Source organism: Neodiprion virginianus, chromosome 1 (genome assembly GCF_021901495.1).
Source record: "Neodiprion virginianus isolate iyNeoVirg1 chromosome 1, iyNeoVirg1.1, whole genome shotgun sequence".
NCBI lineage: Eukaryota > Metazoa > Arthropoda > Insecta > Hymenoptera > Diprionidae > Neodiprion > Neodiprion virginianus.
The window spans coordinates 37,274,909-37,508,482 of NC_060877.1; the positions used below are offsets into that span (position 1 = coordinate 37,274,909).

The 233,574-nt window shown below is 39.7% G+C and overlaps 23 protein-coding genes and 1 long non-coding RNA gene across 41 annotated transcripts; 11 read left to right on the forward strand and 13 right to left on the reverse strand.

Annotated features, from left to right (window-relative positions):
- The first annotated feature begins 2,564 nt into the window (after positions 1–2,564).
- On the forward strand, positions 2,565–44,009 carry LOC124310459 (follistatin-A). Of its 5 annotated transcripts, none has more exons than XM_046774445.1 (7): positions 2,565–2,575; positions 11,409–13,782; positions 28,574–28,762; positions 28,985–29,206; positions 29,743–30,015; positions 39,477–39,767; positions 43,344–44,009. In XM_046774445.1, the coding sequence occupies exons 2-7, from the start codon at positions 13,458–13,460 to the stop codon at positions 43,442–43,444; spliced, it is 1,401 nt and encodes a 466-aa protein (XP_046630401.1). In that variant the 5' UTR covers positions 2,565–2,575; positions 11,409–13,457; the 3' UTR covers positions 43,445–44,009. The 5 variants fall into 5 exon arrangements, with proteins under 5 accessions (XP_046630401.1, XP_046630402.1, XP_046630403.1 ...); XM_046774443.1 differs by lacking the exon at positions 2,565–2,575 and adding an exon at positions 10,421–10,610 and having other exon boundaries at positions 10,921–13,782; XM_046774446.1 differs by lacking the exon at positions 2,565–2,575 and having other exon boundaries at positions 10,419–13,782; positions 39,477–39,763.
- Positions 44,010–47,579: 3,570 nt separating this feature from the next.
- LOC124310465 (putative GPI-anchor transamidase) lies at positions 47,580–51,452 on the forward strand. Its single transcript, XM_046774455.1, has 4 exons — positions 47,580–47,771; positions 48,146–48,739; positions 50,837–50,947; positions 51,157–51,452. Exons 1-4 carry the CDS (start codon positions 47,709–47,711, stop codon positions 51,391–51,393), a joined length of 1,005 nt encoding a protein of 334 aa, XP_046630411.1. The 5' UTR covers positions 47,580–47,708; the 3' UTR covers positions 51,394–51,452.
- A 4,345-nt stretch (positions 51,453–55,797) lies between these two features.
- On the reverse strand, positions 55,798–59,703 carry LOC124310458 (glucose dehydrogenase [FAD, quinone]-like). Its single transcript, XM_046774441.1, has 7 exons — positions 59,518–59,703; positions 58,065–58,274; positions 57,809–57,937; positions 57,178–57,734; positions 56,609–57,056; positions 56,134–56,504; positions 55,798–55,994 (listed from the first exon to the last, which is right to left on the reverse strand). Exons 1-7 carry the CDS (start codon positions 59,582–59,584, stop codon positions 55,899–55,901), a joined length of 1,878 nt encoding a protein of 625 aa, XP_046630397.1. The 5' UTR covers positions 59,585–59,703; the 3' UTR covers positions 55,798–55,898.
- A 958-nt stretch (positions 59,704–60,661) lies between these two features.
- On the reverse strand, positions 60,662–69,221 carry LOC124310462 (probable chitinase 2). Of its 2 annotated transcripts, XM_046774451.1 has the most exons (6): positions 68,884–69,221; positions 67,362–67,429; positions 66,446–67,116; positions 66,163–66,363; positions 60,845–60,936; positions 60,662–60,765 (listed from the first exon to the last, which is right to left on the reverse strand). In XM_046774451.1, the coding sequence occupies exons 2-6, from the start codon at positions 67,426–67,428 to the stop codon at positions 60,681–60,683; spliced, it is 1,116 nt and encodes a 371-aa protein (XP_046630407.1). In that variant the 5' UTR covers position 67,429; positions 68,884–69,221; the 3' UTR covers positions 60,662–60,680. The 2 variants fall into 2 exon arrangements, with proteins under 2 accessions (XP_046630407.1, XP_046630406.1); XM_046774450.1 differs by lacking the exons at positions 60,662–60,765; positions 60,845–60,936 and adding an exon at positions 65,759–65,991 and having other exon boundaries at positions 66,071–66,363; positions 68,884–69,218.
- On the reverse strand, positions 62,124–65,067 carry LOC124310460 (acidic mammalian chitinase-like). The gene is made up of 4 exons (XM_046774448.1): positions 64,775–65,067; positions 63,763–64,433; positions 63,373–63,665; positions 62,124–62,443 (listed from the first exon to the last, which is right to left on the reverse strand). The coding sequence occupies exons 1-4, from the start codon at positions 64,839–64,841 to the stop codon at positions 62,242–62,244; spliced, it is 1,233 nt and encodes a 410-aa protein (XP_046630404.1). The 5' UTR covers positions 64,842–65,067; the 3' UTR covers positions 62,124–62,241.
- A 1,223-nt stretch (positions 69,222–70,444) lies between the features above and the next one.
- Positions 70,445–73,452, reverse strand: LOC124310463 (probable chitinase 2). Of its 3 annotated transcripts, none has more exons than XM_046774452.1 (5): positions 73,323–73,452; positions 72,132–72,238; positions 71,235–71,905; positions 70,860–71,152; positions 70,445–70,780 (listed from the first exon to the last, which is right to left on the reverse strand). In XM_046774452.1, the coding sequence occupies exons 2-5, from the start codon at positions 72,196–72,198 to the stop codon at positions 70,639–70,641; spliced, it is 1,173 nt and encodes a 390-aa protein (XP_046630408.1). In that variant the 5' UTR covers positions 72,199–72,238; positions 73,323–73,452; the 3' UTR covers positions 70,445–70,638. The 3 variants fall into 3 exon arrangements, with proteins under 3 accessions (XP_046630408.1, XP_046630410.1, XP_046630409.1); XM_046774454.1 differs by having other exon boundaries at positions 72,132–72,199; positions 73,323–73,448; XM_046774453.1 differs by lacking the exon at positions 73,323–73,452 and adding an exon at positions 72,394–72,491.
- A 1,547-nt stretch (positions 73,453–74,999) lies between these two features.
- LOC124310466 (uncharacterized) lies at positions 75,000–76,343 on the forward strand. Its single transcript, XR_006909673.1, has 3 exons — positions 75,000–75,245; positions 75,485–75,634; positions 76,174–76,343. It is a non-coding gene; the product is annotated as an uncharacterized LOC124310466 (long non-coding RNA).
- A 1,120-nt stretch (positions 76,344–77,463) lies between these two features.
- Positions 77,464–80,257, reverse strand: LOC124310461 (acidic mammalian chitinase-like). The gene is made up of 5 exons (XM_046774449.1): positions 80,161–80,257; positions 79,707–79,773; positions 78,851–79,524; positions 78,447–78,739; positions 77,464–77,981 (listed from the first exon to the last, which is right to left on the reverse strand). Exons 2-5 carry the CDS (start codon positions 79,771–79,773, stop codon positions 77,822–77,824), a joined length of 1,194 nt encoding a protein of 397 aa, XP_046630405.1. The 5' UTR covers positions 80,161–80,257; the 3' UTR covers positions 77,464–77,821.
- A 5,840-nt stretch (positions 80,258–86,097) lies between these two features.
- LOC124298263 (39S ribosomal protein L54, mitochondrial) lies at positions 86,098–87,002 on the reverse strand. Its single transcript, XM_046750052.1, has 2 exons — positions 86,842–87,002; positions 86,098–86,518 (listed from the first exon to the last, which is right to left on the reverse strand). Exons 1-2 carry the CDS (start codon positions 86,942–86,944, stop codon positions 86,214–86,216), a joined length of 408 nt encoding a protein of 135 aa, XP_046606008.1. The 5' UTR covers positions 86,945–87,002; the 3' UTR covers positions 86,098–86,213.
- Positions 87,003–87,132: 130 nt separating this feature from the next.
- On the forward strand, positions 87,133–92,706 carry LOC124298250 (protein brunelleschi). The gene is made up of 13 exons (XM_046750026.1): positions 87,133–87,438; positions 87,750–88,726; positions 88,805–89,078; positions 89,154–89,352; positions 89,444–89,655; positions 89,777–89,975; positions 90,089–90,503; positions 90,592–90,812; positions 90,886–91,246; positions 91,379–91,535; positions 91,620–91,794; positions 91,906–92,129; positions 92,206–92,706. Exons 2-13 carry the CDS (start codon positions 87,789–87,791, stop codon positions 92,395–92,397), a joined length of 3,567 nt encoding a protein of 1,188 aa, XP_046605982.1. The 5' UTR covers positions 87,133–87,438; positions 87,750–87,788; the 3' UTR covers positions 92,398–92,706.
- Positions 92,707–93,400: 694 nt separating this feature from the next.
- Positions 93,401–95,738, reverse strand: LOC124298255 (ATP-dependent DNA helicase PIF1). The gene has a single exon (XM_046750039.1). It carries the CDS (start codon positions 95,479–95,481, stop codon positions 93,625–93,627), a length of 1,857 nt encoding a protein of 618 aa, XP_046605995.1. The 5' UTR covers positions 95,482–95,738; the 3' UTR covers positions 93,401–93,624.
- Positions 95,739–105,469: 9,731 nt separating this feature from the next.
- LOC124310306 (eukaryotic translation elongation factor 1 epsilon-1) lies at positions 105,470–106,389 on the reverse strand. Its single transcript, XM_046774118.1, has 5 exons — positions 106,376–106,389; positions 106,200–106,272; positions 105,870–106,076; positions 105,693–105,788; positions 105,470–105,601 (listed from the first exon to the last, which is right to left on the reverse strand). Exons 1-5 carry the CDS (start codon positions 106,387–106,389, stop codon positions 105,470–105,472), a joined length of 522 nt encoding a protein of 173 aa, XP_046630074.1.
- On the reverse strand, positions 105,941–109,617 carry LOC124301051 (inosine-5'-monophosphate dehydrogenase-like). The gene is made up of 2 exons (XM_046755724.1): positions 106,376–109,617; positions 105,941–106,076 (listed from the first exon to the last, which is right to left on the reverse strand). The coding sequence occupies exon 1, from the start codon at positions 109,394–109,396 to the stop codon at positions 107,822–107,824; it is 1,575 nt and encodes a 524-aa protein (XP_046611680.1). The 5' UTR covers positions 109,397–109,617; the 3' UTR covers positions 105,941–106,076; positions 106,376–107,821.
- A 973-nt stretch (positions 109,618–110,590) lies between these two features.
- Positions 110,591–115,481, reverse strand: LOC124310309 (uncharacterized). The gene is made up of 11 exons (XM_046774119.1): positions 115,436–115,481; positions 115,314–115,368; positions 115,097–115,240; positions 114,860–114,961; positions 114,633–114,767; positions 114,130–114,460; positions 113,455–113,872; positions 111,854–113,348; positions 111,520–111,764; positions 111,217–111,407; positions 110,591–111,024 (listed from the first exon to the last, which is right to left on the reverse strand). Exons 1-11 carry the CDS (start codon positions 115,479–115,481, stop codon positions 110,956–110,958), a joined length of 3,231 nt encoding a protein of 1,076 aa, XP_046630075.1. The 3' UTR covers positions 110,591–110,955.
- A 304-nt stretch (positions 115,482–115,785) lies between these two features.
- Positions 115,786–123,099, reverse strand: LOC124302567 (solute carrier family 35 member F5). 3 transcript variants are annotated; one of them, XM_046758869.1, is made up of 10 exons: positions 123,010–123,099; positions 121,818–122,033; positions 120,842–120,979; positions 120,528–120,584; positions 119,691–119,954; positions 119,422–119,604; positions 119,011–119,327; positions 118,669–118,917; positions 118,498–118,550; positions 115,786–118,365 (listed from the first exon to the last, which is right to left on the reverse strand). In XM_046758869.1, the coding sequence occupies exons 2-10, from the start codon at positions 121,977–121,979 to the stop codon at positions 118,340–118,342; spliced, it is 1,449 nt and encodes a 482-aa protein (XP_046614825.1). In that variant the 5' UTR covers positions 121,980–122,033; positions 123,010–123,099; the 3' UTR covers positions 115,786–118,339. The 3 variants fall into 3 exon arrangements, with proteins under 3 accessions (XP_046614825.1, XP_046614817.1, XP_046614834.1); XM_046758861.1 differs by lacking the exon at positions 123,010–123,099 and adding an exon at positions 122,454–122,721; XM_046758878.1 differs by lacking the exon at positions 123,010–123,099 and adding an exon at positions 122,454–122,721 and having other exon boundaries at positions 115,786–118,550.
- Positions 123,100–123,796: 697 nt separating this feature from the next.
- On the forward strand, positions 123,797–133,424 carry LOC124304301 (Bardet-Biedl syndrome 4 protein homolog). Of its 2 annotated transcripts, none has more exons than XM_046762313.1 (10): positions 123,797–124,058; positions 124,288–124,430; positions 124,537–124,649; positions 124,967–125,061; positions 125,135–125,297; positions 125,588–125,741; positions 126,403–126,525; positions 129,262–129,448; positions 131,255–131,463; positions 133,118–133,424. In XM_046762313.1, the coding sequence occupies exons 1-10, from the start codon at positions 123,977–123,979 to the stop codon at positions 133,217–133,219; spliced, it is 1,371 nt and encodes a 456-aa protein (XP_046618269.1). In that variant the 5' UTR covers positions 123,797–123,976; the 3' UTR covers positions 133,220–133,424. The 2 variants fall into 2 exon arrangements, with proteins under 2 accessions (XP_046618269.1, XP_046618278.1); XM_046762322.1 differs by having other exon boundaries at positions 123,798–123,948.
- LOC124304309 (uncharacterized) lies at positions 127,657–128,557 on the reverse strand. Its single transcript, XM_046762336.1, has 2 exons — positions 128,247–128,557; positions 127,657–128,149 (listed from the first exon to the last, which is right to left on the reverse strand). The coding sequence occupies exons 1-2, from the start codon at positions 128,410–128,412 to the stop codon at positions 127,938–127,940; spliced, it is 378 nt and encodes a 125-aa protein (XP_046618292.1). The 5' UTR covers positions 128,413–128,557; the 3' UTR covers positions 127,657–127,937.
- A 3,894-nt stretch (positions 133,425–137,318) lies between the features above and the next one.
- On the reverse strand, positions 137,319–167,502 carry LOC124300248 (G-protein coupled receptor dmsr-1). The gene is made up of 6 exons (XM_046754124.1): positions 167,323–167,502; positions 166,913–167,223; positions 144,911–145,626; positions 142,050–142,161; positions 141,529–141,719; positions 137,319–140,358 (listed from the first exon to the last, which is right to left on the reverse strand). The coding sequence occupies exons 3-6, from the start codon at positions 145,417–145,419 to the stop codon at positions 139,956–139,958; spliced, it is 1,215 nt and encodes a 404-aa protein (XP_046610080.1). The 5' UTR covers positions 145,420–145,626; positions 166,913–167,223; positions 167,323–167,502; the 3' UTR covers positions 137,319–139,955.
- A 3,548-nt stretch (positions 167,503–171,050) lies between these two features.
- LOC124300255 (uncharacterized) lies at positions 171,051–172,204 on the forward strand. The gene is made up of 2 exons (XM_046754136.1): positions 171,051–171,784; positions 171,975–172,204. Exons 1-2 carry the CDS (start codon positions 171,127–171,129, stop codon positions 172,052–172,054), a joined length of 738 nt encoding a protein of 245 aa, XP_046610092.1. The 5' UTR covers positions 171,051–171,126; the 3' UTR covers positions 172,055–172,204.
- Positions 172,205–182,121: 9,917 nt separating this feature from the next.
- LOC124310310 (uncharacterized) lies at positions 182,122–186,888 on the forward strand. Its single transcript, XM_046774120.1, has 3 exons — positions 182,122–183,343; positions 184,328–184,585; positions 184,964–186,888. Exons 1-3 carry the CDS (start codon positions 182,122–182,124, stop codon positions 185,218–185,220), a joined length of 1,737 nt encoding a protein of 578 aa, XP_046630076.1. The 3' UTR covers positions 185,221–186,888.
- A 10,499-nt stretch (positions 186,889–197,387) lies between these two features.
- Positions 197,388–199,448, forward strand: LOC124310311 (uncharacterized). The gene has a single exon (XM_046774121.1). The coding sequence runs from the start codon at positions 197,388–197,390 to the stop codon at positions 199,446–199,448; it is 2,061 nt and encodes a 686-aa protein (XP_046630077.1).
- Positions 199,449–200,556: 1,108 nt separating this feature from the next.
- Positions 200,557–204,771, forward strand: LOC124304568 (leucine-rich repeat-containing protein 49-like). 2 transcript variants are annotated; one of them, XM_046762977.1, is made up of 8 exons: positions 200,557–200,761; positions 201,091–201,251; positions 201,388–202,026; positions 202,148–202,962; positions 203,041–203,394; positions 203,476–203,849; positions 203,960–204,199; positions 204,273–204,771. In XM_046762977.1, exons 1-8 carry the CDS (start codon positions 200,657–200,659, stop codon positions 204,486–204,488), a joined length of 2,904 nt encoding a protein of 967 aa, XP_046618933.1. In that variant the 5' UTR covers positions 200,557–200,656; the 3' UTR covers positions 204,489–204,771. The 2 variants fall into 2 exon arrangements, with proteins under 2 accessions (XP_046618933.1, XP_046618924.1); XM_046762968.1 differs by having other exon boundaries at positions 202,148–203,394.
- Positions 204,772–205,596: 825 nt separating this feature from the next.
- Positions 205,597–207,410, forward strand: LOC124303895 (protein AATF). Its single transcript, XM_046761721.1, has one exon. The coding sequence runs from the start codon at positions 205,796–205,798 to the stop codon at positions 207,296–207,298; it is 1,503 nt and encodes a 500-aa protein (XP_046617677.1). The 5' UTR covers positions 205,597–205,795; the 3' UTR covers positions 207,299–207,410.
- A 4,145-nt stretch (positions 207,411–211,555) lies between these two features.
- On the forward strand, positions 211,556–232,078 carry LOC124299646 (adipokinetic hormone/corazonin-related peptide receptor variant I). 7 transcript variants are annotated; one of them, XM_046752940.1, is made up of 9 exons: positions 211,556–212,181; positions 216,400–216,554; positions 224,728–225,020; positions 225,211–225,359; positions 226,322–226,427; positions 227,678–227,885; positions 228,640–228,763; positions 228,840–228,972; positions 231,343–232,078. In XM_046752940.1, exons 3-9 carry the CDS (start codon positions 224,787–224,789, stop codon positions 231,643–231,645), a joined length of 1,257 nt encoding a protein of 418 aa, XP_046608896.1. In that variant the 5' UTR covers positions 211,556–212,181; positions 216,400–216,554; positions 224,728–224,786; the 3' UTR covers positions 231,646–232,078. The 7 variants fall into 7 exon arrangements, with proteins under 7 accessions (XP_046608896.1, XP_046608881.1, XP_046608873.1 ...); XM_046752925.1 differs by lacking the exon at positions 216,400–216,554 and adding an exon at positions 224,626–224,657; XM_046752917.1 differs by lacking the exon at positions 216,400–216,554.
- Positions 232,079–233,574: the final 1,496 nt, after the last annotated feature.

The following is a 233,574-nucleotide window of genomic DNA, read 5'->3' on the forward strand; positions in this document are numbered from 1 at the left end:
CCTCGAAGCAGGCACCAGCGGTGTGGAAACTGACACACCTGTCAGAGTATCGAAGACGGTTCAGTGACGCCCCGGGGCTGTTCTTCGAGCCAAGTTTTTCACCTCCGAAGTCTGCAAAGAGACGAGGGGCGAGAGGTGGGCAATTATTCCGGCACATGCAGGATGACCAACCGCGCCGAAATCCAGACGTACGTAAGCCTGATCACCGACGGTGATGATGCACCACAGACGGATGGCTCTTCCCTGCAGCTGGTACCGCGATCACCGCCTAAATCGGCGCTTCGGCGAGGCCGATACACGTCGGCAGTATTTCGCAAGTGTGTGTAGACCACGCGCGTCTGTGTAGGTATAATGTGGCAGCCTCCGTCTGTTCGTCGGCTAGTTTTTTGCACAAAGCTACAGTGATTGGCAGCAGGCTACCATATTGAGCGGTCAGGGTAACTCGTCAGTCGCTGGGAATGAATGAAGAGCTCGTGACGAATTCGGCACCGGGTGCAAACCGCGTCTATAACCCATGCGCAGGTGTGTCAACCTATGCTTTTTATTTTCTCCTTCGTCATCTCTCCTCACCGTCTTCCCGGGACAGTGCGGAAAATAGCAATTTTTCAACACCGCGTTGCTGTGTAAAAAATTATGCAGAATACCGATTACCATTGTCAGGAACACTCGATACGTGAAAGTAAAGTCTACCGTCATACTTCATCGCCAATGACAAAGTCCAAGAATACCTTCAGCGTTACGTGCTTATAGCGAGGATACGTCGCGACGGTTCCTTCGTTCTATGAATGAAGATGAAGCGAAACGGTTGAGATATTCTCTGTACCTTAAACCAACAGTCTGGCGCGACGAGTCTCGGCGCTCACTCAGCTGTCTAGTTTTTGTCGCAATCAGCCCAATTTCGTTATTTCTTGTCAGGCTACGAGTCACGAACATTCTCACACACCCCGCACCCACACACCTGTGCTTCCTCTATTTCGTACGTGTCTTGTACACATCAGGTATACTCGCCACGCTCGCGGGTGCAGTCCCGCATACAAATCGGACTTTGCCAAAGTCGGAATCTGGTGCAGCTTCTTTTGCGTCAATCTAACACCGTCTCGTCATACGCATGATACTAAATTTGGCAAGTCTGTCTTCCAGTCCGCAAGACGTTGATCTTGACGTGAAAAGCCTGGATCTCATTTGACCGTACAAACAGCGCGTCTCCACAATTTTTCCAGGTCAATAACAAGCGATAACTGCATCAGCGTAACATCTGGAATCGGTTCATCTTCTACGACGCATCGCGTACCTACTAGCGTAACTTTTGCAGACTCGATCGAGGCGGCATGCGGTGCGTGTGGTGATCCACGGCGAAACGAAACGTCGTCACGTACGTGAAGTCAGATGTATGTGCGTGTGCGTTTTTGTGCTCGTGTACGTATACCTGCATCCGCCCACAGAACCGAGAGAACAGCCTCCCTATATGGGTCAAGTTCAAGGTCACCATCGCCACTACCACTTATAGCCATCCTATATGCGCCTGTCCCGGGGCAACGTCGAGAACATCCTGCGCACACACACACACGTACGCCTCAGACTTCGACCGGCTATGTATGCGATTATAAGATTATATGGATACGGTTTTGTTTAAGGAGAGGTATAATTTGCCTCGTCTAGCCGTAAGACGTTACGTAATAATGAGACAGAGGCGGAGAATGAGAATGAGAAGAAGAGGAATATCCCGAATCGCAAGCCGATCGTTGGACCGGTAACGGTATAATCGAATATGCGGCAATGCCTAACAAATTTACGAACCTTGTCTAAACGGCGCTGAGAGGTGAACAGTGGAGACGAAATACCGAGCGGTTCTAATTCATTCAAATCCTTAACGGGAGAGGAATTGCGCAGTCAAGTTACGCGATTGCCGAACGTGCGAATTCAGCGAAATACACGTTGATTCGGAGATGTGTAAATACGCAAGCTTTGAACCGCGATGGCGTAACCCAGATTCCAAAATTTACCGTCTGCGGAAAGAGAAAGAAACGTACAGAGTCAGACCGAGAAACGGGACAGTTTGCCCATTTACACACAATGGGTAGTTTAACCAAGGACCGACTTAATACCGCATCGCTAATCCGACCGGCGTTCGTATCAATCTGTCATATCATTTATCGTGCTAAAAATTTTATTCCGTCGTGAAATATTGCGGAGGACTGCAGTTAGCAACTCGATCATCCTCGCGTTCCTGACCCGAATTATCTTTCACATTCATATTTTCACACTCAACTCCTATTTCTTGTATCATCTGCGTCGAGACGCACGTAACGACGCTTAATTAGTACGCGGCCATTACACTCGTGGAAGTGGCACGAGCTTCGAGCATCGTAGGTACGTACATACAAATGCAGACGACGTGTAGCGATAGTCGCCGAATGACGTCACATTGCGCAATAATAATTGCAAACACGGAGAGGAATTCTTCCGAGAAATTTACATATACAACAACCTTTTATCTTGTTACATCTTACGTCGGTTATTATTCAATCGGCATTGCTGCGGATCATCACTCATACGACCTCGAACTCTTCCGTCTGTTAAGCCGGTTGTGCAATGTATTATGTACTAAATTATTCGATCATACGTATATAGCTGTAAATATGCAGTCCCGTGTTACGAAATTGGCGCGTGCTATAAGTGGAGTATAAAAAAAAAATATATATATACTCGTATATATATCACTTCAGGTACAATTGACGAATCACACGGAAATCGGTGTTAACGGAATTCGAAACTTATTCGTGAAAATGTTACGAGTTCCGTTTCTCCGTTCATTCCTTTTTTGAATCTTCTCATAAAACCAAACTAAACAGAAAACGTACGAAAAATCAATGTCCGTATCATTTTCGGAACATATTAACTAGGGATGATTATGTCTGAACTTTCAATTTTGGTGAGTGTTCTCCGTGCGAAAATTTAAGTGTCGAGTAAATAATGCAGGAATTCCTTTGCGAAGCAGGAGAATGATTCAGCGTCTACAGAAGTCCTGAAAAATAACCGGTAGTGTGTACAAATACACAGGAGAAATCGCGTCGCGTCCGAGTCGAGCCTTTTATACCAACTCGTACCGTCATTTTTGCTCTGACGTGGAAGACGACTCAAGGATCGTCGATCGAAGGCGACAGTAGGTGGGTTTCAGCGTTTACGTCGAGCTCGGAATGAGTTTTTACGACTAGTCTAGCAAGGACTGACTCAAGTTACGCCGACTTCAGCACAGTGAATCATGTCCATTGACTGGCGGCAGCTCGAGGCAACCCGTTCGATCAGCCTGACCATCTACAGACTAAACTCACTAGTTGCTCGTCGAGGCTTGGCCACTCACCCGGCTCCGTGAGGCTCTGGTTCTCCGTTAGTAAACGGGATAGGTATCTCTGATTCCAAGAAACGTTACCTCGCAAAAATGCCGAAATAACGAGTCGTTTTATTCGCCGAACACCAGGAAGCACGGCGATTGCTGCACGTCGCTCGACTTACACGCGCGAGCTTCCTAGGAACGATTTGAATCTCCGACAGCGAGCGTCGTGACGTCAATTAGACGGAATGCAGATTTCCTTGTTTTTGTCATTCTAAGTATTGTGACATCAGGGTCTAAAGTCATTTTGCTGAATTCCAAGAAATGATTGTTTTTTTTTTTTTCTTTTGAATAATCGGAAGGCTGGTATAAATCTACAGTGTTTATATTTATTTTTAAGATTCAGCTAACCTAACGATCGACTTGACATGCGCGAGATTCGTTGCATTTTTATCCAGGCTGGCCACCTCAAACTCCAGTCGTCAAACTAACAAGCTTGTCGAGGTTATGTAAGCGATACGATTATTATTAGGCTAAGCAGGTCGGACATAGTCGATGATGCAGTGATTCGGGAAGGCTAAGCAAATTTTTATCGTTTACCGAACGCCTGCTACATTCCGTCGTAACTCATGATATCAATCGGCCACTTGACGCGGGAAAGTTTGACGTCTAATTCCGCGTTTCGATCAAGTTGGCTGCCCTGTTGAATTATTTTTCGCACGCGCAGTCGGTAACTCAGTCTGCCAAGTCTCACCGTTTCCTTTTAGCACGAATTCGGACGACTCGATTCTGCAGCGGTTCAAATCTCGCGATGCCGAGAAACTCGGCGAGGGGGAAATTTATCACGAGATGAGAAGTATGCGCCGGTATAAGCAAAAGAATAAGAATAATAAAAACAAGATGGTGGGCGTTGAGTATTCTTGTTATACCCGCCGAAATTTATCGTCGATTTTTGGTTCTCTTTTCATTTTTAATACGCGCGGCTCCACCCTGCAACGGATAATTCGTTTTTAAGTGCCGTCACAACACGCGCGTTACATGCCGAAGAACTTCACGAACGCTGGTGCAACCTGAGGGTAAAATTACGGTATACGATCGCGGCTGTATCACCGATCGGTGAAAGTTTCCTGCACGCCGTATAGCCGGGCTGCTGCCGTTGATCGATTAATTACCTGCATCGACGCGAATGGTCATTATATTCCAGCCCCCGTCGTAGAGGCGAATCGTGATAAATCAACAGCCCATTGATCCGGTAATTGTGCTATCGAATTTCCTCGAAGTCTAAGAGCCCGTCTCGTATTTATCCGAGGCTTGAGAATTACGGAGAAGGGCTCGCTTGCCGAAAGTCCGACGTTCCCTCGGCGCAAAAATTTCCCTCTTAACCGCAATCTGTTTCGAAATCAGACCGCAACTCGGCGAGTCTACGTCGCCGATGGGCGTTCAGCCGCAAGGGTGAACCAGGTAGAGCTTATCGGTGTCACCGGGACGGTTAATCGATAGAATAATTCGGTCCCCGAAACCAGAACGGGCGGCTATTGACGCTGCGGATCGGTGACGTGGAGCGATGACCGACTTTCCGATGACGTTAAGGGGGCGCATCCATCTTCGACGGATCAAGACTCGATCCGCGTACCGAGGTTTGGGAATTTTGGGACATCCGATGGTGTTCGAGATACGTTTCTCGGTTGGTTGACGTGAGTTATTTTCGATCACGCGGACGTTCGCTGTTTGTAAAATGTGCATGGAAAAGCGTTTCCGCTAATCGTGCTGAATTTTGAAAAGGCTTTCGAGCTTAAGCTGCTTGTGAACTACTCGGTATGGGTATATTAAAATAAATAGCTTACTGCATTTTGATACTCGTCAAATTATCAATTATATGATCGTGGTCAAGAGGATATTTAAGTCCATTGTTACAAATCGCTTTTGTCATTAGCGTAGCGATGACTTTTATCTGCTTTAGGTTGGTGAGTTGAAAATTAATTTGAAATTAAGAAACTATTATAATAAAACTCATTGAGAATTTATCGAATTAATGTATTCCGAAGTTACGGTGATTTTTCTATAAATAGCAGGAAAATAATGCGGAAATTATGAAGAAGAGCGAATTTATCAATTTTTCACTTAAATTCGTTTCATTAAATGGTTGGTAAATGACACACAAAAATTTATCGGATTCGTTCGATTTCACTCCATGGTGACCTATTTTGTTACAAAAATAGTTTTAGTAATTCAGTTTAGCACATATTTTCTTTCAACAGTCAATTCAATATCGCTGTTTGTTGATCAATATTAAATATCAAATGGAATCTTGAAATCTTGATAAAGATAAAGTCTCTCAGTGTTGGATTACAGACAATATAGTCTTTCGAATTAAATAAATAACTGCACTTTTTTACTCCCATGAACAATTCAATACAATATCAATTTATGTGATTAGAGTATCAATTATCATCATTGCTTCACTCACTAAGTACCTATTTGTACAATAAGTGAAAGACGAATGAATATTTTCACTGAAACTATAAATTGTCAGAAAAATTTTCCGCTATTAAGACTGCATACTGAAATTTACCAAATTTTCGATTTTATCCGCACCGTTTAAAAAAAAAAAAAAATACGATATAATCGATTAATTTTCACCGATTCCATCGAGTCGTGTTCGATTATATTTTTGGACTCGATTAATTGATGCATCGATGATTTTCAGCCTATCGTCAGTGGCCATCGCTATGATTTATTACCCCATTCTCGTAAAATTTCACCCGAAAATACACAAACAAAAAAAATCAAATAAACGAGTATTCGCGACGTTACAGCCTTCTGGAAAAAAGGAAGGGTTGGCATCTTTCTCGTCCCGCGTGGCAAACCAACCACGCTTACTACTACTTACGAGTATACTTAGCGGTGCAGGGAGACGATGCAAGGAGAAGCTACGAGAGGCGGCTGCAGTAACGTAGGCTTGAGTGAAAAGAGGCAGAAGCGAGGGCAAAAGAAAGGAACGACCGCGATGCCTGTTCTCTCTCTCTCTATCTCTCTCTCCGCTCCTCTCGGCTCTATCTTCCTCTTTTTTTATCCCGCTTTTAGTCATTTTTTTCCCAGCTCTTTTCGGCATTAGTAGGGCAAGGTCCCCTCGCAGGAACCGTTTAGGCTCGCGTGTCAACAACAGATACAATGCAGCGCGCCTCTCCTTTCCCTCTGCAGTCCTCCTTGCCCCAGGAGACAAGTAACAAGTGTTCGTGTTGCTTAGGGGAAATTTTAGTTTCTCTGGGGAATTTTTTTTTTTCTTATGCTTCTTCTTCATTTTTCCGCTGGCAGACGAAGGGCGGGGAAAAGACAGACGAAAATCCGTTCATTGAGGTGGTTGGTTCGCCAAAATTTCGTGCTTTTCATCAATTTTATTACGAGATAATACTACGTTGAGTATTCGATAAATCATTATAATCGTAAGCTAAGAAGACCTTTTTGAAAAGACGAGATGGAAAATTTGGAAATTATAAACTAAAATCCTAGATATCGATCTGAGGTACAAATCGACTTGAAATATTTAAAAATCTTGTAGATTCGTTCAATTTCACTCTACTATTCAGGCTAATTTTATTGAGAAGAATATTCCTTGCAGTTACTTAAAAACAGATTTTTCTTTACAACGGTCGATTTAATATTGCTATTTGTTGATGATAATCATTGTCGGTGCGGCGTTGTAAACTTAAATTATAACCAATGCCGACCTGATGAAAGAAAAGTGTGAATTTGCAAAAAGAAATCTTGTATTCTTAAAGAGACGTTCGCATATCTAAAGTATATCATAATTTAATAACCGTCTCATTTGTCTTTTGAAACTCGAGCTGTTTCTGCACTATTTGAACTTTGACTGTATATGTAAAAACTTTTTATATCAGACCACTTTTTCCTGCAACGGCATGTACGACCTCAAGTCACTTGTTATCATATGATAAACAGCTGCTGGAATAACGCGAAATCGTATACAGGAAATTAAGAGTAGTCGAAGTGTTTTGCTTTACACTTTCCTACATAGCGGTCCGATGCTTACCCTCGTATACTTTTCCCTGAACAAGGTCGTCGACAGAAATAATTTTCACCAGGTTATCACCGAAATTGTTAGATAATATGTAACTTTCAATGCTATTTTATATCTTTTCATCATAAGCTGTGTAACAAAAAACGTAATTATTCGTAAGTATAACGATAAGACGCGAAAACTGGGAACAATTCTTGCTATACTAAAAATATTAAAAATTGATAAACAGTCTACAGTTAAACTTGGAAACGATCTTTCAAAATATGCGCAGTGAAAAAAAGGCTGAAACGACCCCATCGTTAAATCCAAACCTCCGGTTTACGATAAGCTAAAAATAATCGGTGCATCGATTAATCGTGTCGAAAAAGATAATCGCACACGACTCGATTGAATCGGTAAAAATTAATCGATTGACCGATTATTCCGTATCATTTTTAAACGGTGCATTTGAAACCAAAATTTCGTAAATTTCAGCATTTAGTCTTAATAGCGGAAAAGTTTTTTGATTATTTATAGTTTCATTCGAAATATTTTCCAATTTCAGTACTGAGAAAAATTTTTAGTTCCGGTTGCCGCTCAGTCCTTAACTACTTTCATTTTTTATCAAAATCGAAAAATATAGTTCTAGGTAGAAAATGAAAATTAGTTTCGTAGCTGCTACAAGAAAGTCTAGTATCCGTTACTATTCTTTCTCATTAAGATCATTCTTAATATATTTCCTTGCAACTGTTGCGAAAATTTAACGCCTGTGCAAGAATAAATCGACGTTAAAGCCTTTTTTAACTAAAAAAGTAGAAAAAACCTCAGAAACTGAGTTTGCGTTGCAATACCAAAAAAAGGATCGCCAATAATTTTTCGTTTTTCGTAATCCCAACAATATTCAAACGGTTTCTTTTTAACGACATCTGTTTTACCGAATCTTTCTAGATACGATAACAAATGAAATTTTTATCCGGTGTACATGAAATAGGCACTCGGTAAGTAAGACGAATATAACAATTGATACTTTAATCGCATAAATTAATAAACATCGTATCGCTTCGTTCACGCGAGTAAGAAACGAAAACCGATCGTTAGAAAAAAATAATCGAGTTTGATAAACAATCGATTACTTTCGTCAAATCTCACAGCGAGTCCGACTCTCCTCGACTTGCGACCGAGTCGAAGGACGTCGCAACTTCTGGAGAACCGCGTGTCGAGCGCAGGGGAGGAAAAGGTCTCGGCGGCGATCGGCGTCGACGTCGACGTCGACGAGGCCGACGTCGTCTCGCCCCGTGTGGAGGGGACGGAAGGACGGGGCAAAACGGGGCACCGGGGGTGGACCACGGGGGTAGCGTCCCTGAACGTATGGGTGGCCTGCAGCGCGATTGTCACGCGCCGACGGGAGGCGTGTTCTAACCAGAGTTGGGCAAAGCTTTGACGCCGTCGCCGTAGGTATAAAAGAGGTGAGTCCCCGGTGCATCCGCGGTATTGCCGATCCTACTATCCAGACAATTCGGCATCGCGAATTTCGCCACTTCCAGCCCTCTTCGCGCGCTCCTTATCCGCGTCGGAATTGAACCTCGTTGTTTTTCCGAAGACTCTTCTCTCTCCGCTAACGATAACGGAAGGATATTTTACCACAGAAGCGCGTTTGTCGCGACGTAAGAATTTCCGGACGAAATATCGTACGGACTGATAATATACGTCGCCGTTGTCGCATTTTCTAATTAAAGAACAAGGTAAAATTATACTGCTGCGGAGAATTTTTAAAAAAAATTCTTTTCAACCTCCTTATCCTTTATATTTTTTGAACGATTTTAAGACATTTATGATATAATCATTTCGAGGTTTTTTTTGTCAGCGTCGATTTTCGTTACATGTTTCTTGACCGAACAAAACTAAACACGATTCATTGTGGAGAATTTTCTTTCGATTTTTGTCTCTGGCAACTCGAGGCCAATCAACCAGAATCGAATGAAACTAATTTCTAAGGGTTTTAAAATTCAGGGATTTTAAGTGCATACAACGACGCGTGTGCAATTGTCTTTTAATGAAACTGTATAAGAAAATATTCTCGAAAAGCGATCGTAACAACATCGAATAATGACCGAATCGAATCTTTCCTGCTCTTCTCGTTTTCTTTCATCATTTGCAATCCTCAGTATCTGTTCACAGTTCAAAATTATCGTATCTCAAAATGCTCAGTAACCGAACGAAATCTAAAATTACATCAACTCGCAGGGTGAAAAACAAACGTCATCAGACCTCCGAAATCTGTATCCCGGTAACCATTCAACCTCTCGATTACATTCCGACCTTAAAACCCGAGTCAACGAACTCTGACGAATCTCACACGTTACAGAAACGAAAGGCAATCGTCGATAAAAGTAGAGATTAAAAAAGAAAAAAAAATAAAAGAAAAATAATTTACAAACAAAACGATAATCAATCGTCAACAAAGCGAAATCAGTCGCCAGACACGAAGGAAATATGCATACAATACGACTCGAAAAATTTCCAACGTTTTCCGAAATGGAACGATGACGTCATTTTTATCCAGTCAACACCCCCACCCCACCCCGCCCCGTTGCGCAGTGACGGTGTTAAAGTTGGTGAAATCAAAGGTGAACTTGTTCTTCGGCCAATCGTCAACGAACAATTGCTTGAGGGTATTCGAGACTGGAGGATTCATATCGCAGCTTACGACGCACGAATGAAAGACTCGCCAGAGGATTGAACGGATCAAGAGGGGGCTTCGGAAGTGTGATAAGAGGATCCGTTTTCGTCCGCGTTTCCCGAGGGTGATTTTCAATTTTCGATTGCGGCGGGGGTCGGGGGTGGTGGGGGGTGGGGGGGGGGGGGCGAAAAGGGACGGCGGGGAACCGGGAACGTGGAACCGGGAACCCGGGAGGGAACCGGCGCGCCGCTTTGCTCGAAGCAAGTGTTGTGCCCACCGCGGCTCCGCCTGCCGCCTGCCGCCTGCCTGCCTTCCTTCCTCTACTACAATTCTGCCTCTGGCTCTCGGCTCTCCGGCTTGGCCAGTGAGCCAGACGGCCTGTTCGCCAGCTCAGTCTATCGGGCGGCCTCGCGCGCGCTGGCATACTAATAAATTGCTTATACACAAAAGCCGATTTTCACGCCTCTAATCGCGCGAGAGCTCGATCCGCGGCCTGCGCCTCGCGATTTCCGCTCCCCCGAATCTCCACCCCTCACCCTGCCCTACCGCCAACACCCCCAGGGAAGAAAGCGAAAAATCGGGTGCTGGGAGAGAGAATGAGAGAGAGAGAGAGAGAGAGACTGAAAAATTGTAGAAAAAGAAGGAAGAATGTTTAATCGTCGATCCGCGGTTTAATCGAGAAAAAAATAATAAATAAATAAATATTGTACCAATTTTTTTTTTTTTTTTGCACCGCATTTCGCACGAAAATTCAGTTACCTCGAATATTTAATTATCGTTTTTTAACTTCTGTTTCGAGTCACTGTTTATCGGAACAGACGAAAAATATCCACTAACAAGGATCGTTCGACGTTCCCGCCCTCACTGAGCTAACTCTCTTTGCACCCGTAGGGATTTGGATTAAACGGTGACTGGGAGAGAGAAGAGAGGGAGAGAGAGAGAGAGAAAGAAAAAGAGAGAGAGGCGCGGACACCCCCCACCACGAATATCATCTTCCCTCTCCGTGCCCCCTTCCAAACTGAAGGCGGGGGTTCACTCCCGCGCATCGAAACGACACGCGGGGTTCGCCTAAGACTCGGAGAACACGGTGGACTCCGACGTATCACGGTGCAGACTGAAAAGAGCGGCTCTACTTGCGGACTTCTGACTGCGGATATCGTAATCGACGCTCGTACCTGCAGCGAGATAACGCCGAGATATCAAAGAGGGAAGAGGAGGAGGAGGAGGAGGAGGACAGGAAAGGAAGGACAAGCGATTCGAATTTGTTTGAAACTTTTTTTTCATCTCTGACGCTGTTTTTTTTTTTTTTTTTTTTTATTTTTTTGGATCCTTTCTCTCTCGTTCGTTCATCTGTTTTTCAATCGCAAAAGAGAGAGAAGAAAAACAAAAAGAAACAAAAACAAGCCCGAGACGAAACGAGACGAAGAATAATTATTGTAAAGTACGAGTCTGCGGAGCGGAAGGAAGGGATAACGGAAGAAGGAAGAGGATGTAAAATCGTTTGTCAATTTGTTCGAACGTCTTGCGCCGCAGTTTTGTTCTTGTTCGTTTATTTATTTATTTTCAACCGAACTACGATACTGTATTGTCCGTATGGGAAGGATGCCGAAAGGCAACGTCGCATGCGGCGAGATTTGCGGAGAGGGGGGAAGGGGGGTGTTTGTTTTTCTCTCGGATTTCTTCAATCTACTTTGCGTATAACTGGTCCCGTGCGTGCGATTGCCAAAAATTTCACACGAGAGTACAACTGTGTGTTTCGAGAACGCCGAGGAAAAAATACATTCGCAATTTAAAAACAGAATAAAACGTAATAAATAATTGAAAAGGAGAAAACAAAAAAAAAAAAAAACAAATACGTGAAACGAACGAAAAGAGAAGGTGCTGGAACGAGAAATCTTAATCATGGTATTAGTGCGACTATTTTATACACATATGTTACGTACATACCGCAGTGACATTAACTCTCATTAACGCCCGTAAATATATTGCGTATACGCTCATAAAAGGTTATCTTCGTTCGTTCGCGGTAAAAGGAAAAGAAAAAAAAACAACAAAAAACAAAAAAAAAAAAAAACGGAAAGATAAATAAAATAAAAGAAATAAGAAAACGACTCGCAAAGATTAAAGTTTTATCATTACCAACGTCAACTAATGCAGCGAAACGAATCTCGCAACGAGGATCGTTATACTCTGTGAGATTAATCGACTTTCATGCACCGTGCAAAGTGAATTGAAAAACGTGGTGCGTAAAAATCTTTGACACTGAGAGAAAATGAGTTAAACTGGTTCGAGTAAAAATTTGACGTACCGATCGTGAGTCGAGTTTGAACATTAAACAGCGCGCCATCGGGATCATAGATTTGGCGGGAAAATTTAAACCACGTAAAATAATTGGTACATCGATACGTTACGCTGCTCGTGAGATTACGCTGGGTTCGATCGAATTTCGACGGAGAGAATAAACCGCTTGATCGGTATGACGGGAATGCAGAATGCGCGTTTTGTTGATAAGTTTGTACGTCGCGACGGAATTGTAATAAACCGGAGAGTGTGAATTATCGCGAGTGTGTAACATCCGCGGAGATTCCGTTCGGTGTCTAAAAATACCCGTTATATGTAGTATAACGCACATGCATATATGTATGCGTATGTGTGCGTGAATAAGAGTATGCGCGTTTCATGAGAGAGGAGAGAAACGAGTGGCGTAAGAAAAGGAAAAGGTGAAAGAGAAAGAAGGAGAATATAAGAAATAAAAAAAAAACAAAAAAAAAAAAAACGGAGGTACAGTGGAAATAAGGCGTATAAAAATACGTGAATCGTAAAAGAAGCAAGAAACCGGGTATACGTGGTGGAGATAAAAATAACAGAAGAGAAAATAACGTAAAGAAGAACGCGAGGAGGCATCGGAGAAAGGTGGAGGAGGAGAGGGAAAAAGAGGAAGAGGCATTGAAGGAAAAGGAAAGGAAAAACCGCCTCAAGAAATGTTCGGCGTGCCGCGAATACCGCCTTATTACATACCGCACCGATGGTTAACCGAGTATTTGTATCAAACTTTGTACCGCAGCTGCAGCAACGCCGGAGCCCACTAATTTTTACACGGTAAATCAGCCGAGGAACGCGGGAATAAAAGTGTAAAACTCTTGAGCGATATTGTGACAAGACGTTTCGAATGAAGATCAGCGGAAACGGAGTCGATGAATGAAAAAAAAAAAGAAAAACGACTTTCTACACCGCGGCGAAAAATAGACGAATCCGTTCTCCGGAAGTGTAAAAATAGCAAGTGTTGAGTAACACGTAATAAAACGGAGAGAGATAAAGAGAGAGAGAGAGAGAGAGGAAGTAAATTTTCCCGACTACGATCGTCTCGAATTTTCACCCTCGTGAAAAAACCAGTCTCTTGTATTATTTTTTATTTACTTTCCGTTTGGATGATAATATTCGTTCACAAGCAGGGGAGATTCGTGAATAATAGTTACGGTAACGATATCGCTAAAAGGAATAAATCATTCGAAGGGCAGATGAGATGTGATAATAAAGAGGGACGCGCATTGGCAAGGAGCATCCCGGGAAGATCCTGCGATTTCCGGAGGCTGCGTAATATCACCTCCGATTCGGGGGCGGCTGTTCCGTCGGGTTTCTGGCGCTGGGCGCCTGCGATGACGGCTTTGCGACGGGGTCGCGCAAAACCCCGCTTAAACTTCACCCTCCTGCTGTCCCTCCTCGCCGCCCTATTGCACGCACAATCTGCAACAGGTAAGATATAATCAACAATCGGAGAAGTCCTTGCTAATTTAAGGGTGATCAAGAGTAATCGATTATTTTTCAAACTCGATTAATCGGCCGACTCGATTGTTACTCCGGCGATACAATATCAATTTATGTGATTAGAGTACCAATTATTATCGTTGTCTTACTTACCGAGTACCTGCTTCGTGTAATAAGTGAAAGGTGGATGAATATTTTCACCTCAATGAGAAAAATTTCATCTTTTATAGTAACTAGAAGAATCGAGTAAAACATGTATGTTAAAAAAACTGTTTGAACATCGTTGGAATTACGAAAAACGAGGTACGCCTAAACATTTTGCGCTATCGTCGATCCTTTTTTTGTTATTGCAACGTAAAATAAGTTTTTAAACAAGGCTTTAAGCGTCAATTTATTGCAGCACAAGTATTAAATTTTCGCAATAGTTGCAAGAAAATATGGCAACGGTGATCGTAATGAGAGAGAACGGTAACGGATAGTAGACTTTCCGGCAACAGCTAGAAAACTAATCTTCATTTTGTTCCTAGAATTATATTTTTCGATTGTCATAAAAAATGAAAATAGTTAAGGACTGAACGGTAACCGGAACTAAAAATTTCTCAGTGCTGATGTTGAAAAATATTTTTAACGAAACTATAAATTATCAAAAAACTTTTTCGCTATCAAGTCTACATACTGAAATTTACGAAATTTTGGTCTCTCATGCACCGTTTAAAAAAAAAAAAAAAACGACTCTCAGTGTTGGATTACAGAGAATATAGTCTTTCGAATTAAATTAATAACTGCACTTTTTTACTCCCTTGAACAATTCAATACAATATCAATTTATGTGATTAGAGTATCAATTATCATCATTGCTTCACTCACTAAGTACCTATTTGTACAATAAGTGAAAGACGAATGAATATTTTCACTGAAACGATAAATTGTCAGAAAAATTTTCCACTATTAAGACTGCATACTGAAATTTACCAAATTTTCGATTTTATACGCACCGTTTAAAAAAAAAATACGATATAATCAATTAATTTTAACCGATTCAATCGAGTCGTGTTCGATTATTTTTTTGGACTCGATTGATCGAGTATATTTAGCTTATTGTTGGTGGTCATCGCTAACTTCCTGTACAAATTCCCTCTTTTCGCCATTTTCGTACTGATGGAACCCGATAAGCGGTGAATTCAACGCCAAACTCGGTGAATTTATAACAAGATATACCCGAAATTTCAATGTATCAAAATTTTTCGCAGACTGTAATATCGAAGGACTTTTCAAGTGAACGATACTTGGTGAACTATCCGAAATCACGAGATATTGACGAATAAGCAAAACTTAGTTCAGATCATCAAGCTTGATCCGTCGGTATTTCCGGAATCAACGTTTTAGTTAATCCAATTCAACGTCGAATTAACCATTTTTTCAATTCTAAGTTAAAAAATATTTAACACTGTTATAATTATTCCGATCAATTATTCTAGATCATAACGAAATAAGCAGGTTACAACTTTTTCCATTCGTAGAATTGAGAACCGAAAAAAAGGTTCAAAGATCCTCCTTCGATACAGAAATCAATTTCCTAAGAACCTTCTGACGATGATACAGATATTGTCACGAGACAAAAAACTAAATAAAAATTCGATGCGTAAATTCTTCTAAAAACTTAAAACGATAAGCTTGTCATCGAACAAGACGTTCCTCATTATCATTTACGAATAAAATAAGCTTCGGTTAATCGGAATCGGACAGTCATCGGCAAGTTAAATTTTTCTACCGTGAAAAGTTTTTAAAACAACGGTGATTCTTCTAACGCTCCGATGAAATTGGGTGTTTAAACATTCTACCAGTACAACGAATACTCCGAGCTTCGGCGATACTTTGCCTGATCAACTTTCCGACCAAACGGTGCATTCCCCATTAAAAAACCCGGGGTAATTTATTCGAGTAAAACTTTCTCTCCGAGTAAATTGTAAGAATTATCTACACCGATTTTGGGGGAGGTGGGTGAAATTAATTGCGTGTTCCGTAAAAACAGCGTATAATAAAAATCTTAAAATCGAGACGAATGCCTCGTCGGTAGTCCTCCGGTGTATAAAATTCGGCACGCGTATTCATATGCACCCGAGAATCGCATCGTGGTGCAGCCTAAAAGTGTGCGTTTAACAAACGTACGATGGGAAGGAGCGAAAGAGCAAAGGAAGTAAGTAAGGAAATAAGGAAGGAAGGAAGGAAGAAACGCACGCAGGTACGTTTACCCGTTCGCATTGAACGCGCTGCAGTTTGCATTAGCATTGAATAAATTGCGGCTGCTGCAACGAGCAATGAGCCAGGTGCGCGTTACTTCGTGCATACGTGCATACGTGCATACGTGCATAGGTGTAATGCCGAAGTTGGGCTCGCGTTCGATTCCGATGCAGTTCGAGCCGCAAGTCAGAATTTTCAACTCCTTCGTTCCTCCTTTCTTCATTCCAATCAGCGATAACGAACCTGACGCGCCTCCGCTTATCGCCGATGTGATCGATCGTTATTACTTTATTTCATACGCCACGGATTTATAATCAACGTTTTTTATACCCAGTAGAGCGGGAAACAATATCATTCGCAAATGAAAATCGCAAGGAAATTCAAAGGTTATCGGCTTTGCAAACAAACGTATTTTTATTGACAGCACTTTTGTTTGTTAGAAATTAACCGTCGCAATTATCAGCAGCGACGAACTAATGTCTCAAAATTCGATGAAATTGTTTGTTATTTATACATTTCAAAACAACGACTCGAGCAACGAATTCGAATTATATTATAATCATTAATTTATCACTTTCGTAAAGTTGCGGAACGATATGAATTTCGATGAAACGCTCTGTGGTCATGAAACGAAATCTCCGATCTCTGTCACTTTGTTTAACAATATTTCAATTATTTTCATCTCAATTTGCGATATGTTCTCTCTGCAGGATTGAGAATTCTAAAAATTTCACACTGTAGTTTCGTTGGGGAATTTTTCTTACATGTCTGCTTTGAAAAAACAAAAGGTAAAAAAATTTATTTCAACGAAAAAACAATTTTTTTTCCCGGTCAGAAACTTTTTGGACAACGCTTTCGTATATTCATAGCGTGTGTAAATATATGGTCGTTGGAACTTATTATTTTTATGACGACGTAATATTATCGCAGGCATTAAACGAGACTGTAACGTATTTTATAACGTCCATATACATACATGTATTATATACACACATGTTGTATATTCATATATATATATATATTATATATATTCCGCCGGGTATATAATTATCGAATAACTTCATATTCAATTCCGGACGTCTCCCAGACTATAACCTCGTTAAATATTCATGTAGGCATGTATAACGCGCGTTATTATACGGGTACAAGTCACACATCGGTAAGTGGGTATTATATCGACACGTCGTTAAGAACCGCGGCCCACCTATACACGTATAGCGCGTGTAATATATTATCAAGAGATCGATGCAGGCACAAAAAACTATACTCTAATTTACGCTTGTTGCTAAATTTGTTTTCAAACTCTGTCAAGATATTCTTTTCTTTACAGTGCTGCACTGAGAAAAATTTCATTTGTTAAAGTAACTGGAAAAATTCAGTAAAACAATTATCGTTAAAAAAAACTGTTTTAATATTGTTGTAATGAAAAAATGTATTCAATTCTGCTACCGTTAGATAGCGGCTAGTTCGCATTGCTTCGTCGTGCACCTGCTGACGTTTACACCTATTAAAAAACAGGAGTAAAAAAACTTGATGATTTTGTCCGGAGACGGAAAGGACCACCGTGGGTTAATTGCATACAGCTGTAATTATGACTGAGGCGTAATTAATTTTTATTTTTTTTGAACATTTTCAAAGTTTTTTTTTCTTTCATTTTTATACACATAATTTCATTTCGTCCGCAGCCTCTGCTTCTCCGTATTATGTAAACCAGGATTTTTAAAACGGAGTGAAATTAAATAACAAGGATAAAAAAATCTCACAACCGATTAAGTTTTATGGTTATCGGTTTTGTTGATTCCGCTTCGTTCTTCTGATTAGTTCTTTTTATTATTCATTGAAATAAGAAAATAAGTTTGAGGAATAAAAGTACAATATTATACGAGGAAAAAACACACATCTACTCGCAATTACGATCCGTCTGCAAATTGTTGCTGCTGATGCCATTAACCATGTAAAAACAACATGTCGTTAGAGTCCCAGTTCTAATAATCCTATCGTAATATCTTGTCGCGGTGATAATCTCGTCCGCGTGATCGCGATTACCACCGATCCCGATATATCAGCACCTCGGTTATTTCCGGAGTTACGCATTAACATTCTTCACACATCAAACCGTCGACTCGACCATGTGCATTATATAATACATAAGTGTTCACCGCACAAGAACCGGCGATGTACGTCATCGTGATTCCCGAAGACGGGTGGAAATAGTCCGAGAACAGTCAACCGGAAGTACACGTAACTTGACACTGCGGTGCAAGTATAAAGAAATTAAAGGACAATAAAATCCCAGGGATTTTCTCATAAAATTTACACGACTTTTGGAATGTCGAGTAAAACTGTTTCGACGTTTGGTATTCCAAATTTTTCAAAAAGTAACTTCGTGCTGAAAATTTTTACAAAATCATAATACGATCCGATTCCTCGTTTCGAATTTTTCCCCGTCTCATTGATGTCAAACTTTTTTTCAAAGACATTTTCAACCAGCGTACAAACCGAATTAGAATAAATTGCGCATGCGCCAGATCACGTGACTGAGTTTTTCACCGTCTCGTTATCAGGCCGACCAACTCATTTGCGACCAAACACGAGCAATGAACGTTGTTTGAAGTCTCGAGGTTGCGTCGCCTCGATAATTTCAGTCAACCGAAACCTGAGGGGTCTACGTTTGAATGAACATAACCTCGAAACGCTCGCTCGTATCGACGGTTCCCTGCGTGGCGAAATCAGACAAAGTTGGCCAGCCTGTCTAAGCAGACGAAAAAGCAGACTCGGGCGCATGCGCACTCGAGTCTCCGGTTTCCTGAGACTGTCACGGTGTATGTATGTACTTATTGCTAAGGGCCCGAAGGAGAAGGGACTCGATGGAGCTGCTCCTCCCTCTCCTCCGATCCTCCGGGCCCAAGGGCTACGTCTGCACGTTTGGCTGCTCTCGGTTTTTTCTCTCCTTTTTCTGCATCTCTCTCTCTCTCCGCACTCGTAACTCTCTGTAGACTCGGTGCTTCTGGCCTCCCTCTCGTCCTGTTCCTTTTCTAATTTTCTTCTCCTCCTCATCCTCTTCTCGTGATCCGCACTCCGTGCCCAGTGACGCGGTGCAGTGACCGGCAAACCGCTTCTCCCTGCATCTCAGACCCGCTCTGGACCGCCATCTCTTGCACCCCTGTAGAAAAGAGGGTCTCTCTTCTTCCGTTTGCGATCGGCTTACTTGTACTCGGCAAAACCTGCTGTAGACGAATAATCGAGAACTTGGTAAATCGTTCCGGTTTACACGTTTAAAATCGTTCAACCTTCCAGAGTCGACAACGCTACCGTATGCACTGCGAAAAACTCGAATCCTGATTTCAGGAGCGCCACAGGTGGCCAATTTCGCATATCACCCGGTTTTGAACGCCGCTCGTATCCTCGTGCCTGCGGCTTGCCCTGTCGTAATACGTGTTACCACCATGCCAACTCTCGCCGTTGGAGGTGATTTCGATCTTCTTCACTTTACGACCCGATGCTGCAGTTAGGCGATATAACCGCGGATCTCCGGAGTCGATAGACTCTTCACCAGACGTATTGTTGCGGTTGAATAAGTTGACCGGTACCTTCGGTACATCTGGATTGCTCACTTTAATTGACAATTCAACCCCTTTCGATTCATTCCCAGCCCAATAATAATTGTATGTCCTTGTAGCTTTATCTACTCAGGAAATCGGTACGAAACAAAGTGGAAAGAAACGTGACGTAAAAAAATTACGAAATAGAAAAGGGCTTAGCCAGTTGCTGAGCTGAAGAACAGTCCCAGTTATCTGGGTTAACCCTTGAACGTAGTTTGTGACCTTCCATTAGTATAACTCGTTATTCAGTCAGTCACTCAGTCAGTGAGCATAAAAGGGTCCGTTGACCGGTTGACCAAAAACCGCAAGGCTCTTGGTTATAGGTGGCAATTAAGTAACCCTAGAAACTCCGCAGACAGCTCTCTTGCGAACGCGAACGCTCGATTACACCTCTTCACATGTGTTACACGCGCATGCATTTCGCGGGAGAGACGAAGGGATATTCAGAAGAGAGAAGGAGAGAGAGAGAGAGAGAGAGATTATATCACCAGACGCACGGTGCGCATTACCACCACCACTACCACTTCCGATCAGCGTGGATCACCTTTCGCATTGCTTCAGCGATCGGCGTGCATTGCCACTCGTCGAGCTTTAAAAGTATCAAGTACACGATAAACGTCGACGTTTTTATCCTATATTATTGAGAAAAAATCGGCGTAATCGATGAAATCAGGTTTTCATGAAACGCTTGTGGTTGCGAATTGGCAACAATCTAAAATACTTCAAATACTTACACCTTCCAAGATTTAACAGACAAAGTTTTTTCAAAATTTTGTTTCTTTTTTTTTTTTTGTTGCTTTAATTATACCGAATAATATTGTGCTGGGTAAAAATTGAAAATCCCTTTCACAGCTGTAATAAAAAAGTCTGACATGCGTTATTCAGATTCTTTCTTGATATGGTCACTCTTGCATAATCTATCTTCGTATGACTGTTGCGATAATTTGATGTTGGTGCAACGATAGAATTATGTCAGAGTCTGTAATCGATAGATCAATGATGCAATAACAAGAAAATTGCGTACTTATAACTATACATAATTACATTCAACGGTCACTTTTAACACATGTTCTCGTAATTGAAACCGATATTCAAAAGTTAGTTTAGATAAAATTCCTAGCGGCAAACTTGTTTTATTATGAATCTTCAGATAATTTGTGACGCAAACCTGTTACGTCAGTATTTATAAGCATTCTAAAATATTCCCGGAACCTTTTATCGCCTCGATTAGTTTAAACATTTGAAACGTTGGTGCCGCGATTGCCTCTCTGGGTCAGAAAAATAAATAGCAATTTCAACAGAGCTTAATCTCGGAATTGAACGATCGAGCGAACAAGCGCACCGCGTTTAAAATATCGCGTCTATCGCGTACGGTCTTAATGTAAACCCATGCACAGGTATATGAATATGTACCAACCTCCAGCCGGCAGGTATAATACCTTATCGTAACTCGACACCGGATTTTATGAAATCATAATATATACGCGTGGTAGACGTACGTAGACGCATATCGCGGTAAATGTGTTTTAAATTATACGAGGATACGACGCAGCCATGCACCGATCCCCGCTGGGCACGCATTGCATCGCAGCTCGTTGCAGAATGCCATATTTCCTGGAAAGCATAGTAATCGTTGGACAATTGAAATCAAGATAGGTTACTTCCGGTTGTTGTTCACTCCCCTCCTCGGCGAACAACGCCATCACACTCCCGCAGGACGTGATCCCTGCGTGTGTAGAACCGAAACGCGTGTATTACCCTCGAATAATACAATGAGACCCGGCAAGCGTACTCCACGCACAAAATACCCAGTAACCGTTTCTGTACCGGGTCTCCGGTCTCTTCAGACTTTCGGAAATAGCGAAGTACGAAGAATCCGCGGTAGAATAAACATCCGAAACTGAATCTCTTTCCTCGGAGTCTACAATCATCCTCTAACGTGTCGAACCGACATTCGGGTTAAGCAACGTAAGGTCCAAGTACTCAAGTAAGACCAGGAACACAAGACCATACGGTACCCGAGTCTTAATTGTTCGAATCCCTAGACAATAATCCGATAGAATTCACGCAACTATCGCTTCAGGATCAAATTGGGTGTGAGAACAGTCATTTCGCTTGGCGATGAGGGAGCCAATGGTATGTGGATGTGACGGGATGGCGATCGGAGTTGCGACGATGAAACGATCGGACACCCTGTATCGGTTACGTGTGTACGTAACTGCAGTGGAAGAGTTCATACAATTCATGTTCTCCTTGGGAGTTGTTATTGGTATAGGTGCATACCTAAGCAGTGACGGACCTCCTGCAACCTCGTACCGACTGCATTATGGACGCTGGGTTATAAGTACGCTGGGCTTTATTATTTCGTGCCGTTCTTGTACGCGATCGATCCCATCGATGAAAAAGAAAAGTGAGACAAACGGATACGTGCAAGACATTTTAAGGGATGATAGAGTGGAAATATGTCGTGTTGTTGGAAATGCGTCAACGCTTCCACGAAAAACAATCTGAGCGGCCTACTTCAGAAGGCATTCGTTGTACCTTAAATACACGAATTTATTTGAACTGCGTGACAATTATCTGCAGTTAAAAGCTTGATGTTATGTTTTAACTCGTATGCCAGGGACCATTCGTGTTTGGCGATACGCCAATGTCGGGGAGAGAAGCTCGGTGGTTATAGTGATTTGTGCTAACGTCGAGACGCGATTGTGTGAGGAATATTCAAAGTCTGTGCTGCGTTTCGTTTTTCCTTCACTTTTGGCGATTGAAGTTCAACTTCATCGATGACGAAACGCGAGGTGAATAAAAATATTGAAAATCTATAAAATCGTGCATTTTATACGACAGTGCAAATGGACGGAAAAATGTGAAGAAACTAGATACGAAATCAAGATTAACGTCGGTGCTGGGAAGAGGAAGAAGCTGGTTATTCCTAGCCGTGAATCTGGTGAACAAATCCGTGCGGTAACGAACGTGATACGAGGCTCGAGGTGTCCTGAAAATCCAAAGTAACAGCCTATAAGTTAACACACTCGATTCACCGATCATCCCCGTATTTATGACGTAGACAAGACCTCCAGCACAGTTTTGTACCCCGCAGGTTCTCACACTCGATATGAAAGCAGCTATCAGGGGACACCGTAAACATCTGAATATATGCTCGAAGACTGTACGAAATGCAGGGAAACGTGCAGTCGCGAGGGATTGCGAAACGGGCATTCCGTGTCAACTCGGCCGGGTTTTAACCTCGCCATTTTTAATTTGCTTGAATATTTCTTGGGTTGTAGTAGAAAGTAGAGCCTCTGAACCAATTTTTTATTTTTCTCGGACATTCAGAAATCTCACTACTTTCGTTCGAATTATTTTACCGTCTTTGAGCTCTTTAAAAGTGTTCGATTCACAAAAATCAGTGTTGAAATTATGAGGAACGTGAGATTGATTTTTAGTAGGAATTATTGTCGCCTAATTGTACATAATTCCAGAACCGCGTTTTTCACACTGTCGATAATATTTAAGAAGTTTTTCAACGTCTCAAAAGCGTTACAGATCGATTCGTGTACGAGCATCAAAAAAAAAAAAAAAATTTGAACCAAAAATAACCGAATCATTGTGGTATCGGCCTTAAAATTACCGGAACAGAAATACAACAATTTGAATAAAAATTGAACCCATGAAAATGCTTGAATATTCACACCTAATGAATCGTTGCCTCAAAAAATACAGATCAAAATAATCGAATTCCTTACAGGCTCTATCATGACCTTAAAAAAATTCAAGCAAATCGAAAGTTGGCAGAGTTGGCACGGAATGCCCGATAGTTGGATACGTTACGCCGGGGGCTGAGACGGGCGCAGGTTCGGGGGTGGAGGAACCAGACGACGACGTTGTACTAGGTCGAGAGACGGGATGTGGGCCGCGGTCCGCGTCTCCGCCCCCCATCGCCGTCCCCGCGTCGCCCCTTCAACCCCTCTAAATAACCGGGACGACTCTCCAGACGGCGTGATGCTTGCGCTTCGCCGGAACGAGGGAGCCGAACTGGGCCAAACCCCACTTGACCCAACCTACCCTAAACCTTAACGAGGGTAGGAAACCGCCCGCCAAGTGGAGGGCGAGAGGTCCAAAATCTGCGATTCAATTTTCTAACCACGCTCCGTTTTTTCGACACGGGCACTTTTTTCAAACCAATTTGCGGCCGGCTTCTGAATCCTGATCAGGCAACGTGGAATACGGTCTGAATTTAGGCAAGACGCTTTTTTCCTCGTTCAACGGAACAAACAACCCTTGAATGGCTTATGAGGTTTATATACCTACAATTTCTTTTCTTTCTTACTTGGTGCTTTTGAAACTCGAATACTGAACTCCACTGTTGCAGTGCTAGATATGTTTTATTTATTTTTTTATTTTTTTTTTTCTCTTTATCCTCTTAATTGGTCTGAATTAAAAGTCAAGAAAAGAGAAAGAAAATTGTAACCTGTCCCACTGACAGTGGTATAAATTGCACACGAGTAAAAAAAAATCTCTACTTTTGCTCATCGTCAGATTAGTTTCTCCCACTAATTAGCCGTCAGGGATGTTTTTTCATTCGCATTGCCGAAGATTTTTCCCCGACTTAATCGTCTCGTCTTCCAACTTTCTGATTCATCCTTGACCTAATCGTCGGTCAGACGTTTGAATTTTGGTAAAAAGGTGGCCAAAACACAAATTGTCAATTGTGGGATAAAAATAATAGCAGTAAATGTTAAAGTTCTGTTTCATTGAGAGACACTGCGAGACTCGGTAGAGCACATCGAGTCCACGGCACGTATCAGGCTGTATCTCGGTCTATCCGGGTATATCTCTCGTTGTGTATCTCTGTAGTCGAGACTGCATTATCGGTGCATATCACCGTATACTTTATTCGTCGGTTGGTCGGAGGAAAAGGTGGATAAGGAGGAGAAGGGTGGGTACGGACCTCGTTGCACGTTGAATAGCAGAATGCACCGAGCGTCTACTAGACTGTAACATTCCGTCCGGCTTTTTGCCAAGGAACGATTGTGTTAATTATATACTCGTTAGGACGTGTTATACCCGGAGCTAATTGTAAAATACTGGCGGGCTTGCCGGCCGGTCCTTCGTTGCGGTAAGGTTACGCTTTAAATCGACCCCCCTCGCATCCTTCGAATCTTTCCTCTTCCTCGTCGTTCCATTCCGTCCCCTCTCTTTTCAACCTTCGACTCTACGAAAGGCACAGGTTTTAATTTTGTAAAAACCGTCTTCATTCAAGCTGAATCATTTCCTAGAAATAGTCAATTTCGAAACGGTTGATTGTTTCTTTTTTTCAAAACCCTACGAAATTCGATTGCGGAAAATTTTTCTTCATTATAAAAGCCCACATCGTTACACAAACGACGGCTCATGTTCCGACCAAAGTTTTTACCGTCTCTGTACATTGATTATCATCGAATGACATCAAAGAAAATTCTACAGAGAGTGAGACTGGCTGGGATCTCTTGGCACGTGATATAAGCCGTAGCGATTTTAATTTTACTTTAAAAACTTTTCAGCGTCCCCTATATTTCTGTATGAAAATTCAATATGGCGGCTCAGTTACTCACTTCCGTATTAAATGTCATCGTCACGAAGGAACAAAATCGACTATTCTTTTTCCAACGGATGATTCGCCTGTTTGATAACAGTAATTAAACAGGTATTGACCAGGGTGGAAGAAGGTATCGACTGAAGTAGTGAAAAATTGAAAAAGATAGGTTATGTAATACGATTCATCGCGTGAAAGAAAGAAGATCTGTGACTGGCGAGAAAGTCTACCTACTTTTACTCTGTGCCTACCGCTTTATTTCAGAACCGTATGTTCTATTAACCGCGAGCCAGGAGACAAATTATATATATATACATATACACACACACACATATGCATATGTGGGTGTGCATAATACAATCGGTGCCGACAGAAGCTAAAAACGAAACGACCCGGGGGCTCCAGAGTGTGTTTGGTATGAACAAAACGACGCGACCATCGGTCTGCGATGCGATGCGATGCGATGCGATGCGATGCGATGCGGCAGTCGCGGTGCCCGAAGCCAGCGAGGAGTGACGTTGACACGTTGACGTTGACGTTGACGTTGACGCCGAAGTTCGTGTCCTTCTTCGAGACGGTCGTCACTCCTCTATGTGCCACATTGCACTCCACCTTGCACACGGACACATTCGCACACGACTCGTCCGCCGACGCGTACTCCACGGTTTCCGTGAAACCGTACATGCAGAGAAATTCTCCTCAGTCGCACATATCCCGGAATCCCAAGTATCTTGTTCGATGCCAGTCCGTTGCTGCGGGGCCCCGTCAGCATAACCAGACAAATGAAGTGTGGCAAAAAATGGTGGCCCCGATTTTCAACAATCCAGTCGTAGAAAGGATCGTGTGAAAACGTATCGAAATCAAGGAATCGGACGCTTTGTATCCGCGCTTGGGCAACGGCCAGGCTTAATTACACAAACATCTCTCACAAGTGATTTACCGATTTCGAATTAACGCGAGGCGTATCGAACTACTTCGGATACGGTCTCATCGGATCCACGGTTTTTTAGCTACTTTTAGTGATTACATGTCGGGATTTCAGGGTGGGGGTAAAAATGTAGAAAGATAGAAAAATCGAAGAGCTGCAATATTGAATTTTGGTAAAAGCGAATACTTAATACACACCATTTAAATATTTTGAAACTCGAAGTGTGGAAAAGTAAAAGATTAGAAAGGTCGGAACACGGAATGCCAAACTGTAGAATCGTCAGAATTCCACTCAATAATATGTAATCGAATACAGATTCTCCATTTTGCTGTTCCATATCTTGACCTTTCTATACTTTCTCTTTCTGTATTTCGAGTTACCTACCATGTTTTCAAATTTCTGCAGTTGAACTTTCGACATTTTTGAATTCTGCGAATAAGATTTTCGTGTCAATGAAAATTCGATATTCCAGTTCTTGTATCAATCGGCAATTCAAATTTCTTACACCAATCCAAATTTCAAGAATTCCGGGATTGATTTTAGTCCGATGATGAATGCGAGTGCGCCTGGAATTCAAGATGAAAATTCTCCACGTTTTTGCCAACATTAAAGGTCAATTTTCTGCCGACGCATAGCGACCAGATATTTCACCGTGTACCCCAGCTCGCATTTCTGCATAACGAGCTGGGAAGCGAGCGAAGGCTGATGGCGTGTTCCACGTCCTGCGCCGTTCTCCTGCATCCTGCATCTGCAATCTGCATCCATCAGACTCAGGGTACACGGTGTCTAGGCTCGGCTAGAATATCGTGTAGAAACGAGACGTTGAAGTGCATAATGGTGCCTGCTGTGTGAGGATTGGTAGCCTCGTGCTACTTTTCCGCAGAGCGCAGCGCTAATCGTTCACTTCTCTCTCTCTCTCTCTCTCTCTCTCTCTCGCTGTCGTTACTCGACGGTTAATTATATAGCGCGATTTTCTAGCCGGTCTACGCGAGTCAGCTAAGCTCCACATTCCGATCAGCGCAACAGCGGCAGAACGCCGCATACCCTTCGGCGATCTTGGGCGATTTTAATGCGCCTAGATCATGCTTCAGTTGCCTCTGATCGTCGGTGCGCTGCAACAATTCCCACCACATTGCCGGAATACGCGTACGAATATTGACGGCTCGACTTTAACAATGAAAAATTGACGAATACCGAACAGCTCGCGAATTGCGCTAACAACAAGTAACTGGATGTCGACTCCGTTCGCCTGCGGAGACTCTGCTGTATGAGAAAGCAAAATCCCACTAGAGCTATGGCGATCGCGTAAGAATCACGACAAGAATGACGAAGGAATAAAAATCACGGGTACACTGGCTACAGTAGAACTTTGCATATTTCACGGACTTTGACAGCTGCTGCACAACGATTGCGCATGCGCCAAATCGTGTGATTTCATTCGTAGTTTCGACTGACTCGCACCGGGTTCTGATTTGTTTGCGTGTCTGTTTGACCGACACATTTTCGTCCAAATGGTAAGGTAAGTGTACCAGATATCCACCCAGTTCCAACTATTGATCTTTTTTCGTCGTGTCCGTTTGATCCTTAGTTCTAAAATTACCAAAAAATAACTTTCTAGTATCTAATCCTCTTTCAATTGGTTTTAGTCACCGAGAAATTCACAATTTGCACAGTCAATTTGTAATCTTGGAAAATAAAAGGGTCAATAACTGGTACACTTAGCTGAGCTATCGAAATTCGGAGGCGTCGCGAAGCTGTATTTTCTTAGTAACTTTGGATAGCCAAAATCTGACGGTTCTATGTTCAAGCTGACATAACCTCGAAACGCTTACTCGTATTGACAGTTCGCGCTGGATCCCAATCAGAGTTGGCCAGCCTGTCTAAACAAAGGAAAAACTTTGCGCAGGCGCACTTGAAAGTGCGAGTCGAGTAACCGGTGAGGTTCTACTGTAGTAAACGTAGATGTGAAATTAAGGTCTGGGCCCGTACTCAAAAGCATTTTGTTGGTCATTAGCATGACTGGTATTACTGAATAGTTCGTATACAGGTATACATATAAATAAAATTACTGCTCGCTATTATAACGTAACGGTTAACGGAATATATACATTTTTTTTTCTTTTTTCTTCAATGGTTGACTCTTTTTTCTATTTTCCGTTTTTTCTTCTTCTTTTTCATACGGTACTCTCAACATTGGACTGCCGTTATTCCCGTGCACGGGATAATTTTATAACTGTTCACATATCTCGACATCAGCGTCTACCAAATTTCTCCCCCGAACTACGGTCTCTAATCGTTGCATCAACGAATGGGGTTAAAAACACTAATCGTCCTCGGCACGGACCAGACGGATAAATCTTAAAATCGTATCACCGTGGACTCACGAATGCTTGCTAAAAAAAAAAAAAAACAAAACACCGTTTCTTATTTCAGGCGGTATCTGTTGGTCTTCTATCCGGAACGGCAGATGCACGGAATTACTGGCACAAGGAATATCCCGGAAGGATTGCTGCGCCTCGAACACCGCAGCAGCGACTGCCTACTCCGATGAAGACTTGGACAGCGGTACCCTCTTCTTCTGGAGGGTTTTAGGGGGCGGCGTGCCCTGCCGGCCTTGCCGAGGTGAGTTTAGACCCTGACAACGAGTAGCCGACAAGGAAAGTATCGGATATGGATGAAACTTGGGGTAAAAAACATCCTTAGATGTTTAAGTGGAATATTCCGTGATCTCGAGGTCTGATACTCTCCTTGTGAATCGCTAATCCCGATAAATGGTCACCATTCACCGTCATCTGATATTCTTCGTTCGCCTCGTTCCCGCCTCAACTATTTATCCTGACGCAGAAACTTGCACGGAGGTTCGCTGCGAGGAGGGAAAGAAGTGCATCGTTCGTCGGGGGCGGCCGAGGTGCGTTTGCAATTCTGATTGCAAGGCGCCAAGAGGTGGTGGAGGTCCGGTTTGCGGAACGGACGGACGGAGCTACCGGAGTCTTTGCAGGCTTAAGAAACGGGCCTGCAGGAAGGACAGCCACGACCTGGCCGTCGCTTACAATGGCCACTGTCAAAGTGAGTATTTGACACAGATAAGACACAACTGATTATTATATACTCCGCTTCGTTTCCCACGACGTAAAATGGATACATTTTTTTATAAATAAACTCTGATCTAGATGTGATTTTAAATCTTTAACCGAGGAGACATTATCTAAATTATATACTCAATGGAGTCACTGGAATAAAGGGTTATGGAAAAGCTGTGCCGCAAATTGAGTATCATCAACAGACGATGATGATCAGATTTCAATTTTCAAGACAACGGTTTCATTTACGTTCACTAAAAAAGAAAAAAACACGACTCGGCAGGTCATTTTTCACCAAAACGAACACCTCATGTTCAGTTATATAACCGTTGCGGTGAATGTATAGTTAGTTGGTAATTCAATAATGATAACTTTTAGCACAAAAGTCGTCGCTGCCACGAAGCAGGCAGCTTTTTCTAGGGGGATAACAGTCTTGATGGTTGATTTGAGAGGGGGGAGCGCGTTTTGCGAAAGTTATTAACGACCTCCACCAAGGGAAGTAACGCGTCAAGTGTCGGGCAGGTTCGTGCACGGGGGTGCGTTGCGGTCCGGGTCGAAGCTGCCTCCTCGACCAAAACCTGAGTCCGCACTGCGTGAAGTGCGCCCGGAGGTGTCCAGCCCCCTCGGTTCAGGGCCGTCACGGACTTCCCGGGATTCACGAGGCCCTTCAGGCCGCAGGGAATCGGCCGGTATGCGGAGCCGACGGAAACACCTACAAGAGCGCCTGCCATCTCCGACTCGCGGCCTGCAGAGCTGGACGAGCCATTCCCATCGCTTATAAAGGACGATGCAAACGTGAGTCGATCATTCGTTCATTCATTCTAGAGTCAAGACCTGAACATCCAACGTTCGAAATTGCCGCCATTTTCATCTTTCATGCCCGACAGAATTTTCTTTTGTTTCTTTTTTCGTCAAAGAAACTTGTCTAGGCAATTTTCCCGCCAAATTTGATGAAACTTTTTTTTCACATATTCAACGAGATGTTTAAAGACCTGTGGAATCCACAGTACCAGTGACGCGTAAATGAATTCAAATTGTTCAAAGTACGAGCGTCATGTTCAAAAAATTTTAAACTTGTACCTGTAAAATTCCACTAGCATGATACTTGTAAGTATAGACTCCGTTCGATACAAGATGACGAAGTTGTAGAAGATCGAAAAAGAACGTGGTGCGGTAGTACGGAGAAGATGAATCGAGGTCGAACAAAGTGATAAATAATATTGTGCATAATTTCGCGCATACGCAATGCACAGGATGTTCAGAGATCGGGTCTTGCGGGGCCATCTTTACGGTAGCGGCTGGAATTAATATCCATGCATTCAGTTGCGACCGCAGTCCGGATTATATGCAATTTATATAGCTGGGTGGGCCCTGTTTGGGCCTCTTTTTTCCCGCCGCTCCCGGCAGCTATAAGGATCCAGAAGATCCGCAGAGAGACGTGGAACGGTGTCATTACGCATAACATACCAGACACTTCTGGCGTGCCGTTTCGCTGAACGGAAAATAAAGAAGTTATAAAAATTACGGTGAGGACAACGACGACGGTTATGGTAACAATGGTGATATAATGGTAATAAGGAAAGAGGAATGAGTTAAAATCGTTGAGGTCGAATGTGACCCACAGTCCCATTGAAAAGTTAGTCAAGGAGAAAGAACCGTTCGGAAAATCTTCAGCAATGTTAATTGCTTCGATGATAGTGAATGCGAACAAAAAATTATCCCTAGGTACGGTAGTGTGACAGAAGTGATTATATACAAGTACAAAGCTCGAAGAACGCGTTTCGTCTCTCAGAGAAAAAATGGACGTGGAAAAACTTCGACTCGTGTCATGACGCGTTACGAACGTTTTTAGGTACCATGGTCTTGTCTATACAGAATTTCCAGTGTACCGATTGGATACAAAACTGCCAAAAAAAAAAAAAATTTATAAACAAGAATCGTACGCCTGGGAATGTTTTGTTCCACCAACGAAACAAAATTTTGGATTCGAGGTAAATTCGGGTTTCTAACATTTTTCCAATTGCAAATCAACCGGTGCTAAACCTGGCCTAAAATTAGAAGGCTTGACGTTCGTCAAAATGGAATACTCGTCGAATTGTTCCGGAAAAATGTAAAGTGCACTGCGACGGTATCGATGGTATGCAAGAACGCCGTTGCCTGCGTCGCGGTCTAAATATAGGTTATTTAGGGCCAGGAATAGCGAGGTCGTAAAAATAGAATTTAACATTGCCATAAAACAGCTGACGATGCTTGAATTCCAAGTGAGAGGAGGCCTTTGAGAGAGAGAGAGAGAGAGAGAGAGGAGGTGCCGTAACTGCAGGTTACCGATGTCGTTTTTGCCTGACCAATATCTGGCAACGTCTCGACATCGCGGCGTTGGGCATCGTAAGGATCGACCGTATAAGGGGAATGAAGAAAGAAACGATGCAAAGAAGGCAGAGGATGAGAAAAAAAATCGGCGATAGGAGGGAAAGAGAGAGAGAGAGAGAGAGAGAGAGATGTAAAAAAATACGTACGCATCTCGCTAACGCACCACGGCAATATACATATACCAGCGCCGTTTTGCATCGGAATTAGCCTTATTGTTGCCTGTTTGCAATCCCCCGAATCTTGGCAGGTGCTGTAAAGTCCGAAAGGTATGGCATTCATAAAGAGAGAATCTTTCCTCGAATAATAATTCCGCCTATTCGATTACCGTATATACACATACCCTGCATACGTGTCCTCTGTACATATGTGTAGGTACGTATAACGCATGTATCGCGAACACGCGCTCCGCAATCCGAAGGGTAAGAAGCCACGAGTAAAAAAGCTCCCTCACCTCCCTCTTTCTTGCTCTTTCTTCACTTTCTGTTGCACGAGCTCGATCATTTCCTACACAACTATAACGAACGAACCTCATTTGCTACCAATCGTCTTACAATCGATTCCAATGATTTTTTCCCCGCTTCGACTTCTCTTTTTTCTTTCTTGTATACCTTTCTCGTACGCTGCTTTTCTAGACATTCCTAGATTTCGATCTCGAGAGGTTATCCAACCCAATTGGAAACAATGCGAGTTCTGTATATTTATACTATACGTATAAGTTATTGTACATTCAACTGAAACAAGTGGAAGCTTCGGTTAATTCCAACCGACGCGACATTCGTAACTACGTCGTTGTTTTATAAGGAAAAAAAAAACTCGACTGTTTAACTAATCGCAGCTTTCGACTTGAGCCAATTTCTCATATCCTATGAACGGTTAAAATTAATTCGATTCTACTCTGTAAAAGTGTCGAAAACTTTAGAAATTAAAAACCCGATTCCCGCCCTGAACGTAATTCTAGAAATCGTTGAAACGGAAATTATTTCCAAAAACCACGTAAAATATTCCTTCTTCCTCCGTTAACTATCACCCTACTCGTGATTTTCGACTCTTCAAATTTCCCCCCTCACCCCTAATTCGCCATGACGCAAGACGTCGCTTGGTGCCAGCGCCGATCAGACGGGGGTGGTCGCGTGTTCGGGGTTGGGACAGGACGTCGCGTCGCGCTCGGGGCGTCCGGTTCTGGTGACCTTGCGACGTCCTTGCTCCCGGGTTCGTTGACCGAGCGTCGCGTCGCCCACGCGACCGAAGCAGGCAGGGCCCCAACTTGCCCAAAAACTCTCTCTCTCTCTCTCCTTCTCTCTTTATCCCTCTCTATCTCCCCCGGTGCCAGCGACCGGTAACTGCAGCGCCGTCAGTCCTTACGACGGGACGCCACCGCAACCAATCACTCCGAAAATAAACCGGCGACGCCGCCGCGTCGATTTCTTATGCAGGGCACAGCTCCCTCCATCCTCTCCTCTTCCTCCACGCGGTAAACCGACCAGCACGCGATGTGCTCGTAGCCTTGACGGTCGATGGATTGAAAAAAAAAATAATAATTAATAAATAAATAAATAAACAAACCAATGTGTCGATAAATAAACAAACGGCCAAGCCATTTTGCGAATACGTGGAGCGGAGCAGCGAGGCTGATATGTGATAAATATTCAAAACTACCGCAAGATATTCGATAAACTTTCGATTTTCGAGTATTCAATGAGTACAGCTTCCCTGATAAATTGTTTCATACGAGAGTCTTGGAATACTGAGCATCGGACCGCGCATGCGCCAAGTTTTTCCGATGTATTATACAGACAGGCTCGCCAACTCTGTCTGGTTCGACCACTGCGAAAACTGTCAGTTATACGTGCGAGCTTTCAAGATTATGTTGATTCAAATGCGGACCCGTCACGATCGGATGTTTCAAACTGTCAACGCAAAATAACCTCGGGATTTCTGCCAATTTTCTAGCTCGCGTCTCGCCGTAACTAGGTTGATCATCCTGACAAGCGGACAAAAAACAACTCGGCGGGAATTTCTTGAATCTTCGAATAAAATCACGTGACTTGATGCCCGTGCATTTGGCGGGTCAATGCGATAATACAGAGTTTTTACACACGTTTTCCCCGAACAAGGACCAAAAATTCCCTGATTCAACGACGAAGGTAATCAACAAGTGTTGATTTAGATTAGAAAACGGAGAAGAAAACACTTAAGCAAAACAAATAAAATGTAGACCAGGATTTTTTCGAGTGAGAAGAATCTTCTGGCACAATAATCGGTCCGAGTCCGCAGCACTGAAGGGCTTTAAAATAATGCTCTTCGTTCGCTATGAAGGGGGAGGGGGATTAATAATAATCGGGAAGTGCAGGATTAGACAACGCAGAAGCAGCAAAATGAAAACAATCTCGACAGCGCGATGATGATACGCATACCTACTATGTAAACAAAGAACGTGACCCGGCGATCTAGGAATGCAAACTTGAGGACCGATATACGGAACGCTTACTACGTCTGAACGGGTATCGTTGTTGGTATCTGGAGTAAGTATATATGTATACATGTATGTATATACCCATGTATATATATATACAAGAAGAAGCTGCTGCCTTGCCGTAGAGCGAAAGGGGATCGGTGCCCGGTGTCTCGGTGGGTAGATAGGCGCCCGTGCCTACCGACGGGGTCATCAACTCCCATCTCCCGGATGGCTGGATGTAAACAAGGTTGAGCGTTACGCGCCCTGGGCCCTGGGCCCCACTCGTGACTCCTCGCAAGCACACAGGCGCACATTCAGCCGGTGCAGGACGAAGAGACCGTCGGAGTGAGCTGCGAAGGGCCTCGCCGAGTCTCCAGGCAGCCGAGTCCGCGATGCCTGGGCCCCAGAACTTGGCGCTGTGCTGCTGTGCAGCGGCTCCGTTGCGTCATTCTTTTTGCAGTACTCACCGTGCATGGGCCTCACCGCCGCCCCCCTCCCCCTGCCCCCTCGCCCCTGCCTCCTCCCATTCCCAGTCGCAAACTCTGCCCCAGAGTTTAATGCCTTCGACGGAGATCCCCGCGCTTGCTTCCCCCTCGCCCAGAATCACCTTTGCGGATGACGTACCTACCGACGTGCATTATACACCGAATGTAAACACTCCCTGAGAGGCCCAAACCTCCATCCGAGACTTGGCGGAACGTCACGGTTTGTCTTCACGGAAATTTCGTCTTCGATCGGAGGAAAGTCCGAGAGCTTTTCTTTGGCTGTCGGTAAAAGTTCTTATACCTTGGACCTGTTGAATTATGGCAAAGCTGGACACGGGAAGAGAACATGGTCGAGGAGTACGAAACGTTCATCTTCCAGACGCCGCGCAACCCCCATGAAACCAGTTCACTTCTACGCCACACCCGAGCTCAAGACAATCGACGAAACGCTATGACCGAAACGAAAACTTAATAATCCGGTTATGACCGGACAGCACGGCGCGAGTTGCGATCATCATTTCGAGGCATTTTCTCGACCGGCAATGAGTGGCTCGAATTACAGGTATGCCTCGAGAAGAACGCGATTGTGGAATGAGGAATCATGAGGTATCATGAGGTATCATGAGGCTCGGGTCTTCGGTGCAATGCAATTTCGAATCAGCAAGTCGAGTCACCGTCGTCTGGTCTTTGGACCCAACATCATGGCGGACTGTAAAATGGATTATGACGTGTGAAAATCTGAACGTTTGTGGTCGACACAGACAGTCACGGGCAGTTTTAAATGATGCGAGCAAATACTGCAGAGCAGTCACCGAGGCGATGAGCAAACTACGGAGATAGTGAATAAATCGCTGGTACTCGATGTGCGAGTGTTTAAAACGCGGGAAGATCCCGAAATACATCAAAGGGAGCAAAGAATGGCTATTAAAGTAGTTCATTTTTTCACTTTTGTTTCTTTAGGAGTGCCACTAGAAAAATTTGTCAAGTACAGAAAAAAAAAAAAAAAACAGTGAAAAATATATAAAAAATATTTTCCTACCTCCTCCAGGTGTTTTTCCAGTAATTGTCACAAATTTTTCGAGCACTACCTTCAGAAAATCGAAACAAGGTTCAAAAATAACCACCCTAACGGATGGATCGCGATGCTACGGTGACATTTTGACGGCGTGCGGTAACCTCTGACAGTACTTGCACGTAAGCGTGGAAAAGAAGATAAGCGAGTGCAGTGAGAGCGGATGAGGAGGAGACGTGGAGCACTTAGCACCTCGAAGTGACCGCGAAGAGGAGGGTATGCACACAATGCCTCGGAACAGCGGTCGCTGAGCAAATAAGCAAACATGGTGGTCACCGGTCAGGGTGATTCGCGTGCTAGGTGTCGCAGGGTCAACACTCGAGAAAGAGGTGCGAAAAGTTTCTACCCGCGCTGAATCTCAAGCAAACATCAATAAGGGTGGAGGCCTGCAGCACCGGGTCTCCGGGTCGTCTCAACTTCTCGAGGATCGAGCGCCGCCGTAAGGAGTTGAGGAGGACTGTACCGGCCATAAAACTGTAGAGGGCCCAAAGTGCGGTTAAAAATACCGAGACAATTGCTGAAAGCTTCGCAAAGACAAGTGCGCAAATATCCATCTTCACGCGCCAGCTTCTTATCTTTCATCCTCCTGCGGCTCGAGCTTTTTTTCCTCGGCTGCAGCATGACTCCTCAAATACACACACGCTCGTTTCGAAAGACACGTATTCGCGAAACCATCTGGGCTAAAAGCGCTAAGTAATTTGCTTATTATACGATTCGCGAACTCGTGGAAAGCAAAGTCAAACCAAGGAATTAGCACTTGCAGGTGCTGCCATGCCGAGTGTATTAATTGAAGGGGAAAATTCTCGCGGAGCTTGTACTTTGTTGCAGTTAATGGGGGGAAATTGCAGTCCTTTATTTCGTGTATGGACAATTTCCCGAATTGTATCATATGATTCCACCTTGTCTGCAATTTTGATATTTTCAACGACAGCTGAATAAACAGGTTTGCATTTACCGAATATGGTGGATCGAATATAGCGAAAGAAATGTTCTGTTAATTCAAATAAATTATGTGGCCTGAATCAGATAACAATTTTTCAATCCATAAGAACATCAAGCAATTTTTCTATGAGTATAAGCTTAATTTTCGACATAATCATATCTTAGTGAATTGCATTTATAAAACTCGTAAAATAGAAATTTCGTCGTTTGGTTATTCGCGTACAATCGGCGAAATTTCTAGTTTAAACTAGTTTAAAAAGAGTTGATTTACTGTTAACAAATTTATATTTTGACATGGCGAAATAAATGTTTCATCATTATTTGGCTCAACTTAAATTGGATAATATTAACAAAACATTCATATCCTCATATCTGAACATACGCTTATTAACAGTAAATGAACTCTTTCCTCAGTGATTCTGGTGGTAAAATTCGCAACTGAATTACGATATAATAATAATATGTTACGACGAAATTCAACGAGTAACTTATTACATGGTTTATTTTATAAATTCGAGATAAATATACAAAAAATCAGGCAATAAATTCCAAAAGCACGATTCGCGTTTCTGCGATTTCGTGAGTAATTCTTTATACATTATTCTCGAATTTACAAGATAAATCACGCAACAAGTGACACGTCGATTTCGGTCATAACGTCGTACGATTTAAGACAGGGCAATCTTGAGCAGGGTGTACTTTTCTTCGCCGACACCCACTGCCGTCGAGCACGATACCGAATGCAGGAAAGAAACACGGAGGGCAAGAAGAAGCCGCTGCACGTGGCGCGGTGAGAATCTCGGGTAGCCTAATCGGGTTAATCTCGCGGCCTCTTTGCCCCGGTAAGCCGAGATGTGAGTTCGGTGTCTAGGTGGTACGCGACTCTGACAATGAGCGGCGGCGGCCAGGGAAGATGTACGTGCGATATTTACTTATGTTGGCCGAAGCGGGGCGCGGAAGGCGAAGAGCGGCTACATATATAACCGATTCCCTCGGAGGCTCGCAATCAGCGAACAAGGAAGCTGCGCGGCGATTCCTCTTGCCGATTTCTATGCCGCTTGCGTAGGCAGTCCGCTTCTGATCGTGTGCATGCCTCTCGGAGTCTTCCCAGCATCCCGTCCGCTGCTCCTCCTTCGTCTCAGATTCCACTTTGTGTATACGTGCCAGATAATTATCAGCAGAGTGGAATCCGCCTTGGTTATGGTACGAAAGAGATGATGTAGAGACTCGTAACGTATCGACGAGCTACTAATTTCATCGCTGTTTTTACCTTCGTCGTGGTTTTTGATCAATTTTTATGAAACGTTATTCAGAGACACTGATTAGCGGTACATTTTTTACACTCTGGTGTGTCGAAATTGCGAGAAAGCTATAAATGAAATGAAAATAACTGAAAATAACTAGTTTCAACGGCGCTGGGTTGAAATTTCGAACTTTTTGACGGCGAAAATTAAAGTAAAGAAATTAAGCTTTGACGGAACATCGAGGTTTTGAATGATCCGAAACTCACGATCAAAGTTCTGAAAGTGCAAAATTCCCAAAGGACAAAATGTCGAAAAAGTGTCATTTCGACAAGTCAAAGTTCAGAAACTGCGAAAATGAGAAAATTTAAAAATCTGAAACATCGAAATTTCGAATGATTGAAAAATTTTGGTTCTGTGAATTTCTGACTAGGTGAAATTTGATGACCACTACGATTTTTCTTTGTTTTGGAATTTCGATATTTTTATTTTCTGAATCCTCGTCACTCTGATTTTCGGTTTTTCTTATTTTCGGAATTTTTCTCTATCGTGACGTAAATTTTGAGCCCTCGGGTTTCCGAAAATTCGAAGCTTTGTTGTTTGGTAAAAGTTTAATTTCTTTACCTCAAGTTTTGGCATAAAAAATAATCCGAAATCAGGCGCTTACGAAACTTTTCAATTTCGTAACTTCAACCCCGCCCCAATTGAGCATTCAGTCGTCCCGATTTAGATTGAAAAATTTCCTTCACTCCAATTCCGCGCGACGAGATCGCGCAATGAGAATGAGTATGAACTTTTCGGAGCACGATATAAATGCGCGAGTGAATTTACAAGGGGCCTTGACCCGAGACTCGACACGTGGCACAGCGTCCTATAGCTGTGAAAAAAAGTAAAAAATTATGCAACAACACACGTATACCCAACGCTAATAATCGGTCGTCGGCCGGCTAGCCGGATAGTCGTTTTCTAAATTGTTGACCTTCAAAATAGAGTAGGGGAGCGTACGTTGACCCGCACGTGTTCGGCTGCGACCTCATTAAATCCAAACGATTGCTTCCGATTTTTCGCCGCAGTTGACCGACGTCTAGGAGACTATATATCAACCGTATACAATAAAAATAGTCATCGACGAAGCCCCGCAGACTTTAACAATAATATCCCCCCCATTTCGTAATCATCTAGGTTAAATACCAGCGTCCAAGTAAAACCAACTCTGCCGTTCGTACGGTTGTTCCCCTATTGTCATATAATGTGAATTTCAATCGTGCCGGCTATATTTCTCGGTAAAACGTATCCTGAATTGCATAAAACCAGGCGGAATTACCGTGTGTTAAATTGCCGATGACGTCACATATTTCCGGGCAGTAACCCGACGAGATCTCTTTAAACACTGTAAAATAAATGAAATCACTCTAAAATTCTGATACGATGGTATTATAATAAAAAGACAATTTATAAATTGTCTTTTCCGAGCGAGTTGTTCTACAAAATATTGTAGACGCGAAGTAAATGTTTGGAGTAGACTTGTCTGCAGGATAGTTAAAAAAATCTAGGACATTGATCATTTCTCCAATTTCATTGCTATTTATTTTCATAAAATACATAATTATACCGTTATTAGAATAAAGTAATCCGCAAGAATTTGGAGAATGTACAGATGGGTAAGGAGAGGTTCCTTTCCTTGATTTCAGAGGCTGCAAACTGTTCGAGCATCCGATGCCGAGAGGGTCAGACGTGCTTGACGGAGATGGGATCTGGCAGGCCAAGATGCGTGACCTGCAGCTACCGATGTCCTCGGAGACGCAACCGGAACCCGTCTTCGTCCCCGTCCTCGGCCGCCGCAACCCCCCAGTACTGCGCCTCCAATAATATAACCTACCCCAGCTGGTGTCACATCGTTAAGGATGCCTGCCTGACGGGTTTCGTACTGGAGACCCTTCATCCAGGACCCTGTAACCTTTACGACGCTGCGATTCACGCAGGTTCGTAAAACAAATTCATCCGTTCTGTACAACATTGTTCCGACAAAGTTTCGTAGGTTTGTCGATTCGATAACCAATTTAATTTTTACCGTGCAATCATCCGTCGATTTTCGATATTTATACAGAGTTCGTCGGACGACGAATACTACGAGTTTACATTGCAAAATATTTCATTAGTGGTTTTTGAAACACACCGTTCTGGTAACAAAAAACTGGACCAAAGTTCGTCGTTCGATGTATGTATAAACGTGGCGTACCCAGAGCTTCTTGGCATAATAAATAATCGAAAAAAAAGGAAATATCGGATTGAGGATGTTGACTCGAGGTTATACGGTTATAGGTGGTTATAATATATTTCCGTTTCCTCTTAATTACGAAAATCAGGGAGGAAAATTTCTACCGTTTGCAGTAATTATAGCGCGCAGCTCACTACATTTATGAATATATTACATATATACACAGAGAATACGCGTGTATGCGACCGTGTGCGCATAGCTAGTTGGCGGTGAAAATTTATGTTACGCGCTTTTCACCGTGCATAACACACATCCGTTTGACAAATTTACGAGGCGCCGAAGCACGCTCGTGAGATAACTTAAACACGGCACGACGTAAGTCCGCGGACACAACATGGCAGCAGCAGCGGCAGCAGCAGCGGCAGTATCATCACGCAGCCGACAGCAAAACGAGACTCCAAAAAAGATCGGAGCTGTTGGTTCGTACAGTATAAAGAAGGGAGGGGGGGGATCGGAGTTGAAGGCACTCCTAAAATCGAAAATACATCGTGCGTTTCAAACCGGGGAGAATTTCTCTTCGCAGGGCTACGACGCATGGATTTGCCCCGCAGCAGGTTATATCTTGAATGAAAACAACGTTCATTTTTGTCCAAACTCACACGCGCAGACACAAACATACCATATTCTCAAATACCACATTCCCGCAGCCGGGAATGCGGACAGCTGTTCATTTTGTTATATCCACCCATAATCTATATTTGTACACCGCGTGCACCGACATAACAATACCTACATATAACCCAAGCCAAAAACGAGGCCCGCAGATATTGTACTCCGATTTTCCATTGTCGGGGTCGGTTTCGGACACCCTGAGCTTTGCTAGTTCGCGGATAGAACACAGCGTCCGAGTAAAGATCAAAGCACGCTCATACTCGGCGGAATGCCTCGAGTTACGGCGTGGTTTCGTAGCCTAGGTTAGTGTTGGTTGATTCTGGCTCCGTAGAATCTGGATCATCGAGGGGCGGTCAAACTGACCGAAGCTGCAAGCTCACGCTGGTCAACGCATTTAGACAGCTTGAGTAAATTTAGCTTTCTCCCAAGGCGCACTTTTACTCCGTTCTCAATTAGGCGTCGCAGATGGGCCTCTACCTGGGTTTCCTCAACGTTTTTCGAACCGTAGAATAGTGGGAGAAAGTTCAAACCTCGAATAGGTCACGCTTTCCGTTACATCGAACCCAACTTATCCCGGCTCGTCGTGTTGCACGAAACTCGTGATGTGGCTTTAAAGAGGCGTCGCGGTACACCGGCTTTAAGGGAACATTCACAGGGATCTCAGGAAATTCCTTGGCGTTTTAGTTAATTTCTTTTCTCACGCAGGAAGAGCTCTAAGAATTTTATTGGTTTTGCACATCTTACATAGGAAATTTGGGAGTCGTACCCATACATTATACTAGGAGTTCATTTTAATTTTTAGGATCCGTACACTTAGTATCAACACCTGTAAATGTCTTTGCATTTCAAGTTCTTTGACCGTTCCGTTTTTGAAAAATTAGGAGTTAAAGGTCGGGTTTCATGCACAGATTCTTATGGGTATCGTAAAAAAAATTTAGAACTCTAAGACGTTCAAAATACCAAAACGCGACAATAAAATATTGAAAAAAAATGTGGGACGGTAGAATGAAACATTCTGAATAAGAGAAATGAATGAAATAACCGAATGGAACATTCTGAAAGAAGAGAAAACTAACTGAAATTTAGTTCCAGAAAGTTGGTACTGGGCAGGCTTACTTGTTTACTCGTTTACTTGCCTACACCTCGTGGAGGTTCTCAAACCTTCTTGATCTATCTTCAGTATTCGTTAAACATTAACACGAAACAATCACGTATTTTGATGAGCTTAGCAAACTTAGATATAAAGGTACACCGTCATTGCCGAACCATTAAAAAATTGAACCTTACAGAAATCGTTTGAAATTTTCGCTCGTATTATCATTAACCCCGACTATCTTCTTTCAAAAGTTGTTTCACATTATAAATTCGAAACTCGATTAAACTAGAGTATTTAAATTCGTCGTTGTTATAAGTGGAAAATTCAGGGTTATCTTGAAATCATTAATTTAGAATCCGGCCAAATAGCAGAGAGTCCTGCAGAATTCATGCCTCTTCCAACCACCTTACCGGACTCTTGTATGCGGCTATCTCGGTATAACGCTGTTTACTGCACAATTGAGATTTGGCAAGCCCTGCTGTCAGGATCAATTCTTGTTATGTACGACGTTGAACTGCACTCAGCCTTACTACGGCACTTCGATCGACGGAAGCTGCATGTGCATAAAATACCTGCTGCACATATGCACGCCGCTCATACGGCTGCCTTTCAAGCTCGATGATATTCCGCACGTGTCGAATCGCACCCGTGATGCAGGGATTCGGACGTCTGGTATTATACCGGATGCTGTCCTCCCTTGGCCAGCCTTCGGACGAAAGCACATTCCATCGTTTCCCCTCCAACCCCTCCGTGGTACTCTTCGCCCTCCTCCCCCCCCCCCTACAGACGCAGATACGAAACGCACGTGTAACTAACACGACACGCAGTGCGGTCATTTTCACGTAACGCGAACACGTAACACTGCATCGCCTGTACACGGCACATAACACGAAACTCGATTGAAAACTTGGAAAAATTGTACAATGTACAAGTACGAAGTTTCCTGCTGCGGAAAACAGGAAAGGGGTTAAATCGGTAAAATTGATTTACTTCCAGCTAACCGTTTTTTTTTTTTACAGGAATAGCGGATGTAATATAAGGGAAGGTGTAAAATTCGAGACAAAATTGTTTGTTCTCCATTTTTTTGACCTCGCTCATTTCGCCCAAAATGAAACGTATCTTATTATTCTCGTAGTTTGGAAATTGGAATATTTCCGTTTATTTTGAGTGAACGGCTTAATCGAAAAGTTTTATTCGAATAACTGTGATATCGTTCTTTCTTCGTGTTCCCCACTTCGCTCAGGTCTTTTCGATAAAGAGCGGATTCCCCGAGGCTTATCGATGCGAACAACGCGTCGCCTGTAAATAGGCAACTAAGGCTACACCTGGGGTACTTACCGCGTGTAATGTGTAACTCCAGTCGCCTATATGCCGGCGAAGCGTCGTCGTTCGCATCTCTAATCATCAACGAATCCTTCCGATATGTAACCTTTACCGCACCGCGGAACAAAAATCGAAAACTTTGCATAAAAATGAGAAAAAATCTCGTGGAAATTCGTATGAAATAATAAATTAGTTGGGCAATTTTAGCAAAAAAAAAAAAAAATTATTTCGTTGGCTTCATGCGAGCAGATGGGAACAACACGTCACTCGCTTACGACGTAGAGCTGGCCGAAAACTCGTCGAGGGTGAAGGAAAGCGGAGCTCCAAGACGCGAGTCGCGAGTTCTGTGACGATGCTAAACGGCGGCCGTCGAAACTAGAGGGTTTTGACCGGTTCTGGACACCAAAGAGAGCGACGACCGCGTATCTAATACGCCAACATACGGATAATCTCTTATCAAGCTGCAGTCACGTGACCCCCGACGGCGAGTGTAACGCCCGCAATAATATCTCGCCTGCTGCAGTGACGTTAAATCAATTTTTAAGTATTCGAAATGTAGCGACTTAGATAGACCAGTAATTCAAAGTTCTTAAGTTTAGTATTTATTTAATTAATCGATTAACTCGTCGACGACGATACCGTATCTCTATTGTAAGTATATACATCGTATACACCGTTATCCGATCCACCCCATCTTATACTCTTTTGTATTTTTTTTTTTTTTTTTTTCATCTCATATATTATACACGAAAAATGTAACGCGAGGTCCGATTCTACCGGAAATCAGAAGCGGATTGACAAGCATTGTTCCGAATAACCAAGACCGGAAAAACGCGCTACAAGAATCGAGAAAAAAAAAACAAACACATCGCCGACAGTTGAATTACGAGACAAGATAGCGGACATTAAAAGTGAGCTTTCCGTTGAAGTGGGTAAAATTGATGATCTATCAATCGTGAGAACAGAGCAATTAGACGCGGAGAATGTCAATCGGGAGTTCAATAAATTTCAGTTCACTTGAGGCGCTAATTAAGGGTGACGATGGACGGTCATTCAAAGTGGCATGTACTTAATTGATCCGGCAAAATTAGGCGGATAAATAATGAAGCGCAATTGGTAAAGTCGAGAAGGACGCGAGGCCGAAACCGTCGACGACGAATTACTCGAGCGACGGGGAATCAGTTGGCACGTCGAGAATCTCGACGGGAGTGCAGCGAGCTCGGTGAGAGGTGAGAGATATATTATCTAAATTAGAGCTCTCGAGCTCTCGAGGTGCGCCTGTCTGCGCCGCCACTCGAAGAGCTTGTAAACACACGTTGCAATATTTACGATATGTTTATCCGCAAAGTGCCGGCAACACAGACGGCACAACATGTACCTCAAAGTCTTCTGCCGCTCCGGAAATAGACCGCTTGACGAATGCCTCGTAGCGACGCGAACGCGTGTATATAATTGTAACGCAGTGGTGCAAATTGCGGTCATTAATTATTCACACGGTACTGTTCGAGATCAGTAGATGATATCAAAATTACGATTATTTGGGATATTTTAACCCAATCGTTGATTAAATGCTCTATATATGTATACTTGTTTCCTCAATCGGTACTTTGATAGTAAAAAAATCTCACAGCCGCATCAAAATTACTCTGACTGATCGATCGATTTTTTTAACGTCGGTGGTAAATTTTTTACGCTCTCAATTTTATCAATGACCACGCATAACTTGAACTAATTTTTTTTTCTTTCGTCATTTTGTGAACGGAAAATGGAGAAAATATTTTCTAAAATTTCAAAAATTGTACCTCGTCGCAAAATTTTCGTCAAATAAAACAGAGATCTGAATGTTCAGTCAAACAATTTTTTCAATTCCAAATTTTCTACAAATATAACCTTTTAAAAATATAATATAATTATAGAAATAAAGGAATTAATAAATCTCTCTATATATATACATATATGTATTCGTTATTATCTATGTACTTGCATGTGTAATCTACACGTACTATCGTATATTACGCGCGTGTATTTACAGGCAAAACAGGTAACAACTAAATTATGAATCTTATATTAATTATGCGAGAGGAAAATACGATATATTATACAGGTATATATATATATCATATGAGGAAAATTAAAATAATAATAATAATAATAAGTAGAAACGTCCATATAGTTCCTGTAAGATACGAATCATACATAAACATTAATATAAATTATCAATCACCATATATATATAATTCTCACTTTATACATTATATTCATTTTAAGCATTAGGCATATTAATTATCATTATTATTATTTCGCTTATTGCAATTATATTGAATGCCAGCGTTTTCACATTATTTTAGAATAGGTGTATAATATAATTATATCGACTTCGTAATTATTCTTTATTATTATAACAATTCAGATAGCTACTTTATAATTATAATCCCTTAAATCAGTGTAACTAGCATTTCTATTTTAACAATATTTGTCAATTTTCGATTTAGATTACACCTGCCGAGTCGCAGCAAATATACATACATGTAAATGTATAATATACACGGTATAGGTGATGAATTTGTCGTGAATTGAAAAGTATAATAACGATTAGAAGAAGACAATAAGAGTAAATAGGTATGTATTTGTATAATAGCAAAGGTCAACAACGATTGTCCAACTGCAAATTTCATCAGCTTAAATTGTTATATATAGCGCTTGATTCTTAAATTATATGTATTTTTAATTCTACCCAAGTTTAAACGATATAGGTATACTATATGGTATAACGAATCCATAAATGCAATTGCAATTATACCGAGCCATTAATAAGTCGAAATTGTACACAACGTGCACAATGGTGTAATTTATTTTTTCTCGACAAGCTCTGAATGAGAAGTAACTGCGTGGCGAAAAATCTGAAAAAAACCTGTATAAACGAAATAATGAAGAATTGATATTGCAGAAAAGCTTGCACACTATTTCAATTACAATTAATAATAACTTAGGACAATACCACCGCGCATTATATATTATACCTACGTATAAAATAAAATTACGATACCTACAGGTATTTATAGCTTACGAAGCAATAGTTATCATATGATATCTGTCATAGATACGATATTCAACTAGTAACCATTCAACTATCGCTCTACATACTGTAATAATTCAAAAACGTAAACTATATTGCAGATACGTGATATCCGACAAATGTGCGCCGCACTTATCTTATCGCAATAAATAAATTGCTTACTCCGCGGTTTCTCCCTAAGGCAATTGACGCGACCCCGCAATGGGACTTCCGCTTGTAATAAATACCGTTGGTATATCAAGTATCGATATTCTTCGTTTGTTGAACAATCCTCTGCTTAACATCTGCATCATATTGATACATTTTATCGCCATATTTCTGTATAAATATGTCGTTATCTATCAAGTTGAAGTTGCGTTCATCAACGCACGTTGCAATCATTGTACATTGAGTTCCGAGTGTCTAGAATCTCTGTGCATGGTGCAGATGTACACTTACAATCATTTTTTTTATTCAATGTTATCTAGAACCATTTAACTATAAATGTATCATACCATTATTTATCAAAGTGTACGCTTAATTTGTAAAAGATTTGCGAATGAATGTTGAATATGTTAATATTAATTATTATAATTACTCTCTAATAAACTAAATTATTTTATGTTTTGGAATATATGCACTAAAAAATGAAGAGCATATTTATTCGTATATCTAACTGTATCAAAAGCGCGATGACGTATTTGCTTCATTTCAATTATTCAACAAGAATAGTTAAAAAATATTTAAGAAAAAATTTTGATGTGATCACATCTCAGTTGACTTTTCGACAATCGCCTTTTTTCGACAATCGACGTATTGCAATGATAAAATTCAAATTCTCATTTCCGTTGGATGATATTATATTGAGACGAGAATTAATAAATATTACAAATCGTCGTGGATGTTTTTTCAGTCGATGAAACGTATAACATTAAAAACAATACAGATTCAAACAGTGAATATATATATAGACATAAATACATTATATATTATAAATATATACATACTTTAAAGACTGTGGAACATTATATAGGTGTATAAATGTTTAAATAAATTATTATAACGTCGACATAATTATTTGGAACCGTGATTACGATAAATTTGTCGAGCAAATTCCTTCAATCTCTAATAGTACGGCCTGTTTCAGCTTACATCATTCCAAAATCTTATCGAAATCTCGAATCTATAAACTAATGACTCTGGCATAAATTGTGAAATCACGTGATTTTCGACAAGATCAACTGTTCATAATTAATGCGGCGTACAAATTGATAGCTTTCGAGCCAACCAATATCCGCGTAAGTGCAACATGGTTGTCACTCTGCAGGCGTGAATTGGCCGCGCCTAAGATACCGCAACCGTACATACACCGGGCAATCGAAACACGCAGATTCGAGACAACAACTCTTCGATACCGGGAATCGAAATCTCGCACGCTGTCAGTTACAACATTTCGTGCGGCAAACAACGCGCACCTGACCAAGTGAAATACGCGACGAAACACGAGAATTGAAATGTGTGATATTTGTCTATAATACAATACACAGAAAATAGTAAACATGCGATCTTGGGTGATACTTTTCACCCTCTCCACGTGTGTCTTATCCGCGTTTTCACTCGAGGTAAGATGAACAACACACAACTCGTATGGTTACAAGTCAAGCTTTAGGTTAGGGTCAACAAGCTTCAATGCCAAATCTCTTTTACTCTCAGGGCTTGAATTTATTCATGTAAATGTCCTGAGGTACGCCTCATGCTTGTCATTTCTATCGCGTCAAAATCCGATTTCATAATCAACGAATAACCGAATGATTCAAACGCAGACAAAGTTATAGGTTATAATTTTTTCCCTGCGACGCGAACATCGCCCAAAATCAACAACGATGCCGCTGTTATAAACTAAAATAATTTCTGTGTCATTTTGTTGCACGGGATCGTAAGATCTTTGAACCTACCATGTCAGAAAATGTGGTGAATGTAAATGGAATTGTTTCAGGCAACAGAAACTGGGCACTCGAACAATTGGGCGGTGTTAGTAGACACGTCGAGATTCTGGTTTAACTATCGACACGTAGCCAATGTCCTGTCGATATACCGAAGCGTGAAGCGTCTCGGCATACCGGATTCTCAGATAATATTAATGATAGCCGATGATATGGCGTGTAACCCGAGAAATCCTCGGCCTGCTACTGTTTTTAACAACGCGAAGCAGCACATAAACGTTTACGGCGACGACGTAGAGGTCGATTACAGGGGCTATGAAGTCACCGTGGAAAATTTTGTCAGGTTACTGACAGGCAGGCTTCCGCCTGAGACCCCTAGATCTAAAAAACTCCTCACCGACGAAGGGTCAAACATTTTAATCTATCTTACTGGCCACGGTGGAGACGGATTTCTCAAATTTCAAGACTCTGAAGAGATAACCAGTCAGGAATTGGGAGATGCCTTAGAACAAATGTGGCAGAAGAGGAGATACCACGAAATTTTATTTGTCGTCGATACCTGCCAAGCGAGTTCTATGTACGAAAAATTTTACTCGCCTAACATATTAGCCGTGGCGTCCAGTTTGGTCGGAGAAGACTCCTTGTCGGTAAGTATTCAGTTCTAAATTTAAACCATACTTTGATTACAGTTTTTCAATGTTTTGTAATGTTTTCTATTGTCATTTGAGCGCAGCTATTAATGATGTGTGTGAAGATAGCATATCATTTCTCAGCATATCAAAAATTAGATGGAGTTCTATTTGCATCCAACCGAGTTTTATAGTTCCTGATAGTTTTCAACAATAGTTCTGATCGTTTATTACAAAAAAACGAAAGTTGAAAAAATGATGTGCTAACTTCGCATAGCATATCACTATTTCGACACTTACTTCTGTTGGACTTTTTAGTATTCGGTGAGTTCTATAGTTCTATAAACAAAACTCGAGGAGTTCTGTCAGAAAAACCATGGAAATTTGTTTTTTTCTATTTAAAAAATTTACAAACCATATTTTGAATGTACGATCATGATATGCAGAAGCTTTTACGGGAGTTCCAGGCTTTGATAATTTTTGACATTGTAGTATTTGTGTTTGTGAACAATCTTCCGAAGAGTTCCGGCCCTTGAGCATCGCTGAATAATTATAAAAAATTATTAACTTTACCCGACTCGTACAATTGTGATATGCTGTCGCTTCTACGTGAGTTCTATGCTTTCATCACGATTTTAATGCCAGAAAGTCGTATAATTTTTTTTTTTCGGTTCGTTCAGTAATCCATGAATACGTATAAATCAATTGAAACTGTAAAATTCGAAATCTTTCAAGTTTCAATGGATCTATGTATATTTATGACTTTTCAGGCGAATCCAGAAAAAAAAAAAATGATACGATCTTCCGACGTTAGTAACGCGATGTATTGTTAGACAATTCTGACTGAACTCCTCGAGTTTTGTTTATAGAATTATAGAGCTCACCGAATACTAAAAAATCCAACAGAAGTAAGTGTTTTTTTTTTTTGTAATAAATGAGCAAAGCTATTGTTGAAAACTATCATGAACTACAGAACTCAGTTGGATGCAAATAGAACTCCATCTAATTTTTGATATGCTGAGAAATGATATGCTAACTTCATACACATCTATTAATGCTATTCTTGCCTTTTACCCCCTCATCTTTGGCTCTGGACTGTTTAATTCTTTAACGTCGATTCGACTTTGAACGGAAATTTGTAAACCATTGAATTTGATTCCCCATGGCTATGCCGTAATAATGCTGGATTATTTTTCGAAATTTCTGACTTGCAGCATGCGTACAAATTAAAAATACTGCCTCTCAGTTTTTGCACAACATTAAATACGACATGTATTCTGTCTTCTTCGTTTTTCATCGCTAAATTTAAATTTCAACAGATTTGAAGATCTGAAGTAAATATGTATTTCAATTTCAATTTGCTGAAATTTAAAAACCCGCCTTGTGTAACTTCTAATTTAAAACATAAGATTTATGAGTCTCGGTTGATTTAAACAACACGGAATTATTGTATCTTGGCTCGTGCGAGATCAAAGGTGGCTGTCTGACGGGAAGATTTTATCTTATACTTCCAAGTTGACTTAAATATAACACGAAATTGGTTCGCGAAATAAACTATCATACGTACAAAGTATACCACTAAAACAAATATGAAAAAATTATCTTCAAACTCCTCCTACCACTTTACTTTTTCTCTCTTTTAACCAGCAATTTTATGGTCTAAAATCATTCAGAATTTACATTTCCAATAAAATACAAGTTCAAGAAATTGCTAAGCATAAATAGGCAATGTCATTCGTAAATCTTCTATTTCATCGTGATTAACTCAATTACAAAAGTAAAAAAAAATAAAATAAAAACAGATATTTGATGATTATTTAGTATGCGACGACACCAGCCGCACTAAACTCTCAGTTCGCGGAGAGATCAATTCAGCTTTAACGATTACTTTAAATAAACCAAAATACATCGCGCCACTCACAATCAGTCATGCTTATCGCTGACTGTTGAAAAGAAGCATTTTTTATTTCATTTTCTGATCAAATTCGGAGGCTTCAGCGTAATGATTCATGTAATGGTATCGTTAATGAAATCCGGTCTTTTCCGTCTTACCGCAGAGATATCATTTACGCGGTTAAACGACTGTCCCTATTCATGAATATATCTTCTTTCCAGCATCACGTCGATCCGGCAATCGGAGTTTACATAATCGATCGTTACACCTATTACGCATTGGACTTTCTGGAAACGGTAGAACCTTCGAGTTCTAAAACGCTGAGCGAATTCGTAAGTATAAATAATTCTTAGCTCGATACGTCCGCGAAAAATGAACAAACATTTTATTATCGAAACGAGAACGTTCGTCAGTTACACTGGAAAAACTCCATAGGAAGAAAAACATTTTATTATTAAACTGAGTTCCGGTTAATCGCGGTTCGATTGAATTTTCAAAACGTCTGTCTATCTCCTAACCATTTATAATTTTTTCCCCGCAGCTAAAGGTGTGTCCGAAAAGATTTTGCATATCAACTGTCGGTGTGAGAAAAGACCTCTTCAGAAGGGATCCGAAGAACGTGCCGGTCACCGACTTTTTCGGATCTCTCAGACCCGTCGAGTTGACTACGAGCACCGTAAACGTCAGTCCGGTTCAACTGAACAATACTAATTCGCCAAAGAAACCTGTGATCAAGTACAAATACGTCGATCAATTTCCCGACTTGTCGTACGTATAGTGTAGATAAATAATTGATCGCCGACTATAAGCGATAAATAATATAAAAACTGTACCGTACATTTGTTTGTGTGGTTTTTTTTTGTTTTATTTTTTTTTTCTAACCTCTGTTTCGTTCGTTCTACTTCCGACCTTGATCCTGAGCTGCACTATATATCTTTATCATTGTCACATGTCCAAATACGTATGTATTTTTAATCGATCAATCACCAAAATCAGCCTTCACCTAGTCTTCGCTGTTCATGAATGGTCGTTATACATAAGTAATCATGAATGCATCTGTGTACATCGTACAACGTTATTCAATCGGCGATGACGTTTGGTTTACGTTCCTTATCGGCTATTAGCGCTGATTATTCGTCGTCTGTTCATCAGCGTGTACCAACACTTACGCGGTACAACGACAAAAATAACGATAAGTAACGAACGTGGTCCAAACTAATCGTAGATTTTTCCTTGACGAAGAAAGATAACTATAAGTCACGTCAAACGTGGTTGAAAAACAGTCGCTTCAGTCCGCGATAGGATTCGTGACATTTAAATTTTTCCGCTTTGCTACTTTTCCGGTTGCGATCGGAGCCAATTATGGATAGATGAGTGACTTGTGATAAGTTATGATCGAAGAGCGGATTGTGATCTAAAAATGCCATAATATCGCAAATACACGTCAAGATCTCACTTGAGCAAGGATCGGTGTAGATATTATATTTCGTTTCCGCTTTATGAAGTATTTTTTTCTTTTAAGTATCCGAAAATTTCGTCTCTAATTGCTTTGCAACGAATTTCGAACAATAATTTATGTTACGTTTAGTCCGAAATAATCTGTACCAATTTCGTGTGACGAAATATGATTGAATTTCTTACGTCATGCGACATGTTAGAGCTGTATATGAATATCACGAAAAGCCTTATGTCTTTATATCGAGAAGCGTTTACTATCAGTAGAAAAAATAATTTCTCGAAAGGAAGGCTGACATGATTGATTTCTCTTATTTTTCCATTCCCGATCACGAAAAAGATACGTGTGAAAATAGTCCCGCTCAACATTGGTACACATCCATACACCTACACGTGTAAACGATAAAAATCACACAAGCTTTGACGCAACTATTATTTCTAGTAATTTCAATTGCGTTGTATCCTAAGGTCAGTTAGCTATCGTACGAGGAAAAAACAAACCAGATCGTATAAGTAATTATATAAAGTCATGAACAAATCTTAAAGGCCGCCTCGTAAACATTTTCTGATGTCATCGCTGGATACTCGGTATATATTCGGTAATTCTATCTAGACGATTCGATAGCAAACTTTCTGCGGTAAAACACTTTTTACGTTTACTTTCTTGCTGTATGCACGATACTGAAATAGGAAGTTCGAAGGTGGAAACGAAGATTACGAATCTCGTATAAATTGAACTGAAAATGTGATGCGATGTGAGTGGATTAGGAGTTTATTAATTTTTGAATTGTATTTTTTGTAGCTAATCTATTTAAACTGACGAAAACTTGAAAAAATGAGTTTCGAATTTCAAGGAAATCGTCAAGTCGAAATATACGTGAATCAATTTGGTTGAAGATAAATAAATATTCTACTTGTTTTTCCTCCCGTTGAATTAAAGTTTTCCTATTATCAGATCGGTCACGGTCAGTTAGCCCTGACCGTTCGACCCTGCTGTATTAGGTCAAGAAGCGCGGGTATACCGAGTACTGAGCGAATGATGATTCTTCGTAATTAAGGTGATAACGAAAAAACTGGAATATATATAAGCGTGACATCTCGTCGAGAAGAGCCAGTAACGACTCTACAAAAATTCCGTACACATCTTGATCGCGTATATAATATACGTTGTTGTACGAATTCCCGTGATTCAAATAATTTTCGTCCAGTTCGAGAAGGACAATTCTTGATCTAATAATTTGCGTATACAAGTTTTCCGAACAAATCGTAGGGCAACTTATCGTCAGGATATTAACGCTTCTCTGAAATCAAATTCGTGCAGAATATTTCAGCTAAGAGTTCAAAAAAATTCAACGGTGAGTAAAAATCATCATTCAATAAATCTGATAATTTCTAAACACTCTCAAGAATTCTTGGATAAGATTTAAAAGAAAATCTTTAACTTTTCACATCGGTGGGTGAATTTTGATACGTCTGAAATTTGTGAAAACATATTTTTTTTTTTTAAATTCATATTTCTGAGCAGAGTTTCCGCTCTCCGCTTGTTCACCTTTTGAAGGGAATACGAATTGAAAATTCCCGCGTCGTTTGCAGGTTGAAAATGAAGGCGGGAATTTCAACGGTATGTTTGACTCTGTTCGCCCTGGTTAACGTGGCATGGTCTTTGCCTCTGTCGGGGAACCAGGACTTTGTACCTGCGAACATCGTCGCCAAAGAATCGATGCCCATATATCATCCGATGGAACCGGCGAACTACATTTACGCACGAGAACCGTACCTCTCACGTCCGGTGTGCGTGAAGGAGGGATACTTCCGGGATCCTTACAATTGCGGCAAGTTTTACCAATGCGAAGCAGCCAAAGCCGTGCCAAACGCGCTCTACTGCCAACAGGGATTCAGTTTTAATACGGAAACGAATTGGTGCGACTATCCGGAATACGTAAAATGCTAGCGGAACATTTATTCTTATACGTATGTAGGTATAACGTGTGCGCATGTGCGATATGCTGCAAAGATTGTAGAACAAATCACTTTTTGTACGTCGATGCAGCTTGACATATCTCTTCGAGCCTCTCTGTCGACGATGGCTGATGAGAATTCCTGTATTCTTTTAACGTAAGACTTACATGTGTAATCTTTTTTAAATTATTTCAATAAACAGTATAAATTATTTTTGTTAAACGTATGATATTCCTTCACATTCCTTCGACAATCTTGTTAGTCACGTTTTTCATATCACAGAGTCACGATTATTCTTAAATTAATACGATTTTTCTTCGTAATATCATTCATATTTTATTTCGTTTCATCGGTAAATACTTTGTTCTATAATATCTATCACCAGAGGCCAAATTGAGACGCCTCCCGGTCCCAACAACTTCGCGTAACTTGCGTTTTCGGTAAGGCTTCTGCGGCTGAAAAACCCATTATTGATTAACAATTCGACGCTAAGTCATTGCCCATTCAATCAACGCTAGATTCATTCGAATTTTTTATTCTATATGTCCTGATCATGACAACCTTCATAGCAGTTTCGTCTTATGTTTGGATTAAGCACTAGGCTATCTATGTCCAGTGTACCACTAATCTTTATCACGCTGTAGATAACATTTTCAACACATTATTTTTTTTTTTGCTATCGTCTCTGTTTCGAGTAGTTGGGTAATTGCTTGACGAATTGCACAGTAGACTCTATTTCGATGAGTAAAATTTGTTAAACTACAAAGTTTCGGATAATCAATTTTTTCCGCTACCCTTAAAGATTTCAACGTAAGACCAAAGGTCAGTATTATATCCCGTTGTTGATCTCACTTGCGAATCTATTTACAATTAATCGTTCGTAAGACGAAAGACAAGTAGCGCATTTTCAATATAGTTTTGTGTTAAGGCGTGACTACTTACACTTTTCAAAATGAGCTAGCGTAAGCTTACTCATTGTCAGCCATAGCGTGTAAATCTCAGTGAACATCCGCATGCTTGCGACTGATAATAAATCAAAAATCGCAAGTGAACCTCGTAAAACGAAAATGAGATTCAGGCGTGAATAAACTTGTTTGTCCGGTGATTATCGCCTCATGAGAAACCCGTTTCCCTGGACGACGCACGATGTATTTCATGCCTAATAGTAAGTGGTCCTTAATTTCAATTCTCAACTTCTCTTGTGGTCACACGATTTCCTTGCACCAAATTCTCACTAGTGCAGATTACAAATACACGTTAAGTCACACGCGAGCTTTTTTGCAAGGATATTATTATAAACGTGTAAATAGAGATTGAGATAAGTACATAAACGTGACTTGTTTCAATTCTTTCCTCTTTTTCAAATAATCGATTCATTTTTTATAAATTAAGCTTCAATCTTATACCCAACCTGAAAAGATCACGCAATTGAGCGCATTCGCAAAACAAAATGAGTAAACAACCAATGAATGAAAAAGCGTAAATGTGACTAATAAAAAACATTGAACTGCAGCGCAGGTTAAGTATAGCTTGCGGAAGATGGCTTTATATTCAACGGTGCACGTCTCGATTTTTGATGACTAATCCTCGCCGTCAGAGTTAAAACATGTAAGCAAAATCAAACAAAGGTGATGCAGTTTTACTGTAAAATATCGGAACTCATTTTTTTGTTCAGTTATGACTTGAAACTGAGTGAATTTTTGTAGTAGTTGTCTCCTGTACACGTGAATATTCCCACATGACGTGTGGGTTATTAAAAACGTAGTTAATTGATGAAAATATTATTTTTTTTTTTTTTCAATTTCAGTAACTATTTTTACATCCTTCGGTACTGCGGACAAGTTACATTATACCGTATTATGAAAAATATTACATTGCATCTGTATAATTCCAATCTTGCTTGATCATGTGCGCAGCTCGTTCTCCAATCATGACGCAAGTTGATCCAATATTAGCACTAGTCACCTGAAAGTAAAGTTATGCCACTGTCATTCATAGGTCTGTCAACGAACTTCATGAATGATTAGCAGGGCTCGTAGACGAGGTATACCTATTTCGTCTTGGAATCAACGAATGAATCGAAGTACGTCATCTCGATACTTACCTGCGGCATAATAGAAGCATCCGCCACGCGTAGTCCCTGTATTCCGTAGACTCGAAGCCGAGGGTCGACGACAGCAAGTAGGTCCGACGATGGGCCCATTTTGCAAGAGCCTGCGATGTGAAATTCCCCAGAAGCACTGTAATGAACTGCGCACTCCCAGTATTCCGTGCTAGCAAAAGTGTAATTTGAGCAGACCTCGAGAGGTGTTGCGGTCAAAGTCGTGTTGTAGGCTTTCAAGGCCGTTGTATTGACCAATTCCAGTGAATACTCGATGGCTTTGACAACCCCGGAAACATCGTCAGGATCGCAGAGATAGTTTACCCAGATTGAAGGATGCTCAAAAGGATCCGATGAAGCCAGACTGATTCTTCCTGGAACACAAAATATCTGCAGTTGATTTACGGGCTTGTAGCTCTCTTTTCCTAAATTATGCGTCGGAGAGTATAGTTGCGAGAATTCAGGGGGTCATAGGTACCTCTGCATTTCGGATGCTCGTAACCGGCCCAAAAATTGATTTCGCGTTGACCGTCGCCTGTCCAATCGGCTACGCAAGCGGCAGTATAACCGTAGCCGTATATATGAATATCCGGAAGGTCGGGTGTAGTAATTCCGGATGGTAGGGCGCCGATTACTTGACCCAGTTCGGTGCTGGACATCGGTCCAGTCTGGAAGCCGATGTACTCAGCAAGAGCAGCCCAATTGTTGTAGACGTCAAGCTCATTGATGGTCAACGTAATCGGGAATAATATATGATCATGGAAATTCATGCCGACGCCAGGTAAATCGTCGACCACGTCGATTCCCATGGATTTTAAATCTTCTTCCGGCCCAACTCCAGAGAGGAGTAGAAGATGAGGAGACTCAACGGCACCTGCGGAGAGGATGACTTCCTTGGATGCGTTTACCGTGTACAATTTCTCGTCCTGGGGAAAGTTTATGGAGATCAGTTGACTTGCATTGCTGACGTTTGAAATAAAGAAACCATACGTGGATAAATTAATTAATTTCAATTCCCTGGCCTAGCACTCGCATTAGCATTATCACTTTGTAATATTCAACGCCGACTGCTTGTCCATTCTCGATTACGACCCTCGTGCAGGTGGAGTTGAGAGTGATGTGGAGATTTGTGCGGTTTCTGATTGGTCGCAGATAAGCCGCGGCGCTACTGCGTCTCGCACCGTGGTGGGTCATTGTTTGGAATACAGCGAAGCCAATACTATCATTTCCATTGAGGTCATTGCTGACGCCGAAGCCCGCCTCTTCGGCCGCCTCGAGTATTGCATTTGCAAAAGGTGGTTTGGATGGAAGTCTTTCGACAAAAAGCGGTCCATCCGTGCCGTGATACTCTCGACCAACACTATCGATATTAGCATTATTTTCGGACATCTTAAAAAATGGCAAGACTTCATCCCACGACCATCCCTCGTTACCCATTGCAGCCCATTCATCGAATATGTACGGGCTGCCGCGCATGTATACCATATCATTGTGCATCATGCTTCCACCGAGAGCTTTGGCTGCAGAGATCGGACAACTACCATTCGAACTGAGACAGGCGTAGCTCTCGTTTGTCGACTGGTATCCCCACTCGACAGATGATTCTATCAAAATGAGATTCACAGATTTTTTGAACTTCTTAGCGAAACAGGATTTTTGGATGTGCTGGTACACCTACCGGATATTAAGAAAGAAAAACCAGGAACCGATGCACCTACTGGTTCCTCCGGGCCCGCCTCAACAAGCAGAACCTTCCAGGACGAATTTTCACTGAGTCTTGCAGCAACGACAGAACCGGCTGCTCCACCTGTGAACGAAATAAGTACAGGAGATTGCACTCGTATTCTCCTTACCTTGTACAACTCGCGAAGGATCGATGCGTATCGAAATCTTTCCTGTTATATGAACAGTCCTTAGTTTATAAAGTATCTCACCCCCCACTACGATGAAGTCATACTCGGCATCCGGAGTATGGATAGGTGTGATGCGTTCGCAGGTTTGAGCAATTTCTTGTTTCCTACCCACAAATGTCTCTAGAATCGACAGAAAGAAATCGTAGGAGGTGTCATTACACATACTGGCCAGGCTCGGACCTGGGAAGCTCGCATTGCAGGTTTCCGGCGAAGTGTAGTTGTACTCCGTCCCTATAACAGACGAGTCGATACGAGCAAATGGCTTATCAGGGATTGCGAGGTAATTTAGTACACACAAGAATCGCCTTGGTTACAAATCATTGCCCGTGGACTTTATCGGGAACCTTAAGATCAAAATCATCGTACATTATCGTATGTCATATCATACATCATACATACATAGTATCAAAGTTCGAAACCAAATTTTGGATGCTCGGATGTTCAGAAAGTGACGTCACCCAAAATCTGTTCTCACTTGACGTCATCGATCTATCATAATCGTCGACGACGAAAACCAGCTAGCCGAATTCCTCAGTCTGGAAACAACCGCGCGGTAGAGAGGACGTACGAGAATCGCGCTCCGCAGATTTCGAGTACCGGATTCTCTACCTCCGTGGTTCCTGCACTCCGGGTTCGCTTCTTGGTGCAACTCGAGTTCCAGGACAAGCGCTCTGTAGTTTTTATGCTCCAGGTCCGCTACCTGGTGAAACTCGACTTTTAGGTCAAGCGCTCGGTAGTTTCTGCACTCCAGGTCCGCTACCTGGTGAAATTCGACTTCCGGGACAAGCGCTCCGTGGTTCCTCATAGTTCCTACGCTCCAGGTGATTTACCTGATGAATTGCGAGTTTCAGCTCTTCTACCAGGTGAATTTCGTCGCAGACGCACTGCTAATTACGCCCTCATTTTCTGGATTCGTGTGCCGGTTTCCATGAAACAAACATTTTCTACGTTTGCACGACCGTCCTGCGCTCGATCTTCGATCCTTTTTGTCGAAAACACATCGCTCGCTACTCTGGCTCATTTTCTTGTATTTCAAAATTTCTTGACTGGCAAAATTGTCTTAGCTTAGAAAGGTTTAACGTAGACTGAGCATAATCTAATAATCGAATAACCAGTTCGTATGACCTGCCGCGACAGGCCCGGTGCACTGTCTCACTAAAATTCGCGCAACTTCCATAATTCTTTAAATTTTTTATTGATTATGGGCTTAGAATATTCTTAGAAGATGGGGCTATTGAAATATGCAAAAAAAAAAATCAACGGTTTTCTGAGAATTAATAAGTGTATATACCCCCTTAAACGACAGAGTTTTTAGTGATTTGAGTTTCTCGCAACCCCTATAGCTTCTAAAGTAATGTGAAAGTTCAGCATTAAATCCAATAGTTTATTTTTGGTGAGAATTTATGTACAACTTGTTACTTGTTAGAGGAACAAAACGTGATTAGGTACACGTGTAATTTACCCACATACTTACAGTCATGGGAATATGCGAAATCGAATCCGCTCAGCCATAGCAAGAAATATGTAGTGAAAATCCACATATTTGCAAGTAATAATGAATCAAATCTCACTGTAATGAACTCAGTACATTGGGAACGGTATTCGATCGTAAGTAGTCTAACACAGGTTTTAATATGTTCATATTTATACTGCCCCCTTAAAGTTACATCCATCCGCTGTTTATATCTGAATATTCACAAACCTGCGTATCTGTCGCATAAATGTTTATCGCCCCGTAAATTGTACGGAAAGTGTTTTCCTGCACGATGCACGACATACTTCGTGCCTGAGTAATCCTTGTATCCAACTGTCAACACTTGCGGTTACACGATTTTCGTGATTAAAATTCCGGCTAACGCAAATATCAAATTATGAATGCTCGCAGTTTCAATCACGCGCAAGCTCTTCCGCAGATATTATTACAGCATAAACTTGTAAATATTTTATATTAGTAAATGCAATAAGTATGTATACTTTGCATTTCAAAATGACTCTTGATTCTTCTCTCTTCCCAAATATTAGATTTATTTTGTATACTCTGTCAAAAAACGTACGGTTTACTACATCGATACTACAATTGGAAGAACATTGAACTCACTTTCACTGTGTACATCTATCGTATTATCAAGTACAAAACAAATAAATGAAGGTCGTGATCATGGCTTATAAAATACGTTGAAGTATGACGGGCAGATGATTTCTTCAAAGCAGCTCTGCTATTGTTGTATACAATGTCCGATAGCGCAAGTCTTGGGTTTGAAATGCCGAAACTTTGCGTTTCAATTGAGATATGTATGAACAAAATTAATAACGATAATACAGTCACAGCCTATAGTCATAATTCGTTCTGGTTAACCTGAAACTGGCAGACGTTCGACTTGAAAATCACCCATCGCCTAGTTGCGACAAAAATAAAAAGAACGTAGCATTCGCTCTATTAGAAGACTTTTAATCTGCCGTAAACTATAAATATAATAAATATCACTGGCGCTGTTGAGACTCGGGCTTAATCTACACAGATCCGGTACGTAAAGTTAGTTCTTTAAATTAGAATCACTGTTACTTTTGGCACTAGAGAACAAACTCGAAGCACGTGGATCAGGGCGTTCACAAACGAATATTATCCCTGCAGATGCCCTAAAAGTCGTCAGTTTCGATGCTCCGAACCATGGCGCCTCCGAGTGTCATCTTTTTGGCGTATTTTGCCTTTTCTGTGATACTCCTGCAGTTTCGAAAGTCAAAATGGGACATAAATGTGAAGGTACGTGATTTGGAGCTACAATTAACGATCAAATACTCACTTGACGTTGTCGTAGCTGACCCACTGATTGCCGTTGTGGGCATAAGGCACCCGCTGCTGCTCGTCCCAAGCTGTAGTCCACGTGGGCTTTACCTCTGGTTCGTAGATCTCGTTGTATCCCAGCATTCCGCGATGCCTGGTTCTCTAGAATCGACAGAAAGAAATCGTACGAGGTGTCATTACACATACTGGCCAGGCTCGGACCCAGGAAGCTCGCATTGCAGGTTTCCGGCGAAGTGTAGTTGTACTCCGTTCCTATAACAGACGAGTCTAGTTGAAAATGCACGAGAATTTTCGAGAATACCAATACTCAATACACATCAAATTGATCAGATTACACCACAATACAAATTTCATTCGGTGCACCGATTATTTTCAGACAAATTATTTGCGATGAAACAACAAACTGTCACGGATCAGGTTTTGTATACAAATTCCAACTTTTAACATGCAGTAGTAATGCGACTAGTATTGTAATTATGTGAAACAGTTCTCGAACGTTTCTGAAATATTTCATGTAAATATGCCTGATATGTTATCGAAATGTTTTGAATGTGAAGATATTTCTACCATATTTTTATAATGTTGCAGTGAAATATAACGTCAACCTGTTCCGATCTAAGATTTTTGAAATGTTTCAAAAATATTTTAAAATTAATAAAGTTGGATCCAAATTTTTCTGAATCTGAAATTCAACACAGTGGCCCGAATTCAAAGTTCAGCGTCGTTTTCACCAACACATTTGATGATAGATTTTTACACGCGATATTCATGAAAATCACAGAAAAAAATTGTATCAGCGGAATTATAAAATATTGCCACATGTTGAAAGTAACGAATGAGTATGCGAAATCATGTTTTTATAGTTGACCAAGCTCAGGTTGCAGCTCCGACGAAATTGACGAACATGTAAGTGTACTTTATAGTATAGAAAAAAGGATTTGATATCACCACACGCATAGGTATTTCATTAGGATTTTTCAAAATTACGACGAATAACTTTACTTTGATGTAGTTTGTTCTAGTGAGGGTTGAATGAATTATAAAACTGACAATTATCGAATTCCTATCTTTATTATCGATTTATTCAAGAAACTAGCAAATGGCTTATCGGCAGTTGCGACATAATTTAGTGAACAGAACAATCGCCTTGATTACAAATCATTGCCTGTGGACTTTATCGGAAAGCTTAAGATCAGAATTATATTTAATAGCAGATACAATTTGTAGAAGAGCCTGCAATCGGATACGAAAGCTATAAATGAGTTACAAGTTGTAAGTAAATTCTTAAACCATCGCAATTCAACGACATTTTTATTTATTAATCTGTTAAACCTATATATCATTGCATACGCGTGTTCAAATGTCACTTTTATGATTCTAATAACGAGAACTGTTCTAGTCTGATTCATCGCTTGAATCTTCGTCAGACTTACTGCTGGAGCTGCTGGAGCTATCCTCGTTGATTATTTTATTGAGAGTTTTAACAAGAGGGTATTTCTCCCCGTAGAGACCTCGAAAGTCATCCAAGTCCATGGCCCAAACCGAGACGCCACCCAGTCCCAAAGACTTGACATAATTTGCTTTTTCTGTGAGGCTTCTGTACACGGAAAAAAAAATTCTATTCGGCGAGCTGTATTCTACAGCTCCAGTAACTATACGCACTCTACGGTCTATCTTGTAGTTACAGCAACTATATATTAGTCAGCTCTGATAGCTGCAAGTTGTTCAGCTCTCACAGCTGAATGGTTTTGCTCTAAGAGCTGTAAGTTGCGCTGTGCTCTGGTGCGTTGACATATTTCATAACCTTCAAATTTCATGAGTATGATTTAAATACAGTTGATAGATAATTGTTTAAATAGTCCATTCAAATATGTAAATGACACTGAATAAATAATGATAATAATGATGAAAAATAATACTAATAGCAATATAATTGTACTATTTAATAATAAGCGCTGTGAGCGGAGCCGAAAAATTCTGGTCTAGCTCTTCGAACGAAGCTGTTTAGCTGAGAGAGCTGAACAACGTACAGCTATGACAGCTGACTAACAGTCAGTTATACGAACCATGCAGTGCTCTTCCAATAACAGAACGTTTAGTTCGACGAACTGTTTACAAGTAACTATCTAATATTTAGTTCCACGAGCTGAATTTTTTTTTCCGTGTAGGTGGAAAACTCAGAGATCAGTGATCAGTGATCAATTGATCATCCGTCGATTATTAATTTATCGCCCAGTCATCGCCTGTCCAACCAACCATATAACCATTAAAATTCTGGTGTCTTGACTACCGTCTTGACAGCTTCGACAACAGTCTCGTTTTGGTTTTGGATTAAGTACAATATGTGTGTTGCTCAACAGAATCACACTGTTACGAATAATCTGAGAACATCAACCGCGGTCTTTAAAATTCCACCATTTATCGCTCCGTAATAACGAATTTCATATTATTCGATCAAAGACTGTTGTTTTAGATGCCCGAGATACACAAACGACCAGTCTCTAGATACCCGTGAGCACTACTTACTTGACATTGTCATATGTGACCCACTGGTCACCACTGTAAGCATAAGGCACCCGCTGCTCCTCGTCGAAAACGACAGTCCAGTTTCCCTCAGCCTCATTTTTGAGGATTTCGTAGTAGGCCAGTGTTCCATTTTCCTGGGTGTACGGACCTGCATTACCAACTCCAGATACAGGTGCTCCAGGTGCGTGTACAGAAGAATCTACAAGTGTCCAGGTTTTTCCATACATGGCTGTACCAACCAATACCTTTTCAGATGGTGCCCCCTGATCCAGCCAATAATGTATCGATGCATTCTAAGATCATAATAATTGTGTTAGTTAGCAATTACTCTAACGCCGGAAGGTTTTGTCTGTATTAATGACGGGCATTGCTGTTACCACGCAGACTTACAATATTGAGGGTTTGCTCGAATGTCGTATTTTCTCTTCTCGCTGCATAGAGAGGCGTATTGTGCCCAGTGAAGTTATCCCAGGAACCATGGAAGTCGTATTCCATGATATTGACAATGTCGAGGTACTTCGAGATCCCTGGAATATCGTACGAGATACTTGCTGTGCCTTCGGAGGCACCCAAGGCCGCGCTCAAGATCAGATCATACTCGTCAAAAAGTGCGCGAAGTTCCTGAAGAAGAAGAACGAAATTCTCGACATCCGTTTTGGCACCGCCACGTTGAGCCGGATACTCCCAGTCGCAGTCGAGACCGCTAAAATTGTAACTGAGCACGAATTCGAGTGCGTTTTTTGCGAACGTTGACCGCAGTGTGGAGTTGCTAACCACGGTGGAAAAATTCGTGGATCCCTGGTTCCATGCACCAATTGACACTAGGGTTTTCAATTCAGCGTTCTGATCCCGGAGGGCGTTGAATTCCTCGAACCCACCTAATCCACCATCTGTGGAGAGGTCTCTGTACTCGTCCAACACCTGGACTTCGCCATTCGGGGTGATGCCAACGAACGCGTAGACCATGTGAGTGCAGAGAGTTGGATCTATATCCGATATATTGAATCCTCCCTTGCCGGGTCGGTAGAATGACCAGCTTCCAAAGTAGCAGAATACTTTATCTGTGATCATCAAAAATGGTATTTCAATGCATTTCTTTTGTTATACATCCAGAGGATGATCACTTATGATGTCTATCATAAAATTTCCAACGATACACTTTTTATTTTTATTTTTTTGCTAACTTCACAGCCACGTAGCGTATTACGGACAATCAAAATTCGTTAAATGACAGAGTTTTTAGTGATTTGTGTTTCTCGCAACCCCTATAGCTTCTAAAGTAATGTGAAAGTTCAGCATTATATCCAATAGTTTATTTTCGGTGCGAATCTACGTACAACTAATTACTTGTTAGAGGAACAAAACATGCTTAGGTATACGTATAATTTACCCATATACTTACAGTCATGGGAATGTGCAGAAGTGAATCCGCTCAGCCATAGCAAGAAATATGTAGTGAACACCCACATATTTGCAAGTAATAATGAATCAAATCTCACTGTAATGAACTTAGTACATTGGGAACGGTATTCGATCGTGAGTTGTCTAACACATGTTTCAAAATATTCATATTTATACTGCCCCCTTGAAGTTACATTCGTCCGCTGATTATATCTGAATACTCACAAACCTGCGTATCTGTCGCATAAATGTTTATCGCCACGTAAATTGTACGGAAAGTGTTTTCCGGCACGATGCACGACATACTTCGTGCCTGAGTAGTCCTTGAATCCAACTGTCAACACTTGCGGTTGCACGATTTCCGTGATTAAAATTCTCGTTAACGCAAATATTAAATTATGAATGCTCGCGGTTTTAATCGCGCAAGCTCTTCCGCAGATATTATTACAGCATAAACTTGTAAATATTTTATATTAGTACATGCAATAAGATAACTTCGCATTCCAACGTTACTGATTTGGATACTTATCTGTTTTCAAATACTCGATTTATTTTATATACTCTCGCAAAAACGTAAAGCTTACTGCATCGATTAAACCTACAATTGTAAGAGCATTGAACTCACGTTCACTGTTTACATCTGTTGCATTCACAAGTACAAAACAAATAAATGAAGGACGTGATCATGGTTTATAAAATACGTTGAAGTATGACGGACAGATGATTTCTTCAAAGCAGCTCTGCTATTCCTGCATTCAATCCCCGATAGCGCACGTCTTGAGTTTGAAATTACCAAACTTTGCGTTTCAATTAAAACATATATGAACCAAATGAATGACGATAATGCAGTCACAGCCTAAAGTTATAATTCGTTCCAGTTAACCTAAAACCTGCGAACATTCGAAGTGAGAATCACTCACGCTTTCACTCTATTAAAAGACTTTTAATATGCTGTAACCTATGATCATATTAAATGTCACTGGGATAATCGAGACTCGGATTTAATTTATTCAGAGCCTGTACATAAAGTTAGTACTTTAAATTAGAATCGCTGTTATTCTTGACACGGGAGATCAAACTCGAAGCACGTGGTTCAGAGCGTTGAGAAGAGGATACTTATCTCCGCAGATGCCCCGAAAATCGTCAGTTTCAATGCTCCAAACCATGGCGCCTCCGAGCCTCATCTTTTTGGCGTATTTTGCCTTTTCCGTGATACTCCTGCGGTTTCGAAAGTCACAATGGGACATAAATGTGATGGTAAGTAATTTGGAGCTATAATCGACGATCAAATACTCACTTGACGTTGTCGTAGCTGACCCACTGATTGCCGTTGTGGGCATAAGGCACCCGCTGCTGCTCGTCCCAAGCTGTAGTCCACGTGAGCTTTACCTCTTGTTCGCAGATCTCGTTGTATCCCAGCATTCCCCGTTGCCTGGTATACGGACCTGCTGTGCCAGGCCCAGAAGCCTCAGATCCAGGCACGTTTTTGGCGAAATTCGAAAGAGTGAAGGTCCTCCCGTAAAGAGCTGTTCCCAGGACAAGTTTTTCGGCTGGTGCGCCCTGGCTGAGCCAGTAATGCACCGATGCATTCTGGGCTCACGGCATTTGGAGTGGTTAGTCAAGAGTCGAGCATCAATGGAGGTCGGTAGAAGAAGTGTCGGTGGATACTCACGACGTTAAGACCTCGAGCAGTTGCTGTCGTCTCTCGCGTTGCTGGATAGAGAGGAGCATTGTGACCAGTGACGGGATCCCAGGAACCATGGAAGTCGTAGGTCATGATGTTGATGAAGTGAAGGTACTTCGAGATTGTCGGAATGTCGTATGATAAGCTGGCAGAGATTTTGGCTGCGGCAACAGCCGCGGTCAAGATAAGATGGTGCTCGTCAAACCGAGCCCTAAGTTCCTTCAAGAGGAGAACAAAGTTTCTGACATCCGCCGGGGTGCCACCTCGCTGATTTGGATATTCCCAGTCGATGTCGAGGCCGTCGAATCCGTATTTGAGTACAAAATTTACCGCGTTGTCAGCAAAATATGACCGTAGAGCCGGCTTCCCAGCGACTCTGGAATACTTCTCAGAGCCTTCGTTCCAACCCCCGATTGCCACGAGAGTTTTCATTCCATGATGCCGCTCCCGCAGGGCGTTGAATTTCTGGAAACCAGCTTTGCCCCCGTTGTCGGGTAAGTCGGCCCACGGATCCAACACCTTGACTTCGCCCGCTTCTGTGATTCCAACGAACGTGTAAATCATGTGGGTGCAGAGGCTCGGGTCCAGGTTCGATATCTCGATTTTTCCATTTCCAGGACGGTAAACCGCCCAACTTCCAAAGTAGCAGACTATTTTATCTACGTAGGTAAAAAATTCTCTGTTAACACTCATGGTTCCGAGAATAGCAAAAAATCGTCTTGTTCTACAGACTTTTCAATGTTACATTCAAAGTATGACAAAATGTCAATACTACCATTTCTATGAATTTATATCCTCCGTTTCAATGTAAAAATATGTGTATTCTATTGATTTTTCATTACAGACAACTCAAAAAAACTAATCAACCAACTCAAATCACTCGTACGTTCAGATACGAACTTACCAGGTTCAGTTTTAACTACAGTGAGCCAGCTGAGTCCCAGGATGCAAAATGCGATGAGCAGCCGCATTCTGTGAATGACAATGTTGATTTGTTGAAACGAAAAATAAGAATACGATACTGAAATTGCAAAAAAACCGATTTGTCACAATAAATCTAGCAAACTGCAATTTGCAATGACAATAAACAATTGTTCGCACCACGAAACGTGCCTGAGTGAACCGTCGTGATGGCTTTCATTTTTCTGACACTACCACATGTGCACACGTACAAGTGAATTTCGCATGATGAATTCTCAAAGACGAGAGCATACTTTTCAAATGTTTTGTGACGAAATGATTCCTTATTCAAAATTGTTGTGGGTGAAATAGCAGTGGGATATTACAGTTAAATCGAAAGTAACGAAATAAATTATTATAAAATATTCCGTCAACAGCTGATACACGTATTCTCTATACACACACTCTCAACGTCTACGTGGCTACAATGGCTACGGCTGAAACGCCTGCGATAGCATTTTGGTTGTTTAACGATTCACAGCACTTAGATACTACTAGAATTCATTTCACCCACAATAAAACAGCAGCTCGAATAGATTAATTGCAACACCGTTGTTGGTTAATCTCTATTTACTGATATTTGACGACGCGAAAATTCAGTGATAAAAGATGGTGCCACCGTTAACCTTTCGGCTCGGCTTGGAGCTGTGCTGAAATATCCAGGTATTTGAACAAAACATGTGAAACTATTTATATTTATTATAATTTGCCAGATCGTCGTATTGGCCATATGAAATGCATATGAATTTTGAATAACTCGTGAGGAAAACGATACGTAATTTGCGCGTGTAACCTAAAACTTATCATTGTTTACCTCTGACGAAAATCTCCACCGACATATAATTGAAAAGCGACAATGAGATTCATTGACAAATTATTCTGAAGTACATTATTTGTTATTCTGCTTTCGACTTCAGATAGAATGTTATTGTTAGACTCGCCGTCAAATGTTTGGGGATACATATTTTAGCTCCAATATTACGAAAATAAAGTTTGAATCGTGGAATATGTTACCTAGTGGAAGAAAAACTAGTTAAGCCTAGGTTACTGCAGTTATAGTTTGTAAATCTAATCATAAAATTTAATTTTATGAATATTAATAAACAAATCAACATTTCTGAACTAGTATTCCGAAATGCGACAGAAAAAATTATGTCGGTTGTGATTGAGCTAGGATTGTACGACAGGATCTTTAAAGCGACTTCACAACTTAGTTGGTATGCTGAAAGTTTTCTGTACAATGTAGAAATAGTCTTTACCTGATAAGTTTATATAAGAAGGATCTTGGATATGTAGGTCATCAAAACAACAATATAGTTTGCATGAACGTTTCGACCCTAATTTCGGGTCATCCTCAGGACGGTTTAATTGAATTTTTTCTATTGACAAACAGAAACCTTATTTTTACAACTTGCTGATAGGCGAAGGTGCAAATGAAACAACTTGAAAAATTGATGATAACTAACCTTATAAGCGAAACACCGTCACACACGATTCACTTCACTTGAATTGTAAATATATTATATACAAACTTTCCACACGTATGATGTGTATTTTGGAATACATCCAAAGCACATCTCTTGTTCAGATAGGACGCCAAAGTTGACGTTCTAGAAAACGTTACGGTTATATATAAACGTGGTATGATGTCCACCTCTTTCTCCCTTCCCATTAACAAAGAGATTCGTAATACGAGTATACGAATCAAAGTTAAATTGTTATGGAGTTACTGCGTAGCTGGATTTAACCGACATCGCCCTGCGTGTATCCTGGCAGCCGGAAAAAGCCAGATGAAACGACCGACCGCACAATGCACAGTTAGTCATGCATTCTCTAAATTTAAGCTCATACATGGAAACAAAGATAGAAACATATTTTACTTGAACATTCAAGCAGCCGTCGATGATCACAAGGACGGTGAGTGTCTGCGGTTTTTGACACTGCTTTGTTTTGCTTACAGCAGTCCAGTAAAATTTACATATTAAATTTAGTGACCATGAGACCCAGCAGGTTTCACATCTTGTATCTATACGATGTGATCATTATAATTCAGCTCGGGTGCAATTAGGTAGGAGACGTCATTACGAAACTCATTTTCGGCATACAATGCGCGAAAATATTCGACATCTTTTGTTGAGTATTGAACTATGGTTGGGAATTCATGTCGATGAGCTATTCGAACTTTTTTTTATTTATCGGGTGTTCTCACGTACGTGAATTTAATCTCGAATGGTGGTGAAGAAAAACAGCTTTGTTATCCTTCCGTCTACGAATATTGATTTTGGTATTTGAATTTATTACTTTTTAACTCAAATTGAACACGCCGTGCTCAAAGTATGAAAAATATAATGTGAGAATTCTAATTAAGCATATCGTATTAATTATACAAAAAAAAATTTCATAATACACGTGCACGTATTTGACAAAAACGTGAGTTAACTTTTTTGAATACAACTTATCGCTGGCATTAACTTAAATTGATGGAAAATCTAACAATGGCATCGATCATGAGCTCTGAACGCAATATTAAAGTGCTATGGGTATATGATTAAGGCGAGCTATTCTAATCAAACAGACAGTTTTGTAGCATTAAAGACTTATTGAAATAATAATTTTCTTTAGATTTTGCGATCGGTTCGTATGATGATCACTTTGATATTGAACTACAACATTTTCAACGACCCATTTTTCGTTTTTTCTCTTTCGAACAGCTAGACAGCCACTTGGTCAATTGCACACAAGAGAACATATTCTGATAGTCAAATATTGAACTGCAAAGTTCCAAATAATTCATTCTTTTCTCTTAGTTTTAAAGCTTCTAAGGTGAAAGAAAAGTAAAGCCTAATATCCAACGATTGAATTTGGGTGCAAATCTTTTAATAATTAATTAATTCATATTGTGATTTAAAATCAAATGACGGTGATACGGTCTCAGAGATATATTTTTTTTGAGTTATTCTGAAACTAAGTAACTTTCGAGATTAGAATTTACCGCTAAATTGGGGGAAGATAAAAACAGTACAGCACTCTGTTTTGTAAAGGGATTTTTATTTATCGTAACCTATATTATACATTGATGAACAGCACTTAAATTGTTGAGACTCGGACCTATTCTACTCGGGTTCAATACATAGAAGTTGTACTCTTGGTTAGAATCATTGGTACTCCTGGCGTAAAAAGTTTAACACGAAGACCTTAAAAAATTGAACTACGGAACTATCCTAACGAAGCACGTGATTGAGGGCGTTGAGAAGAGGATATTTGTTTCCACAGATGCCCCGAAAATCGTCAGTTTCAATGCTCCAAACCATGGCGCCTCCGAGCCCCATCGCCTTGGCGTAATTTGCCTTTTCCGTGATGCTTCTGCGGTTGCGAAAGTCACAGTAGAACGTGAATGTGAAGGTAAGTGATTTGAAACTACAATTAACGATCAAATACTCACTTGACGTTGTCGTAGCTGACCCACTGATTGCCGTTGTGGGCATAAGGCACCTGCTGCTGCTCGTCCCAATCCGTAGTCCACGTGGTCTTCACCTGTTGTTCACAGATCTCATTGTACCCCAGCATCCCGCGTTCTCCGGTATACGGACCTGCTGCGCCCGGCCCAGAAGCCGCGGATCCGGGCGTGTTTTGGGCGGAATTCGAAAGAGTGAAGGTCCTTCCGTAAAGAGCTGTTCCCAGGACAAGTTTTTTGGCTGGTGCGCCCTGGCTGAGCCAGTAATGCACCGATGCATTCTGGGCTCACGGCATTTGGAGTGGTTAGTCAAGAGTCGAGCATCAATGGAGGACAGTAAAAGAAGTGTCGGTGGATACTCACGACGTTAAGTCCTCGAGCAGTTGGTGTCGTCTCTCGCGTTGCTGGATAGAGAGGAGCATTGTGACCAGTGACAGGATCCCAGGAACCATGGAAGTCGTAGGTCATGATGTTGATGAAGTCGAGATACTTGGAGATTGATGGAATGTTGTACGACAAGCTGGCGGAGTTTTCCGTCGCGGCAACAGCCGCGGTCAAGATAAGATGGTGCTCGTCAAACCGAGCCCGAAGTTCCTTTAAGAGGAGAACGAAGTTCTCGACATCCGCCGGGATGCCGCCTCGCTGATTTGGGTATTCCCAGTCAAAGTCGAGGCCATCGAATCCGTATTTGAGTACAAATTCCAACGCGTTGTCCGCAAAGTGTGACCGCAGAGCCGGCTTCGCAGCGACCCTTGAATACTTGTCAGAGCCTTGGTTCCAACCTCCAATTGCTACGAGAGTTTTCATCCCTGGATTACGCTCCCGCAGGGCGTTGAATTTCTGGAAGCCTGCTCTACCCCAGTTGTCGGACAAGTCGGCCCATGGATCCAACACCGCGACTTCACCCGCTTCCGTGATTCCAACGAACGTGTAAATCATGTGGGTGCAGAGGCTCGGGTCTAGATCCGAAATCTCGATCTTTCCATTTCCCGATCGGTAAATCGCCCAACTTCCAAAGTAGCAGACTATTTTATCTATGTAGGTGAAAAATTCTCTCTTAATATACACTCTTCTCAAAATAGAAACAATTACTCTTGTTCTACAGAATTTTCCACGTTGAATATATCAACACAATCTCGTCACCGATTACAATTTTTCATCTAAGTGGAAAATACCGTGTCGTGAGCGATCTTCGCTTTAAATGACTAAAGTGATGAACTCAATTCAAACCTCTCGTGTACTTATAACGTAAGAACTTACTCTGTTCACTTTCAGCCACGCTAAGCCAGCCGAGTCCCAGTATGCAAAATGCGATGAGTAGCCGCATTCTGTGATTGACAAAACTGAATGAAAGATCTGGAGTCAGCCTGTTGAAAGAACCGTTACAAAAAAATTATCCGTCAAAGAGTGTATTTCGCGCGCGATACAAGTTCAAAATGTATATCGGTAAAATCTCTTCAGTTAAAAGTCAGTTATAGATTGGAGCCCCAATGGCGTAACACTTCACTGTAGCGATACGTACAGAATCGCACTGAGTTCGCAATCAAGTGTGTAAACTCTGGCTGATTATCCAAGTCAACGTATGGTAAATCTCTGATACATGATTGATCAGTCGCGTTCTTCGACTCACTTGCAATCAGTTGATTTCGAACGGTGACCAATCACATAGTATTACTACACCCACCCATTCACCATACATGTTATCAATGTACGTGTATACCTACCCTTACTTCTTTTAAGTTCAATACAGCCGATAAAAACATGCGAAGTTAACCCGATAACAAACAGTATGTACATAACGACATCCTATGGTGACTAATATGTATGTGTATTACATACAAACGACACGTCGCAATACTGATTACGCGAATGATAGTGTAGGAAAATATGTTTGCGAGTCATCACTCCTGCCTTCATGAGAAGTAACAATGTAACCACATCCACCGGTTTGTTTAAAAAACCTGACCTAATTATCTGGTCAATTTGTAAGCCGATCCGGTTATTCTCAAAATGCAGACACGATCTTGAGGCAAACCCGAAATCTGCTGACCCGTTTTTTCACTCTTTCTGTACTTGTCGACGAGTTTAGTGACTTTCGATATCGTCGGATGAACGTTGACGGAATAATTTAAAATGTCCGGATCCTGGTACGGATAAGTAACAAATACCGTATTCTAGCCATCCTTTACTAACTTCTATTAACGAACTGTATCACTTATCGTGTGAAAATATTTGCAGAGATGTAGAAAAAGTTTACCTCTGCATAGGATAAAAAAGATAATAATACCAGTTATCTGCAAGACGAATCACTTCGATATCTGACAAAAGTATTTCACGCGTTGCGGAAATACGTCATTGACACTGCAGAAACTACTTTGTCACAATTAGTTAACCGAATCTGTTCAACTCAAACTTGCGATTGGCAACGCTAGCGTGCCTTAGTTTACTTACCCTTCAATTTATGAATGATTTCCTTAATGTATACTTCACCGAAATTAACGGTTAGTATAAATAATCTGTGTCTTCTTCCAAATGGCGTATATCGCGTGCACAGATTGGACACTGAAATTGACGCTCTGGAAAACGATGCGGTTATATATGTACACGATTTATGATGTTCACCTCCTTCTTCGTTCGCATTAGCAAGGAAATGTGTAGCAATACGATTTCACAATAATTTATTGTGTTTTTATCGGGTTTACCCCCGATGTCATCCTGCATGTTCTTAATAAACGGTAAATGTTGTGAAAAGAATACTTATAAACACCGCAGATCGCTTTTTTCAACTTTTTGTTTACCGTACGTGTGAATTTAATGGAAAGATGTTGCTGTTCGAAATTCAAAATTGAAACCCAGACGTGAGGTTGAGCAACGTTTTTACGATTGCATATAACAATAGATTTTGATATCAACTTGAAACGCGTGAAAAATTCTGTTTATAGACTTGCGAAATATTGTCACATGATTTACATTGCATATCAATTTGCGAAACCGACTGCATGTTTATTATCGTGGAAGCTCAGGATGCGGCTTTGATGAAATAAAGTGGAAATTAGGATCAATGTAATCGTTCTTTATAGCGTTGAAATACCGATTTCGCATTAACACAGAATAATAACGATAATGATAATAAACATTATTTATTATAATTTTGTTTGTAAACAAGGGAGTAAGGAGATAAGTAAAGTAGGTTCGCAATCGCAATAGAAATACCCTGTACAGATATGGATATTCAATTGGTATTTTTTAACGACGCAACTATTAATAATGTAATACTATTTTCAGGGTGATTGAATATGCGATGTTGATAATAAAATTCCTGTCTTCGTTATCGATTAATCTGAGAAACTAGCAAACGGCTTATCGACTTTTTCGAATAGATTCAGTGATGATAGCATCGTTTTCACTGGAAATCTATGTCTCTAGTCTTTCCTAGGAAGTTTAAGAATTAGATTCACTAAAAGACGTAATTTCTCGAAGAGGCAATCGTACCCGATGGTCATGAAGGATATGAGTTGTCAATTGCTTTTTGAATGCTTTGGGATACAAGGATATTTTTATTTATCCGAACCCAAATACAAAAATTATGTTCCAATCATTGAAAAAAAATATTTGGAAGTGTTTTTTTTTTTTTTTTTTTCTAATAATATGAACCAGACCGTGACATAAATTCATCTTTTAACATCAATTTAGAACCAAGTTGAACAAAACTCAACAAGCGGTTTGATGTTCATCTGGCAATCACTCTGCGCTTTATAGAGCTATATGCTGACAATGAGTGGAATGATGATTATGATTATTAAAATGCTGGAGCGTAGATTACTGCCTGCGTTATTTTCAATAACAAAACGAGTTTGCGTGAAAGTCGAAACAAAGCAGATTACTTATCGACAGAATTTCGCGCGTTCCTGCATGCGAACAGTTTATAGTATGATAAAGTCTAACAATAAGATAAATAATAACACACGTATCTAAATCAGAAAACTCGGTTAGAATGAACTGTGGATTTGTTATTTCAGCGTGCCAATTTAATATATCTATGACGAAGCATCTTATAATAAAGAATTGTAACTTTATAATAAAGCAGACTGCCCTTATACATGTCGGAATAAAAACTGTGACTGCTTCTTTGACGTTACGCTGTATCATTTGTGATCGATAATAAACGAGTTTGAGAGAAACGGCAGTCGAAGCCGAGCCTCCAGACAAATCGGTCTTGATTCCGGAAACTGTGGATTCGTTGATCCCGCAAATAAGATGGACGGTGTCACGAACGATGGGACGAACGAATCTCCATTGGCTTCGACATATACATATTTATAATTACGTTTCAAAAGAATTATGGGAAAAGGTTTCAATATTTAATGAAAAAAGGTACCGCAATTAAAACAGTCAAATAGTCAATCACTACAAAAGTTACGTTATATTTATTAATAAAAACACAGATAACTTGAAGTGGTGTAAAATCAGCACTCTTTAATAACATGGATTGAATTTCGTTCATTTACAAGTCGAGCTTGCAGTCCAGTAAATCCCCCAAAGTTCATATCTTTATACCTATAAATTCTTTTTCCTGTATAGACAACTACAGATAATCGTTCGTTTTCTTTCAGCACCCGAAGACCGCCTTCCGGGATGATGTTAACGAATGTCTACATCATGCGAGTGCACAGTTTCGGATCCACTTCCGATATTTCGATTATTCCATTTCCGAAACGGTAAACTGACCAGCTTTCAAAGCGGCAACTACTACAGCTGTGCAGGTAATCGAATATTGTTTGTTAACGCATATTTTTACAACTTCAGAGTTTCTGATCATTTATTTTCTCCCCCAATTTTAGAGCTTCTAAAGTGAGTGAAAAGGTTTACATTATATTCAGTGGTTGATTTTGGGTGTGAATCTGATTACGACTGATTATTCTTAAAAATGACAACAATTATATTTATAGTGGTTTATATTCAAATACTCTTGTGTTCAGGTTGAGCATTTATACTTATATTCACGGGAATGGCCTAGAATAAACCCGCTCAATTGCATCAAACCAGCATGCAAAACTCAACAAACATCCGCATATTTGGTAGTGATAATAAGAAAAATCACAGATGAATTTAGTATAATGAAAGTGATGTTTGAACACGAATAATGTACGGGACTTTGGAGACCTTCATGTGAACGTCCGCTAATTTATGTGTATCAGTGTATGCAAATAGTTCATCCTCTCAACGATAAACGATATATTTTACGACTAAGTGGTCTCTAAATTCAACTTTCAATGCTTTTGGTTACAACGTTTTCTTGCAGAAAAGTTTTACTAATCGTAAAACGTATTGAAAATGCCTGCTGTTTGGGATACGAGTGGAGCTCAGTCGCAGATATCGCTGCACTTATAAACAGGTAGATTTTGCGATCCATGTAAAGTGACCTGTTCGAATTTTTCCCTTCCGCAAAATTATGCTCGATTCAGATTTCGCAGTCTCAAAAATGTCAAACTTCTCAAGCAAATAAAAGAGTGACGTACTGTTGCTTTGTACCACATCTCGAATAAATTTGATTGAATTCCCCTTTACAGTTACTTGGAAACAAGGTTTCCCATCGAGGTACGTAAGGGTTTTCCGAATTATTGAAAAGTTCATTTTTCTACAACAATTATTTCACGAAAAATTGGAGTTGAGAATGTAAACTTTTGTTGGAATGTTGTATCAACGCTGCCTTTTTAACGTAATTTGCCTTTTCTAAATCTGTGAGTATTAATATTGAATGAAAGATCTCGAGTGAATCTGTTGCAACACACGGTTATAAATATCCTGTATTTCGAAATGCGTATTGCGAGTGCGATACGGGTTTACGATGTCTATCGCTGAAATCAATTCAACTCTGAGACGATAATATTCGAGCTTGAGTGGCCTGATATTTCAGTGTGGCGACATGCACAGATTCGCACTGAGTTCGCAATAAGGCGCGTATACGCTGACTGGTTATCAATAATCAATATCAATGCACGGCACAACTCTGATGGATGATCGATCAGTCACTTTCTTCGACTAACTTACAATCGGTTGATTTCGAACGATGACAAACGACATAGCGTCACCACACCCATTCATCCTTTACACGTGTTATCGAGGTATACCTGCCTGATTAGGAGTGACCGAGGCGGTAAAAACGTGCAAAGTTGACGACAAATGGTATAACGACATTTAAGATGTGCGTCACACGTCAACCACCACTCGCAGTATTTGATACTCAGGTATAATACAGGAGAATATGTTTTGCGGGTCATTACTAAAGCCTCGTTTGGAAGTAGCAACATAACGCCCTACAACAATCTGTTTAAATAATCTGGTCTGTTTGTATGGTTATTCGGTAAACCGATCGGGTTACTCTTCGAGCAGACTTGATCTTACGCCGGTACCAAGTTCGTATGACTCGTTTTAAATTTTTTATTTATTTTTTATACATAAAAGCTCTTGAGTTCGAAATTGTCAATTTTAATTTGTTTTTAGCCTGAGCAGCGTTTTGACTACGGCATTTGATCGAACATAAATTATTGAACGCGATATTCACCAAAATCACGAGAAAAAGTTTTGTTCGTAAAAATGACAGATATTGCGGATTGACAAACATTGCGTATTAGTCCCTAGGAGGCAAAAACCTACAACTACAGTCTGTTAGTAGCAGACGTTGTTTCTCCAAGCGGCAATTGGATACGAATAGGTTATCGAATGAATTTAACGCTTCACGGTTCAAGGATGCTTCTTCCTGATATGTACGTATAATAGCATACTGTTGTTGAAATAGTACATGTCATGATAATATCTGAAGTCCACAACTGTTCTAGCTTGAGCTACTGCTGGAGCTATTGTTGAAACTGCTGGATCACCTGGCACTAAAGACGCCAGAGTCACTGGAGCTGCTTGAAGTGCTGTAGCATCAAACTCGTCTAGGCGACCTAGCTACTGGTGCTAGAGTCATTGATTCTTGCATTCAGGGTCTTCAGTAGAGGGTACTTTTCCCCGTAAAGGCCGCCGAAGTCATCCAAGTCGATTGCCCAAATCGAGAAACCTCCTAATCCCAACCCCTTTGCGAAGGCAGCTTTCACATCCAGACTGCTGCAGGGGCATAATTTATTACACATTAAGTTGGTTTCATTCGCGTCATTAATCTCCTAATCAGGGCCTGTTTCGGTAGGGTTGAAAAGAGCATCTCAATCTTGCTCCCTTACCTACACCTCATTATTACGCAATATAATTGTTTTACCGATTCGTTACAATTTCGATTTACAAATCACCTGGCACTGACAATGAGTAATTTATTCTCATTCCAGTCATTTATAAAGCGATATAACAATCGCGTTCACGATTACGGAGTAAGATTCATTATTTAGGTAATGCCAGCGATTCAATAGTAACGAGAAATGGGCCCGATTTGTGCCGAACGGCACGATTCGTCTCAGAGTCATCCTATTCTCTGAAATCCGATCGACAAACAACAAATTTCATACCACCATTGAATTGTTTCGTATACTCGGTTCTCGGCGCAATACAGCCTCGGATACTTGTGGGCGCATTATTTACCTGGGATTATCGTAGGTGACCCACTGGTCACCTGAGTAGGCGTACGGCACCTGTTGCTCCTCGTCATAAACGGTAGTCCAGTTTCCTTCCGACAACTTCTCGAGAATCTCGTAGTAAGATAACACTCCGCTTTCCTGAGTGTACGAACCCGCGTTACCAACACCGGTAACCGGTGATCCAGGCGTCGTTTCGGAGGAGTTCGTTAGAGTAAACGTTTTTCCGTAAAACGCAGTGCCAAGGAGAAGCTTTTCAGCCGATGCTCCCTGTTCCAGCCAATAATTCACGGACGCGTTCTGAGCTCACAAGAAATAATTGGTACATCAAACTCCTCGAACGTGTCCACTGTACTAACGGAGTTACAAATTCCGTATACTTGAATGTTGTACAGTATAACTTATACTCACGATGTTGAGAGTTTTCTGGGCTGCCGCTGTTTCCCATGTCCCGGCATAGAGAGGTGTGTTATGGCCTGTGTAGGTATCCCAGGACCCATGGAAGTCGTATTCCATTAGAGTGATCATGTCAACTGCAGCTGAAATTCCTGAAACATCGTACGACAAGTCCACGGTTGTTTGGGAAGCTCCTACTGCCACGGTCAAGAGTAAATCCTCGTCGTCGAAAGTATCGCGAAGTTCTTCAAGGAGAAGAACGAAGTTCTCGACATCCGTGTCGGCACCGCCACGTTGGGCCGGATACTCCCAGTCGACGTCGATACCGCTAAAATTGTACTTGAGCACGAATTCGAGTGCGTTCTTTACGAACGTTGATCGCAGTGTGGAGTTGCTAACCACGGTGGAAAAATTCGTGGATCCCTGGCTCCATCCACCAATTGACACTAGGGTTTTCAATTCGGAGTTCTGATCCCGAAGGGCGTTGAATTCTGCGAACCCACCCAATCCTCCGTCTGTGGAGAGGTCTCTGTACTCGTCCAACACCTGGACGTCGCCATCCGGAGTGATGCCAACGAACGCGTATATCAAGTGGGTGAACATTGTTGGGTCTATATCCGATATCTCGAATGCTCCTACACCGGGCCGAGCGTTTGACCAGCTTCCCAAGTAACCAACTATTTTGTTAACTGTGATAGAAAATTCATCATCAACTAACTTTTCACGCTTGTAAAATCCAAGAATTTATGTACAATTGATTGCAGTTACTGAATTTTAGTAAAAATTACTCGTTCTTTGAATTTTTAAAAAATATACGAAAAAAATTAGTTCAATCGGATCAAAGATTATGCATTTCGAGGCATGGACTTACAATCGCTGGCATCGGCCAAGGCAAGGCAGCTCAGCCATAGCGTACAAAATGTGACGAACACCCGCATCTGTGGATACAAAAACTTCGTTTAAGCAATCTTAAATAATATCCATAAGCTTTGCGGGTACATAAAAATATGTGAATTTGTGAGGAGTGGAATCACGATTACGAAAATGTTGAAACGTGGATTATTATTACGAGCTTATTCCAAATTACAAAACAAGTTTGCATGAACGTGGAAACAAAGAAAATTATTCATCACAAGAATTGCAATATCTATACGTGTAGACCATCGATATGATAAAGTCAAAATAACTGTAATACACGTAAATACCAGTATAGATCATTGATTGCGATTTTGTAAAGTAATGTTAATGGTTGCAATGGAATTCGGACTTGATAATTGGTTCGCAGTAACTCAGAATTGTATTTAATAACTGAATATAGCGCTCACCTTTCCTGTAACCGATTCGACGATGTTCACTTCAGCGTCAATAAGGTATCAAGTTGCGTACTTCGGTGAACTTGTGCAGATTTCAGGTGTCTAATCGACTTATATAGTGGAACTCGGGGCAGAATGGGATCGCGGAGCAGAACGGGGTACCCGTGGGGTACCCCCCTTACCTGCTAATTAATACGCCTCCATCTATCGGAACTGTCTCTAACCTTATTTGTTGGTTATTAGGCAATGTGAACATCCATTCTTTAATTTTCACTCTTACGTTACAAGTCCGTTCTGAACGGTTCCTGGATTCACGCACTAAGCTCGTCAGAAACACATTGTTGTTTTAAGATAAGTGAGATTTCGTATCTATTCGAATTAATTTTAACCAGTCAATATATTCACATCACATCATTATTTCGACAAATTATTGCAACCATACCGTTTTTTTTTTTTTTTTCACAACTAACCTGGCTAGTCTGGCGAATATTTTCCACGAAAAACTAATAAAGTGTTCCAAATAGCGTAGAAAACGCTGGTCGTAGTCGTTTCCGACGTATTTTGGGACACTTTCGTACCTCGGCGGACAAACAATTTTTTCCAGGGTATATTCGAGGTCTGATCAACGCCGGATTTCTGGTTTCTCCCGCCAAAGGCAGTCCCATAACTCGTGAACGGGTTTGGACAGCGAAGATGTCGAGTGGGAATTTACCATATCTGCGCTTCTTGCAATAAATAACAAACAGTGTACGGGGAAAATGCCCTTTTATTCATTGACGGTGTATTCAAAGTTCCTGTTAATAACTACGCAAAATTCCATTCTTTTCGATGTCAGTAACCATCTCATAAATAGCTTCAAACATTAAGTGCCCGGTTCCGCCACGGGTTCCCTTACTCGCGACGACACGTAAAACTTGAGTAAATCTAGTCCCAATTATGAAAGTAACATCTGAGTAAATACTCAGTGCCATAAATACACGGTATGTTCCAAGGAGAAAAGCAGCTGATTGAAAAAAATCATTTGGTGTTTCGCTAATGAACCTCCTTTGTTCCAATATTCCAAACGACGACATCGCCATCGCTATTGACGAAATAATCCGTCATTCGAGTATTGTACTGTAAAAATTACTTTGATACGTTGAGAAATGAAAACTTGCGGTGACACAATTTTGTATCTACATCTACATTAAAGAGAACTTCCGGGCGATTCGAAATTGAAGCAGATCGATCCACATTTCCAAGTTATTCAACACAATTCAAAACAAAAAAAAGAAATCCAAGCATCATTCTCATTCTAAAAATTAACTCGCATAACTTTTTCGGCGTAGAAAAAATAGATTCAAAGCTAGGCTCCCAGGCTCTTTGCGCCTCAAATGTCCAGTCGCAATGTTTCCAATAATTTTCTGCAACTTCGATGCACGCGTCGATTAGTGTGCCTTTTTTCACTTCTAATAGATGTTATATAATATCTGATCAACTGGATCTTATCAACGAATCTTTATTTCAGAGCTATTTTCACACGGCTTACATATACTTCCGACCACGTGTGAATCTTAAGTCAATCCAGTCCCAATTATGCAAACAACATTTTAATAAATTATAAGTACACAGTCTGGTCCACAGAAGAAAAACATCCGAGTGGAAAAAACCATTTCTTGCTTTGGAAATAAAGTTTTTGTTCCGATATTTCAAACGCCTATTATTCACGTATGGAACCGCAAAAATTAATTTATTGCATTGAAAAATCAAAATTCACCATGACACAATTTTGTACCTACATTTTAAATAACGCAGATAACGGAGAATCATAAGTCTGAATTACGAACGTCCCGAAGTTTAAGCAGATGGATCCAAAATTGTCGAAATTATTTAACACAATGTAAAATTGAGGGAAGAGTTGCAAACACAATTTTCGACGTTCGTAAATTTTGCATTTTTATGCAATCTTTATCTGATGTAGTCCTCCAAAAGTATTAACATATCATCCAAGTTTCATTACTGACCAAGCTTATTTGAAGAAGTTACAAATTTTCACTTTTATCAAGTAACTGCTTATGTCTGTTGCCAGAATCTTCCACCAATCATACGAGTGTGATAATTACCCACAAAAATATGTTGCCCGACCAAAAAAGTGATTCTATTTCGAAAGATTGGTTATCCGTCTGTGAATAATTGGAGGAATATGCGACTGCCAAGTTGATGAAACATGCAATGAAAAACAAATTGATAAACAGGAGGCTGTGAAAAAAATGTCTGAATATGTTTTGATTCACAATTGCTTAGGAGTATGAAATAACCACATCAAAACACGAATTTGTTTTTCATATTGCAGCGATTGTACAGCATGGATCACTACCTAAATTATTGTTTTTGCACGCTTCTTTGAATCGTGATTTCTTTCCAATTTTCGCAACGCTGTATTCACTTTGAAAGTGAATTTCAACTTCCTTCATAAACATCTGCATATCAATAGTATCTAACTTTAACTTTTTCTAGTTGAATAACGAATTTTCGTAGAAAGATTTTTCTTGCTGGCGAACATGTTTTTGTCTATAATTGTTGCTTTCGTATGATTGGAAAAAAGTTTTTTCACCAGATCTCAATTACTTGATACTAACAAATACTTGTGATGTTGAAAAATTCGTAACTTCTTTAAAAGAATCTGGATACTAATGATACTTGCACGAAAACTTATTACTTTTCGGAAACTATCGTAATAAAAATTGACAAATGAATGAGAAAATACGGAACTGCCGAAAATCGTGCTTGTATTTCATTACTTTATTCCACCTTGTATTGAAGAACTTCGAATAGTCTTACATTTTGGAAAAAAATAACCGAAATCCATTCGTTCAAAAGTTGTACCATCTTCTGAAATAAATGCATTGGCAATAGTCGTAATAACGGAATTTAGTTAAGAAAATAGTGATAATCCCCCGTGAAAACCAAAATCAATCGGAGCAAATTACGAAAATACGGGTCTTTAGAAATTCGCTAAAGAATAATATTCATTTTTTTCATTTCACTTGAATTTGTCGTTCCAACCTTCCTTAGCAATTTTGATGTATAACCGGTCTACAATAGATGAATTAATAAAACTATACAACTAAATTATAGTGGTACCAAATTAGCACCCATTTCCATTAATTGATTTTCATGTTCCAGCATGTGCTAAACCTTGACGTGAATAATTCCTCTGAGAGATTCAAACGAATGTTTGACAAAAAATTGCGGAGTTTTTCAACTGAAAGACCGCATACTTTGTATAACTCCCAATTCCGCTTCATACTTTAACGGAAGCCACAAAAAAGGATGGTCGTTAAGAGATTTATTAATTACCGAAATTACCGTACAAACATTAGACTTTTGCACGCGCAGAACGAATCATTTCGTTCAGCTGACTGAACAACCAGAAGCGACGTGCCCAAAGATTTGAGAAACGTTTCCAGTTCAGTATACGCTTTTTACTTTATTGAGCACTTTCATTTTTCTTATTGCATATAAATATACGATTTGAATTCTGGGTGAACAATTACGCGTTCAATTCAACTTGAATCAGCTGATAACAGGAAATCTTACATTAGTATTAGCTTATATCGACTGTTGCCGATACTTCATGTCTCCGGCATAAGGTACCTTTGCATATTCTGATCATAAAATCATTTCTCTTTCGGGAATGCGATTTCTTTCATTTTTCATAGTACATACGTTTTCATTACATCATCATATTATTCAGATAAGTCGGTGATAATGAAAGATGAGGCATGAACTCGCAATCGACTTGACAATCGTTGACATTAGTTCTCATATCATCTACAGCTGTGTAAAGAATGCTGTGAATAGCCGCGCGGTATCTGTGCAAATGAAAATTTAGATTGCACAATTTTGGGCGATACCTGGTAACCAGACTACAATTGTATGAAAATTTACAAATAAGTCATTCAACGTCAAACCGAATTCTCTCGAAACATGACCATTTTCAATTCATCTATAATTTTTCAATGTATTCTACAAACAAAAAAAAATGGATACGTAATTGACAAAAAAAATGTAGTTTCCATGTTTTCGTTTTTAGTGGATTTTATATTTAGAGTATCATTTCAAATTTCGAATTTCTCATACATGATCTCTCCTAATAGCTATATCTTCAAAATTGTTGCGATATGACAATTTAACTTGTTCCAGTATAAACTTGGTTCTTCAAATTCCTGCAGGTGACACACCTTCTAGCAAAAGCTATATATAAATATATGTGTTATCCCTAGTAAGTTCTTCGTAGTGCTGTATAAGGTAAGATATCGTTTTTTTTTTGTTTTTTTTGTACCAAGCAATGTTCGTTTATTTCACACCCCCCACCCAAGGCGACAAAAATTAATGAAGATAACTATTAAGTCGCCGTATTCTACCTCAGAGAGCCAGCCTAACGGGAGTTGGCATGTAAGTAAAATTGAATGGTAAGCTACCGACAATTCAGAGAATAGCCAGTAAGTATGCGTGCCGCAATACCGGTATGTTCGTTGAACTGACATACTGACATCAATACCTCAGCCTTTTCCATCCCACTCATTAGACGAAGCTAGAAAACCCAACGTTACCGACGACACGCTTACCGACGTGTGTTTTATCATGAAACACCCTCAAATTGCTAACATTACCTGATAGCACTTGCCCCCCTTCGCTCCGCCGCGTGCCGCAAACAATTTGAATTTTTTCTTTTTGAGAAAGATTAACCGTTCAAAATGCTGATAATTAGCAGTGGTAAGAACGTTCTGCGTATGAAATTAAGTAACTTATTTTTCAAACAAATACACGACAGCGATACATGGGCCGTTTGCAGTATGAAGATTTAAACAAATGTTTTTGTAAAGGTCGATCACCTCACAAAAGGTCTGCGCAAATTTCTGATCCTCGACTGAGAATCGTCGAAAATATCAGCCTAATTTTTTCAAATTTTCGATCTCAACTGTAACCCGTGCCGACAACGAGGTGGATTTTCCCATTTAAAATACACGTGTTTCGGAGACCTTTTCAGCATGTATTTTATTGTAAGAGGAAAAAAGCTCAAAAAAATCTGTAACTGCAGGGTTGTTTTAGTAGTCATTCGTGCTACTGTCTAAGAACGTCTTCACATCATCATACCATGCAATCGCGACGACTTGCATGCAGGTAACATGTATATGTACTAGTGTGTACATCTTCGATATCATGTTCCAGTCACAATCGCTTACAGAATTTGTTCTTTCGTCGTGGCTTCTGCAGGGGTGAAAAGATCATAACTAATAATTATTTTGAGCTTACTGAACGAGCGAAAACCGATTGCTTTAGAATTCAGGAGAGCTTCTCGGTCTAAGTACCCTTCCTACTTCATTCTCAGTAAACCAAATCGAACCCAGTGCGGCAAAAATGGAATTGACACGAGTTGAAACAAATAAAAACAAATTCAAAAGAATCTCCACACGTTTTTCCAATTCGCTTTAATTCGACTTGATTCCGTTTTTGGACGTACTCAATTCTATTCAATTCGTTTTGGTTTATCGGGTTAAGCACTTCTTTTCACTGATTGTAAATAGGTGTACGATTTGTTGTTCCAGATTAATTATCACGTGTTCATTTCAACACATTATATAATTAAACCGTCAACTTAGCCAGATTTTGTACGCATACGTATGTGATGTACGTCAAGTATGTTCTCCAATCTGTTTCGAAATCATTGGCATTGGTTAACAGAGTGCACAGAACGCTAGAAATAGCCGCATCTTTGAATACAGAAACAGAATTTACGATATTTTCACGAGAATCACAAAAAGTATGTGAAATCAAAAAGGTTGAGAATTTGACCGGCCTATTTCACTTACATACATGTACTTGTACTAATGTCAATGATTCACTTTGGTACAAAATAATACTTGAAAATCGTAAAGTGGGGAGTGAGTGTTTACAAGTTTCAAGTCAATTGTGAATCTTTATTTTGACTATTACTGTACACGAACATTCACAGAGCTTAATGTAGTATCTATTTTTACATTGTATAAGAAATCGGTATAATCTAAACTACGAAGGTAGCATTAGAAGGGTTTCAACTTGGCCATCAAATTGGTCCTCCTCATGGCTGCTTTCTTCACCCGCCTCCAGTATTTTTTCGTATCTGGATCCAGCTCTTCCAGTTTAAGAGGTGGGCCTATGTGTATGTCCCAAAGCCAGTCGGGATATTCAGAATCTGGCTTAATCTCAATGTCCTGTCCTTCTTTCATTATATTACTTCCGCACACGAATTTTACCAATTTTTCAGGATCTGTTTCAACTGGAAGTACCTTCCTCTCCAACGGCTGACTTAGTTTCAGCTTTTTTTTCCCCTTTCCGAACATACCACCTGAAACAGGAAATGAAGATAGGACAAAGATGGCACTTACTTTAACTGCTTGCGCAATTAATTGACATCAAAGAAGCAGAGCTATGGTTTTCCATTATCAAGTAGATATATCGAAGTATAACAGTCGAAAGGTAGGAGAAAAGTATTCGACGTTTAAAATACGCGCTCTTGTGGGACAAACACGTGATATATTTTCACCTCTCGGTTGGCAACACGAAATGCCGTTCGTATGTAACTCATAACTTAGTCTAACCTAATCTAAACAAGTCCGGAGGAACTATTTTCAATGAAAGATGTGAGATTTGATATGCATTAATACGTACCGGCATCTGCCTTCGCGTAGCCTTTAATCTGCACTACATATTGTGACGGAACTATAATATTTTTGCCTAAACGAAGCAAACAAAGTGACGAGGAGAGACTCATGATAACACAATCGTGTCCCTCACGCGACCCTCGTGGGAGATAACCAAACTATTTGACCAATTGGACACAACCGTAGAGTACGTATTTGACACTAGAGAGTATGTGCAACAATCACTTCGTTATAGAATCCGGATTCGTGTAAATAAGATTATATACATATATGACACAAGTCTGCCTTGACAGTTTGACTATTCCATCTGGTTGATCGACACAAATTTATTTCTCATTACTATATTTATGTGGAAATGAAAATTTGGACAGAACAACATCCTTTTGTCCGATTATACAAAATCCATTGATCACGTAAACATTGTAGAACACTAATAAACTGTGAATTCACACCGGCTATTGACTAATATCACCCAACCTGACCTAACCTAGCTTTTATTTGTCAGCTGAGTTGAAAGCTGTCAAACGGCAATTCCCGATCCATAAATTAAGGCTCTGATCAATTGAATTTCGTTGCACGTCGTTGTACAATGATCACCGCTAAGGTAGGTAGAAACTCGGAAGTTAAAACTTCTCGCAATAAATTAGCAGCGCGGAATAATTATGAATTGACTAATTTTGACTCGTCGAATTTATGTCTATCTTGTAGATGTTCCATTCGCGTTTTCACGAGTATGAATGAAATATACTGAGTGAAAAAGAAAAGAAACACAACAAGAGTAACTTCTCTGTAATCCGTATAAGGTTATCCAAAATGTGCATGTGTACCTAGCAAAACCAAAGAAATATGATATTTGACAATTGATGCAAGTCTTGAACATTCATGTAATAAACCTTCCACTTTCTATGTCTTCAGGTCACATTTGGTTGTTGCTTGATGGTAGCGTTGGTATAAATGCGGTCTGCAGTCAGTGTAATTCTGTCGAGTTCGGTGCCTGACAACAAGATGTCTCAGCCCGACTACGAGCAGACAGCTCACGACCACGCAGCACTGTTGTTGCTATTGAAGCCAATTGGCACACAAACGAAGCAGAAGACAGTAACAAAAATAGGAGAGAGAATTATAAAGAGTGGAAGTAGATTTACAGTGCTTGATTCTACCGGTATAACGCGTGAAATTCTTGCCAGATTTGTAAGGGAACATCCAGTTGAAAATAACGATTGGAGTGAATTTCAAACGCACAGAAGACTCCTAGGCCTGATTACGATAGGAAAATATGACAGCCAGACAGAGCTCGATGAGCTCTGTAGACTGCATGAAACTTTGAAAGTGAAATATAGCGCGACCCTCTACGATTCCAGAGCAATTCTTTTTGGACCAGTTGAATCTGAGAATTTAAATGAACCACCGAAACCATTTACGACTCCTTCAAATTTTAAGACAAGGGCGCTGTTCTACGCAGATGAAACTTGTCCAGACCTTGAAGCTCAAATTGCTGAATGTCTAAACTCTCTGTTTTGGATCCTAGAATCTAAAAGACTTGAACGATCCAGGGAAAAAGTTGACCGTGTTCCTTTGCTACTTGCACCGTTTGAAAAGAAGGATTTCATTGGTTTGGACCTTGACTCGGGTACCATGAGAAAGAGGTGCGTCGGACGAATGACCAAACACTTGGGAGATCTTTGCCTCCAGGCCGGCTTACCTGCCGATGCTTTATACCATTACAATTCTGCTGCTAATACTTTGCAAGCTGTTAAGGATTGGCTCTGGCTCGGCGCTGCATTTGAGGGGTTGTGTGCTGCTTCTGTTCTAGTCTTATATCCAAATATGTGCCGGAGTCTTCCCTTACAGAGAAATTCGTCCTTGCAGGAAGGTAGTCCAGGGAAACAAAGGTAAATATAAGTTTTAAAAGTTGTTGAATTGAAAAGTAAGTCTGCAAGGTAATCAAGAATTCCCATTTTCATCTGCAGAAGGGAGTCTCAGGCCTTGAATACATTGCCACCTTCTCCTAATATAGAGGCGATCAAGGCTGAGATGCCGCAAATTTTACCGCCTGAAGAAATTGCAAAAAAATATCGAGAAGCCATAGTTCACTACAGCAAACACAAAAACGCAGGGGTAATTGAGACGGAAGCAAGTTTCAAGGCGACAAGAATTTCTATAGAACAAAACTGCACTTTGCAGGCAGCTTCTTTTCTCAATAATGTTGTATTCATCAATTTGAACATTAGCGAGCATGAAAAAGTAAGCAAATTCAGTTTTCCACTCATTGCATGTTTTTGAAATAATGCTGAATACGTTGGAAATATTCTGTTCCAGATTGAACGTTTCACTACACTGTCAGAACTGTTCACTGCCTTTGGCTTCACGCGCAAAGCCTCTTTCTGTTTACGTCTAGCTGCTACGAGGCATGTTTCTCAAAATAATCCAAATCCTGATTGGCAGCAGTGTTATAATCTAATGTTGCAAGCGGCACCTGGGCTGAAGCTTAGTCTTGATCCAGTGGAAATGCCTTCTGGTGAGGTTGCGAACAACTTTTCACCAAATTGAACCGCCAACAACTGGAAGTATAAACGACTCACTATTAACTAATTCTCCGGTTTTTCAAGATGGCTTGCGGGGTTGGCCTACTTTACAAATTCAGCTCATACAAGAGCTGGTCGTTGCCGCTAAGCGAATGGGTAATCCAGCTCTCGCCACTCGGCACATGACATTCTTGCTCCAGACTATGTATGATCATATGAGCCCTACAGAACGCAAGGAATCAGCTTTACAACTTCAAGCTGTGTCGCAGCAATGTGAAGGTGCACCAGTGCCCCTTGTATGTTGTTCTTTTTCATGTACTGCCAAGTATGGTTAAGTTATAAAACAATTAGTGTTCATTATAAAAGTGATTGCCTTGTTACTTACTACGATATGTCACATGTATTTTTCCTGTGCAGGTGTTAGATTCAGGGATGGTCATACCACCAGCTAACTTAACAAACATTCCAAAAACTAAATCATTCACTTTGAAGAATCTTCAACCACATCTTCAGCCACAAAAAATAGAGAGAATCAAAGAAGATCACGGCCCCTTTTTATTTACTCCTATTAATTTCGGGTCTTTGGAAAGGAAAAATACTTTGAAAAGTAAAATGGGTGAGAATTTTATCATTGTTTTTTGAATTAATATATATCAGCAAATCGAAGTAGCAAAATTTCCAACTTTAACTCACTAATATATATGATAAAGCTGAAATATTCCTTCATAGACTATCTTTGGGTGGAAGGAGATATTTGCGAAGTATCTATGCAGCTCATAAACCCATTGCCGTTTGAGCTTCATGTTTCTAATATGCGACTACTTACGAATGGAATAGTGTTCGAATCGATACCAGAAACAATCACCTTGGCTGCTGAGTCTGGCCCAATGGCTGTGACACTGGCAGGAACGCCTAAGGAAGTTGGTGACCTGGAGATACTCGGCTTTAGCACACATACTTTAGGCGTGAAATCCAATTGCAGATTAAGACACATGGAGAGAATGCCTCATCCACAATATTCTGTTGAAGTTGTGCCTGCCCTGCCGAAAATCGACGTCTCTACAAGCTTGCCGCAGACGGCTAGTTTTAGCTCTGGTGAAAACATAGTTACTAGTGCAAGCATCTCGCTCTATGGTGGTGAAAGGTAAGCAAAATTCCAAGGCATAATATAATTTACAAAAATCAGATCGCAACCCGACACGAGATATAATAACGCGAGAATTTTATTTCAGCGCAGAATTTACAGTCACTTTGACAAACGTAGGTGTGATTCCTATCGAGATGATAGAAGTATCTGTGCAATCTGCTCTCGACACGTTAACAGAGGGTAAAATCTTCAAATGGAGTGAAGAAAATTTAAAAACACAGCTGCCGCTTCTCCCTGGAACGAGTGCCAGTTTCACTATTTATTTGTATGCCGTTGCTGACTTTATATCACCTGTATCTCGAAATGGTGAGTCGTTGTTGAAACAACTTGGATACATATATTTTCGTAATTTAATATATTCGTTGTATTCGGATTTTAGATATGAGCAGTGGCGCTTATTTGAGTCAGCCGAGTAGCTTGATGTCGCAATCTGGTCCAAGTTCTTTACCTTCCAGATTGAGCTCACCTTCTCATCACACGAAAAGGCAGTCGGAACTAACTTCTTCTTTTCGATCTGGCCTCAGCTCTCATTCTGGACATTCGTCACTGGCCAGCACACGTTTATCCAAACTAGCCGTACCACTCCATGCTTCCAATATAATCGAAGGTCAGTTGAAAATCAAATATTCAGGGGGAGGCGGACTGACTGCTGGATACTGTCGGATATCTTCAGTCTATGTTACCATTGAAATGCTACCCAGTGTGCAGATTACTAGTTGGGATGTACTTCCTGCTGAAACGTGAGTCTCTTATACATTGGCTTATAATTAACTTCCTTGACTACATTCATTGTTTTAGAAACAACTCTCCGAGTATATATATATTTAAAATTCAGCATGACTAACAAATAAGGAAACTTTGATTCATTCTAGGCCTACACAATTCTATCTTGTGTTAGATGTAACAAACATGACAAACCATGAAATGGAATTACATTATACCCAGAGTAAATGTATCTATATGGAAGGACGAGAACCTTGTCGTATTCCAGTTCCTGTAAATCGATGCCCATTGAATAAGCTGTCTTCGGTAATTTATGATATTTCCAAATGATTCAATTATTTTTCAAAACAAACGAAACATCTATTGATCTTTTTCCCTTTTTTGTAACAGCAAAAGGAAATCAGTGATGCCGAGCTCGAAAAAGTCTGTTCAGAACATATAGCTTCTCTGGTTGACTTGAAGTGGCAATTACTGGGTACAGAAACAACAGGCAAAGCAACGCTTGCAGGCATTACACTGACTCAAGATATGTTAGATCTTGTTAGAATGAGTCCGTTACAATGGGGTATGCAAAAGAAGCAGAGAGTAAACTTTGGAAAAATAGAACCTTGCATTATATATAAAAATAGTTTTAGCTCTACTGAAAATAACCAGAACTTGTATCATTATCTTGCAGAAATAACCATTAATGATTCAGCAGTCAAAGCTCAAGAGGAGTTAACGTGTGGTTTAGGCGAATGCATCAGTGTAGGAATTGGCGTGTGCAATGCTCTCGAAAGACCGCTCAGAGATTTAATACTCTCAATTAATTTCTATCAAGACCATCACAATGGCGTAAACAATTATAGATTGGATACCAGATTGTCGACAGCTGGGGCTAATAAAGTAATGTTACCAATGGTATGTATCATTTAAGATCTTTATGTAACTTTTCCTCACTGAAAAATCTCCAGAAATACTAAATACGTTTTTACAGCTCGAGGAACATGGCCGAGCTCATCACGAATGTCGAGTAGTATTTTTCACAGCAGGCCAGTACAAAGTAGACATTCAATGCAGTAGCAGCGAGTCAACTCCTAGTACACCGACATTGTGTTCCGAACTTATGAATGCTGGTCATACGTGGCGGTACATACCGCCTATTGAAATAACTGTCGACGGTTGCTGATCTCGAAAGAAAAATCATTCACTACGAGTGGGAGACATCTTGCGATAATAACTATTTGTATTACAGAACTCATACACTGAAACTCAAATTGATGTAACAGTATATAGTTTGACACAGAAAAAAAGTATACAACGGACTGAATGAGAATTATAAGTTTGTGTCCATGACAAAAGAGTGTAAAAAGGCAGAGATTGTACTCAAATGCTTTACTGACGTAAAAAGAATATGGTATAAAATATTGTTATTAATATACAGTCTATGAATATTGTGATACTTTGAAGAATGTAATAAAATAGCTGAACATCATCCGCAACTGCCTTAATTAACCATGTTGAAGTTAGTACCCTTATCATATTAATTATCGTTAGTTATTGGCATGGGTCAAAATTAACAACATAAATTTTAATAGGTATTGTCATGGTGCCTTATTGATTTACTGCAATTAATATAGCAACTATGTTTATTATTATTGATTTTATGATTTGTAAATTAGGTATAGATATGAGTATGGTAGAGACATGTTCTTGTTCCCATCAGTAAATTGTCTTAAAACGGCAAAGTTCAATTTGCTCAAGAAGTTCTAGATAGATCGAATCTTGGATTTCAAAAAAACGGTATCTGTAATTCAATTTCAGTCTTCCATGTTATCTTAATAGTGTTATCATTTGGTAACTAGTCTCAGAATCTTTGTGCACACAACCCAAAGTGATAGTAACATAGATGATTCTTCCTAATTTTCAAATATCATCATTCATTATAAATATAGAATTAAAAAATCAACATAACTTAAATCGAATGTGTGTTTGCTATTAAACGAAACACATAACTATGAAATAATACTGAAATAAATTAGAACAATCAGTCAGTAGTGAGTCTTATTGCACTTGCTTTAAATGTTTCAATTACTATTGGGATCCAAAATATGGGCATAGAAATAAAGCGTAATAAAAAGTAACCAACTGATCATTTTATAAACAAATAGACAAATGCTAAGTCGTGAAAAAGTAAGTAATGTACTGTTAAGTAGTAGTGTCTGAAATACTGGATCCCTTTTCAGATCGATTGCAATACACAAGGCATCCCGTGCACCTCTGTAACGTTTTTCTTGATTATAAAAATATTCTACTCCCTTAATATTAAGTCTTGGAATTTCTTATTACGGAATAAAGTTGGATAAAGGAAATGTAGTTGTACCACAGTCAAACCATTCTTGCCTTAAATTAGATATTACACTTTGCGTGGCTTTTTCCCGAGAGGAATCATTTCCATATCTCTTAAATGTCTTCTAAACTTTTTGTAAAATTCAAGTACAACTGGATTAGCCCATACTTGCTTAGCACTAAAATCCAAAACTCTTAAAGCCTGTAGGTTTTGGGCCCTAGACAGCGCTACATAGGCTTGCCCGGCATCGAAAACTCGTCCAAGGCTCATTTCAACACAGTCTAAAGTAAGCCCTTGACTTTTATGGATTGAAAATGCCCAGGCAAGTTTCAGTGGAATTTGTTTCCTAGTAATAACTAATCCAGCAGCAGTTTTTATCGTCCATTTATCTAATTTTGCTCTGTACTCTTTGCCACATCGAAAACGAACTACCGGGGCATCTTCTGCAAACTTGATTACTACGCCTCTAGCTCCATTTACTAAACCATCAGCAATGTTGATGTTTTTCAAGAGCATAACTTGGGCCCCGACTTTCAAGTCTAATTTACTTGCAACTGGTAGCTGCTGATCCAGAGTTTTGGTCATATATGTATCGGAGTCCTCAGCTAAGAATGTCCTGCATTCTCCATGTAGCTGTTCCAGTTTAGACTCGTTAATCAGATTGGCGTCATTGATATGTGTGCATAGCCTGGTAGCCAGAATTCCATCTTTCTCAATCTGTTGACTAGAAGTTGCTACAAGGATTTTGGCGATTTCATCAGTGACTCTTCCTATCCTGACGTTATTCAAAATATTAATAAAAGTCGGGTCGGTTTGTCTGTGAACTTTTTGGAGTTCAAAAGTATGTTTAACACACTCTCTCCAAGACTTGCTTTGGAAGCAGAACTTCACCTTATCTGTAAGTTTAGCAACCGGAGGAAGCTGCAGGAAATCTCCGCAAAGAACAAGCTGTATACCCCCGAATGGTTTATCGTTCTTTCTTATCCTTCGGGCCACAGCTTCGATTTTGTCAAAATAATCTCCATCGACCATAGATATCTCATCAATAACGAGGTGCTTGGTTCTCCGCCAAATCTGTGCTGCTGTCGGCCTTGATGCTAACTCATAGCACTTTTCCAGAGATGCAGAACCGATACCAATACTAGCGAATTGATGCAGCGTTATTCCCCCAATGTGGCAAGCAGCTACACCTGTACTAGCTGTGGCGACAGTAACGTCAGGTGGCAAGGCAGCGATAATTCTTTTGAGCAGAAAAGATTTCCCGGTACCTGCCGAGCCAGTAAAAAATAAACTTTGCCCAGCAATAGCAGCGCTCAAGACAGCGGTTTGCTCCTCAGTAAGATTGGAGACGGTTGGATTATTATAGAGTTTCTTAGCCAATGGAATTTTCGGCTTGCTGTGATCAATAATTTTTCGTTTCCTCACATTGGAAGGTGATGGGGTGGTGAATGTGGCCCGGGAAACTCCAATTGCTTTTTCCTTGGCTTTGTTTACCTCGGCTGATGTAGCTGGACTTATTTCTTGGACCGCTTGCAGGGGCTTGTTGGACAGGAGCTGGTCACGAAGTGGATTTTGAGATGGATTCTTACCCGGTTGACCAGTCATTTTGACGAATATCATTTTAAGGAATGATATCAGCTGTGCTGGCGGAGCATTGGACATGAACAGGGTGCAATTCTGCTCTAAAAATTTAATTGACGCCTTGCCTTCGGTTATAAACTTTTTGAACACAGTAAAGCCTGTGAGCGGGAATTCTACTCGGCCATTACGCTTGTCCGGTTGGATTTCCATGAGCATTTGTCGTGTACCGTTGCGAATTATACGCAGGGTCGCCGAACTGTAGGACACTTTGTTTGACAAGGATCCTTGATTGTTGAGGTATTGTAAAACCACGGCACATTTCAAGAAATTTGTAGAATCCATTGTTTCACCACCGTTAGAACATGAGAGTGATCCACGGAGGAGTGACCCATGGACGAGTGATCACGACCATGGTGTAAGAAAACAAGGTGTGCTCTAAACGGAGATGCGCAGTAGTAAAGTCACGTGATAGCCCCCACATGACGTCACGACGAAAATTCCGAATTTGTATTCTGACGTAAACAGTACAACATGACCTCTGTTATTGTTTTCAAAAGTGACAGAAAACTTCAATATTTTATTACGAAATGCCATCTTGTTATGTAAAAAATTGCCGTAATAGAACAAGTGGAAAAGAAGCAGCAGAAAATATTAAATATTTTCGTTTCCAAAAAGTGATGATTTAAAAAAAAAATGGGCAACAGCCTGTGGGATGACGTCCGACGAAAATACCAATTGGGTATTTGCATGATTTTTATATTTCTTAACTTTTGATGTTTTTCGATTCTATAAATTTTTTTAGAATTTTTGAAAAAAAAATATTTTGTTTTTGTTTATAAATATTTAAATAATTTAATAAATAAAAGTGGTCCTAAATCACATAAAAGTCACGTGACATAAAACGGAATGTGATTGGTTTGACGTCATTGTGCTGCTACTGGCGCGTTTATTTGAATCCACAAAGAGTAATGTACAATATTTTCTAGCGCTAAAAAAATTTTAAGTAAGTTTTTTAAACTTTAAGTTTGATACATTGTATAATTAATGTCAGACTTCGGTGAAAATAATTAAAATAGAAATCAATTTTTGTGTGGTGTTTTTTTTTTTTTAACTCACACGGATAATTGTGTGGAGGTTATGATCACGTCAATGTTATTATACTAAGAATGTTAAGCAAGCATTAGTTTGAGTATTTTTACAAGTTGGTACTATACACCAACAAAAATCGTTTTTTAATGACATATTAAATAATTTAATAACTTTAGTTTATAATAAACAGCACTATCAGACGTTCTTTTCATCAATCACAACACAGAGCAACAGCTGATTACACGTACGGCGTGCTTACAGGAGAACTTGGCGCTAAAAATTTCAAAAAAATTCAGCATTGTGACGTCACATACGCGAGATGGAGCTACTTATTCATTTAAATATTGCCTTTTTTTTATCTATTAAATTATTTAAATACTTTTAAACAAAAACAAAATATTTTTTTTTCAAAAATTCTAAAAAAATTTATAGAATCGAAAAACATCAAAAGTTAAGAAATATAAAAATCATGCAAATACCCAATTACAGCTTAGGTAAAACCATTCATTTTCATGAACATTGATCATGATAGGTATTAACTGCAAAATAATATTTTCTGGTAGTAACAATTCATCAAAATTTAATTTCTTACGATGATTTATCTGTATTTCGATGTACACTGAATGAGAATAATCAGTTCTCATACTGACTATATGCTTTATACAGCAAGGGTTTGCTCTGCACAATTTGATGCAGCCTGATTCGAAAAACCATTGCAACACATCCTTCTCAATTATTCACTCAAAAATGGACGAAAGTTAAAGGAGGATTCTGCGCCGACACTTAATCTACCATCACCCTCAAATCAAACATCAATTTCACTGAAAGTTTACAGAGTTCAACAAAAATTGTAAATATTTTTAAATGCGATTACATGGAAGTGAGGCATTTTCATATATGATGAATATAAAACTAGCTTTGTAGGGTACATCAGGATACCAATCGAAGTCAAGATTTGCATAATCTAGTTCCCGGGGGTCCATCGACATGTGTTATATCTGTTCCAAATCCAGCGACAGATGATGTATTCGAGAAGTTGAGACAATTTGGAGAAAAAAAAACACTGACCCAGGAAAACAAAATTTTAAAAAGAACAGTACTTGAACATCAACGAGATTTAAAACGAATGAAAAAAGAAATAAAATTGGAGACCGAGAAACAGACAAACGATGTCCTTAGTCGCGTTTTTACTCCTGGGCAAGTACAACTGTTATTGAATCCTCACAAGAAAAGGACTACGTGGTCTTGTGAGGATTTAACATCAGCGATAGCCCTTCGAAGTGTTAGTAAGAAGACTTACCTTTGTTTTTGACCAAAAAATCTTTCTTCTCTGAATTGATTTGTATAACCCTTTCCTGACCAATTGGACCGCCAGGAACTCAGGAAACGCAGCAAAAAGTGCGTAGGACCGTCAGCAGAGAAATTACGATAAAAAAAGCACCAGAAAAAAAATGTCCAAAACACAGGTTCTCCTTTTTGGCTGTCACTTTTGATACGTCGCTGGCAGCGTATTGGGACTGCGCCCAATCGATTCCTTTCGCAAAACTACGTCGGAACAGTGCCTCAAAGAATTCATTCCAGCACTTTTCAAAATCGCCAAAATTTTCGCCAAAAATACAAAGGGGTTAATCTTCCTTTTTTTTGACCAAAAAATCTTTCGTCTCGGAATTGATTTGTATGACCCTTTCCCGACCAATTGGACCCCCCGGAACTCAGAAAATGCAGCGAAAAGTACGTGGGATCATCAGCAGAGAAGTGACGATGAAAAAAGCACCAGAAAAAAAATGTCCAAAACACAGGTTCTCCTTTTTGGCAGTCACTTTTGATCCGTCGCTGGTAGCGTATTGGGACTACGCCCAATCGATTCCTTTCGCAAAACTACTTCGGAACAGTGCCACAAAGAATTCATTCCAGCACTTTCGAAAATCGCCAAAATTTTCGCTAAAAATACAAAGGGGTTAATCTTCCTTTTTTTTTGACCAAAAAATCTTTCGTCTCGGAATTGATTTGTATGACCCTTTCCCGACCAATTGGACCCCAAGGAACTCGGAAAATGCGGCGAAAAGAGCGTGGAACCAACGGCAGAGAAATGACAACGATAAGATCTCCAGCTGAAAAATGTCAAAGACGCAGGTTCTGGTTTTTTGGCAGTAACTTTTGATCCGTTGCTCGCAGTGTATTAGGACTGCGTCCAATCGATTCCTTGCGCGAAATTACGTAAAAATAGTGCCACAAAGAATTTATTCCAGCACTTTTCAAAATCGCCAAAATTTTCGCTAAAAATACAAAGGGGTTAATCTTCGTTTTTTTTTTGACCAAAAAATCTTTCGTCTCGGAATTGATTTGTATGACCCTTTACCGACCAATTGGACCCCAAGGAACTCGGAAAATGCGGCGAAAAGAGCGTGGAATCAACGGCAGAGGAATGACAACGATAAGATCTCCAGCTGAAAAATGTCAAAGACACAGGTTCTGGTTTTTTGGCAGTAACTTCTGATCCGTTGCTCGCAGCGTAATGAGACTGCGTCCAATCGATTCCTTGCGCAAAATTACGTCGAAAGAGTGCCACAAAGAATTTATACCAGCACTTTTCAAAATCGCCAAAATTTTCGCCAAAAATACAAAGGGGTTCTGGTTTTTTTTGACCAAAAAATCTTTCGTCTCGGAATTGATTTGTATGACCCTTTCCCGACCAATTGGACCCCAAGGAATTCGGAAAATGCGGCGAAAAGTACGTGGGATCATCAGCAGAGAAGTTACGATGAAAAAAGCACCAGAAAAAAAATGTCCAAAACACAGGTTCTCCTTTTTGGCAGTCACTTTTGATCCGTCGCTGGTAGCGTATTGGGACTACGCCCAATCGATTCCTTTCGCAAAACTACTTCGGAACAGTGCCACAAAGAATTCATTCCAGCACTTTCGAAAATCGCCAAAATTTTCGCTAAAAATACAAAGGGGTTAATCTTCCTTTTTTTTTGACCAAAAAATCTTTCGTCTCGGAATTGATTTGTATGACCCTTTCCCGACCAATTGGACCCCAAGGAACTCGGAAAATGCGGCGAAAAGAGCGTGGAACCAACGGCAGAGAAATGACAACGATAAGATCTCCAGCTGAAAAATGTCAAAGACGCAGGTTCTGGTTTTTTGGCAGTAACTTTTGATCCGTTGCTCGCAGTGTATTAGGACTGCGTCCAATCGATTCCTTGCGCAAAATTACGTCGAAAGAGTGCCACAAAGAATTTATACCAGCACTTTTCAAAATCGCCAAAATTTTCGCCAAAAATACAAAGGGGTTCTGGTTTTTTTTGACCAAAAAATCTTTCGTCTCGGAATTGATTTGTATGACCCTTTCCCGACCAATTGGACCCCAAGGAACTCGGAAAATGCGGCGAAAAGAGCGTGGAACCAACGGCAGAGAAATGACAACGATAAGATCTCCAGCTGAAAAATGTCAAAGACGCAGGTTCTGGTTTTTTGGCAGTAACTTTTGATCCGTTGCTCGCAGTGTATTAGGACTGCGTCCAATCGATTCCTTGCGCGAAATTACGTAAAAATAGTGCCACAAAGAATTTATTCCAGCACTTTTCAAAATCGCCAAAATTTTCGCTAAAAATACAAAGGGGTTAATCTTCGTTTTTTTTTTGACCAAAAAATCTTTCGTCTCGGAATTGATTTGTATGACCCTTTACCGACCAATTGGACCCCAAGGAACTCGGAAAATGCGGCGAAAAGAGCGTGGAATCAACGGCAGAGGAATGACAACGATAAGATCTCCAGCTGAAAAATGTCAAAGACACAGGTTCTGGTTTTTTGGCAGTAACTTCTGATCCGTTGCTCGCAGCGTAATGAGACTGCGTCCAATCGATTCCTTGCGCAAAATTACGTCGAAAGAGTGCCACAAAGAATTTATACCAGCACTTTTCAAAATCGCCAAAATTTTCGCCAAAAATACAAAGGGGTTCTGGTTTTTTTTGACCAAAAAATCTTTCGTCTCGGAATTGATTTGTATGACCCTTTCCCGACCAATTGGACCCCCAGAAACTCAGGAAACGCAGCGAAAAGAGCGTGGGACCACCGGCAGAGGAATGACAACGATAAGATCTCCAGCTGGAAAATGTCAAGAACACAGGTTCTGGTTTTTTGGCAGTAACTTTTAATCCGTTGCTGGCGGCGTAATGAGACTGCGTATAATCGATTCCTCGCGCAAATTTACGTCGAAAGAGTGCCACAAAGGATTTATACCAGCACTTTTCAAAATCGCCAAAATTTTCGCCAAAAATACATAGGGGTTAATCTTCCTTTTTTTTTGACCAAAAAATCTTTCGTCTCGGAATTGATTTGTATAACCCTTTCCTGACCAATTGGACCGCCAGGAGCTCAGAAAACGCAGCAAAAAGTGCGTAGGACCGTCAGCAGAGAAATTACGATAAAAAAAGCACCAGAAAAAAAATGTCCAAAACACAGGTTCTCCTTTTTGGCAGTCACTTTTGATCCGTCACTGGCAGCGTATTGGAACTACGCCCAATCGATTCCTTTCGCAAAACTACGTCGGAACAGTGCCACAAAGAATTTATTCCAGCACTTTCGAAAATCGCCAAAATTTCCGCCAAAAATACAAAGGGGTTAACCTTCCTTTTTTTTGACCAAAAAATCTTTCGTCTCGGAATTGATTTGTATCACCCTTTCCCGACCAATTGGACCCCAAGGAATTCGGAGAATGCGGCGAAAAGTACGTGGGATCATCAGCAGAGAAGTTACGATGAAAAAAGCACCAGAAAAAAAATGTCCAAAACACAGGTTCTCCTTTTTGGCTGTAACTTTTGATCCGTTGCTGGCAGCGTATTGGGACTAGGCCCAATCGATTCCTCGCGCAAAATTACGTCGGAACAGTGCCACAAAGAATTTATTCCAGCACTTTTCAAAATCGTCAAAATTTTCGCCAAAAATACAAAGGGGTTAACCTTCCTTTCTTTTTGACCAAAAAATCTTTCGTCTCGCAATTGATTTGTATGAACCTTTCCCGACCAATTGGACCCCCAGAAACTCAGGAAACGCAGCGAAAAGAGCGTGGGACCAACGGCAGAGGAATGACAACGATAAGATCTCCAGCTGGAAAATGTCAAGAACACAGGTTCTGGTTTTTTGGCAGTAACTTTTGATCCGTTGCTCGCGGCGTAATGAGACTGCGTCCAATCGATTCCTTGCGCAAATTTACGTCGGAATAGTGCCACAAAGAATTTATTCCAGCACTTTTCAAAATCGCCAAAATTTTCGCTAAAAATACAAAGGGGTTCCTTCTTCTTCCTTTTTTTTTGACCAAAAAATCTTTCGTCTCGGAATCGATTTGTATAACCCTTTGCGGACCAATTGGACCCTCAGGAACTCAGAAAATGCAGCGAAAAGAGCGTGGGACCAACGGCAGAGAAGTTACGATAAAAAAAGCACCACAAAAAAAAAGTCCAAAACACAGGTTCTTCTTTTTGGCTGTAACTTTTGATCCGTTGCTTGCAGCGTATTGGGACTGCGCCCAATCGATTCCTTGCGCAAAATTACGTCGGAATAGTGCCACAAAGAATTTATTCCAGCACTTTTCAAAATCGTCAAAATTTTTGCCAAAAATACAAAGGGGTTACCTTCCTTTTTTCTGACCAAAAAATCTTTCGTCTCGGAATTGATTTGTATAACCCTTTCCTGACCAATTGGACCGCCAGGAGCTCAGAAAACGCAGCAAAAAGTGCGTAGGACCGTCAGCAGAGAAATTACGATAAAAAAAGCACCAGAAAAAAAATGTCCAAAACACAGGTTCTCCTTTTTGGCAGTCACTTTTGATCCGTCGCTGGCAGCGTATTGGGACTACGCCCAATCGATTCCTTTCGCAAAACTACGTCGGAACAGTGCCACAAAGAATTTATTCCAGCACTTTCGAAAATCGCCAAAATTTCCGCCAAAAATACAAAGGGGTTAACCTTCCTTTTTTTTGACCAAAAAATCTTTCGTCTCGGAATTGATTTGTATGACCCTTTCCCGACCAATTGGACCCCCAGAAACTCAGGAAACGCAGCGAAAAGAGCGTGGGACCACCGGCAGAGGAATGACAACGATAAGATCTCCAGCTGAAAAGTGTCAAAGACACAGGTTCTGGTTTTTTGGCAGTAACTTCTGATCCGTTGCTCGCAGCGTAATGAGACTGCGTCCAATCGATTCCTTGCGCAAAATTACGTCGAAAGAGTGCCACAAAGAATTTATACCAGCACTTTTCAAAATCGCCAAAATTTTCGCCGAAAATACAAAGGGGTTCTGGTTTTTTTTGACCAAAAAATCTTTCGTCTCGGAATTGATTTGTATCACCCTTTCCCGACCAATTGGACCCCAAGGAATTCGGAAAATGCGGCGAAAAGTACGTGGGATCATCAGCAGAGAAGTTACGATGAAAAAAGCACCAGAAAAAAAATGTCCAAAACACAGGTTCTCCTTTTTGGCTGTAACTTTTGATCCGTTGCTGGCAGCGTATTGGGACTAGGCCCAATCGATTCCTCGCGCAAAATTACGTCGGAATAGTGCCACAAAGAATTTATTCCAGCACTTTTCAAAATCGTCAAAATTTTCGCCAAAAATACAAAGGGGTTAACCTTCCTTTTTTTTGACCAAAAAATCTTTCGTCTCGCAATTGATTTGTATGACCCTTTCCCGACCAATTGTACCCCCAGAAACTCAGGAAACGCAGCGAAAAGAGCGTGGGACCAACGGCAGAGGAATGACAACGATAAGATCTCCAGCTGGAAAATGTCAAGAACACAGGTTCTGGTTTTTTGGCAGTAACTTTTGATTTGTTGCTCGCGGCGTAATGAGACTGCGTCCAATCGATTCCTTGCGCAAATTTACGTCGGAATAGTGCCACAAAGAATTTATTCCAGCAGTTTTCAAAATCGCCAAAATTTTCGCTAAAAATACAAAGGGGTTCCTTCTTCTTCCTTTTTTTTTGACCAAAAAATCTTTCGTCTCGGAATCGATTTGTATAACCCTTTGCGGACCAATTGGACCCTCAGGAACTCAGAAAATGCAGCGAAAAGAGCGTGGGACCAACGGCAGAGAAGTTACGATGAAAAAAGCACCACAAAAAAAAAGTCCAAAACACAGGTTCTTCTTTTTGGCTGTAACTTTTGATCCGTTGCTTGCAGCGTATTGGGACTGCGCCCAATCGATTCCTTGCGCAAAATTACGTCGGAATAGTGCCACAAAGAATTTATTCCAGCACTTTTGAAAATCGCCAAAATTTTCGCCAAAAATACAAACGGTAACGTTAACCTTCCTTTTTTTTGACCAAAAAATCTTTCGTCTCGCAATTGATTTGTATGACCCTTTCCCGACCAATTGGACCCCCAGAAACTCAGAAAATGCAGCGAAAAGTACGTGGGATCATCAGCAGGGAAGTTACGATGAAAAAAGCACCAGAAAAAAAATGTCCAAAACACAGGTTCTGGTTTTTTGGCAGTAACTTCTGATCTGTTGCTGGCAGCGCATTGGGACTTCGCCCAATCGATTCCTTTTGCAAAACTACGTCGGAACAGTGCCACACAGAATTTATTCCAGCACTTTCGAAAATCGCCAAAATTTTCGCTAAAAATACAAAGGGGTTAATCTTCCTTTTTTTTTGACCAAAAAATCTTTCGTCTCGGAATTGATTGTATGACCCTTTCCCGACCAATTGGACCCCAAGGAACTCGGAAAATGCGGCGAAAAGAGCGTGGAACCAACGGCAGAGGAATGACAACGATAAGATCTCCAGCTGAAAAATGTCAAAGACACAGGTTCTGGTTTTTTGGCAGTAACTTCTGATCCGTTGCTCGCAGCGTAATGAGACTGCGTCCAATCGATTCCTTGCGCAAAATTACGTCGAAAGAGTGCCACAAAGAATTTAAACCAGCACTTTTCAAAATCGCCAAAATTTTCGCCAAAAATACAAAGGGGTTCTGGTTTTTTTTGACCAAAAAGTCTTTCGTCTCGGAATTGATTTGTATGACCCTTTCCCGACCAATTGGACCCCAAGGAACTCGGAAAATGCGGCGAAAAGTACGTGGGATCATCAGCAGAGAAGTTACGATGAAAAAAGCACCACAAAAAAAAAGTCCAAAACACAGGTTCTTCTTTTTGGCTGTAACTTTTGATCCGTTGCTTGCAGCGTATTGGGACTACGCCTAATCGATTCCTTTCGCACAATGACGTCGGAATAGTGCCACAAAGAATTTATTCCCGCACTTTCCAAAATCGCCAAAATATTCGCCAAAATTACAAAGGGGTTAACCTTCCTTTTTTTTGACCAAAAAAATCTTTCGTTTCGGAATTGGTTTGTATGACCCTTTCCCGACCAATCGGACCCCCAGGAACTCAGAAAACGCAGCGAAAATAGCGTGGGACCAACGGCAGAGGAATGACAACCATAAGATCTCCCGCTGAAAAATGTCAAAAACACAGGTTCTGGTTTTTTGGCAGCAACTTTTGATCCGTTGCTCGCAGCGTATTGAGACTGCGTCCAATCGGTTCCTTGCCCGAAATTACGTCGGAATAGTGCCACAAAGAATTTATTCCAGCACTTTCCAAAATCGCCAAAATTTTCGCCAAAAATACAAAGGGGTTAATCTTCCTTTTTTTTGACCAAAAAATCTTTCGTCTCGGAATTGATTTGTATGACCCTTTTCCCACCAATCGGACCCCCAGGAACTCATAAAATGCAGCGAAAAGAGCGTGGGACCAACGGCAGAGAAATTGCGATGAAAAAAGCACCAGCAAAAAAATATCCAAAACACAGGTTCTCCTTTTTGACTGTCACTTCTGATCCGTTGATCGCAGCGTAGTGGGACCACTCCCAATCGATTTTTCTCTCATAATCACGTCAATACATAGCATCAACGAATTAATTCAACTGTTTTTCAAAATCGGCCTTAAGAGCCAAAAAGTTTGGTTTCTCAGATCCAATTGGTGCACCGTTTCTAGAGTAATTGGACCCTCAGGAAGCCAAAAAGGGCATCTGGAACATCGCAGATTCACCCTTGAGGAAACACACAGAAATTGGGTTTTCTTCCAGCTTTTTCAAACCTAATTTCTAAACTCAATTATCTTTAATTTTTGTCCGTTAAGCCCTTCATTTACAAGTCATTCAAATCACGCGTCGTATCAGATTATATTAAAACTGTACCTGTTGTCATACATTCATCACATAGAGAAAATGTTTCCTATGTATTATTCATAAGTATAAATTGAGCAAATCAAAGTTTACTAATTGCAGTTTCTGCCGAATTTCATCGTCCTGCTGGATGTTGTCAAACCATCTTGAGATGTTGACGTACTGAGCTTTTTCCTGTTGACTTAAATCTTTCTGAAAAAAAAAGATGTGTTTTGAGTTAGCTCATTCGTCAATGCTGAGCAGAAATCGCATCATGAAACTTGTCGAATGTAACTATTCTTACCACTATCCCATGCAGAAGATGATATGACACAACATCTGCTAGTGTCATCTCGGTACCAGTGATGTAGGGGCTACTTTTCAAAGCATCATTCAGATCCTGTCAAATGTAATATGGTCAATCTACCATGTCTCTTTCAATAACGTGGAAAACCTTGAAATCAATTGTGAATATTCTTACTCTCAAAATTCTCTTTGAATTTAACGCATTGTCTGCATAGTTGATACGTAATACTGCATATTCCAACCATTGTCGTGTCAAAGCCTGTTTTTCTGTATCGCTTCCAAGGTGTCTAGCAGGAGAAGTGGAATTCATAATCAGTGCTTGAACTATTGCGCTGAAGCCCTCAACGCATTGATTTGGGAGAATGTCGTCCGACGCTAATATCTATATGGCAAAAAATTATGGATGCATCTGTACTTGGAAGACTGTCAGCAGAAGCATGGGATCAGTATAACCTAAAAATATTTCGGATTCATAACGCACGAAGGCCAAGTTCTCTGTACTTACATTATTTTCCGACATATAAAGATTTCCAGGTGGTATTCGCAGATATTGTGAAACACGTTGCACACATTCTACACTACACAATACCATCGTTGTTGCAATTTGCACAGGTTGCAGGTGACGTTTACGAGCTTTTCAAACTGCTAGTCTACGCCTGTACGTATGGCAACTTGACTTACCGATCTATGCGCATGGCTTCATTGGAATATAATCCGCCAGTATGTGGATAACTCATTTCACAGTTCCGAGCTCCTTTACACCGGTGTAGGTATGCATCAATGCCTTGTAAATGCACGAATAATAACTTTGAATGCTTACACTTTGGCACTACTCTTGCACGTGAAAACATTTACCTGCAGGTGTGCGTAATATAGAGACGGGTAAGATAAATTCGGGACATCTCGTCATCTTGCAATTGTATTTAATTGAGGTATTATAATAATATCTTGGTATAAAATATATTTGTTGATAAAATATCTGGTGTAAATAACGTGGTTTCGGAATATTTTCGAATTAAAATTACTTACAACAAAATGATGAAATTCATTAGTACGGATACGAATATCGATCCGTATGCAGTTTTGTTTACTCAAACTAAATTTCTTTAATGTAATCGACATACAAATAATTGGTCAAGTTTACTGAATATTATGATAATCCACCTCAGATTATTATGTATGGTCTCAGGATTGTGTCAATTTGAGACTTTAAGTACAGTTTTTAGCAATCCTGTGGGCGATTACATGCTCGACCTAATGTACTTATAATTATACCGAATATATAAACTAGAAATATATGTATATCTATGTATATGTATGTAATACACACAAAATATTTTTATGAATTTATAAAGACCTATGAAATATTTATATTAATTGAACTGGTTACAAAACTGGAGACGCCAATTGATTTGGCAAGGTTGTTTGAAATACATCATGAGCAAAATATATACATATATGTTCTGATAAAACAGAAATTTGTCAGTACTATTATAAATAAACAACCAAAACTTTTACATTGTAACATTATAAAATACGTTCAGAATAAATCTAATTTGAAATTAAATTTCACTAACTTGTAATTCAGTTTGGAATACCGTTAGGAAAAATACGATGAGCTGAACTTTCATTTCTACAATATAAAAGTACTTAGATTCTTGCAGCAATCTGTAAGATCAGAAATTGAGAAGGAAAAAATCAAAATTAAATAAAAAACTATGAGTAATTCTATCACTATAAATTAGTTGTTTTTTGATGCTTAACTATAAATTACGATAAAAATAAAAAACGATAAATTTGATGCTTTACTAATATTATGCAAACACAAGTTTATCATTCACTATACCATAAATTAGGGTGAAGTTGGAGTAACATTATTGCACCGATGCATTCATAGAAAAAATCATTACTTCGTAACTTGAGAGTTGAATGAAATTTTATAAACCCTCATACATCATGAAAAAACTTATGTACTGCATATTCAACTCCTTGCAAGTTATTCTGAAGATATAAAATAGTGATTTTTATCTCAATTTTTCATTATGATAATGTTACTAACTTCAGCCTTAAAAATTAAGGTCTTTCAATTAAACCTGCAAGTAACCATCTAGGAATTGAAGGAAATATTTAGTATAATCTTTTTTCATATGAAAATAATCCATGCACGTTACCCTCTAACTGCGCTGACTGTGATCGCCTTTCAAATTTGAGCTCTCCGCTGTACATCATGGATCGTAACGCTGATATGGATTTGGCTCCAATATCTTGACAACCATGCTTAATTCCGCATTGGAGGTATGGCAGAAATTTGAGAACTGTGCCCTTGTCAACTATCGATCCACTGACCCCTTGCGCTACCTTCAGCTTGTCCATCTCGTTATGAAAGTATCTATCCATCGCTGAGCCCCTTGCATCTTCCCTGTTCATAGCGTCCAGCGATCCCATCCCTCTGTACTTCTTCAAGCGCACTCCATCACTGAAGAAATACTCTCCTGGAGCTTCTGATGTCCCAGCCAGCAGCGATCCCATCATTACTGTACTTGCACCTAAGCTCAGCCCCTTGATTATATGGCCAATAGACTGTATACCACCATCTGCGATCACAGGGACTCCAAACTTCCTGGCATACTCAGAGACGTTGTATACTGCTGTGGCTTGTGCCCTACCAACAGCTGTCACCTCCTGAGTTATGCAGATCGATCCTGACCCCATCCCAACTCTAAGACCGTCAGCCCCTGCTCGTATGAGGTTTCTGGCTTGCATACTTGTAACAACATTACCTGCGATGACTTGCAGCTCTGGATACTTTGATTTGATGTACCTAATCATGTCAATTTGGTACTTGGAGTTTCCTTGTGACGAATCCAGCACAACTACGTCGACTTTGGAAGCTGCCAGCAGTTGCAGCCTCTGCTTATCTCCCTCACGAGTTCCAATCGCTGCGCCAACCAGAAGCTGTTTGTTCTCATCCTTGCTGGCGTTTGGGTAGCTCCGATTTTTCTTCAGATCAGTTCTTGCCATCAGGGCTACAAGTTCACCATTCTCATTAATTATTGGGAGTTTGCCTTTTTTTGACTTTTCAAGGATAGAATTAGCCTCCTGCAAAGTGACTCCAGAAGTTCCAGTGATCAGATTGTTCAGTTTGGTCATTACATTTTCTAGTTTTTGGTTCTGTTGGCTGGGTATGTCTTCGAGAAAGTCAATGTCCCTCGATGTTACAATCCCCACAAGCTTTCCACCAAGCCTGCCGTTTTCTGTTATTGGAACCCCGCAAAACCCATGTTTTGATTTCACTTTCAGAACGTCACCGACCGTGTGGTTTGGGGAGAGAACGACCGGGTCCCTGATAAATCCGTGCTTGTATTTCTTCACCTTGTGAACCTCGTTTGCCTGATACTCCGGAGTACAATTATGGTGGATTATACCAATTCCTCCTGAAAGGGCCATTGCTATCGCCATATCGGATTCTGTGACTGTGTCCATTGGGGAAGAGACGAGCGGTGCTTTGAGGGTGATTTTTCTAGTCAACGGTGACGAGAGGTCTACCTCGTCAGCAGTGAAGTCGATGTACCCAGGGAGGATGATGAAGTCGTTATACGTCAAGCCGTCCCCACCTGAGAGAAGCTGCGCTGCTGAGAGGCCGTCTTCTCGGATGGGGAACTTCTCGTCCTGACCAGCATCGTCGATCACGTAGTCTGCCATATTACCGTGCTCCTTCTCGGTTCGACGGGACGGCCAAAGATTCTGTGATATCAGTTATGGCTACTTTAATTTGTTGCACACTACCTGCCTCCGCTGCGTGGCTTCTCTTTACGGATCCGTGTGAACCTCAAGTCTCCCGGTGGGATCAGAAACGTGCCGCCACTAGCTTCGTCAAGCTTCGCCGACGAAATGACCGATATCAACGTGCTCGCCGGGCCTACGTAGACCGCATACTTATCTAGATAATTCTTGCGAAGGCGCAGAGCGACCTGAGCTCAACCAATGGTTCGTCACAATCAGTCCCCACTCCTTAATACTAAAGCATTTCATTCGTCAACGCTGCTCCGGCTAATTATGCTTTGCTTGCGATACGGACGTCATCTCGTGGCAGAAATCGAAATTGTTCAAAAACTTACCGCGAAAGAAATTTCTGTCAACGCAAACGTCCTCTCATACGTTGACTCAATCTCGTATACATAATTGTCAATTATGATCACGTATATGATTACATATGTGATGTTCGTACACCAGTCATTCACCGAATTATAATTATGTCAATATACGTCTTTAAACGACGTGATAGTTAAGACAAAATAAGAGCTGGTGGTTGTACATGATTTCTCGATATAATTATTTTTTTTGTCCAATTGATAGGGGGGGGATTGATACTTTAACAAGAGGATCATCCAGGCCCAAACATGATAATAATGGATTTTGATGGGACTCAGTACCACAGTTTCTGCACTAAGGCTTGGTTTCTACATTAACTTGGGTTTCAGCGAACGTGAAACTTTACCGTCAATTTTCTCGGAAACCAAGCCTGGTTTCCCGTAAACCTGGTACTTGGAGCAAATACCTCTACAACATACCTGAATCCCAGTCAAATCCATTATTCGTATGTTGGAGTCTCCTTTAAATCCAGAATTTCGAACAGTTTTTGCATTAGCTTCAGCCGCCACCTTGAATTCATGGAGGCATTTTTTTGTGTCAAATAATTCATCTGGTTTCAACATTTACTAAAAATGGTCAAAAGTAAACTAATAAGAAATTTAATTCTTTACGGAATGTAGAGCAGAGTACAATATTGAAAATCAATGCATACGATAGATTAAAAAAACAGAAAAGAAAACCACAGTCTTACGATTAGATAGACCATAATCGAGTAAACATTTAATCACAAATCCGTGTACATACATCAATACTATGAATTACGACCATATGGAAAGAAAGCAGTACAATATATCATATAAAATAGGACTCAATATAGACATTATATCAAACAACTATCGATCAACTGGATTATACCAATGCTAGGAGTGATCGGCGTGTTACTTGAAATTTATGTAAGATTATTACATTTCTTACAGGAGCGCTGAAAATTAGAAGCAAAAAAATACTGAGTTTTACAAGATAGTTTCAGGGTATTAAATCTCGTGACAAAGTTGGATCTACTAAGCAAGCACCATAGTTTAACCGGTCAAATATCCTAAAACTGTATTTTCCTGTCTCTTTTTGTTTTCTCTATACTATCTAACATTTTTGATTCTATGTATCTCAAATCAGAATAGGTGTTGTTTGGATATCTTCTGTTTCCACCTGCCGCTTGATAATCGCTGCATTCGTGCATCCTTGTATGTTAAAAAAAAAGATAGTGTTAAAGAAGATTGCGGAATTTATTGTATGATAAATGTGAAGCAGATAGGCACGATCACCACAAAGCTATTATTAAGCTGATTACTGTTATTAAATTGAAGTCTTATAGTTTTGTCAAGTCTCGAACTACGGCATAGCATGTAATTATATATTTATGGTCAACGTACCGGCTTTAAAAATATTTTATTCATCATGTCGAAAAACACTCCACATGCTTCCTTGACAGACGAAATAATGTATTCGAATACTACCTCGATATAACTCAAGTCCTCATATTGATCATGCTCCTCGTAGAAGAAACAATCATAGATCATTGGAAGAAATATAATCATAGCGTACACCATACAGCCAAAGAAGACTGAAATCAATAATCATAATTACGTACTGGGTAATTCTATGTGAGATGAATTCTTTGGATAAGGGATTTTACCATACTTTGCTACCCGATATACCCTTAATAATAGAATTACCTATTGGATGTTCACCGATAGACTTCAGTTTCGATGTTTTGTTGCTAAAATCCTTATCATGCTTATGCTTTTGTGTATACATAAGTGTTGAAGAAATAATTGAGTCCTCATTTTCACCAGATAACAACTTCTTCAGTATTGCGCTCTGCGTTCCTGCGGTAGGATCGGAAGATGATCTCATATTGCCATTCAAGTAAATTTGTTTTGTTTGTAGCGTTTCAGACAATGGTTGCAGTGCGGAATCCCTTACAGTAAAAAAGTGGTTTAAGTTAATTACTGTCACTGTACCATACAATTGTATTTCAGCGGTTAATGATAATGTCCATCAACTTACAATGTCTTGTTGATCATAGTCGACAGAACTGAACATTGTTCCAAAGTTCTGATTTCTGGTAAACTAAGTTCCATCTGATCTCCCACTTGCGATGTATTGTTAGACTCCTCAGCAATCGATTCCGGCGCTCTTCTTTTCTTTGATATCGGTGCTCCCATTGCTACTTGACAAAAGTACTGCTGTTGCGGACTTTCACCACTCACCATTTTATGCAGCTTCAATTTATTATAGTAATCCCAGTAACTTTTGTTCAAAAGCTGTTGAGTTTTGACTGGTATCGCAGTCGGCTTTTCAGTAGGTACATCTGTATCTGCTCTAGGAGATTGAAGCGATGATAAATTCTGCTTCTCCAAATCCAGCGACGAGGTAATTTTAGCATCTTTATTAGGTGGTCTTTGGTATGGCTTGATACAATGTTCTGGTTTTATTCCGTTAAAGTCCGTAGGATGCGGTACTCTTGCATTAATTTCGTTACAATCAATAAAGTTTATATTATCTGCTTGCATGGTATGTTGTGAGCTTGGAAAATTTTCTGTATCATCCGATGTCATATTATTGACGTTTTCTCTCTGATTAGACACAGGTATGCGCTGCTGAGTCTGATACATGCAATTACTTTGTGGATCAGGTGTTAATTGTTGTGTGCACTCTGATAGGCATGAGCTTGCTTTTTTTAAATACGGAGTTTGGGTTCGTCTTCGATTCGTTGATATATGTGGCTCCGAACTTTGGATGCGTTTTTTATTAAGCATCAAACGTTGTTCCGACTTCATTTTTCGTTTCTGACGCAAAGATATCACCTTGCCTTGGTCACAGAGCTGCAGAGTCTGATGTTTCCAATCCTGATTCAACACTTGTGGTTTATTTTTTTCAAAATACACGTTTTTCTGTTTCAATGACTCGAACTTTTTGTTTTGATGGTCTTCTATCCCGTCAAGGAAACTTGCGTTCAACCTTTCGGCTGGCTGACAATAATTTTTTTGCATTTTACAAAACTGAGTTACTTTGTCTGACACATGCGAGTCTGTGTCTGTAGGTTGCTGTTGTGGCTGAAAGTACGTTTTATTCTTGACTAAGCATTCTGTTCCATTGTCAGGATTACGATTTTGTTTATTGAAAGCTCCGTATCTTTCAGGTTCAGAATCAGTCGTTACTAGCTGATACTGTGGTGCTTGAATGTTACACAGTTTCTGCTGTGCATCTGTAGTGTGTGATTGAAGAGGCTGTTCTGGATGACAATAAATATGAAAATCGTGCTTGGGTATGACGTTATCCTTATTAAAGTTCAAAATATTTTGTTGGGGTCTACTACACTTCTCTTCATTGCGAATATTTTTCATTAACTTTTCTGAATTTGATTTGAATTCAAAATCGCGATCTCTATTCGTTTGAAAACTTAGTGGAAAATTGGATTCAGTTGTTAATTGACGTTGTTTATCTTTGTGGAACTGTAAATGTTGCTGCTGTTTCAAATCATCCAATTTCTTCTTTGAACCTACGGAAATATGTGTATTTAGTATGTGCATCGCGAGTAGTGCTGAAAAAAATACTGTGAGGGTAAATATGTAAATGTTTTTAATCAGTATTGGTCAGAAGCTCACCTATTACTGATTGACTTGTAGGCTCGGTATTTAACTGAAAATCATGACTTTCCAATGTTTGACTCGAGAATGGATTGCTCGTTATTTTAGAAAAGCTTGTGCCTAGACTCATGAATTGAGGAGTAACGTCATTAGGTAACTCCAATTTTGGAATATTAATGTTCTTGAAAAGAGTCGATATTTGGGAATCAGGAGATGATGAAGACGAATTATGTGGCGGAATATCAACCTTCGATTGTAGCTGGGTTGACATTTGAACTGGTAAATTTTGAAAGCTGAGCACTGGTACTTGCACATTATAACACTGAGTTGTGCTCTGACTTTTTTTTCCAGGTACAAGATCGACTTTGTTTGTGATCGGCATATTCGTTGCTTGAACCTTCTTTTCTACCGTCAAAAAGAGTTGCCCATCCTTTGCCTAATATACAAAAGATTTGCTTTCTTCGTCAAATATTAATGATTATAGTATAGCCATGCTCCCTTTTTCAACCCAAGTAATTCAAATTTGTCTGCTTTTTTTGTCACCTCTGCCGGTTACACACAAACTTTCTCTCCCTTCTAGACAAATTTGAATTACCGGCAGTGAAAAAGGGTACTATATAAAGTGAAATAAGCTTATTGAAAAAATTATCTTATTTAAGTTCAAATTTCTTCCATGCTTTCCACGATATTCACCTGACAACATTGCAAAGGATGTGTTTGGTCAAATTCAGAACTTTTCAAGTCAATCCTTTCCGAATTTCTTGGCGTTGTTTTCCCGACTGAGGTGCTAGGTCGTGGTGTATCTCTTTCTGAATGTGTTGGACCACTCTTCACTGGACTGCAGCTTTTTCTTCTCGATTCGGCATATCCAGAACTCTGCTCGTTTGATTCTTTGATGGTCCGGACTAATTGAGTCGAGTCGAGCGCAACTTCTGACGATACTATTTGCACAGTTTGTACACCAACACTCTCCATCCCTTTTGATTCGTCAGGTTTCTCAGCCTTCTGCTGCATAACTCGGGCTCTATGAAACAAACATTGAAATTGCATTTATATAGTGACAGAATTAAATGGCAATTACAACTATTATTCAATTTTAATCACGCAGAGATGACAGCTATCATAAAATTTGTAGGCTTTGTGCTTGAAACGTGATTGCGACATCGATACATTTATCAGCAAGGATTCTGTCGTACTGAGTCGAATCTATCCATGGTACAGTTTTGTCCGCAATAGATTTGCAGTCTTTTGATACAGACATTCCTGATTCTTCCTCTGTTCTAACTTCTCCTAGATCAGTTGACGTCATTTGACTTCTCACAGTTGTGACCCTAACAATGTGTCATAAAATTGAAACTTATATAGCTGAGATGGAATTATATCGGCGCTCAACTGTAAATACAGCCATAAGATAATAACATACTTTTTGAATCTTGGATCAGGACAGCCAGATCTTCTCCTGGGCTGTTGACTTTGGGAATATTGCTCTTTTCTAGAATCTTGGGTCCCAAACATTTTTGAAGATCTGAATCAGAAGTAACAGAATGAAGAATAAAGGAGAAGCATAATTGTTTTACTTTTCTTCATACAAACTGAGAAAGAGTTCGAATATTTTTAAATATACTGACAAAAATCAATTAATGTGCAAATGAATACGTACTGAGATCGTGGGACCTGTTCGATTGTCCGGCTTCGCCTTGGCGTGCCGGTAAATGTGACAGTATACAAAGGTTGTATCAAATCGCCAGCATCATCTGCCAACCTACGCTGTGGTATTTTAGGCCAAGAAGGGTCAGCAGGCAGCCTGAATTCATAACGAATATGAAATTTACTCCATACATGCTGATCGGTAACAAATCAGCGGAGGTACAACATACCTTAGTGAACCAAGGTTGTATTTTTGGGGTGTAGGCAATAGGTTTTCACTATTAACTAAGAATCAGACATCTATGAATCATAAAACCATGAAAGTTGCAATCACATTTTTCACATTGGCTACCTTTTATATTCAATCTGAGAGCAGTGTCCTCATCGTGGCACGCCATGTCAAATGAATCGTACATAATTGTTCAACTTTTCAAAGAACCTCCAACGTTTGCTGGATAGGAAATGTCCAAGAGGTAGAACGTTAAGTCAAGTGAAAATTACATATTGCATCTACTGTATGTAAACCGTTAGTATGTCAATGTCAATTTGGTTTGACAATTCGTCCTTTTTTTTGTTTTTAAGTTCACCATGGTAATAATAATATTTTTGTTTTATCTCAGTGGACTTGGATCATTATTAATGAATAGTGCTCTGCAGTATAGATTCCAATCTAAAAAATGTACTTAAAACACAGGTCACTACTACTGCCAATATTTTCTTTTAATTCCTCCGTATGTATAATGATACATGTATAGAATTCCATTCGGTAATTAAGGTTTCTTAATATTTACATTAGATATACAATTATAATAATACATACAGGAACAGTCAGCTATAATTAATTATAATAAATAATATTGATCCGTTTGCGTATTAGTGATGAAACTGTATATTGTATATGTATATACGAATGTTCATTTTCTTAAACTGAATTCAGTGTGCAGTACAAACATCTTGGCGTATTATCACCGTTTTCCTATGGCATTCTGAGACCTATCAATCTAGTCTATAAAATTTAATAACACTTTTCTTAACGAATTATATTGCAAAAAACAACAATCTTCTAGGGAAAGAGTGTTGTCAGAGTGAAATAAAGGATGGACAATTATTGCTCATTCAAAGTCTGTAAACCGAGATGATTTCGAATTTGACACACGTGTGTTGATAGGGATATTTTGACTCCATGTATAAAATTACCTGATAATTTATATGCATACATACATATAGATACACAGTTGCACTTTAAGGAGCGTGCAGTAATCTATTCATAAGTCTCTAAAATATATATATACATATCTAATCATCAATTTGATTGATGAATATGCACATTTGTGCGCATTAACTGAATTGTATTTTGTAATGTGTTTATAATGAACAGGCATAGTTAACATTCATAGTTAGTAGTTATTGTACATTTTTGCGCAAGAGATCTTGCCTGACTTTTAAATCATAATACAGGTATTGGAAATACAAAGTGACAAAATATAAAATTTATCAATCCTGTTGACTAGATTTTATTATGCGAGATAGTTTGCATTATTATACTTTCGAAAAATTGGTAAATAATCTTCGACTGATTCGAACACATTTTCAGAATAGTTTCGCGTTTAAGTACTCTGCAATAATTTGCCGAATATAATTTCATCGCTTAGCAAGTTTCAATATACATATACATACATACATACAAACACATGTATATATATATTATATATATTTGTAACAATTTTATTTCAAGTTGGTCCTAAAGTGTAACCAATTATGTTTATTGTTCCTCGACCGATTTAAAACTATATAGTAATATCTCACTGATAGTGTCTTAGAAAATTTAAAGTACCTACTCTATATATTTGGCTGGCTTTTGTAAGCTCGAAAAACTGAATAAAAATACGTCGCATAATTCCTAACTATTTATCAAATCGAAAACAGCAAACCCTGAAGAATGTACGAAACCGTTGCAACAAAAGGAACAGGTTTATTAGCTATCCAAACTTCAAAACTAGGTAAGTTTTTGTGTATTTTTGAAAAGCGATACGTATACTGCACTTCTATAAATATGTTTCCAAGAGTTAGAAAGCACTCGTGAACAGCACAGGATTAACTTTGAACATATTTCCATTTAAATTTTACCCAAACCGACCATTAATCAGTAATAATTATGTATAACAAACCTGTGAGGTTTGTACCGTAAATTAAGCGGAAATTAAAATCTAAATTTTTAACAGCTATAGTATGAATATGTACAAATTAGAGGTTGTGAAATGGCAAATATCAACAATACATAAAAGTTCACAGTAAACAATTATGGAAATATAGTTGATCCAAAGCCTATAAGAGTTTAACTGTCTATACAATGAATATCATATCACAAATATAGTTTATACGTAAACATTTTGCATTATATCTTTTAAGCCTTGGCAAAATTATGAGATGAGCTTTCTGTTTCTATACAGTTCAATCAGACAATTTCGTGTAATAGCCATCAAAATAACTTTGCCATCTATAACAATGAATTGTAGTGCTACTATCGTTCTCTAGTCCTAGATTTCATTCATAAAAAATAAGATAACGAGGCAGTAATGCCTTCAATAGTCTCCATTACTTCTCTTCACTCAGTAAATGGCAAAATCCGCAGGAGAATTGTTATAATTTAATTGTTCAGGAAAAGCATTTTAAACAAATTCTTACTACCCGGATTAGCCAGCTTAAATTTATCAGCAGTGGGCTTATTAAATTATATTTATCCATTTCAATTAAGCTTTGGTTTGACAGTTATAAAATTTGAAAATGATATTTCAAACCTGGCTCATTCTCGAAGTCGACATTCTTCAACGTGTTCTGAATTTTACTTAGATAAAGCAATTAAATATCAGCACATGCATTTTTTATCGTGAATGTGAAACATACTCTGAGTGTTGTAGAACTATGCTTGACGAACGAAATACCTATGGTTATTACAGTGAGCTGTCTTTATTATTATTTCTATTGCTTAATATAGCTGCAGCTATTCAATACGGAATATAGAAGCAGCATGGTAGGAGTGGTTATCACTACTTTCGCATCAGATTGCATGAAATTTTAGTTTTTAACAGATGTCTTTACTTTGCCCAATTTTATACATATATAAAAGTGTAACATGTGACAGAATGTCAGGTTTTTCATGTCAATTAATAACTAAGCAGATAAATGACTATAGTGGAATGATGAATTGAATATGGAATCGGTTTTAGACGCAGGCTGCTTATAAGAAACTTTAGAACTAAGACACGAGTTGTAATGCATCTTCTAAAAATAAAAGAGAAAGTAAAATTACAAACGAAAAAGAAAATAAAAATAATTAAACTGTTCAGTGCTGACCTATGTGAGGAACATTTTAACAGCCTATATATTTATTGTCAGATTAGGCCTCGTGCTCACCATTGTTTATACAGATCAAAGATTCTGTTTGTTCTGCTTCCAAGTCTTGTATCCTAAAAATAGTAAACCTATTAAAGCATTGCAATATACGTGCTCATTTGTATGGTAAAGCATGACGCTCTTGGCAAAAGAAAGGATGGTAGCAAGCTAATTGATACTCTGTAATCTCACCTAACAGAGGATCTGCTCCGTCTGCATACCCATGTATAAAGTCTTTTGACACCTTCCAACACTGGATCCCAATTATCATAGTACGATAGAAGTGACACAATAACAAATGCCAGCAACATGGGAACTGTGCCTAAGTAAAACATACACGGGTATTCGACCTTCTTCACTAAAACGTCAGCTAGCATTGACATTGGCATTGTCAAGCTGACAGCCAGCGTAGCAATAAGAGATGACGTTAGGAAACAGCCCCTAGAAAGGTATTCAGTTAGCCAAAGTTGTGTAGATAGTGTGAAACAACAGCTGGAAATATTGAATGATAGGAATAGCTGGAGTATATCTTACCACAGCCACAGAACTTCGCTTAAAACAGTACCAATAAGTCCGTTAATGATTAAAAAGGTCCACTGGTGAGTATTGGGCCATTCAAAGTCCTCCCAATCTCCATAGTGGAGTATAAAAAATAAAGGCCACAGAAGTGTCAAATTGAACAGTCCGACAAAGCCAAAGAACATTGGAATATCCATTTTGTCTTCATGGTCAACTTTTCTCCTTAAAAAAACTAGGTACGCTGCATAAAAAAATGCACTGACCAGTGCCAAAATGATAACTATCGGTATCCTGTTGGCTTCAATCGTTAAATCTGACAAGCTCACAAGTACCTGCGAAAACGAAATGCATTGACTTGCGTTTCTATTGCAGCACTTTCTTCGGCAAATGTATCCAGAAGAAAGATTTATTTTCTAAGACACTCACCAGTCCAAGTATGCTGATTAAAACTGCAACGAACTTTGATAGTGTGAATTTATCACTACCGTTGCTGGGAAATACTGCAGCAAGGAATAATGTAAATAAACTGGATGTCGATGATAATACTGTTACGATGCCTGCTTCAGTTCCGATCAACGAAATTTGATAGGTGTAATTGGCCATAAACCACTGTGAAATTGCGAAATGTTCGTAAATATTCTAAGGTCTTAAATTAATATTGAAACAGGATAAGAAGTAGTTACAAATATTCATACCAATAGGCAGAACATAAGAGCAATTTTTGCTACTTTCTGCACTGAAAACTTGTTGGCTTGCCGCTTGGCATGTTCTCCAGCTCTGACACTAGCTTGATAACTAAGCCTTGCCAAAAGTGCTTCTGTAGCATCACATTCGGACATGTGACGAACCTCTGCCAATTTACTAAACCTGACGGAACGTATTGAAGAGTCATCGCTTTCGGTACCCGACGAACGGTCACAATGTTCAGGGGTTTTGATTGGTACAAATGTTGGATCACTCTAGAATAAGATTAATTTGTTTTGTGATTCGTTGTACACATTCAAGTTATTTGCACTAGCATAGATTGTTTGCAGTACGATTTGAAAATGAATAATTATTCGACTACCGCAATGCTGCTCGTCAACAAGTATAAAACAAATTGCACATAAGATGGTTTCAAAAACGACAATCTCTGTGTGAATCGTTTTATTCTGACAGTCAGTTTAGTATCTGTATTCATATTTGTGAGATTTTCAGGTCCGGTTAAAGATTAATAAATCTGATAAATCAATGCAATTACTTTATACATAATTCTTTAACGAAATAATGAGCAGGAACACTAATGCCAGTTGTGAACGATCGAAAGTACAAACTGAAATATCAGAATATTTTTTTATAATATTTTTGATAGTTTCTGGGAATTCAAAGTGAGAGCAGATTTCTGTAAGTATAAACAGCCGGATTTATCAAAATTTCAGATCAGTCATTATGGTTGATATACGAGGTGTCATAAAAATAAAAAACAGAAATATTAAGTATTCTGAGAACAATGTTAGTAATAATTTAGGAATAATAATCAAACAGTGTCTCACCAGACTTGTGTTTGCTTCCGCGTAAAAATTGTCATCCTCCATATTCGGATCTATGAACTAGAGAAAAAACGTGATATTTATATGCTGTGGCGAAGAACTGACATAGATTACAAGGCTGAAGTTGGTAACATTAACATAGCCAAACATCAGAGAAAAATCATTATTGCACAGTTTTAGAATGACTTTTAAGAGGTTGGCTTTTAAAATATAAGTCTGTTTAGATTATGATGGTTTACTGAATTCTTCATAAACATTGATCGGTACATTAATGTTACTAACTTATTCCTCGTACTAGATTAGTAATAAAATCATACCATGTAAGTTGCTGGTTTATTACACTGATCTCGCCAAGGAGGCCAAAAGCAGAGACCAAGCAGATACAACGTGAACATTGAAGTTTTGATGTATGTACTGAAAAATGGCTTTTTAAATGCGGCCTCCTGATAAATGTACTGAAAAATATAGAGATTACATTTGAGTACAACTTTTGTACACCTGAATTACTTTGACGTAATCGTAATACAAAATTTCAACTCTAAAGTATCTTATAATTTTCAGGTTTCTATGCCCAAAGTATGACAACATTTTTTCATTGATCAATATCACATGATTGAGAAATCATACCAGGAATAAAGTTTAAGGAGATGCAAAGTAGCATAACAAACGTTCACTTTGAAAAGTTTACCATCGCCATAAATTTTATAAACTTAAAGCTATGTAAGGTTTTAATATTTGAGAGCAAAAAATATACTACAAGTTTCCAAACGATTGCAGTAACTTCTATCGATTAATATGCAATGAATTACTTTTTTCCTACAGAACTTATTTCTACACGCATTTCAATGGGGAAAAGAAAAATAATATCATGTAATTGTGACAGTGACATTTATAATTGATTCTGTCAATACTAAGGTACTGAAGACTTCAAAAAAGTATTTCTGGATTTCTAGGTTTCTAAAAAACCTGAAAATAAGTACTGAAATGTTTAATTTTATAGAGAACCAGTTTTGTACTACACGAGAACAGCAACTCTAATTTTTCTTTGTCATTTGAGTCAATAGATAATCATATTCACAAAATTGTTAATCTTGGTCAATCAGTGTCTACTATGAAAAAAATATTATGCATCATTAGGCAGATCTGTTTACTCAAAATAATGCCAAGGTAAATTCTACAATTTACAATGGATATTCAAATATGCACAGGTTTACTCTGACTAATTTGGGTTTGTAATAATTGTGTTTTGAAACGTTTGGTTCAAAAATAAGAATTAAATATCAATAATCATACTTTGGTGAGTTCGGAACTGGACACCCATATGATATCGACTAGGAGTAAAACCAATAGACCTAAAACGAGTCTTTGTGACTTGTTCATTATAGCTGCAAGCTTATGAGGATCCTCTGCCATCCCTTGTTGTCTTTGTTGTCTCAGTTCCACCGAACAACTCATCTCACGATCCGAGTATAACGTTGTTAAATCTATTTACACATCGCCATGGCGGATCTGTTGGAAGAAACAGAGGAATACGAAACTATCAATACCTTGGTGATGTGGTAGAGATCCATAAGGTTCTCACAATATTTTCAACGCATGGCAGCCATTTGAGCCTAGTCTCACATGCTTAATTAAAAGTATACCTGCACACCTGCATATGAATGTTTTTTTTTTTTCTAAGTTCGTGTTACACAGTTTAATACACAAATATACCCCGTTCGTTGTCAAGGTTTGATAACAGGTGGTAGTTGCGCGAGATGACAAAACGAATGGGGTGTAAAAGAGCAACAGAGTAGGAAGTAAGGAGAAAAAAACCGGCGAAAATAAATTGAGAGGCATTTGGTAGGCGGACGTAAAAGTTTGTCGGAAGAAAACACAACGTTGCAGGGGAAATAATTGTATTGAATATCTTATCGTGAAATTACTCACTGCGATAAACCGGGCTCGAGTTTATGTCATGATTGATGAGTTGTGTACGATAATTACGTTCGCGATGCTTTACACCACCAACTGGTCTACATTTCAGAACTTTTATTATTTCACCGATATGGTTTAATAACGCTGAGGCGTCTCTTTCCATAAATATTCTCCGATTATCGGAGAATCTGTATTCACCATATGTATTTTTTTTCAAATTATTCTTATCGTTGTAAGGATATTTAACCGTAAACACGTTTGGTTACATCGCTCGCCACAAACTAACTACATCGATAGATCAACTGCCATGTTCAATTTTCGGTGACCTTTTCGTCTACTTGGTCTTAGCGCACTCTGCCGGATTTTTGAAAGAACTAGTCACGATGTGTGTTCGAATTTTCCCGCCGATTATTGCAAAAATGGCAACGGTTAGACGGAATTCTACCTTTCAAATTGTGGTGGAACTTTGGTGGTAGAGGATCCTCCGTTCAAATGTTTATAATATTATAAAAGAGTATCTGAATGTCAGAAAGATTTCGGTAATTAAAGATAAATGTTGTTAATTTACCTCAATTCCCTGAAAATGGAGGACCGAGCGAATCCGTCATTACCGTCTTTTTCACGAACTAGAACCTCAAGGCACAATTGATGAAACGTATAAATTATAATAGTCTGCGATCGCTTCATCATTTGCATACTGTAACACCTGTGTTTTTGTTATTTGAAGGACGTGCTGCTTTTGACGTCTGTGATATTACGGTGTCTGTATATCTCACGCTACCACTTCGTTCGATATGATATATGAATAGAACATTGAGCTACCATATTGCATTGACGGTTATCTCGCCCATCAGTGTGTGCAATACGGGCACTGAATGCTAATGAGCTTGCTCATCCTCTAATTTGACTAACTACGTGATAAGAAACACCGGGTTGTAGCGGGAGCATTTTATCAGACACGAAATTGCTGCTTGCAATTTTTTAGTGTCATATACTATACGTAAACCTTGGCGCAGTACATATAATTCACTATTTATGAACGAGGATAATTTGTTCAGTTATACTTTGCTATGTATGATGCTACGGGATTTCTTTATTTGAACCATATAAATTAAACGCTCTTTTGTTCAAAGTGTCGATCGTGCATTAATTTAAATTGGTCGCATTTATTTATAAGTTTACAAAACTGATGAAAATATAAAAATTCAATGCTACAATTTTATATGGAAAAAATACCGTAGTCCGTATTTTACAAATATTTCTTAACAAAAGAATAAAAGTACTTTAATTATTGCATAAAATAATACAGGACGATCATTTTACGTAAAAATATTTTTACGCAAATGTGTGGGAATAATGTAATGTAGTTGTGCAAAAAGATGCACGTGGTTCCACTGGGCGCCCGCGTTGCTGGGTAACGGAACGGAACAACATTGGACACTTGTCATCGCATCCTTACTGACAGCAGTTGCTTTGTGATAGCAACCGCGGAGCGCTTTAATACAGTGTAAGACTGAAAACAAGTAATTTGAATAATGGCTAACAACGTGTTGAGTAACGGGCGAATTCACCATTCGACAATGCCACAAAGTTTGAGTATTGATAGAGGCAAGAAAGGTATATAATAATTAACAGTGTTTAGGAGAACTTAACGTTGTCGCAATTTTTACTTAAGATTATTGCTAAGGTCGGTAATTTTTCATTTACACGATGTCATGACACCATCGAGAAATACGGCGATTGTTTTTCAAATAATTTTTTCTGTGAGATTTTATATTCAGAGTTACATGAGAATCGCATAATTATCAACAGGGATAAATTAATATCATGTGAATTATTGTCACAGTTCCAGACATTCCAGCAATTGAAACTCGAAACTGGCTCCTCCATAAACATTACACGCGTCACGAGTACAAAATCTGCAAGATACTCCTCGAGGAAGAGTTGGCAAGGTCCAACGGTCACAACGAATATGCTTCTTACTTGAAGGTGATACCGCTTTTGAAGAAAGTAGAAATCGATGAAACTAATAAGTTAGTCCGGTACTCTTCACTCATTTGATTTTCATCGAAATCTTGAATACAAATAATTTCAGGGACTCATACTCAGGAAGGAAGGTAAAGTACAAGACTCGATGGATTGCTTCCAAGTTTGTTATACGGTCAATACAAGAAACATCGAAAATGTGAAGCAAATAGCCAAGTCGCTGTGAGTGAATTATTATGATTTGCAACAGTGTCACCGAAATGCTTATAATAGAAGAAATACACAAAGGATAACTATTGATATACTCCACGAATGAGATACTTACGCACACGTTTTTTTCATCAGTCTAGAGTAGCTATAATTGCTTATAACTTATAATAATACTCTTATAATTCCTCATTCAACAATGTCGAATAATTTACCTCGCATTTTTTTTAATATCCACATAAAATCTGGCAGCTTATTTGTACACAAAAAATGGAAAGAAAAAATTTTTAATATTGCCGATAAAAATAAACTTCGTTGTAAATTTCGAGTAGATTTTTATTAGGAAGTCACAGACGAGCGCTCGAGGCGTACCTGGAGGCTGATAGAATGTGCGGGTCGCCGGACTGGGAGATTCTTTATAACTTGGGTAAGAATAAACCGTATAAATCGTAAATATTTTATAAAAATATCATGGAAAAATATGTCGGCTCTTTCCGCAGGCGAGTGCTACACTAAATTGAATCAGCAGTCGGACGGGACGCGTTGCTTGAAACGAGCTATCGGCTTGACCGCCGATGAAAGGCCTTACCTAAGCTTGGCCAAGATTTACGTTGCGCAAGGTCTCATCGCCGAAGCTGTTCAGGTTTACACGTCCGCTCTCAGGTCGGTGAATTAGCACTAAGATTTAGGGTGCAGCTGCACGAGGTGAGCTAAATTTTGCCAAATCGCCTTTGGTCGATCGAGCTGTGCTCGGCCTGATAGCTTGATTGATAATATCGGGTATTGGAAGTTCGATCAAATAATCCCGGACATTTACGCCCAATTAGTTCTGCTCGGTTGTGGAGCGCTGGTACCGTTGTTGTGTCTACACCGTCTTCCAGGACACGCTCGCACCTATACCAAGACTGTAATTCGAAACCAGCGTAATCGCATTCCTTCTTGCATGTGTGCAGCGTCTGTTCCGAGAACATCGACGTCGCTGTTGAGCTTGGTCTCTTGTATCTCAAGCTCGGAGACACTCAGAGAGCTTTCCAGCAATTCGGACTTGCTCTCGTCCAGCAGCCGATCTGTCCTGAAGCGCTCTTGCCCATGGCTTCTGTGATGCAGGTCTGGAAAATACGATGTTTCTTTCGAATTTTCAATCCTCTGGAAGTAGAAATCAGAAAATTGAAATCAGTACTACCTTTGCTCAAACGATAATTGTTTGGGTGGGGGTCAAGAAGCAGAATATCCACGAAATGGAAAGGTCGCGATGTTAAATTTTTATGCATGCGGATATCTTATGCATGAAATTCTAAAATGTGAAAAGTTTAAAATGTACCTCGTAAGACAAAAAATGGAGTCGACAGAACTCTAATAAACATATATATATATATATATATATATATATATATATATATATATATATATATAAATTTTGAAGCTGCTGTGTAGTAGCTTTTTCGTTATTTTATATTACCACATTTAAGTATTGTAGTAATTTATACATTTCCGCGTTTTCGAAAATGCGATATCGTGATTCTTGCGTTATGTGGCCATTCTACTTTTCCACCACCACCCAGAGTTCGAAATAGGTTCTGTTTCGGCGAAAGTGTTTGCTAATACATTGACAAGTCGAGCATATTACTCTGTACCTGACGAAGAGGTTTGTGAACTTCGCCAATTGAGAAGTAAACGAAAAGTAATGGAGACAGTTCTGCGAAGGGGTCGAGAAATCGATTCGCCTAAAGAACGTGATGCACATACTTGATTGTGTGTTTGGTTGCAGGGTCACCAGGAGTACGACGTCGCGATGTCCAAGTACAGAATAGCGGCTCAAGAGCATCCAGAGTCGGTCGCTCTGTGGAACAACATCGGGATGTGCTTTTATGGAAAACGTAAATTTGTAGCAGTGAGTGAAATTCAATAGTTATATTTGCTTTATCACTTTAGAAGTCAGTAGGATAAACACGATTTCCTCTCAATTACGTCCATAACGTTTGTATAGGCTGTACGCATACATGCCGTCGCTTATTGTTAGTTTCTAATTTCGTGCGAAAATATACCAGGACGAACGTATCGCCTTCCAGGCTTGAAAAAAAATTGCCAGGATATTTGGCCCTCTTCAAATGGTGAATACTGATGCAAGAAAAAAAAAATCTGAAAATAGAAAATTTGTATAGGTATAAAGTAATGGGATCAACAGGGAAAGGTAAAGTACTGAGGTTTGAGCGCAAAAATATATCTGTATGGAGATATGTTCTCATTTATACTTTGACTTTTACCTTCAGGAAATACTGCAGACGCATTTCAAGCATTATTTCCCTGCTAGAACAGAAGTCATAAATGAATATAAGATATTACGTGCTAGAAGGCGTAATGAGAGTTTTTGTTAAACATTAATCATGCTGTAGCTATCGGTAGCTTACGGATAGATGATTGAGTTTCTTAACAGAAAGAGGAGAGTAAAATATTCGTTCATCTTGTACATCGGTTATGTACGATATTTTTCAAGTATTCTATTCGATGCCGTTAGGACAAATTGTATACTTCACAACGAGCACTTCAGTGCCTCGATTTTGTACGGAAACAAATAAATACTTGAACGGTCGAGTTTTTAAGTACACAGAATTGAAAAAGAATTTTGCGAGGCAGACCCGGTGAATAACCGGAGATTATTATGTTGAAGATGATAAACGCGCATTTGGGGATTTATTTAAGTGTGCAAGGGATAGGTAAATAATTTATTATGCAAGTATAAGATAGAAATGCAGACGAAAGGAAATAGAAAAAAGATTATGAATAATTGCTATACACCAATTAACGTCGCCAGAAATACAATTGATTTTGTTTTCATTTTTTAATTAAATTGTTATAAATTATATAATAATAAATTGATATAAATAAATACAAAAATATAGACAAAATAAATAATATGATAGACACGCATACAGTTACGAATCAAGTATTTGAAATAAATATTATGGTTAAAATAAGTACAGTATCACTTGTTTTAACTCAAGTTTAGATTTTTTGAACATTTCGATTTGTTTTCAGAAGTTTTTACGTAATAAGAAAAATAAAAGACCAGAAATTCGTTATGGGAAAATTTTGGGAGCTGTAAATTCAGCTCGTCTGTGTTACGGAAATAGATAATTCTTAAATTTTCATAAAACCAAATATAAGATCAAGCAGTAGATGTTTTTCATTTTTAAATTTTGGACTTTATCAAGGTAGCATTTTGTTAAACTTAAGGTACTGAATTGAGTTTTCGACAAACGGAGAAGGTAAAGTTAGAGTGCTTCGATGAGCATCTTGTATTCTTCAGTCAACGGCCGTTGAGTTGTCTGTCGCTTCTTCGGTATTTTCGATAATTTGATTCAACAGGTAATGCAAGGCGATATCAATACTTGAGTCTATAACACGTTCACCAATTTTTTCCCCCAGCTTTTCCAAAACTTTGTGGTTTCTGGATTTGGAACGTTTAGGACCACGTTTACGAGCCTTTCGCGTTTTTCTAACAAGATTTTCAGTTGCTGTGGGATAAAGACGATGATCGTGATTCAATGTAAAACAAAATACAAAACGTGAACAATAGTGCGGGATTTTTTTTTTTTTCATCATGAAACTCACCTTCCGGAAGCCAATTCGTAGAGTGTAATCCAAACTCTTCGAGATCTGCGAGGCTCGTGGAGTGCTTAAGAATCCCCTCGTCAAAATTTTCGGTTGGCATCGCAGCTACGGAGACCACCAAAGCAGCTATTCCAAAAAATACGAGACACAATGAAGTGATCTTCATTTTAGACGTTTTTTGAGCAGTCCTTGGTTATAGTAACAGGCGGGATGCCGACTTGCGGAATGATGTGATAATCCGTTGGGTGTGAATTTATAAGTGCAAATACTTCCGTGTCCGAAGCGGACATTCAAAGTTTTCTCCGCAAGTGATAACATCCGTTGGCAAGAGCCGCCAGTACAATATATCTTCAATAGATAACTAACCACTGGGATGACGTCATTTTGCGTGATTTGAGACCGCCTAGAATTGATCATCATTATTTTTTAAAAATTATATTGGCAGAACGACGTCAATGACATCGATTCATTTCCGCGGTTGAAACATTTCCCACGTTTGTATCCTGTATTTTTCAGTATTTCCAATGGAATAAAAATATACCGGAAAACCACATCGTGAATAAGAACTGGAAATAACGAAATATTCGTAAACGGAACTATAACTAGAAACATATGTGACTTTTCTGCTGTACGTTCTGCAATATCGTAAGTTTTCGCAAGATTTTCAAAAGCCGGAAGAATACGATGGAGGATAATAAGTGAAAAATAAAAAAAAATACATCAGCAGTTTCAAAGTAACTTAAGCAACAGCAGTTAGTAACATCCTTTATGTGACCCACATCGACGTGGGTTTCCCCAATTTCATTGAAAGATTCCCATTTATCATAAATATTGTAAATTTCGGTACGTCCTTTGGAAATTAGCGAATAGTTGAGAAGGAAATTCCTTTTTTTATCCCAGTTATATTTTTCTTTTTCACAAATATTTTCTGGTTTTGTTGGTCTTCTCCATAATTACCATAGATGCACGCGCATTTTCAATTATTCACATTTCATTTGTTACGGTGGATTCTCAGGCGATCACCTGCTTGAAGAGGGCGCACTACCTGAACCCACTTGCCTCGTCGTCAGCCTTCAACTTGGGCATCGTTTTTCTCTCTACTGGACAGCCGGCCTCAGCTGCCATTTATCTTTGCAACGCAGCGGCTTCAAGCACCTCAGTAAGCTTGAAACAAGCTGGACAAACTTACATGCTGTTGGGAGGTCAGTGCAGGGTGTGAAAATTTTTTAATTATCTAAACTTTTTTTCAAACGTTCCTGAAATTCCGCCGCAAAGATTGATCTGACAAATGGTTGTGTGACGTATAAAAAATCGAACAATTTCACAGATTTTTAAAATTACTGAATAGGTTGCAGTTGCAGTTAAACGTTTGAATGAGAACCAATACAGGTGATATGTATAATGTTTTATAACGTAGGTATGATAATTCTCTGTGAAAAGTTGCAGTGCTCGTATCGATATAAGGTAAAAACTTTTGCTGAGTTTTTATCGCAATTTTATACATCTGTAACGATACATGTTGTCAAAACATTTCAGCAAAGGTTCAATTAGATATTTTCATTAATATTCACGGGGAGTTCTCTGTGTGATAATGGGAAAAACTTGCGAACGATACCAGCTCATAAATCCATTTCATCAAAACCAACTAGATTTTTTCTTCAAGCTGTTATAAACCAAATCAAGGAATTTTCAAGTGAGATTGCATTTCGAAAAACTGAGTTACACGGTTTTATTTATATCCCAAAAGTACGCAATTTCGAGGCGCAAGAATAGCCATTAATAAAGAGCGTATGGTAATTTTACGGCGATGAATGCGTGGCCGGGTATTTTCAGCCCAAATTTATTGAGGTAAATTTTTTTACTATCTGTTTTCAACGTGTGTGTGTGTGTGTGTGTGTGTGTTGTGTATGTATGAAATTTTTAATTTCCTTCGATAAATTTGACAAGCATATGAAGATCCTGCTGGGTATCCCTCAGGAAATTTTCGTTACGATGCCAATAATCTGTTTGCTTTTCGAAGGGCCTTTGCGGAACATCACGACTCGGTAGCTCGAGTATTACATATTATCGCTATAACCACGGTTTTTTAAAATTACATTCTGTATTAAAGATACCACGTTCGTTCGTCAGCTCGAGGGTCTGCTCAGCTATAACGTTAACTAGATTACATAATAAAGCTTTGTTCGCGAATCGCATTATCTTAGGTACGTACATACATGTATAATGTGTGTGTATATCTATATGTAGCTTTAACATTATTCCATATTACCGATTGAAACGAGTCTACGTTGAGAAAAATTTTTTCGATCTAAGATCTTGAGAGTTTCGAATAGTTTCAATTCGGTTCTTGATCTCTACTATACGAATCTTCTTCTCCAAGCGCTGGAGAAATTAGGAATTAACCGAAAGAACAAACTTCTGTACCTGAAGCCATAAAGCTAATTCAAATTTAAGGGGAAAATTAGATTTTTTGTTTTTCCTTTGACCGCGAGCGTTTCACCCCGTTCGAATCTTAATTGGAGCTTATACTGAGATATACACGTGTCATCAAATTCCCCGTGCAACGTGTTTTAAAACTTGTGAAAACACTTTCCTTCGTCGGGAAATTTTCCAAGTTTGCACATTACAATATTTTGAAGAAATTTTAGTCAGGGGTGGAAACCCACTAATTACCGAAGTTGTGAATGTCAGGTTTCGGTCAAATCACGTCTTTGTAGTTACCTGGAAGTCACAACCTTTGATACCTTCTGCATATAATTATTTTACAGGCTCACAATATCAATATTTTGGGAAACGTTTTGTCCCGATTTCTGTGTCTTCGGAAATCAGATGAAAAAAATCTGCTGGCTCGAGTCGGCAAAAGACACTTTATTTTTTTTTCTGGAGCTCGGATTTGAGCTGAATCTGTATTTTTAGCTCAAGGTAATAAGAGGAGAGGAAAAACAAAGAAACACACGAAACATTATCCTGGCAGACAGAGATGACTTTCCAACGATGTTTTTCTGCAGTTGCCCTGAAGCAGCTCGAGGATTATGAGGGGGCGGAAAAGGCGATGACTAAAGCTTACAGCCTGACGCCTCGGGATCCTTTGGTCTTAGTCAACTTCGCGATAATCATGGAAGCTGGAGGGAAGAGGCAACGTGCTTTCGACCTTCTCGTGGAACTCAGTGACGTTCTTGCAACTGTAAACGACATCCCTTCCAGGCACAGTTCCGAGGTAAATTTAGCTGTAATACGATATGCACGTATTACGTATGCATGTTTTTTTGTTGTGTTTTTTACGATCACTCATTACAAACACAGCAGCTTGTCGGTGATAAACGTTTAACGAATTTCCCTGTCCTATTTGCGTCAACCGCCAACGTCAATTTTCCGCAAGCTGGGACTGTTTTATATTCTTTGGAACTCGAATATACAGTGTCGAAATTCGACAAGCTGGGAGTTTTGCTGTCTAGAAAAGCCTCGATCGTTTCAAAGCTTTGAATGGCGTTAAGTTAGCGGGCGATTATCTATCTGTTTCGCACTTTTTGGAAAAATTTCCACGTTATCGAATCGCTTCAGGGCTTAGAATTATTCCAACGGTTTTTGTTCAACTTCCCGTATCGGGGCGGGGTTGAAATTCCGAATTTAAAAAGTTCCGTATTCGCCAAATTCCGGATTTTTCGGTGTCGAAACTTAAAGTAAAGAAATCAAACTTGGACGAAACATCAAACTTTCGAATGGTGCGAAACACGACGCTCAATGTTGCGAAAGGATAAAATGCCGAAAGGGCATAACTCTGACAAGTCAAAGTTTCGAAAGTGCGAAAATGAGAAAATCTTAAAATCTGAAACACTTAAATTCCGAATGATCGAAGATTTTCAGTTCTGTGAATTTTTGGCTTGGTGAAAATTCACCACTTTGATTTTTCTTTATTTTGGACTTTGGATATTTTTACGTTCGAAATCCTGGTCATTATGATTTTCAGTTTTTCTGATTTTTCACACTCACTCTTTGAGTAAACTACGCTGTGTGAGTTTAATTTAACTTTTGAAATTTGCCTCCATCGAAACTTTAATTTTCGGAATTATGCTCTATCGGCACTTTATTTTTCAGAACTTTGCTCTATAGTAATTTGGATTTTCGGAATCTTGTGTTTCCGAAGTTCGAAACTTCGGGTTTCCAATCATTCGAAACTTTGTGGTTTCGTAGAGATTTGATTTCTTTACTTCAACATCGCCAGCAAATACTTTGGAATTAGGCACTTTCGGAACTTTTCAAATTCGGAACTTCAACTCCATCTCCCCGTACGACGTCAGAAAAGGAAAACGAGATATGAATTAGAAGACCAAGTTATAGACAATCCTAACGAAGAAGCGGAAATTCCTCTCGCCCTCGGTGGATTCCGTTCTATCACTCGTCGTTATGATACGATATAGGAACTTGTTTTCGCGCACAGCGAGAATATCCCGAAAGCAGAATACTTCTTCCAAATCTTCTCTTGTCTTTCGACGAGGGTCTGGCAGGTTAATGGATTTGCGAATCGACAATTCCCAAAGGATCTTATCCGTATAGTTTCAAGCCAATGCGGCACGGACTATACGGCGGTTTACCCTCGGGCGGTGCTCCAACCCATGGACAATTCTGAAACTAATTAATTAACAACGGATTACAGAGATCGGCGATACGCAGCCTTCTTGTCTTTTCATCACTGCGGTCGCAAGTTCAGTGTTCCGATTGTCAGTCGCAGCTGTCGATTTCTATTCCTCTGATTGTGAGCTTGTGAAACGAGCATTAGCATGTTATGTAAAGTTCCTTGAACTGTCTTCGTTACTTGAAACCCTGACTGTACCCATGCGAATTTACGTACTTCAACTTCTGACGATTTTCAGATCACGGAGACCGTCCGGAAGTTGTCGGCGAAGCTGGAACAGACCGAGGAAGAAGCTCCATCAGCAGCCGAAACTCGGGCTCTCAGCGACGACGAGGTTTAATGTAATTTGACGGTATTATTTGTTCTCAATACATCACCCGAGACTATGGAATTCTAACTTGAATAATTGCGAGAAGTGCTATGAAGAGGATTTGCAATACGTCGGAATATAATTGTTCCGCTGGTGAACGAGTAATTTCATTGTTTCATTCCTACCTCGAACCGCTTATCATGCACTCCAGATTCAAGAATCAGAAGTATTGTAGTCGATTATTTTTCTTCAATGTTTGAAAGAGATTTTATATAATGCGAGCATGTTGCATGGGTTTATCCACGCGTGTTTTCCGTACACAAGGTACCCGTTTCTATAACGCTTGAGTGAGTCTGCGAATGCGCATGCGCGGAGTACTGAAAAAACCACTTTTAAGCCCTAGGAGTGAAAAGTGATATTTTCTGTACTGCGCGCATGCGCTGTAGCGAACAAATCTGACATTACGCGACTCTAACCTCACTTTCATGCTTCGTGAAAAAACGCGTAACATACTCTTGTTATATAAAGAATCGTCTGCAAGAAGGAGGAAACGGTCTTTTCGTATTTGGCTCACCTACGAATCATATCGAAAACTTACGCTCAACTCGAAAAGACTGAGTTTGCCTTTTTGTTAGGCAATGAACTATCGATTCGTAAGTATTTTGAACAGTGTCAGAAGAATATAACGAGAAGTTTGTTCGTCGATCTTGCAGGCCTATGATTTCGAGCTCATAGCCAAGCGTTGTTATAATTACCATTCACGGAGTTACAATTTGACTCCTATGATATTTTTGAAAACCATGCGTCCAGCGGCGTAATATCCGCATCAAGGTGACTAGCGTGCGGTTGAATTAGGTACGAGCAATTTAAGCGGACAGCGAGGCTGGGCCTAATGAGAGGTTGATTCTCCCCTGGGATTGACCGCCATTTGCCGTCTATGGGGGCTTGTGTGAGTAGCGAATCGTCGCAAAGAAAGGAATCGACTGCCACCGGCGATTTGTATGGATGGACGAGAGCACGTGAGCTTGCGAAATTGACTTCTCTCGGTCACGAGATGACATTTCTCTGGAAAATTCCACCCCCGATGTGTTCGCTTAGAGGGATGATCACCGACACCTGTGACTGGATTTTTTAACCCTAACCTAAGCTAACCTAACCCAATCATCGTCATTTTTTAATTTCTTCAAAAACTTTTCTGCAACTGTCCCAACTCTGAAACAGTACCCTCATTTATTCAGATTTTTTATTCAACCAGTTTATTATATATAAATATTGAGAGCTATTTCGAATAGGACCTTTTTGAAAAGTCTCAAAAGAATTTCAAAAACTGTACTGTATTTGCCAAATATTGAAAGATCGGGCCCATGACGGGTCAATTTTCTTTCCCTTTTTTTAGCACTCTTAATTTTTCTAACAAACTTAGACATTGTTTAAACGGTCTGAGAATTCCCAAGAAACCCACAAAACTTCTATTTTTTATTTTCGACATTTGTAGACCGGTTTCATTATAAAGTCGATGGAAAAAGTTGAATGTAACAAAAAAACAACGAACAATTATCGCTCTACAATTTGCACTGGTCGAGAAATGTACCAAGTGAAATAAAGAAATTTTGTCGAGAATTTTCAGACCGTACAAACAATGCTTTAGTTTATTAAAAAAATTGAATGTCCTGAAAAAAAATCAGCCCATTATGAGCCCGGTCTTGAAATATCTGGAATATAAAATATAGTTTTTGAGAATTTTAGAACAGGTCGTTTTCAAAATCACTTTAAATATTTATAAACAATTACGCAGATGAAAGAAAATCTGGAAAAATTCAGGGTACTGTTTCAAAGTTAGGACAATTGAAGAACATTTTTTTAAACCTAATCAGAAATGGTGAGGAACAATCGTCGGTTGGGTTCGCATGGAATTCCACGTATATAGGCAGTACATATATACATAGCCAGTAATGAAACGTGTGTGGTAAATTTACCGTGTAATTTATACACTTGAAAAACGACATTCAACCTAATGATACGGATGCATAGGTACATTTTTCTCTCTCGTGTTACAAGCGATTTAATCCCCGATTCAGTCGAGCACGAAGGGAAAATTTCTATCAACGAACTCGCTTCAGTGTTAGTACGGCAGCTATATCCGTACGCGAAAATAAAGTTGAAAAATCTGCGCGACTTGTTCTGTACTCTACATTTTTACCACGAAAATACAAATCTTCCAGGATATGTGCTCTCCTCAAAATTGAAGAGAATTAGCGTATCCTCTTTAAGGATTACAGAGTTTGCGGTTTCGGGGATGGTAACGAAGTTGGGTACTTGATGGATTACGAAGAAGGGAAGCGAGTTTGGCAATTCGCGAGTGGCTCAAGCATATTGATTAAAAGTTTACCTGCCGCTTGATAAATGTTGAACAATTTACAGTGATGAAATATATCATTATAATATATCATGTACAATATACCGCCGAAGAAGAAAGCGTGGAGCTGAAGTAATTATTCGGGGGGCTAAAACTGAGCGAGACCGATCAGAAAATTGGATGATTCATCTCGCAGATCCGATTATTGGGAAACGACATTTGACCTGGATGGATTGAATGGTGTGATAAATTATACCTCGTCTTTTTTGGAGTTCAGCTTTTTACTCTCGAGATAATTTTTTGAAAGTAGCTAATGGATCAAGCATTTTCCATCAGTGATTATAGATTATTTTAGGCAACTGTGAACCCCAAGTTTGAACGAGCTACTTTACTCATCTCGACGACGACGACGATGACGGGATCAATCTCATATGAAGGAAAATATTGCCAAGGATTTTTAAGAAGCTCCGCAAAATCAGAATACGTCGGTCCAGTTCGTTCCGCTTTAAGGCTACTTCGGTAAATACGTATGCGAAAACATGTATTTCCGGACAAAAATCCCAAAGGTTAACAATATTGTTATAATTGGGAATCAGACTGTAACCCAGAGAGCTTCATCCGCCGCTGATCATCCTTTGCTTTTATCCGTTGGCCACGTTTTGATTTGATATTCCTCTTGGCGTAAAACGGCGGAGAATATCGTTCTGCCAGTATTACGTTTTTACATTTATGTCGATAAGAATAATATGAAGAATTGTATTAATAAACGGAAATGGGATTTTGGTTTGCACCGATCAGTCAACGATAAAAAAATTTCAGAAAAAGAAAATTACGCGCACTGTCGATAGAGTCAAACTTCGACTTAAACTTGTAATGATTATCCGAGTATAACGTAAAAACATTTTTAAATTCGTTGGAAAAGTTAAAAGCAATTTGTGCGCTTCGTTTAACTTGAGCGAAAGTGAAAGGAACCCTGTACCACTCACGTCAATATCGTAAAAAGGTGATGATGGAAAAAAAAAAGTGACTGACAATAAAACCGAGAGTGTAACAATAACATTATGCATACATAATAAATTTAGTCAATGCATAAAGCTTTCTACAGCTTTCAAATTGAGATCGCGTTGTGATTGCTTGATTTTTTGAAACAATTTGAAAGAAATAAAAGTGTTGCTATCTTCAAAGTGTTATTTTTCCGACATTTTAAAAACTATTCAAATAAAATACCACCTTCCATGAAAGTGGAATGAATCATTATTTCACTGGTTATTATCGATACGGAATAATTGGGAGGAATTCGAGAGGGTCGGATAAAGAAATATTCTGGTTTTATCGAATTATTTTTTAATAAGTATGCCGTAGATCTCCTCAGCATAATAAAGCACATCGATAAAAACACGAACTTGTTGAAATCAGATTTGTTTTTCATTTGAAGCGATCAGATTTCATACTTATTTAAACAACGATATCAAGTGTTAAATCAGCTTGGTATTTCGCCTTTATCATTTATACGTAAATTTACTCGTCTATCGATAGAATGCTTAAATATTTATATTCCCACGATATTTTGAAATTCACTCGCGAACACAATTCTATTCAGTCACTCGTTACAAGCAGCTCAGTTTTCCAGCCAGGCTCATTAGCTGGAAATCTTTGCTGCCTAATCGATCTTTAATCATATTATCGACTATAATAACATTAAAATATTACAGTGATAATTAACTAGACTAAACTTATAATCCTAACCGTCGGTAAAAATTTTTATTCCTTATCAATAAATAACCACGTTTTTATTTCAACTCTTGTCTTCGTTTACACTCATTATTTTTACACCGCAACAAATTCATCGATACATACAGGTATATAAATATTCATACGATCATTACACATTGCTATTTCGACGAATAGCGAATTTTCAATTTACAAATAATTAACGGACTTCAGCTAACCGTAATTTATAATACACACGGCTGTCTTCGTCTCGTTACCTTGCCAATTGGATTGGTAGGTCAGATATCATCGGGGATACACGGAAAAAGGAATGAGAGCTGAACAATTAGAAAAGTAACGCACAAAAAAAAAAAAAAAAAAAAAAAAAAGAAAAGAAACACTAGAAACAGAAGAGAAAGCATCGAATCGTCACAAATCTGTACTGCGTTTCTCTGCGCTTGGAACGTGAAACTTGATTTTTCCGTAATTGATGTAAAGTCGGTCAATTTAGTTCGGAGCCACGAGAGGTGGGTCATTAATGAAATTAGAGCAGCAGGCACAGCTAATTGATTTAGCTACAATCAAGCAATTTCCCCGAGAGGAGAGTATTTCATTCTGTTTATTTACTTTTCTCCTCCTCCCCCCCCCCCCCCCCCGTGCCGAGTAGGTACAAGGATTTTTCCTCAGACCTTATTCACCCTTGACCCGTCGCTCCGCGTTTCCCGTTCGCTGATCCCCCCGACCCGATTTCTACGGTTCAGCGAAAGTCATTCGAGAAAGAGGATAAAATTGTTTTCTGCTCCGTGGGCTCGCCGAACCCTCCCTATTCTCATCCCACCCTCTGTAACCATGCTAACCCAATATTCATGTATTTTCAATTTTCTTACCTAGCCTTGGTATAATACTTAAAACAGTTTCAATTCCTCCGTAGATAAGAGCTATCCGAAACATATACATATAGCAACGTTTATGCGTCGTTGAGGGAATTGTGGTTTGATTTCGAAAATTTTTCACCCGGAAAATGGACCCGTGGAATAAAAGAACCCGCTATTATCTCGGTCTCAGGTATTTACTCTATTTTTTCACGTTCATGATAAACCCCATAGAATTGAATCCTTTCGCACAAGGTTTTTTATCACCGAATTTAATCGAATGGAAAGTTGCGTTGAAAAATCTGCGTGAGACATTTTTTTAAGTTTTTAATTTCCAATTCCCTGACGTGAAAGGTTCCACGTCCATGATTTCATTGAACAAAGGAAAATCTCAATTTCGAATGTAAAAAATTTTGAAATAATATCGGAATATTTCAGGACCTCACATTGTTGGGTTCGTAAAAAAAAAAAACACACACACACGGCAATATCGATGCTTGTGAAAACATTGCTTCAGATATTCTTCTTTATCACTTCAAGGACAATCCGTTGCCAAAGAAATCTAATAATCTGAGGATTATCGTTGATAAGCTTGATAACTTGTCGACAACTTTTCCGGCAACAAGAATAAAGATTTCGCAGAAATTATTCTATTGATTGTAATGTAATCGCAATATCAGTTTCATATATAATCACACAATTTGACAACGGCGGAGGGTTTGGGTAAGAATTCGGGAAAAAATGGCTTCCGATGGTTACGCAAACGGTGACGCTTCAAATTTACGTAATTAAATTTGTAAAAGAAACAGCCGTTTGTCGTAACTGGATAGAATTTTGAACGAGGTTGTTCGCCGCTCGCTCTTTATCGAATAAAACGAATACCTAGTTACATAATGCCTATAAGTATACGTCCTGGCCTTTCGGTGCATCGAGTATTCTGGGAGTAAACTTTGACGGCAATTCGATAATCCAAGTTCATGCGACAAGCGCGAGTTCTTAGCTTAAAAATCGAGTGAACATTTTTTTCACGTCAATCACCTTACATCCCCCTCGTTTTCTCCGTGCTGCGTATACATAGTAATATACGCTTTTTCTTACCTTCATTCTTTCAAGACCGTGATGTATGAGAAGTGAAATTTTGACACCCCTGAATAATCACAATGATCGTACCTTTAACAAGAGAAGAAGGTACTTTTACGATTTAAAATATGCAAAAAGGAATTAGTGTCGGGATTTGATTTCGAGTAAGCACAGCTTCCGATGCTTTCACACAAAGTAGAGTATACACTGAGGAAAGTTTCCATCGTTATACTTACCATGGAAAATTCTGCTTCGAATCACAAGAAAATGTGATACAATTAACTATTTAGAATAATTACAGTTGTCAGTACTAGATTTTCCGGTAATTGCAATATTAAATCTGGCTGCTTGGTTTCTCGATAAAGTTAAATAGCCGACAATATCTCAAAAATGATTGCAACAGTTACAATGAAAATATAGTACGATTGAGCATAATAAAAAATGGAACAAAAACACATACCCACCTATAGATGTTCTGGTTACATCTAAAAATCTCATTTATTCTCATTTTGTACCGAGAAGTATATTTCTCGTCTACGGTAAAAAATGAAAATAGTCAAGGACTGTACAGTGACCACAATTAGGAATTTCTTACGGCGGATGATCGAGTTTTTAACACGCGAGAAAATACAGATACAGGAGTTTTTGCACAGCCATTTAGCGCGAGGCATTGCAGGGGGTATAACGCAACGAACAGACGGAAGGGTTAAAAGCAGCTGACTTGAATCGGGGCATTGGCAGGCCTGTATCATACATAAGTGCTCTGTATGTCAGTCTGCTGCGTCGCCGGGTGCCACTTCTTCATTATCCTGGGCTTGAAGAGCTGGCCGAAGGTCGTCCGGAATTGCCGCGACATCGAGCAGTAGAGAATGAAGTTAATGGCGCCGTTCAGTAGGGCGAGGATGTCCATAATCTCCCCCAAATTGTGGTAGCAGTTCCGGAAGAAACAGTCGCCCAGCACGCCCGAAAGCAGGCCCAGAATCCCCTGCGGGAATTCGGTGACGAGAAAGAGGAGCAGCACCGCAACCATCATCCGAGTTGTCCGGTCAGTCCGTCTCTCGGATTTACTGGCTCTCCGGGAGCCTCCGTTCTTCATTGTGTTAATGGCGCACGGATTGTAATCCCTCAGCGCCTGCTTTCTTCCCTTCGCCCTGTTGAATAGATTCAATTTTTCCTTCTCATTCGCGCTTTGTTAAGTCTCGTAGTAAGCGAAAAGCATCGACAGTCAAGAGAGTGACGAAATTTTTCGCCACTATTTCATAAAAATAACTCGTAATTTCTGAATAGATAGGCTAGGGGGCTCCAGGGTCGCCAGAATCCCCCCCCCCCCCCCCCCCCCCCCAAGTCACCAAATCGATCTACTGCGCAACGGCGGGAAATCCGTGAAGGTGGAATGCGCGGTAGATGGATTTGTGGAATTGGGAAATACGCCGTTTTTCTAGGTTCCTTTTCAAATTTTGCATGGAGTTGTTGAAGAAAAAATATTTAACAATATAGCAACGAGTTTGCTTACTCCTTTTTTGTCTCTTTGAAAGTGTTCACTTTAAAGAGAATGACAGGGTAGATCCACCATTTTTGGTCACTGTACGATTCGTCGCTGCTATTGTAAAATTTTTTAATCAACAATTTCGCTGCCACTCGCGTCAATTATTAAAACACGACGCTTAAGCAAGTTTTAGAGAGAACCGTTTCATACTCGATACACTTTGTTGTTTAAAAGTAGACACTTGCGTGGATCAAATCACTTTTGTACCACGTGTGGTCATAACCTTACAATTAGGTTTCATACATAATGCCGAAATTGGATCAAACGATGGCAATAACTGGTAAGAAAGCCATAAAAAGGGATAAATCTTTACCATATGGAAGATTAATATTGTATGACCAGAGCAAAGCCGGAGAAGTTCATCGCCCGAAGTGCATGGATGATCATGACTATACTTTTGTCATCTTGTTTGCCGCATCAGGTTGATAAATTATAGAAGAATCATATTTTTGAAACCCTTGACACAAACAATCTGATCCGAAAACTCGACCTACCCGTCAACTCTAAGCTTTTACTCGTGAACAAAGACGCGTTAGTTTTGTTCCACGATTACAGTTTGTCTGTTCGATTCAGTAAAGTGACGTCATATCAGAAATAAATCCACGTCTAAAACATCGGATTTGCTGCTATTTAATGGCCAATGTTTCTATAATTATACCAAACAGTAGACGGTTCGAAAAAAATTCAAAAATTATCTACAACCGATAACAAGATTCGAAAATTCTTCTCTCGATCAGAGATTTTTATGCAAGTAAAAGGACTACAGCTGGCTTACTTGTACAAGGCTTTGATCAGCCAGCAGCTAATGACGGTCAGAATCAGGCAGGGAAGGAGCTTGACGACTACGGCCAACACCCAAAAGTTCAACTGAATGAGGAAGCCCTTTCCCGTCGTGTCTGCGTCCATCGCATCGACGTAGTAAAGTATTTCCACCCGACCATTTTCCTCCAGCCTTTCCTCCCTGATCTGCAGACAAGGATTTGGTCATCCCGACGATTTATTTCAATCACTGTTCCGCAAACCTACAGGGTGTCCCATTTTAAAAAGTTTGCTCAAAAATATCGAAAACTATGTAAGCAGCATTAAATTGAAAAATGCTTCGGACAGAGATTGTTGTATTCGAAGGGGAGGCTCATCGCATGAGCATCCAAGTTTGTGGGTCCGGGGCCTTTGCTGGGCCCATTGAAGCCCAACTTAAGTCTTTCCCGCTAATTTGTTCAGTTTTCGATGTATTTGAGCATATTTTAAAAAATGGTTCACCCTGTAAATCAGAATCTGTAAATAACGTGAACTCACCCCGAAGACCAGATAGCTTGGAGCGCAGGCGATGAAAGGGGCGAGAAAACTGCTCCAGAGTGCGACTCTGCACCGAGCAGCAGTGCACCAGGCATGATTGTGTTGCGGGAACCTGAAATGGTCCAAAAGCTAGTATTTGTTCATGGCGGAAATTAAAATCGTTCAACCGGGTGGAAGCGTTTCAAAAAGTTACAACCGCAAGCGGATTGGCCGGTATGTGAGAACTGAGCTTCCTCTCTGAATGCCAATATTTATGCAGAGTTATTACTTCCCCTCCGAACCGAAGCCTGGAATTTGCATTATGCCGGTGTATTTTTATGGCCACCATTCCACCCGTACGTCACCTTTGATAGGGAACAGTATGTGCCGCGTTCCACTCGTGTCGTAAAGTTGCCCGAGGAGAACTCGATGTTAACGGATTTATAAATATTTATACGAACCCAATTCCTCCCCCCGCGCTCATGTAATATGTGATACGCCGGAATCGGAAGACGCGTTTTTCGCGCCATGGACCTCTTCACGCGTTATAAATTGCGTCGTAGAGTCGATAGGCGATCGGATTACCGTGAATTTCGGCGGTCCGTCGCTCCTGACCATCCTTCTTCCACCCTTTTTTTTTTTTTTTTAACGTTTCTGTGAAATTTGGTCTCGATGGCTTCCTTTCCGCGCTGTTTACACCTTTGATCAACCCTTATGTCACTGCCGGCGCCTCTGTCAGACGCCTACCACTTTTTGTAAACCCTGCAGTGTCAACGGTCCGCACAGTAATGGCCTCGTCGAGAAACACTATATCCTTTGGATAATATTGCCCGAGCTATCTCTGCCACCTTGGCATCCTCCGCAAGCCGACTCGCCACTCTTTTTACCAAAGTTTTTTCCACCAGTCTGACGCACGGGACTGTTTTCACTCGGCAGACGTTTCCATAATTTACTTACGCAGCTCATATTTCCTACTTTTCATCAAAACTTTCTCCTGTATTTTATCCAATGTATACTTTGGCCTCCCCATGTCGGGGATGATATTCCAGCTGCACTTTGTCGGCTTTTGCAATAACGGGATGGCCAACTATATGTCTATATAATCTTCGTTATTCGAGTTTATTCTGTAGTAATATAAGTAAACGCTTAATTGTGTTTCGACTTGACCCTAAATTATTGCCACCACCCGAAACGACTCTTGACTGTTCCTTCTAGCCGGTTAAAATTTGATATGTTAGTCGTGATTTATTACTGCTAACGTAACGATTCTACGATTCTGGAAGAGGTTGACTTGGTCGGTGTTGAAATTCCGTTGATTATTTGTCTGGTCCCTTTTACCTCATCTTTTATTTCGTTTCGCTAGGACCATATTAGGCTTTGGAGGCTGAAAGAGTGCCGAATTCAAACTTTTGTTTAACTTTCTTAAAAACTTTGTTGGAAACTTGAAAAATCGGGATCCCAAGGACCGCAACACGCGCCATCAGACTCGGCCATATCCAACCGTAATGAAAAATTTATGAAGGCTTCTTTTGAGCGCCACTATTTCGTACAAATTTATTTTAGATTCGTAGCACTTAGGCGGTACGATTATCGTCTTGAAAAAACAGAGACGCGTTAATATTCCGGAATGAATCTTGTCCGTTAAGGCAGAGAAAACAAACCCAAGCCGTCTTCATCGCGAAATAACTTTACGACCTACGTTAGGAAAATATATAATATTCGATAGAGTGCGCACTGGAGAATAATCCTCCTTCCAAAGATACGATCACACAGCTGAGTTACGAGCTAAGAATTGGGGCTTGCGAAACCTCACGATCACGGGGAATTCGTCAAAGTGCTTTTTTGTCAGCTTGACGCGACATTAGAGAACATCTGTTTGATCAGACCCTAAACTGTCGAAAGAAGTTTCGGGGAGTGACAATTGAGTTAGAGAGGCCGTTCAGCTTGGCTTGTGGTCTCGAATCACGAATCGAGGCAAGAGGAATGGAAAGGAAGAAAAAATGAGTTCAATCCATTTGCTCTCCGTGTTCTATTCGCGGTGGACAGGAAGTCAATAAAAATAGATTTCCAACACGGTCTGGGGTTGAGAAGAGCACGAGGAGCATTTTCACTTTGGTGGGCCGTGTAAATCGGTTCACCACGTTAACTCTAGGAAACTTTTGCCATTGGGGAGAATGCGCTCGAAGATAACAAAACTGAACCTTAATCCCGTACCCTAATCGGACAGGGATCACCTCCGAGGGTGAAGCTTAAGTGTACAACTCGAGGACGATCGATAGTGCATTGGCAATGTTTCGGTTCCACGACATTACCTAATTGCCGCCATGACTGAGAGATGTGGAACGGGTACAACGGGATTGTCATCACGCCACCATATCGCTGGAATCGTTTCCGAACCGATTCCTGATCGAGTACCTCGTCACGATGTGGAATTCATTCGTTGTAAGCTGCGGTCAGCTTGAGCGGCAACCCGGAGGCGATCGGGTTCCGATTTCAAGCGGAAAATTAGCGGTCAGGTGGTGCGATTGCAGTGAAATGTATACCATCAAAGGCGATTCTACACCGAGGTAAACTGGTTCAATCAAAATCCACCGCAGTCTCGGAAACGAATCTGATCCTATCAACTGCTTTCAACGATTACGTCGCATCAAGCACGATGTTGATAGCCTCCAATGACGTTTCTGAGTTCAGTTTGTTACCGGAGGTAATTACATCTGCAGGCTTTACCATGGTAGTGCAAGCCTAGTAGACCAGGTTGATTTCTTCTCGTCATATTACGACAACCAACGAAAAGTCGTACGAGATAGAAATGCGAGGGCATGAAAGAGTCGCGTCAACGGTCCCAATAAATTCAATTCGTTCGTAAATTAGGGTTTACTGACCTGATGGCGATGTACCTCCAGACGGCAAGAGTGAGGGTCAATCCTATGCTGATGGTGTGCAGGGCTTGGGCGAAGTGCATGTGGAAGAGCACGAAGACCGCCCATCCGTAAGGAAAGACCTTGTGTCCCGGAAGGATGAGGTACTTGTAGACGGCGAATGGAACGTACTCGAACATGACGAGCATATCAGCGGTCGCGAGTCCTGTGAGTATGCGATTTATGGGTGCCGAGGCCATGTCCTTCCGGGTGAGAACGACGATGTTCAGCATATTCGCGACGCTTCCAAATATGCAGACTATCAGGGCAACGTAGCCGTGGTAAACCTTGTAGGAGAGGGCAAGGTCGCGAACGACACCGTTGCAGTAGCAGTATTTCTCCTCGGTCGAAGAAATGGTCGTCCTAGTCGTCGGAAGGTTTGGGAAGCTGAAGTTGTTCAGGTAGTCGATGTCCTCTTCGGTTATATTAAGCTTCTTGTACAAGTCCGATATGTTCTCGTGGCGATTCATCATCGTTACTTCGTACAACAAGTGCTTAAGGTAGAGTAGCGTTCAGCTGATTCGCATCAGTCTGGACTTCCGCCAGGTTGTACAGCACATTCCGGTCCAGGCTTACAGATCTCAGACCCCAACCCCTGACGCTTAATTCCAGGTTCCCTCTTTTATCACGAACTACCAGCTCGCTCTGTGGTGCTGGTCAATTTTCTCTGCAGGGCGCCGCTATTGACAGAAAAATCAAAACGGGGTTAAAGCAGGAAAGGTCCAGTTGCGTTCGATTGGAAAATATAACTCGTCAACGCTGTGACGTATGTAGATAGGTCTGATTTCGACAAATACGTTTTACAACGATGCTGCCCAGATATTATATCGGGCTGGCATCTGGTGCAGTTACCAATATTCGACGTGGTTATTTACTTTATTAATGCGGCCAGCTTTTGACCATCGTATCGTTCGCGGAAAACGAGGATTTCAGAGTAACTCGCGTTTGACGTCGAGGAACGAAATAATAACTCCGATGTTATGACGAACCAGACTTAGCTTTATCAAAACATCGATTCAAGACCTTGCGGTCTGAGAAATCAAAAGCGTTCAACGGAGATGAATCCAAAGATGTATATACCAAACGAACCTGACAAGTTGCATGAAGTCGATAAATTTGATCGTGTATAAATATGATTCAGAAACCATGGGTCGCGAAAGAATCTTACGCCGATATGAGGAACAATTGGAATACGAGCTTTTGTAGAGTCGGCTAGAACTTTCAGCTTTTCATTTTGCATTACACGTTTCTTAATCTTCTTTCGGCAGCTGTGACGTTTCGTTTGAATTGGAGATTCGAGACGCGTTTATGCTTCCTGCGGTGCGACAGGCGAACCCTTAAACCTAGAAATAGACCGAAAGGAAAACAGTTCGGTTGGTATTACGGCAATGCGCGGTCAGTATAAAATTTCGAGAGAAGTCGGTCGGTGGAACGAGCTTTTATTTTAGAGTATCGCCGAGGGACCGATTGTGGAAAAACGAGGTTCGCAATTTTCGTGGGAGGAAGAGAGGATTGTCATTCGCTTTTAGCACTCTACTCTCACTGCGTTGTTCATGTTTTCTCGGTGAGAATATCGAAAATTTAATTGAAGGAAAGCAGATCGTATTTTCAATTCTTTGAGAATATGTTACGACGTAAATTTTATGTAACTACAGTTCTTTTAATTTTGCGAATCACCAGAGGATTTGTTACGGATTCCGTTTTTACCTACTTATGTAAGAATCCCGCAACTTTTACGTGGAATGTAACAAGGATGGCAAAATAATTATAATCCGACACGATTATAAGCGTGGGTAAACTTTGTTAATGGATTAATGTAAGCAGCACTGCAGCCACGTCCTTGTTTCATAACAAAAACTTTCGAAGCGTTTATCGTGATCGTATAATTATATATTTTGGCTAACGTTACTTCAATTATGACATTAATTATTAACGAATAAACTTCCAAAAGCTGGCGTCTGGTGGATTTCCGCATACGGTAATAAATCGTTTTGAAATATGCAACAAGCTTTTTTAATATGCCTAATATTGTACCTAATTTTTAATAACCGAGGGTCCAAATGCAACATCGGATAAACTTTATATGCCCACCCATAAGTAAAAATTTTATGGCCAGGGTGAAAAACCGTACGTTTTCTTTCTTTTTTTTTTTATCAAATGTATGTACAGTGCCTTGTGGATTACGTGGCGCGATATTTATTTATTGATTTACGACGCGGGCTTTGTCGAACTAATTGATAATTTAATATATGAAAAGCATCGTGTATAAATAACGCTGTTGCTATCGGTTTATTAGATCTACGTGTTACACGTGAGCCTCTATTTCGATGTTAAAAACACCCCAATTCGTTTCCCGGTGATCAATCTACCGAAAAAGTTCTCTCTCAAATACATATAAAAACCTCCAGCGACTCGCGCTGTAATTAATTTTATTTAATTTTTTTTGATTATATTACACTTGTTCAAAATGGTAAAGGAAAATTTTTAAACTTTCTTGATTGCCCAAACTGTTTTACTTTCATTTGAAAGCTCCCTCGCCCGCTTTCCAAGATTCTCAAAACGAGTAAAAATTCTACACAACTCGACGGTTCCTCGTTCTTTCCGCAAAAATATTGCCGGTCCTTTATCATCACCTCGCAGATAACCTCACTGTATACGAATATCGCGACTGGATAATATCCCGGAGGAAATCAAAATTCGAAGACGAAGCGTCCCGCAGGTACATCTACGTTGATCAGCAGGACGACAGATGGAATTCGCACGGCTACAGAGAGGGTTATAAAACATGAAGGTGCTTCGCGACTCTCGAACAGATGTTTCAATTTGTCGCCTAGATTATTCCGCCTTCGCTCCGGCTCAACTTCTTCGCGAGTACCGATACGATTTTCAACCGGGCGAGAGGCGACGGATCGGCTTTATTTAATTTCATTTTATTTCGGCTCGTTCAGAGGTCGGGAATACGTAGCGTGAATTCTAATCGCCTCGGAGCTTTTCTCGGCAATCCAGCGTCGCGTCGTCGTCTTTGAGTCAATCACGAGACTACAATAATCCCAGAATTAAATTCCCGTTCATGCAAAGTGACTTAGACTCGAAGAACGCGGGCTCCCCAGTTTTTTTCCCCCACGAGTGTTTCTTGTTGCCGAGTCGAGTGCTTGGGTATAAAAACCGACTCGACGGTCTCTGGGAAGCTTCAAAAATATTAACTCACAAGTTTATATTCGCCGAGGCGCTGTGAATTATCTCTCTGCTTCTTGCCAGCACGATCAGGCCAGGAATAGAGCCCTTGGAAAAACTATATTCTCATAGATTGCACGTTGCGCATGCAGGAACAATTCTCCTACCGTAATACCTTTAATTCCTCGGATCAAGCGAACTGCGCGATTCGACCGGTAAACCAAAAGTATCCGCTCGTATCTGTAATTATACAGTTAACGCAGCCCGGCGTAGTTCGATTCGTTCTCCGTTATCTCGGACAATTATTGTTACAACTATCACAGCTGGCCATCCACAACCTCCTATCAATTCAGCTTCGGGGGAATCCAGAGAGAGGGAGAAAGAGAGAAGAGAGAGAGAGGGAGAGAGCTTTGCTCTTCGATTGGCCGGAACGCATTGGGCAAACCGTGCAACGTATCGTCACGTCGACTGGGTTTAATTTCGATTCCAATTATGCGGATGTTAGTGTATTTTGAAAAAAGTAGACGGAGAGACTCGCACTTGCAGAGGATTCTCTGTTCATACGATTTAAGAGGAATAGTTTATCTGCGCGATAATTTAATTGAGATATGAAAAAATCCGCCGGGGTTATACGCTGATCCATTCCGTTAAACTCACGGGAACGCGCATTTGGCTTCATTAAATTGGCAAAAAAGAAATATGGATAAAATGGGTGAAACAACAATTTGAGTTAGTCCGGAATGCGTCGTTAAAGACTGTCGTCAAATTGCAGAGGTGAATTCCACGTGTAGCTTAAATTTCTGACACCGGATATTATCCAAGGATGAAGGTTGAAATTTTCAAAATTCCTTACCAATATCGACTACAACAGTAGAATGCTTGTCAGTGCCCGAAATGAAGAAAAAAATAGACTACGGATTGGGGAAAGCATGTCTTGGAGCAAAGATCCATAGGATCATGATTTCGATCAATGGGCCATCTCGGGATTCGGTGAAAGCGCAGAGCACAAGTATTTTTCGCCTAGAAAAGCGGATTTGTTCGAACATTTCGCCTGTAGAATCGCGAGTCTTCCATACAGATTTTATCAGGGCACGTCGGTCTTTTATCTCGGTATTTCGGTTCCATGCCTCCCGATGATGAGATCAAAGGGCCCTTCTCATATTCCGGGCGGATGCGTCTTTTAATTTCGTCCGCATTGTTTTCGTCGTTAACTGTTCAATTTCCTCTCCTCGAATCGACTCCCCGCACTTTGATCATACGATCTGGCGTTATTCTCGATATTGTTCATTGTCCAAAGGAGAAACAAACATGGAAACAGAGAAAGAAAATTTCCAGAAGTTACGAGAGAGCGAGTTTTACCCCTTGTAAAATACTCTCCAGACGTCGCTTTTTACGTCCCTATCAGGTGAATAGATACAGAGGCACGAGATGATCTCCAACTTACTTTCCTGCGTCAAAGGACCTGCTCCATGTTCTCCAGCCCGGAGTTTCAAGTTTCCAGGCTTTCGCGGTGAACCAATCGTCGATGATTAACCGGTTTAAGACGTCGAATGCATTACCGCACGTGAATCGAGTCTTGACACTCACTTGCACACGTTAAATTGTTACTTTTTTGTTTATCAATGATAAAATGACGCCCTTGATGTGAAAATCAAATTTAGCTCTAACGCTAGACGGCAGCTCAACCTCTTTGATGATCTCGGATTTACTTCGAATTATAAAATGTATTATGCGAGTATGTCAGGGCAGCCTTTAAGCCTGCCTTGGACAGATTCAACGAACAAAACGAACCACCGTTCGAAAATCGGTTACGGATCCGTATTCTTGATTTTGTTATGGATATAAAATACAGTCGCTCTCTTCTTTCAGCGAGTTTTACAGCAGTTGGCCCCTTTGTCCAACGCAGGATCATTTCGATATCTTGGGAACATCTCTCTTCGGAGATATTTTTTCATCGAAGGGACCGAGGCTCTGAGTTAGCAGAAGGTTGTTGTACCCGGCTGACAGTGACGCTAATTGCGCCTTCATCCGATCGACCTATCTCAAGTATATAGCATATAACAAGGGGGAATTCTTTCGCGAAACAAAAAGATCGGAGTAACGTGCCAGCGGAATATAAAATTTTTGCGGAACTCACAAGGACGAAAATTATAGCCTAGAATTTTGTCCGTCTCTTTCTCAGTGGGGTTCAAAGCCGTCGACGAAGATGAGACTTGATTTTCTCCGGTCTAATTTTCTCGCTAGATGAATTCCAGAGAGTAATTTTTACGCCAGGGTTCATATTTATCGCTTCAAGCGGATCCTGGCCAATTAGCGAATCCCAGATTTCCACGAATATCACGACCTTTCTACATCGCAATGGAAGCCAATCTATCCGTAATGTAATCCGACGGGAATCATCGCAAACTAAATCGTTACACAGATTAAACCTATTATAACAGCTATAGGCGTCCCTGATCAAAGCCTCGATCAATTAGTCTAACTCTGATTCAGACTAGCTTCGATGTACGTTTGAAGTTGTTGAAAAGGCATGGAATTACTCGTAGGAATGTTTCCAGCCTCTGTTTGTTTTCAATCCTGGCCAAAATTACAATCATCCGAGAATTTACCGAGCTTCAACTAACGCAGACTTTACGCCGTGCACGAATATTTACTGACAGAGTGATCCGTGCAGATCAAATGTTTTGCAGCGAGGAACGGTAACAAAGAGTACCTTTTCCCCGCCATCGGGACAAGCCTCTCTCATTTCCTTTCCAAATTTTCCGCTCTTCCACTATTATGATCCTCTACTTCTGTCAGAGAAAAGGTCGGGTGCCAATAGACGTCGTCTCGTCTTAAAGGAAGAAGTTTGTTTTACCCGCTACAATGGCGTCGTTTGCTATACTTGGAGGACAACACAAGTGGATACTGAAGACCGAGCATCCACTGTCTGCTATGTAAACGATGTATTGTATCCATAGACATTCCGGTCCTCTTCTTCTGCTTCTTCTTTTCACCCAGCGTAAAAAGACTGGCTTGTCACGCAAGTTGACGGAGGATCTATCTTGGTCCAGGAATCCATGGAAACGAAAGTCCAGCGACGAGACGATTAGACTCTCGCCATTGTGCGAAAAAGATGCGGTTGATGGTAGAGAGAACAAAACTTTCGATTTGACGACCGTTCGGATTATCAGCTAATTGCTTCTATTCGATCGGGATCATTTCGATTACTCTGCATTGTGTCAAGTGTTTCTGCAACATGGGTTACGCTACTGATCCTGATCAACGCAGCATGGAGTCAACCAGTAACGAGCTCATGTCAGCCTCTGTTGACGTTCGACAAGGAACACCAGTGAGGTATCCTCCTTCGAATTCGTTGCAACTCGTGAATGTTGTAGACCATTAAAAACTAAAATACATGAATTTTCTTTTTAACGCCGCATCGTGGTGCTGGAAAAGCGGTTTAAACGAGTGAAAACGATCCCCAAACACGAGAATGGCGTGATTTCTTCATGCGCTTCATATATTCGAATGAAACCAGCGCTGAAACGTTTCTACCGAATAATAACATATTTCAGAGTTGGTTTCATTCGAGTACATCAAGCGCATGAAGAAATCATCCCATTGGGTGCCCATCTTTGCGAGTCGTTTTCACCCTTTCAAACCGTTTTTCCGCCGAAAAGGCGGAAAGAAATACGTGTCTTTCGGTATTCGATGTTCCACAACATACGTAGGTAGCAACGAAATCAGAGGGGGACACTAAACTGACGTTCCTTCTGAGTCGACTTCATGCAGAATCGTAACTTTTGTCAGATTAAAATCAGTACAGCGTTGGCAATAAGTTTATACCTTGGAATTGAGGCAGCTCATGAAGCGACGGTCGTTGATTCGAGTCAGCTGATAGTAAAAATTTAGTTCCATGCATACCGACAAGGTTATACTTCCAGACTTCTTCGGCGGAGACAAAACGCTTCTAACGGTACTTTGCCTTCTTGTTCCATCTCCGAGAGTTGTCATTACGAAGAAATTGAATTACCGAGAGTGCATCCAGACCGCAGGAAGCTGCGTGTCTCCTCTTCCTTACTTCCGGCGATAGCATATTGCTTCGAGATTATTTCTGAGCGACTCAGTGCGAGTACTTCAGACCCACGAATCACGTTCCCAGGATCCTTTCTGGCATTCAACTCTGCCCTATGGTGTCAGCTGTGGGATACAATCTGGTACAAGTGTCTGGAGGATCCAAGTGATCCCGGAGAATGAAATTTCGTGGTGAAAACCCATGATACACCCTGTGTCTCGATATTTTCAAAGCTCGAATATCTAACCGTCAGCTATTCGATGTTGCCTTTACTTGTCGTTTGAGAAATGACGAATACACGTGTCAGCATTGTATTTTATCCCTTTTGAAAAGAGGGATTTTCGAACAGCTTATCACAATGTTTGTAGTTGTTCAAGGCTTACGGAGCTATAGACACCGACTAATCATTGCTTCGCTAAATGGGAGGGTGATATCAGTAATAAAACCGAATGTCCGCTTTTTCCCACAGAGTTTAATCCAATTTCACCCCGTCATTTACCCTGAATTATACAGACTGTAATTAGCCCTGCTCAAGCAATGAGGATTGGGGTCTGCTAATTACGGAAGCCATTTAATCCTGATTATCCTATGATTTAAAGAGGTATAGCGGTGTGGACGAAGTTTCAACGATTAATTGACTTTCTCATTTTTTCAGGGCTGATAGATCACTTTAATTGGACGTGATGATGACACGGCGTTGAAATCGTTTCTCCTAATAACACCGTCAAATTGACAGAATAACAGAGGATGAAATTTTCATCTTTATATATATGTATGAATAATGTTCTAACTAAAACTCGGTTTGGTTTTTAATGATTAATTTCTCGCGGTGAGAAACGAAAAATAAAAAATAAACCATGGAAAAATAGAAGAGAGGATGAAAATGTCGGTAAAAAATATGAAGCGTCAGCGGTTTAGCTGAATATCGAAGCTATGGACGTATTATATAATATATTGGAAAAATTACACACCGATGCGTTCGGTAACATGTTTATCGTATGTTCTAAATATAGTGAGTTAAAGATTTTGTTAGACGAACGCGGTGATCGCGGTTATTCGGCGATAAACCGGGTAAATATCTACATCTATATTATATTCATAGCGTAGAATATTTCGGTCGTGTTTTTATAATACGTCGGCTTTCATCGTATAAATTTATGTACGCTCCTGAACAGCTCGAGGGGTCGGAAAAATTACGGCCTACGTGCGATCTCATAGATAGGTACTTAACAATATGTATATAGCTATAACGTGTTGTGCGTCATCTTGGAAATAATATAATTAGAAGAAAAGAAAAAAAAGAAACGGGAAAAAAATACACGAGGTAAACGAACTATAATAATAATACAAGGAAATCGAAAAGGAAAGTATGTATTATACGGATACTGCTTAAGGGGCATGATTGACAAAAGGAAAACAGAGTGCAAAAAAAATTAATTCTACCATTTCGGAGGGGTTGGGAAAAATTTACGGAAGTTGCGTTAACTCGCGTGCCGTAAAAAAGGGTCTGAAGGACGGGTGAAAGTTTTGTGGGGCTATTTTCCGGATGAAAAAAGTTTAGGAGCCCCCTGTTGGCATTTCATAACGTGGGTGTTTACCTGTGCTCTGTATTTACACCCATGTAATAATACAAATTTCAAGTCGAACGGATCGGACAAATTGGACATCGATATATGCGATCGTAAATACCGACATTCGTTTTTTCCATTATATGCCAAAGTAGCTTCATCGCTAAGTTATTGAATGAGTATAGACGGTGGAATTAGATTTTTTCCATATTTTTTTTATCCTCACATTGGAATTCGACAATTTTTTAGCAAGGTTTCTTCGCAATATTCTTTATTAATTCGTGTAAAAAAAAAAACAATTGTAAATAATTCTTGAAATTCTTATCAATTCTTTTTCTCCATCATCGTACAGTTGTTGGAGTTTTACAAGCCTGTATTATTACGGGTTAGAAAATTCATTGAATCCATATTGTAAGCGGGGCAAAAAATAGTATAACTGATTTTTCTCCGGCTTTATACGCGTACTTCGGTAAAACGAATACAAACCGTTCAAGAAAAAAGAGAAGATGGTGTAGAAAGAGAAATTGAAAAACTGACTAGGGGGTGAATATTTTTGAATAATTCGTTTCGGATGCCAGATTTTCCTCATCCTTCGATATATATTCGATGAGCTGAACTGTTTTCACGATAGCTTGTGTTATGGAAATTATTCTCTCTTCGTAAAATAATGAATGATTAGATTGAAGAGGAAAAGTATGTGAGATGAAATAAAATTGTGCGTCGACGAGTATAATTTTGGGAAACTGGACGATCGTTTCACTTTGCCACGGATTTATATTTCGGAGAAAATCGAGCGGTGTTTTTGTAACTGAGGGTAATTAATTGTAAAAGACGGCGATGAAGTGATAATTTCAGAATTTTGTTTTAAACATTATCCGGAGCAAATCGAAGGAAGCGCTCTCGGTTTATTTCGAGCTCAAGTCTTTCATCTTGACACGCGGTCCTCGCTCAAGGGATGCCGGAAAATTAATTTATCTTCGATCACTCCGCGTACTTCGGCCTCGAACAACGTCAGCCGCGAAATTCTGCCCGGTTAGGTTTCCCGTGGCAATAAAACTCGAGGGCCTGGACGAGAAAAAAGCATACATCTAACTGAGGAACCGTCGAGGGCTAAGTGCCAGGAATTATCCGCATTTCGAAACGGAATGAAATTCCGGACATTCTTGACATATTTCATGAGCTGAGGATCGCTCAAAAGGGTTTACCCAAAAAACGGTGGGAATTTATCCTGGAATATTTCACATTCGTTTTTCGTCATTTCTTCATTTTCTACCCGATTACTTTCCGACTGAATGCAAACTCCGTCTCAGAGAAGTTATCATCAGAGAATTGACGGTTAAATCGAACAAGTTCTTAAGGCAGAGTTTGCACCCCGTTTAATTGTAACGATCATGATGCAATCGGTTGGAATTAAAATGATGTAAGAAAAATATCCAAAACTAAATATAGTAAAAATTCATTCTTTTTAGAAAAATCCAACTCCACTCACTCAAATAAATATCTTTTCTTCGTCGAGCAGCATCTCCATATTTTTCCTTCTTAATATCCGAGTCTGAAGAATTATTCAGTCAATTTTCTGTTCAAAATACTAAAAGTTCACCGAGTTGTGACTTTTTTAGTAGAATGATCAACTTTCCGATACTTTGTTGTTTTATGAAGCTTTTTTTATAATTAAAACATCATTTTGACAAAAATAACTAATTTGCTTTGAAATATTATAGTTCAAAAGTATCCCAGAATGTTTTAAAGCCCTATTTGTTTTTTTTTTTTCGGAACCGAATCCATGGGATCTGAAAGCTTGGATACGTTCAGCCAAACTTCTCCTCGTCGGTTCAAAATCAGAATATCCGTTTACCGACCTGGAATTAACGACATGTGACGTTATATCCTCCGCTTACCAGCTTTTCTTCTCATACTTGTTACTGCAGAAGCGGCGATGAAGCAATTTTCCGAATTTCGCCTTAACTAATTCCCAACGTTAAATTGATCCCGAGAGCTGAAAGGATGTATAATGCAATGTCTAGGGTATTAAGGTTAGATTGGGTTAGTCTGATCCGATAAGAAAGGGGGCCCCGAAAGCTGTCTGCATCGCAATAATCAGTTACTCGTTATCCCCGTCAGGATAGACGACACCGATACGCTCATCCATATCTCAGTTTGCTAAATGTGTGATAATTATGTATGTAAGCTTATTTCGCCGCAGGTGAAGCAAATTTCTTGTTTGGAAGTTTTTTACTTTCGCTTTTTTTTTTTTTTTTGTTAGGAAGTGTGTCAAAAAAAAACTGTCAAGAAAACGCGGGAATTACGGATCAGTAAAATAATTACGAAAAAGGCGGTGTTAAACGTACTGAAATTTTACTTCCGTTCTCTTAATCGAACCTTGAACTTTGACTGTGCACGGTATTTATTTTTTTCATAGAATTTCTTCATGCTTTCACCGTTGGTATATTAGAATTTTTATCAAAAAGGTTACAATGTTATGTAATACTAACTGTCGGACGATATAAAAAATCGAGATGCGTGCATCGTTCAAGAGACAGAATTTAAAGAATAGTATATTGTGTTACGAGGAGGAAAACTCGGTCTTTGCCAACCGAGCGTAAGTTTGCAGTATGAGTCGTAGGTGAACAGAAGACGAAAAGACCGTTTCCTCCTTCTTGCAGACGATTCTTTATGTAACAAGAGTGCGTTACGCGTTTTTTCACGAAGCACGAAATTGAGGTTAGAGTCGCGTAATGTCAGATTTGTTCGCTACAGCGCATGCGCGCAGTACAGAAAATATCACTTTTCACTCCTAGGACTTAAAAGTGGTTTTTTCAGTACTCCGCGCACGCGCATTCGCAGACTACTTGCCCGTAATAGAAACGGATACTTTGTGTACGGAAAACATGCGTGAAAAAACGCGTAAAACACGCTCGCGCTATATAAATAAATGTTTTGAAGCCATATGAATAATTCTTTTCTCTCGGGTTGAAATAAATTTAAAAAAAAAAGTCATTCGAATTGTTCGACACTTCTGTTGGTTCAAATCGACGTTTGCGGAGGGATCAAATACCTTGATTATTTTTCAATTGCTCGCGTCGTAATCTTACTACACGAATATAAATGGAGAAGGTGAGAGAGAAAGATGGAAAGAAGACGGGAAAGGTTTTCCCTGTGGGATTTTTGGCAAGGGGATTTCAAGAACCTGAGGAAGGTACAGGCGAGTCAAACATTCGTTGTAACAATACCAGGACGAGTAAAAGATACGGAAACTGGTATTGAATAAGTAATCAAGTTCAATATGTATCAAATTTTACTGGTATCACAGATCTGAGGTTGAATGTTATTCAACAAGTCTTCGTGGTCTCAGAAATATTTTCAATCACTCAATTTCAACTGTAAGCACCTCGTTATTCACAATTTCAGGACAATCATATTATACTATTATATTTATAACGACAAATCCACGTAGAAATATTTCGTCCAATTCACAAATGAATTCCATATAAATCGTGTAAGTCGGTTTTTTTTCACGCACTCGCTAGATGTGACAAAAAAAAAGACTGTCGTGTAAACTATTTATACAATTTATCGATGATAAACTCAAATGATTCGTCGAGAAATACGTTATTTTTATCTAAAATGTAACTCGGACGGTGTTCCGAATATTTATTCACGATTCAAATGAGCTGTTTTTCGTTACAATTGTAAAATCAGTATCAATTTGTCGGTGAAAAAATTATAGAGTAGCATGATTTCTCTGATTTCGTTAAATCATGTACAACGAGGTGGTGATGGTCAAAATACAATAGTAGATATACAAGGAGGGATCTGGTTCAATCTTCTTTACCGACCGAGTCGAGTAAGTAAGTCGAGTAAGTCGACACGGTCGGTAGGGAAGATTGCATCAGAACCCCCCTTGTATATTTACTTACAACGTTTCAAGTAAATTTCTTGACATCGTTAGAACCTTTTTAGTTGTACGTAATGAGATTAGTTTCGATAATACTTTTCGAAGCTCAGGTCCATAGCGTTTTTCTTTGACTAAAGATTTTTCACCTGACTGTACGTCCCGAGCATCCTTAACTTAATTCACTCGAGATGTTTTTGGGGAGTCAGACTGAAACGAGATTTCAGTATGTTACTTGGGTCATACTTTCGGATTCTGTCACATTTCTTCCTCTCCCGTTTCTACGTACGATGTAATAAAAGCTGTGAAAGAAGCTTTTCAAACAACGTGGCGACAAATTTTTTCATGCATTATGCATTCATCGCGAGCTCTCTTAAATCTTTATAATACGCTCGTATGTGATACTGTACAGAGGAATTTTCCCATTACTCGTTTATCTCGTTTAACAACCGTGATATATTAATGTCACGTCGTTTTTATTTGCGTGAAGAGTTCGTATAACTCCAGACAGAACGTCGCAGGTCTAACACGAAGACATACGATAAATATGACGACTCGTGAAACGAGTTGAACCAGTGAAACGGAAAATGAAACAGCGATTGATTCAATAGTTACGTTGCGATTTATACAATCTTACGAGAAAGTTGTGCACAACTTTTTGAAGCAATTAAAAAAAAAAAAAAAAAGCTTAAGATAATCAGCAACGTTCAATTTATATGTGGAAGCGAGAAAATTAGTAGTTTATCCATGAATTAATAGAGTTTCGAACACAGCTTGCGGATGCAATGACTGCACATTTATCGTCTCTATTGACGCACCTTGAAAGCTCTGGCAAGTACGATTTCCCTGCGAATAGAGCACTCAAAAATTTTCAACGCTCACGCTTGCGCGTATAATCATTATTCAGTCTCTTTCACTTGTTATTCGATGCGCGTATTTCACCGAGTAAAACGTATGCGAGGGTGAGCACGACTGAATCGGATGTAGGTTTGAAATAAAATAAAAAAAAAATCACTGAGGCGCGAGACGAACCGGTCGAATTAGGGCATTCAGAATATTTGACTGTCGTTGATCGAGGCTTGCAATTTTATGTCCAAAGAATCATTCGATCTGATTTTGAGTGCTGGCAAATTCTCTGATTTAATCATACTGGATCTGAATTTTGAATAACGTTAAAAGGGGGGGGGGGGGGTACATCTTGGACGGCCTACAATCATACCTATTTTTAGAAGTTTTTTTTTTTTTTTTTTAACAAATTGAAAACGCTTGGAGCAATTTGCAGTTTGGGGGTATTATTTATAGATTCACAAACATTTTAGAATTTTTTAATTCAAATTAACAACAAAATTGCAGCATGGTGCATATAAATAGCGAACGACTCGGAAATCGAAGGCTTTTGAGGTGTCGCATCTTCTGACATAACTGTCGAACTTGCGACAGATTGGAAAAATTTTTTGAGTTAAAAACAACTTTTCGAGTGCGAGCTCACAGCCCAAATGTCAAAAACAGAAAAGAAAAGTTTTTCAGGTATATACGATTATGAACAAAACATTTCACTTGTCGACCAGAGAATTGCTGAAAAAAATACTTAAAAAAAAAAGTTCTGAGGTTCGAATTCAAAAATCTAGCCACTACTCGAAAGGATAAACAAATTTTAAAGATTGTGTCGAAACTTCAAGTCGATCGGATATAAATTGACCGAGGAATCTGCGCCATCTGATTGAAAACAGGAGGTATGCCTCCATTCTATGATTAATTTCAATGAGAAAATTCTAAAATATTCTATAAGCTATAAATAATAAGTCCCTCAAATTGAAATTGCTCCAAGCGTTTTCATTTGCTTTAAAAAAAAAAAAATTGCATGATTTTCGACCATCCAGGCTGACCCCCCCCCCCCCCCCAAAAAAAAATTATTTCCATCGTAATTACTACACTTATTTTACATGCATGGGTTTATGGTGCAACCTTTGTACAGAATTAGTTGTATGATGGGGAAAAAATTTATCCCTACGGATGATTTGTGAAGAGGATTCATTTGCCGCTAAAATAATTAGCTATGAGCTGCAATTTATCTGTAATTGTTTAAAATCATACACTGGATTTGCGATTTATATTCGTGGATTCCAAATTACCAGATGGTCGAATTTCATTGTCAGCTAACATGGAATTTTAGGTTGTCAGTTTGAATGTCTGGGGCGGATTTCACCAGGATTGTTTCGGAGCTACTCGAAATCGCTGAATAATTAATCTTACGGTTTCTCATCTTCACTTCGAGTCGTAATTGAAATTCTTCGAGTCGCGTAAGATCCTCGGTCAATGTCCTGTCATCAGTTAAGATCGAGCGATCAATCAATTCGCTTTGAACCACGGTGCTGTTTTTTTTTTTTTCCTATTCGTCGGACGTACAGTCACGTCAAAAAAGCATCGAATCAAATACCTGATAATGGAAACGTTTAAATTGCGTCATTCAAACAAATCTACTTACATCCAGCTAAAAATTTTTCAAAACAAAGCAAGGACGGTATTCAGCCATTTGTTTCTACCGAAAAATTCGTATTCCTTGTCCGATTTTGAGTAACAATAGATAATTTCATTCGTGAATCTAAATTTTCCACAAATTGTCTGAATTTGATTTTGTATAATATCAGCAATGTATTTTCGAATTACAAGTTTATTGTCTGTAACTTATAAATGTTGCGTGAAAATGTCGGAATTTTTATGGCAAAACGACAAGCTAAAGAAAAAATCATGTCTCAGAAGATTTGAAGAAAATTTATCAACGAATAAAAAGAGGTCTTTTTATAAAAACCACAATCAGACAAAATGTATTCTTCGAATTTGTTGATGGTGATCAGGTGTTTAAAGTTGAAATTCAGGGTCGAAAATTCTCCTCAAAATCACCGGCACATTTGAAATTATGTATTCGACTCGATTAGCTTCGGCTGATTTTTTCATTCCTTTGTTCCGTCACGTTTTCGATCCGATAAGTTTTCGAACCATCCGTCGTTCCATGCATCCTGAAGGACCGGAATACGAGTATGAAAAATGCGAAGCCTGCTCCATAATTGTCGTTATTAAACCAGAAGCGCACTTCGAGCTTGTCAGCCGGAGTGAAAAGCTTGACTCACATATATGTATGGACACGGTAATCCAATATCGAATGGTTCAGCTCAATATAAAAGGTTTATCGGTTAATGGTTAACAGGAGCACTTCCAGTTGGCGAGCAACAGGCGTTTCCTGTTAGAATCGATTACTCACTTCGGATATAGAATTTCCAGCGAAAATGGGATTCTCAGAAGCGCAACAAATTTAGAACGACGTTAATTCAACATCAGCCACGCCTGTTAAATTCGATTAACAAATGGCAAACGCTACGGTACAATAAATTCAGTAATTTACATCAGCCCTTCACCACCGTCGGTGTTTAACGAATTTAAAAAATCGCTTATTACGAACCAGAAGTCAGAATTACGAGATTCAAAATCGCAGGAATTTTCTGAAAGTTCCAAATTTTCTTTTATCAAATAACTGGCGTAAGGCAAATGCTGAAAAAATGTATATTATAAAACTGTGTATGGAGAAAACGTGAAAAATAATTTCAGAGCCGCAGCTGTCTACGTTACGATAAAACCAATCTTTTTTTTTATACATTAATTGTTTATAACCAGCATATACATAGATAAATTATCGCAATTTTGTATGAAATTTTTATAATTTAGGCACCCAAGTGTCTAAAGAGTGTTTGTGCTATTTACATGCAAAAAAGTGCGAAAATATATCAGAAATACGAAGAAAAAAAAACTTAAGACTAAATCGGTACCTTTGAAAGGTTTAAGTCATATCCTTTTGTCATAACTCCTGCGGTTTCCGGAAGAAACTGACGATATCCTACGTGGCACACATTTTACATTGATAAGCGAGTATTATGCATATAATATGTTGATTTTTTCTCTCTCAGCGAAATCATTTTTTATCTTTATCTCAATCGTGAGTTGATCCCCAGAAATAATTTCCTCCTAGATCGCAGCGACTTTCTTAATTCGACCAGCTTCAACTCGATCGTCAAAAGCTTCAGTCACCCTGTTTAACTTTCGTTTAGGTTTTTTATTCGACACAATTTTGACCTGACTGTACGTCCCACGCATCCTTAATGTAGAAAATTCGAAACTGTAACAGCGATTGCGAATTTACAATCATCGACTCCAAGGATTAGGCGGATTTTTTTTTTTGTAAAACACGTACATCGACGTATACACCCGTTATGTCAGAGTGGATTTCTTCCCTACAAGCAATTAGCCAACGTCAACGCCTCCGAATCACCCGACCGATGTGGTAAACAGGTGAACGACCTTTACTTGCTCAGGGGGTTTTTAAGGGGTTATACACAGTTAGAATTTTCAAAAAACCGATTTCTTTTTTATTTTATTTTCTTAACGTACATATATTCAAGAATACACACAGAAAATTTCCCTTCCCTTCTAATATATTCAGATGCGTAAAGCAACAGTGTGTTATTGTTTCTTTTATACCTCAAAGGTAAATTTTTATTTTTCTCTCCCCAAACTTTAAACGCGTTTTTCTCGAAAATAGTGTTTACAAAGTCGGTGACCAACATTACTCAAAAACGGTTAAACCGATTAGTCTCAAATTTTAACACGAGCTTCTTAAATATGTTTTTTAGTAATTAATCAAAGATTTTTTTCTCACCGATAAATATATTTTTTTTTCATATAAACAATTAAAGGCCGAAATTTTGGTCAAAAATCGATTTTTTTTTTTTGAGAAACCGCCATTTTGTCAAAAAAATTTATTTTGCTTATTCCTTCGATTAATTACTAGATTTAACATTACTTTAACGAAATCTGTTTGGTTTTTTAATTTCTGAGGATCGAGTTCAAAGATATAGTCGTCACCGCAAAACGTCTTTTTTGAGAGGAGCTCCCGGAGATCAGCTGTAGCTCCTTTCCGAATAAATATTTTCACTAATACTAAGTCTTAAAATAAATTTAAAAGATACTGTAATATGTGTACAAATGTTTAGATCAATAAATTTAAAAGTTTTCTCAGAAAAAATTCTGGAAAATTCGCTTTTCTTCGGCCTTCTAACTGTGTATAACCCCTCAAGCAAGCAGAAACGTGGAAAGAGGATATTTTCGAAAGACGAAGAATTTCCTAACGTAAAGCGGTAGGGAACGTTCCTTCCCCATGATTCATGGAATATATCATCCGGGTCGAAATTGCCCGTCATTTCAAAGCTGGATGCGACGTGCAGCTATTATATACAGTACGTGATACGATATTCGGACGAAACGAGCGAATATTTACTAGCGATACAAAATTGCGTTCGTCGGTGCGACGCTTTGTAAAGCGGATAAGAAAATTCGACGACATTTCTTCCATAGAGATTTTCTTTTCACTATTCGTACGAAGGGATCGATTTTTTATTTTTTTTTTTTTTTATCTCCCTTATCAGGACCATTCTTCTCCCGATATTCGAGACGTTTCCTTTGCATCGCAAATATTGTACTCTTCCCTGTTTTTCTTTTTTCTTTTTTAAATCAATTACAGCGCTTCCAACATTCACGTTATTTTATACATGTAATAATTTTTCACGCGCGGCTCGGTTTGTGCGGAGAATAAGTAAAACGGATATAAGGTTGACTCTATTATTATTTTCTAGTGTGCTTGTGTTAACCACATTGCGTGTCAAATGCTCGTTTATTACAGATATAATCGTGTTCGTAGAAGGCTTTGCGGAAAAGTGAAAGGAGTTTCCGTAGACACGTGTGGTTGTTTACGTTTATGGCGAAAAAATGGATATCAAATAATATTTAATAAGTACACTGTTGTAATCGTCGAAAAAAAGGGAACTTTTTATCATGTTTTTTTTTCTTTCTTTTTTTTTGGCCTTTTACAGTTAGTTACGAAGAGCCTTATTCCGATCGAGTAGAATACCCGGCGCGAGTTACTCTACAGAGTGAGAATGACCAAAAATAATCGATTATTATTTTCGCGATTAATCGTGTATGATCGAGTATTTTATGAACTCGATTGCTTTTCCTCAAAATCAGTTTTGGTATTTTTACTCCCACGAATGACGCAATACAATATCAATTTACGTAATTAAAGTATCAATTACTATTATTGTCTTACTAACTAACTATACTTATTTGATATAATTATTGCAAGATAAATTAATATATTCATCTAATATTGAAAAATATTTTTAATGAAACTATAAATTATCAAACAACTTTTCCGCCATTAAGACTGCAGCCTGAAATTTGCGAAATTTTGGCTTCAAGTGCACCGTTTACAAAAAAAAAAAAAACACGAAATAATCGATTAATCGACTAATCTTTATGAATTAAATCGAGTCGTATTGGATTATTTATTTTTTTTGGACTCTACTAATCGATGCATCGATTGTTTTTAGCTTACTGTCCATCGCCACGTACCAGAGCCTCTTGATCGCGTGATTCCGCTGCCTTGATTCGCGACGAATGCGCATGGAAGAAGAGAGAGAAAAAAAAAAAAAAATTGCCACAAGTAGGCGGGGGGAGTAAAAATGGATGTGTATGAAATAATAACAAACGGAGTATTGTCAACAATTACTATATCAGAGTGAATCGTAGTACATAAGCTTTGACGACAGATTACGCGACTGTGCTGCAGGTTATCGCGGTTTATCTCAACGTTTTCACGATAGAGATCAGAATCGCGTCACACCGTGTATGACCCGAAGCCTATAAACCAACTTCTGCCGGCATCGACATATTTTTTTTATCAAGTAATTACGCCGATAAGCTATACCAAAGCCCATGCACGGCTCTTCGAGGACAGCCCTTGCCTATCGGTTGGCGGATCGTCGTTTCACGATATTGCAAAGAGACACAGGATCCGATCGCGTATATATATATAACTGAGCACCGAACTGATCGACGACGCGATTAAAACCTCAGAATTATTTATGGCTGCTCGTCCTCTAGTGTTGGTTTTTTCTTCTTTTTTTCGGTTACATTTTTTTCAAATTTTTTTTTTTTTTTTTTTCTCTCTTCCAACCCTCGTTTCATACCAAAATCACGTACGAGCAGCGGAAAGTCAGGGGTTAATACACAATAACAACAACAACAACAACAATAATAATAATAACAACAACAACAATATACGAAAGACCGTTAAGTGCGGTGTAAACATGTAACGTATATAATATACGATGTGCGTAACAATATTTTATTCGGCGAAAAATTTACAAACTGTTCGAGATAACGTGTTATTGATACGCCGAAAAGTTTTTTTTTTTTTTTTTTTCTAAATTCTTTTATTTTTTTTTCCTACTTTTATCACAGTTTGGCAACTACTCACCGACGCGATAAGAGATATTGCAAAAGGAAATAAATGATAAGCAATAAGGAGAGAGGAGAAATATGTTATACGAGTACGTGTGGAAATTTATTTCGCCTAGGCACAGCGCAGAGTGTATAACTATGTTTTCGAACATTTTTCTACCTGTCAAGGCGCCTGAACGGTATCCGCTTTCTCGACCTAGTTTCCGGCCCCTTTTCCTCTATTACTTATAGTAACACCGAAGGAGGTTGAGCTTTTTTTTTTTTAAACACTTTAGCTGAAAGAAGATTCTGCCATAATTTTGGTCATAAAATGATAGGCGAGGCGAATTTTGATGCCAGGAATTCGGAGAACTGTTTAATTCAACTCTTTGTGGGTGTGTTTGTGTATGGAAAATTGATAGTTTTTTTTCCAAGTCCCGCGCAAATTTAGTTTAACGTGAATTGTGTGGGCTTGATATACCTTAGGGTGAATCTGGAGAGGATAAAAATCAGTTAACAGCACGACACGACAGCGTTTGATCACCGATTCTTGATCGCTCGACCGTTTAAGTTCGTGTTAAATGAAACGCTGGCTGCAATATCGCACGATTGATGGTGCGGATTTATATTCATCATACGATAATGGACGACACGATTAAAGAAACGAAGAGTCGTCGGTAAGTTATATGGATTCGTGACTTTACGCGGTTCAAAAGCGCCTAGCCATGATTAAACGGAACGTAATCGATCGGCATTATTTTGGCGAAAAATGTTAGACCGCGAGAATGATGAAGTTAAACGTGTTAGAACTTTTTGGAAATAGAAAAATGCAGTCCAGTTGCACCGTGACGAGATTCTACTAAGGTATCGAGGGTTCGAGATATTTGAAAAAATTTTGAATTTCGGACCTTCTTATCTTATTCGAATGAAAATTGGAACCTTTGGCTGCTAATTTCAGCCTTGTGCGAGAATGAATGGTCGGTAAACAAATTACGCTCGATTAATGGTGGATTACATTAAGCGATCAATAAATTTTCCCCTACCTTAGCCCTAAAACTGTTTCTCATGACACAAACTGGGCACTGAGTCGTTCATGGTTTTTTCATGTCTACATATTCGAGGAAACTTTTAAAGGTTAACGCCACTCTCGGATTTTGGAAAATTTGATTTTTTTTTCTTTTACTTGAACGATATTTTAGGGTCATGAAAACAATATCCAGTTGGTTCTATAGCGTCGAAAAAAATTTTGAATGTTCAATTTTCGATTTTGAAACAGTAAAACTTTAAACGCATTTTTCTCGAAACCACTTTTTTCAAACTGGGAGGACAGATTACTTGAACACCGTTTCGTGGATCGATTTGAAATTTTGACAGTAATTACATTGTCTGTGGAAGTGGGCAGCCTATTTTTTATAAACAATTGTTATATTGCTTATTTTTAGGCCAAAAATCAAATCATTTTTTCAAAAGTGCATCACTCCAACAAAATGTGATTAAAAAAAAAAAAAAAACCTACGTAGTTCTATAGGCAATGGTGTATAAATTATATAAATATTTGGTTTCTTTTTCCAGGTCTTATACTTTACGAGAAGTTTTGAAAAAAGGCGATTTCAAAGACTGGCTCCGTCACCGCCATTTTGCAGCACAATGACAGAAAAAAAAAGATTGTCTTTCATAATTCAATGCGTGTCAAATACACCCTCTGAGAATAAATCCTATTCCATTTTCCATACTCCAAAAATAAATCATCAAAGTTAGGCCTTTTTTTCTGCTGTTAGAGTGGTGTTACCCCTTAAAAGAACTCGGGACCATACAGATTGATGTCTGTATTGTAAGATCACGTTCAAACACGTGTTTTATACCATTTATTGAGGACAAAATGACCCGGCGTGCTGTTGAAGAGTTAAAAAAACCACAATAAACACAGCAAAGTATGTCAGACTTACATTTGCGGTTGATGTTTAAGTGTTCTTCCACCAAAGGATCCACTTCCATTGCATTCCCCGTCATCCGGATTCACCCTTGTTCATCGCTCAACGTTCACCGATTCCATCCGCATTTCTGTTCGCAACTCACCATCGATATAATCAAATTGCGATATTTCTTCTCCAAAGCAGCGTATGATCGGTTCTTGGACTTCAAACCGGCGCAATTTTAAGTTCCACGTTACAAAGATCCGAGAAACAAATTCGCAACGTTGTCCATGAACATGTCCAGAGATTGTTTCAGCTCAGCGATTTTCTCCCTTTCATCCATTCTATTATCGAACCGAAAATAAGAGCGGTAATAATTATTATTCACGAATATTGTTCCTCTTTTCAGCGCGTCATTTCAACCGAAAACTTGGATTAATTACAAAGGAAGGGGATGATGGTTTTCCCTTCCGCAAATGCCGTTGTCCACTTCTTCCTGATGTCAGCCGAAAATAGCGCGAGAAGGTGAGTTTGACGGGCGCAGAGCGGATCGTCGGCAACAGGTAAATCCGCGATAACTCTCGAAACGTGGTGCGGGGGAGGAGACGATCACTGACGGAGCGTCGCGACGCTACTGGCGTAAACTCTGCTCGACGCTTCTCGTCTCGTCTCTGGTCTTCTCTTCTCTCGCGCGTGGAAACCTGCGCTGTGTTTCTGGTCCACCGTGTTTCGGCCGGTCGAGATTGACATTTTTTCTTCGCTTCAATTCACCGTTTCTGCGTCCGTGACATTTAAATCAATTCGTCGCCTCCCTTCCCCAGAAATCTGAGGACCGTTAGATCTGCCCGAGGAGAATCAATTTACTATCCTGCATTTCTGACGATTCTTTTTACACCAATGTGTTTATCCGCACACAATTGATCGTCGATGCGATCCTTTTATTCTTTTTTTTTTTTGTATAATCGGACTGTCATTGAGATTCCGAGGATTCCAAAACTCGTTCCCAATGGCTAACCGATCGTTTCTACAACTTTCAAACATTTCGGATGGCTAAACAATTCTCCAAGAACTCAAAGGTGCCACGGGATCGAAACAGATTTTGCGTGAAATTTACTTTCGAAGGCTTCGCAAATAACATCAAACGGTGGGTTTAAAGCGGTTTCGCAGACGACTGCAGGTGTGCTACTACAGATTTCAAGGGCGGTTTACCTCTGGGATAGTTACGAAAATACCCAGGGGTTCAACGATGACGATAATTTTAGGCGATTTTCAATACCATCCAATGTCTGCGACGCTACGACTCGATGTAGTCGAGTTCGTTATTGGCAGATAAGGCAGCTCAGAATAAAACGCTGCGTTTTTTAAATACACATCCAATCAGTCTCTTATCGCATCCAGCCGCACATGTTGGTACATGTTGGGTTATTACATACGTCAAGAAATTTGATAGTGCGATGCCTGGTAAACTCTGCCACACAACCAGTACCACCAGTACCTATTACACAAGCCTGAAACTGCTGCAACTAATCGGTGCAAAATCTACAATGATATTCGAAATAGCTCAAGCCAAAGCCCCCCAAGATCTTGGGGTGATTTTCCAGCTTGCGGTAACCTTATGGCCATTTTCCATGAGCGCGTGGTTGGAATCGATGCCGGAAACCAGCGGCCACGAAAAATCCGAGTCCATCCACTGTCTAAAGGGGTAATAAATCATTAACATCGACCTGCAGTGGGAGGGCGCGAAATAAATCACAACTGTCGAACGCGGGGTGGAGATCGGATCCCTGAAAGAGAGACGCAGAAGCTACCTTCAGGAAAGCTACTTTTGTTTTATTACCGAATTTTCGATCTCCTCTTTCGACGGCTACCACATTACACTCAGAGACCAAAGTGTCCCGTTTTCATCGTAGTGTCGCAGTATTGCAATATCTCACTCGCCGTTCGTACAGCACTACGGTGTCCGTTGGGCAGCTGTTGCTGTCACCGAGGTGGACACGGTTATGAGAACAAACGAGGATGATCTCCGATGATATGTTAGTCCCATTCTGGGTTGGAATTTTTCCTGCTATCCCGCGTCATTGTATCCCTTTCGTTAGATACAATTTTCATCGATAATGATTGTCAGGGTTACGTAACGCCTATTTGTCACTTTTTACAGTCGAAGCATCGCGTCTGGCTCTCTGAGGGCATTTTTTCCGATCAAATTATCACTCACCACGCGACAGGTGCTCGGACTCCACGCTGTAAATTCGTATAAGTTCAAATCGAATCACCGTTCGTGGCTGAGGATCGTTTCGTTCGGAGCATCACGCAATCGGTCATAATTTTATTACTCTGTGCAGTGCACGCACAATGTCTGCGAGAAATCCAAGCGATACTACTTTGTGCACACCCTGAGAAAGGATCGTTCGCTTTGATACCAAGCATCGGGAATCCAGTTTTTTACTGCTATCAAAACAGCTCCAAGATCAACAACAACTTGTCTACCATTTTTTTTTCCAACTGTTCGTTTCGTTTTTCACAAGGATATGCCGCTCGAATCGTCTCTCTGAAAAGAAAAAGTGTGCGACGAACGACGCGACGCTACCGCTTGAGACTCCAGTACCAAAGAATCTGTGTAAACGAAGTGGTATTTATATTCCGTCTAGCCTGTCGTTAACATTGCTTCTGGGAACTGTGCCCCTAAGTTTCTGGTATTTTCGAGGGTCAGGATTCGAAGGAAATATTCAAAGCAACTACTTGATCGGGCGAAGGACATCTCCTGGACATCGGTCAATCCCACAACTTCTGCACCGAGCAAGTCGACATCAGGTCTGTATCAGGTCACATGGGTAATCCAGAGCTATTTTTTCTAAACGCTCAGTAATCCCCCACGTTACTTTTAGAGGTTATTTATTGTCTGCGTACCACCTCGTGCATAGAAGGACGGGAACAAAGTATCAAAATCAAGAAGGGTCTTTCATAGAAAGGCTAGAGTTGGCAATGAGGTCGATTTTGATTGTACCAAAGGCCAAAGATAGGGAATAGTCGCTTATTACCGCCTTAGGCATCAATTAAAATCTTGGTCTGGTCAAAGGTCAACTCTCGGAGATGTTTTTACTCCATTTGTGGTGGTGGTCGGGTCACCGTATCAAAAGCTGGAAGACCGCTGTCCATGGATTATTCGACTGGAAATTATGAACGACTAGACGACCTAACGAGCCAATAGCGAAGATGATCGAAGACTTAGAGATTTTTTTCAGCGACGTATAGATATCTACTTATTTATGCACCAGAATCCAAAAGTACAAGGTCATCTGCTAGAAACTTGTGATAGCTAACGCGACGGTGCTTCTTAAAATCTATAGCAAAAGTGGAGAGCTTTTAATACATCTGACTAATTTGTCAGACTTAAAGTTTTAAACGGGTAATCGTATAACTCGGAAGGTATATACTGTCCAGACGACGCAGACCGCGGGACTTGTTAATCGGTGGCTGACGAAGCAAACTTTAATGCCTGTTGTGATTGAGGATTTCAAAGGACCGAACCAATCCACCAGTGTTCTTACAACTGCTTGGACACGTTTGCAATGTATATCTGTATGTACAATATATATGTCATTGAACTTTTGCCAAATAAGTATCTTAATTATAGTCAAGCTAGAAGTGAAACCTGCGATAAGTTTGCGAAACCGATCGATACGAACCTGATCAATTTTAAACTCTGATGAATCTTGAATTCGTTTTGAACCTTGGAAGAATTTCTCGCCGGCTACTCCCAGCATGGTAGTGCTCCGGATAAACCTGCGGTTCCAGCATCCGCACGGCGACGAGTTAACAGTTGGTTCTAGAGGAAAGACGGACAGCCAAGCATCGTTTTGAAGATGGAGTATACGTGCCTGCAAGCGCAGTTACGAACTTGGCAAAATTGGTCTGCAGGGTTTCGTTACGAGTTCGAATAACTACGGGGTGATTAGGAAACGACAATGTCCAAGTCAGTGCGATGACTTTGGAAAGGCAGCGCCTTCTCAACAATGAACACAAAGGTTTCACACCGTTCAATGAAAACTCCAGGTTCCTTGGACGGTCTTATCTGTGATGATTATACGAAAACCGCAACGGACGTGAGTCCAAGACTCGGAGAACACAGCCACAGAGCTTCCTGCGATAAATGGTATAAATCCACGCCCAAGTAGCAGCGAAATCAGTTCCTCCGTGTGTTTTGGCGAGGCACAATTACACGTCGGTATCAAAGTTGAAAGACAATCATGAGGGTCACTTTCTTGGCGGTGTTCGCCTTCACCGCCGTACTTTTCGTCGGCGCGATAGCTCGCCCTGAGGGTATGAAGGAGCCCAAGAGACGTTTTCGGCGCTGGATTCAAGAGCGGGATGGGTCCAGGAGAACCTGGGCCCCGAACCCTTTGCCGGCTCTAGGGGCGCGGGAATCGATCGATCTTCGCTCCTCTAACAGCTACGGTGATTCGAACTTATACCCGTCTGGACAGCTGCCGGTTGAAGATTTGTCGTTTCAAGAGGGTGCCTATGGGGATGAGGCCATGGAATGGGACAGGAGCGACGACTTCCCGGGTACGGATACGGGTCTACGCGCTAACCTCGGACTACCAAAGTTAGACGACGCACGAAAACATTTTCCACAAAATCTGGATTTTGATGGTGACAACGAGATAAGCTACCAGCAGGGCCGCAATAACCTCCAAAAGTATGACCAAAATATCGACAATGAGTATTACGACAATGGGTACGATGATTACGAGGAAGATCTTTCGGATCCGAGTGATACCTACAATGATGAGTCGAGATCAGACGTGGAGACGTTCTATCCTGAAGAGCATTCTAAATCTGGCGGCGGCAACTCCGTGCAAAGGGATGGATATCCAGCCGCTTCATCGCGCATGTATTCCAACGGTGAGTTTCTCTTCAGGAATTTTATTACCGTATAAGAATACGCCAAAAAATCATCAAAGGCACGTCAGCTCTGCCGATAACTACAATCAGTACGTTCCTAGGCATTTGGATCATAAGCAATTTATTCGGCGAGAAGTCAACGATATTTCTCTTGCCGTTTTTGAGTGAATAATGTATTTTCTGTTTGCAGTTGGTCCTAACTATCGCATTGACAAGCGTATAGGCGCCGATCTACCTCCTAGACATCAAGCCGAGCAAAGACGTTGGTGAATATTGGATTTAATTAATGAATCAACGACTTATTTGTATATTTTCGTTCGATACCCTTCGAAAACTTCTGGTCGTAGGGTGCAGCAAAGTATGTTATGTTATAATAATTTTCATGCGTGGTGTGTATAAATAAAGCATCTAGTAGTCCCATTTTCGTTTCCTCTTTGTCCTTTATCCATCTCTCTCCCTCTTTCTCCGAAAGTATTTCCATTATTTTCTTTAACGGCTTAACGACATAACCGGCCAGTTGCTTTTTCCTCAGAGTTCTGGGCCCAGTTAGTTTCAGTATAATTATAAGATATCCATGATTTCAGACATAGTTTCGCAATAGTGCGTTTAGTCATTCTATTATACATAAGCTGCTGTGTGTTCCGTTGCCAGAAAGCAACCTGATATGTGAAGGGTCGTTTTTTTGAATCATTTTTTATTATGGCGCGGATGAAACAACGCCGCCACTCGTTGCTCATCAACTTTCCGGACCCATGCTTTGACAAGTATCACGGAATATTTCTGAAAATACTGATATTGCTGTGCTTGATAATCTAATATGAAATAATATGAACCTTACGACGTTGCTTGAACAGAGTAGACTTCGCCAAAGCATCGTGCATGATGTGATCGTATCACTTTATGCTTCCACGAAGAGTGTGGTTTCAAATTAATGCGACGGTCTTATCTTTGGGACTCCGAACTTTTCTTCAAATTGCAAACCATAACTCGTCGAATAAATGTTAATTAATTCATGTTGTCAACCAGCAGTGAGTCATAAGACGAAACTGGAAGTAAGTGTAAACTGTCCGAGACATCATGACAAGGTCTCGACAGATGTAATCGAATAAATCGGCACTTCGTGTAAACCATATAACTCGGAGAAGTTTTTTTCAGCCTGCTGACTCTTTGCGGAAGTTGAAGTTTTGAGAAACTTGCTCGGTACGTACGAGGAAAAATATCTGCACAGGAAATCTACGGCATCCTTAGCGAGGATATAGTCTCGGGAATTCCGGGTACAACACTCGCTTGTTTTATAGCCGCATTAGTTGTCGCCGCTCCTACTCCTCATCATTTTATTGAGGGCCATTCTTTCAGCCCATCAACTCTCCTCGCAGGCTAATGAATACCCGGATAACAGAGTGAGGCTGGTACTTTGCACATTCTCTTCTCCCTGCAGATGCCTCTCAACGGCCATTCGAACATCATCCAGTAATTCCTGCACGACTTATTTTCGGCGGCGTATCTCCGTCTCCTCATCTGGGTCAAACCACCTCCCGAGGATCACGAATGGTATCACGAGGCACCTCTGCAATGGGGAGCAGAAGATTTTTGCTCATGCTTTCTTGGCGAAATTTTCATAATCCCATCACCACCGTCTCCCTGGTAATCTCGGATTCTCACTTCGCGACTCTCGTTCTACTGGTTGACGATCAAGCTCAACTTGACGCCCGGATCATCCTTCTGAATAGCCGCCCGGTTCTGGGATCTCGCATATTTTCACCACCCAGAAGAGTTCGCTTGTACTCCGATCTCGACCGTGGCGACCTCTGTGCGACGCGAAAAATCCGCAACTGCTCATCTCGAGCTGCGCAGAACTGAAACAATAGATTAGAATATATTAGGAACGTCACTTTTATCTTTGTTTAATAAAAAGTTTTCTATTCGTGTAGAAATTATCATTGACGAAATGTAAAGAGAAAGAAAATTTTATAGAAAATCTTTTCTCACGGAACATCTTGCGTGTTACGACTATCGACTTACTATTAATTATATATAGACGATTTCCGCGCTAATTGACGATTGAGTTTTGAAAGTGAAAGTTACACAGTTCTTGGAACCGTCACATGGAACGCTTTGACGGTTCAAAGCTTCACGCAAACGTAAGGTAAATTACCACTGAGTCGGGCAATCGGGGAAGCCTGAAGAGAAACTCGATCACTGTAGTTTAACAGAGATATTTTTTACCCGCGGAAAAGCTGGTGGGCAGCATGATCAAACGACTATGTCCAAGAGGAGAGATTAATGGTTTTTTCTGGCTTCGACTCCCACCGCACAAGGCCTGGATAGCTGAAAATTTGTAAGCTTGGAAAGTTTACGCGTTAGTAAGGAACCGCAATGTACCTTCGGTTTGGTCAGAAATCACATGTCGGAATAAACGGTAAAAGGATTCAATACTGAATCTTGATTTAAAAAGATATCTTGACAGTTATTATGCGTATTGCTTCAATATTGCACGAAAAAACTAGAAGTGTAATAATTCAAACAGAGGATTGTAATTGCGAAAGAAAAGCAAAAAAATTTTTAAATTACGTGAAAAAAAATTGCGACATAATTTACGACGCGTAAACGAATTCTGTATAAAAACTAACTACCGTATTATTATTTTCTATCTGGAACGAGTTGATTATCGTATAAATTCCGAACAACGCCCTCCGCCGCATACGTTCTACGTATATACCGTGTATTTGGAGGTTCATGAAATTTGAAACTGCTTCGACAATTTCACAATAACAATAGACATGACCAATGTGATTTTACTTTGCGGTCAGTTTTTTCGTGTAATGGGTGGCCGAAGCATCATTATTCACCCTGAATCAAGCTAGTCTGAATTGGCTATATAGCTTCGAAAGTTGAAATATTCAAATAGCGGGCTGTATAGTTTGCAGCAGGATAAAAGGTGAAAATGCGCAAGTAATTGTTTCCATTATTTCTTTTTCGGGGAAATAACGGCCCACTCGACGGGAAATCGCATTCGAATTCGACACGAAAATCCTTTTGGATTGCCCAGCGTGCAGTCGGCGATCGCTTTTATATGCCTACAAATACAAAAGTATACAATTAAAAGTACCTACAATCATCTTTCCGGAAGAGAAGCCAATCGGAATATCTTCACAGGTTATGTAATCTTGATTTTAGTTACTTTTTTCGAAGCAATATTTCTTTTCTAATATCTCAATTCTCGTTTTACGTTCCAGAGTAGAGATGTTTGGTTTGATAATATGAAATATACAAAATCTTTTTCAAGCCTAAAAAATCATTTAAATCACTTTCAGCCATTTCGAAAATCACGAATCCGTTACAACGTATCGAAAGCTCTTTAGCTTGCCGAGATTAAATCTCCTTTCGTCACCCTCTGCGTTTACCATCCCCATACGTATGTGTGTACATAGGCTTACTCGAAGGTCGTCACCTTCGCGTGTACCGACATATTTCAGCGGGATCCGACCTATAATCGATGATTCGATACGGATAGACATGGTGCGTGACCCTTGCTGTAGACAACCAGTGCTCTACAAGATAACGAGTGTCGTTATACGGACGAAGATAAGGTTATTCATAGAAATGTTCATCTAGATAAGGTGGGAGGTACTTTCTCATGCAATTATTCAAGCAAGTAAGATACTTTGTTTCTCTATCACCCATAAAAAAAAAAAAAAAAAAAAAATACACTAGTTTCCTAACTGTAAGATTTGGTGCCAAAAAGACGTTTTTATTAAATCATTTATTTCCGAAAAAATTAAGACACACTCTCTGTGTTTCGGAAAACAGTTTATCTTGTTCTTCTTGCGATAAAAAATATGAACACGGATAGCAGCAGATTTTTCTATACTCTAGATAAAGATAAATGATAAACTCGACTCACATAATTTCCATCTTATAAGAACAAAGTTGAGGTGAATTTATTTAAAATGATTGTCAGTGAAATTTCGACATGATATACTTAACTTGGATGAAGGGAGGCTTATTAGACGAAACGACGGATCGAGAGGTTCATGTTTCACGGCAAAGAAACACCTCTGGAAATTTCAGCAGAATCGAGGAATGCGGAGGGCTGCAGATACTTAATTAATTCCTTGTCATTCGTAACGCAAAGCACGCTGTCTCAGATCGCAACGCGATATGCGACGGTTTTTACTTCCGGTGCCGGCATTCCGCATCCGCGTTATCAGATAAAGGAGAAAAAACGCAGTTTCTCCCTCTCTTCTCAGTTATTTCTTATCTACTGTAAGTTAAAACGGGATTCAATTTGTCAGTAAAAGAGTGAATCATTCGGCTCGAAACTCGCGCCATCGATACGTGACTAGTGTTCGAAATTAACAAGGATTTTTAAATTTCAACTCTGATCAAATTTCACTCGAATCTCTGGAGAAAAAAAGTAAGGAATAGAATAAATACCTTCGATTTCATGCTAAGTTGTGCGAGAGAGAAAAAACAATACGTGTGTGGTGTTGAATTGAAAGCGCTAAGTGAAGGAATTAAATAAGCTTCAATTTCGAACAATTAATTAGATTTCCTTTTTTATTGGCCATTTTAATTTTTCAGAGAAAATTTCGACAGATTAATATACAGTTTTTCTGATTCAGGGTTTCAAATTTTATTGCTCGGTTTTATAATCAAATTAAACGAATTGGAGTGAAAAATATAAGGTTCAACAGTTTTCACGATGTATTAACGGGGTTTAACCCTTTCAGTCGCGCACTTTTCAACTCGATATTTTGACCTGAACTTTGTTACTCGGGGGTTTTTGGGGTCACTGATCACGAATTTGAAGTTAGAATTTGATCATTTTCAAATCCAAGATGGCGGATGTAAAATAGAAATAACTGAGAGAAATTTTTCGTTCCAGTTACGCTCAGCCCTCAACTATTTTCATTTTTTACCACAATAGAAAAATATAATTCTAGGTAGAAAATGAAAATTAGATTTCTGGCTGTTACCAGAAAGTCTAGTATCCGTTACTATTCTTTCTCATTACGATCACTGTTGCTATATTTTCTTGTAACTGTTGGAAAAATTTGATGCTTGTGCAACAATAAATTGACTTTAAAGCCTTATTTAACTAAAAAAGTAGAGTAAACCTCAGAAACTGATTTTGCGTTGCAATAACCAAAAAAGGATCGACAATAGCGCAAATTGGTTAGGCGTACCTCGTTTTTCCTAATTCCAACAATGTTCAAACAGTTTTTTCAACGATACCTGTTTTACTGAATTTTTCTAGTTGCTATAACAAACGAAATTTTTCTCAGTTTATAAAAATTCGACAATTCTAGCCTCGAAATTTGTTACTCGAGGGTTTTTGGGGTTATACGAAGTATGTAACAAAGATTATTCAAAGTTGTAAATAAACTGCGACAAGGCTATCGTACGCTGAGCATCCCACTGTGATTGAAAAGAATCGAGAGCAAAAGTAAAATACGTTTTGTCTCTTTCGTTTAGAAATGAAAGCGTGTAATTCTAAGGTTTGCCATAACCGTATCCATTTAGCTTACATGCCGTTCGCAGTGCGTCTAACCTGAACAATTCGAGCTTGTTAATCAGAGGGAGAGATGAATCCGCATTTACGTAACTGCAGATATTAGCAGAGATTTGCTGATTAACCCTAATTACACAATGTGAAAGGGGTTAATTTGCCGTGGGTTTCGATCGCGCATCCGGTTTCAACCAAGCGAAATTTTCACGTAGGTACAGAACTGTAAATAATTTTTTAGGCTTTTGTTAATCCCGAGATTTAGAATCGGGAAGCTGCCAACTCACGCAGTGCTGTATACGTAACATCCACATCACCATCGCATCGACCCTGCCGATTTCTACGCTCGGAAAACCCGCAATCTTCCTCCACCATCCTCTATACATATTTGCTATGGAGTATTTGAAAATAATGAGCTTTGGGCTCATCACCGAAGGCGAGTGAGCATACGATACTCGCGGGATTCGACCTTTCGGAAAATGTTTGAAACTTCAACGAATTTAGAGTAAAAAGACACGGCCCAGTCACTTTGGAAAATAAAGAGCAACGAGGAATTTGTTGCACGGTCTCGTTTTTATACCGGAAATAACGTATCGAAAGTCAGCATCGATTACGTTCGGGTGAAAAGTTTCAAATTGGTGGGCGAAAAGTGCAGAGGAAATAGAAGAAAAAAAAAAAGAAAAAAAAAAACATTCAATGACGCTGCAGTTCCGACGTTGACAATTAAAAGCTTTTTCATTTCTTTGTTTATTCTTTGGACCTTGTTAAGGGATACGATTTATTGATTTATTTACAGCTCATACGTGCTGTCGGAATTTCAGGAGGAGAGGAATTCACCGTGTGTAGATGTCAGATAGATATTAACCAGCGAGTTACTAGAACTCACGGTGCCAACCTACATTAATATTTACATTTATTAGCGAAAACATTTTCGACACGTGGTGCAGAACGATGAACAATGAACGAAAGTATCAAAGTTTGTTTTAATGAGAGCTTGCAATTAGATCGGCTGAAAGATTATCCATGATTATACCGGTGGGAATGAGAATGCCGGAATCCGCTTACTCGCATAGTCTGACTTATGTCCGTATGTAGGCACGTATTAAATTCTAAACATACACGACGCGTATCATGTTTTATGAGATAAATGTAACACACGCTACTATAATATTTTTCCGACGTTCTGGGCCGTATTCTAACTTTATCCGAAAACAAAACTAAATTAAAGCAATTCAAACACACTGGATTATACACGTCGAAACTCATTCGCTCATTGAAACCTAAAGTGAACACGTGCGGAAATTGAAAAAATTCGCGGCAATGTGCGGACGTGATTAGTTTCTAAATTGGAAATAACTGAAGTTACACGAAACTGTTCCAAAGCCTTCTAGCTCCACGTAATACTGTCTTTACCTACGTAAAGTCGAATGTAGATTGCTCGTGATTGTTTTAATAACCGGAGGCTTCGTCGCTTTTACATGGCCAATAAAGCTTCTACGGTATTTCTCCCATTTGTACTTATGTAACGCTTATAATTAATATCGATACCCGATACGATTCGTTGTTATTCATTGATACCCGTGGGCGTTTCTCGTGCGTACTAAACAAGCGTCACGACACTGTCCTAAACAGACAATTATCATCCGGAAGGATTTCGATCGATGGATATCCTTCCGTATCACTGATTTCAATCACTTTGAATGTAAATTTTCTTCGAATCGAGTTGCTAATTTATCAGGAAAACATGTAGATAACACAGAGAAATGGACTTTAAAAAGCCAACTTTGCAGCGTCTTAGCGTCGGCACGTCTTAAAACTGCCAACTTCCCGAGATTTCACTGATATTTTCATACACACAGAGACATAGTCTCTTAAAGGATACGGAGAGATCATTTTAATTAGGCACGACTCTTTGATCATGAATTCTAGCTTCTGGTGCAGAGCTAATTTGTTACATAGGACAGAGACACGGGACTAAGTAATTAGCGCGTAGCTGCGAGACGAAAATCAGTTCAAGGAACGAAGGGTGCACGACGAAATATTCCACCTGGTTGAATTTGCGCATAAATTTGTGCCAAGAATTTCGCGATGAGATCTCGAAAGTTGTAGCAATAATTGATAAAGTTGGACAACGCCTAATTGGAATTTTTCCTCTGGATAATCATTACACCTACCCGGCAACCGATCTTCCGATGTAGTAATTTCATTAAATAATCAATGATCCGTTTTGAAATAATAATCGCACTTCCGAGTGGAGATCAACGGAAAATATCGGAGGCAAATTGAACGAAATGAAACGAATTTATTTGCGAGCAGAGGCTGAACGAGATTCAGAGACAAGTGACACATGCACGGTTAACCGAAAGACGGATGACAAGATTGAACGAGGATCGGAAAGAATATTACAATATATCCCGCGGCGATTCAATAAGCCGCTGATAAAAAAATTCCATCCGATACTCAAGCTCAATAAATAAATTATGAATTTACGAAAGAAAAGATTAATAAACAAATTCCATTCACCGTAGCTGTATCGGTATTTTCTTTTTTTGTTTGTATTTTCTTCTCCTTTTTGCCCCCGCCTTTACGGGGTAGCAAATTTCTTTCCTATCGGGGGCGGAGACAGAAATCAACTCGACTGCAGAGCTCGTTATCCACGGGTGCGGTAGGGTCCAATAAACACGCGGCAAATCACCTTTAAGCAAACACAAATCATCCCCAACCTGGATCAAATGCCTCGAGTAAAAAATTCTGCGCGACCGATTCCGGGGTTCGGGACTCGTCGATGATGATATCGCTCGGTTAGTAAGCGGATAGGATAGTAAAGGGAAAATTAGTGGTTGTTGTATAATTATGGTGGGAAGGCGAACGCAGCCGTTCTTATCCGGATTCGCATCTTTCGCCTCTACGATCCGTGTAACGATGCTTGCAGAGCGATAAGCCGTGCAAATTTGGAAGTAAAGAGACAACGAGAGTTTAAATAACATCAACGGATTATTGGGCAAACGTCTATATGCGTGTACTCGAATATAAATTATCGAGTCGTGCGTGTTCCGCAGATCTGCGGGAGGGAACTTATGTGTCACCGCTGAGAGCTCTTGACAGTGTAATATCAGTCTTTGACTCGGTGATTCGGGACTGTCAACGTCGCTTCTCGTAGGATTCAAGTAGGCTGGGAAAGTTTGGTACCTAATGCGGTTTAATATATCTGGAAGCTCGTTCGGAGGGCGTAGTTACAGCTTGTACGACAAAAAAGGGAATCTGATTTAGGACGAGATAATTTATCCGACGGTTGTGTATTACGCGAGAATTAAATTTGAATTAAGGTAAGTGTACCAGTTATTAACCCTGTTCCAATTAATGACCTTTTTGGTCGTATCTGTTTGATCTTTAGTTCTAAAACTACTAAAAAGTACATTTTTAGTGACTAACTATCTAGCGATTGGTTTTAGTCACCGATAAATTCACAATTTCTACCGTCAATTTAGAATTTTGGAAAACAAAAGGGTCAATAATTGGGTATTAACGTGTCAATCACTGGCACACTTACCTTAGCTCGGTTTCACTGATTCGCTGTATACTTTTAAAAAGATTTTTGTTCTTATTCGTTCCGCGATTCTTTATCAAGGAAACAGGGATTTTTTACCCATACGGGAATCTTTCCACGCTATTCTCTACTTTACTATAATTTCTTGAAAAACTTCGAATTAGTACTTCGATGAATTTTTGACTCATGATGGTAAATTGTCAACTTTCGGAGATAGCCAAGACGATTATTCTAATTCAGAAAATTGTTGTCCTTCAAAAGGAAATTTCAAAGACTGTTCTAATTAGAATACAAAAAGAGAGAAACAAAAACAGTTCAAATTAGATGCAACCAGATTATCTTGAGTGATACTTTTAAAACATTCGTATTCACAACGCTTCTGTTTCAAAAGTTTTCCATCCCAACTGTACACCTAACATCCATAAACGCTGATTTCTGTAGCTGATCTGCAAATACAGTAATTATAGAGAGAAACGCGACTCGATATCCCTGAGCATGAAAACTGCTTTGTGATTATAAAACTGCAAATGTAATCGGTGCTCTGACAGAGATGCATGAACAGGATTGCGGTCTGATGGATGAGAGTGCAAATGAATATACGTGGATCGGTTGTCACGTGACGATTATCAAACACTGTTGGTGCCCCTGATGCACCCAGATTCTACAAAGTGCAGCAAAGTGCAACGGGTGTGTGTTTGAAATCGATTTCAATTGACGCTGAGACCCAGATGCATCATTCGTGTTTACTCGCGGATTTAATTTCCCGAGGGAATGTTGGGTACACGGATTTAACCACTGCCCTTAAGATACGATCGAATTGTTCCAGCAAAATCTCTCAATCACCGTGCAAAGTTCGCTTGATCTCGACTTGAAAGGAGTCGCCAACACCCGCATTGAATCGTCACAAAAAGTAACAGTGCTCCGATGAAATAGATAAAAACTACGTGTCGCTGTATGGTATAGATAGAGTAATGTGTGAAACGTGGGAAAAATTGATGAGGTTAAAGACGGTGTTGATAAATCGGCGTTCCAGGAGGTGGAATAATTTATAACGCACCCTACGGACCGAACAAAGTGAGGCCAACCGTTGAGTGAAAGTGGTTATTTATGGAGTGGAAGTGGCTGGTGATTCGTAAGGACTGATTGAACGGAGTGAAGAAAAGGCTGAAGAGGCAAGAATCGAAGACAGTCTGGAATTGCGCGATGAATTCCCACCCGCATTGTGTGATTTTCTTGCTCTTCCTTTACGCAACTTGTTCTCTGGAGTCGCGAGCGGATCTGATGATCCTCCAGTTGGAGAATCGCATCGAATACGAGTCGAAGTTGAACCGATTGCTCGAATTCTGCGGCGACGATTACATGTACAGAAAACTGACGGTGATAGCGGAGCCTGGTTCAAGAGACTGGCTGAGCTCCAAGGTCTTCCGGAAAGTAAACGAGGCTTACCAAACGCCCGTCGAGCTCTTCGACGACATAAAGGCACTGAAGAGCGTCGGTTGGCAAGCCTGCGTCGTGCTCTGCATATCGGCCGAGACGGTTGTCGCGTTCTCCAGCTCGCCGGAAGAGCGTCTCTGGATCCCAGGCAATATGTACGTCATCTACGTGCCGAAAGGACTCGGCGAAGTATCGCCCGAGGAGTTCAGAAGCTTGGGCAGCCTCCTCTGGCGGCGGAACTACGTTCATAAAGTCGTACTGTCGACGGAAGGTAGGAACCTTTACTTCGACCCGTTCGAACCCCGCGAACTAGGCGGCTTCGGGGCGCTCAGAAACCTCGAAGACTCGGTGGAACCCCTGAAGAAGCGGCAGACCTTCGCCGGCTACGAAGTGAACATCTCTATGTTTCCTTACTTGACACTGCAGTGGAAGGATGGTCGGTACGTTGGACTCGAGGCGAACTCCATGCTCGAAATCTGCGCTCGGATGAACGTCACTCCGCAACTCTACGAACCACCGGAGAAGTTCGGATGGTTCTGGAACGGTACCTTCACCGGGACTCTCGGCAGACTCACCTACCACCAGAGCGACCTCGCCTTCAACGAGTTCTTCGTCAAGAACTACGGGACCGAGAACCTCGAGTACACGACCTACCTCAGCCTCGATCAGATATGCGTGATCGTGCCGCGCAGAGCGCGGGTACCCGAGTACCTTATGATGGTCAGGATCTTCAGCCCCCTCACCTGGGCTCTGATATCTTTTGGTAACGCCGTGCTCGCTATGGTTTACGTAATCGTGACCCACCTCAGCGTCGGTCGGACCAGAGATCAGACTTCGGCCAAGTCTTGTCCCGGTATCAGGATACAAGACTTCGTAGCTGCCTGTGTGTTCTACTCCTTCTACCCCATGAATTCCAACACGAAGTGGATCAGCGAACGGGTTCACATCGCTTCTGGACTTGTACTCGGCGTAGTTGTTAGCGGGTATTTCACCAGCCAGCTCGCCTCGAGCTTCAGCAAACCTGCATTCTTGAAGAACATTGACACTCTTGAGGAACTCGATCACAGCGGTGAGCAATTCCATCACTCACGAGGGAACAATAAATTCTCAACACATTTATGTTTGATTACAACTTTAAGGGGGTATTCTAGTGTAGAAATTTGAAAAAATCGATTTTTTTTTTTTTATATTTTCAAAGCTTAACCTTTCAAGAATGTGTCCTTAAAAGGACAAGTCAAAATTTCAATTATTTTCAGAGATATAGCTATTTTAGTGACACGTCTTCAATACTGGCGCGGCTGGAACGAATTTTACTCGAAACTTTAAACGCGTTTTTCTCAAAACTATATTTTTCAAAACGGTTGACATGATTTCTCAAGTTCTATTGAACCGATTTACTTGAAATTTGGTGAGAATCTTCTCAATACATGTCTCTATCGCACGAACTATTATTATAACGAAATAATAATTTTTACTATTTTTAAAAAATTCAGAAACGTCCAAAAAAGTAGAAAAAAACGTATTATTTTTTCGGACAGCCGTAATTTGGCAAAAAAAAATTTTTTTTCGACTTTTTTTTAGTTAGTACGATAGCTGCATTTATGTAGATTAATAATCTTTTTTTTTTTTTTTCTGATTTTGAAAATGCTTGCAATCGTGACAACATTGGCGCGCCATTTTTTTTGTACCCCCCACTTCAACAACTCATAGCACTTTCAATTTTGTATTTTTTGACTTGTTTTTTTTTTTTGTAATCGTGAAATAATAATAAACGCCTGATAAAAAACTGGATGGTAAAAATATTTTTTGTTTTTTGTTTATAGCACTTCAAAAAACACCTCAAATTCATGCCTCTACACTAGAATACCCCCTTAATGCGATCTCATCACGCGTATTGGAATATGAAGATACTAAAGACCGCAGACCTCTATTGGCCTCGGAATTTTGGTCCGTCATCGACATTGACAAGGACGAACACTGATAAGCAGCTTGATGTGTTTTTGAATCCAAGCAGGGAGACGTAGGAGCGATGACTGATTCTGATTCATTTTAGGACTGAAGATCTTGACGAACTATCCAAATCTGCTGTCGGACGTGTTTGCCGACGACGAGCCGTCAACGCTGCGGAATCTTCAGGCCAAGCTGACGCTAAATAACGGCTCGGAGATCGAATGGCACGTTTTCCATGCTCGGGACGCAGGATTCCTTGAACGTGAGCAGAGCGCTCTGCTCGAGGGAAGCACCGTTATTGGACTGCACGTGGTTCCGGATTGCCCGAGAAAATACCACCTGGCCTATCCAATCGCAAAGGGTGAAGTCCAAGAAACGGCGCTCCTTTTTCTCGTTGTATTTCTTTTCTTCTGGCTATCGTCTTTCACGATACCAAAGTATTCTCGTGTTGTTACAAGTGTTTATTTAATGTTGGATATACCTATCTTCATGAGGTGACGAAATGAGGAATAATGGATCTATCAGGGCTTATTATAGATCATGATACATTCGAGAATACACATGATAGAAAACACGTGAAGTGGAAGTCAATCAGGATCATGCGGGAAATATTGTAGTCCTCGTTAAACAAAACCATGGTTTTTATATCATCTTTTTATTCTTCAAGTAGAAGTCGATGTAGTTCAGAGGCAACTCCGCAAACGACCTGAGCAATGACTGTCAATTTCTTTCCCGGCAGGTTCGCCTTTCCAGCCACGACTGAACACCTTAATCGGAAGACTCCACAACGCTGGTTTCTACCGCAAATGGTTTGAGGACCTGAAGAGGCGGCCCGAGCCCATTTACAATAGCAGACCAGTCGTTATAAGGCTGCACCACTTGTACGTGCCCTTTTTCCTACTGATCGGAGGGCTCGGAGTATCGGTGGTTGTATTCTGTTCCGAGATAAAGGGGTCATTTGTGAGAACGGAGAAAAGCGGCAAGAAGAAAGCATAACGATGAAGAACCATGGCTTCACGTACTTCGTCCGCATCGGTTTCAGTTTTCCTGCACCTCCACGGCTCAAGCCTTGAGAGTAGAACGACCGACTTTAGCTCCCTTCACATCTATTCCCCCTTCTCGTTACGTAACTTGCCCGAGATAACGGGCGCTTTTACCATCAAATTGTAGGAGTTATACTTAGTCAGGTTTTTTCAAAAATCGATTATTTTTTATTTCACTTTCGTAATGTACATATATTCAAGTACATACACAGAAAATTTCATGTCGATCCGACAAATATTCTTGAACTTACACGCACACTTGCAAAGACGCCCCGGAGCGTTTTAAAGTGCTTGTGAAGCTTTGAACGCGTTTTTCTCAGAACTATGTCTTCAAAGTCGGTGAGCAAGATTTCTCGAAAACGGCCAAACCGATCGGTCTTAAATTTTTACACAAGCTTTAGGAATATATCTCTTAGTCCTTAATCGAAGGTTGTTTCTCGCCGATAAATATTTTCCATTTTATAAACAAACTAAGGCAAAAATTTTTATTGTAAGCTTTTGAGAAGGCGCCGTTTTGTTAAAAATTAATATTTTGTTTATTTCTTCGATTAAAGACCAGATAATACCTTATATCAACTAAATCTTTTTCGTTCTTTCATTTCGGATGATCCAGTCCAAAGATATCTCGCTCACCGCAAGGCGACTTTTTTTTAGTGGTGCTCCCGGAGATCGGTTATAACAGCTTTGAAAATCGTGATTATTACAAATAAAAAATATCAGAACGAAGCTCAATGTTACCCCGATATGTATATACATTTTTATATCAATTCATTGAAATGTCTCTTCATAAAAAATCCTTGAGAAATCGCGTTCTTTCGCCCTCTTGACTGGGTGTAACCCCTTAAATCGCGAAAAATCTTTTCCAAGTCGTCGATCAAACAACCCGTCGGATATCCGAAGCAGGGAAAAGGGCTCCGCCAGAGATTCCCGGGTGCACATGCATTATACACGGTATAAAGGGGCGTTCAAATTTTCGTGGTAAAAGCACGCGACCCTCTAGTTTAATTCAAAGCAATCTGTGTCAGTCGACAGACGACCTCGATGAGATCACCCGTCTCATACCGGAAATGTCGTTTCCCGGAATTCCGCTTTTGGAATAACGATAAAATCCAACGGCCCGGACAAAGGGTCGGAGTAAAAGTCGTCGCGCGATTTTTCCCATCTCGTATATACGACGGTGCGCGGGAAAAATTTACGGCGCTCTTATTAAAAACCAAATTCGCGCGCTGCAGATCCCCGTTTTGCATAGTCCCAAAAACGGAGGGGACTTTCGAATCAGATTCACCGGCAGCAACTGCTTCAACAGGCTCTCAGCGTCTATTTTTTTTCTTCCATGAATCTTTCACGCAGCCTGTAACATTTTTCTTCAAGTATAATGTAAGGCATGTAATATTATATATACATGACACGTAATTTTACCGCGGGTATAAAACAGAGTCTGATCTCTTTTTCACCACCGTCTTTTCATCACCTACCATCGAATGGTTTGTAAATAGCTATAAATCCTCCCTCCCGCGACGTTCCTAAGATTAAAATAAAGAAAAACATTCTCGGTATTTTATAACCATTATATACTATTATATATAGTGTTGGCATCCTGTTCCACATAAAATGATAGACAGTTGCACGGAATCTGCGAGTTATTTTCTTCTCTCCTTCCTCTACCACTTATTCTTTGTTTTTTGTTTTTTTAGAAAGAGATAGATAGGTGGATAGCGAGAAATACATCCACCTCATACTTTTCTGAAATGGTTGTAGCGGATGAAGCAATCTCGTCGGGAAATCAACTCCACTCGCTCAAAACTCGGTACGAAACTCCGATTCTTCTGGGATAGCATCCACGCCATGTATTACACGTGATATATACATATTTTTCTCACAATATCGAGCAATTTAAACTTTACCAGCATCTGCACCGCCTTCTTCTTCAGTCTCGGCTTCGGCTGCGATTTTGTATCTATTCGTGAAGCACCCGCAAGGTGAACGGTTTGGAAAACTATAATTCAGTATGCATTTCGGGTTTCTTTACATTTCAATTAAAAACCGGACCGCAACATCGTCTCGGTAATGTCTATAATCAAAACGCAGCACACCAATCGGCGAAGAACTTTTAATGGAACCTTAAACGTGAATCTCATCTCAAAGTTTCCTTAAAGACGAATTTGATCTAAGGTTAAAGTTGAGATTGAAATAACTGAATATTGGAAAGAAAATTACGAAATTGTAACTTTAGAACTTTGAAATGGTGTTGTTGTTGAGCTTTTGGAATATCAATATACCTACGTTTTGCTTTATTACATACAGTCGCTTGAATTATGCATTCCGCGACAATGATCGCAAGGACACGAAATAACAGTTTTGTTTTCAGAAATGCATCGTTGTTTCAACGTTAGCTTTAACCCCGTCGCAAGAGCTCAATTTTATTATAAACTCACAACCTAATATACATTTTCTCAAACACTGCCTGAGCAATTATTTTCATTTGTTTCCTTATTCTTTGAATATTTGCCGCAATTTCAAGAGCCAAGGATGCATTGTGCTGTGCTAACGATTTTCTCAGACGCATTCAAGTACCCAGCAGATTTAATCCTACATATTTAACAGCGTACGGTCGAGCCTTGTATTCTGACCGTTGTTTGCTATTTTACAAAGAGTAGTAAGTTTGCGTTTTAAACTTAGTCGATAACACAAAGGCTGCCATCCCAAGCGGAATGCTGAGTAAAACTTGAAATAAAGATAATATAAACTTGAACAGTATTATTCCAGTAGCAACAATAAAGTAACTTCGGGAGCCAAGAGCCCAGACTCAATTGTACGCTACTCTTAGACCGCACAAAAACTAAATTCCAATCTCAAACTGGCGTTTAAACGATTCAAAGGTTCGAGAAACACGTGCGCCCAGTCCTTGAGGTTCATCGGGCTCCTGCTCTATTTGCTTTACCCTTTATTTCATTTTTTTAAGAAGGTTATTAAATCACTGCGAAAGAGTTGTGAAAGGTGGAGAGGAGAACAATTAAATGAGCGATAAAAGCTATCAATTGTCTAATGTAATTGGCAAAGTTGGCGAATTGAATTACTTGGATTGAGTTCAGAGCTGCAGACGAAGGTTTCTTGCAATACCAAGAGAAAGTTTTACTTGTTAATGCAATTTCATTGAATTGAATACGTACAGGTGCACAAATTCTTTTTTCTTGTACCTATTCTATCTGTACTTCAGCTACGTAAACTTATTTCGGTATGACTAATCGGTTCTGTTCGAAAATAAATGTGGGAGCTTTATGGAGATGGGAAAAAACAAACAATCTCTGGGAAACTTTTCATCGAATTAGCTTCAAGGTGTTAGCCCAGAATAGGTTGGTACAAGAGTTAATTCGTTCTATCAACAAGGCACGTGTCGGGCCTCTTACTTCGTATAACATTTGATTCATAGTGTTTGCTACTTCCCTCATTCGGGGTCGGCATAAATTAGCGGATATTCGATAAAGTGCCTAAATCAGTGGGAAATAAAACTTGTAACACACGTATATATGCGTATCTAACACGACTATTATTATATTATCAGCGTCGTCGAGCGTTTTTAGTTTCAGTTCCACTTTGAGGTAAAAATAAATTATCTAGGATCTGATCGGATCAAGAAGTCTCGAGGATTACTTGACATTTTGGATATATATTATTGTAATGCTACGTATTGTAATGCTGAATTTTATTGCCGTTGTAATGATACGTTTACCGTCTACGGAGACCCATGGCAAAATATTTGATAACGCTTATTTTATTTCACTCCTACGTTATAAATTCATTAGCAGTTTTGACACACCCGATGCGCATACCGCATTGCGAATTTCGAGATAAGAATCCGCCACGAGATTGTGGGCTGAGGCTCTTTGAAGGCTTTTCCCACGTCCATTTCTCACTCCATATATTACATTTCCACTGCGCACAACAATCCGACGGAAACGCCCACGACGTGATGTTATCATATTGTATACTTAAGGGAAGGAAAAAGAATAAAAACAAAACAAGCAAGAAGAAAAAAAAAGTGGAAAGGGAAAAGGGAAAAGGACATTTATTTATATCTTCGAAGATGCTAAGGACAATAAACTCGGAAAAATTGCGCAGAAAAGACCGGAAAGATAATTTTAAAACAACCAATAATCCTTATAATGAAATTTATGAGAAGAAATAATTTAAATTTATGGGTATAATGTCCATTTGTACAGTTTGTCGAGACACCTGAGAGAAGTAGTATTCGAATTTTAATCTCTAAAAATATTTTCACTGGGGTAAGCGTGAGTATAACAATAGTAATAATAATAAAAACAATATTGAAAATTACATAAGGAACTTACTGAGAGACCGCGGAAATAATTGTCGAATGCAAACTGAAAGAGAAGATTTATACGGAAAGGCTGATAATTTTATTCATGGGTATAAGAAGGCTGTGTAAACGAGTCGAGAAACCGAGTCGGGTGAAAGCTTTTTTCTTGAAAGACTAAGCAAGCCGTTTTCTCGCCTCAAACTGGCAAAGCATGTCAATGAGGTATTATTCGAACCTGAAGAGACGCAGGGGATGAAAATGGGTGTTGTTGGTGGCGGAGGTTGATAAATCCCCTGGGAGAATGTCAACGGCCTTATACTGGGAGACGAAAGAAGAAAAAATAAAGACAAAAATGTGTTGCGTTAGGTATATTATTGCGCACTATTATTATCGTGATATACATATATGTATATTATAAACCAACGAAGAACAGCAAAATCAAGGAGCCTGATGGCAAGTATGGAAATATGACATGAATATTAGAAGTAATGAATGTAGGTGTGTTACGAGTGAAAAGATCGAAAAAGGACCGAGTAGGACGACATTCCAGTCTGGCTTCTTTCGTGAAAAGCGTTTCAGAGGTTGAAAGAAAAAACGTTGGGATCGTCTGGCTCACTCGACAGGTTTTCAGTCAGGTTGGAAATGATGAATAGACTGGTCATCATCCTACTGCAGACATCACCCCAGGTGAGCAACCGATATGGAAAGTTTTTTCGCGATCTGTTTGAAAATGACATTTGGACAAGACTGGGTGGTGAAAAACTAGTCTCAAAGCTAGGAGAAACAAACGCGATAAGAAACGTAGGTTTTTCATCGATATTGAAATCGTGTACGAAACAACTGACAAGTCATTTCACGAACTGCACGAATACCGGTATCAGACAGCAACTCATGAAACCTTCATCAAATTGCATTCTCATTTGAACGTCGCGTTGGAAAATGAGATTATGAAATGGAACGGACGTATCATTGTGGAGCTCTACTTGCCAAGGGTAAACTTTGCAGAACGGTTAAGATCTCGTGGTGGGCTTTGCATTAATTTGAAACAACATTGGGATTCGGAGAGTCACCATTCCGGGACAGTTCCACCATTAGCCAAGGATGGCGTTGTGTAACGGCAGAACTTGCCCGCGTCTCGTACACTCTCGAAAACGAAAATGGAACCACCAGCCGCACCATCAGGCTTTAGACATCGAGTAAACAAAGCGGAGTATAAGAGAGGAAGGGCAGGGCAAGAATAAGCGGAGAAGGTAAAGTAAGACGCCACGTGCCAGACAGCGGAATACTTCTTCACCCTCTTTCTCCAAGGCCGGGATTACAAGGAGACGAAAGAGCAGGGTGGTAGGTATATTCCTAAAAGGCCAAACCTAAGAAGTAGACCCACGTAGCGTAAAGTTGGTTCTCAGACCAATATTCAAGCTCGGCGTGTCAGACGCTGATGGAAATCTGCTCAAAGGAAGGTGCCCGCGAACATGTCCAAATTCGTGACTTCACAATGGACTCTTCATCCGACTCCAAGAGATGCTGATCGATTCGTTGACCCACTGCGCGAACTTTTAACCGAAGCTTAAGATGAACTCGGGGTCAATGGCAAAATGCATCGCACGTTCCTCTCAGCTTCCTACGAACACCGTAATTTTATACGCAGTAAGCGCGTGGAATAAAAGAGCCTGAGGTTTTTTACACGCGATTTGATACCGCGCGTTATACTCGATGCGACAGAACTGCAGGCGGTGCAAAGAACTGAAACCTTTGTTTTCGCACGACCACGTGCGTCTTTATAAGCTACTTTCAACAAAAGCTTATCGTTGGAGGTGTTTATAAACCACTGGTTCTTCAGAGTACCACGCCACGGGTTCGGAACGAAATCAATCCAGGAGATAAAGCTTCAGAGCAACTGAATTATCTCAGTGAATGATTTCCTTGAACCAGATCCAACATGTCATGAATGGACAGTAACTTTTCACGAAATTCACTGTGAGAAGAATACCGCGTCAATGTTTAGACAATTCATCAGGACATGGCGATATGTTCAACTTCTCAACGTCAGTTTAGTTATGGATTCCATGATATTTTCAGGAATTCCAAGAAATCTTACCTCCCGTCTTTGGCAACTCTGAGTTCCCGGCTCATCGAGATTCTGGACTGATAACCAGAGAGAATTCTACCGCCCCCTAAATTGCATTCAGAGTCACCGGGATGAGATTATCCAAGATCTCCGAGCTCTCAAGTTGTGCTCTCCATTTCAGATCATCCTCGCATCCTTCGCAGTCCCATCTTCGCATGCCTCTGTAGTAACAGTGAGTTCAGCAATTGGGAAACTGACATCGTTTGACATCGCTTGAAGTAAACTCCGTATAATCAGATACCGCGGTGAAACTAATCGTCAGCAAATCTTGATCACGTCCGATCGATCCTTTTGTAAAACATCTTGACGATGAACAGGTTTCCCAGATTGGAATCCTACCTCTATATCTTTTCTACCTTTTTATGCATTGTGTGTTCGCGGAATTCGAAGAGGTCGATGGCACAAACAGCCCGTGGCTACCGCAGGTAAATATATCATATTTACCCCCGCTTGATACTGCAAACCAAACGGTACGATGTATTTTGCAGGCTAGCTCTCGCGGATAATGGGCTCAAGCTTTACTCAACCATTGATCGAACTTTGGCAGCCTGGGATGAGCCTTTCAGGGAATCTGTTGGGTCGCCTGATTTTTTTGCCGAACCCTTGTAAGGTCCACGAAATGGAAACCGTTGGAGTTGGGTTATGCATGATCACAAATGTTACATACTTGATCCTCGTGAAATAGCAAATAAATGGATTATAAAACTACCGCGGTTACAATTAGTTGCGATACTGCGTTGTGCTTAATCATCTTAACTATGAGCACTATTTTTCTTTTCAAATCGCATACAAGCCTCGTGACAATACCGTTTATAAACATGCAAATTAATGCCAACTGCAGTGGTATTTTAATCAAAATTGCAAAGTGCGAATTTGAGGACACAACTTGTGCAGTGTTAATACAAAGGAATAATTGATTTTTACGTAAACGTAACGGTCCTTACGTAAGACGATTACCACTTGTTTCTCTGTCAGAGCATCACTTTCACGTGGAGAACAAGAATGAGTTCAAACATTTCCAACTTTTGGCCTCTTTCGGATATGGGTAAAGTCACGTTGCGTCATCTGATACCAAGTCAAAGGATCTGCTCGGAAGCGAAGTGCAGGAAGATTTTCAAGTTTCCTATTCACTCGGGATGCTCCATGAATTCTCTTCCAGTTACATCAGCTCGCCAAAAGCACCATTCTGCATTGCAGATAAAGCTTATTCAAATTTCCAGAGCTTCAGGCGAAGCTGTGTTGTGTCTTCTCTTCTTACTTTCCGGTGCAGGTTGGATGTAACTAACGTCGTTAATTAACAATCGACGGATAGCAACTCAGGGAAGACAAAACAAAAATCCTATCCTCCTCAGTCTGTTTCTTAGCCCGTACTCACGGCTGGGTTATTGATTTCGTAGTTCGAGGGTTTTCATAGCAGATTTAGAGTGCGTCAGAAAGCCACTCGATTGTGCACGCGACTATTCTATGATCCTTATCAACCGCTGTTATATACAAGGTGCGCCTGTCAATTTTCTCACATATCATCCGCGATCGCTAAGCGATTCGGAATTGCGAGTGATCTTATTTGACGGTAAAAATACTCCCCTATTTTTTCATCTCGACCATGAATGGTACAACACAGGACCAAAATTTCTCTTTGAAGTTTGGGGCCTCGGTATTGAAGATTCAACAATTCAGCTTCTTCCGCTCGTCTAGATTTCAATCGTTCGATATATTATTCTTCTCAGGTGAAGGCAGTCTGCTTTCTGTTTTTCACAGTCAAAGCACAAGGACTTTTTACGTAGGACCGGATAATTTGCGAGACCGAAAAATTGAGTGTTTTACCTCCCTGAAAAGAATTATCACATGCATGGGACCAGTCTATTCACGGTTTAATTATGTTAGTATAACCGCTCCCTCGAGTAGCTTGTGGCGATGAATCAAGCCCTCGTTCGCTGGTTATTTCGCATACAGTTTGAACGTTTGACAAGTTTGTTTTCTCGCCTCAATTTGGCTATGAGGTATGAAGCGAAATAGCGTTTACCCTCCTTATTACCTTCTTCTTACGCTGGGGAATTTATTCAGCCAAACGACTTACATTCCAATCAGCTTTCCGCTTTTCACCATTGTTATAAGATCATTGCGAAATACAACGAATTCGCACTGCACTCGGCCTTGTCACTGCCTCAGCTTTTACTCGTGTATTTGTGTTTTCGCACAACTGATCATGACACATGCATTTTCTAGTCCATCACGATTTTCGATCTCGAATCTCTTGGTTGCATTAGCGCGCGCATAATTGCCGGCAAAATGACAATGATTGAAAGTCCTTGTCTATACGGTTGTCAAACTTTCACTCTTGGTTTCACTTGCACGATAATCGTTTGAAAAACGCAACGAAAAACAGGGTTGAAAAAAGAAGAGGGGAAAAGAGGTTACACATAAAACGAACTCTCGACAGCCCTTTGTTTAGTTTTATTACTTTTCGCTTGTTTGTGACACTAAAATAAATAAATACTGTTGAACGTTTTACGTCATAGATTATTCTATGTCAAGGTCAATATCTCGACAAAATTATCACGCGTTTTGTATACCAAAATCGTGGGTTGAAGCCATCCGCACGATTCGTAGATTGAACTGAGTGAGCTTCGAAAGAAGAACTTGCGCGTTTGATAATCACTTAAAATTTTATTCAAAGATTTTTCAGTTCACGCATAAATTGATTACAATCATAATCTGAAAATACTTCTGTATAGTCTGCCAATTTTTGTGACCAATACTTCGAAATTTTATAAGATAAAGAGGCAGATATAAAAATTTTTTTACTTGTGGGCAAATGAAGAGGAAAATAACTTGATAGAAACTAGAGAGAACTATTCGGATTTCGATCGTATATTTTTGTTTTGACTCAAGGCACGGTTTATCTACATGTCTCAACCCTGGATTTTATTGTATATCAACTTAAATCGCGCATCTGGGCAAAGTCTAATTTTGATATTTCGGAGTGTGGATAATCGCATATTATTTATATAATTCTCGGGGAAGAATTTTGCTTGCATGAAGTGAACGACCTCGACTGCCTTGATCCAACCTTAAGAATAATCGGAAAACATCTGCAAAAAATCATTGTCAGATAAATTGAGCACCGACTAGTTTAACTGTACAAAAAATTGCAGGTGAATGTTTATAACATCCGGTAATATACCTGCGACCTCACATTTCGTTCAAACAAGTGTGGTCTGAATAATTCAAGAGACAAAAATCCATAACTGCAGAGCTATTATACTAATTGTGAGTAAACGGTGTGCGAGAAATGAAGGAGTTTTCCTTTGGTGTAAACATTGCGAAATGTTTATCAATCAATCTTCTATAGATCCAAAAACAAGGCCAGCAGTTTGGCCGCGGATTTATCGAAATTCAGGCAAGACGCAAGTTGTCTTTTCAATCACTATCAGCCGATGATCGAACCGAAAAGGAAGTGAGCTCGCGCGGCTGAAATTCGTTCCTTTCACTGAAGCAGCTTCGCCGTACCGCAAAGACGCGCATGTGAGTATCATTCAATTTCCTATAGCCGAAAATCTCGAGTTGATTGATCGAGGAGTTGACCATGCAAGAGGAAGAATTTTTTCATGAAACCATACGATGCAATCTTCTGAAAGCGATCATAAAATTTCGTTCTACATTTTCACGTCGACTTGGTATTCGCACGGATATTGAAGAAATGAATTGCTCATTTTCATAAAATTCACGTAAGGTAAATCACACGGTGGTAGGATTTTGGCTCCACCACTATTTTGTACACATTTGGAGAACTTCCGTTGGCACCAAGCCGACCAAATTTGAAAACTACGCTGTACTTTTCTGCAAGAAGCGTCGGTAAATTTTTGTCATTCGCGTTGCATTGTCAAAACTGTACCGAAAGTGAGGAAATCACCATTGAATAATCTTCGTTATCTTTTCTACAAGGTTGTAAGAAAAGAAAACTTCAAAGGGCGATAATTATCGAAAATCTCTGAAAATCCACATGCAGTTAAGGAAACGCGATATTCAGTGTCGAGTATATAAAATTTGAAGTAAACTACTGCTCGTGAATTGATTTTGAAGATCAAGGAGGTTGTTTATTGCAACGAACTAAGCGTTACAGATTAAATAAAACAGGTTCGTGAGCTTAGGAAGCTAATAAACAGGCAGCAAAATTAACAGATAAGGAAAGATGCTTTAATGGCAATGCATGCTTACACTTTAAAGTCTGAAATAAGACTGTTTTTACAATAATGTTGTTTTATCTATGACGACTACTAGACCAGAAAAGGGGGCAAAACCGGTGATTTCACCCTGTGTAACATTACATTATTCATCCAGAGCCCAGATCGGATACAGTTCCCGTTTGGCCCAGGATTTCGTACAGAGTATCGCTGATCACGCGGACTGCAGCATCGACTATAACGACGCCTAACAGTCCGTTCAATAGTTGCCCTTATTGTGCAGGTTTATGGCTGCAGCACTTGCCTCTGGTAGGGCTCATTTTACCCGTAAAACTAAATTTACGATACCCGTTATTTTTAACGGTAGAAAGCTGCAAGCTAACATCTTACCGTTAATTGCTCAGTTCAGCTTTATTAATGACCAACATTAGGTAAGTAAGATGCTCCCTGAGAAAACTTTTCACTTTTATCATACTCACGCACCGGGATCAGCTTACGCTGCGGTTATCGCATCGCTTAAACCACTCGGTTTCAGACTTCCTCGAGAATTTCAGTTCGCCATTCCAGGCTAATATGTCCGTCTGATCGATGTATTCGACTATATAGGTGGTATATTGGGTGAGGCACTACGTGAAAGTGCAGCCTTGGACTTGATTTGTAAAAATTGATAGCTTGACACTTGTGTTTTGGATAAACGGCTGAAAGAATTTCGACACGGTGAAGTTTTCAAGTCTGTATAAGATCAAAAATAGGGTAGAATGCTTTCATAGGGAGAAGGAATAAAACATTACCTGCTATAGACGCCCTGACTTCGTCTTAGGCACTTTTCGACGATCGGTATGTGTAAAATTCTTTCTGGGTAAAGCACGACGCGAGACAAGTATAATTCTACACGGGTAGGTTATGATAACCATATTTTTGTCCTCGACATCAAAGCTTCCGACAAATCGAATATTGCAAACACCGTCGAGGATCTTGGAAATTCAGTAATAAACCTTTCGGCCATCGAATATTCTTTACGCACAAGTTGAGGGCTCTTTCAGATATTGAATCCTCAAAGCTGCAATGCCGTGGGAACATTCTTCTTATCAAAAATACGTAAAAGAACTCGGCATTTCGGTAGAGACGCACACTGGTCAAAGGGGCTTGAAAAATTTCGTCAGACTTCAATGGTCCCTTTATATTTTTCCCTCGTCTTTAGATTTTTTGATTGCAAGACACGATACCACGAACGAATTGAAAAGACTTAAATAGAAGTTTCATGCATAACATTAAAATAACTGTATCTGAAGTTCGCCAACTTTGCACCTCACTAATTGAAGCATGGTTAACCCCGCGATCAAAACCTCTATATGAATGATCAACAGACCAAAAGCCTCCGTGATTACTGACATCTTGACACTCGTTTCTTTCACTATTCAAGCTTCCAGACGATGCAAAGAAATATCCTCATCACTCTCGCGGTAGTTTTTGGCTCGTCGATAGCGCGTATGGAGTACGAAAACCAGGAGGATGACTGGGCGAGGCAGAATCCATTTCGGATCGTCATGTCATGGTACTTGAAACGCGCAGGTTCGGTCACCATACGAATTTTCAATGGGAAAGAGTCGGAGTCGATCCATTGCTGCTCGGCTAGACTGATAACCGCAGTGTGTCAAGAAACCGATACTGCAGTCCTCGTGAGACGCTATTCAATTCCGGTAGAAAATGGGGATCAAGAAAGGAGCAACAGTGGCCTGGACTCATCAACTTACGCTTGGTCATGGCCAAGTGGGAACAAAATTGCCAATGAAAATAATCCTCGCGACGTTACAACGATCCTCTTGGTACCGGATGCAAAAACCTTCAACACCTTTCTAGACAATGCAGGACCATGGCAGAGGAACGCGTTTGAATTGACGCTGATAATCATCGTTTCGGATCCAGACCTGAGTTGCGAAGGAACGTCGGAGAAGAAGGACTGGAAAACAACGCTGAAGATGATGCTGCAGAGAATATGGACCGAGAATAAAGTGACAAACGTCTTCTTGACTGCACCGACCTCGGCATGCATTAAGGACTATGTTTTCGCCTGGGATCCGTTCGCTCTGGGGACCAACAAAACACTCGGCAGGCTGAAAAGGGTGAAGGTGAACATGGACGACCCTCAAGTCTACGAAGCGTTGTCTGAGTTTGTTAACACAGCGAAGAACATGAATATGTATCCCTTGAAGGTGACCATATTCCAACGCACGCCTACGGTTCTCCTAACGCCCGAGTTGGACCGAACCGGGGAAATCCATGGCCGATCAGACTTAGACCGAGCCACGGGCTTGGACATTATGGTTTTGAAGACTCTGTCATTATGGATGAACTTCAGCGTCGACGTTTACCCACCGAGCAACGGCGCCGAGTACGGATACCAAATTGGTAATGGCACTTGGGTCGGCATGATTGGCGACGTTGCTTACGGCAGGATAGACTTTGCCGCGAATGGGGCATTCTTGAAGGACTATGGTGCGAACAATTTGATAGAGTTCACAAGTCCAACGAACTGCGAAAGCATGTGTATCGTGGTCCCGCGGTCAAAAATGATACCCCAGTGGCTGCAAATCTTTCAATGTTTCTCGCCCCTCGTGTGGATCTTGCTGTTTTGCAACGTTTTAGTATGCGGCATGATCAGGTACTGCCTGCACTCTACGCTTCAGGATGAGAAACGCAGGCCCAGTGGTCTGATGGAAATTCTCATTATCACTGCAATGATATTTGCCAATTCTCCAGAAAAAATGCCCGTCAGTAACTCAGAGCGAATATTCGTGGGAGTCTGTCTTCTCTTCAGCATCATCATTGTCGGTACTTTCCAGGGATCGCTTTACCAGGAATTCACCAATCCTAGGTACTACAGAAACTTGAATACACTAGCGGAGCTCGACCAGTCGGGTCTGCTTATCGGCACAATGTCTCCAAACTTGGGGGACATTTTTGGCGAGGATGACAACTCGCCGACGTTGACACACCTGCGTCAGAAGATTAAAATATTTGCGAATTCCAAAGTCGGCACCATCGACAAAGCCGCCTCGGGCAGAAACATCGCTGCGATCGAGCGAAGGAACGACTTAATGCTCAGTACCAAAACCAAGTTTCTCGATGAACACGGTGAACCGATTCTCCACGTAGTCAACGAGTGCCCGAGGACTTATCATCTCGCCTACATGGTGCAGCGAGATGCCTTCTTTTTAAAACGGATGAACGTCCTTCTTCGCAGGATGTTTGATTCTGGCTTAACGACCTACTGGTACAATTCCACCGTGGATTCGTTGATCATGAAGCACCATTACGCCATGGCAAAACGGATTGAAACTAGAAGCAAGTTGCTGGCCTTCAAGTTCGAGAACTTGCAGATCTCCTTCATTACCTTAGGTTGCGGACTACTTCTTTCAACTATCGTTTTTATCGGAGAAAGAATCAAATTTTTCTACAACAACACCGTAAAAAGAAACGCAGTGAGGAGGAAACACTTTTCAGTGGAACTACATAGTCGGTCAAAGACCCCACACTTATGCAACGCCTAAGACGTTAATAGACGGAATATGAGGTTTTAATAATAAGTTATGGATAAGATTAGCGGCTCAAGTTTCCACACGCAAAAAAAAAAAAAAACGATTAATGAAGCATTTACGTATTTTCAGAGGTTTTCAACTTCCATAAGAAAGATACGCCAACATTATAAATCAAAAGGAATGCTTTCGTTTAACCAATGTCCGTTTTCATTACAAGTTTTCCTACTTCGTTGATTATAAATTCAGACTATAACTATTTTTCAAAAACTGATGGTAGCTTACACGATTTTTTTTTCTGAGTCCTTGTTCACTTTCTTGTAGAAGGAAATAAATCCAAATTTAGTCTATCGAAGATTGGTCAAGCCTAGGTGAATAAAACCATTTTATCTACCGAGAGAATTCAAAGGTATCCTGGACAGTATTCCCCACTGAAATCATCCAAGTACTGATCACGCGCTGAAAGCTCATGCTCAAACGCTTTACGGGTAAAACTGGCTACTGTGTGACCATCCTCAGGTTACAAGAGCGACCAGCTTTATCCATCCTTCACTAGTTTTTTATCAGCGGCAGTGAAGTGTATCACACCATTGCTAGATAAATTATCCACAGTATGCAGTACAGTTTTGCTCTAGTCCAAAAGGTCATTAAAAAATGTAAATCAGGACGGAGAATTCACAGGAACCATTTCTACAATGAAAAGTCAACACCTTCGAAAACGATCAACAAACGGAAAGTTCGATATAATGCCAGACGAAGATTTTGAAAAATTTAATTCCACGCGGGAAGAATGGTACCAAACCAGAAGTAGGTAATGTTGATTTTATAATTTTAGGTGACCGCTACTCATTTTTGAAATTTTCTAAGCGTCCCTTAATTCAAAGGTCTAGGGTCGAGATTACGCAATTCAATATTCACAAGCATTCCGATTGGTTTGCAAAGTTTAGTCAAACAATCAGAATGCTTGGATGGTGGGAAATGGGAAAAGTGGACTCACATAACCGACCTCCAGGACATTGCTCGGGAGCTTACGTCGGATACTTTTTCGGCAGGAACTCGTCGCGTGCAAAAACATGCCCGCACCCCTTAGCCACTCCATGTACAGGTATATCGGTACCACATGTATATTAGGCAGAGATAACGGAGCCACATAAGCGCGCAGGAACAAACAAACAGGGACGAGTCCCGTGTGTCAGCCACGGCGGCGATATGTCGATATTCTAATGACCGGAGCAAGATTTATTACATTCTATTTTCACATATCGTTGATACTCGGTTCGTTTTGTTATGTGATGCCAATAAGCAGTAACGGTCATAGTGGCACATCGGTAAGCACAACTTTCACACGAACTAATTCTCCCTCCCTTTATCTCTGCCTCCCTCTTTATCTTCGCCTCTTTTAATTTCAATATAACTATTGGACGATTATTTTTTATCTGAAAAAAGTAATGCGTGAGACTCCGTTCTTCGACATGTAGTTAAGCTGAGGTCGATTTGACAGGTATATTCGGATGAATGAAATTGATAGAAAATTTGTTATATATGCTGAGGATTTTTCCTTTCTGATAAGTGAAGTGTGGTTGAAAAGAAAAACGACACTTTTTATTGTATATTAATTACTGCATAAGCTGTGACGGAAATCGAACTTTCATTTCAGAATAAAAAGTTGTCATTTAACGTAAGAGGCAAGTCAGCAACGACACATGCCGAGCCTGATGAAGATGGAAATGAATTTTTGACCATAGCTCCAGCGCTTCCAATATTACCAGGTGCTCCGATACCTCCAAAACTAAACAAACGATCCTACAGTACTTTAAGGTGGGTTAAATTTACAGATTTGTTGAAATTGATGAGGAGAGAAAGATTTTACGGGCCTGAAATTATCTTGATCATTCGACACAGAAAAGGTAAAAAAACGTACAACTCATTCAACAATAATGGAACATGATTGCAGTTCATCGAGCTCCACTTTCAACGTAGAAGATGCTGAAGTTGGGGGCTGCGACGTTGTCACCCTGCAGCAGGCTGAAGAAGGTAGAACAGTGGTGGCGTCGCGCGCGCCCTCCCAACGAGACAAGAATCCAGATAGAATATGTTTAGACAGACGAGGTCTGACAACATTTCCAAATATTGTCGGTGAAACTAGACTCAGATTGTTGTCGTTGCAGCATAATTTGTTGACAAAAATCAACACCGATCGTCTGACGCAGTTGAGAAAACTTGTATTTTTAGATCTGTATGATAATCAAATAGAGAAAATATGTAATTTAGATCCGTTGGAAAATTTAAGAGTATTACTTGTAGGAAAGAATAGAATTAAAAGAATCGAGGGATTAGAAAAATTGAACAAATTAGAAGTTCTAGACTTGCATGGTAACCAAATTGTACAAGTATCTGGCTTGAGTGAATTAGTTTCATTGAAAGTGTTGAACTTGGCTGGGAACAACATCAAGAATGTTGGATGTAACGATTTTCAAGGTTTGTGTTCGTTGAAAGAATTGAACTTGAAAAGAAACAAAATCAAGAAGTTGGCAGGTTTTGGGGAGACGCCACAGCTGCAAAAATTGTACCTGAGCAACAATGAGATACAGAAGTAAGTGAAGTGAGCCCGTACGAACACATTATCAATTGAATTTTTTCAAAAATATGGCAATTGTATCGGAAATTATTTAATTAAAGTTTCTTCGAATTCACAAGTTGACTAAATATTTCAGAATTGAAGATATGGGAAGTCTTGCTAAGGCTTTGCAAGTTAAGGAGGTAACTATAGACGGTAACCCTGTGACGATGAATGCAGACTGCGTGTCGTTCCTCGTTTCTTATTTACCGAATCTACAAGTTCTGTCGACGATGCAAGTTAACGAACAAGTTCGGAGGGCAGCTATGGCCTGGAGGACTACGAAAGAACAATCAAATTCCGCCTTTTTGGACCTCAGCACTCAAGTCTGCGTAAATGTGAGAAGAGAGGAAGTTATAACGAACGCCAAGACGAACTGGGAATTGCTCAGATCGCAGACAAAATGCATAACTAGCGGAGTGAGTAAACTTGGTACGACGAAGAACGATCAGGTGCGCGGTCTGCATCTGCAGAATTCATCACAGATAGATACTGTAAGACTGAAGGGATTGGACAAAGCAAAATCGAAGGCATTTGGAAGCCTGACTTCTATAAATGAAAATATAGAATCAAAGAAAATTCACTTCAAAAGAAGAAGTAATTCCAGCGATAATATGCTAAGAACGAACGGTGTAGAAAGAGTAAATGCTCTGGATTTTAAACTCCCTCCTATTCTTCTTCCTATTATAAATAATTTGACAAGCAACAAGACAATAGAAAATGTGCAGAGCTTAGAAACTAGGAACGGCTTGACTCAAGTCGACACTACAGATACGCCAACTGAGAGCGACGTGGAGAGCTGTGAGAGCCACGAAAGCCTGAAGAGCGGACTAAGAAATCATTTGGTCAAATCTACTCTACAATTAGATCGTGATAAAAATCAACAAGATACAAAATTAGAAGATTTGACAGTGAACAATGTCCTCTTCACAAAAACCCTAAAACCACATAATAGCGAAGATTCTCACTTAAGTGAAGGGCAAAGCCCTCATAATCAAGGATCAACAAAGAATTCTAGATCTTACTATACTCACGACAGTCAGAATGAATCTCACAGAAAGGCTGCGATCAACAAATCCATCTTTCAGTCGGCGAGCCTGAAGGCAAACAGCATAGAAATCTGCAAATCTGTACTAAGCGATTCCAGTGGATCGTCAGTACCAAAAATTTTGCTGGACAAATCGCAGGAATTTGAAAGCGAGAAGAGCAGAGTAAGGAGTGCGCAGATGAGAAAAATCGTTCATTATAAAAGCAACAGAGCTGCGACTGCTCGAGCCAAGCACAGAGCACTACCTCCTGCTAGTCCGCCTCCTCAACCGAGTCCGCCAAAGGAAAGAGAGCAAGGTCGGTTAAGTAATGGTAATCAAAATTGGGGATAAGAGTCGCGTAATGGTAATAATATTGCAATACATGCTTTTTTTACAGGTGGTGATTATTTGATTGAAATAACAGGTCGCTGTTTGAATGTCTATGGTCAAGGTGCGTTGCGATTTATCGACCGTCCGTGGGATGCGACGAAAGCGAGCGAAGTGAACATAATTAAATTTAACTATGTTCAATTCAACGGAATAGCGACAATTTTGAACAAGCTTAAGAACAGATTTTCTAACGCTGAACATTTCATCTTCAAAGAAACAAATATCTGTCATCTTGGTCAACTCAACGCCCTTGCCGAAGTGCAGGGTTTAAGTAGCATTCATATCGACGCCGAAGGTAACCCAATCATATCGAAAGATTGGAAGGTTTACGCTATCTTTCGATTGGCTCATTGGGGCCTGAAGGTGATTAATGGAGAAGAGGTATTGCAACTATTGCTACGATCGATAATAAATATTTTTGAATTTCATTATGATGATTTTGAGTAGCAAAATTTCTATTGAAAATGTAACAATTTTGTCTCTACTCTTAGATACCGGACGAAAAAATTGAGCAAGCGAATCAAGAGTATGCAGGATTGACAGATATCGTAATGTGGTCACTGCCAGAATCACTGTTGCAGCCATTGTTGCAGAGACTGCAACTCGACAAAGCGCAGAAACAAAATGGGGAACAAATAACTGCCAAACAATTTTTATTCAACAGCGATCCAGCGTTGCGAAATGTTGTTGCTAAGGAGGCTCTACAATGGCGTCGCGGTAACGTTACGCAGGTAAATTAGGTGACTTATAGTGCACAGTAATTCTTAGATTTCAGAGACTAATAACGCCATTACTCTTTTTCAGGACGATTTGATCTGGAGGCACAAGGGTAAAGTTCACTTATCTAATATGGTAGATTTAACAATCGATGCTGTACATAAATTGCAAATGTTGGAAAAAGAATGGCCGAATATTTTGAAAGAAATCGTTCGCGATACTTTGATTGACTATTCAGATATGAATTCATACATGAAGCGTTGTATGAATAAACTAGCCAGCGATAAACAGTGCAATCAATAATTGTTATATATATTTATGTTGTAAAAAATTCAGGAACATTCTAATGTGTAACTTTTAATATAGACGTCTTTTCTCCCCATGAACAAAACCAAATTGGTCTAGTTGTATTGTATCGAGTGATTAAGATCCAAACGAATGAAAGTAATTGGGAAAGTTTGATTTTAGTGAAAAATGAGACAGACAAATCTGATTGAGTTTACCGGGCTACGAGCTTTGAGACTTGATAAACATAGAAGTGAATGGCTGGTGTTTTCGTCAAAACACATTTTTTCAGTAACCTATGTATGACGTACACAGATATAAACAATGATTGTTTCTTGTTCAAAATATTTTTTTTCATATGCGTACAACTTGGGTTTAAAGATAAAATTGAAAACTTGGAAACATTTGTAAATGCGAAGAGTATATCTTGTGCAGTTAGGTATTGGATAAATCTAAATGACAATGTTATGAAGAATAAGAAATTGTAAAATATAAGAACCTAGTTAAAATGAAAAAGAAAAACGTTCACCTTACGCACTGAAACGATCTGGATTTTGATCCGTATCACGCACATCATGAACTTATGTGGAAAGTGCCGCCTGAGCTTACTGAGTTCCTATGATATTCATAAATGAGGTAAAATTACGGACGAAGAGTTCCACAAATCAGCCAGTGCAGTAACCTTTCATGACAGCACACGCATGTATTTTGTTTTTAGCGGTAACTTTCGTGTGGACATAGGAACGATGGAATTCAAACGTCATGCCCATCGCATTTGATATCTCGACGATCAATCGTCGACGATTAATTGTAAAATTCGAATTTCGATTTTACGAAAACTATTGCGTCGAATGAATCCTTCTGTGGGCGATATTTAATTTTGCAGTAGAATATTAATGATAAGATTACGTCTTACAGTTAGAATGGAAATCACCCAATTAGCTAGAATTTTTTTGATGTTCAAATATCAATTTGTCTATCGTTTTCACATATCGAGAAAGTCGATGATCAGATTGATCTTGATTAATCAACTGTTTACCTTTTATTCGCGTTAGCCAAAAAAATTGACCGTATAAATTCGATTCTGGAGATCAAGAGTAAATAAAACGCGCACTTGAGTCGAATTGCAGCTCATCACACAATCGAACTGCCTTAGCGGATTGGTCAACTGATTAAAGCTGGACAAGGAAACTGCGGAACGCGGAGCGAATGGACTGAACAAAGAGGGGACAGAAATTGGAAGCCACTTGAGGTTATGTCTTTGTTTATACACGTGCGAAAGACGTTCCTTCAGAGTCTAAGAACTTTCTTCTCACCGTTGAAACATGGCACTGAAAGGAAAGCGATTAAGCCTAGCAGATAAAATAAACAGCCTGGTCTCAAGTGCTCCAACTAGTTTCGATTCAGATGATGAGTACGACGTGACGAAGGCCAAGCTGGTGGAACGCGACACCGAGGAGGAAAACTCCGATCTCGAGGTTAGAAAGTCAAACTTCCGAACGCAGAACGTTGATTTATTAGACGAAGTAGATAAGAGATACGAGGGGAAAAAGGTGAGCAGAAAATCACTGCAACGAGAAGCCAGTCCTGATGTCGAGTCGCGGGAAGATTCGGAGTTGGAAAATGGGAGTTTTGAGGAAGATGACGCTGACATGATGACATCAGATTCCGGAGGTGGTGATAGCGACGAAAGCGATGAAGAGGTTGAAACTGATTCTGACAACGAACCGGAGCTTGAAATAGACAATTCAAACCCTTTACGCAGGCGAGGTAAAAGCGAAATAGAGTCCAACTTCAAACACATGTCGCTGACAGACTCTGGGGCTGAAATTGAAAAGGGCAGGTGCGTGCGAAGTCAGCTTGGGATTTGGGAAAACCTGTTGGAAATGAGGATAAAGTTACAGAAGTGTCTGATATCCAGTAACAAAATGCCACAGTATGACATTCACAAGGATCTCAGGGCGGACAAAACTTTTGTGAAAAGTACAAATGAATCTCAAAAGAATTTGACCAAACTCTTGGACAATTTGCTCGACCTTCAGAGTTCGCTTTTAATAAAATATCCAGAGACGAAGCTGTTGGTAAAAAATAAAGAGACGAGCAATAACGCGAGTGACAAAGAAGAAAGCAGAGATGACAACGATGAAGAAATTCCTTCCGATACTGAGGAAGAAAAGGAAGCAGAAGAGGAAAAGGAGGACGAAGAAGAGGAGGAGAGAGTCCCAAGGAAGAAAAGAAAAGTAAATGATTACGAGTTGCTTTTAGCGAAGAATCACAACTTGTATACAAACTATAGGAATTCAGTGATACAAAAATGGAATGACAAGACTCGTATCGCGGTCGGCAATGTAAATACCAAGGGATCGACGCAGCCGGTGGTTAAACAGATTGAATTTATCCTAAGCGACAAGTCAAAGCTGAGAAAGCGAGCTCAGTTGAAAAGATCGGAGTACGAAATTGTCGGTAAGCAACAAAGCAACGAGGCAGCTCAAGATGGCAGAAGAGAGCAAGAATACGACGGTGAAATTTATGACGACGACGATTTCTACCATCAGCTTTTGCGAGAGTTGATCGAATTTAAATCTGCCGACATCACTGATCCGATACAGCTTAGCAAACAGTGGATACAGCTTCAAAATATGAGGAGTAAAATGAAGAGAAAAATCGATACAAAAGCGACGAAGGGAAGGAGAATTCGGTTCGGTGTTCATTCTAAGCTTGTGAATTTCATGGCTCCCATAACGGTTGATGATAATTGGACCGATTTGGCTAAAAACGAATTGTACAGTTCTCTGTTCGGTAAGATAAAGGAAGTGGAACAGAAATAGTGAAAATGTAGAGCGAATTTCCTAAAAAATAATTACTATTGTATAAAAACTTGGTTCTGTACATAACGTTTCGTGAATTGTAAAAATAAATTCCTCTATTCTATGCTCCTTTTACCACGTTTCGTTCATTCCATTGAAAATTATCTGTACGTAATATGATAAGTACACCCATACAGTCTTAAAATGAAATGAAAAATCTTGAAGCATTGGCTGATTAAAAATCAATCGGGTCTGTAAACATAGTGAGTAATCTTGTGGCGCAGTATCGTCTGCAGACATCGAATTCATATCATCTTGAGATTGGAAGTTTACAGCCTTTTCACGATTATATGTATTTGAGCTGCATTTACTTTTCAAGAAGAGACCACATACCCGAATTTTTATTTTCATTGTAGTCTGAAATTATAATTTCAACTTTGTTTCTTGTCTCACAAAGTCACGTTCATAAATGGTGAAAATCACCCATCGGAGATGTTAGTTTAGTCTACAGATAAGCGGGGAATCAAGCTCAAGTTACAGAAACTGATCTTCACTCGGAAACCGAAACCTATTAGTAAAAACTTGGGCTTAATTAACTTGCACAAAAATAAACCGATTATCGCAGAAAATCTACCTAATATTCTGGTGGATTTGTTTCATTCGTTTCTGATTGTTAAAACATTTAGCGGTTTTACAAGTCTTAGAGACTATTAATTATTTTATCATACTTTGCTCTTAACGACAAACTGGAGCACGGGGCTAATTATTTTATCACCAGAATTGGCACCAAGTATTTTTGGACGAATATGATCCACAAATATTTATTCACGAACTTTGACGAGTGTGTAGGTTCAAGTTGAAGATTAAAGCCCGAGTGTATGAATAAACATCGGCATTCTTAATTTAATACGTATAATCTAATTCTGATAGACTTTAGAACAACATGAACTTGATATTCTAATCTATAATACTATTATTACACAAAATGATTTGCATCACGACACAATTCGTGCGTTCGGACGCGAGGATTAACAAGAAAATACGCAAAATCTCGAAATAGCCAGTCCAATTAGACGTATTTAAGCTTTTCGAATTATCGCGTAGCGAGATAAAGCTTGTTTTCTTGCTTCTTCTGGGGATTCTTCGTCTTGTTTTCTTTCATTGGACGTCGGGTAAATAACTCCAAAAGCGGAATTCCTCGAAGCACGTGAAATCGGCGTGGGTTTCGAGGCAAATTCCAATTTCCCTCGGAGCATCGGTTAGTCGCGAATTATTATTATCTATCGTGTCGGCCAGCGAGCAGCCCTGATTGATGTAAAATCTCTTGCCAAACCGACCATCTCCCACTGTCGAAATACACGTGCAGCAGAGATTGAACATGGAATGGGACAAATTCAGACAGTTCAGGTGCAGGTCAAGGCCGCCAAAGTCAATGGCACGAATAATCGCGATACGTTACATCTGCGCCGAATTGGTTATAAATTATCTCAATGTAATTTAGGCGGCACGTGCCAAATTATATATTTTGCAACGAATTGAAAAATTCTTATGCAGTTGAAGTTTGTTTAAGCAACGCAATTTTACAATCAATTACCTGTGTATTAATTCTGCTGACTCCGCACGTGCGAGGAAATTAACCGCAGCACGGAAACGGGAGAGTAAAAAAACATACCAAGCGAATTTAAATTTCCCGCCTCAACAAAACAGCTTACGTTTTCGTGTTCCGCTTATTAAGTTTTTTATCACTTTTTTGAAACTTATGAAAAAAGTTTTTCGATTCTTTTTTTTTTTTGTTGATTCTTTAGTAGAAAACGAGAGAAAAACATGTACCTGACAGATGAAATTTACCAGATCAGGGCGTTTTTTCACCCCCCGTTACCGGAATAGGTTAGAAAAAAATAAACAAACAATAATAACATTACCGTTCTAGGGATAATTATTATCTTTTGGAAAAGTCTTTTGGTTTTGTACATAATTACGCGGAGTAATACGAGCTGAATTTTTGATATCGATGATCCTCGATTCTTTACCAGGTAACGCACGTCCATGCTGTTTTTTCAATGGAAACATTCGCGTGGACGGAATTCTCGTTCAGGACGTGTATACGAAAATATAGACGGTTGTTATTTCGTAATAAAACTCTACATGATGTACAAAGTGAATTTCTAACGACCGCATGGTCCGTCGTCTGCTAAAATTTAACGCGCATGCGCTACAATCCGTTAGGAAATCACTTAGTGCAATGAAAAATGGATCTGATTGTCGTGAAGAATCACACTAAATCGTTACACGCAACGAGGATAAAGTTTACGATTTATTAATTCTCTATCTGGAGTTCTAATTTAAATCTGATCTCCCTGAAGTATAACAGTAATTCAACATCCGAGAAGAAGCAAAAGGACAGACATTTCGCTTCATGGAAACATTTAACATGGCTCGAATGTTTTCCATTGCTATTACTTATTTATTTACTTTTGTTTCCTGCAGGGTTACCTATAGCTCATTATTTTTTCTTCGTAAATCCTGTTCTCCGTTTCTGATGGAAAGATAATGTCGAAGAAGTCACGAATGATATAAATAATGTGAAAAACATGAAACCGGCGGTGATTTCAAATGATCATTAGCATCCACGACATGCGCGTAAATACGGGAATTGACATCGGACGATTAATCTTTAATTTATTATCATCAAGTAGGCGCTATTATAACTGACAACTAGACAAATAAACACCCACACCCATACGAATTACGATCAAAGCATTGGATCTAATTCCGTTGACCTTCGTGTTTCGTTTGCGAACAAACGGCGCAGCAGAAGGAAAATACATTATCACACGTATCGTACGTACCTACCTACCTACATAACCTACGTAACCTAGGTAACAACGTAGGTATTCGATGTATTTGTATACCGATGTCTCGCTTCCGGTCGATATGGCTTTGTCGATAGGGTGGATGGTTCGCAATCTTTCGATATTGCGTTGTGTAAAGTGTCGAACTTCGTGCGTTCAGTCAAGAGATTCGAATTCCTTGCAGAATTCCAGAAATCGCTTGGAAAAAAATTCCCGACCGTAAAATTTACGAGACGGATATAATACCCACGCTTCGACATCCCTCTTCTTAACCCTTGGTTGCGTCCTAAGAATAGAAAGAAACGCCGGAAACGGAAATGAAGGTTTACAGATATCTTAATTAGACGTTACAAGCATATTTGTAGCGAATAAAACCGAAATGAACCACTAAAAATTAATATCGTGATGTACGATATGTTGCATCATTTATTTATTTCTGTGGTTAGATGTATTCAATTTGTAGAAAATTCTGTAAACAAAACGAAAACACAATTCTACCTTATCATGAAAAAACGTTTAGAAAATTGATGGGAATGACAGTGAACTCGACTGAAACAACAGCCAAGCTATGAAGATTTCAACAAATGAAGAAAATGTTTTACAATTTTAACAATAAACTAAATGATGATACACTGATGTTTTTGGGCTGATTTTGTTCATCGGAGATTGTTCGAGAAAAATTTGACAACAAGTTATCTCCGGAGTGTATAAGATTTCTTCAGTACAAAATATGTTTGTCAATAATTATACATTTGCGTGTTATAACTATACTTTAACGTAAGATTTCTTCAATTTTTTTTCCTCGTAAAATGTGCAAATCTCTCTCTCAGCGCGAGAAATGAGCCTAAAAACATTTCAAAAAAACCTTTTATCAAATTACCGACATCTCAGCTTTTAGCTTAGTTCGACTTTGCTCAGATTCATTATTTCTAACAAGACATACTATATATGTTGTTTCATTCAAGTTCACTATCACTGGTGCGAATAATATTGCCGAAGATTTTGTTCAACGGTCTCAATCAATTCTTCATCCTAAACTTGACTCGACGTATTCACGTGTATACATATATATATATATACACAGGTATATAGATAACGTATATTATGTACGTATATACTTTAGGAGATGTAATTCGGTGGGGGAAATTGAGGATAAGAAAAAAAATTAAAAATTGAAAAAAAAAAAAAAATGACGAAATTTCGAGAACAATTGCGTAATTCTTTCGTCAGTTTTTCGGACAAGCCTTTCAAACCCTGCAACGTAAAGTTAGCGCTCGAACACCCCGTAACCCCGAAGGCACATAGTCCAGGTCGTAAACACACGTAGCAGAGAGACAGATAGATATCAGTGGCCATTTGACTCTTGACCCTTGACGGTGGCCTATGTGCCCATCGGAGTAATAGCTCTTCGAGCGGATTCCGCAGTTGCGCTTTGTCGTCCGCTCCGTTCGTGCAATTAAAAAAAACCGTCCGCCGCGAGCTTTCGACGCTGCATTTGATTTTGTCAAAAAAGCTCGGTTCCGCGTCGATCAACTATTTTCAATAACCTACAATAATGTTTATACAATTCTGAAAACAAGTCGGGCTTGCGTTAAACGGATGAAAATTCTGTGAACGGAGAGAGAACGGCGCGTTTTGTTTACGCGATCGGAGTATCCAACGACTTTACCCCGCCTCCGTTTCCCTGTATTATTGTATTATCGGAAATCCCGGTGTCAACAGTTACCGATCAATTTACCCTTTTTTTTCGATCCGGTACCGCATCTGCAGCGATGATAGTTAAAGCGGAAATCGTGATCCTCCAATGCCTTATGGGAAATTACAGTATGAAGATTTGAACGCAGGTTTGGTATAATAACGACCCGGATTATGAAACGTGAACTTCTTACGCCGGAGTGAATTTACAACCTATTATATTCCTGCGGTGAGATACAACGGAAAAAAGCTTGCTTTCCGTCGAGCTTCCACCAACACGTGGCTAATCAGAAAGTGCGTCATCGGTATTCCTGGTGGTTCCTAGATACAGAAATTGGATTCGGAGATTTTTTGCAGGTACTTACAACGATACAGCTACGTAATTTGATATATCGGTTTTTAATAAAATTGATCTGCTAATCATGCAATAAACAAAAATATCTGCCAATGTTTTCACAGTGAATAACATTTGTTTCGCAACATCTTTATTGAAACGAACCTTCATGTTGTATGATTTATCGAAATTAACTGAACGGTCCTTACAATCTAAAATACTAAACGGAAAAGTAATTTGCAATTAATAGAGAGACTTCAAATTTAATTCCAAGGAAATTGTAATAATAGCACAGAACAAAGTGACTAGCTTATATGCACGGTCTTGTTTGTTTTTGGAATTGAATGAAAGAAAAATAACATCAATCGCTCTTCTTGCCAGTGATTATAGATAAGGGGTAACAAAATGCTTGCACAACCGTTATATTGTAAATTCAGTTCTATATGGACTGTCGGCTGTTTCGTTTCACGTACGTGAAAAGCTTCAAGCGCTGTTTCACGTTTAATGAGCAATTAGAGAAGGCGCTGTGTTTACAAATAAAACGAGCAGGTGAAAATCCCTTTCGAGTGAACTTGGCAATGTATCGAATCTATCCCTTTGACTGATACATGCAAGGAATTAAAAGCGAGGAAAAAAGCCCAGCCTCACTCGACTGAAAATAAGTTGTATGACTAATGGAAAGTGAAGGGAGGAATTCGCAGAATGACACAAGTATAGATAAAAACGGATTGAAATTAAATCGGACAAAATTGGTTCAAAGCTGGCCTCGGGCAAATATGAATAAAAAATGTTCTCCAATTAAATTGCGTTGGCACGAAGAGGATTTTTTTTATAAAACACAGGGATACAATCCGATTAAATTATCAAATTGAAAACGATGTGATTTTGGAAGTCAATAAAAAGAAAAGAAAAAAGAAAAGAAAGGATTTTTTCTCTTTGTGCAGAAATACGGGATTAAAATCGTCGCACAATCTTGATCCATTGAAATTATTATTCTAAACCTTGGGGAATAAGTTGAACGAGATCAAATCTCCGTTTCCAAACTTAATAAAAACGCGATAAATAAATCTTCGCACTCGTAACGACGAGGAGCTGAAGAATCGACGGATTTCCATTATTACTGACAGCTCGGCGCTAACAATGTGATCCTTCCAGTAGATACCGTTTCTGAATAATCATTTCGCACGTATGTTGCAAAAATCTAACGTACAGTTGCGCAACCCTCGCAAAAACTTGTTGCAAGTTCATTCCGAGCTCCGTTTGACAATATTATAATTTCGCATTGAAGAGGCTGGTTGGCCAATAATCGTTATATTGTGTATTTTAAATTCATCACGAAATGATCTTACATCGAGTATTTATCAAATTATTACGCTGGCAAGTTACGGATACATAAATTTAAGAATACAAAAGCTGAAAAATACTGGAATTATAACCAAAAGTTTATCTACAATATCAAAACTATCAACTACCAAAATGGTTAAAATTCCAGTAGACTCGTTCGATTTCACTTCGAAACGATTAATTTTATTCAGAACACATTACTTTCTAAAAAAGCACTGAAACACGTTTTCCCCATCATGTTGATGTCGTTGAATATTGAATTCGACAACATTGCACCGACATCGATTGCGGTCAACAAATCGCAAATTTTTGGGGTCCACAGTTTTCAGTTTACTGTTTCTTGTCCTCATTGCGAAGCGACGAAAAAAATGTTAATTTAATCTGCGTAAAAATAATCGTGATCAATTTTTTTTTCTTCCTTTATTCTGGAAGCAGGGAAAAGACTGCGTTAATTGCCATGATTTTTTGGCACTTGTCTAACCACGCAACCGATCTATTATACGTGTCCTTGCCTCGTCGCTCTGGGGCCAATATCGCGCGTTGTTTCGTAGGAAAAAAAAAAAAAAAAGAAAGAAAAAGAAAAAATGTTTACGTTTAATAATCGTCTTCTAAATACATATAAATAAGAGCGGCTCGTTGATTATTGGCTCACCGACACATTTTACGAGACACGTTTTTTGTCCAAGTATAAGTCGACGTTGCACGCGGCTCGTCGGTGTTTCTAACCGATTAGATAAAACCGCCTCGTGGTTTTATAAAATATATATATATATATATATATATATATATAGGTATACATAAAATATACATATACGCATGGACGAATGGCCGCGAAATATAACGCATACGTACAATCTACGTGAAACAAACAATAATTCTCCTGCAGGACAGTGTGTGTGTGTGTGTATTGTGTTTATACGTTAATACGTATGTACAAAAATACATATGCATACATACAACCGTCGTGTGTGTATGACGTATACGTACGATATCGAGTTCGTCGGACATAAACAAGCATCTATTTAACCCTATTTCACCGTTCTTGTCACGTCTCCCTTTCCGCTTCCCAGTCACGCGAGAGCTTTCGAATATAAGTGCTTTCGGAGCTTGCACAAGCTCGACCGTTATTCCGCTGGAGAATCAAACGCGGAATTGATTTTCGGGTATTAGATCGCGGCCTATGTCTTACAACGATACAACCTTATTGGATTTGCTAGAAATTTGTTCAGTAAAAATCGGAGAGGGTAGTAGAATTTTTGAAATGTTATTCATTTCAGAAGTAATTTCTCGGCGTGATTCTCAATATTGAACACTGATTATCCAAGACTTGTTTACAAGGTTGTTAAAATTCATCAGTGGTTATATTCCAATATTTTACCTGCCGGAGATCGTTCCAATTTTGTGACTTTCCACGCAAGCTTTATAAGAAAAAATAAATTCGTAATTGGAATTTTTCAACGCACCGATTTCACGCCGTTTTTCCCACAATCGATTCTGTCGAATTTCATCTTCTCGATTTTTATACACTTTACTTTATCAAAGCAGTTCATGCAGCGATCCGCATCAAACGAACTGCAAATCCCGCGTTTCGTAGAATTTTATCGATATTCGAAAACGATTCGTAGTATATTGAAAAGCTATACAGTTTCACATCGACCAATTTTTCCTTTGTATCGTTAGTTCGTTTTGCAGCAGATAATTTTCCATGGTTCATTTTCAATTATTTTCTTCATTGGACGTTCTGCTGATTAGCTTCACGGACAGGAATCTTTAATCAAATCAGTGCAGTTCATCTATCAAGCGTTCGTGTAGAAAGCGAATAAAATTATCCCAAGGATAATTTTTCACCCCGTTTCACGGTTGGGTAGGTTTGTTTTATTATCTGAACCCTACAGCCTTATGCGAACTGTGAGGATAACGTATCAAGTGATTAGAATTATTGTCTACCGGATAATTTAATCCGGAACGTCGTGTTTGTCTGGTAAAAGTAATACCCAGGTCTTTTTACCTTCTTCCAGAAAAATTGGAGCAACGATTAAATATTCAAAGACATTGTAAGGGTGGAAAAAACGGTTCGAAAAAATCTCTATTCATGTTATTTGCGACAATAATGATCAACGGGCATAAAACGACATCTTTATTGTGTAATAGAGATGAATCTGAGGAAATTCAAATGATTCAAACTGAGACATCATGAATTTGATAAGAGGTTTTGTAATCAGAACGTTTGAAGTAATTAAACTTTAGTGTTTTCGATTCGATTCTAATATTTCTTGGTTTATTTTTTTAACAATAACATCTCCATAATTCGTCTGAAAAATATTTTACAAACACTCATTTTCATTTGCGTGCTAGAATTATACTACGTTATAATATTTCATTAATGTTTTGCAGACGAATTGTAGAGATTCGGTCGACGAATCGATTGAGCCCAAAAACATTAGAATCGTATCGAAACATCAGAGTCCAATCATTTAGATCGTTTTAATTGCAAAACCTTTTCTCAAATTATTCGTACCTCAACTTGTGTTATTCGAATTTGCTCGACATTATTTTCCACAATGGCAGAGATGTTGTTTCATTGATTTTCACTATACTCAGGGATAATAAAATGGCTGAAACATTTTCCCACGGTTTATCCGCTTTTCCCAATTTTTGCCTCAGACGCTTAAAATCATACCGATTTATTCATAACTTCAACTCTGCTCAGGATTAATAAAGACTTCCTGCAAAGTGGTCGAAAGTAACGATCAAAAGGCGAACAAGACAACGAGAGCTTGGTTAAAATTCAATTAATTATCACCGGGTGGAATATTGCCTATGGCAATCATTTCACTCTGTGTGTGTTGTTGTATTCGGCCGGCTTCTGACCTCATCATTCTTAGTTCCTAGAGCAGATTTACAGGGTCCTTAAATTCTTGCCGGCACTGAGGGGAATCACGAAGAGGTTTGCGCGTAAGGCGACACCGAACGACGAACCAGGTCAGATGTCACCTTATACATCCTCTTAACGAGCAGCAAACTTTCTTGCCGCGAGAATGAAAAGTTCCCGGTACGTAATAATTATTAGGAGCGTAATTATCCTGGTGATTGCAGCGAACAATCCGACTACCAAATTCGCAGGACGCCTAATTTCCGCGAAATGTGGTTAAATAACCCTTTAAAGCACGCATTTTCCTTGCAGTGAAATTTCTTGAAACAGGGTATATAAGGACTCTCGAGATCGCGGATTTCAAAAATGGAGTTAGATTTGAGAAATTTCCAAGTCTCATAACGGTGGATCTAATATGAGCGAATAGGATCAATTTTTATACTTTCAGTCCGCCGTATTGGATCAGCCATGTTGAATTTTGAAATTCTGACGTCAGATTCGTTTTCAGCGACCCCGAAACCCCCCGAGTAACAAATTTCAAGCGAATCGGATCGATATATTTTATATTTTCAGTCCGCCATCTTGAATTTTTAAATTCTGTCATCAGGTTGGTTTTTAGCGACTCCAAATTTCTCAGATTATCGCGTTCCACTTTTCTAGTCACCATAACCTTCTCACAATTACATTTATTCTGTGAAAACAGGGATTTTCAACATTTTGTTTATTTATAGCGCTCACTATATTCGCGGAATCATCGTAATCCCTCTTAAAACATCAACATTGACACCTTGGGAGTCGAATTAGGCAAAAAAATATGACAGTGATATCTCAAAAATTGAACATAAATCTTGAATAACCGATTCAAAAAAGTTGTCGCATGTATGAAACGCTGCTCTGCAAAAGGTGTACCAAGCGCAGTGTCACGTGACCGATTCAAGATGTAATACGGGAATCCATCTCATTCCTTCGTTTCTTAAATCGTCGATTCGATGTGAAATTTTTTACGATGTCATCCTTTTGGTGTAAGGAAGTGTGTTCTGGTCATCTAAGGCCGATAAATTATCATACCATTTAATAGCTGAACAATTACATGCAAAATATAACCTAAAAGTCCGTCTCGCGGCGAAATAAATAGATCACAAACCTGTACGATATTTTTTCAGCCCTAGCTGACCAGAGCACACTTCTCGAGAATAGCAAGATCATTTTACTAAAAATTGCAAATCGATTCAAAGTTTTACCAAAGAAAGAGATGGATTTCCGTGACAATTCTTAAATCGGTCACGGGACGCTACGCTTGAAGCGCTTTAACCCTTTCAGTCTCATATTTTTCAACTCAAGATTTTTACCTGAATCTTGTTACTCGGAGGTTTTTAGAGTCTGTGATCGCTAATCTGAAGCCTGAATTTAATAGTTTCTAAATCCAAGATGGCGGGTCGAATATGGCGGATGTAAAATCGAAGAAACTATGAAAATTCGATAACTCTGGCCGAAACTCGTTACTCGGGGGTTTTTGGTGTTGTACGAAGTAACGCAGATCATTTGAAGCTGTAAATAAACTGTGACAAGGCTGGGGCATGGAAATTCTTGAATCGGAACGCTGAGGGTTAACCTGGAGCGATCCGAAAACCTCGGCCATTTGCATTTCTAGGACCTTGAGAATTCGGCGCCGTTTCATTCCTTTCACCCTAATAACAGTCAGACTTGTGCCGAAGTCGGATAAAACGTACGAGGAGCAACCGTTGGAAAAAGAGCGATAAGCATCGAGCTGGTTAGACCGCAATAACGAGAATCTAGATAAAGCGCGAACTTGACCAATCGCGGCGAATCGCGATTGCCGCGTTAACAAAATTATTGCGAAGAAGAATACCGGACGCGCGGAAATTTGTACGATTTGACGAAGGGTCGCTTTTTTGTCTTCACATTATTTCACCTTCGCGTGTTTCTCTCGCAAATCTCGATGGTGTTCAAATTTTTTCCCAATAACATGGAAAAACACAAAGAAGATTTCTGTTTTATCTGTTTCAATTTTATCCTAGGTATAATTCAGGGTTTAATCAACGTTGAATACATCTGACGCACGTTAAAGTAGATTCAATGTCGTATATAACATATATTTGCAAAAATTCTGTGCAGAAGTTTTAGCGAGAATGACAATAAAAGTAGTAAAAACTTTCTTACACCGCTAACAAGAATAAGCAAACAAAGAATGTAGCATTCATATTGAAAAGCGGTTTACGATATTCACAGCGTTATGTCCATTTCCGAGATCCGCGGCTTCGCCTATCCTATTATCGCATATCCTCCAGAGATCGTGACAAGTACTCGAAAAGTAAACACTAGTAGGAATCCATCCCCGTTGCACTCGTCGTATCTTTGATTCATTTATCAAATTATTTTTCATAAAATCAACAGAACGATTTACTACTGCGAATCAGTCATTATTATCTTTAACTTTTTTTTTTTTTTTTTATTTTTTATTTTTATCGAAGCATGTAATTCTTCAATTTCTAACTGCAAGTATTTATTACACATGTGTAATGTAATTTAAGTAGACAATGAATTGCCATCGATGAAGTCGAAGATCAAGGCACAACGAATTTTCACCACGAATTGAAAGAGTAAATTAATTATCTATCACCCTTTTTTTTTCTTACATTATATTAGATTCATTCCCTTGTCGGCAAAGCGAAGATTGTACAAATGTTTGTAATTTTTTACTGATCTAGTTTTGAATACTGATTATATACCCATAATTATACACACAAGGTGCAGGTATTATTATTGTCACTTAATATCGATCATCGCATACGTTTCTTCTTTGTTTGCGGCGAGAGAATGTCGGATCGTTTGAAAATTGCATATTTGTAGAAGGGAATGGAAAATGATTAAGGGGTGGAAAAAAGTGAAGTAGGAAAAAAGAAAAACTGCGAGGCACGTCAGGCGCGCGTCGTGATTCCGCGGTTTTGCGCTGGCGCTGAAAACGGGGAACTCGCTCGGATTCTGAACCAGAGGCATAAGTATAATAGCCTCAGTTGTGTCACGCAGCCCAACCAGTTCGGAACAGGTTGTTGTAATATTATCGTACCGAACCATTGACAACTGGCCGACATTGTATAGAACGCATCGTCGTTCAATGGGAGTGTATACGTATAATATGTACATGTATATGTATAAATAAATGGATACGCAATGTTCGAAATTCTTTAATCAATTATCATTACATATAATAGACTGTATAAAAAAAATTTGTTATTTTTTTTTTATTCAAAATTCAAGTCGCAAACATTGTTCCAAATGACGAAAGAAATATGCTGACCAAGTTTCAGATATTAATATTAATATTTAGAGGTACTTCATCGCAATTTTATATTTCTCATTTGAATTACACGGGACATTTTTTTTTCACTCTTAAATTTTATAACCCATGTTATTTAAATGGGAAATAAAAAATTGCGATGAAGCACCTCCAAATATTAATATTAACATCTAAAACTCGGACAGCATCTTTTTTTCGTCATTTGGAATAATATTTTCGACTCGAATTTTGAAAAGAAATAGTTGATTTTTTTCATGCAGTCTAATATATGTACATATGTACGATTATTTGTAACATGCGTACTTTCGTCTTGTTTGCATAACTTTTCATAAATTTCATTGTAAATGGTTTTTTTTTTTATCAATTTTTTTTATCGAGAATGGAAAATGCATTAATAAAATGTAATAAGTGCAGGAAATAGAAATCTTCGAGCGATTTCCTAAATTATTTTTCTTTTCTTACATATACATATATATATATTCTCACTTTCCCAAGTAATTGGTTTCTGATGATTTTTTACGGTTGTTTTTTAACGTTTGGCATAAGATAAAATCGTATGTATATATACGCATAATTGTGTAGCATTACATTATTTGTCCTCAAACTTTTTATCCGGAGTCATTGTCGCATTTTAATATCTTATTGAAATTACTTTGCCATAAGTATATAATTGTTTGTTGAAAATTTCGCTTGTAGAAAATTCAATTCAGCTCTCTAACTTATAATTATCATGCAGAGATTATTCTCGTTTTAGTTTTTCTTACCTTTTTTTTTTTTTTTTTTCTTTTTCCATTTTTTGGTTTCGTATACAAAAACGTGTGTTATTGCCCAGGAAAACCGGAAGACGAATCTCACACCTATAATAAACTCAATGGCAAAGAAAAGTAACATAAGCAATCGTTCGACTTTATTTACTCACGCATCGAGTTATTGCATTATACGGCACAGGAAAATATAAATTTCATCCAATCGATGTAGGTGTATATACTTACGTATACATACATATATATATATATATATATATGTATGTGTATGCATACGTAAGCAATCCTGTATCAAATTTAAACAATTTCTATTGAGAATGCAAAAGTGATGTAATCCGAGATGTTCAAAGAGATGATGTTAATCAATATCGGCGGAGGCAATTTTTCTTCAATTTGTTTACCTTTATCCGGATATGATATATAATATTAAAAACAAGTGTGCAATTTGGATAATTTAATTAAGGGTAGATCGCCTGATAAAAAAAAAATAAAAAATTTTTTTTTTCAAATTAGACCAACGAAGCAAATAAATTAAAATATAAACTCAACGCCAGTCAAATTTCTTGGACAATATTTATCCGAAGAACGTTAAGACTTGAACCAGAGTGTTATAAATGGGACAGTGGTGGCTGTGAAGAATTATAGAGAAGAGGAGAGAGACTATCATGTAAACGAAGATCCGTGCTTGTCTAAACTTTAAGGTAAATTACCGCAGTTTCAATATCAACCTGCGTAATATCGATTTTCGCAAACACGTGCCGCGGTTTTCAATCGTAAACATATATCTGTTTACTTATCGAACCCGTTTGTTCTCCTACGAACACAATGCAACGTTCCGGCCAATAAAAAGCACCTGTGCACACAAAACGGTCAAAATTTAGGGTCCTCGTATCGATTCGGGTGGTTTTATTTCCCCTGGTGAAAAGGAGGTAGTGATATTTACTCATCGACACAGAATCAGGATCGATTGTATTCGGTGAGATTTAGCGTTGAGCGAGAAAATAAAACTTTCTTTTTATTGAAAGCTGAATATCGTCGGCTGATCTGATGATACTCGAATTTCACATCTCGTATAATCATCTAACGCCAAATGGAAACGTAAATTGATAGGTACGTTGAACGTCTTTGATCTTGAGAACTTACCATGATCGAGGATTGTGATCAAGTTCATACTCTATGCCGTTTCTAATTGAAATTCATGAAATTTGGCAATTTCCGTCGGAATTAAGTGCAAAGTTTGAACAACGTTGATCGGTTCTTATTGTTTCGAAAACCGTGTATAATTGCTGTCACTCAGTTATCAGCTTTCACTTGACTCCGGAGTTTACATCCCAAATACAATTATACGCATAATACAAGCTCTCGACACAAAGACGTGTGTATATAAATAGTGTACAAATCGTGAAAATACGCGCAGAGTTTGACAAAGAATAATTTTTTCACCGTAGAATCTATCCTTTGTAAATCTGGGTCTCACATTACAGGTGCGTCAGATGAACAGGAATTTGTCTGAGATGCATTATATTCTGGGAAAAGAGCACAAATGGCATTATCGTTTCTAGCCAGGAAAGTCTCTGGAAGAACTAGATGAATTAACCTAGAACGAGAGATCTAGACTTTTGTTGACACGTCGGGGAAGTATCGTTTTTGTATTTTTACGGAGATCTTCGTGGATCGTAAGAGTATAAAATTACAGAAATTCGGGGAATACTTAATTATTATGGAGAAATTAATCGACGATCTCTGGCTTACCGACCTTCGTTACAATTAGTGGAGTTTGATTAAGGACGAGGCGGAAACGAATCGTTCCAAATTTTCACTTATACACTTCCCGCTGCGTATGTTTTACTTCGCGTATAACGCTTGGCTCATTAATGTGTGCGTAATCGACACGAGGTAAATCGCGTGGCGGTTATTTCTGCCAAAGTAAACCAAGAAGCGCGCCTCTTGCAGCGTATTACGAAAAGGCGATTAGTTGCCGAAGCGTTCCTCTCGAGTTATAGACTAGTCGGAGATTTGGGAATAGGCCCAGCACCTCCAGCGGATGAAATAAGGTCCGACGATCAGACTCAGCGTTCAAACAAACTTGTAGTGCACTTGACCGACCTTCCTGCCCTTGTGTAAATAAGCTCAAACCTTAAAAATTCAATTATATTCTTGTACTCCGTTGAACGTGCGAATTGAAGCGTATAAACCGAGGGATAATTAAAATCGGATAAACAAAAGCAAAACCAACCGCGAGGTGACCGGCAATGTTATGGAATGAAAGTGTTACATATTTTATTTCGGCAGGATGAATCGAGTGACTTTTAGTGAAACAAGTGCAGGCTTTGAGTGTGTCACGTAAAAATTAGCGAAATTCCATTACGGAGGTTCAAACAAACCGAGGAAGAAGAAGAAGAAGAAGAAGAAGAGGCAGCTCGGATAAATATTTGGCCGATTATCGATCGCTCGGTCTACTGCATCGATCACCGAAAAGACGGTTATAAGCGAGATCAGCTGGACAGAAGATGATCCTTATCGGCGAAAATGCTCGAAAAGTATTCGATACCTACACCTAATTCAAGGGCAGCTCTCTTTACGGAATTGACGCTTTTCCGACCCGCGGTTTTGAACCCTTTCAATTCAATCAGCTGATTCGACTCTGGCTCAACCAAATTACCACGGATTGAAACGGCGGTGATTCACTCGGGTTGCGATATCCGTTAAAGAAACGTGAGTCGTCCACCGTGGCGTCTAGGCGGCGGTTCTCGATTGACAAATTCTACGTCTCTCCGTAAAACGAGCCCTCTGGGACTTGATTTGATATTGATCACTTGCCAACTTCGCACGACTCCCTCTGAGATGTCTATAACTTGATACACTTGAGTCAATTTCGCGCGGAAGGATCGATATTTTCGATATGCGAAAGTAGGCTTATCGGAGCAGCCTTTCCGTCAGCGATTTTTTCTCATCCGGAAACATTTTCACCCTGAGCGCTCGCGTAAAGCGCAGAGTCGAAATTAGGGGTTAGGATGTTGCCTGGGAATAAAAGTACACGTCGATCATTTTCCCAGTACTTTCGATCTCGTTAGCGCTCAGATTTCGAGGTGCCCATGTGTCTTTGGATCGACGCAGCCCCTTGAGAGCGTTTTATTATAAACTACGATAAGCCTGCGATTACTCACCTCAGAACTTTGACGAACGATTACGGGGAGGGGATTTACTTGCCATTGTCGAGTTTTTGGCCACGGGTTAAACCAGAGGGAGAAATTGGAAAAAGGCTTATTCGAAGCGCGGAAGTTAGCGGATTTGAAAAAGGTGAAGGATCGCGATTTTCAGCTGTTGTGTATAACCTATAAATCCAGGGGCTCGAGAAGTCTCGTTTCTTATATGCAACTGGATCGTTGTTGAAAAGACCGAATATCGATCACCAAATTTCACAGAGGTTGATTAATGTTCGACATTGTAAATGTTATTAACAAAACCACTGGAATTTTGTAACCAAGTTTAGACACTTGCCGTCTGCTAGTATCGAACAAACCTAACAACAACTGTTTTTACGCAAGATCTTGAGGAAAATCTGAAAAAGTTTAACAAGATCACGTTACTGTACCTAGGAATCCGCGCAGCTTTATCTTAAGTCGGTACTTGATCTTGAAGGAGATTTGGCTATTCTTTGATACATTGAACCCATCTTTCGATTCGCTCGTATTGTGTCTACGCCACGGATCATCCCCTGCTTCTTTTTTCCATTAGTATTATTGCCCCCCGCTGGGAACTGCCCTTATTTGATCAGAAGTTTATCCCAAGAACTATAGAATTATTGGCCCAATTGTTGACTATTGCCGACGTTGAATCTTAAGAACACACAATTCTATCATTCCCGTCGCAATTCTTAAACGTTACTTAAAGAATAGTTATTTGACAAATATAATAACAATTATTCTTCGCACAGCATCGAATATTGTCCAAGTTTGCGCAAACAGCTTGAAAAGTAATCTTTCGCACCGTGCCGTAGGAGAACAATCCGCACGTAAACTTGATTGCAAAGTAATTCGAGAACTTTTGCGAACAGCTTGACGAGTTGGGAGTATAAGAAAGTTGATTCTTACAACTATTCAAATTACGTCACTCAACGACTTCCCAGAGTAAATTTCGTCTAAAAACAATGCAAGCTTTTTTCTAGCCCACAGCCCAACTATGATTAGCACTCCGAAGGTGAAACTCGACGTTCGGATTCGATTCCTCATATTTTATCAACAACTGATGAAATTTACCTCTGGCACAGGATACGATCGAAGATATCCAGCGGAACGATTGACTGCGAGTACCTGCCCTGGATTCACAATGGCAAACAACAGCACCTGGGAAAACATCACTGGGAATGGAACGGAACCCGAGCTTGAACCGGACATGAAATTCAACGAAGGCCACGTGATAGCCATCGTTACCTACAGTATACTGATGGTCATTTCCGCCATCGGAAATTCGACAGTTCTCGTCCTGATTCGACGGAGAAAAGGAAACACCAGATCCCGGATCAACACGATGTTGATGCATCTCGCGATCGCGGATCTGCTCGTGAGTTTCTTACAGCCAATATTCTTTCCTTTCGTTGTACCATTTTTCTTCTCTTCGCTTTGATTCTTTTTCGATAATTAATTGAAAAGCGACGGAATCGACCGGCAAGCTGCGCAACGACTCATCTGCTCTTACACCTCCGACTTTTATTTCGTCTATGAAAATCCTCGTATTTCCTTCGACCCGATAGGTCACCTTCATTATGATGCCCACGGAGATCGGATGGGCTGCCACTGTGACGTGGAATGCTGGAGACGCGATGTGCAGGATCATGGCTTTCTTCAGAATGTTCGGGCTTTATCTATCATCCTTTGTTCTCGTCTGCATTAGCGTCGACAGGTGAGACGTTTCTACACCGTATAGACATGGGGCATTCCTTGTCAAATTTCACCCCTCGTTATTTTTTTCCACGTAATTGACTCACCGAGTGACAAACGTACTTAAATCTGTTTTTATCGATTTTTTTTATTTTCCACACACCGTAAATGATTTATCAACTTTTAAAGTTTAAGCCTTCACCACGATTTTTTTTTTGTTTTTTTTTTTTATAGCATCATCTTAAAACATATTATAAACACTGAATGGTTTCATAAAGTGGAAAATTTGCTTTATACGCTGTTGATTTTATCGCTTTGCATATTTTTGTAATCTCAAGTATTTATTACGTTTCTTTTCCCTCGGATATGAATGAATAATTGTTAACGGGAGCGGTTAGTATTTTCTTATAATAAAAACGGCTCGACAGAATTTCATTAGGGAAAAATTATTTCTTTCAACCAAAATCCACAACATATTAATCGCAGTTTAACGAACGTGAAATGGATTTCTCGATCCAGCGTCGGGTGACGAAGCGTTGTTTGAAAGTTGCATATTTCAAACCGAAAAGAATTCCGCGTTGCAAAGACTAAATGATCGATCGCTACGTCTAAATTATTCAGACAATTCTAACGCCGTTCTTACTTGAAAGCTCGCAGTTCAACACCTGCTGTGATAGATTATCACGTCCAAACGATTCCTTACACATTATACGTTATGCTGTACAAATTACGGCACGAATAAACCATCTCCTCGAAATTGACTCAATCATTTTTCTCGAATCATGCGATTGCCGAACAAGCTGCTATATTCTCTGCACGAAAAAATCCATCGCGTGTAAGAATTTTTGAACCGAGGCATTCTTCAAAACGACCGGAACATCTTACACGAATAACAAGATATAATTATACGCAGCTATAATTTTTTTTTTTTTTTTGCCAAGTTACATTTTATTTTTTCGTTATAATTATCAGTTGAATTCACAGATATTACGCGGTATTAAAGCCTCTGCATCTGATGAACGTCGACAGGAGAGGAAAAGTCATGCTGACTATCGCTTGGGCCGGCTCAACAATTTGCTCCCTGCCACAGGTAAGTTCATTGCAAGTTTCTTTTTTTTCTTCCTTTTTTTTTTTGCGAATTTATTTTTAACGTCCTTGGATATCCTGAAAACATCCTGAAAATATTCTTGAATATTGTTTTTAAACTTTTAAATTATCTGGAAACTGTCCGTGAATTTTTCTTGTATCCTGGAAATATTCTCTTTTCAATGTCCTTGAATAGCCTTAAAATGTCCTTGAAATGTCCTAGAATTTGTTACGAATGTTCACTCGGGCCGTCCTTCCTTTAAAAATCTCCGCGACTACCGTCACGAGACGGTGTCGAATTCGCCACTGATTTCCCACTTGGTTTCGCATTTTTATACTCGCAATAAAATGAACAAAAATCCAGTAATATTTCATTCACTAGCCTATAAAGCGTCCCCTCTTAGAGTTTCGGATGCGCGACCCTCGTGTTTTAGCAAATTAATTACGATTATCATCGCGAAATTCTTACTTTTGGGTTCCGCTCAGGATTTCAGGAGCCGTTTGTAACTGGCGCATTAAAAGTGCCTCGTTACGACAGGTATACGTGTGTATAAAGAAAATGGAAACAAAAGCTTTTTGACTCTTTGAGTCACACATTATTGTGCTGGGTCAACTTTTGTAACAAGATGGTGTTCCATGGATTTTAAGGTCGCTGATAAGGAATGTGAAATCAGATTTAAAAAATTCAAGATGGCGGATTCAATATGGCGAACAAAAATTTCAAATTTCATCAAACCCAAAAACTTATAATTTATGTAAAACATGTATATGTGTAGAGGAGTAACTTTCTCGAAAATGAATTGTTCCTTCACTTTTCTCGATTGTTTTCTTCAATCAATTTGTTTCTAACAACAATAATTTACAATATATCGCCTTAATTACTCTCGAGTATTTAAAACCTGTTAGTACGCAATCAAAAATAGTAAAAAACGACAAAGAAATATGTTTTCAAAGTTCCCAAACTATACAAAAATAATGGATATAAAGTATGTGGTAATTATGTAAAATGAATTTAATGTACGAAAAGGTATTGCTGCTTGTAAAAATCGTCAAATCGACTTTTAACAACTTATTCGATGAACCGTGACATTGATCACACAATTGCTTGCCCATAATTCTCGACAACCGTATTGTCAATAATATCTACGGAAGATTATAAATAAAAATTAACAATGGGAATTACGAGCAGAAAGGCAGAAAGACATTGAAACAAATTTTCAACGAGGTACCTGCTCTGATTGATTTTGATCGTAGATGGTCGTTTTCCACGTCGATAATCACCCGGTTTTCACCTGGTACGAGCAGTGCATTACCTACAACACATTCCCAAGCTACACGCACGAGCTGACCTATTCCTTATTCGGTATGATTACGATGTACGCCTTGCCCCTGATCGTCATAATATTCAGCTACGCGAGCATCATCATTGAGATATACAAGAGATCGAGGGAATCTTTTACAGGCAAGTCATTACACGCGTAATAAGAACGACCAAAAATAAAAAAGAATTTCTTTCGAAACGTTGGCGATTCTCAATTTGACAAAATATAATCTCTGATAACACAGGCCTGCGAAATATGATATTGATTTTTCCCTGAAAATAACAATGCTTTTTTTTTAGGTATTTGGGTACGTTAAATTAAAATATAGCGGTAGTTTTTTTACAGCACATCGACATTTATTTTTATGCAAGATATGCGTATTTGGAGATTTTCGAACAATTTTTATGAAAAAATAAAACGTAATGAATATAAAACCGAATGTTTAGCTATAAAATGAACAGCATTAGTTTTAAAGAAGACTTGAGAGACTAGATAAATGAAAAGGATTTGTGATATGTTTTTCTACTTTATTCAAAACTCCCGTTCAATGTTTTTCTCTTCTGCTCGCGTGGTTCTAAATATGCTTAAAATCACAGTAAACAACAACGAGTGACGGCAGATGAATATTTAAATATCAACACCACCATTAATACATACAATTAACGCAGAAATTGAAATTAAACTCTAGCGGTACTAAGAAAACAAAAAAATTTCTCAGAAAATTAACGTGACAGAATACTTAAAATATTTTTGTCATAGATCCGTGCCTAACACCTACCGAAATTACTACTGATTTTTTTCAGGGGAAAACCATCGCAGGCCTGTCTAATTTTCAAGTCTCTATAATTGATAAGTGTACCTACAAAATGCCGATATTACCGCTCTCTTTTACAGACAAAATGCGACGATCGTCTCTCGGATTTTTGGGCCGGGCAAAAATCCGCACCCTCAAAATGACCATCATCATTGTTCTGGTCTTCTTCGTTTGCTGGACTCCTTACTACGTGATGAGCTTATGGTAAGTTGATACGGCGTTGATTTTCGCCACCTCGTACGTTTTCTCACCTTTTTCCGTCGCACGACGAACCTTTTAGGTACTGGATAGATCGACCATCGGCCGAAAAAGTCGACCTGCGTATACAAAAGTGCCTCTTTTTGTTCGCCTGCACCAATTCCTGCATGAATCCGATAGTTTACGGGGTCTTCAATATCCGCAACAGAAAAAGGGTGAGTTTTAAAAAATTTCCGCGATTATTTCCGGTGCCTGTATAACTTTCGAAACTTCTCGCGATAATTTCTTCGGAGTATCGGATCGTTCCACCCATTGAACAATATCATTTCCAAATCTAACCGCCTTGTTTGATATCCTATTATTACCGATTTAACCAAAGACGGTGTAACAAATACGATTGATATAAGGAGATTTTCAACACCTGCGCGTCTAAGAGCTCGGAGAAAAGCGATAGACGGCAATTTTCTTGGGCCCCGGGTTTTCTCTTCGTTTTCATTGAAATCTCGCCCTGCTTCACATCGATTTCAAGAGAATTACGAATTTGGTTTGTAGGATCGAAAACCGGCGCGGGCTCCGACGATAGAAACTCGAGTCACTCCGCTGTTTCTCTCGGTAAAGCTGCTCAGTTGAAAACCAAGAAAAGCAAAGTGAAAAGAAAAGTCTGTGAGAGAGAGAGAGAGAGAGAGAGAGAACGAAACAATTGTAGCGGATCTAGACGTGGGATCTTTACCGAAAGACCGGAGAATTGCATGATGGACTTGATGCGACGGGTTCTGCACGCTCTACCGCAACCTGCACAAAACACAAACGCAAACACACACACACGCAAACATGATACAATTTTTCTTCCAGTCTGCTGTCCTACTGTAAATAATAAAAACAGAAGCACGGTTCTCTTCTTAAATTTAGGCAGAAGCGATTTAATCGTAAAAATTTTATCCGTCGAACAACAATTGGCTGTAACTGAAACAGAAATGCTTGTCGGTAATGAGATATTTTTTTAATAAAAAATACTCAAGCTTGCGTTACTTAATCAAAATATTCACTTGTAACGATGAGTTTGTAAAAAGGTGATGGAGGAAAAGAAAAGATATTAATCGATTAGACAAGTCAGTTTTTCTTCTGACAAAGCTGTATGTTTGATATATTGATAAAAAAAAGTTTGTTACGTCGTTGTTTATTATTTTTTATAAACTTTAATTTTATAATGTACTTTTGCAAATACATTTACTCATAGGGTATATATGTATATGTCACCTAGTGTGTAGAATAATCAGTCGTACTATTCCATAACTGTTACTATATTCCTCTCTGTATATTTTATCTATTGTGTGTAATATATTATTAAATTGATCATTCCTAATCCTCAAAGCACTGGAATTATGTAGATTCGTTTAAAATTCTTATGTTTCGTTCAATAACGAAACGTCTGAATCGCAAGTTAGGAAACAAGAAAAACCGATTAACAATTCTCCAGCAATGTTATTAATTGTTTCAGCGATAGTTAACACGATACAGCGTAAATTTGAAAAAATTAGAATAACGCATGCTAAAATGTAAACAATTTAACGAACAGTTGTAATTCAGATGTTCAAAATAATCACACTCTGATATTTTCGATCCGATTTTAACGTTTTCAGGCTCATTTCGATCGCTGATAAAATCTCCACGAATTGTCGAAAAAGTATTCAATAAATATCAAATTTCAGGAAATTTTTCCAGATTTTAACGGTGATTAAAATTTCAGTTTATACATTTTGAACCTTTCTTATTACGAAATATTTTCTCTCAAATTGATGGAATTGGTCAGGATTTATTTCCGTCGAGTAAATAACAGCTCTGGAGGTTGTTTAATCGGTTTTTTCTCGTCTTTCTATCTTTTAATTCCGCCTTTCCAATCGATTCATTTTCACCTAACATATGCCTTATACTTTGACCATGCACTTCTGTCCATTATGGCATTATTAGGGTGATTCTTAACATGGCCTAAACGCTTTCAAGTTGATGAAAAAAAAAAAAAAAAAATTCCCTAAAACTTGGAGCTCCGTAACAATTCTCTAAAAAAAATATGTATCTTTCACTATTCTCGGTGCATTCGTCAACGACTCGTATAAACTTTCAAAGAGGAAAAAAAGTTTTTTCAACGTTATCGCCGCAAGCTACTTCGATCTTTGTGTTTTCTTTTTTTTTTTTTTTTTTGTTTCATCAATTTGAAAGCATTCAAGCCCCTGGTAGCATAAGAATTAAAAAACAAGCCTATCAAGGACCACCCCATAGTGTCATTATACTATACATCTAACCGAAATATCGCAGGAACTTCGAGCTTCGCTCGAGTCGCTTTTCACTCTCGAGACAGCGGAGTGTCCGAGCCGGTAAATTCGGTTCCTTCCATCGGAATCGAGGAAATTCAAATCTCTTTGAGAAAAATGAAAAAAAAAAAAACAAAATTAGTCCCGACAGCGATTGCGTGACGGGAAATGAGTCCGAAAATTGCAACGCTAAACGGTTCTTACCGTCGCTTGAAACCCCCTAAACTCCGAGCGGAACCGGACACGCCTCCAACTCGATATCTTTTCCATGAAAAGCAGGATGCGACGACATCGCAAAGGGTGGCCTCCAGCACGAGTCGAGGGGTCCTCGGTCAGGGTACGACGGAAGTTGTGTGCCGCGTTTCCTGGCGCGGAAATGCGAAAGGGTCCCAGCGTCAACAACTCAAGCCAAACGCGCTGGCGCGCGAAGCTTTCGAGCTTTTCTCCTCCCGTTACAACCGGAAAGAGAAGCGTCAGAACGAGAGTCAGATGACCACCGTCACCGTCGAGCAGGTCAATTCCGAAAGCGACAGGCATTGTTTTACCGACACGTCGAAGCTCCGAACCACGATATTCTGAAGCTCGCAACTACGACACGATTCCCGAAGTCAATGTAATTCGGGAGGTTTGGCTCAACGAAAACACTTCGTTCTGTAATTGTGTTTTTTTTTTCTCGCAACTGGCGCAGGTTCTGCAAAATTGAAACCTGTTGCAGCTGAAAATCGGCTGTTTTATTGCTGACGTGCAACGACGTGATTTATAATTATACAATTATCACAACCCGTTAATGAGGATGATCAGATTTACGATACAGGTGTAGTCAATGGTGTTTTATGGTCTACCGTATAGTGTATCAATGACGAAACGAAGAGAAGTAACTTACATACACTGAGAAGAATTTCATTTGTTACAGTAACAAGAAAAATTCAGTAAAACAGGTATCGTTGAAAAAACTGTTCGAATATTGTTGGTATTACGAAAAACGAGGTACGCCTAACCATTTTGCGCTATCGTGACCGTAATGAGAAAGAATAGTAACGGATAGTAGACTTTCTGGTAACGGCTCAGATAAAAAATGAAAATAGATAAGAACTGAGCGGTAAACGGAACTAAAAATTTCTCTCAGTGTAGAAAGAAATTGCGAGAGGATTCTTTTTCTTCTTTTATCATCGGAAATGGAAAAGTGATTGAGAAATATATTCTGCTGTTAAAATTAATATGTGATAGGGAAATATCGTTGTTTTCTTGTAAAATTATAGTCAATATGATAAGCGACTGAATATATAATATTCGATGGTTGTTTCAAGCGTACAATTCTGAGTGTATTTAAAACAGGCGTTCCAGGCTCATTTTGTTCCTTCATTTCTCTGTTTCGTTAGATTTTTATGCACTTTGAATCGATTTAGCAATACGATCTTCCTAACCAAGCTCACGCGCTTTTTGTCTCAACCGCGCAATTATTAGAAGGGCAATTTTTAAACGTCTCGAAAAGCTTTGAAGTCGTGTATTCAATGATTCCCCGTGAATTTCACGTGCTTTTAACAGGGAAATGGAATTTGAAATCGTACGATCCACGATCAGGTACGAAATGGCGTGGAACGCCCGACAAACAGTAATTTCATATATTTTCCAAACCAATTATTGCTGTACACTATAATACGTGTTATTATGTAGCTCAACTCGATTTGTATAAACGCCGGCGAGTCCCGAAGGACGAGGGGTGAAATAAATGTCCGCCGCAACAAAGCGACAATAAAGAGAAATAGCCGTGTCGACGTACTGAAAGGGTTCAATAATTATTCTCCAAACCGATGCTTACCCGTATAAGATTCCCTCCAAACGTGGCAAAAGCTTTAACGGTAGCTTTTGAGGTGCGATTGAGATCCGAAATATCGTCGTAGCTTTCGACTGAAGTGGGATAACGGCGACCGAGTTTCACACTCCTAATAACTACTTTCCTGATCAAAGAGCTTTCGCGCAATTTCACCCCGAAGCTCTGACGCCAATCTTCTTTATTCCAAGCGACAACTATTCACTTGTACCACATGTTCAACGGCTCCATGAAAAATAGATCAAAAACGATTCCATTTTATACCACGGATCGATCATTTTCCGTTTACCGAGCTTTGCTTTTATAAAATGCTCACCAGAAGCGGAGCTTGCGTACGTGAACCGAATGAATTACCCTCCGGAGAACCCTTCATGTTTGAAGAAAATTGATGCTTCGTCTGCTGAGTTCGGCGGGATCAGGAAGCTGATCGGAAAACCGGGATGAAGACCGACATCGATGAACACGAATATCGCATTATGTCGTGTTGGTGTAAGAAATTCATCCTGGGTGAAATTACCGCAAGCTCGAGGCCGCGAACCGTCGTTTTGCACGCGATCTGCATTTGATCTGGTGACGGATCATCTCACGCCACGATCGATCGTTCGCATTCAAAATTCAAGGTACGTATTTGCGACGAATATGCAGCGACACGTAACCCTTTGTATCATCACGGCTAC

Excerpts from the sequence above, each read along its gene's own strand:
- LOC124310459 (XM_046774445.1), top strand. The coding sequence starts at position 13,458 with ATGATAATATTCGTTCACAAGCAGGGGAGATTCGTGAATAATAGTTAC. Across the intron at positions 30,016-39,476 it reads TTATAAAGGACGATGCAAAC|AGGCTGCAAACTGTTCGAGC; the intron begins GTGAGTCGATCA and ends CCTTGATTTCAG. Across the intron at positions 39,768-43,343 it reads CGACGCTGCGATTCACGCAG|ATGGGAACAACACGTCACTC; the intron begins GTTCGTAAAACA and ends TCATGCGAGCAG.
- LOC124310465 (XM_046774455.1), top strand. The coding sequence starts at position 47,709 with ATGCGATCTTGGGTGATACTTTTCACCCTCTCCACGTGTGTCTTATCC. Across the intron at positions 48,740-50,836 it reads TCGGAGAAGACTCCTTGTCG|CATCACGTCGATCCGGCAAT; the intron begins GTAAGTATTCAG and ends TCTTCTTTCCAG. Across the intron at positions 50,948-51,156 it reads CTAAAACGCTGAGCGAATTC|CTAAAGGTGTGTCCGAAAAG; the intron begins GTAAGTATAAAT and ends TTTTCCCCGCAG.
- LOC124310458 (XM_046774441.1), bottom strand. The coding sequence starts at position 59,584 with ATGTGGATTTTCACTACATATTTCTTGCTATGGCTGAGCGGATTCGAT. Across the intron at positions 58,275-59,517 it reads TTTCGCATATTCCCATGACT|GGACGGAGTACAACTACACT; the intron begins GTAAGTATGTGG and ends CGTCTGTTATAG. Across the intron at positions 57,735-57,808 it reads TTTTTCTTTCTTAATATCCG|AATCATCTGTCGAGTGGGGA; the intron begins GTAGGTGTACCA and ends TCATTTTGATAG.
- LOC124310460 (XM_046774448.1), bottom strand. The coding sequence starts at position 64,841 with ATGTGGGTGTTCACTACATATTTCTTGCTATGGCTGAGCGGATTCACT. Across the intron at positions 63,666-63,762 it reads TCGAGCAAACCCTCAATATT|AATGCATCGATACATTATTG; the intron begins GTAAGTCTGCGT and ends TTATGATCTTAG. Across the intron at positions 62,444-63,372 it reads GTCACATATGACAATGTCAA|AAGCCTCACAGAAAAAGCAA; the intron begins GTAAGTAGTGCT and ends TTCCGTGTACAG.
- LOC124310462 (XM_046774450.1), bottom strand. The coding sequence starts at position 67,428 with ATGCGGCTGCTCATCGCATTTTGCATCCTGGGACTCAGCTGGCTCACT. Across the intron at positions 66,364-66,445 it reads CTGCTCGAGGTCTTAACGTC|AATGCATCGGTGCATTACTG; the intron begins GTGAGTATCCAC and ends CCGTGAGCCCAG. Across the intron at positions 65,992-66,070 it reads GTCAGCTACGACAACGTCAA|GAGTATCACGGAAAAGGCAA; the intron begins GTGAGTATTTGA and ends TCGAAACCGCAG.
- LOC124310463 (XM_046774452.1), bottom strand. The coding sequence starts at position 72,198 with ATGCGGCTACTCATCGCATTTTGCATACTGGGACTCGGCTGGCTTAGC. Across the intron at positions 71,906-72,131 it reads CGTGGCTGAAAGTGAACAGA|ATAAAATAGTCTGCTACTTT; the intron begins GTAAGTTCTTAC and ends TCACCTACATAG. Across the intron at positions 71,153-71,234 it reads CTGCTCGAGGACTTAACGTC|AATGCATCGGTGCATTACTG; the intron begins GTGAGTATCCAC and ends CCGTGAGCCCAG.
- LOC124310461 (XM_046774449.1), bottom strand. The coding sequence starts at position 79,773 with ATGCGGGTGTTCGTCACATTTTGTACGCTATGGCTGAGCTGCCTTGCC. Across the intron at positions 78,740-78,850 it reads CCCAGAAAACTCTCAACATC|AACGCGTCCGTGAATTATTG; the intron begins GTGAGTATAAGT and ends TTGTGAGCTCAG. Across the intron at positions 77,982-78,446 it reads GTCACCTACGATAATCCCAG|CAGTCTGGATGTGAAAGCTG; the intron begins GTAAATAATGCG and ends ATGCCCCTGCAG.
- LOC124298263 (XM_046750052.1), bottom strand. The coding sequence starts at position 86,944 with ATGAGTCTCTCCTCGTCACTTTGTTTGCTTCGTTTAGGCAAAAATATT. Across the intron at positions 86,519-86,841 it reads CTACGCGAAGGCAGATGCCG|GTGGTATGTTCGGAAAGGGG; the intron begins GTACGTATTAAT and ends TTCCTGTTTCAG.
- LOC124298250 (XM_046750026.1), top strand. The coding sequence starts at position 87,789 with ATGCGGTCTGCAGTCAGTGTAATTCTGTCGAGTTCGGTGCCTGACAAC. Across the intron at positions 88,727-88,804 it reads GGTAGTCCAGGGAAACAAAG|AAGGGAGTCTCAGGCCTTGA; the intron begins GTAAATATAAGT and ends TTTCATCTGCAG. Across the intron at positions 91,536-91,619 it reads CATTGAATAAGCTGTCTTCG|CAAAAGGAAATCAGTGATGC; the intron begins GTAATTTATGAT and ends TTTTTGTAACAG.
- LOC124298255 (XM_046750039.1), bottom strand. The coding sequence starts at position 95,481 with ATGGATTCTACAAATTTCTTGAAATGTGCCGTGGTTTTACAATACCTC.
- LOC124310306 (XM_046774118.1), bottom strand. Across the intron at positions 105,789-105,869 it reads ATTCAAAGAGAATTTTGAGA|GATCTGAATGATGCTTTGAA; the intron begins GTAAGAATATTC and ends TACATTTGACAG. Across the intron at positions 105,602-105,692 it reads ATCTTCTGCATGGGATAGTG|AAAGATTTAAGTCAACAGGA; the intron begins GTAAGAATAGTT and ends TTTTTTTTTCAG.
- LOC124301051 (XM_046755724.1), bottom strand. The coding sequence starts at position 109,396 with ATGGCAGACTACGTGATCGACGATGCTGGTCAGGACGAGAAGTTCCCC.
- LOC124310309 (XM_046774119.1), bottom strand. The coding sequence starts at position 115,481 with ATGGCGTGCCACGATGAGGACACTGCTCTCAGATTGAATATAAAAG. Across the intron at positions 115,369-115,435 it reads TCTCAGATTGAATATAAAAG|TTAATAGTGAAAACCTATTG; the intron begins GTAGCCAATGTG and ends TCTGATTCTTAG. Across the intron at positions 111,408-111,519 it reads TATCGGTGAACATCCAATAG|TCTTCTTTGGCTGTATGGTG; the intron begins GTAATTCTATTA and ends TATTGATTTCAG.
- LOC124302567 (XM_046758869.1), bottom strand. The coding sequence starts at position 121,979 with ATGAGTTGTTCGGTGGAACTGAGACAACAAAGACAACAAGGGATGGCA. Across the intron at positions 119,605-119,690 it reads CTCTTATGTTCTGCCTATTG|TGGTTTATGGCCAATTACAC; the intron begins GTATGAATATTT and ends GCAATTTCACAG. Across the intron at positions 118,918-119,010 it reads AGCGAAGTTCTGTGGCTGTG|GGGCTGTTTCCTAACGTCAT; the intron begins GTAAGATATACT and ends ATACCTTTCTAG.
- LOC124304301 (XM_046762313.1), top strand. The coding sequence starts at position 123,977 with ATGGCTAACAACGTGTTGAGTAACGGGCGAATTCACCATTCGACAATG. Across the intron at positions 124,059-124,287 it reads TATTGATAGAGGCAAGAAAG|TTCCAGACATTCCAGCAATT; the intron begins GTATATAATAAT and ends TTATTGTCACAG. Across the intron at positions 125,298-125,587 it reads GTTTACACGTCCGCTCTCAG|CGTCTGTTCCGAGAACATCG; the intron begins GTCGGTGAATTA and ends GCATGTGTGCAG.
- LOC124304309 (XM_046762336.1), bottom strand. The coding sequence starts at position 128,412 with ATGAAGATCACTTCATTGTGTCTCGTATTTTTTGGAATAGCTGCTTTG. Across the intron at positions 128,150-128,246 it reads TACGAATTGGCTTCCGGAAG|CAACTGAAAATCTTGTTAGA; the intron begins GTGAGTTTCATG and ends TTTATCCCACAG.
- LOC124300248 (XM_046754124.1), bottom strand. The coding sequence starts at position 145,419 with ATGATGAATCGCCACGAGAACATATCGGACTTGTACAAGAAGCTTAAT. Across the intron at positions 142,162-144,910 it reads TGGAGGTACATCGCCATCAG|GTTCCCGCAACACAATCATG; the intron begins GTCAGTAAACCC and ends GGACCATTTCAG. Across the intron at positions 141,720-142,049 it reads CAAGCTATCTGGTCTTCGGG|ATCAGGGAGGAAAGGCTGGA; the intron begins GTGAGTTCACGT and ends CCTTGTCTGCAG.
- LOC124300255 (XM_046754136.1), top strand. The coding sequence starts at position 171,127 with ATGAGGGTCACTTTCTTGGCGGTGTTCGCCTTCACCGCCGTACTTTTC. Across the intron at positions 171,785-171,974 it reads ATCGCGCATGTATTCCAACG|TTGGTCCTAACTATCGCATT; the intron begins GTGAGTTTCTCT and ends TTCTGTTTGCAG.
- LOC124310310 (XM_046774120.1), top strand. The coding sequence starts at position 182,122 with ATGATCCTCCAGTTGGAGAATCGCATCGAATACGAGTCGAAGTTGAAC. Across the intron at positions 183,344-184,327 it reads TGAGGAACTCGATCACAGCG|GACTGAAGATCTTGACGAAC; the intron begins GTGAGCAATTCC and ends GATTCATTTTAG. Across the intron at positions 184,586-184,963 it reads GGCCTATCCAATCGCAAAGG|GTTCGCCTTTCCAGCCACGA; the intron begins GTGAAGTCCAAG and ends CTTTCCCGGCAG.
- LOC124310311 (XM_046774121.1), top strand. The coding sequence starts at position 197,388 with ATGGAGTACGAAAACCAGGAGGATGACTGGGCGAGGCAGAATCCATTT.
- LOC124304568 (XM_046762968.1), top strand. The coding sequence starts at position 200,657 with ATGACCGGAGCAAGATTTATTACATTCTATTTTCACATATCGTTGATA. Across the intron at positions 201,252-201,387 it reads CGATCCTACAGTACTTTAAG|TTCATCGAGCTCCACTTTCA; the intron begins GTGGGTTAAATT and ends ACATGATTGCAG. Across the intron at positions 203,850-203,959 it reads AGGTGATTAATGGAGAAGAG|ATACCGGACGAAAAAATTGA; the intron begins GTATTGCAACTA and ends CTCTACTCTTAG.
- LOC124303895 (XM_046761721.1), top strand. The coding sequence starts at position 205,796 with ATGGCACTGAAAGGAAAGCGATTAAGCCTAGCAGATAAAATAAACAGC.
- LOC124299646 (XM_046752940.1), top strand. The coding sequence starts at position 224,787 with ATGGCAAACAACAGCACCTGGGAAAACATCACTGGGAATGGAACGGAA. Across the intron at positions 228,764-228,839 it reads TACTACGTGATGAGCTTATG|GTACTGGATAGATCGACCAT; the intron begins GTAAGTTGATAC and ends CGAACCTTTTAG. Across the intron at positions 228,973-231,342 it reads ATATCCGCAACAGAAAAAGG|CAGGATGCGACGACATCGCA; the intron begins GTGAGTTTTAAA and ends TTCCATGAAAAG.